This window comes from Phascolarctos cinereus, unplaced genomic scaffold, assembly GCF_003287225.1.
Source record: "Phascolarctos cinereus isolate Bilbo 61053 unplaced genomic scaffold, phaCin_HiC Scaffold_5;HRSCAF=322, whole genome shotgun sequence".
Classification (NCBI taxonomy): Eukaryota; Metazoa; Chordata; class Mammalia; order Diprotodontia; family Phascolarctidae; genus Phascolarctos; species Phascolarctos cinereus.
Window position 1 is genome coordinate 444,507,694 of NW_027555958.1, and position 262,490 is coordinate 444,770,183.

Genomic DNA, 262,490 nt, shown 5'->3' on the forward strand with positions numbered 1-262,490 from the left:
GGGAAAAATAGTTCCACTGTTGATAGGTTGAATATGAAGTTCAGAGGGGTCATCTAGTGAGAGATCTCCAGTAGTCTGTTAGTTCTTCAGAACTGGACTTCAAGAGGAAGATTAGGTTTGGGCATATAGAATTTAGAGTCAGTTGTGTCTGACTCTTCTGTGATGCCATTTGGGGTTTTCTTCTCCAGCTCATTTTACAGATGAGGAAACTAAGGCAAACAGAGCTAAGTGAGTTGGCCAGGGTCACACAGTGTCTGAGGCCAGATTTGAACTCATGAAGATGAGCCTTCCTGATTCCAAGGCCAGCGCTCTATCCACTGTGCCACCTAATTGCCCAAGGAGTTTATGTCAGAATACAGACAAACTATTAGAGAAAGGGTAAAGCCAGAGGTTTTTCCAGCTAATCACAGCTGGCAACATATCACAGCCTGCTTATACCCACTATTTATCTTTCTATTGCCTTTGGATCATCTGCAATTTTTTGCCTTTTGAGATTGCCCTATGTCATGATTCCAAGTCATAGACTTTGGTGTTAAAAAGATGGGCTTTTGTAGCAGAGAACTGTTTGAGATCATTGAAAGCATTCATTACTTTGATCCAGCCTGCTCTTTCCTGTCTTATCATTCGTATGCACTGACATAAAGACAATACAATTTTCTGCAAACCTTAAAGCATTTTATAAATGTCAGCTGTAGATGAATTGGCCACCCAATTTCATGTCAACCTGGGCAATGTATGGTTTTCGTGAACTTCTGTTTTTCTATGTGGATAGACAGGCAAGCTTATCCTGAAAGGACTTTCTTTCGAGGCAATCAAGATTAAGTGACTTGTCCGGGGTCACTTAACCCTGTTTGCCTCAGTTTCTTCATCTGTCAAATGATCTGGAGAAGGAAATGGCAAACCACTCCACTATCTTTGCCAAGAAAATCCAAAAATGGGGTCACAAAGGGTTAGACATGATGGAAACAACTGAACAACATCTGTGAGGGAGGGAGACTGGCGGTAGCCTCGGTTGGCAGTCAACGTAGAAAGCCAATGGCTGCCCTTAAAGGGGGCTAGGAATAAGGTGTGCTATGCATTAAAAAACGTCTGGGTGATAAAATAAAACGCGTGACAACTTTTATGTTCTATAGTGTCCTTAATTCATTCTTGTCATTCTGAGAGAGATCAACTTATGTGATGTAAAACCTTGGATTGTTATACCTGCTCTGTTTTCCATATAATTATTTAAAGAATTCCTGTTTGCGGGATTATGATTTAATTATTACTGCTCCATTAGAATCAGACCAGCAAAAACTTTGAGTAAGAAAACATAGAAACACCAGCTTTCTGTAAAGCTCCAATATTTGGGACTACAGAATTAGAACAACTTCTCTGGGTATTGAAGGGATTTTTTTTGTTTGTTGCTGTGAAGCAATTGGGGTTAAGTGACTTGCCCAGGATCACACAGCTAGTAAGTGTCAAGTATTAGAGATCAAATTTGAACTCAGGTCCTCCTGACTCTCAGTGGGGTGCTCTAACCTCTGAGCCACCTAGCTGCCCCGGAAAGAATTGTTAAAGGTCGTCCAGCCCATTCCCCTGCCTGATGCAGGTATTTGATTTAAGATATAAGCCTGGACCTCTCTTCTGGACTCCAGTCCCACATCACCCACTGCCTATTGAGCATTTCCTACTGGATGCCCCATAGACATCTCAAATGCAAAACGTTCAAATTAGAAAATTATCTTTTCCCTTATTCTTCTAGAAGTCATTTAGGCTTACTACCATGGCATCATCTTGAATTTCTCACTCATCATTAACTGTCTAACCAGTGGCCAAGTTTTGTTGAACCTACTTCTAATACTCTTTCAAATCCATCCCTTTTCTTCACTCAGCCACCTGCCTAGTTCAGGTCCTAATCACTTCTTATCTGAATTATTGCAATAGCATCTTAATTGGTGTCTCTGACTGAGGTCATTCATTTCTCCACTCTATCCTCCACACAGCTATTAAATTTATATTCCTAAAGGATCAGTCCTATGCCCAAGAAATTTCAGTCACTTTTTAGTGCCTCTAGGACAGGGGTTCTTAACTTGGGGCTCATGGATAGATTTTAGGAGGCAGGGGTCCATGAACTCAGATGGAAAAAATTTCATCGTTGTTTTTGTTAATTTCTAACTGAAATTCAGAATTTCTTCATTTATTTTTTCCAATTTTACAAACATTTTTAGTTAAAATTTTGAGCTCCAAATTCTATTGCTCTCCCCTCTTTCCTCTCCCCCCTCCCTGAAATAGTAAGCAATCAGATATAGGTTATACATGTGCAATTATGAAAAACAGTTCCACATTAGTCATTTTGTACAAGACTCGAATAAAAGAAAAAAATTAAAGTGAAAAAGAGCATGCTTCAGTCTATATTCAGTCAATATCAGTTCTTTCTCTGGAGGCAGACAGCATGCCTGATCATGAGCCCTTTGGGATTATCTTGGATCACTGTATTACTGAGACTGGCTATGTCATTCATGGTTCTTCATTGAACAATATTGCTGTTACTGTGTAAAATGTTCTCCTGATCCTGTTCACTTCACTATGCGTCAGTTCATTTAATCAGTTCTTCTTTCCAGGTTTTTCTGAAATCATCTTGCTTGTTATTTCTTATAGCAAAATAATATTCCATTACAATCATACACCACAGCTTGTTTAGCTATTCCCCAACTGATGGGCATCCCTTTATTTCCAATTATTCGCCACCACAAAAAGAGCTGCTATAGGTACTTTTGTACAAATGGGTTCTTTTCCCTTCTTTGGGATGTCTTTCGGATATAGACCTAGCAGTAGTACTGCTGGATCAAAGGGTATATACAGTTTTATAGCCCTTCGGGAATAGCTCCAAATTGCTCTTTAGAAAGGTTGGAGCAGTTCACAACTCCACTAATGGTGCATTAGTCTCCTAGTTTTCCCACATCCCCTCCAACATCCAATATTTTCCTTTTTTTGTCATATTAGCCACTCTGATAGGTGTGAGGTGGTACCTCAGAGTTGTTTTAATTTTCATTTCTCTGATCAATAGCAATTTCCAGCAATTTTTCATATGACCATAGATAACTTCGATTTCTTTGTCTGAAAACTGCCTGTCCATATCCTTTGACAATTTATCAATTGGAGAATGACTTGTGTTTTTATAAATTTGACTCAGTTCTCTCTATACATTTGAGAAATGAGGCCTTTATCAGAGATACTTGTTGCAAAATTTCCCTCCTTCCCCCTAGTTTTCTACTTTCCTTACAATTTGGGTTGCATTGGTTTTGTTTGTGCAGAAAACTTAATTTTACATAATCAAAATTCTCTCTTTTACATTTCGTAATGCTCTCTATCTCTTCTTTGGTCCTAAATTCTTCCCTTATCCACAAATCTGACAAACTATTCCATGCTGCCTTAATTTGCTTATGGTATCTATCACCCTTTATGTGTAAATCATGTACCATTTTGATCTTATCTTGGTATATGGTGTGCAATGTTGGTCTAAACCTAGTTTCTGCCATATTGTTTTCCAGTTTTCCCAGCAGTTTTTATTAAATGAGTTTTTGTTCCAAAAGCTTGGATCTTTGGGTTTATCATATACTAGATTAATATGGTCATCTACTATAACATTAATTAGTGCCTATTCACTGATCCACCTCTCTATATCTTAGCCAGTACCAGATTGTTTTGATAATTACCACTTTATAATACAGTTTGAGATCTGGTAGGGCTAGACCATCTTCTTTCACATTTTTTTTCATTTATTCCCTCATTATCCTTGAGCTTTTTACCTCCAGATGAATTTTATTATTTTTTCTAGCTCTATAAATTGTTTTTTGATGGTTTGATTGGTATGGCACTGAATAAATAGACTAATTTAGGTAGAATTGTCATTTTTATTACATTGGCTCAGCCTACCTATGAGAAATTAGTATTTTTCCAGTTGTTTAACTCTGATTTTATTTGTGTGAAAAGTATTTTAGAGTTGTGTTCATAGAGTTCCTGGGTTTGTCTTAGCAGGTAGACTCCCAAGTAGTTATTTTAAATGGAATTTCTTTCTGTCTCTTGCTGCTGGACTTTGTTGGTAATATATAGAAATGCTGATTTATGTGGGTTTATTTAGTATCTTGCAAGTTTGATAAAATTGTTAATAATTTCAAACAGTTTTTTCAGTTGCTTCTCTAGGATTTTCTAAATATAACATCATATCATCTGCAAAGAGTGATAGCTTTGTTTCCTCAATGCCTGTTTCAATTCCTTTAATTTCTTTTTCTTCTTTTATTGCTATAGCTAACATTTCTAGTACAATATTAAGTAATAGAGGTGATAATAGGCATCCTTGCTTCACCCCTGATTGTATTGGGAAGTCTTCTCATTTATCCCCATTACAGATAATACTTGCTGATGGTTTGAGATGACTATTACTTATCATTTTAAAGGTAAGCAAGCTCCATTTATTCCTATGCTCTCTAGTGTTTTTGACAGGAATGGGTGCTATATTTTGTCAAAGGCTTTTTCTGCATCTATTGAGATAATATAATTTCATTGATTTTGTTATTGATATGATCAATTATGCTGATAGTTTTCCTAATATTGAACCAGTTCTACATTCCTGGTATAAATCTCATCTGATCATTGTGTATGATCCTTGTGATATATTGCTGTAATCTCTTTGCTAGTATTTTATTTAAAATTTTTTGCATTAATATTGATTAGGGAAATTGGTCTATAATTTTCTTTCTGTTTTGGCTCTTCCTGGATTGGGTATCAGCACCATATTGGTGTTGTAAAAGGAATTTGGTAGGAGTCTTTTGCCTATTTTTCCAAATAGTTTATACAGTAGTGGGATTTCATTTTTCTATTTTTTTTTACCTTTTTGATTTTGTTTTATTGTATCTTGATGTCTCATAGTCACTAGTTTCCACTTGTTCAATTCTAATTTTTAAGGAATTATTTTTTTCAGTGAGCTTTTGTACTTCATTCTCCATTTGGCCAATTCTATCTTTTAGGGAGTTATTTTTCTTGGTAAATTTTTGTATTATCTTTTCCTATTCTGTTGACTTTTTTTTTTCAGCCAAAGAAAAGGTTTATTAGAACATCCATCATATTGAGCAGACTCTTAAGGAGTCTGCATGTTAGTGAGCTATTGGCTAGATTGTAAGAATCTGAGCATCTTAATGGAGACAACATGGATTTTATACACAGAAAGACTATGGGAGGGATCTAGGAGTGGCCAAGTAGTCTATGGGGTAATAGAATTCCAGGGACCCGGACCACAGGGCCAAGGGAGAATGGAGCCTACCTAGGGTTAAGGGTGGGAAGTGGCCAGTGGCCATAGGGAGATAGGACAATAGAGGGCCAGGCTAGGTTAAGGGTAAGATATTGGGTGTAGCCACAATGAAAGTCCAGTTGATGGGATTACAGTCTCAGGTGAACGCCAGAGATTTGGCCATGGGGGAAAGTCCAGGGTTTTTCCTTTTTGGGGTCTAGATCCCATCCTCATCATTCCCCCCTCAAATGGGACCCAAATTCTTTTGGGGTAAGGGGTGAAGGTCTTGGCTTCTGAAACTGCTTCCTGCTGGCAAGGGGCATAGAGCTGTCTCTGCCTCAAGGGGGTCCCGAAGAAGAGGTTGGTTGGAACAGAGCACAGGCTGCATCCAGGGAACGATGGAGTGGTAGCCGCTGGACCAGACACATAGGAAAAGTGAATGGCCTGTAGTCTGGAAGACACAAATCTGACAGAAAAGACTGCAGGGCCCAGATATGACAAGATAAAACATTCTTAGGTATGTTTGGATTCAGATAATACAGTTTTCCAACCATGCAATATGAAATTCACCTCATAGCCGGACTCAGGAACAGCAAGGTGGGTAATATTCCTTTTCAAAGGAACATAATAAGGAAACTGAGCCAGGAGGATCCCATCTTAGACTGAGGCTAAAATTGTCCTCTCAGCTTTTCCCGATGCTGACCCCCCCCCAGTATCACATTCTCTAAGTAGCTTGTGGCATTTCTTTCAGATGGTAGATTATTGATTATCGATGGATTATTATGACCCATCAGACAACTCAAAATAAAATCCTATGAGCTTTTACCTCACACATCAAGTTTCACTAACCACAGCTCAGGAAAAACTTTTCCAAGATTTACATCTTACACTTAAACTTTGTCCTGGTGTAAAAAGCCAATCATTAGAGATTTCTTTACACTTGCAAATTCTCAGCAAGCCATACATAACCCAGACAAGTTTACACATTAAAACAATAACCAACAATAGCCAAATTATTTTAGTGGTAACCCAATCATGAAAAGTTGACATAACTGATACAAAAAGGTCACCAATTTAAAACCTGAAACAAGCCCATTACCAATCAGGTGACTTCAGTTTTGTTAAATGCATTTCCAAATTACTTTACACAGAGAATCAACATCTCATCATTAACAGTTAAAACTACAACTTTAAGAAGAGTGAGCTTACCCAAGTTCAGAGGCCAGCTTCTTTACCTTGAGCAGGATGTGCTGAACCTGGGTGATGCTTCCAGGGAAAGGCTGCCCCAGGACTCAAAGCCATTGCCAGGGGGCCCAGCTGTAGCTGCTGCCCCTCCCTGCTCCTTCCTTTCCCAGGTTGGGGAGGGTGAAATCAAAAGTGAGGGGTAAAGGGTGAAAATCTCTTCTCCTATGAAAGGGGTTAACAGATACCCTCTTGACTCAAGGGAAGACAGTGGGAGAAGGAGTGACCAGGGTTGTAAGGAGGAGTTTCAAAACTCCTTAATGATCAATCACAAAACCTCCAGAATCTGCCAAGATATTTTTAGCAGTTCTAACTTTTCCCTGTAACTTCCACAAAAGAGGATTCAGGGGTATAGAGGGAAGGGAATAAGTAAGCCTCAGGGAACCAAAAAGCAACTGCAGTTTTCCTCAATTCCCTAGTATGCCAGAATTGGGCATACACTTCCAGATAGGGAATCTATCCTTGTCCTCTAGGCTGCGGAAGGTGTACCCAGGTCCATGGCCTTGAACTGACCCAGTGGACTGACAGCCTGAGAGCATCAGGCCGAGTGTGAGACAGCCTTGTAACTGTCTGCCTGAAAAGCACCTCCAAGCCTTGGTGCTTGGAGAGCGACCTCAACCGCAGAACAAGAAAGAATGGGGTGGGGGAGGCTGACATACCTTCCAGTCTTGGCTGGAGAAGAACTTGGGGTTACACAGTTTCCCCATAGGGGCCACCAAAATGTTGAGGTTTAGGATCTTAGGGGTGCCGGGACCCCAAAATCACAACATTAGGATCCTGCCCAAAAGAATTTGCCAAAGACAAGGTTTATCAGAGATCCACCATATTAGCTAGACTCTTGAGGAATCTGAGAGTCTGTGAGGTACTGGCTAGATTCTAAGAATCTGAGCAGTGGCTAGATTTTAAGAATGTAAGCCCATGGCTAGATTTTAAGAATCTGAGCAGTGGCTAGATTTTAAGAATCTGAATATGTGGTTAGATTGTAAGAATCTGAGCACTGGCTAGATTTTAAGAACCTGAGCCTGTTGACTCTTTTTTTTCATGATTCTCTTGCATTACTCTCATTTCTTTTCCCAGTTTTTCTTCTACTTCTCTAATTCGCTTTTAAAATTCTTAAGCTCTTCCAGGAATTCTTTTTGGGCTTGAGATCAAATTACATTTTTCTTTTAGGCTTCACATGTAGCCATTTTGACACTATTGTCCCTTGCTAAGTTTATGCCTTGATCCTCCCTGTCACCATAGTAACTTTCTATAGCCAAGCCTTTTTGTTTTTACTCATTTTCTGTCCCCCTCCCTCTTTTTTCTGGTGACTTGGGACTTTCATGTGAGAATTGAGCTCTGGTCCTGCACTGTCCCAAGCTTTTTTGTGCTGACTGTGGGTCTTACTGCTGGCTTTCACTGGGCTTCAGGGCTTAGCCATTTGCTTTCTCTGCAGGGTAGGCTTCCCTTCTGGCTTGTACTGGTGGGGTGGGGATTAGCCATTGGCCTGCTCCAGGGGTGGGGCCCTGCTGCTGGGTCATTATGGACAAGGAGGATCTCTCTGTTGGCCAGCCCAGGGACAGGGCTTCACTACTGGTCAGCAATGGGGCCAAACCCTCTCTTGCGTTGGGGTGGCGCCTTGCTGAGCAGCACAGGCCACTCACTTGCTTAGACAGCTGCTGGTCTGCAGGAACGCAGGACCTCAGTGGTGGATTGGCTCAGGCTTGGAGCCTTGCTGCAGGCCCCCTGCTGTGAAGCTGGCCACAGCTGCTCTTGGACCTCACTCCCCTCTCACCCCTTACCTGCTGTAACATAAGGTAAGCTGCTTCCCTGCTCCTAGACTAATTCTGAAGTAGTTTTCTAGTTGTTTGGAGGGGAATTTGGGAGGGCTTCAGAGGGTTCCTTCCTCACCCTGCCATACTGGCACTGGAAAAGGTTAGATTATTTAAAAACAGAATTCTGTGTTGTCTTCTCCAGCTACTTCACCAGACTGTTAACAGGAGTCCACGATGCACACAAAGAACTCTTACTCTTGGACCAGAGGAAGCCCCTCTGCTCGGCCCTCTTGGCTCTTGGCCATCCTGTCCAGTCTACCTTTCCAGGCTGCTCCAAGTGGAGCACTTGAACTCCATTCTTCTTCCAAACTAGCCTTACTATTCTGGTATATGGGGCAATGCCCTCACACAGCCTATCCCCATTTGCAATGTGCTCCCTCCTCACCTGTGCCTCACAGAGCCCAGTCACGGACCACGTGCTGCATGAAGCCTTTTCCCGGTTCCCAGGGCTGCTCATCTCCCCTCCCCCCACACCATTACTTTGCATTTGCATTGCACATTTTCTGTTTACTTATGTGCGTACACACTGTTAACTGGACAGTGGCTCCCTGAGGGCAGGGGCTACCTCTTGTCTCTGTATCCCCAGTGTCTGACCCGCAATATGTATCAAGTCAGCTTATGATTTATTTGTTACCCTTCACTTTTCCTACATGTCTGGTCCATCTCTTTTGGACATCACTTCTTTAACGCAAGGCATCGTTAGTAACATGCTGGAGTCTACTTGTCCACTGTGTGTCTTTCCACTGTTCTCTGGGTCCCCTGCAATGGTAAGTCTTCAGAGTTTATGGTATTCAATGATCCACAGAAAGAACGCTGGTATTTTTATCTTTTTTTTTTTTTGATGTGGCAATCAGGGTTAAGTGACTTGCCCAGGGTCACACAGCTAGTAAGTGTTGAGTGTCTGAGGCTGGATTTGAACTCAGGTCCTCCTGACTCCAAGGCTGGAACTCTATCCACTGAGACACCTAGCTGCCCCTATTTTTATCTTTTAAAAAAGGTCTTTGGTGACAGAGAACAGCTTGAAATCAGTAAACAAAACAAAAACCGCTGTGTAATTTCCCAAATGTAATCCATTCCACTTTCCTCCTCCTCCTCGGGTTTAGGGCCACCTCAACATCCATTTGCAGTGGCTAGCCAAGATGTGTGCATTGATAGACTAATTCAATTGCGTGTCATATTGTGGGCAACAGATATCCTGTACTTGCATGGCTTTTCCTGGGTGCATTACTAGGTGGATCTCTTGAGTATCTGGAGATCTCACTGTTGGGAGGACCAAGTGAGACAAGGCATACAAAGCGCTTTGTAAATAAGCTTTCAAGGGCCACGTTTGTAAATTATTCTAATTGGCAGGAGCTTCAGAATATCAAATGGGTCATTTTTCTGGGAATGAGGGTGCTTGATCTGAACTCCTGACATCTAAATATCATAGACAGTTAGACTATGCCAACTGACGAATAAACTTTATGGAACAACTTGTCCTCCATATCTTTTTTTTTTTTTTGCTTAGGCAGTTGGGGTTAAGCAACTTGCCCAAGGTCACACTGCTAGTAAGTGTCAAGTGTTTTGGTCTGAGGCTGGATTTGAACTCAGGTCTGCTGCTCTATCCACTATGCCACCTAGGTGCCCCTTCCATATCTTTTGCACGTGCGCTTTCTCAGTGAAAGGCGACATCAGAAAAAAACAATCACAGAGCAGTCACCACAGCTCCAATAAGTCGCCATTGCCTATTTTAGTAATGAAATTTCAGCTTGTGTCTCCTCTAGGGAAATTTCTGCCATCAGACCTAACCAATAATGAATGACCAGAGGATGCTAGGGTGAAAACTCTTCAATATGTAAATGTTTAAAAAAATTTAAAGCATAAACTTAATAACCATCAACAAAATGCTCAAACATACGAAGGGTAAATCTTAAACTCAATACTTAGTATGCCACAGAGCAGAACCAAATGAATTAAGTTAACAAACAAGGCAAGAAAAGGTCTTTGTGCCTTAATCTCCTCCGAGGTCCCTTTTTTCTTCTTTACTCTTTATGTAATCATGCCCAGTGTATGCTCGTTTCTGGTTTTTATTATTCTGCATCCCCTCCACAATGTGTCTTTATATATTTGTGCTTAATAGTTATCTCTTTTTCATGGCATCACATGTGATCATGCCATAATCCGCTCATAAACCTTCCAAATTATTGGACATATATATGTATATATGGAAATATACATGTGTATGTATTCATATATATTACATATATTGCCTCCAACTCAACAGGTTTGATTTTTTCAAAAACATATACTTATTTTTTTCTCTCCAGGATTTTTTTTTTTGGGCAAGGCAATGGGGTTAAATGACTTGCCCAGGGTCACACAGCTAGTATCACGTGTCTGAGGCTGCATTTGAACTCAGGTCCTCCTGACTCCAAGGCCGGTGCTTTATCCACTGCACCACCTAGCTGCCCCCCTTGCTTATCTTTCACAAGTTCAAGTGCTAGGTCTCAAAAGATTAAGACTTACCATGGTCATTCCCAATAAACTAGCTAACCTTACTATTTAGATACAGTACCTGGATCATTCTTCATGAAAACTTCCTATGGCAGGGCTTCTTAACTCAGGGTCCACGGAGAGATTTCTGGGGGAAGGTCTATGAACTTAGATTGGAAAAAATTATATCTAGTATAAAAGAACTGGTTTTCTTTGTAGGCCTGTGCATTTACTTTTATGCATTTAAAAACATTATTTTGAGAAGAGGACAAAAGGCTTTGGCAGATTGCCAAGGGAGTCCATCACAGAAAATGTTAAGGACCCTGGTCTTTGAATATGGAATTAAAACAGGATCCTACAGTCTATTTTAAGCCAATCAATGATGTTCACTTTCACCGAAGCTTGCCTTCACAGATCTTTTTTTTTTACTTACAATATAAAGGAAATTTAATGATTTTTTTCTTCTCCAAACATGCACATGCTCATATGGTCATATATTAAAGAAGACTTTTCTCTCTTCAATAATTTTAATATGTTTATTAAGATTTACAGTCCTGTACTTTCCATTTAGAGCCAGTGCTATTCTTGGCTCTGAAGACATCCGACCTGTCTTTTAGGGAGCTCTTGGGTGAGGAAAATCTCTACCAATGTGGATCAGCATCTGTTCTTCAACACATAGTTTTAGGAACTTGTCTGAGAGATTTGATCCACCTAAGGTCACACCACCAGTATGAGTTCAGAGTCAAAACTTGAACCCAAGTCTTCTTGGTTTCAAAGCCAGCTTTCTAGCCACCAGGCAACACTGCCTCCGAACAGAAAACCTTTCTTTGAAATGTCAGAGGAAGCTATCCCCCTTTATATCCTAAACTGAGTACAAGTCGTGGATTAGGACCAGCGGGTTGGGCTAGCGGACCTTTGTGGTCATTCTAAAAAAGTTTCAGTTCTTAACTCTTTTTGTGTCTCAGAGCCCTCTGGCGCTCTGGTGCAGCCTGCGGATGGACCCCTTCTCATGATAATATTTTAAAGCTAACAGAATAAAAAACCTAGGATCATGACAAAGGAAACCAAAGGTTTAAAGAAAACAAAGATGTAATTTTGTTTCCCATCCAAATTCCCAGAAACCTGAAATCGCTTCACACACGGGGGTGGGGGAGAGAAGGGAGGTGCATCCATGAACTAAAGGCCAGTGGTTCTAGAGTGTCTCTGGTGTGGTTACTGTTCCTATTTTGCAGACTTGCACTGTAAGGTTTAAATAACCCAGCAGAGGAAAACGTCTGAGTGTTAGAACCTGGCAGGAAGAACTCCATCTTACTGCCTCCACCGAGGAGCAGACAGGACACAAGAAATTCGCTAAGAATGTTTCTAGACGCTTTAGGGTATATAACAGGGATGTATCTTGGATTGTTATTATATAAAACAGAATATTAGCACTGACTAACCAACGTATGCCACAACTTTATTAAATCATGAAAAATTTATTAGGTCCATCAATAGTGTTTTTGAACAAGCATTAGTTAAGTCATGAATTTGCTAGTGTCAAAGGCTAAGTCAAATACTAAAGCTATTAAAATATTAGTGTTTACCACATATTTTTCAAACTCACTTCTACTCTCTATATACAGAATTCCTGTTAGAATGCCCAAAGCAGCCATATTGCAAACATTTACATTCCCCATATAAAATGATGTGTAATGTACATCTTCAGATTGGTACAGATTTAAAAATATGTACAAATAAACAATATAGTGTAGTTAACAAACTATCTGACCAGTTAACACACTGAAAGCATCATATGCACATACAACTGAAATGAAAAAAAAATTTTTTTTGAAACCCTCAGGACAAATAGCCTAACCATTAATTTGTGTTTATAAAATTGTACAGAAAAAGGGTGTGTTTGGAAGCCTTCAGTGGGCTGTCAATAATACGGTAATTTTTAATAGTAAAAAACAAACATAAGGTAAATCAGATGTGTGTCCTGATCAATGCTTTGCTGAATAGCCATCTTAAACTCAAATTCATAAACATAAAAACACAATTTGTTCACTGAGCATAAACTATTGCACACAAGCAGTTTCTTTCAAAGAAAAGTAATTATATTTTACATATTTATGAACTTCAAAATGGTTCCCATGTGGTAAGTGTTCTATTTGCACTTTCCAAAACAAGAAACATTCATGAAAAATAAAATCCAGTAATACTGTTTTACCCATTAACCATACTCTAAGGCTAGTCTATGGCAACGGTGTTCTGCTGGGGATTTGGCAACGATAAAAAGACTGTCAAATGGATATGCGTGTCCTGGGCTAAGGTGAGTCCCTAAGGTCTGAAATCACTTTTTCCGGGATTTTCTAGTCCCACGACAATGACACCCATCTTAAAGGCCATGGCCTGACATCACAGTGATGATCAGACAGTAGTGGAGTAACTTTCTCTTCTTTTCTGCCTCCTTCCCTTAGGAATCACCTTACTTTCTCTTGTCTCCAATACGCCATCCTCTGTTTCACTCTCACTACTGCCTTCTGCAGCAGGGTCCAAAGTCATTAGGCCAGCTCTTCTGTGCAGAGGAAAACGGACTACACCTTCCCGAATGGAATTAGCTATAAAATCTTCATCAGAGGAATGGAATGATTCATCATCTCCTATCAAATGGTTGACAATGTGGATCCCATCAAAAGTGGGTTGGTCTGAGAAGCCCCTCTTGCCTTTTAGGCACCGGAGCTGTTTAAAAACAAACAAACAAACCCCCAAACCAGTATATTAATATTGAGCAAACACAAACCAAAACAAATTTCCAACAAAATACATGTTACAAGAAGTAGTCAGGGATTACTCGTCCCTTAAATTACGGTTGTAAGCATCCTCCAACGTGCACCAGTTTCCTGTACCTTCAAAGCTAACACATCATTAAAACTTAACAAGTCCCTACAATACATTTTGACAAGTCAAAGACGACTGTGCACATTAAGACGCCGTTCCTCACCTTCTCAAGAAATGGCGATGGTTTTACACCTTCCTGTGGTTATTCCACCACTAGCTTTATTTACTCCAATACCCTGAACTGTTTCTAGTAATAGGAGCCATTCTGTTCTTACTGCAGAAGAACCAGAAAACAATATGTAGAAACCAGTCAGTCAGTATTTTCCACCTGGAAATACCAACTTCACTTCTCAGGAAGCAAATGAGCATTCTTTTCAAATTTTAAAGAAAAAAAATATGAAATGACTTAGAATGTATTGATAACACAAACACTATTATTATGCTTAAAAAAGAGAAATCAAGAATAAAATGTGGATGCCAGACACTGAAACACTGGCCTTGTAAAATACCCCCCTCCATGGAGTGCCACCAAGCTTCTATCTGCTACCTCTTCTCACCTAGCTCTTAATTAGGGCAGGTATGAGGAAGAAGGGCCTTCCTACAACTGATGCCTGGCTTCATTACAACTAACACCTCAATTATTAAAAAAAAAAAATTAGTCCTTCCACAAGAACTAAAGTCTTGCAATAAGGCTCTGGTGAATTTTATATGCCCACTCTGGTGGACTACATGAGATCTTCCCAAACCCAGCCCCACTTTACAGAAGCTGGGGGGCGGGGGGGGGCAATCACCAAAGAGATCCTCACTTGCAATACTGCATTATCACAACTGCCTTATTCTGAGGCAACCCCATATCACAATATTGCAACCCCACAATGATTTACAGTTCCCAGTCTTAAATTAAGTGCAATCTCTCCCCTTCTCTTTTTTTTTCCCAGTCTTTTTTTTTTTTTAAAGAAATAACAGTGTTTCTTCACTTTTTTCTCTTCCTGGCTGTTAGGAAGGAAGGCACAGCAGAGGAAGCGCAATTTCCTGATTGTTTGGAAGGCGGGAGACTCCTTCAGCACTGTCACTGACCCCTGGGGGTTGGGATAGATCAACTTTCCCTTTAGCTGCCATGAATCACAGGCTGAGGATTTCTTCTGACAGACCAAGAGGCTGAAACAAGGGGCAGTCAATTCCTTCTACCATTACTATACTATCTACCCACACTACAAAAAAATAAATAGGGTTTTTGTTTTTAGTGGCAAGAACAAAAGAATCAAACTTCAATTTTTTACAAATTAAAATTATGTTGAATATTACTGCACATTCATGATCTGATGTCAATTTAGGGAAAAACAACTAAAATAACCACCTAATTAATAAAACAGGACAGGTTACATTTATACACAAATGAGTTTTAAAGTATGCTTCAGGTCTCATGTTATGTCTCTATACCTAAGTAGGAAAACTACCCAATGTTCTCATGAATGTTTTAAGCTCAAGACGCCATAGCATTAAGTTAACTACAATCAAATGGAACTCTGAAGTTACGGGAATTAATTTTTTTAAAAAGCCCCACACCAGACAAGGATAAACTTTAGTTGTCAACACGAGTCTTCAAATAAAATTCTCTAAGAGCAAAGCATCCATAAGTGCAACCCGACTTGTCTGAGCTGGCCAAATCATGGTTTCAAGTTCCAGTGTTTCTGGAGAGATGTTTACTTTGGGAGCCAAACAATTAAAAATGTAGTAAAAGCCTAAGAAGTTCAATTCTCAACTGTTCTGAAGCAGATTACTCATTTTTTATTATTATTTTTCCCCTCTGTCATTGATTCTCCTCCTCTCTTCTTCTTCTTCTTCTCACCCTTGGGACATTTCCCTTCTCTGGATAAAGAATGATTCAATGGACATAAAGTCAAACTCAAAATTGTTCCCTGTCAGTGGCTTGGTTAAGGACTTGGAGATGAGCGAAGACTTAACCAGGAGCTTAAAGCAGGTTTCTAGGTTACCTATGGATGCTGTTAAGCCCTGGATCACTCCAGCCCTCCATCCCACCATTTTGTAGCCTCAGCCTAATGCTAATTTGGCTTATTTCATCCCAAAAGGGAACTGAAATAGCAATGTCTACCTGTGCATGTCCCTCAATTAGGAACACCTGGCTAACTTTAAGTCTCGGTCTGCGCAGAGAACCACCCAACCCACCACCATGCCCTCCTTTCCTTTTTGCCTAGGAGATGCCCACACTATGCAATCCATTTCTTTCTGTACACAGTTCAGTTAATTATACCACAGGCAATCTTCTTCATGTACATACACCCACCCCCATGGTTTTTCAGTACCCTTTCTTCCAACTCTTTCTTCTCTCTTTCCCTCTTTTATTCAGCTCTCTCAGAAAAATCTTTCTCCTTCTTAATTCCAGTTGTGAATCAAAAAATGACCCTGATCTCAAGTATAAATCTAGTACTAGTAATACACTTTATCAAGGAAAATGCAGTAAATTTTGATGTAAGGGTCATCAGCCTTCAAGGTACCTGGTCTTCTTCAGAGGTCACAAAAAAGTATTAGCTACCTCATCTTCCTCTAATTAAACCTGCTTTTTCTCAAGCTGCCCAAGATTAATACATTGTTTTAAAATTTAGCCTCTTTTCCATTTTATTTTACGCAATGAAAATTTTGGCTTTTTACCTGCATTATGGATTAGACTTTTATGGGCTGGCCTGGGAATTTAACCAATATTTAGGAAATAATTTTTGTTGGAAAATGTGCTCTGAATTCCAATAGCCTTATAAGTGAACTTGGGGACCGTAATCCCTTTCTAAGTTTATAAGCCATGGACTCCTTATACACAAGCATGTGCCTGGCAAAACTCTAGATTCTGCTTCATTCTAGAGTCCATTTTGAGATGTTTTAAATTCTGTACCTTCTTTGATTTAACTTTGTAATTTTGTAATAAACAGTTGTGGCAAATAAATTAGCAAAAGTTCCACACACATGCCATATCACAAGAAGTTTCTACTCAATCACAGACTTATAGCAGCAATACAGTTACAGAAATAGAACCATTGTTTGTTACCAGACACTTCTACAGGAGAAAAAAGGTTTACTTAGTTTCCTCTTTATAATATAAAGCCAAAATAAAGAACTAGAAAGGACATTTCCCCTCAAGAACACCTTCTCAGACTGGGGACCATAATTTTTAGGGAACAAATGGAGAGTTCTGGGGTTTAGAAGAGAACTGAGGTAGGAAATGGGATAATTTTGGAGCTGCAGGAAGTTACGTAATGGTGTTGACTCAGTTCACTACAAATAAATGTATGCTATCTAATCTCAACTGGACCCTCCACTGCAGCAACATAATTCTTTACTGCTCCTAAACTGACTCCATCCTTCTCCCACCAGTGGCTGTTTCAAATCTTTCCCCATTCCTCCAAGAGCCTTCCTTCCCACTCTCTTAGCTAAGGATCCTCATGCATGCTTTACCATTGGTCATGACTTCCCTCTACTTTACATTATTCCCAATTCTCTATTCTTTCACTCTCTGAAGAGGAGGTGGCCCTTTTCTTGCCAAGACCAATCCACAGGTTACACATCTCTCTTTGTACACATTAATTTCTCCTGATCTACACCTTCACATGTGGCCCAGTCTTCTTCATCCAAAAAAAAATTCTCATTAGGCCTCACCATTCCAAGTCATTGCCCTATATCTCTCCTCCCTTTTTCAGTCAAAATCTCAGAAGAAAAGCTGTCTACACTCCCTACTTCCACTTCTCCTCTCACTTGCTTAAGCCCTAGCAACTGGATTCCAATTTTATCAACTCTGATTTCTGTCAATGGTCAAACCTGAACTCAACTTTTTTGACCTCTCTGCAGCATCTAACCTTGTTGACCAAGCTCTCCTCTTGAATACTCTTCTCCTGTGTGTGTGTGTGGTTTTAGGCTTTGTCTTGTTTTTTAATGTCTCAGTTCTCTCGCCTTTCTGATTGCACCTTTGAAGCCTCCTTTACGGGGTCACATAGGCAAAACTCTTTCTTGGGCCCTCTTTTCTTTTTTGTCTATGCTCTTTCACTTGGTAATCTCTCATGGGTTTAATCATCACCTGTAAATAGATTCCAAACTTATTTATCCAGCCCACTTCTCCCTCCTTAGCTACAGTCCCACCATCCTCTACTTCCTGGTGGGCACTTCTAAATGGGTGTTCCACAGCAATCCCAAGCTCAGCATGTCCAGTGGAGAACCAACCTCTCTTTGGAACTGTTTCTATAAAGGGACCCACCATGCTTCCAGTCCCCTACGTTCAAAATCTTGGTGTCATCTGTCCCCTGCGTTTTCTTCCTCATCTCTGTCTTCATATCCTTGGCTTCTCAGCTAAAGTGTCACTTTCTGTTGGAGGCCTTCTCAATTCCTGTTGGCGCTTCAGTCTTCTCCTCTGTGAACATCTTATAAGTACCTAGTGACGTGTTGTTTCTCCCATTAGTATGTGAGCTCCTTAGGAGCAGGGAGTAGTTTTGTGTTATTACCTCTTAGTTGAGCCATTACAAAGAGGATCCTAGTCAGCTCCCAGCTTCACCCCTCTAACTCTTCAATCCATTCTCCATATAGCTGCCAAAGTAATTTTCCTACAGGGTAGGCTGGAGTGTTTCATTCTTCTACTCACACTCCAGTGCAGATTACACTTTACTCCCCTTCTCATACTGGCCTTGCTGTTCTTCATGCACAATGTTCCCATCTCGGGCCTACGTGCATTATCCCGGTGAACACGATGCTTGGGAGGAACTACTTTAACGCCAGTTCTGAGAATCCCAAGTCTTCTTCAAGACTCAGCTCAGCTCTGTCTTCTGCAAGCAGCTTTTCTGGATCCCTGCATCTGTTAAAGTTTTCCTCATCATAACTACTATGTATTTTACATAGGTGTTCATATGTTCATGCTGTCTCTCCTGACAGAATGGGCTATTGGAGGGCATAGGCCGTGGCTAACACAGTGCCTGGGATGTCGGAGGTACTTAATAAATGCTTGTTGACTGATTTAAAAAACTCCAACAAACATTTCTACTTCCTTCCTGAACATGAACAGAAGTTCCTCTTCTCCTGTTTACTCTGCTCACCTTACACATCCCTCCTACAACTTATGATCCCTCGACCTCCTTTTCTCCATCTACCCACCCCCTTTATCATCTAGGTGTTCCTTTGTCTTCACTCCTCTTCCCCCTCTAGTAGTCAATCTTAAGACTGAGCATAGAAAAAAATGGATGTTTAAAAATAGGAAATTCATGAAAGAGTTCACTGTTGCTACTGATTCATACTTTCCAGCCACAGCATTTTCTCTTTCTCAGGCATTTTACAGTGGAGATTTTTATTACCCCCATAGGTAAAAAAGTCATCAGAGGAAAGCAAGGAAATCCAAGATACTGTGCCATATCAAGAACATGGGAAGGAAAGGTGATACATTCCAGATATAGCAGACAGTTCAAGGAAAAGCATGGAGGTCTATCAGGGAAGGATGAGAATGAGGGATGGCAACAGTCCATCCTGACTATAATGAAGAATATGTGAAAGGCATATAAGACAAACCCGGAAAGTGAAGGTTGGCACCCGATTGTAGGGCCTAGGGTACCCTAATGGGTAATAAATCCAATTAAAGTCAGGAAGTCTGAAACAAATAAATTATTGGTTGACAGCTACAGAGAGACCTGTTTAGGATTCGTTTTGAACAACAGTCCAATAATAGTAATACTACTAGCTGGAATTTCCATAGTGTCTACTACGTACCAGGCACTGTGCGAAATGTTTTAAGAATACCATCTCTTGCTTACCTTCTCAACAGGGAGGGAGAGAATTTGCAACTCAAAATTTAAAAAGCAAAGAATGCTAAAATAAGCAATTAATTTTTTTTTAAAAAAAGGAATAACAATGAGGAGGCACTGAAATACATATTTTGAATGAGAAAAAAAGAATATTATCTCATTAGATTTTTGTAACAACTCTGGTATAGGAAAATGGATACTATGCCTATTTTTACAGATGAGGAAATTGAAGCAAATGGATTCACATGACTTCTCTAAGTGAAATGACTTGTTTAAGGTTACGTAGCTATGAAGTGATTGAACCTGGATTTGAAATCAGGTCTTCCAGGCTCGAGGCCCAGGGCTCTGTGCACTACGGTGCCACCTAGCTGCCTTGTGGCCTGAGCCATTCTTTCCGGTTAATTCTTGTGATCTTGGAGCATCCTGATGTTATAAGCCTTAAGGCACTTTCTCTGAGTAAGAAAAACTCTCCGTTCATTTGTTTTTGTATGACGAATGAACAGGTGAAAAAGCATTTCTTTGTGTACTCTGAGCAATGCGCGATAGATAGATGGTCAGTCTTGAAACCAGGAAGATGTAGCTTCCTGCCTGGCCTCTGACCCATCCCAGCCTCTCAGTGTCCCAGGCACCTCTCTCAGATTATAAATAAGAGAAATGCTGCTGATCAAGGAGTTTCTGACACACTGATGAGGTCTGGGCTAAAAAATAAATTATAAGAGACAAAACACAGCATACAGGGTCATTGCACAAGTTTGGTGTGATGCAAGAAAGGCGCCATTTGGGGCCATCTCTTCTAGCCTGGGTGGGACAGACCTGCTGCTACGGCGTAGCTGCAGCAGACATGGTGAGCTGCTGACATGACATTTCTGGCACGGCGCCCTTCACAATCAGTGTGATGCCCTGTGCCACTTTTCTAGCAATGGTGAGAGATGACATGGAGCTATTCACTGGACCGTGGCTTAAGACTGAGCCCACATGACAAGGTGTCCAGCCAGGGCTGGCCCTATTAGTGGACAGGGAACACTCCTTTGCTCCCTCAGCACTAAGAGACCTATGTGTGCTCTCTTTTGCTATGTATACTGTTACCGATGGATAGATGGACAAGAAATGTTTTTTATTTTTAAAAGTTGGTATCTTTGCTCTGAACTGGGTAGATTCTATATATTACTTTTATCATCAGTACTTCCCCTAGTGGCACATAACCTGATGAGACTTCTAGATAGTATACAGTGTCACTGCTCAATTCTTAAATAAGACTGTCAACATATGTACCCAGCTAGGCATTCCCTTTGGGGATGAGTATTGGAGCAAGCCTGCAGGGCTGAACCATCTTCCTTAGCCACTAGAATTTGGTAATAAAACAAAACATCCTGGAAGTCAATGTTAACTGGTTAATACAAGACTTAACAGAACTGAAAACGACTAAAACACAGAAGCAAGAAACACCTATGTGAAGATGGAACGACACATGTCTAGAAGATTCTAATTATACCAAATCATTAAGTCTCCTGATTTTAATATCACAAGCTACATTGACATGGTGTCCAAATGACTGGCCACTCCCGGTTAAAGAAAAGAAGTAAAACCAGCTGTCTTCATATATAGAGATATGTTAAAGTTCCCTAGAAGCGGTTATCAGTAAAAGACTTTTAAATAAACAAGGAGTACAACTGCTTTAAAATTTATTTTGTTGCTTAGTAGTTTTCGCTCAAGTGAGATAATTCAATCAAAATGGCAACAAGTAAGTTATTTTAAGCAAAAGAAATTACATTTTTTTTCCAAGTATTTTTCTTGCTACTATCTGCAGATCACAGCTCTCTTAATGACCTAGTCTCCAACAGTGGCTGGGAGCATCCTCCAACCAAAAAATCACACAGGTCTTTAGAACTCCAAATCTAACTTCAATAAAACAAACAATTCCTTTTCTGGCCAATAGGTTAAAAAGCACAGCTGCCAAAGTTTCTCTTCAATTTCCATGTGTTTGCTGATTACTAAGAATTAATTAAAAAATCAGTTTATTATTAAGCAAATAATTGGCACAAAACACTAATTTATGCCTTCTGTATAGGTATTCTAAGTTTGGCATCATCACTCAGTAAAAGGACTGACATAATTCTTATATGTGTATTTATTTGTTCTTGGCACAAGATAATGCAATGTCTGAAAAGAAAAAGCACTCCAGTGCTGATTCGATTAGTTTACTTGTCATGCTATAAATTCTGAAGTGAGAAACATGCAGAGTATCAGCACACACCCGGAAAGCACGCTATCTATGAAGACTAAACAATACACTATTTCTTACCTGATGCAGACTGCCTCATTAGGTTAAGCATGAGAGAAAGACAGAGTAAGAAAGTCAAAATATGGAGAGGTTTTGTTTGAACAGGGAAGTCATTCTGGCAGCAATTTTTCATCAATTTTGCACCAACTCAGATCTCATGGAGGTTAGAACTGAGAATCTCCTGACTGGTTTCAAGCAACACGAACTACTTCAGAAGCTAGCACAAAAACACACAATTTACAAAGGAAAACTGTTAACGAAAATGTAACTACAGAGCTGCAAAGACTAAAGCCCTAAATAATGAGAACCAGGAAGCTGCCATCCTCCTGGTCTGGATGGGTGCAGCTTATGAGAGTCAACAGCACAGTACATAAAACAATTTAGACTGTAAAAATGACTAATTAGAAACTGGAGTGGACATCAGGCAGTAGCAACTGGTTTGAAGAACAGTTATTTTACAAAAACCTGTCTCTTTCAATTTAACCTACAGAGGATCTGAAGGCCATTACCATTTGGGAGCTACAATCAGAGATGGCATTCCTCAATAAGTAAATGTTTGCTGACTTGGCTGGTGAGATGCAGAAACCCTCGCATTTATGTAGGTGGAACCCAACGTATCACATACCCACAACTCAAGAAGCTTGGTTTTTTTTTTTACGTTCTTATTTGAGCATTGCAGTCTTGCTGTAACATAAAAAGGAAAGATGAGACTTGCTTCAGAGGATCACCACGTTGTAACATGGAAATATTTTCAATATTTTTATTTGTGACTTCTAAATATACATTCTTTCGCAAAATTCATAGTCCCAAATCTGTGCGGAGAGACTGTACCCTTTGGGAACAAGAGTTTTTTCTATCAATCACGGGGCCACGCAGACTGGTTTCAGCACAGTTAGCAGTCTACTTCCCTTTACTACATTACAGAGTAACAGCAACTCTGAATTTCAAGAGATCAGGGATGATTTTAAACTTAATTACAAAGACAAAGCAGAAAGAGTGAAACCATAGGAATGCAGAATCATCTCCCTAAGCATTTTCCTTCACCAAATTTAACAACTACGAGTAACAGAATTGTGCTGAAGACTAACAATTCTTCAGATTCAAAAGAATGAGAGGAAGGACTAAATTGGGTATTTTGAAAGACAATCAATCCACAACAAAGTGGAAAAAAAGTCATCCACACAGAGAAAAAAAAAAACCCCTAACCAAATGAACTTTGATCACCACTAGACAGAGTTTAAACCATAGAAGTGCGTCATGTGATACCAAGTGAGAACAGTTGCAGTAAATTTCCAAGGTTGATTCATATGAGATTATAAAGCACACATCAGTACATTTGGGTTCTACAGATTCTCAATCCCGGCAAAACATCACACTGCAGCTTTTTAAATTTAAGAGATGCACCTCTAATGTTCCTATAAATTCCTGAACAATACTTAAACCAAGAAACATAATTTTTATTTGATGGCTTACTTTACTTCTATTGTTAAAACCTGCAATTCTAAATTTTGGAGATTTCATGGGCACCCCTCCAAAAAACCCAACATATTTTGGTCAATAATTTTATGGTGGGTTCTTAAGAAACCCCTCCCAATTTTAGACTTTTCAGTTCTCAAAAACTGAAATGTGAGTAGGAAATGAAATACTAAATTTGTGCTCTATTATCTGCTTCTCCAAAAACTGTATTGTAAACGTGACAGATTAAAACCAGCAGTAAGCATTCAGACCAAAAGGTTTCCAGTGAATCAGAACAGGAAACCAATAGAAGCGATCAATGGGAGGTCATGACTTTTTGAACATTACACACTCTCTACACAGACAAAAGCTACAGCTATGTAGTCTAATCAAGCTCTGAAAAACTGCAGCAAAAGTATGACTGAAGTAATAATTTTTAAAATGTCTGTACTAAGAAATGTTCTTATGTTTCAACCTGGTCAGCCACCAGAAAGCCTGATAAAAACATATCTGAGAAATGCAAACTGATTATAATTACTTTATAAAGAATTTACAAGTTAGTTATAAAGTACACGTACAAGTCTATTTTTAAAAATCAAGATTTTTCAGGAGTAGGAGAGAAGTGTTCTAAGTACCTTAATCCCCAAAGCCCCTAAAAAACTGAGGTCTAAAGCTACCCAGCATCTTTAAAATAATAGGGGGAGGGAACTAATAAAAAGAGATTTTGAAACAGTTTTCCCTCCATCCCAAAGCACACAACTAAAATCACACGGACAAATGAAATATTGTGATCATGGATCCTTTTCCTGCTAGCTGACACATAAAAGCAATTGAAACCTTTATTATTCAGAAGGCACAAAGTGGTTCTGAGGCTAGGAATATATATATGGTTCTATGTAAATTTATGACCAATTACAGGAGATAAATCACTTCACATTTCTTCCACTCAGAACTTTTAAAAATGACATCAAAGGCTACACAGATTTCATTTGATTTGACTTTGTTTTAGTTGAAAAAACTGGGAAAAATTCAGTAGCATCCATCACCCAGTGCAAACCCTTTGCCTGCCTGGAATCAACATTGACAAGCTGTCTATTAAGTATTAGCACAATGGCTTGCGTGGATTTTAAAATAATCTTTTTTTGCATTTTAATTTAAATAAATAAAATGTTATACGTCGTAACAACCTGTATTTGTAACCGGATTCATTACCACAAAACCAACCACACTTAAACAGTAAACTGTGTTTGTGTCATCTTATTATAGCTAACATTAATATAGTGCTCTAAGACTTGCAAAATGCTTTGAAGTAGGTATTATTATCCCTATTTTACAGATAGGGAAATTGAGGTTAAGTCACGTGCTCACAGAAAACATCTAAGGAGGATATGAATTCAGGTCTTCCGGCCTCCAGGTCCAGCACAGTATTAACTATACTACCAAGATATTAGGATTATTCTCTGGCCACTGACTTTGGAACTGTTCCACATAGGAAATGTTTAAGATATGTGACTACAAAGTGCTACGACTGGTGTGTCATGGGCTCACTTCCTGCACTATTATCCTCAACTCTACTGATTTAGTGACAGGCCAATTCTCCCCTCGTCACCCCATGTCCTGTGTTTTGGGTTTTCGTGAATGCGCTCCATCTGCCTCCGATCACGTTACCTTCCTCGGACTCTCCTAGAGGGACACTCTCAGTCCCATCACCATTTCGTTGTTGCTAACATTTGTTCCCTACAGGTGATCCAGGGGCCAGATGAAGCAGGTTTGAGAGAGCCCTTCCCCTCTTTCACCACGGTCCCCTATGCCTCATTCCCACGAGGCCGTGGACGCCCCCGGCCTCAATTCTCAGTCACTTTCCTCCTCAATACCCACGACAGCCAGAGGGAACCCAGAGCTTTTCCTCACCAAGGTCCTTGGGCCTAATATCCCCTTCCCAGGAGTCAGAGACAGGACCACTCCCAAGACCACAGGAGGTGGGTATGCGCTGGGCCTTTCCAGCAACACTGCAGCTGAGCTCTCTTGTCCTGGTCATCTCCTTTAAGGAGAATGAAAGGTCTTTTAACATAGGGACTCTGCATCCCTGGATCTCAGTATACTGCTTACTTAAAACAGCTAAATACTTAATAAACGTTTTTCCAGGCCAGCCCGTTCCTCTTCCTTTGGAGGTGAAATGTCTTGTCCCTCTCTTTATTTCCTGGAACAGTGCTGGGTGCACAGTAGATGCGCACAGTCCTTGTCGATTATGTTATTGGTAATATTTGCCCTGATGATGCTGAAGTGACAAAACAGGTGTGAAAGCGTGCTGCTAAACCAGAATCTCCCATCTGGAAGCTCCTTTAAAGATAATTTAGTCCATAGCCCTCCTTTTACAGATGAGGAAACTGGCACGTGGAGGTCTGCTCACAGCCATGTAGCTTCAGAGTGACAGAGCAGGGACTGGAGGCTCCCTGGGGCACAAACCAAAGATGCCACTGCCCACTTCAGCGTCATTTAGGCACCGTATCTGTTTGAGTGTCTCCTGTTCAACCACTGGAGGAACACCATCTTTTGGATGATAACACGTGATGAAGCTCCCTCCTAAATCCAGCTGCACACACAAAGCTAAGCTTCTCTGGGCTGCACAGAGTGTAAAGACTGTGTGAGACGCACAACCCCAGTTTCTTTATTACTGTGAGGCTAAGTGGTACTCAACCATTGGCATATGCACGGTTCCACTCTCAGGCTCCCGAAGGAGAACGAATCTTTTTTACATGTTTTCCAGGCAGGAGTACTACCTTTATTACCTAGAGAAAACAGGCAACGGGTCCATCTCTTTACATGCATGAAGGACTGCCCTTATCTCTTTGGCCATATGAGAATTATCCTGTTTCAAAAAGCATTTTTAAAATAAAGATATTCTAAAATCTTAGGCAATAATTTTTTAAAGCAAAAAAACCAAACCAAAACAAAAAACACCAGACCCAAGGCAAACCTAAACCCAAAACAATATGTGTGTGGCTAGATAGAAAATAAGAGAAATTATAATGTTCTTTTTATTGGAAAGTAAAACTCAAAATTTCCCATATATGGTTCCCATTAATTTCAAATATTCATTTGAGTTGTTCACTGACATCTAGTTATCTGGTTTATCTCCAACATGACTGCCTATTGTATTAAATTTCACATGTACACAGATAAAGATATGAGAGACAACGGAAATGATTAATAATCAGAAAAAATTTGGGATAAAAACTTTAATAATTACTTATTCATATTATTTTCTGATATGATTTTACCAATGGAAAAAGCCACTAAAGAAGAGGCATGAGCATCTGCTTTGCTGCTGCACCTCAAGGTCCTGGGGACCTTTACCATCCCTAGGGGTTGTCTCCCCCATTAGACTGGGAGCTCTTCCAGAGCAAACACCATTTTACTTCTCTATTTGTTATCCTAGGCTCTCAGCACAGGGCTTTCTTTGCACATAGTAAGCATTTAATAAATTATTCATTCATTACATTAAAGAGTGATTGGAGACAAAAATGTAGTATTTTTCAGAGGCTAAAGGGATAAACTTTATAAGTTCATCGTGTGCAATGAGAACCTAAATTCTGATAAACAGAATATTCAGAAAGAAAACATGGTTGATGTCACTGAACCACAAGATAAGCTTCTGAACATGCAAGGCTTGCTGTCCCCCTCCCCTTCATCCTGGGGTGCACAGAGGCTGCTGCGTTAAGATTGGGTGCTTGTAAACCACATGACCTTATGAATGCTATCTTATCACATCACAGGTTCCTCAGACTGACCACAACCACTTAAATCAGACAGGCAGCAAAGCAACTCTTGGTCTCTGACGAGTCCTGGAAGAGCAACATTTCTGGCTCTCCACTGGCCTCCCATTACTGCTGTTTGTGGGGAGTGAAAATCTGATTATCTCATGTCCAACTGCATCTGTGAGATAGGGTGCGTGAAAAGCACATGATTTACTGCACCCAACACTTCCAACCACATTCTGAAGTTCTTCGTTTTTGTAAATCTGAGACTAACTGTGGATCTGACTGAGGTCTGTTCAATAACAGTAGTAGTTGGAGTAAAGCACATTCTGAAGCACATTTTCAAAGTAATCCATTTGGGAAGAATACCAATGCAAGCAAAATGACATTTAAAACAGTGACTATCTCCCCTTGAATAAGTTATTTGGAATAAGAGAAAAGTTCTTTTTTTCCTAAACGCTCCACCATTTCCACAACTTAAAGTCCCATCTAAAAAGTGGGGTGTGTGTGTGTGTGTGTGTGTGTGTGTGTGTGTGTGTGTGATAAGACCCTGGGTTTTTTTTTAATATGCAGAAATGCCTTTTACTGTATGCTGTAGGCCAAGAGTTTAAGGCAAAAACAAGAATTTCAGTAATCTAGTCTGTTATCTAAATTATAAAGCCAAAGGAACTGTTCAAGTCACCAATGAACTCTGCTTTATTAAAATCTTCTGTACTAGAGCATCAAAAGGAATACAAACCCAAGCATGTTTTTAAAAGGTCAAGGACAATGACATTATTTTGAGGCTCTAAATGGTCCACAGAATTTCTGATTTTTCACGATCCCATTTGGGGTTTTCTTGGCAAAGATACTGGAGTAGTTTGCCATTTCCTTCTCCAGCTCATTTTACAGATGAGGCAAACAAGATAAGTGATTTGCCCAGAGTCATACAGCTAGTAAGTGTTGAAGGCTACATGTGAACCCAGGTCTTCCTTACTCCAGGCCCAGTGCTCTATCTAATGTACCATGCCAGGGGATGGGATATTGGGAGAAATTTTGGTGATATAAAAAACAAAAGATGTCAAAACTTTATTTTAAAAAGTTATATAGTATAAAAAAAAATTAGATGAGAGCAGGAGGAGGAACCGTTCACAACTAAGGGAAGAATTTTTAACCAAACAAGGGATAGAGTTGATCATAAAAGACAAAGTAGAAAACTCAAAAGTTTCTGCAGGAACAAAATCAATCCATACTGAAATAAGATAAACTGTTGAATGGGTAAGATATCTTTTTATCAAATGTCACGGATAAAAGTCTGACATCCAAGAGAATGCAAGGAGCTGAGACAAATATGCATGACCAAGAGTCATTCCCAATGGATAATAGGTCAAAAAATATGAACAGTTTTCAAAAGAAGCACTGCAAACTATAAATCACTGTAGGAAAATATAGTCCAAATCACAAATAAGAGAAATGTAAATTAAAATTGAGATTTCATTGCATCCCCTGCAGAGTGGGAAAAATGACAAAAACCCTCAAACACCATAGGCTAGGGGAGCTCTGGAAAGGCAGATATGCTACCATGGGCACCACCGACAATGTGGTTTTCTGGTTGGAACTTTGGTTCACGCCACAAGTATGAATTGGTCCAATCATTTTTTATATCGATTTAAAACTATGCCCCCCAAAAGTGGCCCCTGCACGGATTCCACTATAGGATATAAACTACAAGGAGAGAAAACACAGAAATCGAGGTCCAATGTATGCATACCAAAAGAGTAATAGTATCACTTTTTGTGGTAGCAAAGAATCAGCAACAAAGTAGGTGACTACTGATTGTGGAATGGGTGAACAAACTGTGGTGTATGTATGTAATGGAACTGTGCAATAGGAAATGATGACTACAGAGGCTATGGAACAAGAGTGAAATAAGCAGAACCAGAATTAAAATATATACAATGACTAGCAAGGAAAATTACAAATGGGAGCAGAGCTCTGAGCAGATAAAAAACCAATGATGATTTTGGAGAAGAGAAAATAAACTCTATCTTTTGTTTTTCAAGTGAGAAGTGGGATACTACTAGGGTAGAATGTTGTGGACCCTGTCAGAAGATAGTCATTGTATTGGATATTTTTGCCTAATTTTTTTTCTTCATTATGGGGAAAGGTTCAATTCCCAGGGAGTTTCCAGAATTGACTGTAACGTAAAAACAAAAGGCATCAATAAAACTTACTTTAAAAAATAACTATAAAAGAAGCACAGAATTTTAGGGCTAGATGTTTTGTAATTCTTTGTTTAGCCCTTAGGCCTAACCACCTGGATCCAAGAGCTAGCTGCTATCAGGTAAATATCTGTGAGAGTAGTGGAAAGGTCCACACTCGTTACTGAAGAACCCTGGAAAGTGAGAGGATCTGAGGAGAAACTCTAGCATCAAGCAATCACAGACTTTCAGGGTTGTCAGGGACTTCCCAAGCCATCTAGCCCAAAAAAATACTTGAGTAAGAATCCACTTTACCACATGCCTGTCAAGTGATCAAACAATCTTTGCTTCAAAACCACCAGTAGGGGGGAACCCACGACATCACAAGGCAGTCAATTTCAAGTTCTGATAGCTCTGTTAGGAAATTCTTCTACACATGAAGCTGAAATGTGCTTATTGCTTCTAGTTTCTGCCTTCCGAGACCTGGCGGAACAAATCTAGTCTCTCTTCTACATGACATCCCTCTAAACACTTGAAAAAACCTCTATCTAGAAAAAACATTCTTAGTTCCCGTACTCAATCCCCGCACGCCATGATTTCAGGCCTTTCACCACTGTTGTATTATTTGGGTGCTCTCCAGTTTTTTAACATTCTTCCCCAATACGTGGTATTTAGAACTGCCCATGATACTCCAGATATGCTCTAATTTGGGAATGGAGCCTAATAATGAATGAACTCAATTTTTTGGCTGTGAAATTACACTGATTATGAAAAACCCCTAGAGTTTTTTAAAAGAATTGCTCTTTTTTTTTTTTAAAGACTTGCTGGCTAGCCACACCTCACCTATCTTTGTATTTGTGAAGCTGATTTTTTGAACCTAAATCACAACCTTATATTTACCTTTATTATATCTATCTCTCCAGCTCTGGCCCAATGTTCCAGCCTACCAAAATATATTTAGATCCTGACATCCAGCATGGTATCTACGCCTTTATCCAAATCACCAATAAAAATGTTAAACAACACAGATCCCTAGGATACTCTTATTAGTCTCCCTTTTAACCATTCATGATTATTTAATTGGCTCTAGTCATCCAAACAGTTTCAAATCTATTTAATTCTATTTTTCTCTAACTCATGTCTCTGTCTTGTTCACCAGAATTTAAAAATTGTTTTGGATATCTTTTGTTTTTATATCACTTTCATTTCTGAGTATATCTTTTCCTACTTCCATATAATACAGTTTACCATCCTTTGTATCAAAGAATAAAAAGAGAAAAAAAGTCAGTTTAGCAAAACTAATCAATCACATCAATGGAGTTTCATAGTATATGCAATATTCCACCCCCATTAGGCCAACTGTCTGCCCCCCTCCTCCCTGGAAGGAATTTTCAGCTCCTCTCTGGGGCCCAGCTTGGTCATTATACTCACCAAGTATTTAGGGTTTCGGTTTTTGTCTGCTTGTTTTGCTGCTCTTCTTATTTACGCTTGTTTTTGTCATTCCTGGTTCTGCTTACTTCACTCTGTATCAGTTGACATGAGTTTACCCATGCTTCTCTGAATTCATTTTATAGTCATCATTTCTTATAGCAAATTAATATTCCATTATATTCATGAACCAGCATTTGTTTAGCCATTCCACAATCAAAGTCCTGTCTATCACAAAAAGTGCTATTATGAATATTTTAGTGTATGCTGGTTCTTTCTTTCTGCCTTCGTCTTCCTTGAGGTTTATTTTTTTGTTGTTGGTTTTTTTTTTTGCCTTCAATTGGGGTTAAGTGACTTGCCCAGGGTCACACAGCTAGTAAATGTCAAGTGTTTGGTTTGAGGCCGTATTTGAACTCAGGTCCTCCTGACTTCAGGGCCGGTGCTCTACCCACTGCGCCACCTAGCTGCCCCTTCCTTGAGGTTTATGTCCAGCACTTGAATCTCTGGGTCAAAGGGTATGGACTTTTTATCACTTTCTGAGTAAATTCCAAATTGCTTTTCAGAATGGTTGGACCAACGTTCCCAATAATTACACGAAAAAATGTCAATGTTTTGCTAAAATCTAGGTAAATTATATTTGCGATTCCTCCGATCTGTTGTGGAATCATCTAATCTTGATGAAGCTAGAATAGATCTTTGTGACCACCACTGCCTTTCCAAGATGTCCATTAACTGTTCCTTTAATGACCTGTTATGAAGAAATACAGTCTACTGAGGTCTAGGTTGCAAATGAGATGACTCGGTGAGAACATGTAAGGTAAAAGCTTAAAAAAAATGGACATCGATAGTACTTACTTCCTAGTACTGCTTTTGATCTCCAAGATTACGGTTAGATGAACTAAAGGCACACTTCAGACATCTTTTTTAGGTTTTAAAATCTGATTAAATTCCAGCACCGTGCCCAACTTGATTTTCTTCTTGCTAAGCCTTCAGGGCCCATGGTTTATGCCGTAAGAGTACAAAGAGAAGGGGCAAGGGGTGGTGCTCAGTTCTATGAGAGGAAGCTGTGGCCTTGATCATCTCTGCGTCTTTCTCCACACTCTGCCTCTGAACACACTACTGCCTCCATCTAGAAGGCCCTCCTCTTTTCCTGGCAGCCTAGACCCCGCTACTCTTCCTTTTAAATACTGGATCAATTAATCCTTTCCAGGAAGTCTTTTATGATCAACACTACCTACCTACTCCTTTGCTTTCTCATGGCTTAAAGACCTGGTTTGTATTTTATCTTATCAGGTACTTAGCAATACATCTATTTGTGTGTTTAAGTCACTTCATGTATCTTTTTCTCCAAGTTATGTAAACTTCTCAAGGGCCAAGATCATGGTGCTGTGTGTGTGTGTGTGTGTTTGAGGATGGGGAGAGTTATCCTTTCCCTACCATCTTCCTCCCTTGTGCTTGACAAATACAGAGTATAATTAAATATTTCTGATGCATGTTAAACATAAGCTTTTATGTTAAAAACTAAATTATCATAGACACATTCAATATCCTCCAAGTTATGACAGCAGGAAACAACAATCCTGTATGTCCCCAGGAATATCAGAATCACCAGTCAAATACTCACAAGTTGCCCTCAGAGCTGTTATGGGTAATGTACAATCAACCAGGATCTAAAATCATTGTGAAAATCTCTCAATAGCCTCCCAGATAAAGCTAGACAAGCAGCCACTATGTTATTATATCACAGCAATCTGTCTGGCTGTCTTAGTTAATAAAAACACTGAGGACACTATTTAGGTAAGTTTTGTGTGTGGGGAATCCTGCCTACTACCTATTATGCCTGTTTGTACCTATCAGCTGTGAAGCACACTTCATGGCTCCAGGGCCTCTTGGGTTTACTTTGGGCTTACAGATCCCTCCTGTCTTACTTTACTGCCATTAGAATTTAGGACCCACTTCCTGCCACATTAAATAGGTTTTCAAAGATAGTTGTTGGGGGGATTTAAGATTCTGTCCTGTTTTTATCAATACTGGTGGATATGCAGTAATTACCTTATTTTCAAAGGGGCCTTGGAAAAGATCCCCATAAAGAAAGCCTCAGAGCCTCCTCTAATATTCCAGTCCCCACTGGTCTCTCTCTCTCACGCCTCCCTTAGGCGATGCTTCTTGTGGACAAACAGTCTATATAGTCTCAGCTGCAGCCTTCCTTTCCAGGTGAACAGTGAGCTCTCGGGCAAAGGCTAGTTGACTACTTCTCTGCACCCACCACAGCCCCTGGGCCTAACAGCGCACACAGCAGGGGCTCAATAAATATCTGATGATTGAAAGCATCATAAAAGCTGACTCCAGAAGGTAGTGAAGATGAATGAATTCAAGTCTCTTTGTCCAAACAACTCTGGATATTTAAATTTCACAGAGACTCTACACACTCCTATGTGAAAAGACATCAGTGGCCAGGCTTCACTTCTGCCTTCCATGTCAGGCCGTCTTTCGACTATATATGGGCAGCTTTTGTTTGTACAGCCTGAAGTAACTGGGTTCCTTAAGACCTCATGAGCTTTTTATTTCTTCTTTTAAAATGCTCTTATCCTATTGATAACTTTTATTTTCCACATCATATTCACTTCTGAATATAACCCCCTCCCCCCACTTTCCTCTACACAGTGAGCTTTTCCTTGGAGCACAGATTAGAAAAAAGGAGGGAGTAAAAAACAATTAAGCCAAGTGGCCCAGAAGAAAAAGCTCTCTGAGATTTGGTATCTAGAGGACCTGGATTCAAATCCTGGCCCTACCATTTACTACCAGGATTACCCTGAGCAATCCACTTCACTTCTTGGGGCTCAGTTTTCCCATCTTTGAAAGGGGAGAGGGCCATGAGGTCTCGACTAATACCATCCCCCCTTACAGGCTAAGCCCACACCTTAACGAAGCCTTCCTTATTTGGAATAGGTGCTTTGAGGATTACACTTCTTACTATTCTTTGCTGTCAGTTGGCTCTATGCATTGGCAGTGTCTTGTGAACCTTGGAGCACGGATCCGGCAGTTAGCAGTGACTGCCAAATGCACCGTTCCCCTCGCCGCCTGAATTCCATCCAGGCTACCTAACTGCTCACACCACTTAGACAAGACTGGATGTACCAACTCTATTCTTTCTGTGAGATGGAGGGCCATGGGGCCTTACCATGTACCTGGCCTCTTTTCTTCCAAACTCTTGGGCACTGCCATCTAACCTCTTGATGCAACATAAGGATCCTGAGCCTTGCCATTAAACTTATAGGCCTTTCCACCTGCCCTGCAGAGGATTTTTATTTTTTGATACTGCCTCCTTTTAGAGCATGAGCCTCTTGAAAACAGAGGCTGTCTCACTTTTTCCATTTTATCCTTGGTGCTTATGACAGGGCTTGGCATATAGTAAACACTAAATAATTTTTTCATGACTTCACTCTATAATTCCTCATAAAAAGTACTCTCATTCTCCTAACTACCCCTTTCTTTTTTTTTCCTCAGAATTACTCATACTTCTTTATTATAAAGCTAATATCACTAATCACGGTAGACAAACTCAGTTGGGTTCTTGATGCTGCTCAATACTCCTTGGGCTTTATTTGCACTGATTCAGAGTTTTTTTGGGAGGCAATTGGGTTAAGTGGCTTGTCCAGGGTCACACAAGTAACAGAGCCCTTCATTTTGTCTTTTCTAAGACCTTTCTTTCCTTCTACACGGGAGAGACTTTGAATCACATAAGCAAATGCGAAGGACCCAGAAGAGAGAGAGAAAGAGAGAGAGAGCTGAAGATGCGTGAAGTTTGACTGAATCATGTTCTCAGACTGCTCCACTTTCAAGTATTCCCTCAGAAGGCCTTTCCTTTGACCCTATCCAGCTTCTATCTTCTCTCCATCCCCCTTTTATAAGGAGGAATAAATGAAAAAGCATTTATTCAGAACTTATCAGCACTGGAGATATAAATACAAAAGAGAGACAATCCCTGCCCTCAAGGGGCTCCCAGTGTAACAGAGAAGACAAGCCAAGGGAAGAGCAGTTGCAGGGAAGGGTGAGCCACTGGGCAGCTCAATGATATGCCCTTTCCAGAGTAATAGTACCGATTGGATCAATGTCCTCAAAGCAAGAAGGAGTGAGAAAGCAGGGTAGAAAGATGGTCAAGGGCATCCAGGACAGCAGAACCTCAGCATGGGGGTTCCAAGTGACGCTGCTTAACTCCAAAATGGCTTGTTCCTAGAGACCCGGGAGGGGAGGGCACAGTGGGAGCAGCACGGCTGGAAGGCGGCGACGCTGAAGCAGTGTACACTTCACTATGAAACCTGAAAAGCTGTCCATGCTTGCTGCAGTCACCTTCTCACTCCCTGACCCCTTGTAACTGGGCTTCTGAAATGCCCACTCCAAAGGCCGCTTAAAAGCCCTCCTCCTGGACCTTTTGGGGGTCGCTTTGGACACTTTCTGCCATTCCTTCCCATGGAATGCTCTCTTTTCCTCTGGCTTCAGAGGCACCAGGCTCTGCTGGCTCTCTCTCCCTCCTATCTATTTCTCCTATTTGGGAGTCCTTCAATGTGAACTTCCCTAACCCAAGATCAGCATTCCAAAACACATTTCTAACCAAATGACATCAAGATAACTTTTTATCTAAAGCAGGAAGAGGCTATAATTTTAATACACAAAACTGTGATCCATTATTTATCAAACAGTGTTTCTTTGACATCCTGTTTCTTAAGGCACAAAAAACAAAACACGTAAAATAAGCAGCAACTAGAACTCAGACTCACTAGCTGGAATGGGTTTTTCCCCTTTCTCTGAATGAGGATGCAATGTTCTGCACTTGGGGGACAGGGAAAGCCCAGTAGAATGTAAGCTCCTAGAGGACAATCTTGCCTTTGAATCCCCAGCACTTAGCACAGAGTAGGCACCTAATCAATATTTGAAGAATTGAATTTGCTGAAAGGGAAGGGATATAATCCTGCAAAGAGATACCAACCAGAGGCAATTATTGACTGTGTTATTACTGATTAGACCCGGATCTCTTCAGAAAGAATTTCCTTAACAGCCAGAACTCATTTCTATCCCTTTCTAGAGCTCATATGGAAATTTCAAAGGCTTTCTTACTTTTATCTCATTACACATTTCTGGAGATAACAAACACCAAAGGCTCAGAAATCTCTTTTCTCAAATCATCCACTCTAACTTAAAAAGCTTAGTAATCTTAGTACCACCCATTGGAGACTGGAGTAGAATCTGAACAGTCAAGTCAGACATATTCCCCAGCCTTGGATGGCAAAGAAGTCCAGGGCCTGCCTCTGGAAGAAAGGCAAAGAAGGTGAGAGAGTGGATTTCAGTTCACTCAATCTGGAATTTTCATCTGCGAGTGCTACTGAATACTGAAGAGAGGTTATGAGAAGCAGTCAGTACACAGTGTTTCCAATGCAATTTAAAGCTTTAAAGAGTATAAAGTTTGTAAAGACATAAGATGTCTTTATAGCTTATGAGACAGACAGACACCGACACAGACACAGACACACACACACACACACACTCTCTCTCTCTCTCTCTCTCTCTCTCTCTCTCACCCCCCGCTTTATATAACGAATACTGGATGGGTTTTAGTCCCTATCTAGCTATATGACCCTGTGCAAGTCACTTAACCAATCTGAGTATTAACTTCACTTACCAGAAAAATGAAAGATGAACCAAAGAATGTCTAAGATGGCTCTGAGTTCTAAAATTCTATGATTTAAATCTCCAGGTAAGAGTTTCACATGCCCTTTACCCCAGGAGACTCTCCTGCCACCTGGATGGCCTGCCTCTAACACCCAGGCAGGCATGCCTAGGGCAGCCATGTCTCCCTCCTCTCCAGGCTGCCCTCCAGGCTTTCCCTACTAAGCTCCAGTGCAAGGGACCTTTCCAAGTCCTGCCTCCCTTTGAGAACACGCTCCCTAAGGGCAAGTACCATTTCTACATTCCAATGCTCAGCCTCATGCCTGGCACACAGTGACAGCCAATAGATGCTTGCCGACTGACTGATTTTCTATACAGTTATCTGTGTTCTGAAAAGAAAAAAGAATATCTCACACAATTAAATTATACTGTTTATTGAGGGCATGAAGGGACTATTTCAGGGAATCAGGAACAGCAGCCATAGAATGTTTCCTTATCTAAAGATAAGAGATAATGTAGAATTCTCTGAACACTTGAATTAACTGGTAAGCATTCATTTTAGAACTACACACACAAGACTTTGTAGGTAAAAGGCATGAACTTGGATTAAACCTTAAATAAACTCCTGTGTCATGCGCTACAAAATTCTAATATAATTAAAGTAAACTGCTTTCTTTGACTAATGAGCTTTTACAATAAGAGAAAGCTAGCAGTTAGGTTTATAGAGAAGTTTGTTGAGTTTCTGAAATAAAGCATCAACACAAAAGAATTAGATGTTTCTAAATAGGTTCTAAAAAAATCCATAAGTACAAAGAGAAACCACTATTTCTGGACATTATTTCTGCCTCCCGAGGTAGTCTGTGGTCTATTGATAGAGCCTGTGGGTAAGAATGTCAACTCTAATCTTGGATACCACTCCTGTAATCGAGGTAACACACTTGAGTTTTGTTAAGATCTAACAGGAAACAAAGGCAGCATACAAACTAGCAACGTGGAACTCACAGACAGTTTTATAAATCAATGAATTCCATTCAGTTTGAATTAAAAGAGAAAAGGGGGTTCCAAGAACCCACAGAGGCCAATAATTAAACAACTCTATTTGTAACTGGATGTAGAGAATGAAGCCTTATCTCATTCAATTCTTTTTTAGTTCATAAGCCCTCTCCAATTAGTAGGAAATATAGAAGGCTTAGGGAAAGCCATTCCGTCTTGTTTGGATGACTTTTTCTTTTCATCCTTTTTGGTGGCAATTAATTATGTATACAACCCAGCAACCCAGAGATAAAGACATTTTATGTTAACAGGTAGATGTCAGAAGAACTATCAGCATATCAAAATTTAGGAAAATTCAGAAATGCTTCTAGTACTTTTGTATTCTCAAATTCAATTCCTAAAATGTCTAGCTGGTACAATGAAAGATTTCTGATAAAAATAAATGCAATACTTACTGGAATAATTTCAAAAATGCCCTCCCCTGTAAGGTCAAAGGAAGGGTGTGTGGATGGGTTCCCATTTTGCAAAAGAGTAAACAAGCCCAGAGAGTAACTTGCCCAGGGTTCAAAGACTTGTTGAAAGCAATGCAGGGACCACAGCTTGGGTCCGGGGCTACATAAATTTCTGGTATTAGCATCAATATTCATAATTAGCAACTGATCTCCCCAACTCCATAAAAACAAAGAAGAAAACAGGCCTCATTTTAAACAATCATCAAGGAGAAACTACAATGTTAAATACTGATAAAAATGAGAATAAACCTTTGGAGACACAGTCATGGTAACTTTTGTCCCTAAACACTATGATTTTAAAGAATACAAAATTAAATTTTATAAGGAAAATTCAACAATGATTGACAATATGTTCTTTACTTATCCCATATGTGTACATATTCTATATTTAACACTATTATTTTATAAGAACACATTTTCAAGTTCTTTAAAAAGCTTAGAATAATATACTTAAAAGGTTTTTTTTTGTAAATCATGGTAAAGTTTACAATCTTTGCTTCATTCTGATTATTTAGGAAATTGATGGCTATCTAGTCATATTGTGGGAATCTGAGACAGAAGAATTCTGTTTATGATATATATTTTATTCTCTTCCAGGGCCACTTCCCCAATTCTTACTTGAACTGTCAGGCAGAGTGCCCAGAGGGCCTCTATTACTATTTCTCCCTTTGGGGTTCTAGGGCTAGACCTAAAGGGTCACTGGAGTTTCTAATACTGATACTCATGAGCCCCCACCCAATATGCTACCCAATTATTATCAGCTAGAGTTAATTAACCTTTAGAAAGGATATTTACTAAGCAGGTATAGCAAAGACAGTTGTTAGAGAAACATCCCCCAACCATGTACATGCAAGGTCCATGGAGAGAGTCAGCTTTTAACTCAGAAAGCACTGGGGCCCAAAGGTAAACTCTCAGCTTCTGGTTACTAGACATCCTATTCTTCCTTCCTGAAACCCTTCTAATGTTTCCCTTAGATGCAGCTCTTTGCTGGGCTCCAAGGGTCAATGTCCTTATGAAGCAACACGTCTGTCTTCTTTGGTGTGTCTCTCGGCTCCTGATGAAGATTATCCATCAGTCTGTCTGTCTGTCTATCTATCTGTCAGTCTATCTATCTATCTATCTCCTCTTCCTTTAGCCTTTCTTCAGCTGTTCTGCTCTGGTCACACTGATAATGGCTCCTGTGAATACTGCTATAACTGGACCATTGTGGAACTCTCTATCTTCTGACCTTTTAAACTTCACAAGGGCATCACCTGGTCAACGGGGGAGAGAGAGAGGAAAAGGGAGAGAGGTGAAGAGTGAGAGGAAAAAGCAGGGAGAGAGAATTCTTTTCTTCCTTCCTTGTCCCCTTATGGGTTAATTCTCTTCCAGGATTCCTTTGCTTCTGAAGTCAATCACCATTGGACTGACTGATGCTAGGACTGTTATTCCAAACTAACTTGCCATGTTAAATATAGGCCCAGACGTATGTTTGACTTAGCCAATCACAAGATACATTCAGGGTAGTATCATCCAATGACTCAAAGCCCCTATGATCCTTTCAAATTGATTAAGGACTTATTCACATCTTGACTGATTCAAAAATGTTTGGGTCTTCTGTGTTTGATTACATTGAGATGGAAGTGAAAATCCTTACCTTATACAAATACATTTTTTGGTAGCTCTTAAATAAATACATGTTGTGTGTGTGTGTGTGTGTGTGTGTGTGTGTGTGTGTGTGTGTGAATAATGTTTTGATCTTTACAGCACAGAAATTTTCCATTCCCATTGCTAACTGAATTTCCCCTTATGACAAAGAAAAACAATTAAGAACACCAGATACAAAGACTATGTCTAACTATGTTTACAATCTTCTACCCCAACAGGCTTCCTTCTCTCTGTTATGATAGAGAAGACATATTTTCATTCTCTCTTCTAGGACCTTTGTTATTTTTTTCCATTTCTTTTCTATTTTTTTTTGTTCTGACTATGAAGGAAATTAAAAATGGAGGGAGTCTGGTTGGTTGTACAGCCCAGAAATTAATTAAAACTGATTTATGTTCTCCTGCAGGAGAGAGAGAAATGGAGGGGATGTCATATGGTGCTTGATTGGGGCAAAAAAAAAAGTTTTCTTTTAATTGAAAGGAAGTAATGTGAGAAGAGTTTCTTGGGGCACTTATAATTTCAGATTTGGGTGAGGGGTTAAGGTGAGGTGAGAGGAAGCATGAATTAGTAGGAAAACTTCATTGTTATTTCATATTTCTTTCAAATAAAGGCTATTTCCAGTTTCTTTCCTCTCCAGGCCATCCTTCACATTGCTCACTGTGTAATCTTCTGATCACGTCACTCCTCTATCATACACTCTATATTTCTAACAAAATGAATTACTCTCTGTCCTTCATTCTTGCTCTGCCTTCTTTCCATGTCATTCCCCTCCCCTATGTCCCATAAAATGAGGAGTAGGGTCCAACCACTGGATCACAGATTCAGAGACAGAAGAAACTTATGAAAGCCTTCTCCAGTTCAGATCTCTTTCTTAAAAAACAACAGCAACAAAACAAAACTAGACAAGGTAATGGGGACCAGAGAAACAAAATGATGGGCCCAAGGTCACAAAATAATAAGCATCACAGCCAGGTCGTAACTCCCAGTCTCCTGACTCCCAGTCCTAGGTCCTTTATGGTGACCTCAATGGACACTTTCACCTCTAACCCTATAATGCTATGATCTCATTTGCTGAAGTCTCTACTTCCTTGAAGGGCCGGTTTTGGCACTAACTCTCTACAAGAGCTGCTGGTTTTACCAGCAGAATTCTAAAGCTAAGAATATACTGGTGGCACAGGACACATCAGAATTACTTGCAGCCTGAGGGGACTCCTGGTGTGGAAATTCCCTCTACATCTTTCAAGGCAACTTCTCTCTAATACAGAGTTCTCAGAGAATGGACTGGGGCCAGTGGGCAAGTGACAGGCCTATAGATCTGATTCTAGATCTTTCTGTCTGCAAGGCTGCCCTTCTATCCACTAATACCACACTGTCACTCTCTTCTAAGGGAATGCTAAACATTAAAACATGCAGGTTCATTTATTTCCACTTTAATGTGTGTGTGTGTGTGTGTGTGTGTGTGTGTTGTGTGTATATATATATATATATATATATATATATATATATATATATATATATATACATTTGGAAATAATTTAATTTTTGGTACTGGATTAAGAACTGGACCTGTGATTACTGGAAAAGGAAGCTCCCAGTGAGGAAATCCTCTGCCAGTGTAGGTTGGCATCTTTGATGTAATTTAGAGTTTTAGTTGCCTGAGAAGGTGAGTGATTTGTCCAGAGTCACAAAGCCAGGACATGTCAGCGGCAAGATTCCAGTCAGGCTGGTTTCCCTTGGCTTCTCTCTATCACTAGTCCACACTGCCTCTCTGAACTCTTGGTCTATGTCAGGTATAATATGGCTATACTAGAATGGAAACGTTAGCCTATACCTAGAACAAAAGTTAGCAACTCATCTTCTAAAATCTTTTCCCAGGAATAATATTGGTATGTTGATAAATCTAACTTAAGTAACCTGATACTTTGTGCCAAGTTTCAGCCAAGAATTTTAATTTGGATTCAAATCTCTGTGGGGGTAATCAAAGCATCACAGTAACTTTTAAGGTACACCACAGGGGTTTAGGTGTTTTATCTTCATGGACATGTCATACATGCACAAAGTGAGTGGCTGTGGTCAGTATGACATGCACAGCAAGGTCCTATCTCCAGGAAGATGAACTTGCAAGTTTGTCTCAACGTTTCCTTCAGTATTTGGAGAAGTGCAGATAAAACATAGAGGCCACTAGCAGGTCACACTGAGAAAGAGAACACTTACATTGACAATATATTTCAACACACTTTCCAAGTTGACGTTCAAAGGCTCTCACCAATTCTGGTAGTAAGTGCAAATATAAAACCAAAGAGATTAGAAAAGACTATTATCTTTTTCCATCGTGAAATGAATTTTCCTCAGAACTCACACATTCCCTTCAAATGATGCATTTTTTCCCCCTAAGAAGTAGCTTGTAACATTTCATTGATGCAGGAAGTAGTGATTTTAGTCATAAATCCATGGGAATCAACACTTTGGGTTAGGGGTGGTGGTGGTGTTGGGGCTTGACATTTTTACTATTTTAAATACTGAAAAACTTGAAACTTATATAAACATTAACATCTGATCAGAAAAATCAATCAATAAGAATTTATTAAGTGATTACTATGTACTATGAACTATAAAATAGCTTTTAAAAATCCCAGTAAAGAATACTTTGGATTTAAGAAAATAATCATCCACTGTTACAGGATTTGAAATGTTTTTGAAAAACTATAAAAAATAATGCATAGTTATTATGTTGTTGACACAAGGCTCTAGGTTTAGCCAAATGTAACAGAAATAATTTACTGGAAGCAGGTTTTTATTCTAAATGGTTAAAAAAAAAAGGAGGTAGAACTGTATTCTGTGTATTTCAATTTCCTTTATTAAAATTATATCTCTATGGGGAAGCTCTGCTTGACAGCAAAAAATGAGAATTTTCCTATTTTAAGTACATATGGAATTCCTCCAACTCTGAACCTCACCACTTTACAATGGCACAGACAGAGGTGACTCTGAGCTCTTCAAGGCTGTCAGTGGAGAAAAAGGGCTAGAGGGTACTACCAAGGTAGAAAGGCTTTGAGGGTGGGGCCTTTTGATGTACTGAATGGCTCATTTACAGTTTCATCCCCAGGGTGGGCCACAGGGGTACGAGTTTTTTGGACACTGCAATATCAGAGACCACCTCCAAAGTTGCAAACATCTACCCTGTTGGTGGATGAGGCAGACACACTGATGAAACTGGAAATTTTTCCTCTCACTGGCTCTCCCTCCCTGTTCCCCTCTTCCTTTGGTAATCAAATTGAAGAACCACTGCCTTACTAGTCCACTCACCATCTCTGTGTGACCCAAACATTCTTAGTCCTTATATGTGTTGTTAGTTCCTCGAGGGGAGAGCCTGTCTTGCTTTTGTATTTGTAAGTCTAGTGTTTAGAATATTTGATGAATTACTTTTCATTTATTCATTGAAGTATGAAAACAAGGAGTTATTCCAATTTTCACTTCTTTTAATTTAATTTCAGCAATCAACTTAATTAAAGAAATATATATTAAGTGCCTCCTGTATGCAAGACCCTGTGCTGGGAAGTAAAAAGAAAAAGGGTAGTCCCTACCCTCAGGGCATGAAACATGGCACATACCATCTCCTCTTGCTTCCAAGGTTTACTTTTCTGAAACACTCTTTTCTTTGTTACCACTCTTCCCCCCTCTTAGTGAGGTCTTACTCTTCTAGCTCTTCCTTCGTGGTGCTGCCCCGCTCTGCTTCTTTGCCAATTCAGGACTTGCCCCATACGCAGCTCAAAGTCCGCCTCGTCCTCTGACGGCTAGCTCGTGCTGCTCTCTCAATCTCTTTTTCTAACTCCGATGCGCACAATTAGCACATTACAGGCTGCTCCTCCTCTGTATAGCTGTCCTGCTATCTGGCTCACTAACTTTTTTGTGGCTGTATACAAGATACCCTGAAACTGTTTCCACAAACTACAGGACCGCCCACCTCAAAATTTTATAGTCATACCTCATGCCTGGATCTTCTCAGCTATAAATATTATTCTAACGAGCAGGCTTATATATCTTTGGTATGATTGATGTTGCCTTACAGATTCCAATGGCTATCAAAAAAGAGAATAAGTTGCCTCTTAAAGTAATGAAGTTGCTCATTACGGGAGTCATACAGAACGTAAGAGAAAAGATGACCAAGTCTCAAGCTCTTCCAGTATATTCCCACTATTACTGTTTGCTGATATCAAGGCAGTCTTCAAACCAGAGGAAAGGAATTAACCATGTTCTTAAACATTTAGTTGCGGCCACTGGATAAAAACAGGCCCTTATTCTTTGGCGGAGGGAGCTCAGGCTCAGGGTACAGCTGCCCCAGTGGGGCTGGACGCCCGCAGACTGGCACGCTCGTTTGATGCCTCGGCTGATTCGCCTCCTCGGGGAGCATGCTGCCTCTCACCCCCCAGAATACTGAGGGGGCCTCTGTGAACACCCCATCAGCTTTACTGTTAGAAGTACTCAGCAAGCTGCAGTTCCCCAGGATGCGGCGTGACAGGAGTGTGACAGAATGCCTAACTCAGAAACTGGTTCTAAGTGCCCAATGAAGGGCTCTGGGTTCTGTTATTTCTTACATACAGGATCCTGGGTCCCTCAAATCTCACGTGTGGTAATCCAATAATCACATGCTTTTCTCTTCCTCTTCAGACCCAAAGCTCCAAGATTTATGTGCTTAACAAATCTGATTTTACAGTATTAAAAACAGGCGTGGTTGCTAATTAGATCGACTCACATACAATTTCATAGTTTTCTACAAAAACTACATAGCTCTTCAAAGAATTATCTTGTTCCAATTATTCTAAAATTCAGAGAATATTTAAAAATAAGTTGTTTCAACTCTCACTGCTACTGAACCAACCGGTAATGCTGACTAATTTCAATTCCAGCTTTTCTTTCTGAGGGACACATTTGGAAGCAAAGAAAGGTCCCAAAGAAAGCTGCGGTACAGAGGAAAAGCAGCAAAGGGTCCAAGCTCCCTGCATCAGTTCACACTGAGGGAACACTTGACCCGGCTGGGCACTTTCAGACGTACTTTATCTCATCTGATACACACCAAGATCTGAGAGAGAGAGACACAGAATAAGGCTCACTCTGCCCATTTTACACAGAAGGAGCCTGAGGCTTAGTGACAGCCAGGATGTCAGCCGTGTCTCTGCGCTCCAGAGCCAGTGATCCTCTGGCCACGCGAGCCTGCTGCCTGGACAGCAGGCGGTGGCTCCGGACAGAACTCTCACAATAAGCATTTTCTACTAAGATTCCAAATTTAAGAGATTCTACCTTTGGAATTTACTCTTTAATCCATCCAAGAAAACTCCAAGATTGTTTACCTTTCCTGTAAAATGGAAGGGCGCAGGTCTCTCAGCCTTTAAATGGAAATGAAGTGGGTTGCAAACTGATGCGAAAGCTTTTGTTCCTAAGAGTTCAACCTCACTTTTGGGCCAAATGAGCTTTATTTAGCATCTGTAAATTCAAAACCTGTAATAGTAAGCTGATATTACTTTATTTTCTCTACTGTAATTTTAAAATAACAAAATGCTTACTCCATATAAAGTACATGATACAATCAAATAAGGAATATTAGATAAAGACAAAAACCTATCTTAAAAGACACAAAATAGTATGACTGACCTATATCCTGCTAACCAAAAAGTGAACAAAACTATAACACCAAAAATTACATGGTAGAGGCAAAAACCTCACATGCTGAATTTTAATGAAAAGAAAATCCAAATAGTCTAAGTTAATACCACAGCAACAGTGAAGACACTTGAAAATTTCCTGAGAATTTCACAGATTCAAGGTGGTGTCAGTTTAAAAGTGTTCACATACTAAGAAATCTGTTAACTGATATTAAGCAAGTATCCTTTTTTGCAATCTCAGTAATACCAGTATAAGGGGAGAGAGGTGACGGAGGTAGAAAGACTTCCCTCTGCCCCCAACGGCAAACACCCACCACACATCTATTCTACAGGCATAAGGACGTTATAGTCTCATTGCAATGACTTGTGAATCTGCATGTAAGAAAATAGATTATTTTCTAAATATAACAAAAACTACTTAATATGAAAATTTTAAATAAGATAACTTTAAATGTTGTTAAGTTCCTTCCTGAAAGATTAAGAGATTTGAGAAAACATAAATTCTCAATTTAGGGCTTAAGTAGATTAAAACACGAAGATCATCTTTAAAAATACTAGTTTGGTTCATGATGAATGATGCACATCAGGTCTTTTTCCTCAAAGTCATAAAAACTACGATCAGTAAGAATGAACATGGCCTTAAGGCATGGAGGCTGGGATGACAAAGAGGAGCAGATGATGGGGGCTGTTCCCCCCCCCTCCCCCGCGCACACTCACCTCGTGATGCAGCTCTGCTATCTGCTCTTCCAGCTCCCTCACGTACTGGGCGGAGTCCGACTTATTGAGCTGCCCCTGAACCTTTCCTTCTTCCTTCTGTTTGATGACAGCAAAGCAAAGCAGACTCTTAAAACAGGTTTTCCCAATTCCCAAGGGATGTGAACCACAGTGACCTTATTTCAGAGGGTAACAGAGCTCCTGTCACTTGCGAATCATCGCCTGCAATCTTACAAATCCAGTCTGCCAGACCACCACCCAGAAGAAGGGACACTTGCTGTTTCCAAACAACTCTTAGTACAGATGTTTTCATATCTTTTTGCAGAGAGTCATGAGAAAGATCAAGTAACCGAATTAGTCAAAGAATTAAATTCTTCTTTTTTTTTCCTGACAGATTTCTAAGTAATTGAGAAAGCCCACAATGCAGTGGGGAAGACTGAGTCTGATGCGCACTGGTTCTAAGACCTTTTGGGCACCACTGGCCACTTTTTTTCAGGCCCTAAGTTGTAGAGCAAGTACCAACCCATGTGCATCAGCAGAGGGAGTTCCCTCCCCTGGAATTCCAGACATCAACGAGACCACAGTCTGCCCCCCCTTCTCAAAGGGAGAAGTGATCCTCTAACTTGAACCTCAAGAACCAACGCGATGAGTCTGTGGAAAGTGCTCCAAAGTGTCTCTGGGAAGTCTGTCTGTGTCTAGAAGGAGAAAGAACACTCTCAACTGCTCATGCTTGGCACAGAGCTGCAGGCTAGACCAAGGCGGTGAACGCCTTTCGGCCTGTCCCCTCCTTCTCATGTACGCTCAGGATGGGCCATATCCACAAGCGACACTAACAGGACAGTGATGAATGTCAGTTTACGGGATCAGAGACTGAGAGCTGGAAGGGGCTGGAGAGGTCATCAGATCCACAGACTCCACAGCGTGCTGTCCACACCAGGAGGGCCTTCGTTCTGATGTGTGTCATTGGCTGGCCCAACAAAGGCAAGGTGGGCACAGCCTGCACACACCACCCCACACCTGCCACTGCTACCAGAAGAACAATCCGGAGGTTATTTCCTGTCGGCGGCGGATAAGCAGTGCCAACACGTACACACCAACCACGGCTGTTGTCCAACTGAACACCAACTATCAAGGGATGAATGCCCAATGACACATGCTCTTCCCTCACCTAACGATCTCTAAAAATCAATTCAGTTTTGCCTGAGCCTAACCCTGACCGATCTGGCTTTGAAAAGTAAGACCTCTAGGTGGCGCAGTGGATAGAGCACCGGCCCCGAAGTCAGGGGTACCTGAGTTCAAATCTGGTCTCAGACCAAACACTTGACACGTACTAGCTGTGTGACCCTGGGCAAGTCACTTAACCCCAACTGCCTTTAAAAAAAAAAAGTAAGCCCTCCTGGCCTCTACCTCCTCTAGATTTACCTTCCACTTACAATGTGTACGACACCCACGTGCACATGATCTCCCCCGGTAGCATGTGAGCTCCATGAAAGCGTGGGCCATGGTCTGCCTTTCTTTTCATCACCAGCGCAACGCCTAGTGCGAATAAACGCTTGCTGATTGACTGAGAGGAACTATCACCAAATGAGGGAAATGTTTTTGCCTAAGGAGGGCACGGTCAATCAAACATTCATATTATCATCAACTTATCAAAACCAATCTCTTGTGAGGGAAAGAAGATGAGAGCTGCTCTTTTCAAGGGAGTATCCTGACTATGGTGGAGTTAGCAAAAGCTATCAGATAGGATTCTGGAATCCAAACAGTGATACAAACAGAGCTGTGATTTAAAAGCAACTACTCAACTAACATTTATTCAGTGCTTTATGGTTCGCAAAGCACTTCACATATATTATCTCATTTGAGATTCTCCAGAACTTTGTGAATCAGGTACTAATAGTGTTGTTTACCTTATTTTACAGACAAGGAAACAGGGGCTTTAATAAGTTAGGTGCCCTGTCAACAGTCACACAATTCGTAAGTGCAGGAGGCAGGAATTCCAGCCCTGTAATCCCAACTCCATCTTGCTGCCTCTCAAAAAACATGCTGTTCTAAGGAAGCACAAGCTTTCCTTTGCAACAGATGGAGGATAAGTAAAATGGCATCATGATTATTACTGTATGATTAACAATGAGCATATTCAATTGCAAAGATGTTAATTTGCACTGGTAGAAGAAACTTCTCAATGGAAGCTCCCTACACTGTAGAAATGATAGGGGTAAAAAACCAAAACCAAACCAAAACTTCATACCTCCATCTGGGCCCTTAGGTGCACACAGTGCCTCCTACTGCGGGAAAAGATCTAGAGAGGGTAGCCCATCACTACATTCATTAGGCCGGCTATGGCTCCACCTAGTTCAGAGATCTAGAATTTAATAATACTCAAATATGATTTTTTAAAAGTTCCCATTTAGAGTTTTCTGAACATCATAAACTGTTACGTAAATGAAAACAGAAGTCAGGATTTGTTACAGAATAACCAAGGTTATCTGAATAAAGCAAAAATGGTAAAAATATAACAGGCCATCTTGAAAGTTCCCTATCACGGGCAGTCTTAAAGGGTGATTCTAACTGAAAACACTTACGCTTTGGCCAGGGGTTAGGCTAAATGATCTCTGTTGTTACTGCTCACTCTAAGATGCTAAGCAAGGCTCTCTAGCTCTCGTGTGAGGTCCAGCAAGCTGCGGGGCTGGATGTGCCTTGGAGATCAAACAGACCCACAAGGCAGGTCTACAGAGCACAGGGGAAGGCTGTCTAGCCATGCCTCTTTCATCTCACATTTATGAACTTTACTTTGTTAGCCGAAGTGCAAGCCTTTAAATTTATTCCTACTGAATTTCATCTTAATAGCTTGTCGAGTTTTTTTTTTCTGATCTCAACACTATCATCTATCTATATGTTAGTTACCTATCAGCTTTGTGCCATCTATTAATCTGACAAGCATGTTATCTAGGCCTTTATACAAGTCACTGACCAAAATGTTTAACTTAATATTTTCCCCCCAATTATGTGTAAAAACAATTTTTAGCATTCATTTAAAATTTATGAGTTCCAAATTCTTTCCCATCCTCCCCACTGAGAAAGCAAGCAAGGTGATATAGGTCATACATGTGCCGTTATGTAAAATATACCTGCACATTAGTCATGTTGTGAAAGAAAACCCGGTCCAAACCCCCCCCCCCCAAACAAAAACAAACAAACATAACCAAGAAAAAGAAAGAAAGTAAAGAAAAAGTCTGCTCGATCTGCATTCAGATTTTTTCTCTGGAGATGGAGAGTGTTTTTCGCCCTAAATCTTCACAACTGTCTTGGATCATCATGTTCTGAGAATTGCCAAATGCTGACAAAAATGTTAAACAGCACAGATAGCTGAGGCAAGTCCAAGAGATATCTTTTTTCAGGTTGACACAGACTGTCCCTGTACCTTTTCACCAGTCACTCATTTGCACGAACCAATAGGAACAACTTAACCAGTTTCAAAACCTGTGGAAATTCAAAGCCCAGAGAGGTCTGTTGCTAGATACAGCCTAACCTGTGGAAATGAAGACTTGAGAACCATACTGGGTCAACATCATGAATAAGGGTGAGGCTTCTCACCAGGGAGTTCTCCTCTGTGACTTTCTGCCCAGAAGGTGGGAGGACCTCAGAACCGAGGTGACGATGGACCAGAACTGCCTCTGATAAGGAGATTGGAAGGGAGGCTTGAAGTTTGGGGTGCTCAATGGTTGATGCCCCTCACGTCCCTTTTCTACTTGGTTCCTGTAAATCTGGCCAACATCCCACGATATACCCATGCCACCTCCTGCGCTTGCCTGGGGAGCCTCACGCATGGCATCTATGCTTTTAACCGAATCACGGATAACACTATTAAACAGCATAGGGCCAAGCACCAATCCCCAGGGTGCTCCACGGGAGACATCCTGTCACACCGATGCTGAACCACTAGCAAGGTTATCTGGTCTAGTCCTTGCTTCTGCTTCTTAGTTTTCCTGGCTTTCTTCAAGACTCAGCTGAAGTCCTACTTTGTGCACAAGGTCTTTCCCAGGCTACCTCCTTCTCCACCCCCATCCAGTGCGCTCCCTGTAAGACTACCTCCAACTTACCATCTGTACATCTTGTATGTACATGGTTGTTTGCGTGCTGTCCACCTAATAGCACAGTACCTGGCACGTGCCAGGTGCTTTATAAATGCCTGCTGACATGTAGACAAGACAGTCACTGAAGTTTATTGAGTATATGTGTGTGTGTGTGTGTGTGTGTGTGTGTGTGTGTGTGTGTGGCGGGGGGGAATGACATGGTCAGACCTGCACTTTAGGAAGATCACTCTGGCAGCAGAGTAGAGGATGGACTGGTGTTGGGGGAGAGCTGAGATGTGGAGACCAACCAGCGGGCTACTGCTTCAGTCCAGGTGTTAGGGGATGTGCTCCTAACCAGGGTGGCAGCAGCGTCAGGAGCAAAGGGGACAAAAAAAGAGAGATGTCATAGACATAAAATTGACAGGACTTTATAACAGATTGGAAATGGGGGTGTGGGGGGAAGGGGTGGTGAGAGTGAGGAGTTGAAGATTCGACATGTAGGTGGCAAGCTTGAGTGACTCGGAGGGCAGTAAAACTTTCACAATAATAGGAAAATTCAGAAGGGGGAGAGAATGGAGGGGAAGATAACACATTCTGTTTTTGACGTGATGAATTTAAGGTGTATACAGAAATCAGATCTGAGATATTCTAGTCAACTGGAGATCTAAGAGGGAGGTCAGGAAAAGGCTAGGGCAGGATGGAGAATCATTAGCACAGAGATGATAACTGAATCCTTGAGAACTGATGAGATCGCCCAGTAAAACAGCATGGAGGGAGAAGAGAAGAGCACTCAATTCAGAGCCCTGAAGGACACCTATGATTAGCAGGCATGACCTAGACGAAGATCGAGCAGAGGAATCCTAGAAGGATCAATTGGACAGGTAGAAGAACCTGGAGAGAGGACTGTCACAAAAACCTAGAAAGAAGAGTATCAAGGACAAGAGGGTGAGTAACAACGTCAAAGAGAGGTCAAAAAGGCTGAGGCTTGAGAAGAGGCCATTAGATTTGGCAAATAAGAGATCAACAGTAGCCTTGGGGACAGCAGTTTCGTGTGAATGATGAGGCTGGAAGCCAAACTGCAGAGAATTAAGAAGAGCATAAGAGGAAAGGAAGTTAAGGTATCAACTATAGAAGGTTTAACCAATGGGACGATAGCTAGAGGGAACTGGCTGGATCAAGTGACGATCTTTGGAGGCTGGGAGACACCTCAGTGTGTCTGTAGGCGGCAGGAGAGACCAAATATTAGTGAGAGACTGGAGGTGACAGAAAAAACAATTTGTTGGAAGAGATAGGATGGAATGGGATCACTTGTACATATAGAAGGGCTGGCCTTGGCAAGGCAGCTGGGTGATATAAAATGAAGAGGAGGAGAAAAGGGAATTCTCAGCAAAAGGCCTCTTTTTTTCCCAGTGAAATATGAAGCAAGGCTCGCAGATGAGAGGGTAGGGAAAAGGGGAGTATGTAGGGTTTCAGGAAGGATAAAAAGGTGTGGAATAGCTGCTCTGGTGAGTCAGACAGTAAAATGATTAGGGACGTGTAAAAGGATTGTCTTACTACAGTGAGGGTCTAGTTGAGATTATGTAACATAAATCCGTATCAGACCCAGTCAGCGTAGTTTTGTGATTTTTCTTCCAGCTTCAATCAGCTACATGTGAATAGGAAAGAAGGTAGCAGATGGTGGGAATACTTGGCAAGACAAGACTGACTCCAGGCAGGAACTTGAGCGTGGAGAAGGGCAGAGTTAAACTGGACTGTGTAGCCAAGGAGGGAGTGATGACCTGGGGAAGAACTGAGAGGTGAAAGGACTGGAAGTCACAGCGAGAGTGAAGAACAGAGCTGGAGGTAGTTAGGATAGAGGGAAAACTGGCAAGACGAATGGTTATAAAATAAGGGGATTTCAGAGTTCTGCCTGTGGAAATGGTGCCTTTGTGGATGATGGCAACATCAAGGCTATATCCATCTCTATGTGTAGCTGAGGTAATGTAAAGGATTAGGGTCATGGGAAATGAGTAAATTGAGGAACTGGGAGATTAGGGTTTTGGATGGAATATCACTCTGTTTTGAAGTTCCTCAGTATGAGTTCCCCAGGGTTAGGGTAGAAGGACAGAGAATCAGGCCCTGAACTCAGCGAAGGAAGGAGAGTGTCCTGGGGGTGGGCAGATCACAGTTACCAGAATCTTGACTGCAAGATAAATATGGATTAAATGACCCTCAAAGGAGAAGAGATTACTGAGTGATAGGGTTCAGAGGGAAAGTCTGGAAAAGCAAGAAATATTCTGATTTTCCTACTATGACCTGGGGATACGCCCGAAACCACAACGGGTACTTTCAGGGCTGCACTGTCATCAGGAGGAGCCAGGTCTTAGTAAATGTCAGATAATGGAGGATGTGAGAAAAGAAAGAGTTAACAACGAAAACAAGTTTGTTAACTATGGAGCCAGCTTTCCAGAGAACACTCATGCAACTGCCACCTTGAGGCCCTTCTTGCTTAGACTGCACTTGCACTTCTTGCTTAGATTATCTTTTTTAATTAATAAGCTTTTATGTAGACTAATGAAGATGACAAGACAAAGGAACGCAGTCTGGTTCCCAACCCTCCCTCCTCACAACTACTCCACAAAGACCTAGAAAAGCCCCAGATGAAGTCCTGATGAGGAAATCCAACACTGAGTCCTTCTTCCAGACCACGGCCTGAACCGTGCCTAGGGTGGAGGCATGGATCCAGCAGAGAGGGCCTGATGCTACGTGGACAGTGGGTGCTACACGGACCAAGGGGCAGCTCTGCGGCTCCTACTCCAGAGACAGGCGACAGAGCCCATGCTCATTCAGGAAGAAGTCTGCTCCTGGGCTGGGCAGACCAGGACAAGCAGTGGTGGTGGGCCTCCAGCTGTGTTCTGGGCAAGAAGCAGGAGTAGAAGTGGTGAGCAGCTTGAGGCTCTGACCCTGGAGCAGGGTCTTCGGTTCAGCACCCAGCAAAGTCTGAAGCCACGGCCAATAAACAGGGCAGGGAGCTTGGAGGGTTAAGTTAAGGACCCTGGGACTCATCATGATTGTGTTTCTTAACATGTCAATAACTATATTTCAATATAATTGGTTTCCTTTTAAATTTTACGTATTTTATTTTATTCATTTAAAAATCTGACCCTGAAAGGGCTTCACTGAACTGCCAAGGGGGCCATGACATATAGAAGCCCTGGCTTAGAGCCAGAAAGACTCGAATTCAAATCCTGCTTCAAAAATTTACTCACTGTGTGCTGACGGGAAGTCACTTAGTCTCCCTAAGCCTCAGCTTCTCCCTCTGTATTAAAAGAGGGTTGGACTTGTCCTATACAATCCCATCTTGCTCTAAATCTCTGGTCTATAACTTACTGAGTAAATGGAAGGTAATGAGGGGATGGTCTTCCCAGCTGGGAGGAAGGCCCATTTGGGCCCAGAGAAGCTAAGATTTGCTCAATCATCGATCTCACTCAGATTATTTCGACAGTGCCCTAATGGGTCCCCTGTCTTGTTTCTGACCACTCTGGTCCATCCTACACATTGACACCAAAGTAATTTTCCATAAACACAGATCTGGCCAGTGCCTCCCTATGCCTCTGGCATAAAATAACTACTCCCCTGTTTAGCTTTTAAAGCTATTTGCAAACTGGCTCCAACTCCTTCCCACCGTGCTGAACATTCCTCCCTCTCCCACACTCTGGGATTCACCCAACTAATCTCCGTTCCTCACAAGTGCCTCTGCACTGCCTGGGCCCTGGTTACCTCTCCCTCAGAATCTCTTCTATTTCTTTACGAAGCTGAGCACCACCTTCTGCATGAAGCCTACTCGAACCCTTTCAATGGACAGTCCCTTCTCTCCCAAAGGACCTGGTATTTGGCTACTTTGTATAGATTTGCATTTGTTAACTTTACATTTATCTCACATACACACATACATACCCACCTCCACCCCCAACTAAAATGTAGGTTCTTTGCAAGTAAGGACTGTTCTGCTCTTTGTACTTCTACCCCTGTGCCTGGCTTGTTGATAGATTCTAAGTTCACCCTGGCACTGTGTAGTGTGCTGTCCGGGAAAGAGCCCCAAATCAATAATGGAGAGACCTGGGTTCTAATTCTAGCTCCAACTTGTTGGATGGCCCTGGGCTGTAGACACGCCAACCCTTTGGGCCCTTTTCCGAACCACATGCCAAATGAAGAGGCTCAGAGGTCCTGCACCACTCAGAGACGCAATGATTTTAGAGAAAGTGCTGGTAATTCACCAAATGTTACACAGCAAAGAAGATTACTCAGGAAATATTTTAAATGCTTGGTACCTTCTTCATCTCTCTTCAAACAACTAATATAAACATTTTTTAGCTATTCATTAATGCAAGTCAACTAAGGATCTCTTGTAAACATCAGTTTGTAAGAAGCCTAGTTCCATTTACTATATATATGGTGTTTTATATATATATATATATATATATACACATACATACATATATATATACATGTATATATGTGTATATATATATATATACACATACATACATATATATATACATGTATATATATATATATACACACACACACATACATACACATACATATATATATACACACACATATATATACATATACACACACACACACACACACACACACACACAGAGAGAGAGAGAGAGAGAGAGAGAGAGAGAGAGAGAGAGAGAGAGAGAGAGAGAGATGAGAGACAGTGAGAGAGAGAGAAAGAGAGAGGAAGGCAGTAAGAGGCAATTTCTTTTAGAGTATTTTGGAAACCTTTCCCAACCCCCTTTAATTCGGATGCCTCCATTCTTGATTACCACTAATTTCTCCTGTCTATGTCTTGCACATAGTTGCCTCTCCCATTAGGCTGTGAGCAGAGCTCAATAAATGTTTATTGCCTGATTGATTGACTCTGGTTCTTTCCTGGTCCTCCCAGTCTCTTGAGTCCTCTAAGGTTATGTTCCTTTTGCTCTGCCCATAATTATTTATGTGTATGTGGTCTCCCATTTTTTCAACCTTTCTTTGCATCCCTGGAGCGTAGCACAGTACATGGCACACATCAGTGCTTAAGAAATCCTTGTCGATTGATTGACTTTTTTATATACTTCAAATTAGTCCACATTATAAGCACTGGGCATTAATTGAAATTTTATTGTATTCTTTCTAGTAAAAACCTTTCAGGTGATGATGGCACAAAATTTCCCTTATTTTGGCACTTACTCTACTCTAGTTGACTATTAAATTCCATTTTATAGAAAAGCAAACTACTCAAAATAATATAGCCTTGGTGTTACAAAGAATTAACTGACAGTATAATCAAACATAAAATTTCTTAAAAGAACGTGATTATTTCACGCATCCTAATGTCTCTATTGGCAAAAAAAGTAGACTTCCTTCTGATCATGTGTATACTTATTACCAACTGCCAATGTCCACAAATGTCATCAAAACAGGTCAGGTGTTGAATAGTACTTTTTGGCTTACAAATGTTCTAAAAGTTATTTACAAACAGCCTCAGTCCCAGATCCTGTTTTTAAATGCAGGCGCACATATGTACCCGCATGCGCACATGTACGTACACACACACATATAAGTAAACACTGTCAAAGTGGCTACTGTCATAATTTCACTGCCTCCCTCACCCTATGTTTCTAGGTCAATCTCAGCTCTTAACTGAGGATTTTAGTCCATTTCTGAATTGATTTTGCATAAACAAAAAGCTCCTACCAAGTGCCTTCTTTATGACAGGCACAGAGCTCGGCCCCAGGGACACAGGAACAAACATGAGCCACTCAGTGCCTTGAAGGAGTTGGAATGCAGACCTCTATGGGGCATCTGCATCTTTCCTTGGACACCTTCGATATCCTCTGAAGACGTGAACATTCTGAAGAGCACCCGGTTCTGCTCAGGGTAGAACGGCAACTCCTTCCAGTTGCTCAAATCAACGGCCCTCTCTAAATCTGACTCATGCTGACATTCCAAAGTTCCTACTTAATTAACCCTGGCTTTTTCATCAGAAGGGCTCGAAAGTCTGGTTTCCTTAGAAGGCCCACACTTGCCTCGGTTGACATTCTGCTTGGCAAGCTGAGCTCTTCCTGGTTGTGAGCCTTTCTCGTCCTCTGGTGCTCAGCAGAAGCTGCCAGGGGATAAGTGAGCCTGGCTACTGTCCTTTGGCACGACAGCTCTTTCTCTCTGGGTGCTTGCAGCAGGTTTTTTTTTTTCCCCCCACATGAAAGCTCTGGCTTTTTGCTGTTGTATCCCTGGGACTTCTCCTTCTAGGAGGTGATAGGTGAATTTTTCTACCTTCATACTGCCCACTGTTTCTCATATATCTGGGTGTTTTCATTTTTGACTTCTTGAAATATGATGCTCAACAAACACGTCTGAGGAGGGACAGAGTCAAAAGGGAGAACAGAATAAATGGGGGGGCGGGATAGAATGAAGCAAAATATAGTTAGTTTTTCATAACATGACTACTATGGAAGTGTTTTGCATGACTACACATGTACAACCTGTATCAAGTTGCTTGCCTTCTCAATGAGGGTGGGTGGGGAGGGAGGAAGGGAGAGAATTTGGAACCTAAAGTTTTAAAGACAAATGTTAAAAATTGTTTCTACATGCAACTGGGAAATAAGAAATACAGGCAATGGGGTATAGAAATATATTCTGTACTACAGAAAAATAGAAGGGAAAGGGATAAGAGAAGGTGGGGAGATAGAAGGGAGGGCAGATTAGGGGAAGCGGTATTCAGAATGCATGCCATCTCGGGGTGGAGGGGCGAGAAGGGGAAAAATTTGGAACTCAAAATCTTGTGGAAGTGAATGTTGAAAACTAAAAACAAATTAATAAGAAAAAAAAGCAATATGATGCTCAAAAAAAAAAAATCCTGGTTTTTAAGAGTACATGCTTTGCTTGATCCATTTTCCAGGTCAGTTGTTTTTCATATCGGCTATCATCCATTTTCTTCTATTTTTTCAATCTTTTGCTTTTGTTCTAATATTTCTTTCTGTCTCATGGAATCATGGATTTATGCTTGGTCTATTCTATTTTTCAGGGATTTTACTTCTTGGGTAAGGTTTAATACTTTTTCTTCAAGGGCTTTTCATTTTTAAAAAATTTCTCATAGTTATTTAGGTAGTCTTTGTGGAAAATCCATTATTTTCCTTTGAGTTGCTGCCTACAATTACATATAATTAGATATGTATTAATCTTCGATACTAGATGTTTTCTTTGATTTATACACCACTTTAACTATTAATAGTTCCTCAGTTAAGGCATTTTGCTTCACCTCCTGCTGTCCTTCTGGGTGTGATTTTCCATCTTGCCCTGGGTCCCTGCCCTCCCAGGATCTGTTGAGTTCAGAGTGCTAAGCCTTTAGGGCTCTCTTTGGCACCTTAGGACAGAATGTTAGGGATCTCAGAACCCTTGTGCCTGGGCTATCCCAGTTGGAGCACTATGGCACCCCACTGGGGCTTTCTGACTATTCTGGGACTTTTCCAGGGGGATCCTTCTTCTCTTACTGCCTCAGGACACCGAGCACTGTCACAGTGGGAGGCTACCTTGTGATGACATAGCAGATAGGTGGGAGGCGATTGGGGAGATGAGTACTGACTACTGGTGCAATTCTTCTGGGGTGGAAGAAGTCATTTTACTATAGTTTCTCACTGGATTTTAAAATCATTATTCAGTCCGATGAGAATTTCAGAGTTTTGCTGGTAGCTGAGTGGGAGTTTATTATCCCCACTTCTGAAGCAGAATAGCTTTTTTTTGGTTTTGTTTTTGCTAGGCAGTGGGGTTAAGTGACTTGCCCAGGGTCACACAGCTAGGAAGTGTCAAGTGTCTGAGGCCAGATTTGAACTCCTGACTCCAGGACCCGTGCTCTATCCACTGCACCACCTAGCTACCCCCAGAATAGATTGTTTTAAGATGCATTAATTAGTTTTTGATAGAAAACTAAATACTCAGGCCCTATAAAATTTCACATGAAGGACAATTATGAACAACAACTGAGATGCATATATTGTAGAATTGGAAAGAACAAAGAATTCTGGAGCTGGCAAAAGAATTCTTGAAAGACTACATTCAAGGCTCAGGACTAGTGGTAGAACTGTGGAAGGATTTTGGAAAACATGGAACCCATTTCTCCAGAAAATAAGTTAGAGGCAAAACTTGTGTCAGGTTGGAGGGATGTTTCTATTAGTTTATTCAGAAAGTACAGTGCTATGAAGGAACGTCTCTACTGTATGTATACTAGCAAAACAGTGAAGATACATGACTTAAGAGTACGTGGTCAAAGCATAATGTGGTTATTTCATATAACCTTAAGGTAGAAAAGGAGCTCTAAAGTCACCATCGCAAGTTCTCTACTTGACCAGTAGACCTGGGTTCAAATCTTGACACTGACACTTAACCAGCAGAATGATTAGTACTGCCCATGAAAATTACTTAATCATCTTGTATCTCAGTTTCCCCATTTTCAAAACGGGGTTATTTCTCATATCTAAGTCATAAAGTTGTTGCGAGGTAGGTACTTTCTAACTCTAAAATGGTACATAAATACAATTATTATTCGTTTTATTATGGATAAACCTCTTCCAAGTTACTCAGAACCTACTCTACTTTACCAGGCAGTCCATTCTATGCCTGAACAGCTCTAATTATGAAAAAGTTCTCTATGTTAAAAAAAAAATCTTCCATCCACTTCTACTCAGTCTTGTACTTCCAGGTAACAACCCTTTGCCCGTCTGAAAACCACTCTCCTCTCTCCTGTTAAGTCATTGACTGAAGCTAATCACACTGGTTCTCTGAGCTTTTCCAGGGAGGAAGGAGATGGTGTCCTTCTGGGACACAGTCTCTCAAAATCGGCCATCAAACACTGCTGGCTAGCATAGTAACAGCCTTGGTACCTGTCTTCTAATTTACTTAGTCTGTGAATGGTGAAAGAGAAAAAAAGTTCAAACAGGTATCTCTATGGGCTAGCCATTCAAGAGGAGAATCTGCAAAGGCTCCTTCCACTATGTAATTATAATGTATATGCTCCTTCATATTAAGGAACCAGAAGGGAAGACATGGGATGAATGTCATAGGAAATCACTGCTTCAGTAAGTCATGTGGGGGGTGAGATTAGTTAATTAAAAATCCAAGGACAAGAATTTGAGGACCAGAGTAAATAACTTAGGAAGGTGATTATGCAGAGTTGTCCCAATTCTATTCTAATTTTCTATTTTTTTTTCTATATAGAAATACTCCAGATTAACTATTAAATTATATTCAAATTGAGATCTGTTCATTTTTCAGACTAAACTCCAGGATTTAATAACAGATTTGTGCCAGAAGAGTAATTTCTTCATGAATAAAATATTTCTTGAACTAATCTTTGTATTACTTCTGAGACATAAAATCTCAAATTAAAATTAAACCTAACTCACGTTTATATCTTAAGGCTTTTGAAGTTTTAAAAATCACTTAGCTCTACAATAAACCTCTAGGTAGGCAGTGCGATTACTATTCTCCCCATTTTACAGAAGAGGAACCCATTTCAAAGAGCCTAAATGACTTACCCAGCATGGCATCTACCCACCACACCAGACAACCTCTCTTTGTTGTGGACTTTTCCCTTCTATATTGGATACTTGCCTCTGGAGTAAGGCAGATTTTTCTATCAGGCCAAGGAGTCATCATCCTTCACTACTTAAGTCTCTTTTTCCTTTGACTCTTAATGGATAACCCCTCATCTGACAGCCCCTGCAGACTCAAACCACTACTGCTTGGAGGAGGTGTTGTTGCCTCCTTCTCAAAGAATCCAGGATCGCTCGCTCCTCTTCATTTCTATTAGCTCCAGTGGTCCTCTGTTCACTTCTTCTTCCACTCAGCCTGACAACAGTGAGGATTCCTCTCTTTCTGTTTATGCTCAAGCCTTCTTCCTTCTTTTTTGAACAAGTCACTCTCCCTGTTTGTGTGAAGAATGGGGACATGTTCTTTACCTTTACCTTTGCTTCTAAAGAGGAGACCAGGCTGCACTTTCAGCAGAGATAATGATTATTTGACCACAGGTGAAAGACAAACATTGTACATTCACGGCAGGTTACAATAAAATTCTCCCTGCTTGGGCTGGTTCAATATTAGGAAAACTATAAGCATAATTGATCATATCAATAATAAAAACAACAAAAATCGTATGCTTATATCAACAGATACAGAGAAAGCATTTGAAAAATACAACACCCATCCCTATTAAAAATACCAGAAAGTAGATGAATAAAAGAAACTTTTCTTAAATCATTTAGCAGGAAGAAATAGAAAGAGAAATTCCATTTAAAATAGCTGCAGGTAATATAAAATACGTAGGAGTCTACCTGACAAGACAAACCCAGGAACCATATGAACATAATTATAAAATACTTTTCACACATATAAAGACTGATTTAAACAACTGGAGAAATATTAATTACTTATGAGCAGACTGAACTAATACAATAAAAATGACAACTCTACCTAAATTAGCTAAACATGACAGAGAAGGAAAATGACACATGCTGGAGGGGATGTAGGGAAATAAGGACACTAATGCACTGCTGATGGAATTATGAACTGGTCTAACCATCCTGGAGAACAGTTTGGAACTCTACCCAAAGAGCCATAAAACTGCATACCCTCTGCCTTAGAGCAATACTACTACCAGGTCTGTAGCGCAAAGAGATCAAAGAAAAAGGAAAAGGTTCTACGTAGAGAAAAATACTCATAAAAAAGTCCTTCTTTGTTACTGTTGCTATTACACTGACTTTCCCAAGAAGGTGATAATTCTACAACTAAAAGTTTTTAATTCACTTCTGCATATCAAACAGAAGGTCAGGCTAATCTAACCAAGTTTAGAATTTCAAGGCCAGGAGATTTTTTTAAAAAGAAATGCAGAAACCAACTCTATTCCATAGAACATTTAGTTCTGGAAGTTCCTTACAGTTATGAAAATACCTTATTTAAATTTTACTCTCAGCTATATTTTTTAGTAGGTTCTCAAGCAAACAGTATGATTGCCTTAAAGTATTACTGGGAAACCTGTGGCTGAAACACTGCTTACATATTAAAATCTGCTTTCTTCCTGTCTAAGGAATTGCCCTTCCTGTGGCAAGATCGGCCAGCATCACACACGCACGCGTGCACGCATACACACACATATACATACACACAGAAACAAGAGTATCTATAATATTTTTAGATGCTCACATTATAATTCTTTTCAAAGTCTAGAGCAAGAGCTCTTAACCTTTTTCGCATCATAGCTCTATTGAGCACTCTGGTGAAGTTGGTGGATCCCTTTTCAGAATTTTTTAAATGAACAAAACTAAATACATAGGATTACAAAGGAAATGATTGTATTGAAATAAAGGATTTCTTCCCTCTCATCTCAGTTTATAGGAATCCCCCCCATAACAGATCCATGGATTCCAAGCTCTCTGATCTAGAGTCTCACACAAAGTAAGGAGGGGAATTAAGAGAAGACGGAATGCCAGTTTGTTAAGTCCTTGAGAGACATCAAAGGGAAAACTGTTCATTTAATATGCAAAGTACCAAATGAAAGTCTGCAGGTGGAAATTTTGATTTTGGACCATACAACGAGATCTGCATAACTAAACTATGCTTCGCAGAGATGACAAAATGTCAACAAACACTATTTTTCCATTATGGTGTTTAGAATGAAATAGGCAACAGGCTAAAATGAGTACAAGTTATGATTCTATAGTTTAAAAGAGTCCTTAAGTGAGTAGAGGAAGAAAAGTAGCCACAGAAACATTTCCAACAAGGCCAATTCGGTTTGATTCTAGCAGCCTGATGAAAAAGTAAAACAATTTTTAAAAAGAGTACTTTACAATTAAATTTACATTTACTCAAAGCTGTTCAAAGGAAAAACTGTCGGAAATGAAGCACCTGAAACAATAGCACTCCTTCATCTAAACTCCTGAAAACCCGGCTATTCTGCAGTTTCATTGCCTGCAACAGACAGATTCAGGAGACAAGTCAACAAGGGCCTCCAAGCACCAGAACAGAGGACAAAGTCCAGGCATCCACGTTCATGTTCTCTGCTGGTAGGTAAGCTCCTTAGGTCCGCACTCCTCCACAGATTCCACTGACTGCCTCCTGGGGAAGATGGGGCATGGGAGACTATCCTGCTCTTCCACTCATTTCTCATCAAATATCTGAAAGGGATCCTAGACAGAGAGATGATAGAGGAAACCACAGAGAAACAGAAGGAAGGCTCTCCTCCCGTACAGAACTGCCCCAAAGGATGGCTGGAAATCGTCAGAGACTGGGAGAGGGGCAGCCTCAAGGAAGCCAGCATGAGTTCTAACAAACAGGAGGGCAGCCAGTAGGCACTAGAAATAACAACAGTCAGGGAAGGGTTGGTCACAAGCCCAGTACCACCTCCAGGACTCCTGAAGCCACAATCTCTCACCTGTCAGAACAGAAGCAGTAAGGGGCAGAGCCAGCTCCCAGAGGTACGGAAGACCCAAGATCAAATCTGGTTTCAGATACTTACTAGTTGTGTGACCCTGGGCAAGTCACTTTGCTGCTGTCTGTCTCAGCTTCCTCAACTGTGTAATGGGGATAATAGTAACAGCCATCACCCAGAGTTATTGTGAAAATAAAATAAGACAGTATTTGTAAAGCACTTTGCAAACTTTAAAGCACTATATATGTTAGCTACTGTTATGGCTGTTATTAATTTTCAAACACAAATGCTTAGAGTATTGTAATCTCCCCCTTAGCACAGAACCCTGGACTCTGCCCCTGGGATCCCTCCTCTTCTTGGCTGGAACCAGGCCTTCCGAGCCGCCATTTCCAAACCATGCCCCTCTAGCCTGCGCTTCCTTCCCACGTGGTTCCCTTCTCGTCAGATCCTCAGGAGAATACCCTGCCTTGCGCATCCTACTTCCCCATATTTCTATCCTTGGTGCTTAGCATTATGCCTGCTACACAGTAAGGGCATAAAAAAGGCTTCACGTGTATATTTTGTCTCTGTCCAAGACCAGGACTTTGGACCATTTATTTAGAACAAACTTACAAAGCTAAGTGTGTTATATGTGGATCTGGCAAATTTGCGAAACTCAGGTCATACACTGGACCGCACGCCCTTAAAGGAAATAACAGAAACAATTAGTAATCTCTATGTTCTCTTCATGTAGGTTTCAAAATAAATCTAAGGTTATACATAGGATGTGGGTTTTTCTTTGGGAGCTGTATTACAGAAAGTTTGCGGTATTAGAAGGGTCATGACACTGTGCAAGGTGCTCGGTCTCAAGTACAACTAGAAAGGTTACATTTCTTAAAGGGTATTTATTTAATCCTCTGGCTGCAAAAGTATAATTTAAGAAACATGTAGAAAGTAGAGTATATAAAAGATTGTCTATAAGCCTCTCATTAAAAAAAAAGTCAAATACAGATTTCTAACATATGAACCTCTATTTTAAATGTTAAATGGTGTTTTTTGGTTTTTTAAAAAAAATGTTTATATCATGAAACTGTGCTTAACAACCACAGAGGCAACCATAACAGGTTATGGTATGGTAATGATTTTTTAGTGTCATTTTAATGACATTTCAAATACACATATCAGAAAAAGATTTAAGTCAGTATTTGAAATCTATGTGACTAGTATCAGAAAAGCAAATGATTTAAGTAAATCTGTGAAGCTGGGTAAGTTAGTCACTCTGATTAAGCTCTGTGACATTACTGAAACATCAAGAGCAACCACCAAGCCTTTCTTAGTAAGTTTTTACTGATTTGGTACTGCTTTGTAACCAACCAGTCAGCTACCTCACAGCCACTATTTTTTTTTTTTTGGTAACACTTCAGTGAATGTGGTAAAGATACATGCTTTGCATTAAAAAACTTAAACAAGTTTATTCAGAATTGTAAATGTGGTAAGTGGTGGCCTTTCAGCGACTTCATGGTGACTCATTTTAAACTTCCAAAAACACATCATACACGTATCATGTACCACTGATGATAAGAGTAAAAAAAGTTTCCTGTAATTTAAAAATATGGAGACAAAGGCTAAATGACTTCTATATTTCAGTAACCAGAAGAGACAAACAGGGTCAAGAAAAGGCATTACTTTGGGTGAACTGAAGACCAAATCTGGGGAAGGGGAGGAAAGAAGGGCAGCTAAGTGTTGCCTACCTTTGTATTAGCAGTATCTGCCACACTAAATTTTTTTTTAAGTTTAAGTTCCCATTAATTTAATTTTAAAAATTCATGATTGTATTTTCTTGGAATGATTCATAACTGGATTTTCAATCAGTTTCATATCTAAAAAGTCCTAGAACTATGAAAAACTTTCCTGTCAAAGACCATACAGCAGCCAACTGATCTCCTGTCAAATGTCTAAAATCAATATAATTCAACTAACCCTTGACAATTAAGCAAATAGACAAAATTTATGCACAAAATTCAACACTGTTATTCTAAGAAGGCTATTAAACTTATACTACTTGGAACTAATTTTACATTAATTTTCAAGTCCCTAAGAGATACTGAAAACTTTCTTAAAATTTAATTTTTCTGGTTACATTTTAAGTTTTGGTTTTGAACTGTCTCCCTCTTTCCCTACCCGCACTAGAGAAAGCCACCATTTGACTCAAATTTATAAATATACATGAAACCAAACTATGAGCACTTCTATTTATCCCTTCTTTCTCTGGAGATGGATGACATCTTCCTTCACGGGGCTTTACAGTTGATTTGAGTATTTATAGTACTCAGAATAACTTGGCAGTTCATAGTTATTCTTTGAACAATATTGCTGTTACTGTATCCATGTTCTCTTGGTTCTGTTCACTTCACTTTACATTATTTCATGCAAGTCTTTCTATGTCTTTCTAAGATCATCGAGCTCATCATTTCTTATAGCACAGTAGTGTTCTATCACAATCATATTTAGCCATTCCTCAATTGATGGGCATCCTTTCAATTTCCAGTTCTTTGCCACCACAGAGAGAGCTGCTATAAATATTTTAGAATACACAGGTACTTTTCCTTTTTCCCTGATCACAGCAAATTTTAGATATGTGAATTTATCATGTACCAAAGCTATATATCAGTAATCCTTATTTTAACTGTATAAGAGGCCAACATTAGCAACTGATCAAAATTAATTATCCTCAGAGTAGATAGTATAAATACAATATGTTAGAAGACTTGTGCTTTTTTTTTCTATCATTAACTTCCTCTAAAGATAATTATTAGTGATGGCTGGAGTTAGGTAATGGTGAAAATTTTTATAGATCTTCACCATAAACAGCATGTTAAACGAACAAAAAAAATTCTATAGCACGTTGTTATGTCAGTAAACTGCCTGCCACAACAGTATTTCTTCAATTGATCCTTAGACTGAAAATGAATTATTTTTAATTAAAAAATTAAATTTAAGATATACTTTAATTTTAACAAATGGAAAAAAAACATAATTTAAGTCATGTGAATCTCATATTTCCCCTTTATAATAGCATCATTCTAAGAGGTCTGCAGTGACCGCGTCAATAACAATATACTGTCACCAAAGAATCACTGACCACCACCTGCAGAAGCAGTGGGACACAGAAGAAAGAGCACTGAACTCAGTGTCAGAAGACCTCAGGGCATCCTTGATATCTCTGAGTCTCAGTTCTCTCATCTATAAAATGGGATCAGTAATAACTACTTTAATCATTTCACATAGTTACTACACAGTGAATATCAAATAAAGAAGTGCATGATGTGAAAGCCCTCTGAAAACCCTAAGTATAAATGTAACTATTAACTGGCTAGATACCACCACGAATATACTCAAGGCACAGTCTGGAGCCACAGTAAGCTTTCACACAACACACATGTGTACACATTCACACATGCATACACACATACATATCTTAAAGCAGAATATAAGACAAATACTTTTATAGCTTTAAACAGCCCATGCTTAATGGGACGGCAATCAGAATGAAATACCCAACAGCACATTTGAAGCTTCTGGTGCTAAGTGAGCTAAAGATGTGAAATGGACTCATTTTGCTTTTGCATCTGAAAGCATCTGAAGCATTTGTGACGTGGTCTCAGGGGAGGGCCATTTTTATCAGGGGCTTGAAGAAAGGAATGGATGGCCTCCGTGTCCAACACGCAGCTGACACAAGAGTATGTAGAGCGGTTAAGATGACAGGTGACCAGGTTAAGATACAGAAAGATCTTGACAAGAGATCGAATCAGATGAAATTCATGAGGGAAAATGCAGAATCTTACCTAGACTTGTGCTCAAAAAGTCAATTTTGCCCAATACAAGGGGCAGAACCTGGCTAGACCCTGAGGAGCTCCCTGACAACATGAAAGCATTTCCTAGGTTTCCAGCTTATAAGTCAGCTGTAGAACATGGCAGCCCAAAGCATGAGGACAACTATCAGGCTGCCTCAAGAGAGGCTGAGCGCTTCGGACCAGGAAGGGGACAGTCCCACTGGACTTGTTCCCGATCAGACCACATTTCAGCGAGGATATCAAAGGGAAGAGTGCTCAGAGGAGGCTGGTGCAGCGCACTGGGATCACGACACTAAATGTGGGGGGCAGGGGAGGAGGAAGAGAATAAGCACTTATTAAGTGCCTACTATGTGCCAAGTACCACATGCGCTGAGGACTTCTGCAAACAAGCCTATAAGGTGGGTGCTATTTAGATCCCCATTTTATACATGAGGAAACGAAGGCAAACCGAGGTTAAGTGACTTGACCAGGGTCATACAACTAGTATGTGTCTGAGGCCAGATTTGAACTTGGGTCTTCCTGACTCCAGGACCAGTGCTCAATCCAACCGTGCCACCAATGGCTTCTCTGCGGATACGTATCCAGGAGAAGAGAACGCAGAAGGAATATGACATCGGTCTTCAGATATTTAAGGAGATGTCCTACGGAAGATGTCCTATGCTTGGCCTTGAAGTACAGAACTTGGAGCAATGGATGTTAATGAAGAATAAGACAGCAGCAGCAGCAAATGTACATTAGATGAAAAGACGGTCTTCCCAATAACTGGAGCTACCCAAAAATGAAGTGGGCTCAGGGCAGGCCCCTCAGGGGAAGACTTCCAGCAAAAAGCTGGACAGCGATTGGCTGGCAGGCAGGCAGTAAAGCACAAGCTGACTCAGATGTGGTTTGGTTTGATGGCCTACGAAATTCCTCTTCACCCTGAGATTCTGTGATTCCATGAAAAAGGAAAAATATGAAAATGCCTATTTTAATATGTAAAGAAAGGGCTCTAAATAAAAGCCCTAAAACCAATGCAATTTAAAGGCAGTCTTTAAAGAACAAAAGTTTCTTGGTCAATTCAGATGATCAAAAAAACCCCCAAAATCCACTCTAGGCCTTCCAAAATAATTTATAAGAAAGTTCAGGTATCTAAGGGCATGTAAATGCGCACAACTTAGAATTTTATGTTCGTGAGATTTTAGATCATCCCTTCCCTGTAATAAGTTAAATGGTCAAAGTTTTATCACTTCCTTTCCTTCATCAAGCCTACAGTGATGCAGCTCACTGATTTAAACCTCGCCCTCGTTCTCTGTCAGAACAGTATTTCGAGTGGGTGTTACTTAAATCTGAAGCAGTTGGGAGCACTGCCCATCTGAGCCATTCCCAGAGGTCATCTTCTGGGCAAAGGAACAAAGGCCCATTGGCAGGGTGAAGAACGAAAAGTGGATTTTGAGTGTGCATGTGTCCCTAAATTCACAGTTCCCCAATGTCTGTAACTAAGCAACAACCATCTTGTACAAAGTACTACAGATATCTTTAACGCTGTCATTATGAGTCAGAAATCTCAATATGCTTTTAACTTTCCTTCCTCTAAAAAATGTTCTAGACGAGGTTTGGCTCCTAGCTAGGCAACTGCCCAGCTAGTTCTCTGTGCCCCAGTTTCGTTGTGCAGATAACAGATAAAAACACAGTCTCTTACAGTGACGTAAAACTGTGAGGGTAAAGAATGGGTCAAACCCACCAAATTTCACCAAAAGATCAACTCTCTGTTTACTATTTTTCCACCGAGAAGTCATAGACGTGATTTTCTGATTTAAGCTGAACTAACTGGTGACAGCACCTATGAGCTAGAAGGTACGTCAGAGGCCACTCAGCCGACTGGCAGGTGGATCAGACGTCTCCTGCAGGCTCTTGCCAACAAGACTTTTCTTGAAGATCTCAGTGCAGGGAAACCGCATTCCTTCATGAGGCGCACCATTCCACTCTTTGGACAGCTAGTTTGTCCTTCCACTATCGGCCTCTGCAAGTTTAGCCACTTCTCCTGACTCTGCCCTGTGGGCTAAGCATCACATGTCTGATCCTCCTTCCTCATAACAGTTTTTCAAATACTTGAACCCAGGTATCTATCATGTCTCCTCTTTCCCAAGTCAATCATCCCTTCACCAAACCTTGAATGGCACTTCTCTAACCCGCTGGGTCACCCTCTTTGGGGAACACTCTTGCTTATTTGTGTCTTTCCTAAAACGTGATATCTGAGACTAAACAGGGGCTGTGTATTTGCCTCGTTCTGGATGCAAACGCTCTCTGAACGTAGCCTACGAAAGCCTTGTGGATTTTTTGGCTGTTATTTCACAGTGTTAAGTCACACCGACTTTGCAGTCAACTAAAATGATGAGACCTTTTTCAGAGAAACTGCTGTCTATCCATGGTTCACCTTTATTGCTCTGGTGAAGTTAAATGCTGCAACACAAGCATAAAATGTCACACTTATTTCTATTAAAATTTACCTTTTTCCAGTTGGCACTGCTCTAGCCTTCTAAGATCTTTCCGATCTAGATTCTGTCATCTGATTTGGCTACCCCTCACCATTTCTGTTACCTACAAATGTGACCAAAATGTCACATATGTCTATCAAGGTCTTTGATAAAAATATTGAAGAGTATAGGTCAAAGCCAGATCCCTGGAGCACTTCAGTGGAGACTTCCCTCCAAGTTGATACAAAACCATTAATGAGTCTTCTTTCGGTCCATTTACTTCACCCATTCCAAATTCACCTAAATGTCTTATAGCCCACCTTATCCAAAGTACAATACAAGAAACTTTGTAAAATGTTTTGTTGAAATCCAAGCGTATTACATCTTGAGCATTTCTCCTGTCTACCACTTAATATTATCCTGTCAAAAGAGAAAATGGGGTTACTGCGGCATGAGCTGTTCTTAAGGAAGCCACACTGGCCTTTCACGGCCTTTATGTCAGTAAGAGTTCATAAGACCTAGGTGGAACCTGCCTCTAATACAAAATAGCAATCTGGACGTGGGCAAGTCGTTCAACCTTCTGACTCTGTTTTTTCATATATAAAATAAATAACTATAGTACCTATCTACATGGGGCTGTTGTGAGGTTCAAGAGTTCATGTATAAATAAATTATTTTCCAAACTTTACTATGCTAGATAGTGGTCGATCAATATTATGATTATCATTATGTGTTCACAAACCATCCCCTTGATGCCTTCTAGGATTCTAACAGGAATACATGCTAGTCTTCTGGCCTTACAGCTTGCAGACATCACTTTCCTCTTTTTTGAAAACCGGGACCTTTGTTCTTCTCTAATACTAGCCATCAGGAAGGGCACACGTCCAGGAGACATCATGACCACTTCAGGAAGCAGGTCCTGGACTCATCTGGCTAAAGTACAGGAAGGTTTATGAAGTAGAACAGCAGCATAAAGTAAGCCTGGAAGGGGAGGAGAGGGCCAGACTGTATGAAACGAGGCTTAAATGCCAGGCTGGGGAGCTGTTATTTTATCCTGTGGACTAGCACTAGTTCAAGCTTTACAAAAGAGATCCTCTTCTCAGGGGGATTTGTTCTGTGAAGTCTGGATTCAGTCACAGGGCTGTCCTTGAAGACCTAGAGGGCCACATGTGGTCTTAAGGCCTCAAGTTCCCCACCCCTGGACTAGCAGTTCTCCAAGTGTGGTCCTGGGACCCTGAGGTAGAAACTTGTTCATAATAAAACTAAGAGATCTTAATTTCTAATGTGGTAGATAAGCCAGAGCTACAATCCGCGTAACCAAAAGCTCTTCGGGATTCTCAGGAATGTTTAGGAGTGCCAAGAGGTCTCAGACCAAAACATCTTGGAAGCACTGCCCTAGACCAAGGAGTGATGTGGTCGGCCTGTGCCTCAGCAACGTCACAAAGACAGCTGCGTGGAAAACGGACTGGGAGGGAAGAGCCTGGCAGCTGGGTGACCAACACTGAGGCTCCTCGAGAGATGGACAGGTGAGGACAAGCTGACGGGGCAGTGGTTGTGTGAGCAGAGCAAAGACAGACAGAAAACTACGGAGGAGCCTGGCAAACGACAGGGCAAAGGGAAGAAATGAGGAAGAGGGAAGAATCCAAGGGACCCTGAAATGACAAACCTGGGAAGACGGTGGTGCCCAGAATGGCTGGTCTAACAGGAAAAGAGTGAGCTCCATTTTGGACCTCTTAAATCCGAGATGCCCTTAAGACATCCAGGGAGAAATATGTCCAGTAAGCAGCTAGTGCATCACTATTCCTGAATATCATCTTGTCCCAAATGAAGTGATAGCCCACGGTCAAGATAGGAGAATAAAATGACTGAGATGATTAGTAAAATATTAATAAATTGGTGAAACTAAGAACAAACAAACAAAAACAATGTAACTAGAATTCAGGAGGAAGTTAGGCCTAGATATAGAGATCTGGGTGGAAAGACGATATTTGAATCACAGGAGCTAAAGAGATTTCCATATAAAAATAAGATAGTGAGAGAGAATAGGACACAAGAGCATTGAAGGAAGTGGAGAAGGAGTGGTGAGACAGGTAACAAGACAACCAGGAACGGACACTATCACAGAAGTCAAGGATTGATGGTGTCTAGAGTGAAGAGGGTGGCTATCAGTATCAAAAGCTCCAGAGAAGCTATGGAGGATCAGGACTGAGAAAAGGTCATTGGATTTGGCACTGAAGAGATAGGTGGTAACATCTGACAAAGCAGCTTCTGTTGAGTGGTGGGGCTGGAAGTCAGATTGCAAAGGAATGAGAAGTGTAAAGAAGTGGAGGCAGCCAATGCAGACAATTACTCCTAGGGGTTTGGTGGTGAAAGGAAGTTAATAAACCAATTAATAAATCCTTTATTTTAAAGAGTCACATCAAAAGAACAATCAACAAAATAACTACCTTAACTGAGTTTTACTTATTACTATTAACAACAGAAATGTAATCAGTGTCTTGCTTTCATCATATCATCATGGGATCAGTAAACAGTCTATGTCTGAACCTCCGTGGACACTTTAGTTACTGGTAAATCAAGACTAAAACACAGACACTCTGTGTTCAGGGTTCTTTTAGTAGGTTTAAGAAGGCAAAGACTACGTAGTATATTTTAGAATAGTTTTCATCAAGATAACTAGCATTTTAAAACAAGTAGTCTCACTTATTAAAAGGAATGACATTTACTTTCAAAATTCACTTATGTGGAATACCTCATTACCTAATGATGAAATAAACAAGACATAAATGTAAACTGCAGTACCATATTATAGAATATAGCTACGTGAAAGCAATCTAACCAGGAGTAACAACAATTCATATTTATATAGCATATTAAGGTTCACAAAGTGCTTTCCTATCTCTGAGTAAGTATTGCAAGTATCATTACCCATATTTCAAGGTGGGTACCCGAGGCTGAGAAGAAACATGACTTCCCCCTAGTGATATGACTAATGAGGTCACAGGGCAAAGCGGTGAGGCTGTAGCCCTGATCTTCCAGGTCTCAGGCCAGGTGTCTTTGGACTCCACTGATACTCTTCAAGTTCACCAAGGAGCTGCTCAAATGACCAAGATTTGACTTCCAAACAAGCATACTTTGGGGTGTTAGAACTCTGGATGATTGTGCCTCCTTTGCCATATACTTAGAGAAATCAAGTTTTTACAGAAGTCTGCCAATAAACGCCAACTGTTTTTACAAGCTTCATTTTAAAGGCTACATCCAAAAGCACACTGCAAACAAAGCTTTTAAATGCAGAGAAAGTACAGGCTAGTAAAGCAATTTCTTTCTTCCTCAATGTGCACTCAGTTACTAAACATCAGAAAAGCAAGGGTCTACTGAGATTCAAAACACATACATCCTTGACTGAAGACAAGTTCTCCCCCTGGCGGAACTTAAACGGACATACTGAACTATTTCTAAAACGAAGAATAAAGAACATTCTGTTATCAGTGGAAAGAATGCCTTAGTCCAAGAAGAGCATGTTAAAAACCTAACAAAATTAAGAGAAAGACTGGCACGGACTTGGTTGATCACTGCAAGGTAACAAAAAGCTCAATCATTTTGAAACTTTTTGAACTGTGCCATATCAGTAAGTAATAGTACTGATAGAATAATAGCAAATCAGTACTGTAAATTTTCTTACTCTTTTTTTTAATAAAATAATGACAGTTAACCAACTTTAAATAGTTTTTTAAGGTTTACAAACCACTTTACACCACTTGAAACTCTCCAGTAAGTATTTACCAAAATGACTATGTTGCAATCACAGGTGTTTCATTTAAAACTCTGATTTGATTTTTCTACTGGTAGGACATATAAAGGAAAACGTGAAATGATGTCACAAACTCATAGCCAATTTTTCTGTTATCTAAGGACAACAGTGATAGCTAAAGAAAAGCATTTCACAAGCACCAGCCCTGGATTCAGGAGGACCTAAGTTCAAATCTGACCTCAGACACTTACTAGCTGTGTGACCCTGGGCAACTCACTTAACAACCTCAACTGCCTTAAAAATAAAAAAGGCATTTCATAAGAGTTTGAATACTCTTCATGTTCAAGCACAATGCCATTGACGCTACACCGAATAACGTGATGCTTCATGAAAAGTATTCTAAATAAATATAAAATTATACTTTCATAGTCTTTTCGAATCATAAAAGGGTCCTATTTTTAATATAACCTAGATTAAAGATAAGGAAATAATGTGTTAATTGAGCAATAAAAGGCTACTGAATTCTGAAGTAAAGGATTCATTTTTACAAAGGGAACAGTTTTGAGGTTTGATTTAAAGACAAAAGGAGGTTTTCGGATGGAAAGAGAGTTTTATACTAAGTAGAAAGAGAGAGAGAAGAACAAATTTATGACCTCTTGAAAATAGGAAGTCAAAGAGCATGTGCTTGTCCTACTTCCTGGGAAAGTAGATGGTTTAGCCAAAGGACCATAAAACACAAAGCCCAGCATACAATAGTTCTGTGGGGGATTTCTCTGAAATGACACTAAGATATGGATCACAGTAGCACTGGACAGCCAGGGGGAAGGAAATTCTTTCCTTAGGGAAGGGAACAAGCATTTATCAAGTGCCTATTATATGCCAGGCTCTGTCCTAAGTGCTTTACAAATATTTTCTCATGATCCTGGCAACAACCCTGAGAGGTGGGTGCTGTTATTATCCCCATTTTACAGATGAGGAAATTGAGGCAGACAGAGGTTAAGTGACTTGCCCAGGGTCACACAGCTAGTAAGGGTCTGAAACAAGATCTGAAAGCAGGGTTTCCTGTCTCCAGGCCCAGGGTTCTATCTTCTATGCCACCCAACTGGCCTTGGGATAAAACAGGGTCAGATAACAAATACAATACTTTCCCCAGATGAAGAACTTTACATCTAACCCTGCTTTACAGTAACAAAGAAGTATATGGTTGACATCGGCAATCAAAAGAGTGAAGAGTGGTAGGTACATCATTATTATGCACTCTATCTTTCTGAGTCAAACAACTTTGTTAGTTGTCTTGAATTTCCCACATAGTAAGACACAAGAAGAGCACTACCACTGGCCTGCTAGGGAGAACAGTGAGATAAGGACAGGGAAAGGTTCAGGGACACGGGAGAAAAGGGCAAGTCCCCTCCCACTACACCGACAAGCAGCTTCTCTCTCGCATGGGGTACCTGAATCTCCAGTTCGGCGATGTGCTGCCGCAGTTCAGCCACAGCAGCGATGCTGTCTGCTTCTCGGAGACGCACTGCCATTACTTCCTCTTTATTCTGTGCAGGGGGAGAAAGCAATGGAAAATGTACACGTTTCTCTGTCTTAAATCCGTTCTAAATTCAGAAAGCACAAAAAAAGGTGGTACTGCTAAGGAAAAGAAATAGGACACTATCTAGTGAACCTAAAATGTCTTCATGTGTCATGTCATTATATCTAAACAGTCACATTTATACCCCTTAAATAAATTTTGATATTTGTCTCGATATAGTTTTCCATGGTTGCATTTGAAGCTGGAGCAGTCGGTCAAGCTACAGAAATAGTGGCCAACTCATTCTGTACCATCCTCTTGCCCTTCAAATAATAACATCTATGATGGTGGTACTGGTGATAGGTAATAAAGTGAAAATTAGAAAACCCTCTAACCCCAACCCCAATCCCTTGACACAAGAACAGGTTTTGCTACTGTGGATTATACCAGTGAAAATAAGAAATCTAATTCTGAAAAAGCTTTTACATTATAGCCTACATAACATAACATGACAAAAGAATTCTCTCACAGCTCACCCTGAAAGGACTTTTAAATTTGCAATCCCGCACTAAGAGTTCTTGTGTTCTTTCCACAATTTAGTGATTCATAAGAGAGTAAAGTTTATCTACGTTGTCAAAAAAGACTCCTAGGTATAGACAATTTTGATTAATCCATGTATAAAACAAATGAGGCTATTAATGTTAACGGGTAAAGGCATTTACTGTCTAGAGACACTCTAGCGAGACCCTGCCATTCAAACTCTATTAAGCCTCTCACTGTGATTACAAAGGAAACCTACAACATGGAAATACAGTTTTCAAAATATTGAAGTACAAGCTGAAGGTCCCCAGCTGAAGAGCTCCCACACTAAGACTTTGTTACAGAGCAAGCACTGCTCTGGGCTGAAGTAAAGGAAAATTTCTCATCAGGAGTCCACCATTCCAATGGAACCACAGGTCTAGTCTACCCACCTTATGCCCACATCTTCCATATGATAAAAGTCTGGCTAAAAGGTCAGCATCCTTCCCAGCACGTCTGTTTAGTGTTTGTGCAAAAGCACTGGTTCAATTGTGGGTCTTTTAGAATATGGCCAAAACAGAATGTAACAAACTGATGGGCAACAGGAATGATGTTTTAAAAATTACTACGGAGGCAGCTAGGTGGTGCAGTGGATAGAGCACCGGCCCTGAAGTCAGGAGGACCTGAGTTCAAATCTAGCCTCAGACCAAACACTTGACACTTACCAGTTGTGTGACCCTGGGCAAGTCACTTAACCCCAACTGCCAAAAAAAAAAATTTATGACGGGTAATTAAAGACATTTTCTTCTGAGCTTTAGTTTTATTATTCAAGGTCTATGCATGATGTAGCTAGGTGGTGCAGTGGATAGAGCACCAGGCTTGGAATCAGAGGACTCATCTTCATGAGTTCAAATCCAACCTCACACACTTACTTTACAGATGAGGAAACTGAGGCCAATAGGATTAAGTGACTTGCCAGGGTCACACACAGTTAGTAATAAGGTACTGGGCCAGTCTTCCTGGGTTCAAATCTAGTCTCAGATACTTGCTATCTGAGCAAAATGATCTGGAGAAGGAAATGGCAAACCACTCCAGTATCTCTGCCAAGAAAACTCCAAATGGCCTCATGGAGAGCTGGACTGAAATGACCAGACGACAACAGATGCACGGCACACTTTAATAAATTACAATCTCCTCTATGTGGATGCCCCCACCCCCCACCTTCTCACTGCATGTGATTCTTGTAGATACGATGATCTTCCCATAGATTCCTCAAAGAAGATACACCCAACTTGCTAGATACTTTCTGGGGGTTCTTTCAATTTTTCATACCAATGCAGCATTCAGAAACATCAAGCTAACAAGCATTTGTTAAGCACCCGCTATGTGCAAAGCACGTTTACCACTCACTGGTTGCTACAAGTCTAGTAAAAGTTTCCTTTGGCAGTGATGGAATGTTTCACACCTACTTGGCCCAAGGTTTTGTCGGTAGTATGCGATATAGTATCACAATTACTATGTATCTTTCTGGAATACAGGCTCCTTGAAAGTGGGAATGTTTCATTTACTGGATAGTATCCCCAGAGTTTACCAAAGTGCCAAGAACATCGTAGGTGTCTATTAAATGCTTGGTGCCTGACTGACTCACTGATTGCTAGCGACCCAAAGAGCAATCCTGGCTCTTCTGAGGCTGGGCTCGTTTGCCAGATTTTTCAGTCATACAAAATTACTGGGAAAAGACTGAGGTTTAAAAATTGAGGATGCATTGGCATGGTGTGGGAGTACCTTGGGATCACTGAAAGGTCTATGATCCAGATGAATATCTTTATCCTATTCAAGTCTTGACAAGTCCATGTTCTAGCGTAGGGGTTTTTAAATGTTTTTGGATCATGGGGGCCCTGGAGGTGAGGCCTCATGGACTCATTCTCAGAATCATGTTTTTAAATGCATCAAATAAAATACATAGGCTTACCAAGAAAACCAATTATATTAACATACAGCTATCAAAATATTTTAAAACAAGGTCATGGATCTCAGGTTAAGAACCCCTAGTTGAGATGCTTCTCAAATGAGTACTGACTGATCACTACCTTGAGGGGCTGGAGCTAAGATCTCCACTGGGATAGGCCACAGCACAGCAATCCTGCCTCATCTGGTGTCCCAAGTCCTTCCACATATCCTCCAACGAGGATTCCCCTAATGCACATCACTGAATTTTTCCCAGAAGCCAGTGCAATAAGTGGACAGCCCTCCCTCTCTCCCCCACCACGGTAGCTCCTGCTGCTTGCTTCCAGGGCTGCTCATCTCCATTCCTGCTCCCGCTCACTCTTGGGGCATGTCACTTTGGGTAAAATGCTACCACTAGCTTTCACCCTCTCAGGCACTGGCATTTTAGGCACCTGCCACCCTGATTCTTCCGAGATTGTGTTGATGTGGGCTTCGCAGCCACCAAGTATCACCTGGAGAATACTGGTACTGAAAAACGGGCTTTTGGATAGGGGGTGCCTTGTGATCCCTGAAAGCCCTGCCCTGCTGCCTGAAGGAACCCAGACCAATCTCTTTCTCCTCATCAGCTCTGGTTCCAAGTTGCTGTCAGCAAAAAAAAAAAAAGTCCTTTATGGCATTTATACTGATAAACTAATTCAAAGAACTGCCCACAGAATTTCATGTCATTATTTGAGCACTAGGCATCTTTCATCTATCTGAGTTTTCCTGTGTGGATAGTGAGACAATTTTGAGTCCCGTTAGACTTCATAAAGAAGGGGCCTATGAGGGTTCTGGGACTTGATGCAATCAGGACACCATCCAGGAGTATCTGGAGACTCTAAGCACCTTAGGAAGAATCATTCTTCTATTTGGATTTTGCAGAAGGACAACTTCAATGGTACTGGCTCCCCTCTGGTGAACATATGCTTTCGTTTTATGCCTCAATTAAAGTGACTCTCAGAGGACCAAGGGACAGAGTTATTTCTGGATTTGTATGTATCAAGGAACTTTAAATGATCTTCACATATGCCTGGTATGCCTTCTGTTTAAACAGGATCTTTAAGGATATTTTTTGTTCTAGTAAGTTAAACGTTTTCTTTTAATCAACTAACAACAGATACAAAGGCACCTTGTATTTCACCAGTTCCTAATCAATTGTGTGGATGTAAAGACTTGTGACTTAAATCCTTTTTAAATCTTCACTTTGATGTTAATTTTCCAATTCATCTGATGATGCTCAAGATCCTTGTTAACTGAGACCAAAAACAAAAGAACAGAGATAGCACATAACTGTGTAGCAGTGCTAACAGAGAGATGGATAATGCAGAAGCCAACAGATCTAGTGTTTGAGTGTGCTTATTTTTATAGATTTGAATCTACCTGCTCTGAGTGTTCTTAACACTTCAATCTAAGTATCAGTGATGATTTAAGGTCTGGCTTAAGGTGGAGAACACCTGATTTACCCACACACCTGGGGATTGGAGTGCCCCTCACCACCACAGCCTTGCTTCCAGACGGCTCAGGGTTGTCCTTATGCCTCCCCCCCACAGCTTAGCACGGTGTTGTGTGTGCAGCAAGTTATCAAAAATGCCTTTTTATTCCTTCACAACCATTCTCTGCTCTCTGCTTAACTCATCTCTGACTTCTGCTCCATGCTGAGAGCAGATCCCATCATTTCTGTGGCAAAGCAGTGGGGCCTATTTCAAGATTTGTTCATTCTGGCTCCCATTCCTTGGAAAGAGAATAATTATTTGGATTTCAAGGCCTTTCTCGCTTGGCTGCAGTCTAAATGAAGAGTTAGGGGATGGGGTGCCCAGACCTGTGATTTATTTAGCATAGGAACTCTCAATACAATAAGTCCCCTTACCAGGTAAATCAGTATCTGCTCCACAAGCTAAAAGTCTTAGGACAGTTGCCTGGGGTGCTGATAGGTCAAGGGACTTATCCAGGATCACAGGGTCAAAAGGAACTCAGGACTTCCTAGTCCTTGCTCCCCATATTCCATTACGTAGCCTCTGAAGGACAGTAAGGAGCTTTAGTGCACTGAGAGAACACTAAAGGAACAGAATGGAATAGGGTCACTGACACTGAAGCCTGAAGTTGAACTTCTGCAGGGACAGCCTCTCCGGGTACATCCCACCCTGCTCTGGACAGGATGTAGGAGAAGAAAGGGAGGCAAGTGAAACACCAAGGGTCCCGAATCAGTGTGAGGGTAACCCCCTTTACCTTGTATTCCGTCTCTGCTTGCCTGCGCCTTGCTTCACTTAACTTGGTGAGTAAGTCTCTGTTCTCTGCAGCAAGACACTGTACCTTCCCCTGCAGGCTGCTCACCTCTTGCTCTGCTCTTCTTAAGTGGTTGCTATTGATTTGGTTCTAACAATTTAAAAAAATATAAAAGCAAGACAGAAGTGAGACATGAAATACTGAAAAGCTCTGACACATTCATTCTGTACTTACCTATTTTACTATGCAAGGCTTTACAAAATTTTTGTGCCATTCATATGCCAACTGCACTTAATACATACTTGAAGATTTTATAAAAAAAGTTTAAAAATAGAATCTTGAAAGAGAATCAAAAATCCTAGTCTGACTAGAAATCAAATATTTAACTATGAAAGTACTAGAGGTAAGAGATTTTAAAACAATATTTTAGCTTAGTTTCCATTTCTGCAATAACCAAATTTAACTTTCAAAGATACACAATGCTCCCTTCTTAAAACACATACTGTGATTAATGTACACATAGCCTAATAATTAACAAGCACTAAGGTTTGCATATTACTTCATTTCAAAAATGGATCCCTCTAGCCTGATAGGAAACTGTAAAGCATAACACAAATACAAATTCTTGTAAGTGACTTCAGGGAGCAAGCTTCCTCTTTTCTTTCCTACCAATGAGGAAAACAGCCACACTGGCAGAGGCAATAAAGTATCTGTCCAAGCCTGAGCTCCGAAAAAAGGAAGGCACTGAAGAGGTGTGGAAGATCTCACTCTCCCCACCCCATGGAGATCCTGCTCCAGGACAAGGACCTTCTCCCTCCAGCACTCTTGTCACTTGACACACCTTCCCCCTGGGAGCAGTCTGTTATGGTCCCCTTTCCAGAACCCCTGCCTTAAAAAAACTCACATGCTCTCATGTAGAGGTTAAAACGGCGATCTGATAGTGAAAAGCTGCACAAAGGGCATCTTCTGTCAGTGAGGGAGACCCAGCAGCTCCCAGAACCAAGAGGAAAACCACGTTAACAGCATGCTTAACAACAGTATGATGCCCCTGTCTAGCCACAAGCCCGGCATGTGTCTCTCCAGGTAATCAATGTGTTCTGGACAGCTTTCTGTTCCTAACCCAAGTCTAGGAGAGCCTTCACTGGATAAGCTCTCATGACACAGAGGTCCCATCCAAGGAGCCCTTTATTTCCAAGATGGAACAAATCTGGAAACCAGCTTTTCACAAGTGCCAATATACACAGCACATGCAATAGTTACCTGGTTTAAGGGGGCCCCCTGCTGATTGAAGAAAAACAATTTTGAAAACCAAAATCCCCTTTGTGGTAGAATGCATTCCTGAAACGTGGCTCTACACTCCAATATGCAACATAAAGCCAAACGTACTTCTAAAAGCCCCTCCTATCCAAATGTACTGTACCATTACAGTGACTAAGTTAAGTTACCTTAAACTTGGTCTCATTTGGAGAGGAGTAGGATCTTTTGTCTAGTATTTTTAATATGACAAATAGTGTGATGGTGTGGGTGACCTCTGATAACTGTTTCAGAGTCTTCCTACCACTCCTTCTTGCCTCAAAAAATAACTTGTTAAAACCTCTTTAAACATGAAAATATCATAGCCTAAATGACCAACCATCGGACCCTTGGAGAAAACACCACTTGCACAAAAGCATTTATTTGGTTTGCTCCATAGACATTCTTTGTTCATGACTTTAATGATGATTCAGTTTTCCCAGCATACCTGCGTTTCCATTTCCATCATCCTTTGTTTTATTTCTTTTATCTCTGCTTGAGTCTCAGCCTCTCTAAGCCGGATGGTCATCAGTTCATCTTGTAATTCATTCATGGCATTCTTCCTGGGCGGGTCTTTCCATCTTCCAGCAGTCCGAGCTAGATGGCGCTAAAACACCAAACATTATGAGTCTCACAATTCTAGGAAGAAAGGCAATACACCACCTACAAGTGTTCCGAACAAGCAGAAAGCTTGTCCACGTTTGTCCGAGACAACAGACTGTCCAGGGTAAACAATTTAAACGAATAAAATTATGTTCAAAGAAGTTCAAGATTATTTCATTCTATAATTAAAAAAACTTCTTGGTGGAAAAAATACTTACCCCCTAACAAGATTTAACCCTGAAATTCAGGTATTATCATTCTAATCAATTTCAGTAAGGCCATATGAAATGCGTACCGCACCCTGCCTCTGCTGGATGCGTGATGCTAGCCGACACTGGATGCCATATAAGTATAAAGTGTACTGGAGCATATTAGAAAGGAATTCTTCAGAAAATTATAAATACAAGGTTATTAGATTTCTTGGTTCCAAAGGGGAGAGGAGGGATCCCATTCTGAAACGCCTTCATTTGACTGAGTTCACTTTGAGTTCTGCAGGTCCTATCTACCCTCCCCAGCCCTCCCTCCCCCCTGGCCCCCAGGCCCAAACCAAGGCCCACAGTATGGATGGCTGTGTACTGCCACCCTTGCATGCACAAGGTAGGAAGTACCACCCACCTGCCAATGTTCTTCCAGATCCTTCACCTGCTGCCTAAGTTCTTTCAAACCCATCAAAGCTTCTGCTTCTCTCAGTTTCACCGCGATTAATTCCTCCTGAAGACTTGCAACATTATTCTCATCAGGCAAGGAATTATTTCTCTGAAACAAGAAAAAAAGTAAAACCTAAGCAACTATTCTACCCAAGAGGTACTTGCAGCAGAGCCCAAGCTTGGTTTATTTTGTTTTCACCTGCACCTGTGATTTCATCGGCATGGGAAACTCCCTGTAAAAAACCTCCCTCTGCCAATGCAGAGGAAGAACTGTTCTGCAATATATAATCTTAGAAAGTTTCCTGGAACAATGAGAGGGTAAGGGCTTTGCTCAGGGTCACAGAAGCAGTGTGAATCACACATGAGACTTGAACTGGGTCTTCCTAACTTCCAGGTCAGCACTTTATTCACTATATTACTGTCTGTCATTCTTTTACTTTATAATCTTTAATTCTTGAGAAAAAATGCACTGCCCTTTCCTTTGTCCATCGCCTATGTCACATGAGCGCTTGTGGAGTCTGCTGACCAGCCGCTGCCAAAAGGCCTGACACAAGAAAGATGGTGGCACTGCAACCTTATTCCTCAGTAAGACACTCCACCAGCAAGTGGATAGGAATGTGCTCTCTCTTACATGTTAGCTAGTCATTCATATCCGTATGTGTATGTGCACATATACACATACACACACACACACACACACACACATATATATTTCATTACATCAGAAAAAAAGGAGATGGCTGCTTGTTACAAAGTAGCTGGTGATGTAAAAAAGAAAGGTATATTTGTTAAAGAAAACATATATGACTCCTTACAAGAGATAAAGAATGAATGTGTGCTACTTGTTTTTGTTGGGGTTTTTTGGGGTGGGTTTTTTTTTGCTTTTTCAGTGAGGTAATCGGGGTTAAGCGACTTGTCCAGGCTCACACTAAGTGTGAAGTGTCTGAGGCTGGATTTGAACTCAGCAAACAGGTATATTAATACATTCCCTTTTTTTGGCAAGGCAACTGAGGTTAAGTGACTTGCCCAGAGTCACACAGCTAGTGAGTGTGTCTGAGGCTGCATTTGAACTAAGGACCTCCTGATTCCAAGGTCAGTGCTCTATCTACTGCGCCACCTAGCTGCCCTGTGTACTACTTGTTAAATCCAACTAGTCACATGAGTTAAAAAGGAACATATTTTGCTTGCAACATGAGGCAAAGATGAGGAGCAAAAAGTCCTTGGAGCAATTACAGGTAGAAATAAGACACTGAAGGAAAAGAGCTGTTGTAAACTGAGCCTGAAGTTCATGCTAGGGTCAGACATGGCAAATTGAGAATTAGAACAAGATGGAGTTGGTCACATCCACTCTTACCACCTATACTCCCCAATTTGTGATGAGGATGCCTTCAGGTATCTTAGCGTTGACTTGAAGTGGTCACTTTGGACTCAGGTTGATTCCAGAGATTTTACATTACTCTATAAAGCTCTCAAGATGTATAACTGGCATTGAGCCTTGCAGGAAATGTCTTAAGGCTGTCTCCTTCTATATTCTTGGGAGGTGGGGAGGATTGTCCTATAGGAATCCATGGCATACAGAGCTCAGGGGGCCCAAGGTTACGTACTAGCAGGGAGCTTAAGGAAGTAGCCCACCAATCTAGCTAGCCTAAACTGGGGGCTGAGAAGAAAGCGGGCTTAAAAGGTCACACTAGGAAACCTCCACTGCAATGCTTCACCAGTCTGGTAAAAATCAAGTCATTCTATTATTCTATCAAAAGGTACTTAGGGTAAGACCATAAGAGGGTCTTTTTTGGGGAGCTACTAACCCTTCTAGTACATACCTGAACAAAATGACCTCCCTGCATCAATGAAGCGCTTAAAAAGGATGCTCCTAATGTTTACTCCATCCTCATGAACTTTTTCTTGGCTGTCATGCCTGAGAAGTTATAAGATGAACCACTTGTTGGAGATTTCCCAAATGATATTCATGTTTTCAAGTAGGGGCTGATGACTTCCAGTCCCTTCCAACGCTAAAATAAATATAAGATTCTAATCACTGATAATGGTGTTTGAGAAAATCCTCAGAGTAAGTCAAATGTGTTTTGTCTTATAACTTTAGCATTGGAAGGGACTCTGGAAGTCATCAGCTCCTACTTGAAGCAGGGCAATCTATTTTGAGGAAGTTACCACTGTAAGGAAATTAGAGAACGGAGATTCCAGAGATCCCCAAAGAGCGTGGAAGAACTAACTTATTTGTCTGTAACAGACTCAAGCCAGCTATAAGAAAATGCAATCACCTCACAAAATAACTTCCGCAAAGACCAGGGTAAGCATGACACTGACTTTAGTCGATAGCAGAAGGTTACCCTCTGAGCTAGATGTTCAATATAACAAGAACATATCTTTTCAAATCTTGATCTAGACTGCTTTTAAGACCACTTTGATAAGACACAATATATAAGTAACACTAATAGCTACAACAATTTTTCAGCTACCTAGAAGTAAGAAGTTTTATGAATGTCATGTTTTCAAAGTGCTTATCAGCTGATACAACAATTTTAGGAGGCTTGAGCCCTGGGATTGGTGATGGTTCTGCCAAGGTTATAAAACTAGAATTGGCAAAAATGTTTCCCCTATTGTGCCCATCCCTGGTGAACTGATTAAAGATGGAAACTTAGCTACTCAAATCAATGTGTGATCTCGTCATGGTGAGAATTTGCTCTAAGGAGGTAGAACCAGATCTATTCAGGTCTGCCCATCCGGGGCACTTTTGTTCATGTTCTCCCATAAACTCCTCATAAGGAGTCCATCCAATGTGTGGAGAGCCCTCCTCACTTTCTCCTGCAGTCACAAGAAGATCAGTAGCTCTGGCTGTCCATCCTTGCAGTGTGGCTGGCTCATCTGGGCCAGACATTTCTTTGATGACACTCGCTCTGATTCTTTGTTACACTTCCCTCTGTCATGTGTGGCAGTTCGTTTGCACCCACTATGTGTCTTTCTGTTACTATTTTTTGTGATACACAATTTTAACTCTTCAGAACTCGTTTCACGACCCACAGTCAGGCAGTAATACTTCTGGAATGCTGATATGACAAAGATGGGCCTTGGCTGGAGGGAGAAGTCTGGTATCACAGAAGAGGTGTGTAATTTCTCACAAGCAACCTGGCCTGTTCTCCTTGTCCTGCTTTATTCTGGGCCAAGCTCATTATCTGTATACAGGGCCTGTCCCAAGGTTTAAATGCTGCTTATATTAAAGCTGGCCACCTTGCTGAATGTCATAGTCTAAATAACAGGCATTCTTCATCGACTTGGTTTTTCCTGGTTGGGGAAACTCTACTGAGGTGTCATCGATCTTTCCCAAGGCCCTATGATTACCCAGGACTTAATGTAACCGGTAAGATCTTGTCACACTCCATCAGAAGCACACTGAGGACTTCATCATCTGTACAGAGTCCCTCCTCAATCTGAACTTTGTGCTGAACATTCTCTATGATGGTGGCAAAAACACATCTGTTTTATGTTTTGCATGATATTAATAATCAGACCTTTGAACAAGGTTCTCTTGTTATAACACTCTAGGATCTTACCTAACTTTGACATGTGTTTAGGAAACACATAATCATGAGGGAGACTTTATTATTTTGCTCTACCAAATCTAAAGCTTTTTTTTTTTTAAACAATCAACAATTAAATTCTGGGTGGGCTTGTATGTAAAGATTTCAAATCTGGTTTCAAATTTCATAATGCTGTGATTCCATTATTGATTATTTAATAATCAGCCCTTCATCATTAGCTGAGGATAAATAGCTCAAGTGGTCATTTTCCCTAAAATTCATTTCGATACTCAATATTTTTTACTACCCTCAATAGGACTGAGGCACTACGGTACAGCTGAAAGAGCACTGGGTTTGGAATGAGAGGAACTAGGCTGGATTCCAACTTGAACGCTTCCTGTGCGACACTGGGCAAAGTCCTTCATCTCTCTGGGCCCCAATTTCCTCATCGGGGGAAAAAGAATGAATCAATCAACCTAACAATCAAAAGCATTTATTTAAATGCCCTTATGGGATACAAAGAAAGAAATGGAATAGCCCCCACCCTCTAGATGCTCACATTCTATCAGAGGAAATAATATCTGCACATATAAATGGAAAATATATACAAATATATACACCAAGTAAATACAAGATAATATTTTGGGGAAAAGGCTAACTAGCAGCTGTGGTAATCAATACTAAATCTGGACAAAACTCTTTTAAATGCCTATGCATCTCTTCCAGGAGTTCTGAAATGTTCTAGGGCTTAATGCAACCAGCAGTGTCAAGCTTACACGAGGCCCTTAGGAAGTACATGTTGACTGAGTGATGACTAGCCCACCTCCTTTTCCATATTATACGTCCCTGGTATCTTTTACTCTACTTGTGAACAAGTGATAACTGCAATATGCTGCAGTCCACTTAATCTATAATGTATCCTTGAGTTACTTTCAACTTTAATTTCTAAGATCATGGCACTCATGTTATAGCTGCATTGTGTTACCAAGAAAATGCCACCCCATTAAAGTGATAGGTTTTTGTGGCACCAACCAATTTGGCATGAATGAATGAAAATACTGTACGATCTGTCAAATGTGACTTTGCAAAATTTCCTCCTACTACTCCACTCTGGACCCAGCTCACTCACACTCTCTCTCTCATTTCAGTCTCTTTCTCCTCCCGTCCTTCCCCTTTTCTCTTCCTGTTTCCTTCCCTTTCCCTCCCTCCCCTCCCTCTCCTCCTCTTTCTTAACTGCCTCCTTTCTCCCTCTCCACCCCATCTTCCTACAGACATACACAAACATACCATGTGGGTCAACTCTGAGTTTTTCATTCACTTTAGTCTGCAAATATAGACAGGCAGACTGTCTTTTGAATCATCACAGATTTCAGGGAGAAAGCTTCATAGCCTTGGAGGCTCAGTGAAATCATTCCAATACCATCTTTGGCAGGAGCACTTGCAAAACAAGACCACTGACAGAGAATACCCCTGTTTGGTCTCTAGGCAGGACATCTTCCAAGATGGTGGCAAACACTTTAAGTAAATACACTTCTTTCTTTCCATTACTGTCTTAATACTCACTGATTATTAAACAAAATTATCTCCATAATTCCAGCTATTGCAGAATCTTTTATAAGTTTAAATTAAGGATAGAAGACACTAATAACAATAACAACTAGCATTTATATCGCACTTGTTATCTGCCAGGTACCGCCATGCACTTTGCAATTATTATTGTATTTGATCCTCACAATAACTCCAAAACGTAGGTGCTATTATTATCCTCATTTTACAGATGAGGAAACTGAGGCAAACTAGTGTCTGAGGCCAGATTTGAACTCCAGTCTTCCTGACTCCAGGTCCAGCAATCTATGCTGCCTAGCTGCCTAAGAAGAAAACCTTTGAGTCTACACATCGTTCTCTCCAGTCAAATATTTTTAAAAATCCAACAGCAAAGACAGTGGGATGTTCTATCCTTTCTATTTTCGGTGTGTTCTGTTTAAAGGCTGGCTGACCAACTGCGCAGCATTCACAGATTTAGGGTATTCCAGTCCAACCCTCTCATCTTAAGACCGAGGAACCTGAGAGACTTGGAACAAGGTCACCCAAGCAGGAACTAGTAGGAACAAGATTTGAACTCAGGTCCTCTGACTCCAAAGCCAGCACTCATTTGCCAGCCCCAGGTTCACACTGTCACTGAAGGATCCTTGGCTGGGCATGAATTAGCCTCATGGGCCTCTCAACTTCCTTCAGGACAACTAGCAGACAGAGATGATTTTTTTTTCTCTTCAAAAAACTTTGGATCTGAAATACTTGCATAAGTATCTGATAGACTCAAATGTTGTGCCATTATAAGCTAATTATTCAAAGTAAGCAACCAAATTTGGTTCTGAAGAATTTTCATAACTGATGCAAAAGCAGCATTACACAATTAGCATTTCACAGCCACAGGAAAAATGGAAGAAAGGATGAAACACTTTTTGATAAAGGTATCAACAGATACCTGCATCAATCCACTCATGAACATAAGTATGACCCCCGTGGAACACCTAGTTTCACAAAAATACGTGGCTACCAGTACACCACAAATAAGTCAGTAAGAAAACCCATTACCAAGTAACTTAATGCATTAATTGCTGGATTTCAGATGTCACAGTTCTTGTTGTTTAAGATTGGCTTTTTAAATATTGGGGAGTATCTGCACAGCAGTTTTTGTCATGTTGGAATTGATGATAAACTGCTCCATGTAGCAAAGAACACACAACAGATCAAACCACAGAGATACTTCTAGGTTTCCTCTGGAAATAAAATGGCAACAATGTAAAACCCAATGGACTTTTTCCATTCTGCTTTAGTTGCTAAGACATCCAGAGCTCAATTTAGGGCTCAAATGGTATTTAGTTTCTCTCAAGTCCCTGGCAAGACCTCGTCTCTTTGTTCCTCTTTAGACAGCTTCTGTGCTGTTTTCCACCCCACAACTGTCCCATTTTGTTGTAAGGTGCCTCATATCCTTTCAAAATTGGTAGAGTACACATTCTAAATAAACAAAGAGCAATAAAATGACATTGTTATCATTTACTAAAACCCCATGACCTGATGAAATTACAGAGGGTAATAGGGGATCTTCCAAGAGTCATTTTCTCATTTCCTTTTCTCAGGACCCATTCTAATAGGTAAAACCCCTAAAATTAAGTTTTATTCATTTACTAATTAAATGTCTTCTCCATCCCTAGTACTGTGAAATTTTTGGCTTCATCTGAATGAACTTGCAGGATTATTTTGGGGAAAGTACTTTTAAAGCTACGAAGTGCTATATTAGAATGTGATATGACAGTAACAATCAGAGTATTCATTTGAACATTAATATGATTACCCTTTCAATATCGAGGACTTTGTCCTGCATCTCCCTCAGGGCACACTGAGACTCAGCTTCGTTCAGCCTGGCTTGAACCAACTCTTCTTCCAGCTGCAGCACAAACTTTTCACTGTAGCGGGCGCGCTGCATTTGTGCTACAAGTCACGGATAAATGTATTAAAGTTGCAGGAAAATATAAACAATTTAAAAGCTGTAAATATATTTAAACATTTTCAGTTGTATACTTATTAATTCTATTGAAATCCAGTCAATGGCAGGCCCTTTTCCTCTTTTCCCCTTCCCCCTATCCCGACTTCATCTCCAGGCAACAGATAAGGCCAAATATTTCTCAAATCAGCAAAAAAAATCTGATTGTCCAAAGAGAATATCTGGCATAGATTACTATTAATTCATAAATTAATAATAAACTTAATACTGGCAATAATTTCATTTCCTAAAATCATAACAGTCTGCTCTATAGTTTATAGATTATGGAAGCTATAATTTTGTTTAAAACTACCTTATAACAAAACATGAGGGAAAAAATTTAGTCATAATTATTTGAATCACCTTGAATTCCTTAACAATAAAAATGTGTTTATCCTTGAAAATCAAGATTTCCATAAAGGGCAGTGATAGCTTCTAGAAAAAGAAAATGCTGATGCTGCAATAAGAAATTGAAAGTAGGAAATGAAACATCAAAGGTTCCAATTCCTTTTCCTGTTAGCACCTGCTCTATTCAGTGTGACACAAGCCTTTTTATACAATGAATGTCAAACAAGCCCAACAATTATAATGCAGACGAGATCTCACTAGCTGTTATAAAATCAATTTGAATAATTTAGTCACTACAGTTACAGTATTCATTAATTTTTCATTTTAAAGACAGGTGGAAAGTATAATAGTCCTTTAATTTCAAAATAAATTCATATAGAATTAGTTATCTATTAAAAAATTATCAACATGGTAGCACTTACAAAAAACTACTAAATATAAAATAAAACACCTAATGATGAACTGGACCATAATGATGATCTACCTCAATAGTACATTCTGACTTTCAATTAAGATGCAACTTTAAAATGTGAACACACAGATAGGCAAATGCATTTCTATGTATCACAGATCATTCCATATGGAATTTCCTCAAATTATGAGTCTTTTAAAGAAGTACAAGAATGTTACAATGGAATGAATTCATTACTTACCTTTAAAAATCAATTAAAATAAATGGTTCTATTGAAAACACAGTCCCATTAATATGAGTACATTTTAAAAAATGAAAAAATGGGCATGCTATAATTCTACTGAAGAATTTCACCAGCAATAAGAGCTCAATTAGCCTTGACAAACATGGCTCAAGCTTCATTTGCAAACCACTGGTAAAATTTTGCCCCCAAATAAATCTATAAAACAGCTGAAACTTCACTTCAAAAAAAAAGAAAAGATGCTATCTTTTACATACAAAAATGACAACTCATCACCAGTATGGATTGCTATTAATTTTTTTTAATGGTACTGATAGATGTACAAATCTGCAATGCATACATACAGAGACTCTCAAGGGCTCCTTGGAACAGAACAAAAACTGGCTCATATAAAAACCTCAACCAACAATACACTGGCACTTCACTCGAAACCCACTAATCAACTACAAAATGCTGGTATTAATGTTGTGAGGTCAACTTTTTACTACCACATCAGTTGTACCATATACTTGGGCTCATCATTTACACATAACAGCTTTCAAACGTACTATTTTGGGTGGGAATTCTACGTAAAAATGTATCACTTCCCTGCTTTCTCAGAAAACAGTGAAAATATATATTAAGTCATTTCCTACTAGGATGCTGATTTATGCTCTGCCCCCTAACTATAGGTATCCTTCCAGGCTCTGTCCTGGGGGTTTCTTTCTCTCTACATCTTCTCTCTTGGTGATCTCACCAGCTACCGAAGATTTAATTATCTCATCAAAGATGACTCTCTATCCCTCTCTCTCACACACACACACCTCTTCAACTAAATCTCCCATAAGCATCTCAAACTAAATATTTCAAAAATGGAATTCACTGCCTTGTTCAGGCTTTCCTCACTTTTCACTTAGATTATTACAACAGTCTCCAACTTGAAGTCCTTGCTTATGGTCCCTCCCACCCCACTTCCAATTTATCCATTCATGGAGCTGCCACAATGGCCTTTCTATAGCACAAGTCTGCCTATGTCACAACTCTGTCCAAGTATCTTCAGTGGCTCTCCATTACCTCCAGGATAAAATACAAACTCCTCAGCTCAGCATTTTCTCAAAACCCAACTTTCCAGGCTTATTGTATAACATTCTAATCCTAATATTCTCTACATAGTCTATATTCCAAACTGGCCTCCTTGCTATCCCCAGAACTTGGTGCTCCATCTCCCACTTCTTTGTATTTGCTGAGGTAGACCCCAAAGCTGCTTGGCATCCCCTCCATACTTCTCTTTCAAGGTCCAGCCGCTACACTGTCTCCTAAAGGAAGCTTTTTCTGACCCCAACAGTTGTTGGTACTAATTCCTTTACCTCAAGTTACACACACACAAACGCGTCTTCTCTGTTTACATGTATTTCCCAGCAACCTGAGTCCCTTGACCCCTTATTTCACTACTTAATTCTTTAATCATAATCTTTCATTGCCTATCTTGCCATGCCAAGCCTCAGCCCTGATCACCTCTACCATCTGCTGCCTTCATATATCCACAGTGCTTAATGAAACTTGAAAAAATGAACTGGGTCCACTACAAATTTACATTAGGTAACTTCAACTGGACCCTCACTACTGAAAAGCAAATTGTTTCCATTTCCCTAATTAATTCATTATCCCACCCTCCACAGTGGCTCTTCCAAACCTTCTCATCCCTCCTCAAACTTCCCATGGATCCTCCTCCCCCTACTCTCTGCTAAGAACCTTGCCTCATATTTCACTGAAAAAATTAAGGCCATTCACTCACTGGGTGTTCTCTTCTCACACCACCCAAATGTCTTCCCCCACTATTACCTCTTTTACCCCTCACATAAAAAGAGGTGGTCTTTCTCCTTGTCAAGTATAATCCCTCTAAACATTCAAGCGATCCCATTCCATCCAGTCTTCTCCAGCAGACTGCCCTCTCTCTATAATCCCCATTTTCTTGCTTATCTTCAATCTGTCCCTGTCTAGTGTCTGCTTCCCTACTGCCCACATCTCCCCCATGCTCAAAAACCCTTACTTGATCCGTCTATCCCTGTTATCATCCCAAAGTGCTCTTCCCTTTTGTGGCTAAACTCCTTGAGAAAGCAGACTCTGCTCCCTCTCCTCTCACCCTCTATCTTGGGGTAGCCTGGCTTCCAAACTCGAATGAACCTGCTCTCTTCAAAGTTACCACGTTAACTGCCAAATCTAATGGTCTTTTTCTCAATCTTCATCCTTCTTGACTTTCCTGAAACTCTTGGCATTGCCAATTACCCTCTTCAACTTAATATTCTCCTCTCTCTAGGTTTTCTGTACGAATTTCTTGATTCTGCTCCTGTCTAACTATTCCTTCTTGGTCCCCTTTATGGCATCTTCATCCACATCAGGCCTTATAGTGTGGGTCCTCCAAGGCTTTCTCCTAGGCCGCCTTCTCTTCTCCTTCTATGCTATTTTACTTGCCGATCTCATGAGCTCCTATGGATTCAATTATTATCTCTATACTGACGTTCCTCAAATCTAGCTCTAACCTACCTTTGGGTCCTTTTCAGAACAACTGCTATTTATTCATGCCTCTTCTATCTCATACTTGTAAAAGCTAATATTTCCCCCCCCCCATTTATCCCCAAATGAGTTCCACTTTGTTAGATTCAGCTCAGCACTCTAGACTGCCAAGACCTTTTATATACTGACTCCATCATCCACTTTGTCATCTGCAGGAGCACATTGACATATGCCTTTATGTGAATTACTGTTTAAAAAAAATGTAGAACAGTATAGGGCCAAGCACAGAACCCTAGGACATTCTGCTGGAGACCCCCTACCCTACTGACACTGAACTTTTAATGGATGCTCTTCACTGCTTTTCTTTCTAGATGTTTGCCAACCATCTCTTTGATGATCTATACTAGAATTTTCCCAGGAATCCAAGGCAAGTTCACTGGCCTCGAGCTTGAAAACCATTTCCTCCTCTCCTCACCTCCCTATTTTTTTTAAAAATCAGGACATCTGTCCTTCTCCAATCTCATGGTAACTTTCTCATTCTCTATGACCTTTCAAATATCACCTCTTACGTAACAGCTCTTTATGTATCTTGGGTATCAACTTCCCTGTTATCACTTCTGTTCTGTCTGGTGTAAAGGACACTTTCCCATGCAGAGCAAACATATAAAATGAGAAATGAGTAGTTCAGTCTCCTCTATACCCAAGCAAAGGTCCCACTACACCAAGCTAAGGTCCTCTCTCTTCTTTGATTCTTCTCCTTTTCCCAATACAGCTTAACAACACCCTTTTGGATGTCCTTGGCTCCCCTGGTTAGCCTCAGCTTTTTGGGGCTTACTATCCCTGCAGATCATTTTACTTGGACGGCCACACCCTTCTAGTCACCTCTGTCATTTGGACTTGCTTCCATCTTCGGGACACCTGTTTTGTTAAATCTAAGTTGGTCAGTGAGTCCCCCGTGCACCCACAATGATCTCTTCGGACAAATGCCATTCCCAGTCCTTAAAAGTTGCCTAGAGCACTGAAAGGTACACAGCAGACACATCCTGGTACACCTTGAGTGTGTGGGTCTGCACGTGCAACTGGTAGTTTGTATGTTATCAACAAACCTACTGGTTAGCAACAAAAGATGGAACTGTGCTTCATTTCCTTGAGATCTAGAACTTTATCAATACAAAGCAGTAAGGTAGATGGGAATAGACTCAGCTTCCTTCGCTTACAACATGGTCTTTTAGAGACAAGGAGTCTACTGGGCCGATAATACGGATTCTATGTTGGGGGACTTCTAGTATTGATCCACTATAGGTAAGCAACCCTAAAATCTAGAGTGCCCTATTCTGAAAGGTGAGCTGGCAAAGGAAAACCTGTGAAAAACACAGGGAACACTGGGGCTCAGTGCTAAAAAAACCAACAACAACAAAAAACCAGAGGCTCTCACTAGAGCTACACGTGGTTGCACAGAAACGATAGAACTCTGAATGAACAAGGCCCTCCTGCGAAGGCAGGTGTTCTTGACCTTTTTTGTGCCTGCCATGGACTCCTCTGGCAGGCTGCTGGAGCCTGTGAACTCTGTCTCAGCATTACGTTTTTAAATGAATAAGAAAAAAATGCATGAGATTACAAAGGAAATCGGTTACACTGAAATATAATTTAAGCTATTTTTTAAGAGTTCACAGAGCCTAGGTTAAGTACTTTGTGAGTCAGAGGTGCTAACAGCAGGGCAGTGAGGACCCAATGGAGCTGAGGTAAAAGTTCTAGCTTGCTGACACACAAAGACAATTAAATATGTAAATAAGTAGAACAGAAAGGAAAGGAAGATAAAAGTAATGATTCCTCCCTTCAGTCTATGAATATCCCCCCCCACAGGAGGGAAGGGGAAGAAAGGCCAGGGTCAGCTAAAGCCAGAGAAAGTAGAAAGATCTAGCATGGATCCCAGAAAAAGGACAAACGTTTGATGGCACAGTGTTGAATCTGCATGTATCTGTATTTGTTTCCAGAAGTCTATGAATTACTTTTCTTTGTCTGAATGTCTATGCTAATTTTGGTCCCTTTACCCAAGTTGTACTGCACATCTGAAATGCCCTGATTCTCTTTCCCATTCTCCGCCTGTTGAAATTCTATTAATCTTTCCACCCAGGCTAATTGTTACCTCCATTTCCTTCCTTTCCCCAACATAAATGAGCCAACTGAACCTCTTTTAGGTACTGTTTTGTGTTATAGTTATTTGTGTACATATTCTGCCTTTCCTACCAGGCTGATTACTCATTCCTTGAAGGCTGAGGTCCATTTCTTCATTGAATAACAATTTTACATATATAGGCATACTCTGTTTTATTGTGCTTCGCAGATATTGTGGTTTTTATAATCTGAAGGTTTGTGGCAACCCTGCATATTGGCACCATTTTCCCAACAGCACGTGTTTACATCATGTCTCTGTGTCACACTCTGGCAACTCTTGCAATATTTCAAACTTTTTCATTATTATTTTATCTTTTATGTGATCTGTGATCAGTTAGCTTTGATGTTACTACTGTAATTATCTTGGGGTGCTGAGAACCATGACTTTAAAAGATGGTGAACATTCATTTGATAAATGTTGTGTGTGTTTCCACTGCTCAACCAACTGGCCATTCCTTGTCTCAGTCCCTATCCTTGGACCTCCCTCCTCCCCAAGACACAAAAATATTGAAATTAGACCAATTAATAATAATTAATAATATAATGGCTTCTGTGTTTTGGGAAAACATTACTGTTGTCTTATTTTAAGAAACTGCCACAGCCACCTCAATCTTCAGCAACCACCACCCTGATCAGTCAGTAGCCATCAACACTAAGGCAAGACCCTCCACCAGCAAAAAGATTATGATTTGCTGAAGGCTCAGATAATGGTCAGCATTTTTTTAAAGTAATAAAGTATTTTTTAACATTGTTTTTTTAGACACAAATCGACTACACACTTAATAGATTACAGTATAGTGCAAACATAACTTTTATATGCACTGGGAAACCAAAAAACATGTGTGACTTATTTTATTGTGATATATTCACTTTACTGTGCCGGTCTGGAACACAACCCACACTATCTCCAAGGTATGCCTGTAGTATTGACACTTTGATAGATCTATACTTTCTTCATTGTCAATACTCTCTCCAATAATGTAGATTACAACTCCTCCCCATATTCTTATTCTATGTAATTCTTGTCTCTGTCAATTCATAAATCCCACATTAAAACACGGGAAGCCTTGCTTTTGTTCTTTCAACTCCTCAGAAATAATAACTGTCATCTTGGCCCCTCATCATCCCAACTCAACTCTACCCTTGACCATCACATTTTCTTTTCTAGCCATGAATGTTCTCGTCTAGTTCTAGCCTAGCATATAGTGGGGTCTTTAATAAATGTTAGTTGAAATGCTGACATTTAAAAATCACAATGAATAGTGGTTTACTCATCCCCAGGCTAAACTTTGTTTCTCAATAAAGCATGAGTATGAAAGCTTAACCTTATGGCAACATAAAATAGAACCAACAGGTCTTTGTTTTGTTCTTTAATCATCAGCAAATTCTGTCAGTAATTAATTACCAAGGGAAATAGGTAAAACCAAAGCAATAAAACCTATCCAGGGGAAAAAGGCAGACACTATTTAATAAGCATGTTATAGAAAGGACAATTATGGAATATTTGTATCTTATGATTTATATTTATAATCATTACTCAAAATATTCCTACAAGATACAAAGCAAATATTTCGAACTCCTCAGTTGCTGCTCAGCCTTCTGATTGGAGGGCTGGAGGGAGGAGCTAAAAACTCCTCCCACAGCCTCCCTTGTAATACATGGCTCAGAATTTCCAACTCTTCTATCACCCATTCTGCTGTGTTTCCTCTTCAGGAAAAGCTCATCACCAGAAATCACTTCACCACAGAGAATGCTTCAGCTTTGGTACTCAACACCTCCTCAGGGCCCTCGATTACCTCTCCCCTCTGACTGGAGGGCTGGAAGGTAAAGCTAAAACCCCTTCCCAAAGCTTCCCTTTATGGAGGGCTCAGCATTTCCTACTGTTCCGTTTCCCACCCCCCTGCTCTTCTGAGTTTCAACTCCACAAAAACACAATGCATCTCCCAGCCCAGTCCCCTCCCCTCTACCCTCTGGCACCACACCTTCCCCCTTCAGCTTCCTTTTCTGTGCAATCCCCCCCATCCCCAATTCTATTTCCTCCATTAGATGGTAAACTCCTGAAGCGCAGGGACAGCCTTTTTTTTTTTAAAGCACAGAGCCTGGCACATAGGAGGCATTTAATCAAAGTTTACTGACTATTACTGAACTGACAAAATTCTTTTATTGGATAGGCAGTCTCTGTTTTTGACAATACTCTGCCTTAGTGAAATAGAGAATAAAATTATCCTTCAAACTAACACAGAGAAGTTTAAAGATGTTAGAAAGCCTCTTCTTCCTCTTCTTCAATGTTACATGGCCATTCTCAGTCACCAGAAAGACAACCTGATGACATTTATAAGTAACAATGGGTGTTTTTCCAGAACTGCCAGCAACTGAAGACTGAACCAAACCACTGCAGAATGGAAAGAGACCTTAGAGGTCAAGTTCACCTTCTGCCCAAAACAAAATGAGGATTAGCATGGAGAATGGGATTAACCAACTGGTGAGATCTGAAGGAGAAAAAAAGGGAATAGCTTGATTTAGAATTCTGTTTTAGCAATCTGCTTAAAATAAGTCATTTAAAAAAAAATCTTGCGGCATAGGAAACAAATGTTTCAAACATAAAGATGTGGCCAATTTTAGAAAGGCAGATATCACCCAACTTTCCAGGATGAAAGTAAGCAATGTATGATTAGATCACACAATTCAACCCAAAAACACCTTTCCCAACTCCTGGCTTAGTGAAATTCTCAAATGTGGAGACTGGAGGCTGAGAAAATACCACAAAAAGCAAAGTGTATTAGGCAAACAGAAAAGCTGATGTCCTGAATGCTTTGTCAAAATGCTTCTGCGGTATCCCAACTGGACTGGCTATTCTTTTTTTTCAAGGCCATAATTTTTCCATTCTTTTTTTTTAGAGTGCCATGAAATTTCCAACGTCCTCATACTCAAAAATATAAAACGAACTATTTGAAAGGCAATGTTTCCGACATGGATAGTCTCTGGTCCTCTATGTGATACTGTGACATAGTGGATAACAGGTTCATGTTCAGTCATGTCTGACCCTTCACGACCCCATTTGGGGCAGAGATACTGGAGTGTTTTGCCATTTCCTTCTCTAGCTCATTTTACAGATGAAGAAACTGAGGCAAAATAGGGTGAAGTGACTTGTCCAGGGTCACACAGCTGCTAAGTGGCTGAGGCCAGATTTGAACTCGGGAAGAGGAGTCTTCCGGACTCCAGGGCAGGCGCCCTATGCACTACCTGGCCGCTGCCCTCTAGTGTCATAGTTGAAGTCAAGAAAGTCTAGGTTCAAATAACAACAGCTGTCATTTTATGCAGAGCTTTAAGGTTTGCAAAACACTTTACAAACATGATGTCATTTTATCCCAACAGCCCTCAGGAGGTAGGTGCTATTATTATTCCCATTTCACAAATGAAGAAAGTGAGGCAGACAGAGGTGAAGTGAGGGCCAGGGTCACACAGCCAGTCAGGGGCTAAGGCCCGATTTGAAGTCTTTCTTATCCAAATCCAGACCCTGACACTTTGTGATAGGTGATGCTGGGCAAGTCATGTTACTGAGCCTTGGTTTCCTCATCTGTGCAATGGGGCACTTACCTCACCCAAGTAAGCACAAAGGAGATAACTTATGTGAAGCATTTGAAAACTTTAAATCCCTCTGTAAACATCACCTGTTATTACAGATGGATAAAAAAAAAATAAGCACACTTTACCCCTGAAAAGCGGTGTGTAAATCACTCTCAACTCCCCACATTGAATGCATTGGAGCAACTTGTAAATAAAAGTGACAGACGTGTTAAACGAATATATTCATATTACCACTCTGGACAGCAAAGTCTTTCTTAGATTATCTTATTTTGAAAATTAAGAAATATATTAATATTTTCCCTGGAAGTTAAGATAGCTTTTAGAGGAATAGTGAATAGAATAAATATCTGTTGTTCTAAATTGAAAAAAGGCAATGTGAATTAAGAATTTTTACCAATATAATTACATTTCAATGAACTACCTACAAAGTAAGGGAAGATATCAAGATACATATGCAACATTTAAACTGCAGGTCAATATTAAAATGATTTTTCTAATGAAAAAAGCTAAGGGAAAAAGTCTGTCCACATTCCTAGGCAACATGATTATAAACAGAGCAGATTAATCTATAATGCTACTCAAGAGAAAAGTGTCGTCACGCTAGACAATACTCATTGACTTGAGCTTTCTCAGCTCCTTTACGGCTCAGCCCCAGCCCACTCTCTGAAGATCTCTCCTAGGACCTTCTCCTAGGAGACTATCATCAGAGATTTTGTAGGCACCTAGCTTTTTACATGGTGGCTCCCCCACTAGAGGGCAGGGATTGCTTTTGCCTTTCTTTTTTATCCTCAGCTTTCAGTAGAGTGACTGTTACTTAGTAAGATGGAACAAGTAATGCTGGTTGACTAACTGACTGACTTTACTTTTAAAAACAAAACAATTCGATGAACTTCCTAATTCAAATTAAATGACTGTTCTAAAGCATCTTAGCTAAAGAGTTATAGAATATAAGAGCTAAATTAAAAAACTGCAATATTCACTTCTTAAAAAGTAAATGCAATGGATCAAATGGCTCATTATTAACCATAACGAGTTCATTATTAAAGAAAGGCTTCAAATCAAGGTTATCAATATGTGATGTCATTTAAGAATTGCCTCTAGACAGCCTAAAATACACAGTAATCTTACTTTAATGAATTTCCAGAGCTACTGATAATATGACTTCCTTTCATGGCTTTTTTGATTATTTTATTGTTTAACCATTCCAATAACTGATAAATTATTCCTTATATTTAACTGATCTCTCTAAATAAAATTGAATGTAATTTCCTTTGTTCCTAATTTGGCTCTTTGTAGGTATAAAGTCACCTTCATAACTGTTAATATCCTTCATAAAAACTATTGTTGAGCAAAAGATGTTGAAAATAGTTATGTTACCTCTTAATCTTTGCTGAGACATCTCAGAGTCTTGAGTTAGAACATTAGGGGTAATCTAATTAACCCTCCCACCTGTGCTAGAATCCTGGCCACAAGAAAAAACCCTGACAAGAACTCAGTGTAAGCGATAACTTTCCTCTTAGCATGAGTAGCAATCCACATGACTGGCACTCCCACCCCCTGGTCCCAGGCTGAGTGAGACCCATCTTCAGACACGTGAAGAGCCGTCACCTCTAATTACTGTCCCCTCCTCATCTGGAACAGTAGCCTTAAAACTTCTGCAACCTAAACAAGCCTTTACCCACAGGTCTCACTGACCATTCTTTGATCTTCTCTAAACAACCTCAAGGTTTCAGCATTTGAAAAAAGGATGTGGAAAAACTAAATCTGAACACAGCATTCTAATAAAATTTTGATCAATCACAAGTAGTTTAGTATCCTAATCTGATTAATATGTTATATTGCTTTACTAACAAGTACACTACATTGATGACTTACTTTTTCTTAACTACAAATTATGCATTTTCTGCCATCCCTCCGTCTAATCAAAACTGATATTTTCCACAAATGCAAAATGTGGAAAAAATTATAAAATCCTGTCATTTCACTTGTCTTTTATCAGTTTTCTTTCTCTATCAAAGGGCCAACATTTTAGGCGGTTCTCCTCAACAAAGAAATATTTTTCCTTTACTGTGTAGTTCATCCTTCAAATATCAATTCTCTTTCTTGTCAGCTCCAATGAATTTCATTACCACCTCTAAGGGGATGATTCTCATATCTATCTTTCCTGCTCTAAGCTCTATGCTGATCTCCAAGTTTGCATCTCCAAGTGCCTTTCAGACATCTCAAACTAGATGTGGAGTAGATACTTTAAACTTAACATGTCCAAAACAGAACTCATTATTTTCTCTCCTAAACCTTCCCCCACATCCTACCTTCCCTATTATTATAGAGGGCAATACCATCCTCTGAGTCCCTCGGGCTCACAATCTAGGAGTTATCCTGGATTCCTCACTCTCTCTCACTCCTCCATCTTTTCCATTCTCCTTTTTGGGTCTGTTCTGAATTTAGCCAAGCTGGCTTCTTTCTGCCTCTTTGTAACCCTGATCTGCTAGGGCTGGGGCTAATCCTTTCTGCGATACACCATGTACCTGACACCTCAAAATTACTAGTGAGATGCCAGAGTACAGCAGAAGTTCAGCTGAAGGACCAGAAATCAAAGGACCTTTGTGCTGAGAACACACGTGGCCAACTCCACCTGAGCTTATAAACCGATGAGCTGGATTCAGGGAGCTCTGCTCCACGAGTGAGGCTGTTACAGATGTCTCAGCAGTCACTGACGTGGGGCTGGGAAGGTCCCTCAGAAACCATGTCACCTAAGCAGATGAGGAAACTGAGGCATCACAGGGAGATTCAGTGCCTTGCTCAAGGCCACAGGAGTGGTGAGTGCCAGAGGGGAGATCTGAACGTGGCTCCTCAGAGGCCAGAGCCAACGTTCTTCTCACAGGACCCACCACCTCCTTAGGATCCATATGGGCTTCACGTGGTTGCCAGGCAGCTGCCTGAACTTGGGATGCAAACAATGCCAACGTAACTAGTCTAAATACCTCCCAGGATTAAATGCCACACATTGAAATAAACATCTCAACAGCCAAGTGGTAAGAAGATACCACAAAGGCAGACTGCACTTGCATTCCCTGAGAGGCTGGCAGAACCAAAGAGGACCCCAAGGAAGCCGTTGGCTAAAGGCCCACCACCAAAAATGTCTATTCCAGCAACTGCAGAACTCGGCCCTGAATAACCAAGACCTTTCACTATGGAGAACAAAATACTTAAGCAAAGAGCACAGAGACCGTGCCATGAACACTGAAATGAAAAAAACAGTGAATGAGAAAGTTGAGACAAGTGCTCCCAGGCTCCTTACCCATTGCTGCTGCTCCTGGAGCTCCCTGATGGCATTCTCAGCTTGCTCCAGTTTAGTACTGGCCTCATCACTCTGCTGTTTGATGGTGGCCAACTCCCGTTTTATGAGGTAGTTTTCCTCAGCCTCCTGGGCTCTTGTCACTTGTCCCTTAGGACATAATTTTTTTTTGTAAAGCAATTGAGGACAGATGCAAGAAAGACTGCCTCTGTGAGGTTTAGCTAGTCATTTTGCCATATTCAATAACCTCAGAGCATAGCACAGTTTTGGATAATCAATAGCTATCAACTCAGTGCTGCTTGAGCAATTTTGGGGGAACTAAACGTAAAATTAAAGTGACAGTCAGGTGTTCTTGCAAAATTCAATTCATGCAATATTATTCAGCTGCACATGCATCAATTAAACATTTCCAATGTAAGAAGTGCATTCACAGGATCCAGAGATTACAATTTGTACTATTTAAAACAGGATTTCAAAAAAGGTTAAATCTGTAACGTGCAAACGCCAAGACTATCAAGAATTGTCTATTCCCATGTAATCTAAGAATTAAAATATTTCCTTATAAATGCATGTAAACGTGCATGCATTAAAACAGGATTTTCTAAGTCTGTTGTTTAGATTATTAATTTTTTTTGCAGGGGTAGGGAAGAAAATTGGAAAAAATGCTCAAGAACTATACCTGTATCAATCTATCTGCCAAGGAAGCACTTTCCTATAAAAGGAAAAATTCAGAGGAATATAAGGGAAAGAAATAAAACAAAAGTAAAAAAGTGATAAAACTGAGAATAGAAAGAAACAAATCATGCTCAAATTCCACCTACTTTTCATATAGAGCTTTAGAGAACATACTCTCTACATTAGGAAATTTAAATTTATATTTATTTTTAAGCTATTAGCTTTTATTATTCTGACAAAAACATGGCAAGACTAAGGTAAAATACGGAAAGTAAACTGCATATGACAGATTAACATTAATACTAAATTGCTGGATGCAGAGGAAAGAGGTTCTTAGAAAGTACTCTTTTTTAAGCCTCCCTGTTGCAACCCTTATCCCCCCTGGCTTTCCCCCCTCCGCACAGCCACTGAATGTCCAGGTCATGTGGATGAAAAGGAGGCAGAATCTGAGCACACATTTGAATTTACAAAGTGCAGCGGTGCTTGTGGGATAGCAGCTTCCAAAGAGGCAAAGCAAGGAAGGTTACATCGAATGTCCAGAACGGAAGTGAAATAATTCACCACAACAATCAAATGAAGTAAGTGTGTTCTTGGACTTCGGTTCTTTATTGAAATCTAGAAATAAAGAAGTGCAGAGGACTCCGACGTTGCAGAACTAAGGGTGCTTATGATATTTTTTATAACTACTCAGTGACAAGGTTCCTTATACAAAGAATGAAAGCACTGAATTTTATGGAATTCTAATTCCAAATCCATCATTCTTGAAAGCAACTATAATATTCTGTTAGTTTCACTGAAATTAAAATGCATCTTCCATGAGAATGGCTGTTTCCAAAAACAATATCTATAATCTATCTGTCTCTCTACGTGATGAATAGTTAAATTTGTGAACAAGGGTTACCTTTGACCTCAATGTTTTAAATATTCAATTTGGCACTCTTGCTATACTATACAAAAACAGATCATTTAATGAATGGATGGAATATAATTAAAGATACAAAACCACAATTTTTTTAAACGAAGCTTAAAAATTTAAATCAACTTCAAACTACAGGGTAAGCCATTCAATATATATAGTCATCCAGATAGTTTTTATAAAGACAGCATTTTCACAATAATCACATACCTCAGTCACACTGCCAAGACACTAAAAATTTAATAATTCTATCGACAAAGCAAACTATATCTGTGCTGTCATCTTACAAACACATTTGTCTTAAGATATCAGCTTGCCCATATATGTTATTTTATAACATAGTAGCAAAAAAATTTAAACCACAAAAATGCCAACAATAAAAATTATATGTATTTCTTTAATTATTTGAGAATTAACTTATAAATGATTATAACACGTTTGCAATATTTACAAGTTAGCAATATCCTGAAAAGTGCTATTTATTAATTTCAACTTTTATAATATAGACTACTAAAGACAAATCAAAAAAATTTTTTTTCATTTTCCATTTTAATATAAAAAGTCAGAGAAAATCAGAAGACCAAAGCTCTGACAAACCAGGTAAATCACTTTTCCTAAGTCTCAATCTCTTCATCTACAAAGTGGGGATATTTGCACAACTTACACAACAAGGCTGTTATAAAGAGATATGCTATGAAATGAAAAATGATAAATAAACGTGAATTAGAAATTATAGTAACCAGCTTACTTTGGGATCAAAAGAATAAAGGAAAGATATACAAACACGGAATTTATTATCATATCAAAACCAGAATATGTAGTTAGAAAGGTGAAAATTAATTTAAAATAGGGTACCACTAAGTTAACTACAACCTGTCAAAATGTTCATGTTGGGCCCAGTGGTAAATAGTTTCAGTAATTCTATGATGACAAAGGGAAAGGGTCAGACGTGAAATTAAAAGACTTTCTAAGGCCTAAAAGTATAAATCTCACAATATAATGAAATCTAATGTAACAGGCAATAAAATTTCTATCTATAACCAATAACTTCCTTTATCCAAAAATGCCAGTGCTAGGCTGTAAATCAGTCACTTAAGGATTTAACCAGTAGTTGGAAAATTATGATAACTTTTGGAAAATGTATGATAATGTTAAAATAAAAAGGAACTTTTGTTTACTTAACTACACAGAACCTATTCCTCTTTTCATAGGTTAAATGCCCAGCAATACATTTCTAAAGCAACATTTGCATTGTAAATGAGTTCAATTTAAAAACTGAAATTGAAAGCACGAAAGATATTTAGTCTTTATTAATGCCAAGTTATTTAAACAGGCAAGAAGCTAAGCAGCTAAGCAGCAAATATTGCAATTTAGTGGACAGATATGTTACATTTTCCATGCAATGTTCATTTAACATAATACCTCCCTAGGTAAAGGTATAATTATGACAGAGATCCAATTAAACAGTAACATACTTACTTTTTCTAATGTTTCAATGCGCTGTTTTAAAAGTCTATTTTCTGTGCGTAATCTCTGCAAGAAATAAAAGGAATGCTTTTAAATATTCTCAAAAGAAAAAAACTTTCCCCAAATCCAGATCCTTGTGATATGTATAATTCAATTCAGCTCAACAAACATTAAGATGATATGAAGTTTAGAAAAAATATAAGCAAAGAAAGTAAATTTTAAAATGCTTTACCACCAATGACATTCTTTCAGGTACACCTGCTAAAAAATAGCAATAAATACAGCATATATTTCTTCTATGGAAGTACAGGATCACACACAAACCTTTACTGAGAACACCCAAATATCTACCAAGCACAGAAAACAGCAGTTAAAAACCCAACAAAACCTCTCCTCTTCTCACCTATCAACACTCTTTTTCCCCCGCTTTTTTTTGCTTTTCGGTGAAGCAGCTGGGGTTAAGTGACTTGCCCAAGGTCACACAGCTACTGAGTGTCAAGTGTCTGAGGCTGGATTTGAATTCAGGTCCTCCTGACTCCAAGGCCAGAGCTCTATCCACTGCACCACCTAGCTGCTCCAACACTCTTTAACATTCACAGTGCCAGTCACTGTAGAGTGAAGGATGCATTGTTACTCAAATTTGGAGAACTGCCATTGTGGAAGCGCCTCCAAAGAATACAAAGGGCAGATCACAACCATCTATAACTTGGCTGAGGAATCCTAGGGAATAACCTGAGGAGCACAGAGAATAAATCATTTGTTCAGGGTTCACAGCGAGAAATGTAGGGGTTTTCTGATCCTAAGCCCAGCAGGTGCCACCTGATTTAAAGCCTTGTAATCAATCCTAGGGCACCTGTTAAGCATCGTCTGTGTGTCAGGGCCTGCACTTAGTTCTTAGGAAGAACTCCCCGAGGAGATGACTTTCTCTCAGCGGAGACAAAATGGACACAAATTAGCACATGCAAAATAAAAGTCAGTAACTGGCGGGAAACAGGAGGCGCCGGCTGCTAAGGCGGGGCGGGGATGAGAGGGGGGAGCAGGAAAACCTTCTGGACGACACAGCACTCGATCTGAGCCCCGAGCCGTCGAAGGATTCCAAGAGCTGTAGGTAAGGAAGAACGGCCCCCCCCCACCCCACTGGTCCCTGCGCCAGGGGGGCAGCCAAGGCAAAGGCCCAGAGAATGACAAGCAGGCCAGACTGTAGAGTGGAAGAAAGGAAATAAGGCATAAGAAGACTGAAAAGGTAGGATGGAATCAGGCTGCAAAGGGCTTTAAAGGCAAAGAAGTGCAGTTAGTATCCGAAAAAGAAGACAGTGAAACTAGGGTGGCAGCTATTTCAACAGAGAGATGACAGATGCAAGAAATTAACCTCTAGTCAAGATGGCTGCCTGAATAGAGGCAAGCTACCTAGCTTTCACATACTGACTTAAGAAAAAAGTCCAAAATTGGTACTAGTTTGAAAAATGATGAAGAAATCCAAGGAGAAACTATGGTAAATCATTTCTTTTACCCCTTCTTTCACTGCACAGAAGCCCATGGACAATAGGGGGCTGTCAGCAAAGTAAGCAAAGGTTTGGGTACAGGCAAAATAGTCTGTTGCTACCCAGTGTGACCAGAGATCACCCAAAGATTCTTGTAGCCTGGGAAGACTCTCTGACTGTCAGGAGGCAAGAGAAGTGGGCCCCTAACAAAGTCCCAAGGAGGTCAGAAATCCCCAGGTTTGTTAGAAACCCACAAGGGTAACTTCGGAGGCCCCAAGACTGACAGTCTAAAAGATCTGAGATTCCCGGAACGGAGAAGTCAGAGGGCACTGAAGGTTCAGCACTTCCAACCTCAACCATCAAGGGCAGGTAGGGAAGGAGTGCCTGGAGATCTAACTCTGGAAAGTAGAGGTCAGTGTAAAAAAACAGAGACCCCAGAGTGAGAAACAGCAGGGCCAGCCACCTTAACCAAAGGAGCAGGAACAAGTGGAAACTGGCCTTTGCCCAAACCCCAAATCAGAAATTGAGAGTGGAGAAATTAGTAAACCAAGGACGAGGACTAGTATTAGAAATGACTGCAGATCTAGAGGCATCCAAAATTTCAGCCCGGAAGGATAACAATTCTGTAGTAACTCAAGCAGAAACTCAATGGAAAAAGTAGATTTTCCACAAAGACTACACGAATATCTAGAAGAAATAAAGCAAGGGATAAAAAAACAAAACAAGGTTTGGAGGAAAGAACTGGAAGGAGAATAAACAGCTTGAAAGAGAAAGTGATAAAAATGAAATAAAGGAGTTTCAGGCATTTCTTATGAAGATTAGAGCTGCGTAGGAACTTTGAAATATAAACACAACAGTCAAGAGAAACTCAGAAAAGGTAAATTTATTTGAGCAACTGGAAGGGGCTGCAGGATGATACAGTGTTAGCTTTCTGTTTGAAGAAGAAACAAGTTTTCCTTCAAAAACTTAATGTCTTGGGGCAGCTAGGTGGTGCAGTGGATAGAGCACTGGCCCTAAAGTCAGGAGGACCTGAGTTCAAACTTGGCCTCAGACATATAACACTCACTAGCTGTGACTCTGGGCAAGACACTTAACCCCAACTGCCTCACCAAAAAACCCCACAAAAACCAAAAAACAAACTTAATGTCTTTTTAAAATCTGTAATTCAATTTTAAAAATTAAACTTCATGCTTTAAATGATCAAGCATTTATAAGCTCTCCTTCCCGCCTCTATCTCCACAAAGAATCCTTGTTACAATATGCACTCATACAAAGAAAAAATTCTCACATTGACTATATCCAAAAATAATGTGTCTCCATCTGCAAATTTAGCCCATTACTTTTCTGCCAGGAGGTGAGGAGCATTCTTCACCTATTAGTCCTCTGGAATGATCGGGTCATTGCATTGATCAAAACAACCTTAATATTTTAAGGTTCAAGGGAGGTAACTTTAAAAAAAGAAAAAGGACCTGGGGTGGATTGATTTTAATCTGATAATTTTAGAAGGGAAAGAGAAGAGAGGGTAAAAGGAATTCACTGGGTGTGGAAAAGAGGAATAAGAACACAAAATTTATTTCTCATATTTGGAATGCATGAGAAGAGCACACCAAGATGGAAGAAGAGGTGGAGGAGTGAGCATCACACTACGTTTTTATCTGAGACACAGGAAGGCTGAACACACATATACACACAGAGTTTAGTATAGAATACAGAGAAATAACTGGGATGGGGCTAAGATTTAAGAGGGAAGATAACAAAAGGGAACAGATTCAGGGAAAAACAAATTTCCCAATCCGTAAGGGGATATTACAAAGTGAAAAAATAAAAAGCAAGGAATCAGAATCTGAGGGGGATATTCAACAACTGAATTGAGGAATGGCTGCTCTGAGATTTGAATGTAAGAGAATGTTACATCACAAAAAATGACGAAAGGGACAATTTCAGAGGATCCTGGGTAGCATGAACTGATGCAGAGTAAAATGTTTAGAAACAGGAGAATAAGTTATACTAGGATAACAACATGAAAAAATTTTTTTTGAAAGGCTTAACTCTTATCAATGAAATGACCAAATACGTCTTCAGAAAGCCTGTGATGAAGCAAATTGCCCACCTCCTGCCACAGAAGTAACAAACTCAAGATGCAGAAAGAGACATACATTTTTGATATGACCACTATGTAGATTCATTCTGCTTGACTATATTTTTTTGTTAAAGAAGTTTTGTTTTTCTTTCTTTTGTTTTCTGAGGGAGCTTGGCAGGAGTCAGTAGCAACAGTAAAACAAAGGGGGGAGGGAGCACCGAAACATTGTTTAAAATGCAGAGGACAGAAGGAAATTTAGAAAGAAGCACAGACAAGCAGGACAATTCTCAAAGTAATGTCTGAAATTTATTGTTTTTAAAAAAACAATCAGTATGAAATAGAATTCTATAGTTCCATAAGACAATCCTCTTATTGTGTTTTGCTATATATGAAAACATCCTTTTTTGGTGTGTAAGTTTAGAATAAAAAATATTTTAAAGAAGAATCAAGACTTGGCAACTGGATATATGGAATGAAAGAAAAAGGAGTTGAAGATGACTACCAGGTAGTGAACCAAGGTGACTGCAACAATGGTGGTGACCTTGAAAGAAACGTCTGTCAATAAGCATTTATAAACTACATGCTATATGTTTGACATTGAAAACCACTAGAGATGCAAAAAAAAAAAAAAGGAAAACGTCCCTGCCTTTAAGTAGCACATACTTCAATGGGGAAGATTATATGCAAATGATCATGATCATGATCATGCCCGTGTAATATCTACCCGATGTAGTTGGAAGGTAATCTCAGAAGGAATGGCCTAGCAGCAGGAAGGATCACAGAAGGCCTCCTGCAGAAAGTAAAGAAGACAAAAGTAAGGAGGGAGAGCATTTCAGCCATGGGAGATGGCCAGCATAACTGTATGGAACTGGAAGACAGACTGTCATGTGAGAACAGCAAGCAGCCGTGCAGCAGAATCACAGGGCCCACGGAGAGGAACAAAGTAGAAGGAGACTGTTAAGAAAAAAAAAAGATACAAAGAAGAAACCCCAGGGTTACTTTCTCTCTTTTCATCGGCGTTTGCTTTGCTCTGTGTAGTACAGACATGTATGAACACAGCACAGAAGTTGGAAAAAAGAACACTTTACTATCCTCCCTCCACGCTCAGGAACAAGGATTGCTGATGCAGAGATGCAGTTCTAAGGGATTTGTGTGTATCTAGTGGAAAATCCAGTGACTTTCTCCAAAGCTCCAGAAAGAAGAGCAGCTTTGAGGAAGGGAAGAACAGACAGCAGTTAGGTCAAATTCTTGTTTGCGGGGTGACCGACTTGTCATGGAATACTATACACTGAGAAGCTACAGTAATCAGAATATACAAAATGCTTTGAGAAATATTTCATATTATTCCAAATGTTACATTCCCAATAATTCCTACAAGTTTTTTCATAAATGATTTCAATAGTCTGCAATAGGATTTGTTTCTTGTGCAGCAGGAATTAATTTTAATAAAAATAGTGCTAAAAATAGTGCTAATTTTATTCAATTTGGTAGAAATCAAATGAAAATTATTTAAGTACTTATTCTGTGGAGGCAAGGCACTATACTCAGGATTGAGGTACAAAATAAAAGAGGTCTTTGACCTCAGAACCTTACTTGGCGGAAATAATATGTATGCAAGTAAGTGTAATATAAATATTATTATATGCGACAATATAATAACAATCTCATAATTACATAGTGCTTAAAGGTTTGCAAAGCATTTTGCATATAATATACTATTTGATCCTCACAACAACCTTGTGAACTACACGCTTCACCCCCAATTTACAAATGAAAAAATAAGTTTCAAGAGGTTAAATGGTCTGCCCATGGTTGTAGCCAGTTACTGTCTGAGACAGGATTCAAACTCAAGTGGTCCTGAGTGGTCCAACTTCAGTCTTGCATTTAAAACGTCATACTTCCATTCAAGGTAGAATGTGACAGAAGCAAAGGAAAGACCTTTCCTAAGTGCTCCTAGAAAGTGCGAGGAGGGAGAAAGTATTTTCATCTGGGAGCCTCAGGGAATGCTTCACTGAAGAAGTGAACCACCTGAGCTGGCCCTTGAAGAAAACGGAGTTCAGCAGATGGAGGTAAGAAATTATACACAGAAAGAGTGGCCACCCAGCACAGCTGTAGGAGGCCGGGGGGGGGGAGGGGGTGAAGCATTTCTGCTTCAGAATATTCCATATTTCAACAGCATGAAACTGATGCATATGATCCAACACTGACATTACTCTACATACACTGTGAACAAATATTATACTTTTAAAAATTTAACTTTGGCAGTCATTATAAATTATAAATGTAAGCTAACTTCCTAAAATGGATGAATATATTTATTGTAATAACATGATTCGATCTTATTATTCTTTGATTGGTTTGCCTGGTTCATGAAGAAAATTTTATAATGAAGTCAGTTTTCCATACTCTCCTGGCCATGTGTCTTTATTTCTGTTTACTGGCTATAAGCTACACTGAGAATGAGAGAGACTTCGGAGTTGTGTGGGGCATTCAATCTACTAACTGTCACATCTTCCCTTTTTAACATTCCTGATTTGGTCAGGGCCAGAGAAGACAAAGTTTTAATTTGGTTGTAAAAAATTTTAAATACTTACGCTTGCTGCATTTGGGGATACTATATAATGCTTTAGTAACATATATACCTGTAAAACATTCACAGATGTCCTGGTCTCTCTTCTCTTCTTCTTCTCTACTACTTCACTTGGTCATATCAGCTCCCATGAGTTCCATCCCTATACAGACAGATTCTTGTCTATGCAGAGGATTCCCAGAGCCATAGATCCACCCCTAGTATATCTCCTGAGCTACAGTCCTGTATCACCAACTGCCTTTTGGTCATTTCAAACTAGTTGCCCCACAGATATCTCCAACTCAGCATGTCTAAAACAGAACACCACAATCCTCCCACAGCCACCCAAGCTCACAGCCTTGATGACCCCCTCTGCTCCTCATTCATAATTAGCCTCCATGTCCAATCTGTTGTAAAATCTTGTTTCTATCTTTCTAACATCTCTTGTATGAATTTCCTTCTTTCTAATCACAAGGCCACCACCCTGCTATCTCTTACTTCTGTCATCCCACAGCTCTCTGCTCTTTCTTGGCTACACTTTTTGAGAAAGGAACTGAAGCTGCTTTCTCAAAGGACCTCTCATCGACCAAATATATCCTACTTAACCTCTCTGCAGCCTCTTACACTGTCCATCACCCTCTTCAACTTCATACTTTCTTCCCTCATTTTTTAGTTTTCATGACATGGCTCTCTCCCAGTTCTCCCCCTCCCTATCTGACTGATCCTTCTCAGCCAATCATGTTCATTAAGCATGGGTTTTCCCCACACCTCTGTTCTAGTATCCCTTCTTTTCTCTCTTTGTGTGTGTGTGTGTGTGTGTGTGTGTGTGTGTGTGTGTGTGTGTGCTTTAGGCAACTGGGGTTAAGTGACTTGCCCAGGGTCACACAGCTAGTACATGCCAAGTCTTTGGTCTGAAGCCGCATTCGAACTCAGATCCTCCTCACTTCAGGACCAGTGCTCTATCCACTACGCCACCTAGCTGCCCCTCTTCTTTTCTCTTTATACTATCTCACTTGATTATCTCATCAGTTCCCATAGGTTCAATTATCTTCTCCAAGTAGATGATTCCCAGATCTATTTATCTAGCTGTAACCTCCCTCCTGGACTCTAGTTTCCTATCTCCAATTGTCCACTGGACATCTCAAACTGGATTTCCCATGTCCAAAGGCATCTAAAACGCATGACAATTAAAACAAAACTCATTTTTTTTCCCCTCAAACTGCCCCCTTTTCCAAACTTCCCACTTGGCTGCCAAAGGTACCCTCACCCACCCAGTTCCTAAGGGCCTTATTTCACTCCTCTCACTCACTTCATATAGCCAATCTGTGGCTAGGTCTTCTCATTTCCACCTTCATCTCAAACATAATAAATGGGTCATCTCACTTCTGAACGAAAAAAACCTTTACATGCTTATCATAAGCCAGATGCTAGGGATGAAAGCAGAGAAAGACAGACAGTTCCTGCTCTCGGGCAACACACAATCTAACTGGGGATGACAATACATAAAAGTTAAGCTGTGGGGCAGATGGCAAGGCCTGGAAATCCTCAGCACAGCTGTGGGGCACCTAACAAGGCCCAGGCTCCATAGGGTACATAAGGAGGTCAGAAGCCATCTAATTTGTAGTATCTGCTTCACGCTTTTATTCAATGACTACTGAATTATTACTTCATAAAAATATATTCAACACTACTCTTATTACAATCATGTGTTAATTCTTAACTGAAAATTGGTTTAGAAATAGTCAAATGGGAGTGAGGCAGGCAGTACTACATTCTTTTATTTTTTAAACAGGACATTCAAAATACAGGTTATCATTCACAAACATGGCAAGCTACACCAAAAACAAAAAATGAGATTAAAATTCTTCTTTCTCTTGAAAAAAAATAAATCTCCAGAGACACTGGGGGGTGAGAAGGAGGAGGGGAAGGGGAGGAAGAATGAAAGTTGGTTGGCCTGGGCCCAAACCAACATAGAGGCCCTAGGAGGAGCTCACCAGTGGGAGGATAATAATAATAATATCAATAATTTATATGGCACTTACTATGTGCCAAGCACTACACTGAGTACTCTATAAATATTCTCTGATTTGATCCTCACAACAACCCAGCAAAGTGAGTACTACCGTTATTCCCATTACACAGAGAGGAAACTGAGACTCAGGGAGGTTCAGTTATTTGCTCAGAGTCACACAGCTAACAAGTGTAGGATTTGAACTTGGGTCCTTCCTGACTCTAGGTCCAGCCTTACAGAAGTTACTTCTTGACCAAATAGCTCAGAGCAGGCTGGATACCAGAACTTCTTGGTGAAAAAGTGCAAGGCCTTCACTTGAATTGGGTACCGATTCCTTTGAAAGGAAAAACTTGGGAACAACTTCCAGATCACTTCCCATCACTGCCCCGTGTTAACAGCTATCAGCTAAATCAAAATTTTTCAAAACGAGTGCTGCTATTTAATACTCACACCATCTACTGGGTAAAAACAAGGAGTAACAAAGAACAGGGACTATTAGAGAAAGGATAATAAAAGGGAAAAGAATAACCAAATGCTAATTACTTCTGAAATTACCATGTTTTTGTTCACCCAGGTGGATAATCCACTCTCCTCTTTATTTTTTTCCATATTACTTTCCTCAATCACATTTCCCCATCCCTTCCCATTCTGTCTGTATACACTATCTGGAGCTAGTGATTGGTGTGATTTGTGAGGTATAGGAATTATTATTTCTTTTCCCATTCCAAAATTCCAAAGAGTAAAAGGCTCAAAAAACCCATAAAATCATAAACGAATGCATGTCCTAGTAACATTCTTTTTGAAAGCTGGCTTTTGTGTTTGTATAATTCATCCGTCTTACTGATTTGAGCCACTTGAGGGAAGGGAACAGTCTAACAACACAAGGCATAAGATGCTGGAGAGTGTCTCTCTCCAGCCTTTTATTTGTGATTTATGCTTCCAAATGTTCAGTCTCAAACCACACACTCTCCCCACTCACTGAGGTGACATTTTGTATGTTCTCATACTTTGACAAGCATCAATATGCAGTGTTATTCTTTTTTGTGGCACCTAAAAGTTATAGTTAAAGTCTAAATTAAAAGAGAAAAACTAATCCATGAATATATTGGGTTATTTCTGTCAAAATGAGCTTACAGCTTCAGAGGTATGACAATGATTATAACTCTTAAATGGTGTCTTAGTAACTGTTGGGTTTCTGGTTTCTGTGTTGTTATTCTGCCTTTTTCTTTTTAATACCAGAAAGTTTTGCTTTGCAAAAACTGAATTTGCTTCTTGGCATAGTGAGGCTAAGATCAAGAATAACTTTGGCCCTGTAGTGTCCCGCTACAGACTTTCTAGAATACTTTTATTATGTTCTAATTTCATTTACTTTGCTTCTTTTCACAGGTTTCCCAGCATCAGTGTAGAATGACAACCTGCCCCTGTATCTGGCTTCTCAGACCCAACATTTCCTGTCTCCCTGTTCACTGTTTTAGTCCAGTGAGACATTCCTTGCTACTAACCATTACTCCTGATAAAGATGCTTTTCCTCTGAACTTAAAAGTGAAGGGAAATTTTTTATACAATCTATTTTTAACTTTATTGTCTTTGTTGATTTTATTTAGAATGTGCTTCAATTAATAATTCAATTGCTTTTTTTTTTAACCATGCATCTCATTTTTAATTGATTTTACTTCAGTTTTGGGCACTCTCCTCTTCCCTCTCTAAATTTAGTGTCTGGTCCAAGTGGTAATTGTTTGGTTTTTTTTATTATTATTATTTCCTTCTTTGATCCTTTCATTCAATGCTGATAATTCCTCCCCTTATCTTCATTAAGCTGTACCTAGTTCTAGATTTTACTTTTGTCTCCTCTGAATGTTATCTACATATTCATTCTGTTATTTATTATATTCATGTGTGTATGCGCTTGCTTTTATTACATACATATATTTAAAGTCTAGTACAGGGATAAGGTTAAGTAATAGGGTTCTTTTGAGGCACAGAGGTAGGGCTAAAGAATTAGGGATAGATTCAGAGTTAGAATAGGGCCAGTGATGGGGACAGTATGTCTTTTTTAGGGTGAGGGCAAAGGTCAGTATAAGGGACAGTTTAGAGATTTTATGTTTTAGTAATAGGGTTAGTAAAAAGGAATGATTTAGGGTTAAGTACATAGATAGGCAGCTAAGTGGTGCAGTGGATACAGCACTGGCCCTAGGGTCAGGAGGACCTGAATTCAAATTCAGACACTCAACCAGCTATGTAACCCTGGGCATGTCACTTAACCTTGTTTGCTTCAGTTCCTCATCTGTAAAATGAGGTAGAGAAGGAAATGGCAAACCACTCTAGTATCTTGGCCAAGAAAAGCTAAAATAAAGTCATGGAGAGTTGGACATGACTGACATGACAACCCAACATAGATAGGTTTAGTTAAGTATGAGTATAAGCAATAGGATTAATATTAGAGTGACAGTTTTAATAATCTATATTAAATATTAATCCAAAATTGGTTTCTGACTAATGGCATCAGACAAGGAGACTAATCTGGAAAACTCTATAGTTGGCTATGGATTTTAAGTGTCAGGTATGTGATCCTCTCCCTAAGTTTTATAAGAGGCAAGGAGATTCAAGGAAGCATGTCAGAAACCCACTGGCACAGCAACATTCTGCGTTATCAAACAGAAGCATCAGCAAGGGAATGAGCCACACCCAAACCTAAAACTAACAACAAAGTTGGTAATTACCACAACATGGCACCTACTGAGGGGCTTTCCCTAATAAAGAATTTTCACATGCTACCACTTTTGCTAACAGAGCAAGCTCCATTCTCGTCCATGCCCCTTCAACAGAAGCCCCAGACGATCATGGAGGATCAGCACCCACCGGATCACTAAAGCCCACTGAGAGGGCAAAAAGCAATAGAAGCACACTGCTCTGTAATGACCCAGGCCAACAGAGAACTGAGACGAACCGCAACAGCAAGGAATCTGGAACAAGAGAGGTTTCTCAGGAAGAGAACCTAACAAAACTAGTGGCATTTCTATTCATTTGAATAATCCTCAGACATTTTAAACTGAGTTAGAATCACCACAAAGAAGCCAATGACAGTATCTTTAAACAGCAGAGGACTCACCCAATAATCTTAGCAATCCATGGTTATCCAATTTTCAAAGAAAATGGATTGTGAATTTTAAGAACTGTAGAAATGGACCAAACTTTCAGATAAGAATATCATATTTTATTAAGAAAGCACAAGAGAACTTTAAATGTAATGATACTTGAGAGAATTTTAAGCCTAAAACATGAAAACCTACAGAGCAAGCAGACTGACTACAGAGACTGTATAGGGACTAATCACCCTGGTACTTTCTGAGAAATAACTAATGAGGCCTCATCACTGGGTCACATCCCCACATCTTACAGCTTGGTGGCTGAATAGATGGAGTACTGGGCTTGGATGTAGGAAGACGTGAGTTTAAATACCACCTCAGATACTTACTAGCTGTGTAACCCTGACCAAGTCCCTTAACCTCGGTCTCAGTTTCCCCATCTGCAAAATGGTGATAAAAACAGCACCTCCCTCAGAGGGTTGTCATGAGGATCAAATGAGATAACATGTACCGTGCTTTGCAAATGTTAAGGTGCTATATCAATGCTAGATATTATTATTGTTATTATTATTTTACAGAAATATTTGGCCCTCGTGACACTTTTTTCACAGTTTTACATCTGCTGATGCCAAACTACAACCCTCCAGCTGATGTAGGAAGTCCATTCTGGAATCCATTTATCTATAGTGTGGGTCCGTCTGAGGCACTACAATAACACATATCTTGGACCAGAGGGAACTAGGTACTAGATAAAGAAAAAGATTGATCCAGGGGGATATAGTCTAACAATGATTTTTCACGTTTCACATACATATGACTATGTCATGAAGAAACTCTCTAATAAAGGTGATAAGAATGTACTCATGCCAATGAAAGCTGCTGGCACATCATTTTCTGCTGCAGTCCATCTCAGATGATGTCAAATACACAAAGAGAATGTGTGCAATGGTCTGGGCACCGTATGTTCTAGCTGGCACTGATGCTGGCCAGCTTGCACAATGAGGCCATTAATATAACACCAAGACTCCCTCTCTCCACTGGGGTGGTAAAGATTTTTCTATCTGTTCCAAGGACGACTTTTCTCTGAGCATTAGCAGTGAGGCAGGGCTCAGGCAGGTCATCCCCTCAGCCCCAGAGTTTTTAACTTAAACTCTGGGGCTGATAACCCATGCCCTGATGATGACGACAAAGCTAGACTATGAGCTGTATAAGAGGAGAATTAATGCCCATACAAGGACAATCTAGCCATGGCAACTTACACCTTGGGTTTCCACACAGACAAGGCTACATTTTAACTTGATGGCTGCTGTCATTTGCTGTGATATGCTGTCACATATTGACAGCAAAAAAAGAGGGTGCTCCCCATCCACCTTATAGGTTCAAAACCAAAGGATTCCTGTGATGTTAGAGGAGAATACATACGCTGCCCTACATCTTCTGCCACTGCTACATTCACTTGAGTGAGATCATCACCTTATGGAACAATGACCAGTGAAATCCATCGGAGCACCACAAACCACTGAGGTCTGGTTAGACTGACTGTTCCAGGGTGGAAGGAGGCATTTCAATCACACCTAGTAATTCTCATTCAAAGAACCAAGCTGCTTTTGTCACTGACGCTATTGTGCCTTTGAGAACAGATCCTCACCTTTCTGATCAACCAGAGCTTACAAAAATGAAAAATATGAAATAGTGTGCTAGCATCTGACCCAGGAAGGTTAGAGAGTGTGTCATAACGTACTGACTGGCGCAGAGGGTGCTGCTCTGAAAGGCTGGGATCCAGACAATGACTGCACTAACTGAACTGAAAATGCATCAGAGGCATATCTTAAGAAGAAATTAATAGTGTGAGACTCAATGAGGTAGAATACATACATACATATATACATACATATATATACACATATATATGTGTGTGTGTGTGTACATATGTATACATGCATGTATATATATGTACATATATAGTGAGCATATTACTGGTGTGAGACAGTACACAGACAGAATATAAAAGCTTCTCTTATTTTAGCAGGGCATAATTTTTTTAACTTGATAAAAGAGCAATGGTTTTCTTAATATAGGCTTACTATAAATATTATCTTTTAGATGACATTCTTATGCAGAGACAAATATTGATTATATATACATATATGCATATGGACTTAAAATTTAAGTTACCTACCATGTTTTATTGTTACTACTTATTTATTCAATAAGAAAGTTCTGAGGTAAATCATGAAGGGGTAAATTTTTTTTTTTAATTTTAAAGCTCTGTATTTTTTAAAACATTAATTGAATAAGGGAAAACTATCTGTTCTGCTCCCTTCAGAAGAGGAGTGGTGGGGGCTAAGGGAAGGGTGAAGCCTGAGAATGACTGTGTATCGTGGGTTTGGGGACAAGCAGGCTGAGTCAGCTCAGGCTCCTTTTGTCCTTAAATCAGCCCCAACCACTGAAAGCAATTGATCTGCATGATTTCCATTACGCTTCTAATCACAACTGAGCCCTGCACATGCTGACACGTATGTCTTCCCAAGAAAGCCAGTTCTCATCACGTACTCCAAAAAAGAGCAAAAGTAAGTGGCTGCCCTTTATCCACCTTAAAGGGTCCATTTGTGCTCAGCCTAGTGTGTCTAGCTACAAGCCACAGGGATGAAATCATATTTTCCCCAGTACCTAAATGACTGGCAAATAAAACAGGAAAAAAGGAACCGTCATTATTCCGTTCATTGAAAATCAGTGACAATACCAAGAGAAGCCAACCTCCCCCTGCCGCATCAGCAGCTCCACGGAGCTCGTCCTTACAAGTCTGACCGGGCTGCTTCCTCATGCTTACTTTAATTTCAACTTGCTCCTCCATTTCTTTAGTTTTTATTGTTGTGTATTCCTTTTCTAACCTAAGAGAAAAATAAAAGTTCTGATGTAAGTTTTCTTAAAGTGATCAAAATAACCCAAATTTTAAAAAACTACAGAAAAGCATAAACTTTGACGAGGTTCACTGGTTATAAAAGCATCATTTTAAAAATCACAGAAGTACAGAAAGGAGAGGGACATTAAATCTTGTACGTCTCATCACAATTTATAAAATAAGCTGAGTTCTTAAATGTCCATAAAATTCTGGGGTGCAACTGCAAAACTTAAATTATGAGCTTTAATTCAACTAAACAATTCCTTGTAGCCTTCTACTAATTGCAGAGTCTCACTCACATCAGCAGATGACCCTAAGCTGGATAACATTAGCATAATCTTGACAGACAAACTTAGAATTAAAAGTGATCTTGATTAATTAGAGAAGTATTATGAAAAATACAAAATGGAGTATAAGACAAGGCCAAAAAGCTACATAAAGGGTAAAAAATAATCATGTCAAAGTACAGCAGAAAGAAGTCTGCCTTGAAGACGTGACAGCCTAACTGTGGAGGAGAACAGACTACAGATAATGTTTTCTCTCTTTCAAGCTCCTTTAACACTTTGTCTTGACCACTTTTGGGAACTTAACTACATTAGGACATATCACGGTCTATGAGAAACATGTGAACCTTCTCTCAATTAGATGGTAAGGTCCTAAAAAATATTATGGTCTCTGTATAGCACCTGGTGGTACTATGCATATAATATATTCTCAATATTTAGGGAATGAAAATCATGAAGGATAATACCTAAAAGCATATAACTTAGAACTGACCATCATAGTAAGACTCATTATTATGTAAATATGAAAATTCAAACTTACCTACATAGCAAAAATTTCACATAATAGTCTATAATATCAAATGTTGGTCCTGTTTTCCGATACTAGCATTAAAAGGATTATACCCCATAGATATTACTTACTCAAAATATAGAATAAAATTACTCCTTAGCAGTTAGTTATCAGCAAATTCTATAAATCAATCAATACCTATTATGCAACAGAACTACATTCCTACTAGTATAATTTCAGGTAAAGGAAGGAGAGGAAAAAATTCAGTGGAGACAAAAGCACCAACACAGTAATGACTACGGGATTGGCTCAGAGACTACGGCAGATGCTACTTGCTGGTTATTAGCTGTGTGGCAATTATAAGCTGATCTACCTCCCGGAGAAGAGGCTGAAGGGATTTTTTCAGGTTGCTGGGAACAGTGAAACATTCCCAAAAGATACAGAAGACAGGTTTCAATAAGAACAAAAGAAGGATCGGAGGAAAAGCAGGGGAGACTTGCCCCTTGTTAAGGGGCTGGAGAGTAGAAAAGTTGTATGGTGGAAAAACTGAAGGAAAAAGAAAGCTGCACAACTTCCTTTTTTTTTTTTAAACAGGATTTCTAAACTAGTAGATGAAGAGAATGCTGTAGATACAATTTACCTAGATTTTAACAAAGTTTTTGACAGCTTTTTGAAAGGTTTTGTCAGACTGCTCTCATATAGAAGATAGAAATATTTACAAAAGACAATAATATAATCAGATGGTTTCAAAACAGGTTCGATGGCTAAACTCAAAGAACAGTTATCAAAAACTCAGTGTTGGAGGGCTTTACTGCTCTCGGGGATTTGAGCTTGGCCCCTATTTCCCACCGAGCAGCATGCCAGTGGATTTCTCCATCATGCCCCAGAAACCTCTTCATCCTAGATCTCTTCAGCCCTGGAATCACAACTCAGAAATATTCTCTGTCCTGGGGCTCCTGTGTCTGATTGGAGGTGTTCCCAGAACCTCCACTGAAGGAGGGGGCCCAGAGCAGCCATCTCCTCCTTTCCCACCAGGAAACAGTTTTCTGTTTGTTTGTTTGTCTTTGTATTCCCATCCCTTAGCACACAGCACACGATCAATCTATCAATTAAAATAAATTCTTATTAAGTGCCTACTATGTGCAAAGCACTGAAGATACAGGGGTGCAAACAAGCAAACAAATACTTACAAACAGGTGAGAAGTAATGTGTAAGAAGACTAGAAAAGTAGGAGGGGATTAGGATGTGACTAGGATTTGAACACCAGAGTATTTTGTATTTGATCTTGGAGGTGACAGGGAGCTACTACAGTTTATTGTAGGTGGGGGGTGGGGTGGGGGTGGGGGTAATATTTTCAGACCAGAGCTTTAAGAAAATCATTTCGATGGCTGAGAGAAAGATGTTTAGAAGAAGAGAGAGGCATGAGACAGGTAGATCCACCAGCAGTTATTGCAATAACCCAGGTGTGAGACGATGAGGGCCCGGGGGCAGTGTCAGAGAAAAGAAGGGTGCATATTCAAGAAATGCTACGAAGATAACCTCAACAGGCCTTGGCAACAGGTTGGACTGAGGTGGGGGGGAGGGTGAAAGACAGTGAGGCAACCAGGATGACTTCTAGGCTGAGAATCTGAGGGACTGGGAGGATAATGATACCCTATACAACAATAGGAAGGTAGGAGGCTGGGGGAGAAGAGTTAGGGAGAAAGATAGTAACTTCTGTTTTGGACATATCGAGTTTAAGATGCCTACTGGATATCCAGTGTGAGATGTCTGAAAGGTAGCTGGAGATGCAAGCCTGGAGGTCAGCAGAGAGATTAGAACAGGAAAGGTAAACTTGAGATGGTAACCAAACCCACAGGAGCTGAGCTGTTGAAATGACCAGGTTAAAGAGTATAAAGAGAGAGGAAGGGACAGGACACCTACAGACAAAGGGCATGATTTGAAGGAGGATCCAACAAAGCAGATAGGTAGGAGGAGAACCAGAAGGGAGTTATGTCTTGAAATTCTAAAGAGGGGAGAGCAATCTACAATGTCAAAGGCTGAAGGGAGGTCAAGGAGAATGAGGACTGAGAAAAGACCACGGGATTCTACAATTAAGAGAGAGATCACTGGCAACTTTGGAGATAATTAGCCTGAAGAGAAAACACAGGGAAAGCGTGATAATTGTCTTCAAGTGTTTGAAAGCTGTCAAGTGTAATATAAATTATACTAGCTCTCCTTCAGTACCAAAAGTAGAACTGGGAGCAATGGGTGCAAGCTGCAAAGAGAAGAAACACTTCCCCAGCGACAAGAGCTGTCCAAGAGTAAATGGACATCTTCAGCAGGTGGGAGGTTTCCCTTCGCTGGCCATCTTTCAACAAAGGATGGACAACGACTTGCTGGGTATTTTAAAGAGGAGATTCTTGTTCAGGGATGGGTTAGCCTAGAAGACCTTTGAGGTTCCTTCCAATTCAAAGGTTCTGTAACTCCCAAACCTTTTATGTAAACTTTGGCCAGGTTAATAGAAAAAAAAATGTCCAAAACAAGGTAGGTAACAGTTTAGCTGTGCCCTTCACTGGTCACTCCACAAGCAAGGAGCACATTTTAAGAGAGATTTGATACCCTGGAATAGCGTCCACAGGAGGGGTGACCAGAAAGGTGAAGGCATCATCTCAAGAGAAGTCACTGTGGCACATGACGTCTGTTTTCAAGTATCTGAAGAGTGATTATCTATTTATTTGTTTGTTCGTTGTTCTCGGAAGGACAGAACTAGGACCAAGAGGCAGAAGTTTTAGGTAGGCAGATTCTGGCTCGGTATCAGGGAAAACTTCCTAATAATTAAACCTTATCAAAATGGAATGGGCTACCTTAAAAGGTGGTTTACCTCCTATCACTGGAGAGAATCTGGGGCAAGCTGGATGCCTGTATCTATATGAAGGATATTCCAGAGGGAATACAGGATGGAGTAAGCAGTCTCTCAGATTTCTTCTTATTCTAAGACCCTAATATTCTACAGATATTTTGTCAAAGGGTTTTCATACTAACTGTGTGACTCTGGGCAAGTCACTTAATCCCAATCGCCTCAGCAAAAAAGTAAAAACAAAGCGTTTTCATATATGTTAACTTAATTAATTACTTTCTTTTATTTCTCTACATTCAGAATCACACAATTGCTTTACAAAGCATAAATGTGTAGAGAAGAAATTCCCTTTTTAATAAAGACTGAAAATTAAGATTTAATAAATCTGTCCCCTCAAGGTCTGTATTCATGTTTCTGGTACAAATTTAAATAGTCTTGCTTAGAAAGTCAAGGAAATAAGACTAGATTTTCCTTTTAAGATAAGGGCTTGCACATAATTCATCACAATATAAATGCCAGCTAAAAAAACTGTATCATCTTTAAGCAAAAATTTGTAATTAACTTATTGTTGTTGTTCTTGAACTGAAGAGATTATTTAAGGAAAACAAAAACAAAGTCTATTCAGGCAGAAGGTGAAAAACCCTGACTCCAGTCTAACTCTAGGACTGATTCTAGTCAGTCAGCGAGCAAATATATTAAGAGCCTAATGCTGAGTGCTGCGGATATTAAAAAAAAAAAAAGGTAAAAGATAGTCCCTGCTCGCAAGAAACTCACGGTCTCATGGCGGACACAGCACACAAACAAGCTATACACAGAACAAACTGGAGATAATCAAGAGAAGAAAGGCACCCTGAAATATCAATACTAAATACTAAATTCATAAATCAACTTTACAAAAGATAATAATATCGTCTAATGAAATTGAGAAAAGTAAAATAGAAACATAAACATAATGTTTAAAGTGTCCCAAACTTTTATCACTTAAAAAAAAAGAGAGATGCATGCAATACCTACTTTTTCATCTTTTTTGTATTGTATTTGACTTGGTAAGATGCTTGAATTAATTTGTCTGGACCACTGTCAAACTGATGCGGAATGACCTTTTGAAAATGCTAAGAGGCAATAAGAATAAATTATAAGAACTAATTAGTACTGGTTATTGTTAATTGATGCTGCCAAATCTGAAGACATTAGAACTGGAAATTGGCCCACGGATTCACCTGTAACATTCCTTCCATGTCAAGTTGCATGAGTTCTGCTTGATTCATCTGAAGAACTGCTAGGCCAACCCGAAACACTATCTCTAAACCCTAAAAGAGAAAACTGATGTAATTCTAAATTGTCACACATTCTTCATTAACAAAAGCAAGTATGACTTAAAAAATAGGGTTAAAATTTATTAGACTACATGGGAGTACCTCTCCCGTTAGTGTAATAAATCAAGTTATCTGATTTTGCTCTGCTTATATCTCAAGAATTTTGGGGGAAGAAATTTAAAAATCAACCTTTATGTTTACATATCTTTAGTTTTTAATAAAAGCTTTCCTAGGAAAGGTTAAAATGAAATGGAATAGCCTATTTCCTCCTGATCCTTGCTACTGCTACATGGACTGTGATAGAGCTACTGAGGTTTTACAGGAAGTGCACTCTTCCTTTCCCCTGATGCTGAAAAAATATGAAATATAAAGCCTTTATTAGAGAACTCAAAGTAGACAGCCTTTCTAGCAGATATTGTAGTGCTTTTCTTCCTTCTAAGCCTATCTTCCTTCTATGATACTCCTTGCATTTTACAGTCTAACCACTCTTTTAGATAAGCTCTCGAAGATTTCTTGCTTCAGTTAATTTCCAAACATTCTAAAGTAGGGCCAGTCCTACAATCAGTAAAATCTGATTCAAGCATTAAGCATGCTTACTGCTTAACTTTAAACAGTCATCTACTGTTGAACTTCAAACTACAGTTGATTAGGCAGTAAAAGTCAATGTTCCCCAATAGCTGAATGGTCAAAGCATGAGAACAAATAGCTCCCCAAAGAAGAATTGCAAAGTACTCACAACCACATGAAAAAATGTACCAGATCACTAACAATCATAAATGCAAATTAAATAACTGAGAAATTTTACTCACACCCTACACACTAGCAAAGATGACAAAGGATAAGAATAGTCAATGTCGGCAGCGTTAGGGGATGACAATTTTGAATTATCCAAATAAAGGGACTACAATGTCCTTTCACCTGCAAATTCTATTATTCTGTTCTACTCCAAGGAGGCCACATACATGAAAATATTTATAGCAGCACTTTTTGTGAAAGCTAAGAATTGGAAACAAAGAAGATGGCCATTGACTGGGAAAGCTTAACAAACTGCTGTACATAAATATAATGGAATATTATTGAGCTGTAAGAAATGATGTGTGTGATAAAAAGAGAGAAGCCTGGAAAGATCCATATGAACTGATGCAAAGTGAAGAAAGCAGAGCCAAGAAAACAATACACAGTAATCACAACAACGTATACAAAAAGAACCACACACAAAAAAGAATCAAAAGTAAATGTTCCAAATGAAAAACAAGAAGTATAGCTTGAAAGAAGAGAGATGACAAGACAACTCCAAAATAATTACAATGGAAATTGCTATCCACATCCAGAGAAAGAACTATGGAGTCTGAATGCAGATGGAAACATACTATTTGCTCTTTTTTCCCCTTCTGTTTTGTTTTGTTTCTTCTTTCTTATGGTTCCTCCCATTAGTTGTAATTCTTCTTTACATCATGACTAATGTGAAAATATGCTTAATATGAATGTATAAGTAGAACCTATATTAGATCTCATACCGTCTTGGGATGGGAGGCAGAAAGGAAGGGGGAGAAAATGTAAAACTCAAAACCTTATGGAAGTGAATGCTGAAAACTAAAAATAAATAAATAAATTAAAAGTTTTAAAAATAACAAAAAAAGAAAGGAGATAAGATACTTCCACACCTTTGCAGAGGTGGAAGGTCCCCAAGTATAGAGCATATACTCTCAAGTCTTTTTTGATATTCTAATCAGTTATGCTGATTTTTTTCTTTTTTTCTTTTGGAGGGGGACATTTTCTTTTTTTTTTGAAGGGGCCTTTTAAGAAATACTACTTTTTATATAAGATGGCTCTCTGGGAGGAAGAGGAGGAAGAGGAGAATGCAAACCATAGTGATGTTAAAAAAATCAATCAAAAGTTATTTTTTAAAAAAAGCAAATATCATTAAATATCATTCTTCTCATAATCTAATACTAACACAGAGAGGCAACAGTCAAAATAAGTATCATCTCTTGGTAGCACAGAAATGACTAAAGTACTCCTAGCTGCTAGTGACATTTATCTCAACACCATCAAACAGGCGCAATCACAGGTGATAAAAACAAGCATCATTATGAACTTTTTTTAGGCAGAATGGGACTGGGAGTTAGGACTGGGATCCCAATGTGAAATACTAACTCTTTCTTTATGCCAAATTATTCACTTTACAAAAGACTTCAAGGATTTACATACTTTGCTTGAATATACTTATGTACGTAGGGTGAAAAAACCTTCCAGGCAATGAGAAGCAAGTAGGAGTTTACACTGTGGACTTCCTAAGTACAAATGATTACGCAAATAGTGAATTTCCCTGCAAAGCCGGTCTAACAAAGTAAGAACTAACAATTGATAATATGGTGCCCTAATGTGTTGTTGTAGCCTAGAAAGTTCCTACAAAAAATTGGCAAGTCCATAAAAATAATGAGTAGGCCAGGTGCGTTATGTCCCAGAAACCTCTTCATCCTGGAAATCACGCAAACCCTGAACTGACACTGCCATCATACACTGCACACTTCTTACCTCCCTAGTCCCCCAGATATCAGCTTCCTCTTATGTGCTGTGTTTCACACCACTAAAATGTGAGCAACCTGAGGACAGGGATCCTCTTCTTTCTGCTCGTATGTTTAATAAATGCTTGTTGACTGACCATAGTTCTCCTTAGATGCATTAATGTGATGTGGTGTTGACCCTGAGCTCTCGAATGCGTTGCCAGCAAAGCACAGACTCTGTCAGGTACCAGCTACCAAGCATCTAGTTGGTGGAGAACCAGCCTACCTAGGTTTAGAGAGACTTAGGAGCAGAAGGTCTGGATGTTAGGTGATGGATGTTTTGGCCACAATAACTGAGGAATACCATTTTCTAAGGTTATGAAAGGCTGTGATTTAGAGATGGACCCAGAATAATAAAGTCATAAATCCTTAAAGTATTGAAGAGTACCTTGTCATTCAACAAGCCATTTACACAAAGAGCTATTTAAAAGACTGAGTTAGAGTAATCCACGGAGAAATATTTAAATTTAAATACTAGTGGAATATGAAGGATTTCCAATTGCTTACCTCAGACATAAATATGTCAAATATCCTTGTTGCCACCGGTAGGGGAAAAGTTGTAAGAAAGATGGTCAGAAACCAGGATGATGCATACATAGATGTATGGAAACTCTGAGACTGAAAATGTACAAAGAGTTCTGGTAGATGCTCCTTCGAAGAAAGACAAAATATAAGAAAGTAAGTCTCTAAAAATGTGTCATTGTAAACCAATGAAAGTTATAAGCAAAGAGTCTACGGCCAAACAAAACTGGAAAAATGTCAGATTAGATTTTCCCAGGTACAATTGCTATATCCCATTATCTAATTCTTCCATTCACAACCAACCCAAAATGCTAATACTCTAGCAATGCACTATGTAATTGAATACTGAAATTATACATAATCTGTAAAAGTCTAACATCAATACAGTGCACGACTGACAAACAAAAATCAACATCCGTGAAAAAAAGAATGCTGTAATCACTGATATGGGTATGGATCATGTACAGGGAGCAAGGGTTTCCCTCTAAAACACATATAACATTGGCAGCCATTTTCCACAAGATATTAACCTCCTTTTGCCTACACGTTATAGGCTTCCCCAGGACAGGATGGAAGAGTTTACAATTCTGGTTTCCTAAGCATGCCAAGGAAAAGCCCCTACGGTAAGTAGCTCTAGGAAGATGATTTTACAACTCTTATACCTTCCTTAGTATTTCGCATCAAGTTCTATTTTTGTCACCGAATACTTTAATGGCATATTAATACTGTTACATACGCAAAGTCACAGGCTCAAAATATTAGTGGAACAAAGAATGACACAATCTTATTTCATATATATGCTAAAAATAAGAAATGTAAGTAATATGTAAATTGTTGATATAAAGTATCTGTTCTCAATTTGAGTTTTTGCAAGTCACTAAAAATCTCTTTCACTTAAGTTCATCAATTCCTTTACGTATTAGTCTTATCATTAGATGGTGCCAACATTATATCAGGGCCATCCTTCAATTTAAAAATGCAATGATCGACTTTGAAAGACTTCACCCTTCTCCTAAATGCAATGATCTAAGACAATTCTAAAAGACTCATGATTGGAAAATGCTATCCACATCCAGAGAAGGAACTATGGAGTCTGAATGCAGATCAAATCATACTATTCTCTCTCTTTTTTTCTTTTTCATGGTTTTTCCCTTCTGTTCTGATTCTTTTTTCACAACATGACTAATGCGGAAATGTGTTTAATATGATTGTACATGTATAGCTTACATCAGATTGCATGCTGTCTTGGGGAGGGGGGTGGAAGAAAAATGTGGAACTCAAAATCTTATAAAAGTGAATGTTGAAAACTAAAAATAAATAAATAAACCAAACACACAAATAAATAAGTAAGAAAAATTCGTGCTGAAGAAATAAAATGTCCATTGGCATGATATTACAACCATCACTTTACTGTCGATATGTTAGTACCGTAAGGGCTCGCAGAGCCTGCAACAGAAAAGTAAAGGGAAATAAAGGCACAATCATGAGAACTGGGCTAACTGGCACAGCCTCCATGCTCCAGATGTGAGAGGCTCGCAGTTGCAATTAGTCAGTATCACTGATGCCCTCTAGCGACCCCTGACCTATTCCAAGCATTACCAACGGAGTTCTTCACAAACAAGGACCGCATTTCTATTTCTCTATGTTAATGTTACATAGTCAGCACAAAGAAAAGTGTCCCTAATAAGATGCCATTAGAATAAATGACTGCATCCTCTGCTTTAAAATACTTTACATATTAAGTTAATGTTTGCCTTTTTGGTAAGAAATTAGATTATATATATATATGTGTGTGTGTGTGTATATATATACATATATATAATGTTAACATTGAACTTTTTACCTGTATCATGCATTCAAACTGGTACATGCAAAGGCCCAATTCTGCCATACTTGGCTTAAAAAGTTCACGCAGTCTATAATCTTGCATTAATTTAACAAACACACAGAAAGCTTCTTCTTCGGGCATCTATGTTAGAAAAAAGACAATGTAAAGTACCTCTGATACTCCAGATGTGTGTGTGTGTGTGTGTGTGTGTGTGTGTGTGTGTGTGTGTGTGTGTGTGTGCTGGAACTATGCAAATTTACTAAGGCTACTGGTAATATATGACACTTGAAATGTTCCTTAAATGATGTAAAAATATTTTAAAAAATTAAATATTTCAGAAGAAATTACACGAGAATTGGAAACACACCAACAACAGCCTACATTAATAAAGTATTTTAATATTTACAAAATACTTTTCTCAGAGCATTCTGTGAATTAAGAAATGCAAATATCATTATCTTCATTTTGCAAACTTAATGAGGCTGCAGCTGCTACTACTACAATATTAGTTAATAGCTAAAATTTATATATCACTTTGTAAAGCACTTAGAAATATTATCTAATTTTATCCTATAAGAACCCTGGGGTAGGTGCTTTTATTAACCTCATTTTACAGATGAAGAAACTGAAGCAGACAGAGCTTAAGTGACTCATCCAGCTTCACACAGCTAATAAATGTCTGAGGCCAAATATAAACTAAGATCTTCCTGACACCAGGTCTAGGCTCTATCCTAGCTGCCTATAACTAGAAGATGAATATAATCAATTCAAAATAATTCTTCCCTACAGTTTAAATGAAATCTTATCGGCTCAGAATTTCATTCATGGTACACATGAACCAACTTACCTGCATGAGCAGCAGTCCAACTATAAAAGCACTCCCCTGACAATATCCAACCTCACGATCTACTAAAGAATACGCCTGGAAAATAAGCAGTTCAGAATACTTTAACACAAGGCTAGAGAAAATCTTTGCGTCTCTACAGGCCTAAAAAGAACAAAGCATTAAGGAAGCAAAATTTCTTGATCATTAAAAAGATCTTATCCTACCTATTTCAAGCTCAACCAAAGGCTTTTTAATATTTGACATTTCATTAGACAACTCCCAGTTGCAAGTTTTCTGCTAAGAGAGGAGAGAGTAGGTACAGCCTTGGACAATAAAACAAAGCTTAGAAGCAAAGTCTCATTTCTAACTGATAGAGACAGGAGTTAGTAAAGGACATAAGCGAAGAGCTGCCAAGGCTGAAGCTGTTTTAAAAGGATCCACATTTAGCAATGGTCTAACTGAGGTTTACTAACGGTGGAAGACATTCTGGACAGGGAAAGCATGAAGGAGAATGCCAGAGTAGCTGGTTCATAGCTGAGCCTAAATGAAGACTGAGCTGCTGACTGTTCTTGACAATGCTGGAGGAAGAAATCTGAATGATGGGAGACAGGCTAAGTCAACAGCTAGCCCAAGTTTTAGTTATTTGGAGGGGAGATATCAGCCTGTTCTGTAAAGAGTTATGTCTACGCAATGGGGATTTACAAACTGCTTAACTTTAGAGTTGGCCTACAGGGAAAATATCTGTCTTCTTATACCTACAGCTCCCTCACCCCCATCAAATTAAGTATGGAACATTTATTAGGTCATCATTGAACTTTAAGGCCAGACATTGAAACAAGAAGAAGAATGTGTAAGATTAAGAATCCATATTTAAAAATCCAAAACAAAAGGCAAGCAGAAAATCATGTTATAATAATAATAATTAATTGCCCAAAGCCCAGGTTTCTGTGAAGGGGCCTAGGTTCCATGGTATATATCTATATACTTGAGCTTTGTGAAAATATTTCATTTAAAAAATTAATAAAGCAACCTTACCTTCATTACATTAAATAAAACCTCCTGTCCAAGACTATCTTTTTCTTTAAAGAAGTCATGTTCAGGATATGTTCTAGCAATGTCCCTTCTGATAAGTTTTTCACAGGGTGAGGTCATTTTCAGTAGCTCAGAATACTGATCCTTAATTGGCATACTTTGAGCACTGCATAAAAGCTGCCAAACAATTGCTCTGAAATGATGAGGTATCCCTTTCCGAACAAGTTCCTAAAGCATAAAAAAAAAAAACATTCAAATTATCTACTTAGAAAACCAAAGTAGTTTGGCACTGAGAAAAAATTCAAACCTATAGTTTCCAAGCAATTGTAATCCTGCTATATGGGGACAGATATGGTCCACAGATTGCCACCAATCTAGTTAATGCTGCTACAAAGAATAAATTGACACTGTAGTAAGTTATTCTGGTGGTTTAATTCATTGTAATGGTTCTAAAAATTCCTTCTACAGGTAAGATTCTAAGAAATTCTTACATTCAAGTTCTAAGATAGAGGTTCTCAATCTTTCTTGTATCAGACCCCTCTGGTGACCTTCTAGTGGAGGCTCTGGACTCCTAATCAGAGTAATATTATTACATGGATAAAATAACATACTTAGGATCACAAAAGAAACCATTTTGAAATACAGTTATTAAATGTTTTAAAAACAAGTTCAGAGGCCCCAGGTTTAAGAACCTCTGTTCAGTTCAAAGAAGACAGCCACCGAACCATGAAGAAATGGTTCACGTGAGAATCAACCATTTAAGAGGCATCACCCAAGGACAGCAGGCTTTCACACCGCGCTAATACTTGGAAACTTAGCATCACTTCTCCTCTCAGGTCTCTTTCCTTCTCCATCTGATTCTTACCCCTTTCCCCCTCTGCTTCTACCACACCCTGCCTTTCTCCCCCTAGCCTACCCTCCACTTATCCACCTTACTGGCATAACACTGAGTGGATTTTTAAGGACTAACCAGGGCCTCTAACATCAGAGTAAATGTCCAAAAGTCTCAGGGCCTCGGACACTAGAGCCTGCCACACAGGTCTGAAATAAATGATCCCCTTTCACAGCTAGATGATACAGCAGGTAAAAGTCAGGAAGCCCTGAGCTCAAATTTGGCCTTATATACTTGCCAGTGGTGTCACCCTGAGCACGTCACTTAACTCTCTCAGCCTTAGTTTCCTCTTGTGTAAAATGGGGATAATAACCTACCTCACCAGGTTGTTGTAGAGATAGAGTAAGATAATGTGTTTGTATGTCTCACACACACAGAGTAATGTAATTATGTAATGTTATTAATGTTTACCACATGTAATTAAGATTACCCCCATGTGTGATTTCACCTGGTTCCTGGGGTGACAGATTGCCTAATTTTGTAATGTTTGCACAGCAAAAAACCACAACACTGCCCTCCCATCATCACAGACCCTTGACAGTAAAGGGCTCAACAAATGAATGCACTGTCTACTCCACTCTGTTCAGCAACTCAGAGTCACTATTTCCTGGGGTGAAAATTTTCTCCTCCTGCTTCTTACCCTGTATACTTGTCCCATTCTATACAAAATCCTTCATCTGCCCTCTGGAACCCCTGCTAATTTGTCAAACTTCACTTCATCTTAAGTTTTTTTCCACTTTATTTTCCTTATTTTTATGTTAATGGAAATCCAGCATTTTAAAATCATCATCATCTAAGGGCCTCATTTCTAAAATATACAGAAAATTAAGTCAAATTTATAAGAATACAAGTCATTCCCCAAATGACAAATGGTCAAAGCATATGAACAGGCAGTTCTCAGATGAAGAAATTAAAGCCATCTACAGTCACATGAAAAAATGCTCCAAATCACTATTGATTAGAGAAATGCAAAACAACTCTGAGGTATCACATCACATCTATCAGACTGGCCAACATGACAAAACAGGAAAATGATAAATGCTGGAGAAGATGTGGGAAAAATGGAACATTAATGCATTGTTGGTGGAGTTGTGAAATGATTCAACCACTTGGAGAGCAATTTGGAACTATGCCCAAAAGGCTATAAAAATATGCATTCCCTTTGACCCAGCAATAGCATTTCTAGGGCTGTATCCCAAAGAGATCATACAAATGGGAAAAGGACCCCCATGTACAAAAATATTTATAGCAGCTCTTTCTGTGGTGGCAAAGAACTAGAAATTGAGAGGATGCCCATCAACTGTGGAATGACTGAACAAGTTGTGGTATATAAATGTAATGGAATACTATTGTGCTATAAGAAATGATGAACATGCTGACTTCAGAAAAACCTGGAAAGACTTGTATGGTTTGATGCTGAGAGAAGAGAGCAGAACCAGGAGAACGTTGTACACATTAACAGCCACACTGTGTGATGACTAATATTGATAGACTTAACTCTTCTCAGCAATACAAGGATCTAAGACATCTCCAAAGGTCTCATGACGGAAAATGCTATCCACATCCAAAGAAAGAACTATGGAATTTGAATGCAGATCCAAGCATACTATTCGCTATTTTGTTTTTCTTCTGTTGAGTTTTGTTTCCTCTTTCTGGTGGTTCCTCCTATTGGTTCTAATTCTTCCTTACAACATCACTAATATGAAAATATGTTTAATAGGAATGTATATGTGTAGCCTATATCAGACTGCACGCTGTCTTGGGGAGGGAGGTAGAGAAAAATTTTAAATTTAAAAGCTTATGGAAGTAATTATTGATAAACCAAAATAAATTAATAAAAAAAGAAAAAAACAAAATCAAATCAAATCAAGTCATCATCATCATCATAACTGTTATTTATCAGCATCATTATAGTTAACATTTATATAACACCCACTATGTGCCAGGTAGTATATTAAGTGCTTCACATTTATTATCTCATTTCATCCTCATAAAAAACCTGGGAGGAAAGTGTTGTTATAATTCCCTTTTCACACATCAGAAAACTGAGGCAACAAAAGGTCAACCCAGCTAGTAAGTGTTTGCGGTTGGATTTAAATTCAGGTCTTCCTGAATCCAGGTCTAGCACTCTATCCTCAGTGCCACCTAGCTGCTAACCTAATTTTGAAGAAAACTGTCCCCATGGTCACCTTCTCCAATACTCCTGGATCTAATTTCCTAAGACACAGTGGGCCAGAAGGAGAAAGAGATAGCCTACTCCTAGTTTTCTATGGCCTCTTCTATATTATGTTACCACCACACAGAAATCTTTCCCCCTAGGAGTTGTATTCCATGGATCTCTACCATACTTGTTTCTGTGATCTCTCTCTCCTTTCCAAGCACAAGTCCCTCTATCTTTCTCTGCTCTCCCAGTCCATAACCTGACCTGGCCTCATATTCCTGCTTAAACCTCAGCCAAATTCAGCCCTATAAAGATTCCCTGACAATCCCTAACCCTAGACCACATGTGATTCACCATCAACATTCTGGGATGTTCACCCTCCTAAAAACCTCCTTTTCTTTAGTTTCAACTGGGCTATATGGAAATCCTTTCCTGATTGACTAGAGAGCATACTCACTTTATCAGCTGTTTCAAACCTCTCCTCTATATCCAGTCCCAATTAACTCCCCTGCTATCCCTACCCCAACAGGTGTCCTAGCCTCATACTACAAAAACACCAAGGCCATCTCCTGCCTCTATTCAACTTCTATCCATCTACTACTATTGTCTACACCTACATCTTCATTTACCCTTTCCTCCTTTACTATTTTTTAACAGGCAACAGAAAAGACACCAGTAACCAGCAACCCATATGCCTACTTTCTAATATCTACATATACATAGCAGAGTATCCTTGAGAACAACACGAGAAGGAAAAAAGGCAAGTGTTCTCAGATAACTTTCTATAGCAGATCTCATCTTTATGATATCCACAAATCAAGAGTTACTAGATACAAAGAGAAAACATATCTGCTGAAAAAAATTAATACTTAAACCTACACATCTACAGAAAACTTCATGTATTACTATGTAATCATCAAATGGACTATGTTTTCATCTACGCATGAAGCTTCCTCTTCAAAGTAATAATTTTTAAAAGGGTCAGCACTGAGCTCCTTCCGCAGTCCCCCAAACAGGAGATATAATCTCAGAAGTTGTCTTCATGTTGTTTCCCCCACTAGACTGTAAGCTCTCTGAGAACAAGGACTGTCTTCTCCCTTTCTTTGAATCTCCAGTTCTTAGCACAATGCCTGACACACAGTAGGTGCTTAATGTTTGTTGACTGAGAATGGACAAGATAAATTTTTAAGGTTTTCTCCTATAACCACACTTCTATAGCTGATCAGTTAATTAATTACATTTGATACCACTCCCCAAACAGAACTCAAGAAAAAAATCACACCTTCAAATTATGATTAAATTTGGCAAAGTAAACTAGTCTAAATCATTTTGTATCATACAAACAGCATGTGAATCCCACTTCTACCACTTACTAATTGTGTGACCATGGGCAAGTCCCAATCTCCCTCAGCCTCTGTTTCCTCAATTGTAAAATCAGGTTGAACTAGATGACTCTTAAGATCCATTCCAGCTCTTAATCTACATATGATGGTATCTTTCATGCCAAATGCTCAAATACTCTCCACTGCCTCAAGTATAAAAAGCCAACAAGCTCAGCCTGACATCTGAAGCCCTCCACAATCTGGCTCCAGCTCATCTGTCCACACTTAGTCCATCTGCTCCCTATCATACTCATTACAGTCAAACTGGTCGACTAGCTGTTTCCAAAATTAACCCTCCTCCCACCCCAAACTTCTGTCTATGGATGAGTGGGCCTGCTGTGAGCTTGCTCCTTACATTTCTCCCGAAGGCTCTCTTGCTTCCTTCAGAGTTCAGTTCAGGGGCAGCCTTGCTTGGAGGCCTTTCATGATTCCCTAATTGTTAGACTTTGTATGTTCCTACGGTGCCTTGCCTGGGTACCTGCTGCATTTTCCCAATAAAGCACAAGCTCCCTCAGAACGGGGACAGATTTGTTTTGGAATCTCTACCACTGGTTACAGGACCTCATAGGCACTTGGTTGTTGAATCAGGTCTGCAAATAAAACCAGTGCCCCCTTAATAAAACACCATCTATTAAGCTGCTGTAGCAGTGAGAGAGACATAAATACCTTAACTTGTTTCTCTTTCTTTTTGCGAACATCTTCCCACTCGTTAACAATTCTTCCCCAAAGAATCCAAGAATCTTCCTCAAGGTGGCTGAGATTGCTAGAAGCAGATGAACTTGATACAAGAGAGGAGCCGCTGTTTCTTCTTGACCCATTTACAGATCTTAAGGACTTACTGTCCGTCTCTAACAGTCTAAAACATAATAAAAAATTACTTTAAAATCTAATCATATATCAACAAGAATGAACACTAAGGATACTTGCCTTATCAAAGTTACTCAGTACCTAGTTATATACTATATCAAAAGCTGATTTTATAAAAAAAATTAACAGCACTGTGATTTTCATTATATGCTTATTAGCAGGGAGAAATAGCTTCAACACCTTGAAATCAACACAACAGGTAAAAATATTTCATTACTATCAATAATACCTCTTTCAAATGCTGTCATTTGGGGCAGCTAGGTGGCGCAGTGGATAGAGCACCGGCCCTGAAGTCAGGAGGACCTGAGTTCAAATCTGGCCTCAGACCAAACACTTGACACTTACTAGCAGTGTGACCCTGGGCAAGTCACTTAACCCCAACTGCCTAAAAACAAGAACAAAACAAAAGCAAAACAAAACAAATAAAATGCTGTCATTAAAAATCCAAACTAAAGAGAAGCTTTGCTGGGAAGGTTGACTGAGCACAAGACCCTTCCCCCTCTCCCTCCCAAGCTGTTAGAAGATGATCTTCTATTTACTTCTCCACCTACAGGTTGCGTCTTCCAGCGGAATGTAAACAGTGTTAGTTCCACTTCTGTCTTTGCATCCCTGAGGCCTAAGGCAGCTCTGAACATAGCAGATGCTTAATAAATGTTCATAAATTGAATTGAAAAAATGGTCAGTATCAGGCTCAGAATTTGGCAAAAGCATATAATGTCATATATGCCTAACAGGGTCTAGAAATTTAGGATAAACATAAACATCAATTAAGCACAACCTTCTCTCCGCAAAGTTTACAAGCTCTGTTTTTAGCTTTTGGCAGCAGGCACAGACACATACCGGTGAATTTTATACAGAAGAAAAAATCTTGGTTGCTGTGTATTTTGGATCTTTGCTGTTTCTCAAAGCATTTCGTTTCCACCACCATCCGTTTAGAACATGATGACATTTGTTCTTAATCTTTAACTCAATATGTCTACTACATACTTAGTTAGCATAGTTTATTTGTAAGCCTTCTGAAGGCAGAAACCATGGCACACACAGTAATGACTCACTTTATACAGACTCAGACTTACAATAAACTCAACCACCCAAATCACAGCTTCAAACATTATTACCAAAAAGGCTTTGTAAGCATCCAGAAAAAAGGTGTAACCAAATCCCAAAACCTGAAATCAAACTACTAAAATTTATTAATCACCTATTTATGGCCACTCTCCATAGTCCCGTGACTCATGCACTGCTTTCCCACAGCTTCTTGTTATCAGTGCAGTAGACAGAGGAATGCCTTAGTCAAAAGTCCTGAATTTAAATTCTGTATCTGACACATATTAGCTGTGTGACCATGGGCAAGTAGCAACCTTTCAGTATCCTAAGCCAGTGGTCTCCAAATTTAGTTAATCATGCACGCTTATCAGTAAAAAAATTTTGGGGGACATAACTCCAATGTGTATATTTGTTTACATATAAATTAAATATATATACTAATATGCTAATAATTAGGTATATTATAAAATTCAAAAAAAAGTAGACCTTTTTAAGGGATGTGCTAAAGCTAAACTAATATTTGAGCTTAGAGTCAACAGACACTGCTTGAGTTTAGAATGGTATAGTCAGACGATGGACTATTTATTGCTTTGGTAGAGACTTGAGACAGGAAGACCAATTAGAAGGCTACTGTCATGGTCTTCATGAGAGAAGTGAAGAGGGAAGAGAGGTATCTGAGCAAAAAGGCTCCCCCATATCTGCGCCAGCAAGCCCAGATGGCAATCAAGAAAGCAAATGAGAAACTCAAGTAACTGCTACGTGCAGAACTGTCCGAGGATTCAGACAGATGCTGCCAAGTCCTAGGAAGCTGGGCCCTTCAAGTGACCCAACACAGGGCACAGTGGTATTCAGAGTGAACAGTTTCTCTGAAAAAGCCTCAAGGGGGGAATTTAGAAGCCAGGGCCAACAGCAGCAGCAGCAGGAAACAACAGAGAACCAGAGCACTCACACTTAGGGTATGTTAGGCCCAATCACTTTGAGGCCGCTAAGCCCGAGATTCCAGAGGAGGCCTTGAAGATAGGGCCACTCTGAATCTCACAGATTCAGAGGGAAAAGTCAGCACAAGAACCTCACCCAAAAGTGTATCAAGGGGGCAGGGCCTGGCCCCAACACAAAGTTTTCGTTCAGGTACTAAAGCTGCAGAAAGGAAAAAAAATAAAAGAAAGCACCATCCAGCATGAAAATTTACTGCAAATTGACTCATAACAGCTGAGTAAACGCTCAAAGGAAAAAAAATGGATTTTAATTCTATATGAATTCCAAGGAGAAATGAAGAAGAAAATATTTTAGATGAATAAAACTCTTAAGAAAAGAATTAGGAAAATAAGTAGCTAAAAAGAGAAAGAGGTAAATTTTACCCATGAAATAGAATATCTATAAATTACAAACAACCAGACAGCAACAAATGATCTCAGCAGAAAGCAAGAAGTAACAAAATGAAATAAAAAGAACAGAAAAAAATAGAAGAAAATATAAGATATCTGATGTCAAAAACAACCAACTTGGAAAACAGATCAAGAAGAAAATTTTAAATTAATCATTAGATTCCCTAAAACCTTGCTTTAAAAGAAAGCTAGACATTATATTTCAAGAACTAAAAAATGAAAACTGCCCAGAAGTGTTAGAACCAGAGGGCAACATGAAGATAGAAATAATCCACCAATCACCTCCTAAGAGGAAGTCCAAAAGGAAGAGGCAGATGAATGTTATACCCAAATCCAGAGGTTCCACATCAAAGAATAAATATTGCACAAGCATCCAGAAAGTCCTTGATGTACAGTCAGAAACTACACTTAGGATCAAACAGGACTTGGAAGCATCCACTACAAACCATAAAAGATCTTGGAATACAATATTCTCAAAGACAACAAAATTTAGGCTTACAAGGAAGAATAACTTCCCCTAGAAAGCTGAGCATATTAATGCTAAAAGGGAAAAAAAAATGGATCTTTACTGCTACAGAGGACTTTAAAGCATTTCTGATGAAGACCAGAGCTGAGGAGGAACTTTGAAATAAAAACACAGGAGTAAAGAGAATCCTACAAAGGTAAATTTATTTGAGCAACTGGAAGACATTATATGAAAGTATAATGCTAACATTTTAATGAAGGGAGAAAAAACAAATTTTCCATGAGAACCATAATGTTTTCTTCTTTTTTTGGGAGGTGGCAATTGGGGTTAAGTGACTTGCCCAGGGTCCCACGGCTAGTGTCAAGTGTTTGGTCTGATGCCAGATTTGAACTCAGGTCCTCCTGACCTCAGGGCCAGCGCTCTATCCACTGCGCCACTAGCTGCCCCCATAATGTTTTCAAAGCACACTAAAGAAATTAATTTTAAAGAAACAGATCCTGGCAGTAAAGTCTGGAAGACCTCAGTTCAAATCCAGCCTCAGACACTCACTAGCAGTATGACCCTGGCAAATCTCCAAACATTTGTCTGCCTCAATTTCCTCATCTGTAAAATGGGAATAACAACAGCATTTACCTAACAGTATCGTTTTGAGGGTCAAATGAGATATTTATAAAGCACTTTGCAAACCTTAGAGAGTTATATAAATGCTTAAGATTTATTGTTGTTAGTAATACAGAAGACTGAGAAAAGGTGCTTGACTATGGTTATTTATAATACAAGGCTTTCTCCCCCCTTTCTTTCAGTTCTTAATTGATAGACAACAGTTAGAAAGAGGGAAGATTGTTACTAATGGTGATCATTCCTCTCAAAAAAGTGCCATTTTAATAATTTTTTTTAAAATGTGCATACAAAAACAGAAGGAAATTCAGAACGGTACACAGCGAAGGAGGATAGCTTTGAAAGTAATGTGTAGGCGGGCAGCTAGGTGGCACAGTGGATACAGCACTGGATTCAGGAGGACCCAAGTTCAAATCCGGTCTCAGACCTTAACACTTACTAGCTGTGTGACCCTGGACAAGTCACTTAACCCCCATTGCCTAGCCAAAAAGAAAAAAAGAAAAAAAAAAGAAAGTAACGTGTAGAATTTATTATATAATTTTTTTAAAAAAAGCAAATGGTATAAAATGGTGGTTCATGGATTTACATGGAATCTTTCTGTATTTTCTCACTTTTTGGGGGGGGTCCAAGTTTGGTCATTATAATGTAATAGAGGTAGTAAATAAAAGGATGGGATGCTGGTAACTGGAAGAGAGCCAATGGGAACAGAACTACCCTAAAAAAAAAGACTAAGATAAAGTAACTGAAAGAATATTATCCTGTATTTACAACAGAAGATGGAAGAAATCATAACTTGTAAAAAAAAAAAGAGAGAGGAAAATATAAACCTAACTCTTATAATATTAAATGTGAACAGATGGAACTCAATAAAACAAAAGAGCAACCAGATAAAATAAAACTCTACAATATACTGCTTACAAGAAATACATTTAAAACACAAAGACATACAAAAAATAAAACTATGGGGATAGAAAAAAAATTTACTATGTATCAAGTGAAACCAAAAAAGTAGGGGTTGCAATCAGGCTATCTGGCAAAGCAAAAACAAACACTCAAAACATAAAAAGGGGCTGTGCTGGAAGGAACCACAGGCAAAAAAAAATACTAATGTTTTTAAAGTATATGTTCCAAATGTCTTAGCATCCAAATTCATTAAGGAATCACCTGAACTACAAGAAGACAAAAAAAATTATACAACAGTGGCAGGAGAACTCAATAACCCTCTCTCAGTTTTGGATAAATCTAACAAAGATAAACAAAAGGTAAAACATGGAACTGAATAAATTGCTGGAGAGACTAGAGTTAAAAGATTTATGGCATCTTCTAAATAGGGCAGCAAAAGAATATACCTATTTTTGAGCACCACATGGAATTTTTACAAAAAAACTTTCCATGTATTAGGGTAAAGAAATACTGCAAACAAACATAAAATGGGAGAAATATTTAATACAACCTTTATAAACCATAACACGATAAAAACAGTAATTGGCTCAGTGACCCCAAACAAAAGATACAGACCCGGAGACTTAACAATGAAATCCTAAAAAAATGAGTGGGTCAAAGAACAAATCATAGAAACAATTAGTAACTATGTAAAAGAAAATAATAACAAAGAAACAACATATCAAAATTTATGGAATATAGTTAAAGTAGTCCTGAAAAAAAATAATTTCTTACAAACACACAATAACAAAATAAAAAAAAGATTAATGAATTTAAAATGTATTTTAAAAAATTAGAAAGCCAAAAAATACTTAAACCTAAAGAAGCCACAAAAGAAGAGATATCAGAAATTAGAGGAAAATAAATTGGAAATTAAAAAAAATAGAATGATAAATAAAACCAAAAGCTGGCTCTTTGAGAAGACTAATAAAATGGATAAATCCTTAGCTAATCTGATTAAGAGAGCAGAAAATCAAATCAATAAAAGAGAGAATGAGCAAGGTGAGGTCACAGCAGAAGAAATAAAAATAATCAGAACACATTAAGCATAGTTATATACTAACAAAACAGAGGACAAAAGAAATAGAGGGATATCTTAAAAAATATAAAACATCTAAACTATCAGAAGTCTAGATAGAGATCTTACATAATCTCAGAAAAGGAAACAGATTCAATTATAAAAGAACTACCAAAGAAAAAAATCTTGGTCTAGTTGGAGTCACAGGAAATTCCTATCAAACTTGTAAAGAACAATTAATACATATAATTGACAAGTATTCTCAAAAACTGAGAAAGAACCCTACCAGAATCCTTTTATGAGAGAAATAGAATCCTAATTCCCAAACCGGGAAAAGATAAAACACAGAAAACTACAGGCCTATATTATTAATGAATATGACTCAAAATTTTTAAACAAAAACCTGTCAAAGAGTCTACAGTAATTTATGTACAAAATCATTCATTACTCTCCAATGGAATTTACACCAGGGATGCAATTAGGGTTTAACATTGGGAAAACAATCAACATAATTAATCATATTAAAAACCAAGACATCAAAAACCACATGATTCACTCAACAGATGGAGAAAAAGCCTCTGACAAGCATAATACTTTTTAACATTAAAAACCCTACAAAGTACAGGAATAGAAAAGACCTTTTTTAATACCATAAAAGCTAAAAGCATCTACCTAAAATCAAAATCAAGCATCATATACAATGGGTATACACTAGAATTTTTTCTAATTAAAAAAAGGAGTGAAGCAAGGATGCCCACTCTTCTCACCATTGAGTGGGACTGAGACCACCTACCCAAACAAAAATTCAGAGGTTTCTCTAGGTAGAAACAGAAGTTTCATTTAGCAACTCTCACACGAGAACTGGGCATCCCCTACCCAGGGCAGACTGGTGTAGGGAGGCAGGACACAAGCAGCAAGCAAGCAGTTATACACCCCCAGACAAAATAATTCTAAGAAAACCCCACCCTCCCACCTTTTAATCTGAATCTCTTTATCCCCATTGGTTGAGGTAAGAGACCTTACATGCTACCCAGAAACTAAGAGATACATTTTACCCAAAACAAGCTTGGAAGCTAGAAGATTGCCTTACTTGGCAAAGATAAGGCTGAGGTGGTGGTTACAAGGGGGGGGGGGCGCACGCCAGGGGGGTGAAGCTAGATGGCGCAAAGGATAGAGCACTGGCCCTGGATTCAGGAGGACCTGAGTTCAAATTCGGCCTCACATACATAACACTTACTAGCTGTGTGACCCCGGGCAAGTCACTTAACCCCATTGCCTAGCAAAAAAAAAAAAAAAAAGGAGGGGGTGGACAACAGGTGTAAGACCCCATCACATAATTTACAGGAAAATGAAACCTAGGCCCGGCTAATGCTAAAGCCTTAACTAAATTTTGGGGCATAGCTTCCATTTCATATGAGAAACTTTCAGTTGTCCCATACAGTGCCCCCTCTCATTTCATAGTTGAAAGTTTCTCACACCAGAACTGGTAAGTTTCTTCAGCCTCCCTATTTGCCACTTCATCAAGATCTGGTCCTTCTTCTCCCTGACTGACTGCCATCCATCCTTGATTCCCCAATATCATTAGTGTTATGGACTCACTCACAGGCTCTTTTAATGTAATCATTCTAGAGAGGGTCCTTTTGTACAGTGGTAGTAATTAAATGCATCATGCAAGGGACACACACTGGGAGTATGACGACTCCACTTACTGCTATTAACAAGAACCATGATACCTGCTTCCACCAAGTTCCCCCAAACCAGTACCACCAGGGAGTATTAAATGAAGAGGACCAAGTCTGCACTGGAACATGGGCCATCTTCCTAACTTCCTTATTAATATCTCTAATGGTTTGTCCCACATCGTCTATTTTCATACAAGTAGTGGACAGGTTCAGTTTTCCGCAGACACCTCCTTCCTCAGCTAAGAGATAATCCAAGACTAACCTGTGTTGTAAGATAGCTTCCCTGCTTTGGTCCATAAAAACAGATGTCAGTAGTCACAGCAGTTTGATTAGTAATGATTTCTACCACCACTTGGAGTCTAATTATCCTGTTAAGCATATATATCAGGGTCTAGTATCCCCAGCTCCCATCTTGTGCCCAAGTAGCAGGTCTATATTCCTTTATGATCCTTTCAGGGGGCCAAGTATCTCCCCACCCATTTGCATTCCCCATGTTAGTGATAGAGGTATCAATGGCTTTCTAAATCATCATATCCTTGTACCCCCAGATGTTTGCCTCCTTGTTCCAGGAGGAAAAAGAATTTAGGCCTAATTAGCCCTATGTAACAAGTGCCAGCCCAGTTAACTGGGAGGTGGGTGTATGCGGTGGATCCGCAGATCCAATAATGTCCTTTAAGGGCGGGTACTTTCCAGGTAGACACAACTGGATAGTACTGCAGATCTTCCCCCTCCCAGAGGCCCTCCCCAGCGAGTGTCCTCATATCGACATTTCCAGAGTTTTTGTTCTTCTTTCCATTTACATGCTTTTATATAACCCCAGGTCTGGTTCTGGAAACACCCTGCCCAAGTCGCATTTTCCCATCTCCAGTTATAATAAGCGAGCTGAGTTCTCCCCTTGAGGTTCATCTACTTGCACTCGAGCATCCTCTGGGCTTCCCCTATGTGTTTTGGTGGGGACTTACAGCTGCAGGGGGGAATCCCTCCCATTCAGTACATACATACGCTCCATATAGTAGTTGCTCCTTGTAAGCTTACCCATGTTTAAATTCTTACACGGTTGCCAAGGCCCATCATCACATTTAACATGAGTGACATTCCACCTACCTACAAATGGGGGGCAATCAAAGTTTACAAAACTAATCCGATAAGTGTAGGTGTAGTCACAAGTACTATTACCCAGTTGTTTCCCTTCCCCAGCCTGTCTCAGACAATACCTCCCACGTACCTCTGCAGTCAGAGGCCACTCACGTTCCTCCTGATCCAGCCAGAAACCAGTGCCATTATGTACTTCTGACTTATTGCTCAAAATCCAGGCTGGGGGAGACTTCTGCTTCCAGAAGCCAAGATGGCGGAGTAAAAAGGTAGTCGCCCTCATTCTCCCCTATCAACCTCTGAAAACCCAGAAAATATCACCTCAGAAAAAAACCCTGGAACACTTGAACTAGAAGAAAGACAGGAGCAGCAGTGCAGCAGTGCAGCAGCCCAGCAAATGGGTCTCCCAGTCCCTCAGTAAAAATAAGGGAAGCAGCACTACAAAAGGCCCCAGGCAGATAAGCACCCTACAGCATTCATCTGAAAAGAGCTGAAGAAAGCAACCTAAAGTCTTCCTAAAGCCCCAGTCTTGCTGATTCCAACCCAGCACCAGGTAAGCTGTCAGAACCTCCAACTGTCAATCAGGAAGAGATCCTGAAGCCCTGGTGGTAGAGCAGGCAAACACCAACACCTGGATCTCGAAGTGCCTCAGTGAGGGTGGGGGGAACTGGTGGAAACCAGCTCAGAAAACTACCAGATGCCTCGGCACTCTACCAAACAAATCTCCCCGTGCATTAGCAGGAAACGAGGGAGACAGCACTGCAAGGGCCCCAGGCAGATAAACACCCTGCAGCACCCATCTAAAAGGAGCTGAAGAAAGCTAAAGGAAAGGAAAAGCAGGCAACCTAGAATTGCCTGAAAGTTCCAGCCTTGCTAATTCCAGCCCAACACAAGGTAAGCTTCCAGAACCCTACAGCCTCCAATTGCCAACAGAAGAGGCCCCAGCACACAAAGCCAGTGACCAAGACCCAGGCTCCCAACACAAGAAGCTTGGGTCAGTGCCCTCCGTGCCCCAGCAGGAGAGCTCAATCTCTTTAAAGGCCAGGGAATAAAGAAACCATGAGTAAAAAGAAATGTACCACAGATTCATATTATGAGAAGAGTGAAGATCAAGACAGAAATTCTGAAGAGGACAACATTGTCAACAAACCCACATCTGCAACATCAAAAGGGAATATGAACTGGTCTGAAGCCCAAAAAGCATTCTTAGAAGAGCTCAAGAAGGATTTTAAAAGTCTAATGAGAGAGGTAGAAGAGTTCTTAAAAAATACAATTGGCCAATTGGTAAAAAAGTACACTGAAGAAAACAAATCCCTTAAAAATATAATTGGCCAATTGAAGAAGGAAGTACAAAAACTAACAGAAGAAAACAATCTGTTAAAAACTAGAATTGGACAAATGGAAACTAACGACTCTATGAGAGAGTAAGAATCAGCCAAACAGAAATAAAAAAAAGAAAAAATGGATGAAAATGTAAAATACCTGGAAAATCGATCCAGGAGAGACAATTTAAAAATCATTGGACTACCTGAAAATCATGATGAAAAAAAGAGCCTGGACAGTATCTTTCAGGAAATCATAAAGGAAAACTGCCCAGAAGTCCTAGAACCAGAAGGTAAAATAACCATAGAAAGAATATACCGCTCACCACCTGAAAGAGATCCCAAATTGACAATGCCAAGGAATATGATGGCAAAATTCCAAAATTACCAGATGAAAGAGAAGGTGCTGCAAGCAGCCAGAAAGAAACAATTTAAAGATCATGGAACCACAGTCAGGATTATACAGGACCTTGCAGCTTCCACATTAAAAGACCGCAGGGCATGGAACATGATATTCCATAAGGCAAAGGAGTTTGGATTGCTGCCAAGGATCAACTACCCTGCAAAAATGAGCATGATTTTTCAAGGGAGAAGATAGATATTCAATGAAATAGGGGACTTCCAAACCTTCCTCATAAAAAGACCAGAGCTCAACAAAAAATTTGATCTTCAAGTCCAAGATTCAAGAAAGACATAAAAAGGTAAATGGGACAGAAAGATACAAAATGTTGTTAATAAGGGCGGACTGTTTACATCTCTACAAGGGAAGATGACACTTGCAACTCTTGAGAACTGTACAGTTATTACACCATGTTAAAGGAGTATACATAAAGGGGGTGGATATTAGTTGACTTTAATGATAGAAAAAAAATCTAATCAAGTGAGTTAAATGGATCCAAGTAAGTGGATTAGTCTGATCATAGAAAATGTATTGAGAAAGGAGGAGGCAGACAAGGGTAAATTACATGACAGGAAAAGACAGAAAATCCTATTATAGCAGAGGAAAGATGGGAGGGAGGTAAGCATTGTTTTGAACCTTGCTCTCATCAGATTTGGCTCAAGAAGGGAATAACATAATCAGTAGGCATGGAAATCTAACTTGTCCTATGGGCAGTAGGAGGGAAAAGGTGAAAGAAAAAGGAGGGTGGATGAAGAGAGAGAAGAAGCAGAGGGTGAAAAGGGGAAGAGGGGGGAGGGGGAACATAGAAGGAAGGAGAGACTGAAGGAGGCAGTGGTCAAAAGCAAAGTACTGGTGAGGGGGGGAAGGGAGAGAGGAGAAAGAAAAGCATAAATGGGGGGGGGAAAGGATGGAGAAAAAGACACAGATAGTAATCATAACTGTGAAAGTTGAATCGCTATCCAAGAGGGCTACAGTCTGAACAAGGCTTTGAAAGCTAGTGTCCTGGGGGAGCCAGGGGATTGGGGCTGGAGAGGAAGGGGAGGACAACTTCAGTAAGAATATAATCAAGGGAACCCCCATGGTTTCACACTCTGATTACACCACTGGAGGGGAGAGGGGAAATATTCTTTAGCAAAAAGTGTGGCTCACAAACAGATAAAAATGCCTAATATAAAAAGGAGTAACAGAATAAAAACTATAAGGATCACACAACCCAAGCACTTCCAACCCTTATTGTTCATGAGTTTGGCCTTCTAAGAGGCCCCCGCCAGAGATGCAGTCTCAGCTCTTCAGTCCACATCGAAGGGGGATCCACTGGTCCTTTTGCCCTCGTGTGACGAGTCCAACCTTTTTCCTTAGTCCGAATGGCCATATCTGAGGTCAGCAAGACTTCAAAGGGACCTTCCCGGGTGGCAGTAAGCTTTTCCTCCTTCCAAACTCTGATCAGGACCTCCAGGCTGGTACCTGTGGACTGTGAATCCCAATGGTGGGGTTTGAGCAATGAGTCCCCTCATCTGAAGAGTACTCAAATGTTTTGCCAAAGAAGATACATATTCTCTTAAGAATTTATCCTTTTGTTCAAACAGATGGTCCCAATTCTGTTTCTCTCCCCCAGGGTATGGGTGTCCATACAAAAGTTCATAAGGAAAGAGCCCTATGTCCCTGCGGGGTTTGGTTCGGATTCTGATAAAGACCAGGGGCAGACATTTAATCCAGGGTAATTGGGTTTCTAAGGCTAACCTTAGTTCATCCTCTCAATCTTACCAGATGAGGGAGGATGCCAGGGGGTGTGAAACTCCCAGGTAATGTCCAAGGCTTGGGCTAGAGACTGCAGAACCCTGGCTGTGAAATGGGTCCCCTGGTCTGAATTAATCTGTTCCACCACTCCATACCTTGGAATTATTTGCTCTAGTAAAACTTTACCAACCGCAAGAGCAGTGGCGCGTGGCAAAGGAAAGGCTTAGACCCAAGAGGTTAAGTGGTCCACTACGACCAGTAGGTATTTGAAGCATCCTATAGGGGGCAGCTCGGTGAAATCCACCTGGATGCTCTGAAAAGGTCTAATACCTGGGGGCCTTCCCCCACCAGAGTCTGGCACAACGCAGACTTGCTTGTCTTTCGACATACAAGGCACCCCTTCACCAACTGACGAGCCAGGATATAAAGACCGGGAGACACATACTAAGTCAGGACGGCACCACACATGTTCTGGACATCCCAATGACTACCCTGGTGTAAATGTTGGAGGACCTGCCTCATACCCACTCTGGTCAGTACCTCTCTTCCCTCTGGGAGGAGCCATCGCCCATCCTTTTCCTGGGCCCCCAAGGCCAGCACCTTCTGTTTTTCTTCTCGGTAAAGAAGGGAGACTCAGAGGAAAAGAGGGGATCAGAACTAATATGTGACTAAGCAACTCAGGATCTGTCATCCCTGCCGTTTTTGCTTCCTCATCTGCAAGGCAATTGCCCCCGGCCTCAAAGGACTGCCCAGATTGATGACCATCCACATGTATTACTGCTATGGCCTCAGGTAACATTAGATTCTCTAAGATCTGACTAATTAAAGTAGTATGTGCTAATTCCTTCCCTTTACTGTTAACCATTCCCCTCTCTTCCCAGATTTTTCCAAAGACATGAACTAGCCCCCAGGCATACATTGAATCAGTGTAGATGTTGCCTTCCTTTCCTTTTAATGACTGTAATGCCCGATTTAAGGCATATAGTTCACATATTTGGGTAGACCAATTTTTCGGCAAACTTCCTGTTTCAACCAAGGATTCTTGATCCCCATTAACGATAGCATATCCATTTCTTCTTTTCCCCTCTACTACTCTAGAGGAGCCATCAATGAACAAATTAATTCCTCTGTGAATCGGGGATTCTCATAAATCCTCCCAGACCCGAGTTTGAAGGTCAATAAAGTCAACACAATAATGTTCTAACTCAGATGCATCTCCGCCTTCTGAAGTCAGAAAAGAGGCAGGCTTTAAGTTGTTATCTTGTGATAGTATTAAATCCTCTTTCTCCAGTAACATAGCTTCATATCTGAGAATTCTGGAATCTGTGAGCTACCTCCCTGCCCTTTGATTCAGGATGGCTCTCCCCTGATGGGGAACACTCACTATCAAGCTTCCCCCAAAGGTCAGCTTCCTACTCTCCTGCACCAGTATAGCAGTAGCTGCTACCGCTTGAATACAGGTCAGCCACCCTCTAGCTACAGGGTCCAAGATTTTTGATAAGAAAGCCAGGGGTCTCTTTTGCCCTCCTCTCATTTGTGTCAAGACCCCCCAGTGCCACTCCTTTGTCTACATTTACAAATAAGTGAAAGGGTTTCTTCAATGAGGGGAGTGTCAAAACAGGGGGGGAGGGGAGGACATCCTTCAACTTCTTAAATCCCCCCTCTCCTTCAGGGCCCCATCTAATTTGCTCTGGTTCCTCTTCCAATAAGTATTGGTACATTGGTTTTGTGAGGGATGCATAAGAGTCAATCCAATTCCTACAGTATCCTACTAGCCCCCAGGAACTTTCTGAGTTCCCTCTTTGTTCTCGGGAGTGGAGTTCAAAGGATTCCTGCCACCCACTCTGGGTCTAGCTTCTTCTGCCCTTCACTGATTCAATGTCCCAGATATTTCACCTCCCGTTCCACAAATTGTAATTTGTGCTTGGAAATCCTCAAACCTTCTGATCCTAAACAGTTTATCAATTTGATTGAGACCTCACTAGCTTCTATTCTCTTTTTACCTGTCACCAGCTAATCATCTACATATTGTAATACTTGTGTCTCCAGGGGAGCTCTAAACCCCTCCAGGATTCTCTCAAGGACTTGTCCAAACAAATTTGGTGATTCTGTACACCCTTGGGGAAAGATGCACCACCTATATACAGGCAGGTGCCTTCGTTCCCATTCTACCACAGCGGCCCTTCCAATCATCCCTCTCTCCTCATGAGAGAATAGAACATTCATAATGGACATTAGTTCATTCCAAGTATAAATGTTTGGGCCCAGAAACTGATCTAATTGTTCTGAGAGGCCACTTGGGTCTTCCATCAAGATTTTCATTTCTCTTTTAAAGCTCCTGACCTCAGTGGTGCTACAGGGAGCATTCACAAACCCAAAACCTCCTTGGGCCAAAGGAACTTCCCTTAAAAGGAACATGGTTGGTTGCTTTGGCTCAAGAGGTAGGTTCTCCTGGTCCTTCAGGAGCTGTTTCAACTCTCTCACTAAGGGCCCATGGGGAGACTCTTGCAAGTTGATAAGATCGCCCTTTGGGTCCTCCTCAGGGGGAGCCAGAGTTGGTACAGGATCAGGATTAGGATTAGGAGGAGGGAGCAGGGAGGGGGTAGGGAAAGGAGAGGTTCCCAAGGATGGGGCTGAATCTCTTCCATCTCTCTTTCCCTTCCTTTCACCAGCATCTGCTACACCTCAAGCATCTAGAATGCTGCGTAGAACTCTCCTCCTGATGAAAAGGTTCCTTAGCATTCACATACACATTTAGTTTTTGGCATATCCAATCTTTGGGGATCCAAATTTCGGCCTTGCAGTGCCGCCCCCGATATCCACTCCACCCCAGACAAAACAACAATATTTAATCATTTTCTTCCTATCCCTTTCTTTATATTTCGGTAGTTCATTCCAATTTTGCAATCGATTGCCTAACGGACTGTCTATAGGTACCTCACATTTGCACTCCAACTGCACAGATTTAGATTGTCCCTTTCCCATTCCTAGGGAATTTATGGGAGCCGTCACCGAACTCCCCGAGTCTAAAGACTCAGCCAAATTACCGAGAAGGTCGCCCACTCCTCACCAGTCACCCATGAAGCTTTCTCAGTGGCGTCCTTTGGATGAGGTATCTATTCTGCACTTTGACTAGGCCTGGACTCCGCCTGAACTAGAGAAACTACAGTCCGTCCTTGAGGGCCCTCATCCTACGCCAATTACCTCCAGACCCCTGAGTGCTTCCCTCTGGGTTGCATGCGTACAACTTACGTGACTGTTCTCACCCACCAACCAGCCCGAATTTCTTAGTTTCGTCTTAATCGTCAGAGCCCTAACAAGCCTTCTGTTTCTCTGAGTCCCTCTCTTCGGGTTTATTTCAATGACTGGACAGCAACCTCCCTCCAGGGCTCAAGACCTCCGAGAAATCCCAGATCCACGCTCGGTCTTGACTTCGGTAGGAAAGCCCCCTCCTCAATCAAAGAAAATTCTGGACAATCCCCCAATTGAGTGGGATTGAGACCACCTACCCAAATAAAAATTCAGAGGTTTCTCTAGGCAGAAACAGAAGTTTTATTTAGCAACTCTCACACGAGAGTTGGGCATCACCTACCCAGGGAAGACTGGAGTAGGGAGGCAGGATATAAGTAGCAAGCAAGCAGTTATATACCCCTAAACAAAACAATTCTAAGAAAACCCCACCCTCCCACCTTTTAACCTGAATCTCTTTATCCCCACTGGTTGAGGTAAGAGACCTTACATTCTACCCAGAAACTAAGAGCTACATTTTACCCAAAACAAGCTTGGAAGCTAGAAGACTGCCTCACTTGGCAAAGATACAAAGTCACAAAACAAGAGAGGGGGTGGGCAACAGGTGTATGACCCGATCACATGATTTACAGGAAAATGAAACTTAGGCCCGGCTAATGCTAAAGCCTTAACTAAATTTTGGGGCATAGCTTCCATTTCACATGAGAAACTTTCAGTTGTCCCACACACCATTATTTGACATAGTTCTCGAAATGCTAGCAAGATCAATGACAAGAAAAAGAAATTAAAACCACACAGAAAGGTAAAAAGGAGATAAAACTATCCCTATTTGCTGATGATATGATAGTTTACTTGGAAAATCCTAAGGAACTGGTAAAGATATTGAGACAACAGCTTCAGCAAAGTTGCAGGTTACAAAATGAATCCTCAAAAATCATCAGCATTTCTATATAATAACAAAAAACAGGAGGCAATAATAGAAAGGGAAATCTCATTCCAAATAATGATAAAACGCACCAAGAATCTGGGGGTCAATCTATTACAGCACCCAAAAGACTTGGATAGAGTTAATTACAAAGTGTTCCTTAAAGAAATAAAGAATGATTTAAATAACTAATAACAATAACTGGCATTTATATAACACCCAGCATGGGCTGAGCATTAGAATTAGCATTCTACGAATATTTCATTATTCGATCCTCAGAACCCTCAGAGGGTAGGTGCTATTATTATTCCAGTTTTACAGATGAGGAAACTGAGACAGAGGTTAAATGTCTTGCCCACAGTCACACAGCACTAGTACCAAAGGCTGGATTTGAACCCGGGTCTTCCTGACTCCAGTTCCTCATTCTATCCACTGCGCCACCTTACGTCCTTGAAAAAGCTGAAGGAATATTTAGTGTTTATGGCTAAGCTGTGTCAATATAATAAAAATGACAAAACTACCAAAATTAATTTACACTTTTAATGTTATACCAATCAAATTACCAAGGGAACACTTTACAGGACTTGATAAAATAATAACAAAATTCATTTGGAAAAACAAAATATCTAAAATTTTAAGGGAAATGGTGAAAAGAAGTAGAGACGAATGGAGAATAGCACTTCTAGTCCTCACTCTGTTATAGGGCAGCAGTCATCAACACCATTTGGTATTGGCTAAAAAATAGATCAATGGAACAGATTAGACAATAACCCAGTGTTTGGCAAAGTAAAAAACATAAATCATATAGGAAAAAGCTCCTTATTTGATAACATTAAATATGATACTATAAAAAAAGTTAGAAGAAACAGATCCTATACCTCTCACAGCTCTGGGTAGGAGATGTGTTCTTAACCAAACAAGAAATAGAGGCAATTAAAAAAAGATAAAACAGATAACTTTGATTACCCGAATCTGAAAACTTCTGCACAGATAAAATTAACATACCTGGGATAAGAATGGAAGTGGCCTAATGGGGTGGGGGGTAGAGGGAATACACACACATCACAGAGACAGATAGATAAATATACATCTTTCCTTCCTTCCAAGCCCTCAAACACTATACATCATCTTTGAAAAAATATATTATTTAATGTAGTCAATGTACTTCCTTGTAAAAATTTTGTGCTTTTCCAAACAGTGATGAGCCACAGATATGGATAACTCTGATCTAACCCTGACTGACTCCCTAACCTGCTGAAAGGCAGCACAGCACAATGGAAAGAATACTGGATTCTGTATCAGAAGATACAGGTTCACATCCCAGTTCAGCTATTCATTACTACCTGTGTGACTTCAGCCATTAGCCTTAAGTTTTCTCATCTGTAAAATAAGGAAATAAACTCTAAGATCTTTTCCAATTCTAAATTTATAATCCTATGATTTGCTCCTCAAGAATCACAAGTCTTAAAACATGGTCTCAGTTGCAGAGGCAGAATTAACAAGAGCTACGCAGCCCTTTTTGTCCCAGGCACTAGTACAGGACTTAGGACATGCTTCTGAGCACCCCAAGCAGAGTCACCTGAACAGCTCTGCTCCCTGGTCCCATGACCCTCATGCTCCTCACCTTAGGGCAGTTTGCAACTGTTGAGCTGCCTGGCCTGGAGACTTGCTCTTCATAGCTGAGGATAGGTAGGGGAGAGAGGGAGAGGAAGAGAAGGAATAGGAGCGGGAAGAATAGAACAAACTGAGGAGGAAATCAGTGTCGAAGGCAGGCAACGTACTCCCAGTTGAAGGCAGAGTCAGTCTCATACCTTTCCCTGGCACAGTAAACTATTCAGAGTAAGCACTCAATGAATGTTTATCAATTCTATAACAACTTATATGTTTCCTATCAAAGAAATATACAACCCATTTTCCCCCCATTATAATCAATTGATACGGGACATACTTCAGAATCTGGATCTCCAAGACTCATAATAATAATACCCAACATTTATATAGTGCCTACTGTGTGCCAGGCACTGTACTAAGTGCTATATAAATATTCCCTCATTTAATCCTAACAAACCTAGGAGGCAGGTGCTATTGTTATCCCCATTTTACATATGAGGAAACCAAGGCACACAGAGGCCAAGTCCCTTGCCCAGGGTCATCCTACTAAGTGTCTGAGGCTAGAACTGAACTAAGGCCCAATGCTCTCTACCCAGTGTATCACCTAGCTGCCTAACAACAGACTGAATATCCACAGACTGGAGAGTCCAACAGGAGCAGGCCCAGATGGAACCTTTCCACCCCCCCTCCTCAGCCCCCAGGGAGCCCTTTCCCTCAAAATGTCCTCCTGTCAATGCCCTCTCCTAACTTGATGCTGATGCCCCTTCCACTATCTCTACCCACTTAGCAGAGAACCCAGAGGCTCATAGGACCAAGCCCTTTCCCTTCCTCTACCCCACTCCCTACTGGAGGACTGCTGGGCATAACCATCTCCCCTAACAACACTCCTAGGATGAAAGGCCTTTTTATCCTTCCTGCAGCTGAATCATCCTTTATATGTTGTCTTCTCCAATTAGGTATGAGCTCCTTGAAAGCAAGAGTTCTTACTTTAAAAAAAAAAGTTTTTATTGACGTCTTTGGTTTCATAACTGTCTCAACTTTCCATTTGTATCCCCAGCACTTGGCACAGTATGTGACACATTAGCCCTTAAACAATTTTCGATTCATTCACTGATTCATTCACTGAGTCCTGGTGAAGTCCCTCCTAAAATCCTGATCACACAATTTTTCAACTTCAATTTCTAAAAACCTACTTTCCTCCTACCACTTCCAGCAAATACTGAAAGGACCACACGTTAGGCTTCACCATCTCCTAAGAACTATTTTACCTTTAACATTCTGTATTTCAAGATTCTCCTCTCTAAGCACACCAATACGTCCTATCATGTCTATCCTATGATCTCTGTGACTTGAGTCCCTCTTTATTTTTCCCAGTCCGTGTCCCTGACTCTGTTTCCATTCCTAGCTCTGACCTCACATTATGTGATTTTAATATTTTGAAATGTTAAATAGTTGGTGCCTTTGACTCCTAACCTTCTTAAGCTGCTGACCAGTTCATCTCCATCCCTGGGCAATGCCTACTCATTCATCTGCTGGATAATGCTGAAGAATTCCATAAAATCGAGCTCACTGAAGTACTGACAAATTTGCTTCAGTCACGCAGCCTTACTTGGGTTGTGCTGCTGCGTAACAACTCCCCACCTCATTCTGTACTTATTCACAATTGCTTTGCTTTTTCACTCAAACCCCTAATGTACCCAGATCTTCCATACTCCGAACAGATGACTTAACAAAAAAAAAAACCCAAACCAGACGACTTAGCCTTCACCTCCCAGAGGAGACCAGAGCCATCTGATAAGAGCTTCCTCGTTGGCACATTTGCCATTTTTCCCTTCCTCCTTCCTTCTAATCACATTAAAGATTAGGAATTCTAGATCTAATGTTTCCACCTACATCCATAATCTCCTTTACTCTTACTTACCTCTTACAGATTTACTCATGGGATAACTGCTTCTCTCTCTCAAACATCTTCACACCCTCCCTCATAATTTATTTTTCCTTCCCATTCACTACAGACAAGTTCAGGCATATCCAATGTTCAAAAGCTACTAAGAGGAACAGAGGATCAGGAATTTAAAACTGGAAGGTCCTTAGAAGCCAATGAGCCCACCTCTCCTATTTAACAGATGAGGAAACTGAGACAGAGAAATGATAAGTGGGTTGTCTAGGTTCTGAATCAGTATTTGCACTAAGGTCTTCCCGACTCCAGATCCAAATGGGGCCTGATGCTCTCTAGCTCCGTGACCGTGGGTAAGTCACTTCATTTCCACTTGCTTCAGTTGCTTCAACTGTAAAATGGGGACAACAGCACCTAACTCCCTAGGGTTGCCATGAGCATCAAACGGAAAACATTTATAAGACATTGTGCACATTGTCTGGCATATAGTAGGTGCTACATAAATGCCTGTTCCCTTCTATTCTTCTCTTTCCACTTCACTACTATTTTTCTTTTTCCAAAGTACTACTAAGCTATCGATGCCTCACTTACCATTCTCTTTAAACTTCTATAATCAATACTCTACTTAAAACTTTCTCCAGGTTCACCAATAACCTAGTTGCCTTTTTGTTAAGTCTTAATCCTTCTAAACAGCTGGGAAACACTGAACACTGCAGCCACTTCTTGTTTCTGAGACATTATACACACTTGGTTCCCATTTCTCTTAACACTCCTTCTTCTATAAGGTCTTTATGCAATTCTTATCCCCACAAAATAAGTAACCCCTGAAGCCCCACCCCTCCTTGTTCCACCTTCTCCACTGAAGCTCCGGGAGGGGAAGACCCTCAGGGTTGCTGGCCAAAAGAGAAAGTTACTATTTACATTCACTCTGAGTCAGAAGAGCCCAAAAGATAACCATTAAGTGGTGCTTGGGCAGGGATCTATTATCCAATCTGTGAGATCCAGTCTGATTTTGTTTTTTTAAATTAAAGGGGACATCTCTTCACTTACTTCTTAAAGAGGCCTATTCACCCAAATGGATGTTGCCTCACTCAAAGTGAAAACCTGAAAAGACCTTAGCTTAAAAGGGCTAAGGTCTCCCATTGCATCCTGGGCCATCTCCAGTCATCTTGATTGACATCTAGCCACTGGGATCCAGATGGCTCTGGAGGAGAAAGTGAGGCTGGTGACCTTGCACAGCCCTCCCTCACTCAAATCAAAGTCATTTGCAAGTCATGTCATCATCTTCCTGGTGTCATGGTCCTCTTCCAGAACGGAAGGACAAACCACTCTGATGCTTACACCAACCCTCTTTCTAGAGTCTGAGAAAACAGAGCATGGATTTAGAGCAGGAAGAGACCTTACAGGTCAAACTAAACCCCTTATTTTATAAATGATGAAATTGAGGCCCAGAAAGATTTTTCCAGGGCCACAAAATTTATAAGCACCTAAGGTACAAACCCTTGATCTTCCCAATTCTAACCCGACTCATCTGGAAACTTTGACCTCAGGATTCTGCCCCTCCAGATCTCCCACAACCCCTTCTGTGCAGGCATGGCTGCTTGGCATTACTCCTGCTTCACATTCAGCTCCCCTTCTTCCTCCTTTCTTGTTCCCTCCCAGTTTTAGCTCCACTCCAAGGACCCTCACTCCAGAATACTTCCTGTGATATGGATGAGAGATGGATGGAAGGAAGGAAGGAAAGAAGGAAGGAAGGAAGGAAGGAAGGAAGGAAGGAAGGAAGGAAGGAAGGAAGGAAGGAAGGAAGGAAGGAAGGAAGGAAGGAAGAGAGAGAGAGAGACAGAGAAAGAAAGAAAGGAAGGAAGAGAGAGAGAGAGACAGAGAAAGAAAGAAAGAAAGAAAGAAAGAAAGAAAGAAAGAAAGAAAGAAAGAAAGAAAGAAAGAAAGAAAGAAAGAAAGAAAGAAAGAAAGAGAAAGAAAGAAAGGGAAAGAAAGAGAAAGAAGGAAAGAAAGAAAAAGAAAGAAAAAGAAAGAAAATCAAAGAATCGCCTCCAATCTTGCAAAGTACAGAGGCCTGTGTGGTTAGGAAGACAATTCCCTCTTTGAATCAGCCTCTTATAATATTTAGCTGCCTTCAAATCTCAGTCAAGGTATCATTACCTCTCCTGACCCACCTTGTTATTAAGTGTTCTCTCCCTCCCCAAAAGACACTTTATTTACAGGTGGTGTTCCCCAGCATCCTTCAACTGAAACTGCCTTCTCCAAAGTCACTAATAATCTCTCAGTTGCCAAACCTAATGGACTTTTCTCAGTCCTCATCCTTCTTGACCTCTCTGTAGCCTTACACACTATTACCCTCTTCTTGATATTCTCTTCTCTCCTGGTTTTCATGACACTACTCTGTCCTGGTTCTCCTCCTATCTGTCTCATAACTTTTCTCAGTCTCCTCCCCAGATATCCATCCAGATCATGCCTGCTAAAGGTAAGTACCCCCAGGGTCCTAAGCCCTTCAGTCTTTTCTCTCTATACTATTTCACCTGAGAATCGCATCAGCTCACTGAGATTCAATTATCTCTTTGCAGATGACTTTCAGATCTAATTGTTCAACCTTCACCTCTCTCGAAAACTCCAGTCCAGGAGACTTCCTCACATCTCCAATGCCTAATGAGCATCTTAAACTGGAGATACCATAGACATTTTAAAGTCAAAATGTTCAAAACTAAATGCATTATCTTTCTCCCCACCTCCTTCCTTTTCCTAATATCCCTATTACTGTTGGAGGCACCATTCTCCTTCCCAGACATCCAGGCTTACAACCTAGATATTATACTTAATTCCTTATGATCTCTTACCTCCCATATCCAATCTGTTGCAAGTCAAGTCAATCTACCTTAGCAACATCTCTCATATTCATCCCCTTCTCTTCTCTGACACTGCCACCATCCTGGGGCAAGCCCTCACCATCTCAGGCTTAGACTACTGAAGATAAAATACATAAACATGTAATATCTTATACTTTTCAAAATAGATTCCCCCAACTCACTTACTAAACTGCAGAGAAATAACAGATCAAAAAAAGAGTTGATAAGAAAAATCTCCACAAGTAGGGTGAGGAGAGAGGGCAAGGAATGCTGATCCTGTAAGCAGTTATAGAGAAACTGTTAGGAGTAGAAACAAACAAAAAAATCGAACAAAAAACCTGCTTGTACAGTAGGGCATTTGGCCCCAGAAGCAAAGAAGAGAAAGACTATTTCAATAATGATACGAGAAGAATTCAAGAAAGACACTGGTACTAAAACAGGGAGAGAACCTTGTTTTCCCAATGACCAAAGAAAAAGAAAGTCCTGGCTTCTGTTACTGTACTTCCCACTAGCAGTAAACCCCTCCTCACCTGTAATTTACTACTAGACTTTCAATATATTCTAATCTTAGAATTTTGCCTAAAGAATACACTGGAACTGAAAGCCAGAGAAGACTCCCCATGAATAAATGTGGTATAACCATTAGTACATGAACCTTAAAACATCTACTCCAGCTGATCTAACACCTTTCTTGGTTCTTATACCATGATGTCTGCCCAAGAGGTAAAGATGCCTTTACTTGCATGCTAAAAGAGATTTTACAATTACATGTATTCAGAGAAACTGAGCTTTCTGAGGCTATCATGATTCAAATAATTAATTCCATGTTTATATGAAGGCAATCCAGTTTCAAAGATTTCTCAAATAAATGGAAAATGGTCCTTGAATCTTATTCTTCACACAAAAATCCAAGAAAACACTGAAATAAATTTATCTAGTTTAATCTAAAGTATTTTAATGTAGAATAGAACCTTTTTTTCCAGAGTTTATTAGTTTAAAAGATAAACCAGTACATTCTTTCACTCAACTACACCCAAACATACTAAAAACAAAGTTGAACTTTGTGATTGCTTTTACAGGAAATGTGCATTATTGCAACACAAGGCACTTTCAAACAACAAAAAGGGAAATAATTAAAGATCAATTTGTAACAGTTCCTCTTTAATTATATAGTAATATCAAATCTCAAACCTACCTGTTCACATTCATACCTGCCCAGAGTAAGTATCTTCAAGAAAGAGAAAATCACACTGAACAAGGGGGAGGGGAGAAAGAAACGGTCCTCTTTCCACTTTCATTTACCTTCAACTCTATTGACTATTTACTCTCAAATAGATCTTTGGTACTTTGAACTAAACCATTCCTCGGAGGAATATATGGGGATTTTGCACAGCAAACTCTCAAATTCGGTCATCTCTGTAACAAAATCACTTAAAGACAAAGAACTGATTTCCTTAAAGCATGTGAAAATTTTAACGTATTCATTCACTAAATTTTGCTGGAACATTGTAGTATGAATACAGACAAGCCATTGCCTGTGCTTTCACATTCTCAACATAAAAATAATTTTAGCACTTTGAAGAGAATTAGAGAGAGAGAGAGAGAGAGAGACAGAGAGAACACTCACACAGGACACAGAGATCTGATACATATTATTCTAGAACAAAAGAAGGCTCAGAAATTTGAGAGGCAGTAGAATATAATGGAAAGAGCACCAGATTTTTCAGTAAAAAGCCCTGGGATTGAGTCCCAGCTCTACTACTTACTAACTACCGGTATGAAACTGACAGGTTAACTACTCTGAGCCTCAGTTTTCTATTTTATAAAATAAAGGACAAGCAATTATATACTTTATTCCTCACTGAAGGTCTATGTACTTTGCATGACTTTAACATCTGAAGGCCATCATAGGAGTCATATAGTCAGACAAGGCATTCCATTCTAACCTACTCTTTCCACCGTGTCCTCAGGAAGTCTGATGCTATAATTAACAAATTTCCTTTCTTTCAGACCTTTTCCTTTTATGCTAATTTCATTTTCTGGCTCTCAGTAAGACATTCTTTCTCCCTAAGGTGCTACCGCATTACTAATCTTCCTTTCCAAAGTGGGAGCACTTTCTCTTGTACCCCTCAATTTGCTGGTCTTGGAAGTGGAGTCAATTTAGCTTGCACCCCAATACCACTACTACCTCTTGCAACATCACTCTTATTCTAAGGTTCATGCTACACAAGTTTTTCATCCAATCCAGATTCTGGTAGCCATTACTACTGATACCCAGGATACTCTCCCAATTCCCAGTGAGTTCAGTAACTAGTTCATAGTCTCTATATCTACCCCAATTCTGCCCTCACACTAAGGGACTTCATCATACACACACACACACACACACACACACACACACACACACACACACACACATATATATACATATATATATATAAAAACCTTTAATACCCTTACCTCCTAGTTCTTGAATCTACTCACTTCTCATGACTTCCACTCTATTGTTCACATCTCACTCCTAATATCTGCCCCAGAGGCAATAGGCACTGGACCCACGAACTAGAATGATCTAGTTTCAAATCCTCCCTCCAGACACTTACTAGTTGTATGACCTGAAGTAACTCACTTTACCTCTCTTTGCCTCAATTCCATATAGTTAAAATAGTCTTTAAAAAAAAAAGGCCAGGTCTGGATTCAACAGCCTCTGAAGATCCTTCTGGCTCCCAATCTGTGATCCTGAGCTACACACAGAGGTAATCATACCTTGATCCTGCAAACAATCACAAGCATTTCACTCTCAAGATCAAGAACTCTGAAATTCCTTAATCTGCTAACAGTCTTCTATTATTCAATCTCTCCCTAAACTCTACTTTGCCTAAACCCACTCTTCATCCTCATCATGACACCTCCGTACTTCCCTAGGCTCTTACCTCTGCTGTGACTACACTATCCTCCCTTCCCAATTTCATCCCCTTACTGGACCGGTTCAACTATATACTACCCTCTGCTTTCAAATCCTTTGTTCCTTTATCCTGCTGCCTCTCAAACCTTGCTAAACCCCAACCTTGGATACTCCACACATAGAGTGGGGAGTGGAGAGTATTCCTATACCTATTCACATACTGCTGAACAGAGATGAAGGCAGTCATCCAACCATGCTGACTGTATCCATTAGAAAACACATTATCTAATCTTGACTGTGTCCACATTGTAGCAAGACAATGTCTTTTTTTATTAATTTATTTTGACTTACCAACAATCACTTCCATATGCTTTTGAGATTAAAATTTTTCTTCCCCTTCCTCCCCACCACCCTCCCCAAGACTGCGCATAATCTGATATACATATACAAAGACAACGTCTTTTATGTCTCCTTAACTGAATCTCTGTCTAATCCTCCACAATGGCTATTTCAAATTCTCCCCTGCTCTGGACTCCCACAGCACCTGCTCTACTCTTTCTGCTGAGGTACACACTTCATGCTTCACTGAAAAAAGAGAGACTGTTTGCCAGGTGCTCTCTTCTCTCCTCCTCCTCATCTGATACTCTTGCTCCTGATCTAACAGCGTGACATCATCTCCCACTATTCCTTCCTTTACTCCAGTCTCTGGTAAAGAAGCGGCCTTTCTCCTTGCCAAAGCCCACTCTATACATGTACCATTGATACCAACCCCTGATACTATCTGCAGGGCACTGCCTGGCTATCATTCCCCACACAGTCATACGTTCATATTCATCTTCGTATTCTTTCTCATCCCCTGTCTCCCCTCATCTCTCTCCCCCGTCCTCCCCCCCATCTCTCTCATCATCTATATCTTTTCAGTCTTAATCTGTCTAATGGTTCCTCCTCTACCACACACAAAACATACCAAAACCCCCCCATTACTAAAAACAAAACAACTTATTAGATACTTAAATGGAGCTCTGATCTCATCAATTCAGGAGTTTCCTCCAATAAGAGATTAATATACATTCACGCCCATGCAACTATCATCCATCTTCACTCCCAAGTTTGCCAAAGGGAATCCACCCAACCGGCTGGAGTTCCTTCCTCAATTCCAACCCATATCATGAGGGTACCAGTGGGGAAATCTGGTCATCCATTAGTCACTTTCTGTCCTCGCCACTTGGCTAGGCCGTCCTCAGTTCCTTTCCAGCGCTTTCTGTGGGGCACTCATCTTAAGCTCTTGGGAGGCAGTGGTGCGCCGTACCATAACACTGGTAAAAGGTGAGATTCCTTGATTAGGGAACAGCTAAACAAATTGTGGTATGTGAATATAATGGAATTATACTATTACTATATTAACATAGATACTATAATGGCATGTACTATGCCATTAAAAATATGGTGAATATAGAGAAGCATGAAAAGCCTAATAAACCTAGACTTCACCAGCTTTGCTATATGGGATAGCTCTATGGGAAGATTTAGGTGAAGGGACACAGAGGGAAACTGAAATGTAAAAACTAAAGAAAGTTCAAAAAAAATTTGTTCTTTAAAGATGGTTGTTTGCATTGACAGGAAGGTTGGAAACCAGTAAAAGAGCTCGGCAATTTCCAAATCCAGCCCACTCTCCTCCTCCTTTTCAACTCTGGGCCCAGCTCACTGTTCATCTGTACTATCTGTCCCAGACACATATACTGTAGGACAAGTACTGGAAAATGGACATTTTTAATCCACTTTATCCACAATCCTTCCTGAAAGGATGGACAAGCCAAACTTCTTAGAGTAATTACAGATCTCTTCCAAGAGCTGCTGCAATCTTTTAGGGATTGATACAGACAATATTATGTCATCTACAAACAGATATCTAGAGGACCTCACCATTCTTAGGGAATCTGTCCTGGACCTGAATTCTAAGCTGAATCTCCTCTATTACAGCAGTGAATATTTTTGGCAAGCATACATCTCCTTGTTTTATATCAGAGTGTCACTGAATAAGAATATTTCCAAGAATTAAATGCTTTTTTGGGACCAACAAACAATGAACACAATGAAATCTTACAGTTTCCATACATTTCAATTCTGAGGTGGTAGAGATGTGATCCATTGTTGAATGCTGCTTGTGAAAACCCACTGGTTCCAATACCCTTATCAAGAAGTTCCTCAATTCACGTACACATTGATGATTTTGTATAGATGGGAAAGCAAGCACATAGGTCAGTAGTCACTGACGCTCTCTTGGTCACTTACTTTCAACATAAATAAGTAAGGTTCAAGATTAAAAAAAACCACTGATATCTTCCCTGTATTTCTATTGTCTTTCTCAGCCAAACTTCTAGGGGGAAAAAAATAAAGCTACATTCTCTCTCCCCTTTTCCTCTCCTCCCAATTTCCTTGGCAATCTGCCTTCCAACATCACCACTCAATTGAAACTGTTCTCTCCAAAAGGACCAAATACTTGCCAAATCTCATGATTTCTCCTCAAGCCTTGTCTTCTCTGCTGCATTGGACACTGCTGACCACTCTCTCCCTCCTGCATACGCTGTCATTGAAGGGTTTCCATAACACTGCTCTCTTGTTCGTCTATACCTGTGTGGCTTTTTCATTCTCACTGTCCTTTCTTCACTCAACATCTAGGTCAGATAGATTCACTGAGCATATACCCCCTAAAATTCTGTCCTTACACCTCATCTCTTTTCTCTCAACACTTTCTCACTCAGTGACTTCATCAAGTTTCCACTGGTTCAATTACCATACTTATATATTTTTTTAAATTTATTTTTATTTTTTATTTTTGGCTAAGCAATGGGTGAAGTGACTTGCCCAGGGTCACACAGCTAGTTAAGTGTCAAGTGTCTGAGGTTGCATTTGAACTCAGGACCTTCTGGCTCCAGAGCCGGTGCTCTATCCACTACGCCACCTAGCTGCCCCTACCATATTTATAAACATGAATCCTAAAATGATATATGCAGCCCCAGCCTCTTTTGAGATCCAGTCCAACATCATGAAGGGCTCATCAGGCATTTCAAACTGAACACCCTGAAAATAATTCACACTCAGCACATCCAGAAATGAAATTCATTACCTTCCTCTACAAACCCAATGCCCTTCTAAATCTCTCTACTGACATCAAAGGCATCTTCAGTCTTACAGTCACCCAAGTTCTCAACCTTGGTATCATCCTTAATGACTACTCACCCCACATGTCCAATCAGGTGTCAAATGTTGTCATTTCTTTATCTAAGACATCAAACATATATTCCTATCTCTTCATTCATCCAGCTTCCAGCACAGGTACAGGATCTCATCACCTCTTCCTACCTCGAGTCTTACCTTATTCCAATACATCCCACACCCAGCTGCCAAAGTAGCTTTCCTAAAGCAGTAGTCTGACCATGTCATCCATCTGATCAATCCCTCCTTCAGGGAACAAACATAAATTCTTACCTGGACATGAAATCTCCCCATGCTGCACGTGTGGCCCCTTTCTATCCTCCCGTCTCCTCAGGTACTCTGCAATCCATCTCTGGCGACCTACTTGTGGCTCCATCACCCCTCTCTGGGCCTTCGTACCGTCCGGACCCACATCCTGAGTGAACCTCACCACTGCTCGACTACAAGTTTGCTTCCGTGTTCAGCTGGTGTGCCACCTTCTACACAAAGCCCTTCCCAATCCTCCCACACTGCTAGGGCCCTCCCTCTCAAAACTACTTGGTATTCATTCTGTGCTATTCTGTGCCCAGGCTGTCCCCTTTGTTCAACTGTAAGGTCCTTGAGTACATGCTCTATTCCACTTTGAATCCCCAATGCTTACTTAACACAAGAATCCTCACTGATAGAAAGAGTCAGGTTGACTAACTGACAGAATGACCCAGGTGCTAAAATCGAATGACTTTTTCTTAATCTTCATCATTTTTAATCTTACTATAACATTTAACGCTAAGTTGATCCTGCGCCTTCTCTCAAGATTCTCCGGCCACGGCTCTCTCTTCATCCTTCTACTTGGCTGACCACTGTCTTCTTGGTCTCCCTTTGCTGAATCTTCACCCATATAACTCACTCATTCTGGGTGCCCTCTCAAGACTCTGTTCCGGGTCCTCTTCTCTTCTCCCTCTATTCTATCTCATGTGGCAATTCCATCAGCTTGCATTTAATTATTTATTATCTCTATGTAAATGATTCTCAACTAATATATTCAGCCCTGGTCTCTCTCCTGAGTACCAGTAAACTGCCTATTATACACTGGATGTCCCAAAGTAGGTATTGCAAAATCAACACTCACAAAATAAAATTCATTATCTTTCCCCTAAAATCTTCAAAAGATACATCACTAATGGGGCGGTGGGACCTGGAACCCAAAAGCAAAGATCACATCTCCGGAAGTAACCCAGAATCCCAGCAAAGCCCCCGTGAGAAAACTCTTTCCCTGTTGCCAGCACACAAAGGCTATCAGTGCAGGAACAGGGAGTGCCTGCCCAAGGACTCTGTCTCTGGCACCTGGAACAGAACTATCTCGTCTCTTCTCCCCCGGTATCTGGTATCCACTGAGCTTTCTCTGCTGACTCCCTGAACTTTTCAAAATATTCTAGCAGCCTAGCACCTAGACTACTTGCATGTGCTGACCACTCCCTAACCCCACCCCCAAATCACCTAATTAGCATACCTGGCATTGTTTTCACTCTTCCTTTTGCATATAAGCTTTAATATCACTCCTATTAGGTTGTAAATTCCCTGAGGAACTTCTCAGCTTCTACTGGCGTCACAATAAACTTTGCCACTTGACTGGATGGCCTGAGAAAGACCCTCAATCTCTCTGTGACTACAAACAGCACAGCGATGACCAATCTGCAGGCTGGAGGAGTTTCCTCACTAACAGTTCTGTACATCAACAAAACCACAAATCCCACAACACCCCCAACCCCACCTCAAAGGAACAGCTCTGCTCAGTGAAATGTCCACAATCCAAAGTGGTCAGGAATCCGACAATCCATCACCAAAATGGTCACGATTTCATCATTTTAAATGCACCTTACTATGATATAGGAAGTAAGGAGTAAAGAATAATAAGGACAACTTACTTTAGTTCTGCCAGGCAGGCGGGAGAACAATGAAAATGTACTGTGGAAATTCTATTCCCAGACACATTGCCAAATACAGAGAATTAGGAAGGACAGAAGAAATGAATGTGATTGCTTTTGGAAATCTATACTATAGCCAGCTAAGCTGGATCTAAAAACGCCCCCAAATTTGAGAAGATACTCTCAGCAGTCATTATTAGAAAAGTTAGTAAGGGCACCAAGAATGAATGAATTCATCTAATCATCTAAAAGTTAGTCCAATGCCACTAAGACCACATTACAATTTAAAGAGAAACACATTCATTTCTGAATTTTTAAAAATTTAAACATTTGCACATACCTTCCTAACAGAAAGTAATTCTGAAACCAAATAAAGAATATGCTTATTAAATTTTAGTATTCTATATTCTTATGGCACAATGGTATTGAGTATTGCTCTTCACTGAACAGAACTGCAGTGGGCAGAGATGGGAACAGTTCCCTTTTCTCTTCCCCTGGGGAGCTGGTAACTTGGGTAGCAAGTTGGCTCCAACAGTTCTGACCGACAGCACAAAGAGATGTGAGGGTAGCATGTGAAGACGTGTGGACGTGACTCCCAGGGGAAGTAACTGGCTTTACATGTATAACTGAAAATTCCATTCTTTTTTTTTTTTTAGATTTTTTTGGGGGGGCAATTGGGGTTAAGTGACTTGCCCAGGGTCACACAGCTAGTAAGTATCAAGTGTTTGGTCTGAGGCCGGATTTGAACTCAGGTTCTTCTGACTTCAGGGCCGGTGCTCTATCCACTTCGCCACCTAGCTGCCCCTGAAAATTCCATTCTTGAATAAGAGGAAGAGACAATGTCTCTTCCCTGCATAAACTTGCAGAGACCTCTTTCTCCCACCTCTAAGTCAGAGCTGAAATTAAACTGTATTGGAACCTTCAGCTAGTTTCAAAGGCCACTGTCCAGTAGTTCTAACTCATAAGTTTAAATAACCTACCTACTCAATTCAAAGACATACACAAAAAAATACTGCACTTTTAAAAAACATGTACTAAACTCTAAAATATGACACAAATCATCCCAAACAAGATAAAGATTTTCTCATGATCTGATCCAGATCTTTTATAATCTGGGTTTTAGGCAAACATAAACAATAATAAGAACAGAGACTACAAACAACAAACAGTAATTTTTTTTATATGATACGTTAAAAATGACATTTCAGCTAATTACTGATTCCACTTAAGAGAGGTCTTAGAACATTGGTAATGAGCCCTTTCCAATGAACCTCCTATGTTACAATTGAAAGAAGACACCTCTCAGGATTTCTGCTCTTTGAAAGACGCAAGAAGACTAACCAATCCCACTCACCTGTTCTGTTCTTCCAGTTTAGCCAGGAGTTCTAAGTCGTCTGGACTCAGCTGTGATGGAGAAGATGGTGAAACAGCTGGTGTGGACGGGGTGGTGGAGGAGGACGTCGTATGTAAAGAAGCAGATGGACTTGCCACCTGGCTGGCCATCTGACTGACTGTTTGCGAGACTGTGTTCTTCACCCATGTGAGAGTGGAACTCAGCTTCCCTGCAACCTTGTCTGTCGCCACCTGTTGACCAAACACACATATAGATTTATACACACGTATAAACAGTTTGCATAAAAATGTCCATTCTACCATATTTTTACAAGGATAGAATGTCTCTAAGAATTTTTCCTATACCATTGTTGAACGTAGGCATTTTCCTGATAAAGGTAACACAGACAGAATGTTTCGACAGATGCCTTTAAACATCTAGTTCTATATTAAAAAAAAACCAAAACTATAAGCCACATTTTAAGAGGAATAACAAACAAAAAAGGAGAACAACCCTGATTGTCTAGACATGTTAGATGGTATCTGATTAAAAGAACTGGGCGTGTTTAACTCTGGGAAATACAAGATTTATTAGGGATATAATAGCTAATTTCAAATATCTAAAATGCTATCACAAAGACTCATTTTGTAACAACAGCTAGCTTTTAAAGAGTCCTCTGAGATTTGTCTCATTCGAAATACTGTCTCATTGGATCCTCACAGCAACCCCAGGAGGGAGGTGCTACTGCTATTCCTATTTTACAGATGAGGAAAGTATGTGTGAGAGAGGGTCAGTGACTTGACAAAGGTCACAAAGCCAATGAGTGTCTGAGGCGAAACCTGAACTCACACAGAGCAGAACTTGGACCACTGAGTTAAAAAGAGACACATTTCTGTTCAATATGAGAAAGAATTTTCCAATAAGTAGAACTGCCCAAAAGTGAGTTGGGCCACCACTCCATCACTGAAAGAGATGCAGCAGAAGGTGGACAATTCTCTTTCAGAGAATTTATCAAAAGGGGCTATGTACATTAGGTAAGCCAGAGGATTAAACGATCTCAAAGGCCCCTTCCAGAGCTTCAAAATTCTATGTGTAAGTCCTAGAATACAAACACATTAATCCTGAATTACTGATATGTATAAGCAAATTCTGTTGGATGGGAAAGCTTGCCTATCAAGTAAGTATTCGCAGGTTAGTGTCCACTTACTAATCAACTAACATAAGGTGTCCTTTTGGTATCTTTGTACATTTCACATAAACACATCTATATTTATCCATGTCTACATGAGCTGTGACTTTGATTACATAGCCAATATTAAAACATATTTCATATGCATGAAATAGAGTACTAATGATTGTGCATGCCTCATAGCTCCATCCACCCATCATCAGCACACATACTTGCAGGTATTGAGGTTAGGGCAACTGGTCTTTAAACTGACAGAAGCTGTAAACCGCCCCCCACACACATACACCCCCCCTTACAGTAGGCACAGTGAAATGCCTGGGCTACTTTAGGAGTATTCCTCTAGGGGGAATCAAGGGCAGCTACTGAATTATCTATACGCTCTTTTTAGACTGCTAACACACAACCAGAGCACCCTGAAAAAAGCCAGGATTCTCCATTCCTCTCTCCACCCCTAAACTTCTGACTTACAAAGGTCAATACAATGAGTCAGTCAACACTTATTAACTGCTTCCCACGTGGCAAAGCCTGCAGGAACTTTTACCTTTTTTTGCATCCCTAGCACTTAGCACAGCACACACAGTAGGTGCTCAATAAATGTTTATTGATTACTTACTAAGTACAGGGGAAAGCAAAAAAAGGCAGAAACAGTTCATGCCTTCAAAGAGCTTCTAACAGGGGAAACAACATGTAAACAAATAGGTCCACAGAGGTCATACACTGAGTAGATGGCAGGCAATCTCAGAGGGGAAGGAACAGGCAAATGGGAAACTGTAAAAGGCAGGCTTTGAGCTGAGTTTCGAAGGAAATTTTCAGGCACTAATGCTTCATATTCCCCTTTAAACAATAGACATATATGCCACTTTGTTCCCAAATTCACTGTGCCCAGCACTTTGCTCAAGCCTCTCATTTACTGCTAAATGTTAATCAACTACTGCTGCTGAAGTATGCTGGGAGAAGTGTTATCTAGCCCCCAGATCAAGCTCCCTTGCAGATATGAATCCTTAAAGTAGATCTGGGACGAAAGCAAAAAAAAACAAAATTTTTTTCTTTAAATCGCTATATTTACAAAATGAGAAAAAACCTTAAGCCTTGGGATAACATACATAGATAGACTTGAATGTGGAAGGACAGTGTGTATCTGAGGTCTGTGAGACAGGGTCAGGGATGAGGAGGAAACATCACCTATACTTGTGGAATAACAAAGATTCCCTATGGAGATAGACAGACAGACAAATATTTAGATGGATGGATGAAAAATAAATGCGAGTTTTACAGAAAGATAAAAAGCAATTGATCAGTGCCTCCCTCGCCGGACCTTGAGAGGAAGGGGAAAGAACTCAAAAGTTGTTGTTGTCGGTCCCCCATTGTCAAAGACAACCAATCACATCACAGGCTGATGTCTTAACTTGTGGGTGAACTGGCTAGCAAGCACTAATTATTAAGTAAGCTAGTATCAATTATGGAGAGAAGCTCCATTAGGTAGATTTGCTCAGCCCAGGTCCCATGATTTCAACTGTAGTCACTGAGTCATTCAAATTCCTGAACACATTTCAAGTGCAACTAACACCCGCTTTACGTAAACAAACAAAAGTCCAGCACAGCCCTTTACTATAAAGTGACTTTTACTACAAAGCAAGTGACTTCCATCTAACCATGGCTTGGATACCCAGCTGCAATTCTGTTGTCCCTTCAAGCTTGTTAAAATGGGATTCAGCTTACACATGGAATAAATGAAGTCAAAAACAACCCACCTTTATACTGTGGCTTCCCCAAGTGAATCTGGAACATTTAGCTTCTTTCATCAATAAGGCATCTTAACCCTTAGAATCTCAGGAAGGTAAGAAAGCTGAACTATAAATCACTTCTATGTACTCTTAAAGGCTGGTTTTTCCTCCAAACCCTTTCCCTATTCCTAACTTTCTTTCCACATTCCTCCTTCAACTCTCAGTGTCAGCATGAAGACAGCTCCCAATTTGTCTACCTTACTCAGAGTGATACTACATAAAATAAATGTTAAGCAAATTGTAAAAAGGTCATTTTCAGTCACACAAAAAAGCCAATGTAATAGCAATTACTGTCATTTAAATATGAAACTAGGACTTCAAATGTGAGCAAACTTCAGCTATTTACAAAAAAAGGAATATGGGAAGACACTAGTCATTAAAAAAAAAAAAACAGCTACTTCACAAAAGTATTCATCAACAAATCCCTAAAATCCCCAGGAAGGGCTATTGGCTGTGGGGACTGGTTATTTCCATAGAAAGCACTAAAGCACAGCAGGGAATGAGAACACTAGTTTTTCCACCAGTGTTCTCTCTGGCAGTATAAACGATTTCTGTTGCTCTAGTGGAAGCCCTGAGTACTTATGAAGTGATGGGCAGTTCCAGCTTGACTTCAACTTTCAAAGTCTACTAGGCCTTAATATGTCAAAAACCACAGCCTCAGAAACAACCCTAGTACCACGTGAACAGTACTTGGTCCTCTTCTTGAGTCAAGTCAACAAGCATTTATCAAGCACTCACTATGTGCCAGGCATTAAGCTAAGGACTGGGAATACATATACAACCAAAATAAGTAAGTTCCTGCCCTCCAGGAGCTTACACTTTAGTGGGGGGGGGACAACCCTTAGGGAAGGTTTCAGCTGCACATCAGATGGAAAGGTCCCCTGGTCTTTAGGGTACAATGACAAAGCAGAGGGTCAGGCCTCTCCTTAGGATCATTTCCACTGATAAAATGTCAGTTTCTGATGTTAGTCATTTGACAGGTATAAGGCCTCTGGTGACAAGAACTTTCCTTTCTGCGTCTTCAGGCCCCTGCAAGAGTACTTGCAGGGCTACATCTCCACAGGGGGGTGGCTCTGGGCAGCGGGGGAAGCACAGCTACTCCCAAGGCTCTTGGGGCCTGAGGGGAGATGGCAGTCAAGGGAGCTGGTGCCTGACCTGTCTGGCCCATGCTGCCTCCTGTCTCATCCCCCGGGTGCCCAACTTCTTCAGCCAGGCTGGCCCGTCTGCCCTGGAGGTGACAGTTGGTTGGCAGTTGGTGAGGATGGCTGGCTCCTTACCCACAGGAGATGATCCCATGGATGGGAGCTGTGAGGGCCGAGCTGGGAGCTGGACTGGTAATTTGGGGGTGCTGCCCTTCCCAGGGCTCCTCTGCCTTTCTGCCTGTTGTTGGCAGTTAGCAGTTGTCTTTCATGGTGATCAGGAAGGTGGGCTTCTCCTCCATAAGGATTTCTCCCCTCAATGATGGCTGTAGGGGCTGGACCGATACTTCAAATACCAAGTAAACTACAAAGTGGCGTGCTATTTTATCAGTTGCTGTTGTGAGCTCGATTACTATGAATCATTTCCTCAGACTTTGGTCCTTTCTTAGTAGACTACTGAAAAAAAGAATTTCTGAGCATACAAAGAGATAAGGACCAGATACTAGACACCCAGGGTAACCATGACAAAGCCCTCCAACTCCCCCGGGGAGGGGAACAGGGGGAGTGAATGGAAAAAGAGAGGGAGAGGGAGAGGGAGAAGACAGAAAGGGAAAGGAAGAGAAAGAGGGAGGGGGAGGGGAAAGAAAAGAGAAGGGAGAGAAGGAAAGGAAGGGAGGAAAAGAGGAGAGACCTATTGTAGACAGCTTTCTCAAAGAGTTTTAGCCACAAGAAAGGAAAGATGTAGGATGACAGATATCAGAGATGGATGGATCAAGTGGTTTTTGAGAATGGGGGAGACAAGGGCATGTTTATCAACAGTAGAAAAGTAGCCAGTAGATGGGGACAACTGTGAAAGTGCAGGGATGATAGAGGGGCAATCTTCTGGAAAAAGAAAGGATGGATTAGGATCATTTCTACATGGAGAGGTTTGCCTTGTCAAGGAGAATGGCCACCTATTTATTTGAGATAGAGGTGAAGGAAAAGATAGCTGACAGGAATGAGAGATCTGAGATGAGGAACAGGAGAGAAGAGGGAACTCAGAATGGGCTCCGTTTTTTAAATGAAATGTGAGGCAAAGTTCTCAACTGGGAAGTGGGGAGCAAGAGGGGAGTTTGGAGAGGGAGGATGAAAAGGCTGGAAAGCAGATGAAGAACTCAATAGAATGTCTGCAAGCTTGGAGCTATAAGTAGCAAGAATGAGTGGGTGAGCAAGATGGAATGGCTTTGCAGGACATCAGATGCAGGCAAGGCAATCCCACTATCATCTCAGAAGAAATAGTATAAATAACCTAAAGGAAAATGGAAAGATACATGGCAGGCAAAAGGGAATTATAGCATGTTATCAACAAGAACTTGCATGTTAAAATGGGCATACAAAGTATTATTAAGGACATGTATGACCAAAAAAGGGAGTCAGCCGTATAGCAAAAATTAGGGACAACCATGAAGTACTCATTGGATGGGCAACACATGAGACAGCTGGAGAGATACACTGACATCTCCAAGAAAATAAAACAAGCAGAGGGCAGGTAGATCCTTTCTGGAGGATTTATGCTGGCAGGTGGAATGCCATCTTCCCCTCTGGAGGGAGGAGCCACACAAGTGAAATCACAGACTCAAAGCACCAAAGGGGTACCGGGTTTACTGGAACAGGCTTTTATCAGGGAGTCGAGCCCAGCAAGTCTACTTCAGCAAACAGAATTTGCTGTCAGGGTCATAGAAGACTTCTTCTCAGTCAAACTTCTTTCCCAGACCATTACCCAGCAAAATTTAATAAAGCACAAGTTGTGTGCAAAATCCTGGGGGAAAGAACAGCCAAAGTTGAGTTTCTTGGGATTCTACAAAGGAGCTGAAATACAGTTATTCATTTTGTTTATGTTTAAAGTAAAGAATCCATTTGGATCAATCTGGTAAGGATTCTGTGCAGCTGGAGACCTCCTGGAATTTAAAAGATTACTGATTTATTCAGCTGGGACCAATGAATATCATAACTGTTACACAACAGTAACAGCTTCAAATTTCCCTGAATGAGAAATTTTATGCTAATGAGCAGCGTACACTGCTTGTAGTATGAATTTGTAAAAAATTGCAAAAAAAAATGTGCCTTAAGGTTAGAAACACAACAGACATGGGAAAACACACAATATTTCAAGAAGTACCCATGACGTCTTGAAGCAGTCTCTGTCCTACCACCTCCCACTTTAAGGTGAAGGATTTTTAATTTCACTGCTGTGGTTAATGCATTCATCTCCCTCTTTAGAATTCACTTGCTTATTAAAAATAGTTATTTAATCTTTCAAAGGATCTTATAACTAACATGTGCATGGGAAACATCTTGTCAGAAAAGTCTTTAAAGCAACCTTTTATTCTACAAAATCAAATAACTTTTTAAAGTGAGTAATTAGTAAGCTCTTGTACTCTCTATCCCTTTCAGTCAGCTGCATGAGTGTAAAAGCTTTCTGTGCCCCACAGTAAAAAAAGTCTTTGCCTAGAATTTGAAGATTGCCTCTACTCTACTAACCTTGTCTCCTATCACTACCTTTCAGAACTTCTACACTGCCTGTCAACTGATGAGACCACTCTGTGCCTCTAAGATATGCTTTGCCCTCTCCCACCTCCCTGCCTTTGCTCATGCTGGGCCCTAAGCTGCCATTTTCTCTCTCCAACTGTTGCTTTCCTACCCATCCTTTAAAGTCCAACTTACTGAGGAAGCATTCCTGATCCATGTCTAACACTCTACCCCAAAAGCTGCCCCTGAAACCTTTTGGAGGATTTTCTTCTGCAATTCTCCACGTGCATTTATTATGTGTACACACACTTATGCATACGTGACTATAGATATCCATGTTTGTCCCTTATTCTTCCATTAAACTGTAAGCCTCATGAAGACCAATCCTTTTATTAAGGGGATTGGTTCTGTGAAGTTTGGATTCAGTCAAAGGGACGAACTTGAGGACCTAGAGGGTCACATGTGGCTTCAAGGCCAAAGGTTTCCCACCCTTGCCCTAGAGGATGGGCAAAGTGCTCTGAATACAGGAGGCATTTCATAGAGTTTTAGTGAAATATGATACAAATTCTAAAGACTGACAGTAACATTATTTCACATTTTAAATTAATCTATTCTGGGGTGAAATTTTAAAAATTTTTTTATTTATTTTGAACTTATATAAAGACAAAAAAGGGAACGTTCCATATGCACAGCACAACTTTAAAAAAAGATGCACTATACAACCATGAATTTATATTCCACATTGTTTACTTTTTTAAAAATTATATATTAAGTACTACTTGCCATTTTCAAAGTTACTTTGCTTTCTATGCTTCCTTCTACATTTTCTTTTATTCTCTGCTGTGCTTGGGACCAAATTTAATGGGGAAAAAGGGTTTAGTGGAAAGAGAATAAACTATGTTGCCTTTTAAGTCACCAAAGAGCACACCTTCAAAAGAAGCATAGTTTCTTACCAGTCAGGTATCTGAATATGTTCAAGAAATCAATGTAGATAGTGTGTTTTGTGTATGTGAGGGTGTATCTATGAAAGATTTCTAAATAGGTAAATCACAAATTCAGTATTCTCTGGAACCTCTTTAGCGACCCCATCTTCCTCCTTTCCAACATTCAGATAAAGGAATATAATGAAAACAGAGAAGGGAAAGATAATAAATACAAAAGGAACTTTTCTTTAACACTTGCAATAAGTCAAAGACATCCCTGACAACTGGGTTGGGATCCTACAGTTTTAAACAAAGGAAAAAACTCTTAAGAAATAATTTTTTTGTAGAAAGGACCTTACATATTTATGGTGTTCTAAAATATTACAAAGCACATTCCTGACCTCAAAGAGCCTATAACAATCAAACTAAATGTAAAGACAGAACATATATTTATGAAAAGACTGAAGAACAGCTCTCTGAATATATCAACAGATGCAAATTAATCTTTGCACAGTAGAAACATAGTTCAGGAATAAGAAATAAGAGGCAAATGCTTATAGAAGATAAAGAAGTCTCAACCCTACATAGAATGAATACTTTCTTATAGCATTAGCAGCTTCTGGAATTAAATACTGAATAGCATCACAATAAATGACTACACTTTAACAGAAATGAACAGCTATTTGCAGATGTGAAGTCTCTTTCCAATTAATTTTGTTCTTTTAGCAAAATTATTTCATAATTTAATGTCTTAAAATTTGAGCAGCTAGAGTAATCTAGAAATGAAGTTATCATTAAAGACAAACAACTAAATTCTAACCTTCATTCCACTCCCTAAGGCCAAACACTGAAAACTCTACAGAAATACTTTGTTTATCTAGAACTCAGATATCTGGCAACCCTATCTCAAATACAGAAGAAAATCAAAGAATAAGCAAAAAAGTTCTTTGAGCACTTAAAATAGATGTCAAAGTCTATGCATAATTTTCCACACAATTCTAACACTGTTGGGTCCACACTCTATTGCAAATTTGTTATGTAACCTCCCCTGGGTCTCTCACTGCTGCAAGGCAATTCTTTTTCATCTTCCTAATTAACTCACTATCCCACTCACCACAGCATCTCTTCCAAACCTTTTCATTTCAAACCTCCCACAGCTCCCCCTCCCACCTTCTCAGCTAAGAACTTTGCCTCATATTTTAGGTTGGGGGGGAGGTGCACAGCTGGGTGGTGCAGTGGGTAGAGCACTGGTCCTGGAGTCAGAAGGACCTGAGTTCAAATCCGGTCTCAGACCAGACACTTGACCCTTACTAGCTGTGTCACCTTGGGCAAGTCACTTAACCCCAATTGCCTTGAAGAAGGAAAAACAAAAAGATAATTGCCAAGAGCTCCCTTTTCTCCCAATGTCATCTCCCACAATCAGATGCTTTCTACCACTATCTCCACTGTCTCACGTGAAGCTACCTTTCTCCTTGCCAAAACAAACCTCCTACATGTGAGTGATTTCATTCTATTTTGTCTTCTCCAAGCAGATTTCTCCCTTTATCATTTCCACTTTTTTCCTTATCTTCAATCTCTCCGTGTCTCCTGGTTGCTTGCCCACTGCCTATAAATATGCCCATGTCTCCCTCATCCTCAAAACACCCTCCCTTGATCCATCTGGCCCAGCTATCATACCACATCTCGCTTCTGCAGGAGGGACTCCTGGGGAATGCTGTCTACTTTTGATTCCTCTTCCTCATACCCTCTATAAACTCTCTAAAATCTAACTTCAGACGTCATTATTCAACTGAACTTGCTCTTTTCAAAGTTACTGATGACCTCAATTACCAAATCTAATGACCTTTCCTCAATCCTCGTACTTCCTGATCCCTCTCTTTGATGCTGTTGATCACCCTCTTCTGCCTGACACTAACACTGCTATGTTTTCAGAACATCACTCCTACCTGTCTAAATCCTGTCCTTTTCAATCTCCTGTCTTAGATCATGACATCCAGATGGGTGTCTACCAGGGCTCTTTTCTAGGCCGCCTTCTCTTCTCCTACTATATTATTTTACTTGGTGATCTCATCAGTTCCCATGGATCTAATTATCATCTCTATGGCAAATGACTCTCCTATCTATCCAGCCCTAACCTCTCTACCAACTTCCAATGTCACATCTGCAATTGTCATCTCAAGGGTGGTTAACAGGGGAAAGGGAGGGAGGGAAGAACTGAAGGAAGAGGAGGAAAGGGGGAGGTGACAACGACAATATTATTAACTATTGGCCAAGCACTGTGTACTGGCTGAGAATATAAATAGGAAAGTGGAAGGTAGTCCCTGCCTTCAAAGAGTTTATACTCTAATTGGGTTTAGAAATATACATGGACAGTGAGTGGAAACCCATATGCCCTTTCCTGAAGCAGTAGGTTGACATGACCATGGTTCTAGATCTGAAGGGGGTGTGGGGACAGGGACAAGACAGCAGCCCATGTCGGCAAGTAGGGAGACTGTTGGGGAGCAAAGTGGAGTGGCTGGAGCATGGCCTACAGATGTTTGGCATCTGAGGCAACCAGCCACCAATCAAAAACAAATGGTACAACCGTGACAAGAAGTAACAAAGACAATCATGAGAAACTGTTCTGCCGGATGCTCTGATGTGAAACAGCACTGCAGACTGTGTACAAAGGCATCCTTGAAAGACCTGAGTGCACATAACGGCCGTGAGGGAGGGGATGCTCCTCCTCCCAAAAAAAGGAAACAGGAACAATACAAGAGACCCCTGCCTGCTTAAATATACGAAGTAGAGAAACTCCTACAAGACCACAAAGGCTGCAGCTTATTTGCAAAAGAAACAGAGGGAGACAAATATATACAGAGAAAAAGCAAAAAACCAGTTATGGCAATACATCACAAAAATGAAAACATGACTCTCTGGCTCTTCTGGTTCCCCGATTCCAGTCTTACTCTGGGAGGGAAGAGAGCTGGAATCTACCGTGTTTTTGTTTTCTGCCCATTCTCCTTGGTTTTAAAGAGGCCTGTCTCGGCCAAGGCTTGAGATAGGACAGAGGCTGTAATTAAGACAAGACTCACTCCTTCTAGAAAGAGAATGATTTTAAGGAGGCCTTCAAGCGCCAATGTGTCCAAATTCAATGCGGAACACTGCTCCTTCTCTGGAGGAGTTACCAGCGTGGAGGCTGATGTCCTCACTCTCTCTGTTGCGGCTGATGAACAATTACAATGATAATTTAATTAACGTCTGTTTTCCTAGAGAGAATTTAAAACTCAAACTAAAAAATAAAATGTTTAAAATTGTTTTTGCATGTAATTGGAAGAATATATAAAAATTTTCACTTAAAAATAAGGAAAGAATAATAAATTGATTAAAGCTGCTTGCTGTGAAATTCTAACTTTGCCCCCCCAGTAAAAAATATGAGAAGCAGAGTGAGGAACCAAGGGTCTGGACACCTCACGCGATGTTAATTTTTTAGATGTTTGGTTTTGTCAAAACTTTTTTTTACCTGTCTTCTAAGGGATGCACTCTGAAATAAAACCATATCAATAAAAATTTTTTAGAAAGAGGGGAAAAAAAACAACTTGTGTTTCCCTGAACACAATACAAACCTGTAACTGAGACCTGGTCAAGAAAAACGGTCTTTGTTTCTGACAGAGACCTTTCCAGCAGAGGGAGATGTGTCCTTAATAGCTTTCATTTCAGGTAAATTGGAACAAGTGATATTTAGATACTAGTTTTAAGTTAAAAAACAAAACACTGGCCAGCTCAGCTATCAAGTCAACTAGCATTTATTACATATCTACCATGTGCCAAGCACTGTGGTAAGGGCTGGGGACACAAGGGGGGGGGTGGCAGAACATGCAATCAACTATGCAGAAATAAGACAGGATACACTGGGGATAGTTCCCAAAGGAAGAGAACTGGGGAAAGGCTTCTTTAAAAAAGTGAGACTTAGATGAAATCTGAAGGAAGCCAGAGAAGACAGGAGGGGCCTTCTGGAGATGGGGGATGGCCTGTGAAAATGCTTAGGGAGACACTAGAGACCCTGGATCAAAGAGTATATGAAGGGGAGAAGGCATGAGGAGAACAGAAAGGTAGAGACAGGTTTAAAAGGCTTGAAAGCCAAACAGAGGACTTCATATTTGACCCAGGAGGGATATCTGATCCATTTAAAAGGAGGGCCTGCCAGGTCTCCATCTATCCATGTCCCTCTACACAGCACTCCTCTGGGCTAGAACAAACGAAACGTTCCTAAAGTACTTAGCATAATGCCAGGCGTAAAGGAGTGGCTTACAAACTGACACCCAGGAAGCACCCTTTGCCCCTGGGGCTCTTCCCTGTGACCGGAATGTGGAAGATGCTAGATGGTGCAGTGGATAGAGTTCGGGCCTGGAGTCAGGAAGACTCCTCTTCCCAAGCTCAAATCAGGCCTGAGACACCTAGTGGCTGTTGAATGAGCTGTTGAAGGAAACGTCCAACCACTCCAGTATCTTGACAAGAAAACCCCAAAGGGTCACAAAGAGCCAGATGCGACTCAATCAAACAACAAAAAAAGCTCCTCCCAGAAGCTCCATTTAAAAAGAGCACTCAGACTAGCCACCTCTTCATTTTCCTCTCCTCTGGACTTCTCCATCACGCCCAAGGGCTTAATAAATGCTTTCTTTACCAAATGATGGCCTAACAGGAAGCCAATGGAGTTTATACAATAGGAGGATGACAAGGTCACACCTCCACTTTTTAGAAGATTAATGTGAAATGTTGCATGAACTTATGGGTGAGGTCACTGTATTATTATTTTCAAAAATAAAAATAGCCCAGCAGCAAGAGATAGAAAGAGAAATTCCATTTAAAATTATTGTAGACACTATAAAATATTTGGGAGTCTACCTGCCCAAAAAAAAGCAGGGACTGTATGAATACAATTAAACACTTTTCACACAAATAAAGTCAGATCTAAAAAACTGGAAAAATATCAGTTGCTCATAGGTAGGCTGAGCTAATAAAAATGACAATTCTACCTAAATTAATTTACTTATTCAGCACCATACCAATCAAACTACCAAAAAATTATTTCATAGAGCTAGAAAAAACAATAACAAAATTCATCTGGAAAAACAAAAAGCCAGAATATCAAGGGAACTAATGAAAAGAAACGCAAGGGAAAACTGCAACACTAATGGCTCGCTGTACCAGATCTTAAATTGTATTATAAAGCAGCGATCATCAAAACTACTTGGTACTGGCTAAGAAACAGAGAGGTGGATCAGAGGAACAGGTAAGGTATGCAAGACACAACAGTCAATTACCATAGTCATCTACTGTTTGATAAATCCAAAGACTCCAGCTTCTGGGATAAGAAATCACTATTTAACAAAAACTGCTGGGAAAACTGGAAAAATGTGTGGCAGAAACTGGGCACAGACCAACATCTTGCACCCGATACCAAGACAACGTCAAAGGGCACAGGATTTAGATATAAAGACTGATACGACAAGCAAACTAGAAGAGCAAGGAATAGTTTACCCTTCACACGCATGAAGAAGGGAAGAATTTAGGACCAAACAAGAGATAGAGAACATTATGAAATGCAAAATGGATAATTCTGATTACATGAAATTGGAAAGTTTTGCACAAACAAAACCAACACATCCACGATTAGGAGGGAAGCAGAAAACTGGGAAAGAATGTTTACAACCAGTGTCTCTGATAGAGGCCTCATTTCTCAAATATGTAGAGAACTGAGTCAAATGTATAAGAATACGAGTCATTCCCCAATTGATAAATGGTCAAAGGATATAAACAGGCAGTTTTCAGAGGAAGAAACTGAAGCTATCTATAGTCATATGAAAAAATGTTCTAAATCACTATTGATTAGAAGGCAGCTAGGTGGCACAGTGGATAGAGCACAGGTACTGAAGTCAGGAGGATCCGAGTTCAAATCTGGCCTCAGACCAAACACTTGACACTTACTAGCTGTGTGACCTGGGCAAGTCACTTAACCCCAATTGCCTAAAACAAACAAACAAAAAACAAACAAAAAAAAAAGGAAAAAACACAAATTTTTTTTTGAAAAATCACTATTGATTAGAGAAATGCGAATCAAAACGACTCTGAGGTATCACATCATACCTATCAGATTGGCTAACATGATGAGACAGGACAATAATAAATGCTGGAGAAAATGTGGGAAAACTGGAACACTAATGCATTGTCGGTGGAGTTGTGAAATGATCTAATCATTTTGGAGAGCAATTTGGAACTAGGCCCAAAGGGCTATAAAATAGTACGCACCCTTTGACCTAGCAATAGCACTTCTAGCTCTGTATCCCAAAGAGATCATACAAATAGAAAAAGAACTCACATGTACAAAAATATTTATAGCAGTTCTTTTTGTGGTGGCAAAGAGTTGGAAATTGAGGAGATGTCCATCAATTGGGGAATGGCTGAACAAGCTGTGGTATACAAATGTAATGACTACTACTGTTCTATAAGAAATGAGCAATCAGACTTCAAAAAAACCTGGAAAGACTTACATGAATTGATGCAGAGTGAAATGAGTAGAACCAGGGGTACGTTGTGCACAATGACAGCCACACTGTGTGATGACTGACTTTGATGAACTTGGCTCTTCATAGCAATGCAATGGTCTAAGACATCTCCCAAAGACTCACAATGGAAACTGCTATCCACATCCAGAGAAAGAACTATGGAATCTAAATGCAAATAGAAGCATACTATTTGCTCTCCCTTTTCCTTTGTTGTTTCATTTTATTGTTTATTGTGGGAGGGGGAGAAAATTTAAAACTCAAAAGTTTATGAAAGTGAATGTTGAAAATTAAAAATAATTATTAAAACAAAAAATAATAATAACAGCAGCTAATATTTACACAGCACTTATTATATGCTAGGCAAATGGGATAAACATTTTACAATTATTTTCTCATTTGATCACCACAACAATCCTGGAAGGTAGGTGCTATTATTATCTCCATTTTACAGATGAGGAAGCGGACGCAACAGAGGTTAAATGACTTGCCCAGGGTCACACAGCTAGAAAACATCTGAAGCTGTATTTGAATTCAGGTCTCTAGATGACTCCAGACCCAGCATTCTATACACTGAGCAACCTAGCTGTCTCTATTTCTCAATCTCGTTCTGCCTTCTCTATAAATTTACTCCTACCATCTCCCAAACCCAGAATGGACCCTGAACCTCATGTTACCTTGCTGAAACCATTCACTTCCTTCAATGTCAAGCTCATGAAATCACCTTTTCCATGACTTCTTCCTTCCTAGCATCTCTCCCAGGCATTTATCGTCTAATTATGATGATTATTTCTCTACACATCTCATCTCCCCCACTAAGCCATATGCTACTTGAGAGCCGGAAATGTACCTTACTTCGTCTTTGCATCCTCGAAGCATGGCACAGTGCTCTATACAGAGGACACATAATCGTTTCTTCATACTGTTGGTAACAACAAAGGCCCTCACCTCTTGAGGGCCCTGGACCTTGGTACAGCACAAATCTGGAGAGTTTTTCCTAAGAAGGGCTGTATGGGGCGATGTCATATATCAGGACTGCTTAGGAGCAAGAGGAAATACTTCCTAAAATAAGCATTACATCAGCTTTGGTTTCAATCTTTTAACCTTTGAGAAAGTAATGCATCAACTGCCAAGCCCTCCCTATACAAAAAAATACTGAAAGATTTTTTTAAAGTGAGAAAAACTAACACAGACTCAGGTGATAAATTTAACACTTTAGAAAAATTCTATAACAAGGTTCCACTCTATTTACATAAGCAAGGTTATAAATATATTCTGTTAAGTGGCAAGCAAGGAGGGAGTTACGATAGTCACTTTCAAACAGAGAGTGGTCAAGAAAAAATGTCTTTCCCCTTTTTATTCAAACAATCATCAAAATTTCCATTTTCCCATGAAGCTTTACCTTGACCAATGAGAACAGTTGATGAGCTTAAGACAGGAAAGGTCATTTGAGGTAGAAGAGGAGAGGGGTGAGAGAAAAGTACTGCAGAAAACTGAGAAACAGAAGTAGAATTATTGAATAACAGAAGGAATAAACTTGAGAGGTAGAAGATGGCTGAGGAGTAGTAGGCAGTACAAAGGGCTTTAAAGCGACAAAAAGAATCCAAGAAACTCAGCATTCGATTCAACCTACATTTGTTAAAGGCATAGTTCATGTGCCCAACATATTCTATAGCATAATAAAATGGAATGAGCACTGAATCCAGACTTAAAGGAAATGGCTTCTAATCTCGACTGTCACTACTACCTGGGTGACCTTAAGCAAGTCATTTGCCTTCTCTGGGCCTCAGTTTTCTTAGCTATAAAGTGAAGAAGTGGAACTAGATGGTCTCTACTGCTTCTTCCAGCTCCCATGGTGTACAGGGTACAGTTTCTAACCCCAAGAAACTCGCAATCAAGTGGAGGAAATAAGTGTAAGTATATCTCATATAGCATCACTCCACTCATTGTTGTTTCACAGTTAACACCATTAAAACGCCTATAATTTCTACCACCACATCTGAAACCCCTATTGTCACATTACTGGGAAGCACAGAAGTAGCACTAGTCAGTAGCATGAAAGCTCCCTACCCTCCTGTTAACATTATCTGCCTAATGCTATGTCTTCTTATAGCTGATCAATGAACTGGATATGATATCTGTAAATAAAAATACCAGGACACATAATAAAAGAGAATTAGACTTTCAGAGTCAGGAGGGACTTTCTGGGATACGTAGATCAACTTCTTCATTTTCCAGATCAGAAAACTGAAGACTTGTATAGATTACTTACATAGATTTTAATGCTTACCTGTAATCAACAGAAAAAATACTTTAGAGAAAGAGGATATCATCAAACTGAAATAAGGAAAAAGACAAATTTGGCAATTATGATAAGGATAAATAATAGTGGACAAGAAGCCCAGCAAGAAAAAATTAGTGTTTGTTCTAAAGTCTACATAGGAGCCAGATGACCTATCCTAAAGTTACAGTTATAAGGATGGAGAACTAAAGAAGTAAAAGCACCTCTTAAATGGGAATGCTCACTTGAAATAATTTTCTTAGAATAAACTTTTTAAAAAAATTTATATTTTACAGAGATTTACTCATCAACCTTATTTATGCTGATTTACATAGCTTTTTAAAAAATTATATTCCATTGGCTTATTTAATTCACATAATAGAACACAACAGAAAGATCAATGTATATCCAGATGGCTCCTTTAATTCTGCATAGAGAAGATCTAGAAGTAGAGTCCTGAGAAGCTCCTAGAGCCTTCTCTATTAGTTCATTAACAAAATGAGCTTAACATTAAGCAACTTTCACTCTGGAAAGCTGGCTAGTCTTGGGGGGTAAGGTATGGGCTGGTTTAAAGAGAGGAAAAATGACACTGTAAGAACCTGATATTTATTTGTCTCTTCTCTCCAACAAGGCAGAGAGGAAGCCATTCACAGTCACATTTGTGATTTTCCTTAAACAGGACATGAAGGACCGTGAGCCCACCTGCTGTGCTGGCAGTCTTCCTCCAGATTGACACTGCACAGATGTGAATGCGATGCACACGCTGTCCGCGGCTTCTCTCTCACATGACCAGCCCATCTTTTTTTGCTCATGTATACTTCTGATGTCATTTTTCCATCCCTTCTCCTGTGCAACTGCTCATTTATAATGTGTCATAGAGTGCTGACATCTACAATGCAATTATTTTCCTCCATGAGATCACCAACTTCAACCGGCTAAAAGCCAAATAGTGTCACTGATTTTAAAAGACGGACTTTTGTTTTAGGGGAAAACTTGGGATCAGTAAAAAAACAGTTCAACTTCCCATATGCATTTCAGCTTACTCATCTCCATTCCTTCAATAATTCTGGGTCCAGCTAATTAACTGTTTGTAGTATATGTTTAAGATATATATATGGCAAGTTCTGTAAGTTGTCTATCTACTTTCACGTCACAGTCTGCACAGCAAGCCTGTTTCATGAACTTGGTTTTTCCAATGTAAATAGTTGGTCAAATTCAAGTGATTATGGATCTCATTTAAGAGGCTCTGCAACATCTGGGCCTTGCTGCAATCAACACAGTGTTATTCACCAAAATGCACCCCCCACACACACACACACCCACCCCAGGAAAAACTTATCATGCACAGAAAATTCCACTTGCATCTGGAATCTGTACTGAATCTCCACAGGAAAAAAAAATAGCTAAAAAAAACAGCTAACATATATATTGTGCTTACTGTGTGCCTAGCATTGTGTGTAAGCACCTTACAATCATTATCTCATTAACTCTGGGAGGTGGGTGCTACTGTTACCTGCTTTTTACGTATGAGGAAACTGAGGTAGATAGCAGTTAAGTGACTTGCCCAGGGTCAGACAACTAGTGATGTCTGAGATTAGATATGAACTCTGGTCCACCAGACTCCAGGCTCAGCACTTGCTATTATGCCACCCAGCCGCCACCTTTGGGGAGTGTGTCTCCCTGTTTATTCCTGATTTCATACTAACTGAGGATCAAAGTATTCTGTTGTTACATGAGATCACATATCAGAGTGAAAACACCATGGAGATGATGTAGTCCGACCACCTCATTTTATTGATGAAGAAACTGAGTCTCAAAAAGGTTAAGTGATTTGCCAAAGCGTCAACATGAGAACTCTGGCTCTTTAATGAGGAGATCAGTTTGGATGGTGTCTGAGGCCTCTCGACTTCAAGGTCTGCTCTCTCCACTGCCCCAGGCTGCCATCTTTCAAGGAATCTTGTAAGATTCAGACACATGCATAGGAAAACCTTGCTAGAGTCTTTTAGGCATTTTGCTCTACTGAGTCAAATACTTCTAAGGAGTTAAACTGACAGAGTTTTCTTAAATTTTTTTGTGCCTCTTAGTCTGTTGCATAACTCTAAAGATGTAGTCTACTGTAGAACATGGTTTGCAAAATCCTATGTTTGTCCTTTTCATAACCTTCATCAAAGATGCCCTTAATGGGCGTATACACAGCATCTCCATACAGATGCAGTAGCAACGACGTTCGAGTCCACATGTGATGGCCCTATCATCCTTGATCTTACAGAAGTCTTCATGGATCTTTTCTGTTCTGTGTCAGACATGTTTTTCCCGTCCCCTGCTTTTCCTTCTTATGAGGTAATATTCTTTACACTCATCTTCCGCCACTCTCTTTCACAAAATTTTGCAAACAGAATCCTAAGGCACGTGAACCCTTAGCTACCACAACTCTGAAGTATTTGTTGGCCAACCAAGTTTCTTGGTTCTTCAGTCTCCTTGTCACAGAAAGTTATTTATATCAGTTAAACTTCTTTGGGAGATGGCTGTGACCTGTGAGGTTCATTTTTCTATCTCTTCCACATTTCTTTTTTTTGTTTGATTGGTTTTTTTTGGCTAGGCCAATGGGGTTAAGTGATTTGCCCAGGGTCACACAGCTAATAAGTGTTATGTGTCTGAGGCTGTATTTTAACTCAGGCAGGTCCTCCTGAATCCAGGGCCGGTGCTCTATCCACTGTGCCACCTAGCTGCCCCCCACATTTCTTTACTAAACTGGTAGTGTCTTCTGGTTTCATTAATAGCAAGAATGTAAAACTGATACAATTCAGTTCTTCAAAAAGCATGCCCATTCATTACATTAGACAAGGATGTGACATTTAAGGTACCAACAGCCTAAATTAGTGTTCAAAGACCATCTCAAAACTTTGTTATTTCTAGGCCTACACTCTTCTGGGATAGCCTCCAAGAACTCTGGGTCACAGTAAGTACATGATACTTTACTTCAGTAAATGAGATTACCATAAGAAAAATGCTTTTCAGTGAGAATGGAAATACATTCTAAGAAATCATTTTAATGTAAATTATTAATATTTTCAGATTTGAATTTAATCTGTAACATCAAATTTCTTCTAATACCAAACTGCAGTAATCAAAAGGTTCTATTTAAATACATTAACACCGCTTCTTTTAAAATGCACACCTGACATCCAATTAACAACAAATCTAATTAAGGCTATCTCAAATTGTTCTGTGAACTAATCTGAATCAAAAATACAGCAGATGTGAAGAAAAAAAGTGCTGAGTGGGTGGAAGATTCCAAAACAAGAGAAAATTTGGAGGACTGGTATCCAAGGAAAACAATGCAAACAGACTCACATGTGCTAATGGTATGAATGTAATATCACCTGTATTTCAAGGTTTGAAAAGATTCTTGAACTCTGTGCTCCTTTTAAGATTATACACGAGCTTACCCAAAGACCGACACTTTCCTTGCTCAATCAAGTGCTTCCTTTATTGAACTTACCATGTTCTCCAAAGGGCAATTTCTATGGAATGAAACTCATGCCAAAGAGTGCTCTAAACATAATGAACACTGATCAAATGGAATACTGTGCTGTAAGAAATGAAGAACATAAAGTATTCAGAAAAGTACAGAAAGATTTATAAACTGAATCCAAGTGAAGTAGGCAGAACCAGTTAAAAAAAAAAAGATATGATAACCACCGTAATGTACCAAGGAAAGAACAAAAATGTCAAATCTGAACGCTATGTAATTACAGGCCCCAGGAGAGAGCTTAGAAAATGTACTTACCTCTCTTCTTTGCAAAAATGCAGGGGACCACGGGTGGGGAATGTCATATGTGATCACAGAGAGAGATGCCGTATTGGCGGATTATGCTGAGCTACTTTCTTTCCTCTTTTTAGGAGGATAGTAGATGGACAGGAAAGGATACCGAGATATCTTCAGAAAGTAAGGTTTGATAAGCACAAAGACCACAGTTACTGGGGTAAGAGACTCACTATATGACAAAAACTGCCAGGGAATCTAGGCATTAGCATGGCAAACATTAGGTTCAGAACAGCATCGGACATCTTATAGCCTCTCACAAGGTAAGCTTTACATGGATACCACACCAGATATGAAACATCCCCTCATAAACAAACCAGAAAAAGAAGGAAGACATCACCCGTCAGACTTACAAACAGAGAAGTAGTTCATAAGCAAGAAACGGATACTGAGGGTCCCAGAATATAAAACAGATCAGCTTGATTACCTAAAATTAAGAAGTTTCTGCACAAATGCAAAATACTCTAACTAGAAGGGAAAAAATCTTTGTAGCAAGTGTCTCTAATAAAAGTCTCATTGCCAAAACATTTAAGGAACAGATTCAAAGTTGTAATAGTAACAGCCATTCACCAACAAATAAATGGTCCAAGGACATGAACAGGTAGTTGTCAGGGGAGGAAACTAGCTGTATGAAAAAAAAAAAACACAAAAAAAACAATGCTCCAAATCACTAATCTTTCACTGTTGTCCATAATTAAAGAGGACCAAAATGACATCACAAAGCCTGGGTCAATGATGCTATGTCCAACTGTGGCTGATCAGAAGAATCTACTACAGGTTGACCACAAATAGCCCATATGAACATCTGGGAAGGAGATGCACCTAAATTTGCACATCTCATGTTTCTTTTGAGCTACTGCAATTCTGCTTTGCTCACAGAGCACAGCACCTTCTTGGATGCAGCCATGCCCCGCTGGATGGCCCTGTACCAGTGTCTCTCACGTCTCATAATCGATACCAAAGTTCTGTAGAGAGACCTTGACAGTGTCCTTGCGTTGCTTCTTCGGACCTCTGTGTGAGCATTCACCTTGTGTGAGCTCTTCATAAAATAGTCTTTTAGGTGAAAGTACACTTGGCATTTGAGTAACACGGGCTGTGTAGCTCCAGTAGGCAGGCCACGGTACTCAAACGTCAAATGCTCTCTGCAGTAGAGGCTGAATGCCTGGCAGTTCAGTTTGAGAAAAGGGCTCAATGTCCCGTACCTTATCTTGCCAAGTGACCTGCAGAATCTTCCCAAGGCAATTCAAATGGAAGCTGTTCAGATTTCTGGATGGTATTGGTAGACTGTCCAGGTTTCACAGGCATACAACAATGAGAGACTTTCCATTTGACAGGCAGCCTAATACCTCTTCTCTCCCAGAAAAGGCTCTTCTTTCAGAGTCTGCCAAATGCTGAACTACCTCTGGCAATGCATGCACCGACCTCATCATCTACAAGGAAAAGTACGTGCCAAGACAAGTGAATATTCAATATTCAGATCTCTCTATCTGCCGTAACCAACGGTTCCATGTATGGATAATGAGGTGCTAGTAAAGAACCTGTTTTCTTGATGTTAAGAGTCAGGCCAAAAGAGCAGCAAAGAAGCAATCCATAATGTGCTGCATCTCAGCCTCAGAGGCTGCAATGTGTGCACAATCATCCGTGAACAAAAAGTCACATACCAACTCTCCCTCAGCACTAACAGAGAAATGTAAAGTAGAGCATCCTGAGGTCCCACCTCGCACCAACCAGAGCACCAAAGATGACAAATGTCAGAGTGCAGAACTGTGAATGGGTCCAATCACTCTGAAAAGCAACTGGGAATCACACACAAAGTTACTAACGCGTGTGCACCCTTTGACCCAGTCAGACCATCACTAGGCCGATGACCCAAAGAGATCAAAGCAAGAGGAAACAGTCCTCAGGGTACAAAAATATTTATAGCAGCTGTCTCTGTGGTGAAATAAACAAATGAAATGAAATTAAGAGGATGCCCGTCAGCTGGGGAATCGTGGAACAAACCGTGGTACCGGAATGCAACAGAAATCTAAAGTACGAGAACGGAGAAAAAGGCAATTTCAAAGAAGCATGAAAAGACTTGAGTGAATTGAGGCTGAGTAAAGTGAGCAGAACCACAAGAGTAACTCACACTATAACTTAATCAATATTACGAAAAAGAACAATCTTGAAAGACGGAAGAACTCTAATCAGCTAAATGATGGACCCTGACTCCAGAGGGCTGACTGATGAAGAACGACCCTTACCCTCTGAGAGGAAAATAACGGACACAGAATAAGAAATGCATTTCTGGACTCAACCAATTTAGACATTTGTTTTGCTTGACTGTCCTTATGAAGTACAGGGTTTTGGTTATTTCTTTTTTTTTTCCTTCTGCTTCTTTCTTCCTCTTTTCAGGTTGTCAGGGAAAGTGGGAGGGATAAAAAAATGAACGTTGGATAATTGAAAAAATAAGATAATATAATTTTTACAGAAAGAAATGAAGGTGATGTAAAAAGCTATCTCAATACAAAATTTAATTTAAAAGAAAATATATCAAATGCTAAGACACTTAGGAAACTTTTTTAATGATACAGAAACCACAAAAAAATTAAACTATAAAACAATCTTATTAATAAATAACAACATATCTCTAAGCATCAATCCGATTATGTCGCTGCTGAAAACCCTGCAATGGCTCCTCACTTCTGCATCACGGCCAATTTTCATCCTCTGGAAACTGTCTGCTGATATGACTCACAGATACAAGACAGCCCAACAAAGTAAGTATTGAACAAAAAGCAGAATAAAGATTTAAATAAGAAATCAAGGTCATAAACAAACTCTGGCACCATTATTCTTTGTTCTACCATCAGCTGATGGCCTGCTATGCACGAATGAGAAAGAATTTAGAGACAGAGCTCCCTTCAACATTTGCGCCTATGCCAATTGCTTATTATTCTACAAACCTATGCATTTTTCATTACTTCTCAATGTTTTGCTTTACATCTCTAAGCTAGCCAAGAAGATCTCCAAAATAATTACTTCATAGGCAAGTGTCCACACCTAGAGCCACGCCTCCATGCATCAGAGATCACAGGAAAGCTGAATTTCACTTTCTCTCCTTAGCAGATCTTGTATAGGAGTAGTAATAAGCATTATAATCCTTTGCTTCTCAACCTATTTAATCAATTACAATGACTGAAAAACTCAAAGCACAGATTTCTTAGTTGAGGTAACAGATAACACTTTTCTGGGAAGTGAGAAAAAGTGATCAGCACACATCAGAGATCAGACTTTTCCCCATGCACATGAAAAAAGAGGAAAACCAGGAAGTTTGTCATAACTCACTACGACAACCCATTTACTCTTGCAAAAACTGCACTGTACATTTATGTGGAGATGTGCAGTGCATGCCCTCCTGAGGCTTCAGCTCAATGTCAAAAACATCCTTCAGTAAATCTCATTTGGATACGTATGTTTTCTACATGGGCTTTCACTCCTTTTCCCTCTCAAATGTGGATGCTGAATTACCATAAAATCACTCATATAAAATAACAGTTGTGGCCAAATACAGGAATTAAAATAGATAAGAGAACCTAATCCATTCTTTTCATTTTAAGGAAAAATCCTATTAATTCTACGGAAAGAGCATTAATTCCACTGCGTAACACAGAGCCCAAACTGCTTCCCTAATTTTTCAGACTTATGTCATTGCTGGCCTCTAGAGGCACTAGATGAACTGGACTATTTAATGTCCACTTCTACATTCTTGCCTCCACACCTCAGCTCACACAATTACTTATATTTAGCATACTACACATCCTCAGTAAGTCAAAAAGTATTTATGAAGCACCTATTCTGTTCCAAGCACTGTTCTAAGCTCTAGTAATATAAATACAAGCAGAAACAACTACCCCTGTCCTCACAGGTATAAGGTGTGAGAAGACTGGAAAGGTAAAAGGGGCAGGTCATGAAGACAGAGGATTTCATATCTGATCCTAGAAGCATTAAGAAGCCATGGAAGCTTATTAAATAGGGAGTGATCTCCTGAATTTTAGCAAGAGTATTTTAACATGGAGGATGGACCAGGGAAGGGAAACATTTATTTGTCGCAGGCAGATCCATCCGCAAGTTGTTGCAATAGTCCGGCCATGAGGTGGTGAGGGCTTGCACGGGGTGGGGGGGGGAGGGGGGCTGGCAAAGACAGGGGAGAGAAGGGGTGTGTATGAGAAATGTTACAAAGGTAAACTCAGCAGCACTTGGCAACAGACTGGATATGGCGATGGGGGGGGAGAGAGTTTGAAGAGCTGAGGACGATAGCTAGGTTTCAAGTCTGGAGTGACTGGGAAGATGGTGGTATTCAACTGTAACAGGTGAGGCAGGAAGAGGGGAGAGTTGGAAGTGAGGAAGATGAGTTCAGTTTTGGATGTGCTAAGTTTAAGACATCCATGGGACATCTAGTTTGAGATGCCTGACAGCCCGTTGGAGGTGCAACACTGGAGTCAGTAGAGAGGTTATGTCTGGATGAGCAGGTTTGAAAATAACTAATATCGAGGTAACTGGAACTATGGGAGTTGACGAGATCACCAAGTGAAATAGTTTTGGAGAAAGAAGAGGGCCAAATACAGAGGTCTAGGGGATACACAGAGTTAGCAGGTATGACTTAGATGAAGATCCAGGAGACTGAGAAGGAATGATCAGATAGGCAGAAGAACCAGGACAGATCAGTGCCATGAAAACCCAAAGAGAATAGAGCATCAAGAAGTAGAGGGTGACCAACAATGTAAGAGGGTGCAGAGGTAAAGTAGGATGAAGACTGAGAAAAGGTTGTTAGACTTGGTAATTAAGAGAAAGCAGTTTGGGGGCAGCTAGGTGGTACAGTGGTTAGAGCACCAGCCCTGAAGTCAGGAGGACCTGAGTTCAAATCTGGCCTCGGACTAAACACTTGATACTTACTAGCTGTGTGACCCTGGGCAAGTCACTTAACCCCAACTGCCTTAAAAAAAAAAAGAATGAAGGAAGAGAAAGCAGTTTCAGTTGAATAATGAGGTCTAAAACTAGAGAGTAAAGTTTATATAAGAACCTAAGGAAAGAAATTAGAAGCATTTATTGTAGATAGCATTCCCACAGAATTTAGTCACAAAAGGTCAACATGGGATGACAGCTAGCTGGGATGGATGGATAAAAGGAAGAGGCTTTTTTGAGGGTAGGAAAAACACAGACATGTTTATAGATAGTAGACAGTGGTAAAAACAACCAGCTGACAGGGGCAGATTGAAGATAAGCAAGACAGTGGGGATGATGGGGAGGGGCGGGAGGGAATCTCCTGTAAAAGACAAGATAGAATGGAATCACATGCATGCACAGAAGATTGCTTTGTGACTTCTTCATGTGAAACAGGAGTGAAGGAGATGGTGGTAGAAGGCATCTGAGTAATGTAAGATGACAAATGGGATGAAAGAGAGAGCTCTTGGCAAATATCTTCAATTTTCTTTTTTTTACTAAAAGGTGAGGCTAGATTTTCAGCTGAGAAAGTGGAGAGAAGGGGAGCCATGTAAGAACTGAGGAATGAAATGGTTTGTTAGAGCTGCCGTGTTGAGTGGAATAATGAGTTAATTAGGGAGACATAAATGGTGAGGGCCCAGGTAAGGTTACCTAATAAATCTGTAGTGGAGTTACCTCAATCAACAAGATTTAATGATTTTTGTTTTTGCTTTTCTCAGCAGTATGTGAATAGCAATGAAGACAACAGACAATGAGAGTAAACCAAGGATGAGCCTTAGTGGAGCAAAATCGGGGAAAGGATAAGGGGGCATGGGTCTCAAGAAAGAGGACACTGTAGAGTTGAACTGGTTCACCAAGAGGTTAGGATAGGGAAGGAAGAAGAATGCGGCTAGTTCAGGGGTGATGGTCTGGAAAAGAACTGAGGAGTCAAGGGAGTGAAGGCTATTGTGTGGATGAAAACAGGGTTTGGGGTTTGCCAGGGAGAGGGTAAGGTAGAGTGACAACTGCTTGTCATCAGATAAGAAAACTTCAGAGCTCACGGACACAGAAGTATATTTGCATTTTATATAAAGCCACTCAGAAGATCAAGGGTATGGCCATCTCTCTGTGAGGCTGAAGTGAGATGGAAGAGCAGGTCAAGGAAATGAGCAAACTGCAGAACGTGGAAGTCAAGAGTTTTGAGAAAGTTTCAATATGTATGTGTGTGGTATGAGGGCAGGAGTTAAAGGGAGAGGCAAGGACTCAAATGAAGGTCAAGAAAAACAACACAAGGGGCAAGTAGGTGGCACAGCGGATAGAGCACTGCCCCTGGATTCAGGAGGACCTGAGTTCAAATCCAGCCCCACACACATAACACTTACTAGCTGTGTGACCCTGGGCAAATCACTTAACCCCACTGTCTACCCCAAAAAAGAAAAAAAAAAAAGAAAAGTAATACAAGGACACTCTCAAGGTCTCTCTGAAGAACTCTGGAATCAACTGCATGACATGGGAGACACTAGTAAAGGACTGCCCACCATGGCATGACCACATCAAAGAAGGTGCTATGTGCTATAAGCCAAGAATTGCAGTAGCTCAAAAGAAATGGGAGCTGCGCCAATTTAGGGCCATCTCTACTTCAGATGTTCAGATGTGAGACTTCCAAAATAGCATTGGTGCGATTAGCCCCAGTCAGACACACTGTACCTTGACCCCAACACAGTGACGTCATTTTGGTCCTCTTTGAGGACGAAGGACAAGCACTGTGTGTGAGCCAGGCACTGAACTCACTGAGGAAAGAAAGTCAGTGTCCTGGGGCAGAAAACAGCAACCAGGATTTGACTGGGGGGTTGACAGGAGGTCGCACTGCCAGCATGGGTCAGAGGAGCGGCCTGACTGCACCTTGGCTTTCAATCTGCTATGCCATGCTACCTACTTAATTAAAGGGAATCTAAAGAAGACATAAAATGAAAATGATCCCTAGTGAACTGATTCCCCCCTGATCCATCACACCTGGACTAAGGCAACATCCTGCTAGTTGGTACTCCTGCCTCAAGTCTCTTTCCACCCAGCTGTTAAACTGATCTTCCTAAAGCACAGCTATGACCACATCATCCTCCTATTCAATAACTCCAGTGGCTTCCTGTCCCCTCCAGGATCAACTATGAATTTCAGCCCCTGTTTGGCTTTTCCAATTCTTCATCACCTGGCCCCTTCTTACTTTTCCAGTCTTCTGAAGCCTCACTCTTCCCACATACTCTACAAACCAGTGACACTGGTCAAATTCACACAAGACACTCTATCTCCTGCCATGTCCCCCATGCCTTAAATCTCTCTCCCTGCTCTTCTCTGCCTCTTAGCTTCCTGACTTTTAAGGTCTCAGATTAAGTCTCACTTTCTTCAAGAAACCTCTCCAAGTCCCCCATAATCTTCAGCACTTCCCTCAGAAACTATCCTCAATTTAGAGTGTGTGTGTATGTGTGTGTGTGCGTGTGTGCGCGCATGTGTGTACGCACGCACAACACTTCTTGTTTGCACACAGTTGTTTCCACACTGTCTCCCCCTTAGGCTGTGGGTTCCTTGAGGGCAGGGACTGTTTTTTGCCTCCCTTGGTAGCCACAGTGCCTGTCATCATAGTTATTTAATGAATTTGAATTGATTTGACAAGATTCAGTTTCCACCTCAAAAGAAAATGACTTCAATATCAAAGGAGATAATCCCTAAGAAAAATGTCGAAGGCTTTAAGTATTTCTACATCAATGAACTTTTTTACTAACATACTGTGAAAGTCAAATGTGAAGTAAAAGATGTCTTATTCTATCATACAATTTTGTCCAAAAAAAGTCCCCAAAAAACAAATATTTCATTTATATTTATACTTTACTATACATTTACACTTTATTCTTTGCCCAATCTAAGAATTAGTGCACATGCACTTATAACCTAAATTCTGTCAAATATAAGATAAATTAACCAATTTCATTTTTCAAAAAACGTTCCAAATGAAATTTTTTTGCCACTATTTACTATAAAATGTTAGTATCCATTTTATAAGTGAAAGTATTTGAAGTAACCTTTTTTTCAAGTATAAATTATGTTCAACAAACAAGGCTTTTCTTTACTTCTTGCCTGTCTATATTTTCTACCACTCTATGCTGTAAATGCTATCATGGGAAGCATTATATTATTTATTCACATATCTTCCCTAACATCTTAACTCAGTACCTTGCATACAGCACATGCTTAAAAAGTAAATATCTGCTGAATTCACATCTATGAAGAAATATTCATAACTTAAATATTATAAGGAATGGTTTTTTTTAAGTTTAAATGACTAACAAAAAGGGCTAGATGCAGAAAAAAATATATATATACACCCTGGTTGTCACATGACAGCAATAACAAAAAAGTTTTGCTTTTTTCCTGTCACAGCCATAAAAATGTGCAAATCTTATAAATGATTTGTTTTATTTTGTTGATGAGTATAGCTTCAGAATTTATCTATGTTCACTATTTCCATGGGAATCACAGTTTGGTTTTTTTTTTACTAAACAAAATTGTGCTTATTTAACTCACCTAAAGTGTAGCTACTTATGATTTCTGTTCTACTTTGTCTGTGGATCATTCCTCTGCAGTGTCCAATAGTAGTCAGCCAGCATGTTTGGACTCCATGTGCCTGGCATCACTTTTCCATTGTAGAGATTTCTCGATGGAAGCATTCCCCCTGCTCAACACTGAGAGGACCTAGGGTTTCCAGGAAGAAGTCCAAATGTGAGTCCAAGAAATGGATCTTGTGTGACACGTCACATCTCATTACTTTATAAGGCTTTGAGAAGATCATTGACAATTTCTTGTTAATTTTTTGCTTTGTAGTTTCCCAAAAAGTTATTGGTTGCTTTTTAAAAATTATTTCCATGCAGCTCCTCCACATTTATTCAACTGTTCTTCAAAATGTTTGTCTTTCTTTACTACTCTTATCTGAGCATCCACAAATATCTCCTCTTTGATTTTAGGTGCACTGATTTTTGGAAATTTATTTTTCAGACAAATAAAAATCTCATTAAGACATTTTGATCCATCACCTTAACATTTTTTCCTCAAATCAAGTTTAAAGCTCAATAATGGTAAGAAAACTCTTCATAACTAAGCAGTGATTGGCTTACCAGGGAAGGGAAGGGAATAAACATTTATTAAGCACTTACTATGTGCCAGTCGCTGTGCTGAGTGCTTTACAAATATTATCTCATTTGATCCTCCCAACAACCCTGTATTGTAAGAGGTTGAGGACACTGAGGCAGACCAAGGTTATGTGATTTACCTGGCTGGAGTCACACAGCTACTAAGTGACAGAGGCTACATTAAAACTTAGATCTTGACTCCCAGTCCAATGTCACCCAACTCTCACATTTTCCTGTCCTGAAATCAGTTCTCTCCTTTGAGACCAGTGTTTTTTAATGCTGTGGGGTTTTTTTTGTTAGTCGGTCAACAAGCATTTATTCAGTACTTAACTACTGTTTCATTCAAAAACAGAGCAGCAATATTTGGCATGCCGAAACTGTAACGCTAACAACAGAGCAGTCATTTTCAAATGCCCGCGAATATTCCAAGATCACAATGCTTCCCAAGGAAAAAATTTGTTTCAAACACTTTAGTGCCTTCTTACAAGAGATCCCATCCTTTTAGTCTAACGACTAAAATTGCAGTTGGATTTTCTTAGAAATTAAGCTAACAATTCATTTAGCTGCTTGAGTTAACAAGGACCTGTGAACTAGCAAGGTTACTTCAAAGAGGATCACTACCTTACGTGTATCTATTTTAGTGTACTAAGCTTCATCGTTACAATCCAAATCATCAGGTTTATGTTCTTCATCCAAAATCCAGGTAGAGATAATTTTTCACTGTGTGAAGCAGATCTTATAGCTAATGGCTGATCTGGCTATTGTAAAGCATATTAGCAACCAGGTGAATAATCCTTTTGCTCTCTCCAAATCATAGAAACCTCAAACAACATGTGACAAGATCCCTCTACCTGAAACACAAGTGACAATGCACAAGTGAGGGAGCCAAGTTCCCTCACGCTGATCACCTACCTTACAATCAAAACAGAGCTCATACATGTGCTCAACAAAGACTAAAGTTTCACCTCTGAAATATCGAAGCTGGCTCACAGAAGACGTAAAAAACCATTCAAATGTGTGACATAGTTATGGGGCAGTGAGAATTCAGGGTATACCCCCCATCTAAGTAAGTACGAAGCACTAGAGACAACAGCATGAGAAACAATAATGTTGTCCACCAATGACACCTAGCACACACACAACTGACAACACCCTCAGCCAATGCTGAGTTTCACTGCCCAGCCGGACACCAGGGAACACGCAGCAACTACCCAGCAGGCAAGTTAGGACTTCACAAAGCAGGCAAGGAAGAGCTACCTGAATGCCTTCTCACCACTCCCCTACCAAACCACACTTCATCAGTAACTCAGACTGAAAACTCTGTATCAAAAGTCACATCACTCAGTAAAAAGGGGTGATAAATGGTTGTTCCCCCACACAAAATACCTAGAAATTTCTATGGCAACGTGCACCAAACACACATTTGAACATTTAAAGTCTACTTAAATGAAGGAATGAAAAAGCACTGATTGAGCACTTCACATGACTCCAACATAGTGATGTGATTTTGGTCCTCTTCAAAAACAAAGGACAACTATCAACCACACTGCCACCTACAATAGTAGGTGCTTAATAAATGCCTGCTGATTGACAGGTAGTACAAAGCATCCCCCTTTCATAATCTGCAGACATAAAAAATGGGCAAAATGGAATAACAGGCATTGAAAGAGGGCAGTGTGCCTGAGAAGACTCTAAGCAGACAAGAATTACCCCAATTAGAAGAAGGAGCGGCTTATATAACCTAGAGTAGTTCCTGGGGATTTTCTGGTTTTGAAGCATGGATTCATTTTGCATTATATTCCCTAATGAAACAAACCAAGGACCAACTGACAACAGTGCCTAGCAAGAATTCAGCTGATGAGCTGAGGTGGTCTGGCAGCCTCTGCAGTATGGTTCTTTTGGGAAGGCTACCACACCTTTCAAACAGATTTGAAGGAAAATCAGGCTGGGTTGAGGTTTAACCACTCAAATGGAATTTACAGCATCCATACAATTCTCAAAGAGTGTTAAGACGACACAAGTCAGGGTTTGTTTTGTTTTGTTTTCCATTCTTGATGGAAAATAATACAGCCCTAGTTCTGTTAGCACTTAGCATAGTGCCTGGCACACAGTAGGTACTTAATAAATGTCTACTAACTGACTGTGGGGTCATCTTTCCATGAAGCGGTACCCAGAGGTAATGGACCAGCCTTAGCATTATAAAGCAATGGTGAGAATTGCAGGGGTCTGGAAGGTATGGAAAAGATACTAGGCAAGCATACACTCAATCTTACCAGCAACAAACATCACTTAAGAGCTTATCATCTGATTAGCTTACCAAGAAGGATGCTAGAAAGACTAAGCACCGCCAGCAGGATACAGGGAGAAGAAGGGCTTGACCAGAGACAATTTACAGAAGACACAAATGAGGCTACCAAGCTGCTTCATTAACACAGCAATGAAAAGGTCGCTAGTTAACCGAGATCAAGTCTACCTTTAGAACAACTAGCCCTCCGACATTTTACAAGTGATTGAACGCCACATTTACAGAGCTCCAAGATGTGTCAACGGTGGTGTGGGCCATCAAAGGTCCAGGGCTCAGAATCTGACAACTTCACTCCAGTTCCCTGACACTTAAAAACTCTGACACCTGAGAAGGTCTTTCTGAGCTGTAAGGTGGAGATAAATAAATATCCTTCCCAGCGTTGTGGTGAGGATCCAATGAAAGCCACTGAGCGGTGCATAACATCTACTTCTGGACTCATGGAACAAAGAAAACACCTTTAATCTCTCTTCCACGGCATAGTCCTTTAACTGCTTTAACAAAATCATCAATTCCTCCCTAAATCTTCTCTTCTACAGGATTGATATCCCCATTTCATGTAGGACAGACTGTAATAACCACATCACCACATATAGGGAGTCCAAAAAATCCTCAGAAGTCAAGAGGATGTCATACATGTCACATTCTGCATTGTAACATAAAAACCAGGACAAACATTTGATTCAAAACAAGATTAAGAATTTTTAAGTACTTTTAAAGATACTACTAGAGTGTTTCTTTTGCTTCAAATTTACAAATCTTTATTCCACTTACATCTAATTGGGCATGATCATTTTATATGATTTTATATATTAAAATAATCAGGAACATTCTTAAACTTCACAATCAAAGACATCCATATTACTACATGCTCTGTGCTCTGAAAGGGTTTACAAAACATGCATCATACAGTAGGATGATATATATAAAAGTATTTTAATTATACTATCTGGCATTACTAAAGCAATGCTAAGAATCTGAATATATCACTTGATAACCATCAAATAATTCTAAGCTTAAAAAATGGCACAAGCAAGCTAGAAAATTTGTTGCAGAAGTTGGTTTCCTACAAGTTTATCAGGCTAGTGATTAAAAGTTAATCTTTGAACCCAAAAAAGGAAATATATATGGAATCATCAAACTCACAATGTCTTAGCCAAAGGTATATTAGTAGATGGTAGATTAACTGTATCACAGTCTCAAATATAAACTTCATCATCAAACAAATATAAACCTTTTGGCATTTAAAGCACTTCCATCTGGCTCCACCCTACTTTTATAACTTCGTTATCCATTACTCTCTTTCACAGACTCTACAATGCAGCCAAATTGGGCTTCTGGTTGTTCCTTCTACACAACACTTCATCTCTGCATCTCGGCACTTGCTGTTCCCAGGGGCTAGAAAGGACTGCTTTTTCACCTCCACCTCTTAGAATCCCTGTTTGCTTTAAAACTCAGTTCAAATGTTACCTCCTACATGAGATCTTTCCATGATCCCTACTAGCAACAATATCTCCCTTCCTCCAAATGACATTATATGTATTTTAGAAATACTTATTCAGTCAATCCTCAACATTCTCACATTGGCAATCAAGCACATTTGCAGCTATGCACAGTAGAGAAAAAAAGGAGAGGCCTGATGCAAGTTTATATCTGCAAAAAGGAGGAAAGCATTCATTAAAGCATTCATGCATCCGCTCCAAAAAGCGTTAAATTAACCTCTCAACTGCAAAATGAAGGAACTGAAAAAAAAAATAGAAACGGAAAAGCAGCTAAGTTTATGGGTAAATGAAATGGTGGTCACCCCTACCCTCTCTTGGGTACTGAGACTACTGCGGAGTTCTGAGATGAAGGAAGGCCCCAGGGGCTCTCCTGAGGCATGTGCTTTTCATCAGGAAAACAGCTGAATTATAGAGCCAAAAAGGCTGTGTTGCCCCTTTCCTTTTTTTACCAAGCAATTCTTCTGATATCTCCGCCCTTCTGGGGTCACCTCTCCTCTCCCCTGCATTTCATGGGTTATTTCATGGTTACTATGTTAGGAAATGTGCATACTGTCAGAATCAGTGTTTTGTTATAAAGAACTGTATGCATAAAGGCGTATTTTCAGCAATTTCTAGCAAAAGATAACAGTTTTTGGTGGTCATGGGATCCTATCCCATTTCCTATAGGTTCAATGTATTAACATTTGCATTTTTTACTTGCCCTTTTTAGGACTGTTATCCTGAAAAAGTTGAGGACTGACTGTACATGTACATTGCTACTATTAATAGAATATAAGCTTCTTGAGGGCAGGGATTATTTGTTTCTGCATCTCCAGCACCTAGTAATGTTCTGGGCACATAGGGATAGGAACAGAGATAAGTACTACTAGACCTGTGATTCCACTGGTGCAGGGAACTCCCTCTACCAAGGCAGTTCAGCACCTTCTCTACAATTTACCATCTTAGAAAATCGTTTAGAGCACTGAGAGGCCAAGGTGCCTTGCCCAAGAGTACAGAGCCAGTACGTGTGAGACGTGGAACTCCCTGGCTTCAAGGCTGGCTCTCTAGCCACTACCAGCACTCTGTACATACTTTCCTGGCACACATTAGGTACTTAATACTTAATGCCCAATTCACAACCTGTCAGATACTGCAGCCTACAGAGAAGCTATCTTATCCCAAACTTCTCTTCTCCAGGCTCAACATCCCCAGTAGCTTCAGTTTGATCCCTTTGTGAAATGTAGTGTTCTCACTATCTTGGTCAACCTCCTCTAGACATGCTCCAGATTCTCAAAGTTTATCATATTTTCCAAAACATAGCATTTAAAACTGAATACTCCTATATAGTCAAACCATGGCAACATACAGCAAGATCACCTCCCCATTCGCAACGCTAGCACTTTTGGCCAATATCTCACAGTATGAGTTCCTCACTCATTGCTCACCAAACGTTGCTCACCAAAACCTCCAGATTTCATTCACTAGAGCTGGTTTCTAGCCATGCCTCCCTTATCTTTCCTTGTTCAAACTGACTTTCTGAAACCAAGTATAATGATAAGAATACAAATAATAGTATTTATATCGTGTTTTAAGATTTGCAAAGCACTTTATCTCATCTTATTATCCCATCTTATTATCCTCACAACCTGGAGAGGTAGGTGCTGTTATTATAGTCGAGAACTATCATTGCTATCAAATTTCACCTCATTAGATTAGACTCAGGACCCTTACTGTCAGCCAATACATCAGCATCCTAGCTTCATTTGAAGTAAAAATGTGATAAGATGTCTTCTATGGTTCCATCTAACTCACTTCATCAAAATGTTAACCAGAGCATGGCCAAGGGCAGATTCCTCAAGCACTCTAACTGGAGACCAACCTGCAAGTTAACATCAAACCATTAATAGTCACTTTGTGGGTCTATTTAGACATTCAACTAGTTCTGAATCTACCTAACCATGCTACCATCAGGAGTAACATAACAAATACCTGAGAGTGGAGCAAGGAGAAAAATGTCATCTACTATAGAGGAAGAGAACAGCTTAAATAGAAAAGATGTTTGAAACAGTCACCATTCCACCCGCTGAAGGGGGTGGTAGTGGACCAAGCGTCAGCAAAGAATCGATGATTTTCCAGCAGTACTTCTTAGAGTGAGAATAAGGACTGGGAAAGTGGATGGTGAGTATTATCCAAGGCTGAGGATTAGCAGGGTGGAAACAGAGAAGGAAGAAAATGGCAAATGAATCAAGTGTGAAAGATGATGAATTATCAAAATAGCCACGACCGAAGTCAAACAAGAGCAATTAAATGAATGACAAGGGAAACATCTTAGAACATCTTAGGAGGGGAGGTCACACTGAAGGAGAAAAAGCAAATTCAAGATCTGTCAGGTGGTAGGAGAGAAACAATGGAAAATCACTCCAGTATCTCTGCTAAGACAACCCCATGGTCGGTTGGACCATGGAATCACAAGGAGTCAGACAAGACTGAACAATGAGGAGAGAAACAAGCAGAAGATTCTAGTCAAAGAGAGGAAACTTCTTAGAGGCATAGCAGTTTCAGATAATACTGATATCTAATGTGACCACTCTCTTTGGGTGACTAAAGTAGATTGGAAAAGGTAGCTGGGAATTGAAAGTGAAGTCACCAAAGTATAAAGGATTAGAGTGCTATGTCACTGAGGCCGTTGAGGAAGGTCAGTAAATGACAATGATATGCATCGATCAGATAGCATGACTTTCAAAAGAGAAGTTGTAGAAAGCAGCTGTCAGAAGAAGGAAGTGGGAGTAGGTAGCAAGACATATGCAGACTCCTCCTCTTGGTTCTGAGCTAAGGGGCTTGAGAAAAGGAATGGCCAGAACTGGGAAAGATGGTTAAGGGAGAAACTCCGGCTTCAGGAAGTGGAGTCTAAGAGGAGGAGATCAAAGATGAATGGGGATTCTTAGGGGGCACAGCTGAAGGATTAGAGTGAGAAGGTTAAGAATTGGAAAAAGGATAGTTAGGGGGGCAGCTAGGTGGCACAGTGGATAGAGCACCGGCCCTGAAGTCAGGAGGACCGGAGTTCAAATCCAGCCTCAAACACTTACTACCCATATGACCCTGGGCAAGTCACTTAACCCTGTTTGCCTCAGTTTTCTCATCTGTCAGATGAGCTGGAGAAAGAAAATGGCAATGCACTCCAGTATCTCTGCCAAGAAAAAAACAAATGGGGTCACAGACAGACAAACTGAAACAACTCAACAACGACAACAACAATCCTCACAACTTTAGGAGGTGGGTGCTTTCATGATCCCCATTTTACAGCTGAGGAAACCAAAGCAAACAGAGGTTAAATAATGTGTCCAGGGCCACACAGCTAGTAAGTGTCTCAGGTCCTACTTGAACCTGGGTCTTTCTGATAGCTTCTCAAAGGCAGAGAACGGGCTGTGATCGACACCGGCACAGAGTGGCCACACTAACGAGATCACACAAGTACGATTAAGACTCTCCCTCAGTTGCAGATTGCTATGTTACCAACCTGGCAGTTCCATTAAACTTTTTAATCATACTTCACCCGAAACTACTGTGGATTAAGTGTTCTAGCTGTTTTCTATCTCCAACTCTTCCTACCTCAGCCCTGGCACATCAATCGAGCAGCAAGCATTTCAAATCAAAATAACTCACCTCACACTCAGCAGATTGGTAAAGATGTCAAAACCGATGAAGAGTCAATGCTGAAGGGGCTATGAGAGAGAAGCACATTAACACACTGCTAGCGGGGCTGGAAAGCAGTATCACCATTCTGCAGAGCAACTTAGAATTATTCAAATAAAGTGATTAAAATGTCTACATCCTTTGTTTGAGATTCCACTGCTTGGCATATATACCTCCAAGGCATATATAAGTGAAAAAAAGAAGCAACATCTTTTGTGGGAGCAAAGAAATAGAAACATAGTAGATGCCGACTGGAGGGCGAAGATTTGCACAAACTGTGGTGTGTGAGTGTAGTGAAATGTAACCATGCTATATGAAATGATTCACCTAACAAACACCGAAGCATGGAAAGACCGACATGAACTGATGCAAAGTGAAGTAAGCAGAGCCAGGAAAACAACACACACAACCCAAATGGAAAGAACTACCACTCAGCAACGAAAAACTAAGGTGGAAAAATCACAAAGAACAAGGAGGGGTCCCAAGGAGAGACGGAGGACGCCATCTCCCCCCCAACCTTTGAAGCAGTGAAGGCTCCACAGGTAGGGAAGGCTTCACAGCCTGTCAGTTTTTTTTCAATGTGTTGATCAGTTTTGTTGATTTTTTCTCTTCTTCCTCTTCAGAGAATAAAGGAGTGTAATGAGCCTGAAAAGGTAAGTTGGGATGAGGTTGTGAAGGTCTTTAAATGCCAAAAGAGTTTGTATTTGATCCTCCAGACAAAAGGGAAACCACCGAAATAGTCTGAGCAAAGGCTGGCCTAGTACTTCAGGAATAACATGTTGGCAATTGTGTGGCAGATAGACTGAAAAGGGAAGAGACCTGAAGTAGAAAGAGTAATTAGGTTACTGCAATGTCAGAAATGTAGTCCAGTCAGATAGAACTTTGCAATTTTATTTTCATTACTACCCAAAAGAGAAAAGCAAAATTCCTTCTAGACAGCAACAAAAATCACAAAGGCACATTCAACTAGTCCCTCTCCCTCAATCTGGATTGAAAATACACAAATAAAACCAACACACCATTACAGAAAAAGCACTTAAAATATACTATTACCAAACTGCACCAGGAAATCTGGAAGTGTTACTCTATACCAGCTGTTTTAAAAACCCCATTTCCACTGTTTCAAAGAGTCCTATGAGGCAGAGATCTAAGTTTCTGTTCCAAAAACAAGAATAACAGTAAGAATCCTTTAGGCAATTTAAAAATGAATACAATTACATATAAGACTATGACAAGGGGTACTAAAAATCCTGCTTTAAAGTCAAGAGAGCTGTTTAAAAAGAAGAATCCGGAGAGTGACCTTGAAAATACAAAAAAAAAAAAATCAACCATACTTCCTACTCAGAATTAAAGAATGCACAAGTAAATAGGGTACCATGAAGCAGAGCTATAACAAACTAAAACAGAGAAATGGCTAGGTATAGGATGGCCCTGGACTAGGAGGTACAGACCAGCTCCATTCATTAAGCATGTAAAATTTCCTAGGCCTCAGATTCCTCATTGTTTAAGTAAGAGATTTAACTAAATGATCTCCAATTTCCCTAAGAACATTTTTTGGATGTTATTTTTAAATAAAAATCCCTAAAATAGACACAAATGGATTGAAAGGACTATAGGATTTAGAAGGGCCCACAAACCTCATATCAAACCCCCTCCTCCTTCTTAAAGAAGAGGAAAGTTTAAATAACTCCCCTAAAGCCAAACAAAAAGTGAATAGGAAAGCAAGAACCTGAGCCCAAATCTTCTGATTTCAATATCCAGCACTCTTTCTCCCACAATCTGGATGCAAATATCAACCTGAGAAGCATAAACACAAAATTTCAAAGGTCTTCTTCCCCCACTACTTGTTTTCTTGAATCTTGACAAAGTTTCCTCATATTACATCTCAAATCACACATCTCATGTCAATCATTCCAGAAGATTTGTTTTTATTTACAAATACCCCTCTTCTTTGTCATGGAGATGATAATAGATTTTCAAATACTGTGCCAGGACAGAATAAGCTCTGTTGAATTTAACTGACAAGGCCTGTCTAACATTTATCGGATGCCAGCATATGCAAGGCACTGGGAACACAGAGACAAAAATAAAATATTCCTCGCTTTCAAGAAGCTTACAATCCACCAAAGGCATATGGTATATATACACGTAAATACAACATGAAAGCAAATACAAAATAATTTTAAAAGTTACAGAAAACAAAACAGGGGATTGGGAAAGGTCTACTCTAGAGGGTGCACTTAGAGCTGAGCAACAAAGGAGGAAATGGACAGTAAATTGTATAAAGACACGGGAAAAGGAAAAAGGCAGCTAGGTGGCTCAATAGATAGAACACTAGGCCTGGAGTCAGGAAGATCTGAATTAAAATCTGGCCTCAGCTGTGTTACCTTGGGCAAGTCACTTAACCTCTGTTTACCTTAATCCACTGGAGAAGGAAATGGCAAATCACTCCAGTATCTTTGCCAAGAAAACCCCAAATGGGGTCGCAAAGAGAACATGACTCCAGAACACGACTGAACAACAATAACATGGGAAAAGGAGAGGAACACCCAGTAATGAGCAGATACGTGTGTGTTACTGGAACAGATGGTGCATGAGGGAAATGAAGGAATTTTATTGAAGGAATTCCACCCCCAAAATGACGTTCAGATTCTTTCTTCCTTTGCATTTTTCAGAGAATCTTATGACCCACCTAATCTGAGGTCTTTCAAGTTCTGTCATCTTTGCTCTACCATTCTGAAGGCTTTCACTATACTGACCTTTGATCCTTGTTCTGCTGCATATTCTGCCATGTTTGCCAGATGTCCCTTTCCGGATTTTTCTCCCATTGATTCCATTCCTTCTTACTTTCTACTGCTTTCTCCAAGTTACCGATGTTTCTTAGAAATATTTTTTTCCAATTCTAGAGCTCATTTCTAGACTAGGAAGATAACTGGGAGCCAGACTGTGAAGGGTTTCAATGACAAACTGAATACTTTGTATTTTATCCCAGACCAATCAATCAACAAACATTATTAAGCACCGACTGTGCCAGGCACCGTGCTAAACTCTAAGGGTACAAAAAGAGGCAAAAAACAGTCCCTGCTTTCCTTGAGGGCTCAAAATCTAATGGGGGAGACAACATGGAGGCAAATACACACAAAGCAAGTTGTAAATAGGACATACGAGACAGAAGGCACTAGAATTAAGAGTGGTTGGGGAAGATGTCTAGTAAAAGATGGGATTTTAGATGGAACCTAAAAGAAGTCAGGGAGGTCAATAGTTGGAGCAGAAAGGAAAGAGCATTCCAGGTGGTACAGCCTAAGAAAAACATCTAGAGCTGAGAGATAAACATCTTGTTTGTGGAACAGCCTGCACGCCAGTGTCACTGGCGTGAAGAGTACGTGTTGGGGAGCAAGGTGTAAGAAGACTGGAAAGAGGGGGCTAAGTTATAAAGTTATGTAAGTTATATATAGCAATGTACTAATATAAGTTATAAAGGGCCTTGAATGCCAAATGGAGCATGCTGTACATAGTACAGTGAGTAACGGTGATGTGGCTGGCACTTTAAGAAATAAGTGGTGCAGGGAGCAGCTAGGTGGCACAGTGGATACAGCACCGGCCCTAAAGTCAAGAGGACCTGAGTTCAAATCCAGCCTCAGACCAAACACTTGACACTTACTAGCTGTGTGACCCTGGGCAAGTCACTTAACTCCAATTGCCTGTAAAAAAAAAAAAGAAATAAGTGGTAACTGAATGGAAGATGGATTGAAGTGAGGGGAGACTTTAGGCAGGTAGACTATTGCAATAATCCAGGCATGAGGTGATGAGGTCTTGCAACAGAGTGGTGGCAGTGTCAAAGGAGAGAAGGAGGAGTATTCAGGAAATGTTGCAAAGGTAAAATTGGCAGGCCTTGATAACAGCTCGGATACTGGAGAAGAAGGGGGGAGAGAACAGTGAGGAACCCAGGACGACTCTTAAGTTGCAAGCCTAAGGGACTGGTGGGATAGTCTTGCCCTCTACAATAACAGAGAAAGCAGGAGATTGGGGGGAGAAGTTGGGAGAAAGATAAGGAGTTCTGTTTTAGACATATTGAGTTTAAGATTCTACTGGAGAAGGGATGTGGGATAAGTGGGACACTAATGCACTGTTGGTGGAGTTGTGAACTGACCCAACCATTCTGGAGAACAAGTGGGTACTATGCCCAAAGGGCAATAAAAACTGTGTATACCCTTGGATCCAGCAATACCACTACTAGGTCTGTATCCCAAACAGATTAAAAAAAGGGAGGGGAGGACCTATTTGTACAAGTTTATCTATAATAGCTCTTTTTGTAATGGTAAAGAAGTGAAAATTGAAGAGATGCCCATCACCTGGGGAATAGCTGAATAAGTTGTGGTATATGGTTGTAATGGAATACTACTGTGCTATAAGAAGTGATGAGCAGGATGATTTCAGAAAAAAACTGGAAAAGACTTAAATGAACTGATCAAAGTCAAGTGAGCAGAACCAGAAGAATATTGTACATGGTAACAAGCAATGCTGCACAATGATCAACTATGAGTGACTTAGCTATTCTGAGCAATACAACGATTCAAGACAATCCCAAAGGACTCATAATGAAAAATGAATACCACCTCCAGGGAAAGAACTGATTGTGACTGAATGCAGACTGAAGCATATTATTTTTCACTTTCTTTACTGGTTTGGGGTTTTTTTGGCTTGTTTTCTTCCACAAAATGAGTAATGTGGAAATATGTTTTACATGACTGCACATGTATAACCTATATCAGACTGCTTACCATGTCAGAGAAGGGGGAGGAAAGGAAGGGAGAAAAAGAAACTGGAACTCAAAACTTTAAAAATTGTTAAAAATTGTTTTCACATGTAAATGGGAAAAAATAAAATACTATTTCTAAAAAAAGATATCTACTAGGCATCCAGTTTGAGATGTCTGAAAGACAGTTGAAGATGCAAGACTGGCGGTCAGCAGAGAGACTGGGGCAGAAAAAGTAGATTTGAGATTCAATAGCATAGAGATGGTAATTAAATCCATGGGAGTAAAACATGAGGCAAGGTTCTTGGCTGAAAGGATGAGGGGAGGAAGACCCATGGGAGGTTTGAGGAGGGATGAGAAGGTTTAGAAAAGCCACTGTAAAAAGGGTGGGACAGTGAGTTTGTAAGGGAGGTATAGCAGGATTGCCGGGCAGCAGTGAGGCCCCAGCTTAGGCTGTGTAACATAAATTTGTAGAGGACCTAATCAGAACGACTGAATGATTGCATCCACCTTCGTTCAGCTGCACATGTGCAGAAGCAGTGGCAAATTATGGGAGTAATCCAAGGTTTAAGCTTGTCAGGACATAACTGACAACATGATGAGTGGTCCAGGGATTCAAGAGAGCAGGACAGTAGAGCTGAATTGGTTCAACAAAGGTTCAAGATGGGGAGAAGAGGAGAGAGTGACTAGTACAGGGAAGACTGCCTGGGAGAAGTTGAGGGGTCAAGGAATTGAAGAGCATGGTGAAGATAAAGACCAGGGTTTTGTAAGGGGAGGCAGAGAAAGATAAAAAGCTAATAGGTTATCATTGGATAGGGGATTTCAGAATTCTTGAACATGGTACATTTGTGGGTGATGGCAAGATCAAGAGCATGACCATCTTTGTGTGGTGGAGGAGTAGCTCGTGGGAAGTGAGTAGGCTGAGCAACTGAGTGGTTAGGAACTTTGAGGGAAAATAAACATGAGGTCAAAGGAATTCTTGCCCCTTTTTCTTCCTAGAGGCAGTAAGGTCCCACTGAAGATTAGGGGTAGGGAAGTGACATATTTATCAAACTGACAAAATGTCTGGTGCCAAGCAACAGCCTCCTCTGTGACTGTCTTTGGAGGATCAATTCAGGGAAGTCCAGAGTGCCTCTCCCTCCAGAAAGGTGAATACCAGGCAAACTTTTCTGAAACCACAATAAGAGTCATAATGGCCATACAATGAGGTAAAGAAGGGTTTCAGCTTTCTATGGAGGAAGTATCTACACAAATGAAACCATGGATCCTTGAATGAATTGAATGGGAAGATGAATGATAAAGCGTGTATTAAGGGCTTGCTATGTGCCAAGAGATACAAGTAGAAAAAAATCACACCATCTCTCAGAGAGTTGATACTATAACTGAGGGAGACAACCCATAAAAGACGGTTCAGCTTCAAGATGGATGAAAAGGCTTGAAAGTCCTAAGGGTACAGAATCTGAAAGCGATGACAGGATCCAGGCATCCATTTATTTTGCCAATAAGTCAAATGACAGAACCTCGGGTTGGAGGGTACTTAGGCAGGTCAGATGGTAATGGGAAGGGAACAAGCATTTATTAAGCACCCTTGATGTATAGGGAACTGTGCTAAAAGCTTTACAAATATTATCTCATTTGATCATCACAACCCTAGGTAGGTACTAATATTATGCCCATTTTACAGATGAGGAAACTGAGGCAAGAGAGTAGTTGAGTGACTTGCTCAGGGTCACAGAGTTAGCAATTGTATGAGAACGCATTTGAACTTGGTTTTCCCAAGCTCTGGCCCAGTGCCTGATCTACTGCATCTGGAAGACAATGGGAAGCAGTGGCAGCCTAGATGGTAAGGCCTAACAGTCTCCTGTCACCCAAAGAAACAAAGTCGGTGACTCTTCACCTCTAAGGTGTCAGTAGTCAGGCAGCCCAGCAGGGTTCTGGGCACTCCTGTGGAATGGCACTGAAGGGCTGAAATATAAGATACAGAGTAACCACAATAATGAAAATGACTAAATGAGCTCAAAGTTGGCAAACACCAACACCACCTGGAGAGGTGAGCAGAAAAAGCCATCCCTTCAAGCTTCTACACATTCCATCTTGGTTTTTCTGGCAATAATTCTTCAGAGAGAGTCACATATCTTCCATGAGTCACACAGTTATGCTCTAGTCAAAGTATTTTGCTTTTCAACGTCTGTTACTCAATGTTTGTTACATGAGTTATACACGTACCTAATAAAACAAAGTCGTTTAGAATCCAAAACACAAGCTGGGTGAAACACTTCAATAGCTAGCAATTTAAGCTCGTCTTTACTATGCAATCCACACACCAATATCAAAGCAATAAGTAAATTAAGCTGACTGAGGACTTTACACCAGAGTTCATTCCATGTTTACATAATTTCCTGCTCTGACGTCCACTCCTCTTCCCTCCCACAATTATACTTTCAATTCTCCCTTTTCTAAGTGCCAAAATATTATTAAAAGTCAGGAAGGGTAAATGAGCTTACCGCAGAGACAAAAAACAGGTTCTCAAGGGCGCCATAACTAAGGTTTTTCTGGAAGCAAACCTTGCTTTCACAGTGGTTAGCATTCCTACATGCTACTTACAACAGGTCCAGAAGCACATGGTTTTGCCATCTCAACCTCCAAATTTAATAACTTACAAGCCTTGAATAATATCACAATAGATATAGAGCTGAAAGATACTTCAGAGAGAACAGTTTGGATAATCTTGGAGAAATTACAAAGTTCCGTTAACAAATACAAGTTTCTTCCTTAAAAAAAGACCTCTCTTTAATACTAACAGTCTTCTAGCATTCAGGGCCAGCCTCAAAACTTCAAAGACTCAAGTTAAAATTCTGGCTGTGGGACTCTGGGAAGAGAAGATGTTAGATGGAATTTCCTCATGTGAGAGTCCCCTAGACAACTGAGATCACAGGTCCAATCCTTATCCTTACTCTTTTTTTTTTAAAGTTTCTATAATTTTTATTGGTGGTGTTCAAGAGTTTCTTTTTTTAATCAATTAACTTATTTTTAGTTTCCAACATTCACTTCCATAAGATTTTGAGTTCTAAATTTCCCCCCCTCCCTCCTCTCTCTGCATAATTCTTTCTCTGGATGTGGACAGCATTTTCCATCATCAGACTTTTGGAGATATCTTAGATCCTTGCATTGCTGAGAAAAGCTAAGTCTATCAAACTTAGTCATTTCATAACGTGACTATTACCATGTATAACGCTCTCTTGGTTCTGCTCACTTCATTCAGCATCAATTCACGCAAGTCTTTCCAGGTTTTTCTGAAGTCCGCCCTGCTCATCATTTCTTATAGCACAATAGTACTCCATTACATTCACATACCCCAACTTGTTCAGGCATTTCCCAATTGATCTGCATCCCCTCAATTTCCAATTCTTTTCCACCACAAAAAGAAGTGCTATAAATACCAATTTTGATTTTTCTAAGATTCTGGAATTCTGTGTTGCAGCCATGCAGCAACCACCTTAAGAGTAAGGATAGGGATGCAAAGAACAGGAGAACACTGTACACAGTAACAGTAACACTGTGCAACGACTGACTTTGTTAGACTTAGCCCTTCTGAGCAATGCAATGATCTAAGGCAATTCCAAAAGGCTCAGAATGGAAAATGCTATCCACATCTAGAGAAAGAACCATGGAGTTTGAATGCAGATCGAAGTATACTATTTGCTCTTTTTTTCCTAATGTTTTGTTTCTTCTTTCTTGTGGTTCCTCTTATTGGTTCTAATTCTTCTTTATAACATGACTAATGTGAAAATATGTTAAATAGGAATGTGTGTGTGTGTGTGTGTGTGTGTGTGTGTGTGTGTGTATATATACATATATATACATATATATGTGTATATATATACATATATATACATATATATATATACATACATATATATACATACATATATATACATATATATATATACATACATATATATACATACATATATATACATACATATATATACATACATATATATATATACATACATATATATATACATACATATATATACATACATATATATACATACATATATATATACATACATATATATATACATATACATATATATACATATACATATATATACATATATACATATATATATACATATATATATACATATATATATATATACATATATATATATATATATACATACATACATAATATATATATATATATATTATATATATATATATATATATATATATATATATATAGCGCCTGTATCAGATTGCACTCCCTCTAGAGAGAGGAAGGAGAGGGAAAAAATTTAGAACTCAAAATCTTAAAAAAGTGAATGTTGAAAACTAAAAATAAATTAATTTATTAAAAAAAAGAAAGAAAAATTAAAATTGAACATCTTCCAAATAGCAATGAAGAAGCTTCAGTTATCTATGAACAAGATGCAACACATTTCAAACAAAGAGCTACCCAAAAGAAATTGGTGTCAGGGATGTCATAAATAAATGGGATGAGCTGGCCATGCCTGCAGTGAGAGTGTACTTCACTGGGTGAGCACAGGCAGGAGTACCCCAGAATAAGAGGCAGGCCTGGAAGAAGCCTCATTACCCCATGGGAAAGAACAGAGCCCCATCCAGGAGGGCACAAGTCCATTCAAGTATCTGAGTGTCACTCCCAATTCAGGCTCTCCCTGGGCAAGGCTGCAGACATGTGGGCCACGTACAGTTTAACAAGTCCCAGGGAATCCCTTGAGCCACTGAGGTCCAATAAACTCATTCAGCCACATAGTAAACGTCAGAGGCAGAATCTGAACCCTGGTCTCGCCAGATCCAAATCCAGAACTTTTATCCAGTGCACAATGCTGCTTCTCAATATACTTTATTCATTTATGGAATAAACAATGCTCAAAACTCATTTTCTGATTCTTAAACAAGTACATCTAAAAGCAAATTGAAAAAGCGTTCTGAGTCTACTTTCAGAAACCAATAGACCTACTTCATTCAAAAAAATCTAATGACTCCATCTTCTGACCTTGCTTTTAAATTGGATCTGAGAGATCCAATAAGACTAAATTCAAGATACTAGTTCATTTATTTAAAAAAAAAAAGAAAAGTTTTCCTTTTTTTTTCCAAAAATCATTAACCAAACTCACAGATTATAGGAGTAGCAAGGTGTATACACACACACACACATAATACACACACACACACACACACACACACACATATATATTTTGTTTGTTTGTTTATTTTAGGCGATTGGGGTTAAGTGACTTGCCCAGGGTCACACAGCTAGTAAGTGTCAAGTGTTTGGTCTGAGGCTGGATTTGAACTCAGGTCTTCCTGACTCCAGGGCCCGTGCTCTATCCACTGTGCCACTTAGCTGCCCCTCAATAGCAAGGTATATATTAAAAGGATCTTTAAACCAGTTTTACCCTCCAGCCCTCACACAGGTTAACTCTCCCCATTTTCATATAAACATCTTTCATTTCTCCTATCAGGCAAGCCTTTCTAATCTCCAAGCAATTCTAATTTCTAAAATATCTGAGGTCATTCTTTTCTCACCTTTCTCCTCCATTCCAATAAAAAAAACCAAAACCTCCTCATATAACTGTTCCTTAGAGCTGCAGCTTCCTCTCTTGCTGCATCAACGATGTTCTAATAACCCTATGGGCAAAAAGCTAAAAGATGCTGGATTCAGCTACCCCAGAATAAAGGGGGGCTTCCCAAACAGTAAGTACTGACCCAGAGAACAAGGAAATCTGTCCCAAGCCACATTTGGCTCTTAATCAGTGGGAAAAAAGGCAAGATTGCCTAATGGATCTAGGATTATCACATCCCTCCAATCGTACTCAACCCAACAAGCATTTATTAAGTGCCTACTTACTATGTGGAAGGCACTATACTGGTTGTTGAGATAGAGACAAAATTTTTTAAAAGTCTGTTAAGTCATTTCATGGAAGCTACAGGCAATGTAGAAAATGGGTCAAAACATGCTCTGGAAATTCTCAGAAAACGGCCCAAGTAAAGAAACTAAGAACATAACCAAAGTCACAGAACCAGTTGCATTAAGCCCGAGATTCTAAAAACACATCAGAAAGACAACCTGCAAATAAACATAGACTACTTGCCACTGCACTGAACTGGATTTAAAGCTGAAAGTGAAGGACACTTATCAACCTAGAATTACGGAAGCTAAGCATCTGAAGGAATCTTAAAGGCAAAGATCAACTTCCTATAATAAGCATGAATCCCTTCTACAACATCCCAGTCAAGGGCACCTCCAAAAAAAATTATACCATCTCACAAAGCAACCCATTTCATTTTTGTGTAATTATTAAAAAATGATAAAGAAAAAGATAAAATCCGCCTCCCTCCCTATACCTTTCAGTCATTGATCATACCTATCCTCCACCTTACAGGGCACCCATTGCTGGCACTGGGCGCAGGACCCTGTTGCATTGCCCACATACAGTTCTAAATTGCAGCCCCAGGAAGAGCATTATTGTATTCACATTCATACAGTGCTTTAAGGTTTTACAAAGTGTTTTCTTTACAAAAATCCTGTAAGGGATGTCAAGAAGTATTTTTATGTCTTATTGCAGATGAGGAAACTGGGGCTCAAAGGTTATGATTTGTTCACGATCATATTGCTTAGTAAATGTTGATACCCAGGTAACCTGACTCATAAAAAAAAAAATCTTAAGATCTAACTAGCCTTCTACAGTCCAAGATCGAACTAGTTTTTGTATGTAGACAGTCACGTATTTTTTTAAGATTCATTATTTTATTTATTTTTAGTTTTCAATATTCACTTCCACGAGATTTTGAGTTCCAAATTTTCTCCCCATCTCATCTTTCCCCCAACCCCAAGACAGCATGCATTCTGAATACTCTTTCCCCTAATTTTCCCTCCCTTCTATCTCCTCCCATTCTCTTATCCCCCTCCTCTTCTATTTTCCTGTAGGTCAGGATAGATTTCTATACCCCATTGCCTGTATATCTTATTTCCCAGTTGCATATGAAGACAATCTTTTAACATGTGTTTTTAAAACTTCGGGTTCCAAATTTTCTCCCTTCCTCCCTCCCCACCCACCTTCATTGAGAAGGCAAGCAACCCAATACAGGTTATACATACGTAGTCATGCAAAACACTTCCATAGTAGTTACGCTGTGGAAAACTAACTATATTTCCCTTCATCCTACCCCGCTCCCGCCTCCCCTCCCCTTTATTCTATTCTTTCTTTTGACTCTGTTCCTCCTGAGAAGTGTTTGCTTCTGATTACCCCCTCCCCCAATCTGCCTTCCCCTCTATCATCCTCACCCCCCCCACATAACACTTACTAGCTGTGTGACCCTGGCCAAGTCACTTAACCCATTGCCCAATCAAAAAACAAAAAAAAAGAAATAATTTTATTCTCCAGATATCACCCCTTCATCTTCAACTCACCCTGTGCCCTCTATCTCTCTATCTATATATACACACATAATTTTTTCCCCTCCAACTACCCTAATACTGACAAAGGTCTCATGAGTTACAAATATCATCTTTCCATGTAGGAATGTAAACAGTTCAACCTTAATAAGTCCCTTATGATTTCTCTTTCCTGTTTACCTCTTCATGCTTCTCTTGAGTCTTATATTTGAAAGTTGAATTTTCTATTCAGCTCTGGTCTTTTCATCAAGAATGCTTGAAAGTCCTCTATTTCACTGAATATCCATTTTTTCCCCCCTGAAGGATTACACTCAGTTTTGCTGGGTAGGTGATTCTTGGCTGTAATCCTATCTCCTTTGCCCTCTGGGACATCATATTCCAAGCCCCTCCAGTCCCTTAATGTAGAAGCTCAGTCAGGCACTTATTAAGCACCTCTTATGTCCTGGGCACTATGCTAAGACGCAGGGATACAAAATAGGCAAAAGCCCCATCCTCAAGGAGCTTACATTCTGACAGAGACAACACATAAATAACTAGGTATGTTTAAGATACATAAAGACTAGATTTAATAGGAAATAAGAAAGGAAGTAGTACTAGCCACTGGGAAAGACCCAGAAAAAGCTCCTGCAGAAGGCAGGATTTGGGCTGAGCCTTGAAGAAAGCCAAGAAAACTAAGGTGACAATAACAAGGAAGAGCAGACCAGGAATGAAGGACAGCCAATGCAGATGGAGTATTGTGTTTGAGGAACTGCCCACAAGTGGGCCAGTGAAGCTAGGAAGCAGCATGCATACAGGGGAGTGAAGGAAGTGTAACAACACGGGCCAGGCTGTGAAGAGCTTCCAACACCCCAAACATGATGTGGGAGGGTTGGGAGGATGTCACGTAGGTCAAGTTATACTTTGGCAAAGTCACTTTAGTGGCTGAGTGGAGGATGAATTGACGTAGGGAGAGTTGAGGCTACTGAAAGGATCCAGGTAAAAACAGCACTTAGGGGAAATGCCTACCTCTAAACTCTTACATCAATAAAAGAGCAGATCAAAGAACTGAGCATCCAACCATATACTAGAAAACCAACAAATTTAAAACCCCCAATAAACACTAAAATAGAAATCCTGAAACTCAAAGGAGAGAGTAACATAATTGTGAAAGTTTAAAAAAACAACACTGAATTAAAAAAAAACAACTAGGAGCTGTTAAAAAAAACCAATGAAATAGATAAGCTGGTAGTCAATTTGATTAAGAAAATGAAAGAAAGCTTAATAACCAGCATAAAAAATGAAACAGGTAAAAATCATAACCAATGAAGAAGAAATAAAAGCAATTATAGGAAGCTATTTTACCCAATTATGTGCCAAAATAACTATCTAAATGAAATGGATGAATTTTTACAAAAATATAAACTGCCCAGATTAACAGCACAGGAAAAAGAATATCCCATTTTGGGAAAAGAAATTAAACAAGCCATAAATGAACTCCCAAAGGGAAAAAAAAAACCACACCCAGGTCCAGATGGATTTACAGGTGAATTCAACCAAACATTTAAAGAACAAGTAATTCCAATACTATATAAAATGTTTTAAAAAATAGTTAAAGAAAGCATCCTACCAAATTTCTTTTATAATACAAATATGGTCTTGATGCCTAACCCAGGGAGAATCAAAATTAAAAAAAAAAACTAAAGGCCAATTCCTCTAATAAATAATGAATCAAAAATTTTAAGCAAAATATTAGCAAGGATTAGAGCAATGCATCACAAAAATAATACACTATAACCAGGACGGATTTATACCAGAAACACTAGGCTGGTTCAATATTAACAAAACTATAAACCTAACTGACCACTTAATAACAAAAACATATAATTATTTTAACAGATTCGGGGAATTACTGACAAAATACATTCATTCCTATATAAAAACACTTTAGAAAACACACAAATAAACGGAGAGCTTTCCTTAAAATGACAAGTAGTATCTATTTAAGACCAAGAGCCAATATTGTCTATAGTGGGATAAGCATCAGAGACGAAGTAAGGAAGTCCCATTAGCATCATACTATTCAATACTGCACTAAACATGCTAGCTAAAGCAATAAGACAAGAAAAAAGAGACTGAAGAAACAAGTAGAATCAATGAGGACTATAAACTATCTTTCTTTGCATATGAAATGATGGTTTACTTAAGAGAATCTAGGGAGAACTAAAAAACTGAAAGAATTTACACTTCAGCAAAGTTGCTGGATATAAAATGTTGTTCAGTCGAATCCAACTCTTCGTGACCCCATTTTGGGATTTTTTTGGCAAAGATATGGAGTGGTTTGCCATTTTCTACTCCAGCTCATTTTACAGATGAAGAAACTAAGACAAACAGGGTTCAGTGACTTGCCTAGGGTCACACAGCTACTGGGAATTTGAGGCCAGATTTGAACTCCTAAAGATAAGTAAGTCTTCCTGACTCCAGGCCAGCTACTCTGTCCGCTGTGCCACCTACCTGACCCAGGATATAAAATAAACCCACACAAATTATCAGTGCTTCTGTATATTACCAACAATATCCAGCAGGAAGAGGTATAAAATACTTGGGAATCTACTTGCCAAGACACACACAGGAACTCTATGAACATAATTACAAAGTTCTCTTCACAGAAGTAAAAATAGGTCAAAATAATTGGAGAATTATTAATTGCTCACGGCAGCTAGGTGGTACAGTGGATAGAGTGCCATCCCTAAAATCAGGAATAACTCCTCTCCCTGAGTTCAAATCTGGCCTCAGACACTTACCAGCTGTGTGACCCTGGTCAAGTCATTTAACCCTTTTTGCTTCAATTTCCTCACCTGTCGAATGAAATGAAGAAGGAAATGGCCAACTACTCCAGTATTCTTGCCGAGAAAACCCGAAATGGGGTCACAAAGAGGTGGACACGACTGAAACAAGACTGAACAACAACAGGGCAACAAAATAAAAACCATTTATTTAGTGCACTATCTCTCCAATTACCAAAGAATTACTTTATAGAACAAGGAAAAATAATAAAATGTCATCGAGAGAAACAAAAGTTCCAGAATATTGAGGGAATCAATGAAAAAAAAAATAGGTAGGAAAAGAGACTAGCAGTAGCAGATCTCCAACTACACTATAAAGCTGTAGAACAATCTGAAACTGGATAAGAACTAGAGAGATTGATCTGTGGAAAAGATTAAGTACATGAGAAGCAAATAAATGCAATAGCCTAGTGTCTGATAAATCCAAAGATCCCAGCTATTGGGGCAAGAACTCAGTACTCAACAAAAATGGCTGGAAAAACTGGAAAGCAGTCTGCCAGAAACTAGGCAAAGACCAACATCCCACACCATATATATACCAAGATAAGTTCAAAAAGAGTACATGATTCAGACATAAAGAATGGCATCATTAGCAAATTACTGAACATGGAAGAAACTTACCTGTCAGAAAAGTTCACACGAAATAAAAATGGACAATTTTTATTACATAAAACAGAAAGTTTTTATACAAACAAAACCAAAACTGTTAAAGTTACCAGAGAAGCAAGAAATTGGAGGGGGGATCTTTGCAGCAGCTTTCTCTGATAAAAGTCTAATTTCTAAGATAAAGGGAATCAGATCATATTTATAAGAATAACAACCATTCCCCAATTCATAAATGGTCAAAGGATACAAAAAGGTAGTTTTCAGAAGAAGAAATCCAAGCTATCAATAGCCATACAAAAAAAAGTTCTAATCACTTTAAATAGAGAGATGAAAATTAAAACAACTCTGAGGCGCTACCTCATAACTATCAGATTGGCTAAGATGCCAAAAAAGGAAAATGCCAAATATCAGAGGGAGTATGGAAAAACAGTTTTTTAACGCACTGTTGGTGGAGCTATGTACTGGTTCAATCATTCTGAAAAGCAATATGGAACTATGCTCAAAAAGCTATTAAACTGTGCCTACTCTTTGACCTAGAGATACCACTACTAGGTCCACACCCCAAAGAAATCAAAGAAAGAGGACAAGGACCCATATACACAAAAATACTTATAGCAGCTCTATTTGTGCTGGTAATGAATTAGAAATTGAGGGGAAATCCATCAATCAAGGAATAGCTGAACAAGTTATGATATATACATGTGATAAAATACTGTTGTTCTGTAAGAAATGAAGGGAATGGTTTCAGAAAACCTGGGAAGACATGTTATGAAATGCAAAGTGAAGTGAGGAGAATCAGGAGAACAATGTATATATGGAGTTCAGGAGAGAGATTCAGTTTTTTATATATATATATATATATATATATATATATATATATATATTATATATATATATATATATATATATATATAATATATATATATCTGGGAATCATCTGCAGAGAGATAAATGATCCCACATCATTTTAAAGTGTTATAAAAATGCTAGCTATCATTACTATTCTTATACAAGTGAGATATTATAGAGAGAAAAAGAAAAGATGACTCAAGACAGAACAACCCCACGGGACATTAATGGACACGTTAATGGGCATGATATGGATAAAGAATCAGCAAGGGAAAATGAGAAGGAAGAGTTAGATTGCTAGAAGACAAGCAAGAAAAAGCAGCTTCACAAAAACTAAAGAGAAAGTATTCAAGAGGAGATGAGCAATGGCATGAAACACTGCAGACTTCAAAAAGAAAGATTTTGGGAAAAAGACATGAGAAGTGGAAATTAAGGTGTCATTTGGCGGCCCCATAGGCTCAGAATGAAATCCATGGCTCTGCAAGGTACTTAAAAGCAAAGTTCTTTTTTCTGTAAACTGCTTATTAAGCCACATCTTCCCCACTTCATATATGTGTGCAGTTATTTTTTTGTTCTCATGGCTGGGGTATCCCAATTACATTTCATCTTTTTAAGACTCTGTCCAGCATTCTAACCTCCTCCATCTTTTGAGATACTAATTCCGTCAATGATTATATTATCTATTCCAAATTCATCATGTAACACATCAGCTTTGTCATCTGCAAAGTTAATGAGGAACTTTTTCCATCAAATGTCCAAAGCTAGTATATGCCACGGTATTATGCTTGCAGACCTTCCTTTGGGAAGGTGGACAACAGAAGAGAATACCAATATGGTATTGAGCTATAGCCCACAATGAAGGTCTATTGAGCAATAATATCTAGCCTTTTACATGATTGTGAGATTTGAACTTATTAGATATTACAGATAGCTGTGCAAATCAGCATAATCCAGGCTCCGGTTAAACAGCTAGTATGCCAACATATAAAGCAGAGGTTCTTAACCTTTTTTGCATCACAGACTCTACCCCTTTGGTAGTTTGGTAAAGCCAGTGTACTCCACTCAGAATAATGTTTTTAAATGCATAGAATAAAATATATAAGATTACAAAGGAAACCAATTGTAGTGAAATATGCCCTAAAAGCTAGTGACCCAGTGATATCATTACAAGGTCTATGCCCCAAACAGATCAAAGAAAGAAGATACACACAAAAATATTTATAGCAGCTCTTTTCGAGATGGCAAAAAAATTGGAAACTGAAGGTGTGACCATCAATAGGAGAATGCATAAGGTGTTATATGTAAGGAATGGAACATTACAGTCATAAGAAATGACAAAATGGACAGCTTCAGAGGAAACTGAGCTGACCTCTATGAATTGATGTTGTGAAATGAGAAGAAATAGGAGAATAATTTACACAATGATTACATTATAAAGAAACAACCTCCAAAAGACTTTTAACACTTTGATCAGTGCAGTAATAAACCACAGGTCCAGAGGTCTGAAGATGAATGATGCAACTCACCTTAATATTTGGTTTAAAATTTTAAAAAGCTCTTAGCATAGTGCCTGGCACACAGGTAGGCACAATATAAATGCTTACCCCCTTTGCCTCCCTTCTTATGTCTTGCCAGAGAGTGGACAGACTTAAAATTCAGAATAAGACACACATTTGTGGATGTGACCAAAATGAGAATCTGCATTGCTGGACTATACATATTTGCTGTGAGCATTTTGCTTTTTTTTTTTTTTTACTATTTGGTGAAGCTAAGGGAGTAGCAGACCATGCCATCCTTATGCCATAGGTTAGCATGGGGTCTGCTGTTTCATTGTGGTGCCTGTGGTACCTACTGTTCAGTGACTTGCCAGGGTCACATAGCTACTAAGTACCCGAGACAAGATTTTTAACTTGGTTTTCCTTACTCCAAGTCCAGCACTCTATCTTCTACATTAATGTGTTGCTTTTTAATTTTCCTTTTAGTTTTTTTTTTTCACTCGAAAACAGAAATTCATAGAACCAAAGCAAATTTGTGGAGCTCTGGACTCTTGCAGTAAAATACCTTGATTAGCCTCTTCGGTTTTAGATATATACCCACTTCAACTGATCTTCTGTGAGACTGGCGGATCAATAGTCCTAAAACGGCATTTTATATACGTCCCTCCTCTCTCTGTGTGCCTCAGTTTCTTTATCTGTCAAATAAGGGGGTTAGACTTGATGGTCTCTGAGGTCCCCTTTGAGCCTATGATCCTACAATCCAAATTAGTTTGCAAAGCTGTGCTGGGTATTCTGGAAAGGCACAAAAATGGAACTAAAGCCCATTTTTCTACTTACACAATATGGGACAAAGAGTAGGTACCACAGACCCCATGGTGACCTATGGTCTAAAGTGGCAGCAGCAGAACAGGAAGGATATTTTGTTTATCCAAGACACACTGAAAAGGAAAGACTGGACAGGACTGAGAGACTGCATATATGAGAAAGGGGGAGGAATCCAGAAAAACTCCAAGTGTGAAAGGTGTGACTGGGAAAATCACAGAATCACTGATGGCAACGGGCTGAGCAGAAGCTATGCTGGGAGGAGGGATGAGTTCATTTTTTAACTACTCTTAATCTGACTAAAATAGAAGTGGTAAAGGGCAGCCAGGTGGTGCAGTGGATAGAGCACCAAAACTGGAGACAAGAAGACATGAATTCAAATCGGACCTCAGACACTTCCTAGCTGTGTGACCCTGGGCAAGTCACTTCACCCTGTTGGGCCTCAGTTTCCTCATCTGCAAAATGAGCTGGAGAAAGAAGGAAACAGCAAACCACTTCAGTATCTTTGCCAAGAAAACCCCAAATGGGTTCGCAAAGATTCCGACATGAGTCAACAACAACAACAAATGAGACAAAACGCCCCACTGCGCTTCCCTGGCAGAGGAAGAGGAACTGACCCTCCTAACTCCAAGGTAAGAGCTGGCCTCTCTAATTTCAATCCCGTTGACACCCATCTCGACCGGACATACCTGCATTCCCCTTTAGTACTCTACCTGACAAATGAATTTTATAAGCATACAGATCACAGTTACACTCAAAAACTTTTGGAAGGCTAGTAGCAGCAAACCGTGTCTGCCAACAGCTGCTGGCTTCTGAATGAGGTGGGCAGCTCCCCGCAGCTTCTCTACTATGGCAGGCCCTCCTCACCTCACACCTGGCCTACGGCAGGAGCCCAGGGTGGGTCTGACCCCTTCCCCTCCCCCCACCCGCAGCCCATCCTGCCCTTGGCCGTCCAAGGGCTCTTTCTAAATAAAGCAGCCACCCTGCCTCCACTGAGCCAGCTCCAAGGGTCTCCTGGGCTGTTCCCTGGACAAGCCCCTCCACGTCAGCTCTGGGCATTCTCTCTGGCTGTTCTCCACGCCTGGAATGTTCTCGCTCCAGTCTCCACCTGCTGGATCACTTCAAGTCTCAGCTAAAATCCCACCTTCCGCAGACGTCTCTCTCTCTTAATTCCGGTGCTTTCCTCTGCTGATTATTCCCAATTTATTCTGCATACTGTCTATGCCCAGTCTTTTGTATGTCCCCCGCCCCATTCCACTGCGAGGTCCCAGAGGGCAGAGACAAACCGTCTTCTCCCTTCCTTTGCATCTCCAGCACTTAGCACCGGGCCAGGTGTGGAGCCGGTCACTTCGTTAAGTGTTTATTAACTGACTCAAGTCAGATTAAATATAATAACCAGTCGGGGGGGGGGGTGAGGGGCAATGGATAAGCAGAAGTTCAGGACAGTTACTCGTCCCGGAGCCTGGAATTCCTGAGTTCACCTGCGGCCTCAGACACTTCCTAGCTGGGTGACCCTGGGCAGGTCACTGCACCTGTTTGCCTCAGTTTCCTCATCTGTAAAAACCTGCCGGGTAGGTGGTGAGGGGTACATGAGGTATTTGTAAAGCACTTTTGCAAACGCCTGCTATCGTTACTGCTGATATCTTTGCTTAAAACAAAAAACAAGGAGGCACCCAAGGCCGCGAGCTCCCGCGCTGAGCGTTCCGAATGTGTTCCGGCCCCTGAACAAAGCGGCCCGAACTTTCTCGGGCCGGGGCCGCTGGGGAGAAGTCGGGGGTGCCGGCCCAAAGAGGGAGCTTTAAAGCCCCTGCAGCCCGCGGGGGGCGCGGCCGGCTCCGGCCCCCTCCCCACAAGCAGCCGCCCCCAGACCCGGCGGGCCCGGGAGCGCTTTCCAGGAACTCGGGGGGGGGCGCGCGCTCCCCGGGGGCCCCGACCCCTCGCCCTTCCCCCCCAGCGGAGGCGGCTTGGCCCGAGGTTCCGGGGCTGCGTCGAGGGGCACTAAACACCGACCAGCGCCCCCGGGCCCCGGCCTCCCTCCTCACCTTGGAGAGCTTGGGCGGGCTCGGGCGTCCGCATCAACTTCCCATCCAGCTGGCGGCCCCCGCCGCCGCCGCCTCTTCGTGGCCGCCTCAACCCTGCTCCCCAGGCCGGCGCCGCTGCCGCCCCTCCCGGCCTCCGTCCGTGCGAGGGTCGCCCCGCGTGCGCGCCCCGACTGCCGGCCCCCCGCTGGGGCCGCCGCTGCTGCGCCGACGCGGACTCCGACCCCGGCAGCGCCCCCCCAGCCACAAGCCCCCCCCCCGCGCCCTGGGCGCCGCTCCCGGCCGGCCAGCCCGTCAGGGAAGCCCAGCGCGCAGGCGCAGCGCCGGAGCCTTAAAGGTACAGGGGCCGCCCCTGCCGTGCGGTGGGCTCCGGGCCCCGGGACGGGCAGCGCTGCGGTCCGAGACGGCCCACGAGTCCCTCCTTCCGAGCGAGGCCCAGGCTGGCGACGGACGCGGAGCGCGGCCCGCGGGGGCGCCCAGAGGGAGGTAGGACCGCCCGGGTCCGAGCCAGCCAGGACGGCCGCGTGACCCTGGGCGAGTCGCTTCCCCTCCGGCTCTGTGCAATGGTGATACTCGTCCTGGCACCCACCTCCGCGGGGGGTTGTGGGGATCAAGTGAAAGAATGGCTGGAAAGCGCTTTGCAGACTCGAAAGCGCTCTCTGTAGTGTGGGTGCATAAAATACATATATAAAATTAGTGTATATTATACACAATTACTATATGTATTCTATTATAAACTATATAATTACCCTATTTTATATTATACATTGGTATAACCTATCACATCGTAAATTAAGAAAACTTCATACCTATAATTATATATTCATGTAGTATAATTATATTACACGTTGTTATATTGTCTATTGTCATATAATGTATATGATTAATATACTTTATAATTATATTTTGTACATTATATATCAGAATGTATTGTTATGTTCTGCATTGTTATAATGTATTACAATAAAATATTATATCGTTAGTATTAGATAATAGGATGATTATTGTTGTTATTAGCATTATTATCATTATTGGCTTGCCAGCGACCCCTTCCTGAAGGCACCTCACTCATCCTCCAGGGCATTGGAACCCACTCCAGCCCAAGTTCTCCCAGAAGCTGCAGTCCCACCCAGGAAGCAGCTTCTCCAAAACAATAATTATCATGTAAATGGTCCATGCCCGGGTAAAAAGCCCTTGACAATCAGTAGTCAAGGCACACTATACCCGTGGGGAGTCTGCCAGGGCTTCCCTCCCCCGCTTCCAAGCCGAGGCACCGGTATTTGAAGACCAGCCAGGCCGCCACCCAGAACACCAAACTCTCTGGCAGCGGAGCAGGAATTCTGCAAAACCTAATAATGGACTTGGTGTGAGACCAAGGCAACCCACTCGATCAAGCCGTATCCCAGGAAAACAGGCAGCATGGAGAAAAGAAAGAGAGATAAACACAGGCCCCTAGCATTATGCACTTCAGAAGTGGTTTATCAGCCTCCTTGTAATTATCAGAACAAAAAACTCCTAACTCATTTGCCTAGAAATTATCCCTAATGGTAACTGGTTATTTTCTCATTTAAATCTATGGAAGGTGGTCCTCAGAAAGGGATTACACAGAAAATGGAAGCCCTTGGGAGCAAGAGTTCTATCATTTTCCCCCAAATCTCATCTAATAATTGATTCAATAACATTATAAGAAGTAGTGGAAAACCAGAAGTAAAGTATATTAACTGCAAGACAGAGAGGCTTCAAGACATCCTTCCCCCACCAGCCCCCCAGCTAAGATGAAAGCCCTGGAATTTCATCTGCTGCAATATTTGGAATTAGGCTGCTTGGGTGAATTCATGGCATTTCATAACATTGATTTTAATTAACTGTCAAAATAGCTGCAAAGCAGGAGGCAATGAGGGCCACAGCAACTTTTCCAAATACATTTCCATGGAGTGGAAGTCTGACCCAGGTGTAGTTTCAAGGTCCCACTTACTTGGAATGGCCTTTTAATTAATTCAACTCAAACAAAGACTGTGTGCAAGCAAGCTTTCTTTTCATTATCTCAGACTACTGCTCTTCATACTTAATACCCTAATGGATCTGTGATTTCATCAATTCAGTTCCACAAGCCTGTATTAAACGAAACAGCTAGGTGGCACACTGGAAGGAGATTAGACCTGGAGTCGTGAAGATTTGCATTCAAATTCCATCTCAGCCACTTACCAAGCTGGTGACCCTAGACAAGTCACTTGACCTGTTTCAGTTTTCTCATCTGTAAAATGGAGATTAGTAATAGCACCTAGTTATTAATAATAGCGCCTGACTATGATAAGGATAAAGTAATATTTGTAAAGCACTATATCAATGCTAGCTATTAAACGTCTACCATGTCTTCATCATTCACAAGGCCAAGAAAAAAAAATAATAAAGCTATGTGCTGGGGCCACAAGTAAAAAATGAGCATCATTTTGGGTATTCCTGCCAGCTACGAAGATCCAGACCCTTCTATGCCTGCCCATTCTGCAGTCCCACAAAAACAGCCGACTTCTTCTATTTCAATAACCTCTAACCATCTTAAAATGGATGAAAGATGAATTAAATGGACTAAAAACTACACTGGACAAAGGACCGGGGACTGGACAGTGACTGGGTACATTATAAATTCAAGTCATCCAACTTCAACTGGGCCCTCACTGCAACAAGGCAGTCCTTTTATTCTTCTTTAATTGATTCTCTATCTCACGCCTGCACAAAAGCTTTTTCAAACCTTTTATTCGGTCCTCAAGCTTCCCACACTGACCCCTCCTTCCCTCTCTGTCAACTGATGACTTTTGCCTTTGACTTTACTGAGAAAATAGAGGCCATTTGATTGAGCTCCATCTTCTTGCCTTTTCCTTATCTCAAAACCCCTTGACATATCCCCGCCACCCCCGGGATTGGTCTCTTTTCTCCCAGACTCTAACAGGTGGACACCTTGCCAAGGCCATACCATCGGGCATACCTTCCTGTCCTGCAGATTGCCACTGTAATCATCTCTCTAATCTTCGACGTCTTCCTATCTCCTACCTTCAAACATACCCAAATGTCCCCCCGAGACAGCTAGCTGTAGTGGACTGGATTTGTAGCCAGGGGAAATCCTGCCTTCGTCACTAGCTGTGTCACAGGGGCAAGTCACTTAATCTTAGCCTCAGTTTCCTTGTTTGTAAAATGAGGATAATAATATGTCACAGAGTAATTTCCAAAAACCAACTGAGATAGCATATGTAAAGTGCTTTGCTAGTCTTAAAGTTCTCTATATAAATGCTAGCTATTATGATTTTTTTTCTTTGCCTAGTCCCAAACTTCCTAACATCCTTTGACTGGAAAGGCTATCTCCAAAGTTAGCAATGGTATCTAAATTGCCAAATCTATTGGTCTTTTTTCAGTCCCTATAATAATAGCTAACATACCCTTAGGGTTCACAAAGTGCTTTTATCCTCACAACAATCCTGTGAGAGAAATACTGTTATTATCCCCTATAAAAGTTAAATAACTTCCCTAGGATTACACAGCTACTAAATATCTGAGGTAGTATGAGAACTCAGGTCTTCCTGACTCCTGGTCTAATGCTCTACCTGCTGTGCCTCATGACTGCCCTGTACCTACCTTCTGCCTTTAGAGGCAGCCAGGGGGCACAGTAAATAGAGTGCTAGACCCGTAGGCAGAAAGATCTGAATTCAAATTCAGCCTGACATATACTAGCTGTGTGAACCTGAGCAAGTCACTTAACCTCTGCTGCCTCAGTTTCCTCAAGAGTAAAATGGATATGATAATAACACCTACCTCCCAGGACTGTTGTGAAGATCAAATGAGATGTTTATAAAGTTCTTAGCACAGTGTCTTATACATAATAAAAGCTCAATAAAAGCTTATTTCCTTCCTTAACACTGTTGACCACCCTCTCCTCCTGAATATCCTCTCCTCTCTGGGCTTTTGTGACACTACTCCCTCCTGTGTCTTGTCCTACCTGCCTAAGCATTCCTCAGTTTTCTCGTATCACAGCCTGTCCCTGTCAGTGTTTAACAAGCCTCTGTCCTAGGTCCACTACTCTTCTCTCTCTACACCTTCTCTTTTGGTGATCTCATCAGCTCTCATGGGTTTTAATTATCATCTCTGATAATGATGACTCACACAGGTACCTATATCCAGTCTTAGCTTTTCCCCTGAGCTTCATTCTCACGTCATCAATTGCCTATTTGATATTTCCAACTGGATATCTTGAAAACATCATCTAAAACAAAACTCATTCTCTTTCCTCTAAAATCTTCATTCACCTCTTTTCAAACTCCCCTGTTTCTATTGAAGGCATCACCATTATTCCAGCCTCCTCAGTTCAAAACCTCAGTGTTAGCCTCAAGTCCTCTTTCTCCCTGACCACACGTATTGAATTCATTGTCAAATTTTGTCAGTTCTACCACCCCAACGTCTCTCTCATCCTTTCTACTCACACAGCTTTTCAGGACATCATCCCCTCTCACCTGGATTATTGTAGCAGCCTCCTAATTTGTCTCCCTACCTCACTCCCGCCCATCCTCCATACTGCTGCTAAAATGATTTACCTTAAATATAAATCTCACTGTCACTCCCCTATTCAACCAACTCCAGTCGATTCCCTATTGCTTCTAGGATAAAATATAAAAGCTTGTGTTTAGCTTTTCAAGTCCTTCATCATCTGGGGTCAACTTATAATACATAGGAGATGCTTAGTAAATGCATGTTCATTGGCTGCCTGTTCTGGGGAAGAGTGAGTTTCTGACAGGAGCAAGAATCAAATATGCAGATTAAAATGAACCAACTTTCAGCTAGAGCAAGAGGAGGAGGTGTCATGCAATGGAATTTCAGGTATGTGAGGCCTTAGGCAGCTAGATAAGAAATTTTGAAGCAGGATAACAGATTTCTTTCTTCTAAGAGGCTGACATTCACTAAGGAGTTCAATTGTTAAAAATATTTATAACAGCTCATTTTGTGGTGGCAAATAATTGGAAATTGAGGGGATGCCCATCAATTGGGGAATGGCTGAACAAGTTATGGTATATGAATGTAATTCATATTCTTCCATAAGAAATGATGAGCAGGCAGATTTCAGAAAAACCTGGAAAGACTTAACATGAACTGATGCTGAATGAAGTGAGCAGAACCAGGAGAACATTGTACACAGTAACAGCAACATTGTGTGATGACCAACTTTAACAGATAGACTTAGCTCTTCTCAGCAATGCAATGATCTGAGACAATTCCAAAAGACTCACGATGGAAAATGCTATCCACATCCAGAGAAAGAATTATGGAGTCTGCATACAGATCGAAGCATGCTATTTTTCCTCTCTCTTTTTTTGTTTTGTTTTTTCCTTTTGTTCTGATTCTTCTTTCACAATGTGACTAATGTGGAAATATGTTTAATATGATTATACATAAATAACCTATATAAGATTGCCATCTTGGGAAGGAAAGGAGGGGGAAAAATTTTAGAACTCAAAATCTTATAAAAGTGAATGCTGAAAACGAAAAATAAATAAATAATTCTTTAGGAAAAGAGTTCAACTGTTAGCTCTTTTGAGGAGAGAAGTAAGGTGATGAAGGGGGTGATTGTGGTGCAGGAAAGGATAGGATAAATTGATGATGGAGCTGGAAGGGTGAAACCAAAGAAGGCTTCTCTGACCTTTCTACTTTCATCAATCAATAAGTATTTATTCAATGTGACTTGCCCAAGGTCACACAGCTAAAGGGCTTTTAAATGCCAAACAGAGGGAATTCACTTAACCTCTTCACATCTCAGTTTCCTCAACTATAAAATGGGGATAAAGATAGCACCTTCCTCCCGGGGTGGTGGAAATTGAGGGGATGTCCATCAATTGGGGAATGGCTGAACAAGTTATGGTATATGAATGTAATTCATATTCCTCCATAAGAAATGATGAGCAGGCAGATTTCAGAAAAACCTGGAAAGACTTACGTGAACTGATGCTGAACGAAGTGAGTAGAACCAGGAGAACATTGTACATAGTAACAGCAACATTGTGTGATGACCAACTTTAACAGATAGACTTAGCTCTTCTCAGCAATGCAATGATCTGAGACAATTTCAAAAGACTCACGATGGAAAATGCTATCCACATCCAGAGAAAGAACTATGGAGTCTGCATACAGATCGAAGCATGCTATTTTTCTCTCTCTTTTTTTTTTGTTTTTTCCTTTTGTTCTGATTCTTCTTTCACAATATGACTAATGTGGAAATTAGATAATAATTGTAAAGAGGTTAGCACAATGCCTGGCACACAATAAGTGCTACATAAATGTTAGCTATTATTGTTATTATCTTCAATTGTAAAGGCAATACATAGCCATTGGAGTTTCTTGAGTACGAGCATGACATAAAAGACCAGCACTTTTAAGAAAATCACTTTGGCAGCTCCACAGTGGGTAAATTGGAAAGGGGAGAAATAATAGTTCTTCTATACTAGAGATTACTAGAATTTTACACTAGTGTAATTCTTCTATGCTAGAGATTAGTATAATTTAGGTGAGAATGTTGGTCTTACAGGTAGAGAGAAAAGGACAGACCAAGAAATCTTGTGAAGCTAAAAGTGAAAAGATTCAGCAACTAGATAGGTGGGGTCAGAAACAGATAGGAGTCAGGGATAAAGTCAAGATTGTGAACCTGGGTGACTGAAAGGATGGTACAGCCCTCTACAAAGATAGAGAAGTTCAGAAGAGGGGTGGGTTTGGAGAAACATAACAAGTTCTGTTCTGGACATGTTGAGTTGAGATGCAAATAGGACATCCAGGTCAAAATGTCCAACAGGTAGTTGATGATGTGTGACTAAAGTTCAGGAAAGGGACCATGATCTCTGTGAAGATGACTCTCATATGTTTATAATAAAGGCAGAGTAAAAAAAGGCAGAGTAAGGCTGCCTCCATAGACATCTTAAACTCAATATGTCTCGAACAACATTCCTTATCCTTTCTCCAAAACCTGCCCCTCTTCCAAATTTCCCATTGCCACCACTGTCCTTCCAATTATTCAGTTTTACAACCTTGGTGTCACCCTCCAAACAACTGCGAGATCTTGTTAATTGTATCTCTACCACATCTCTTGTATATGGCCCCTCTCTTTACTGACACAGCAACCACCTCTGAGTCCTTTAGCCTGGTCTGTTGCAATAGCTCCTTAATTGGTTTATCTACCTCATGTCTCACCACTTTCTAAATCATCTTCCATGTAGTTACCAAAGTGATTTTCCTAAAATGTGGATCTTACCATGTCATCCTCCTCCTCAATAAACATCCATGGCTACTTCTTACCTCTGGAATCAAATATAAACTCTTTTCTTTGGCATTTAAAGTTCTTCACAGTCTAACCCCTTCCTATCTTTCCTATCTGGAAAAATGGAGTTACACCTTACTCCCCTTCACACACTCTACAATTCAAGAATTGTATTCTTGTGCTATTCCTCACACACGTCTCCATGTCTTTGTATGTGTTATCTTCTCCATTTGAGTGTAAACTCCCTGAGGGAAGGTACTTTTTTTGTATCCCCAGTACTGGGCACCCTATGATTTGTTCCTACAAACATGAAGGTGACTAAAGCAGGTACCGTAGAGCACGTGGAGCCTGATCAGACATCAGAGACACCAAGGTCATCCACTGCATCCCAGACCATCGCCAGTGGTCTTGACTTTTGTCCTGCCACTGGACTTCAATGACTCAGGGGGACAGAGGGAGACTACCAACTTTGTGCAGCTCTGCCTCACTTAATCTCATTTCACAAACAAGTCAAGATATTCCCCATGATGTCATTGGTCCTCTTTGGAAACAAAGGACAAACTACAACTTGGTGTAGTGTCTGGCACATAGGAAACAAGAAATGATTGACATATAGTCTTGGGAATTGTCTGCATAGAAATGATCATTAAACCCAAAGGAACTAATGAGGTTACCAAGTGAGACAGTTTAGAAAAAGAAGAGGGCCTAGGACAGAGGCGTGGGATACCTCCCACAATGAGGGGACAAGATATGGATGATAAATCAGCAAAATAGAACAGGAAACAGCAATCAAATGGAAGAGGAAAAGCAATAGGGGCAGCGAGGTAGGACCTGAGTTCAAATCTGGCCTCAGGCACATAACATTTACTAGCTGTGTGACCCTGGGAAAGTCACACAGCCCATTGCCCAACCAAAAAAAAAAGAAGTAAAGCAAGAGGAAGCACTGTCACAATAAGCCAAGGAAGTGAGAGTGCCCAATATGGGCAGGTAGTCAATGATCCATCTTTTCATACTGGGTACTTTATGCATCAAATAATGCAGACAGGTGGAGGAGGAGCATTTTTGAAAGTCCATCACAGGGGCAGCTAGGTGGCACAGTGAATGGAGCTCCAGCCCTGGATTCAGGAGGACCTGAGTTCAATCCAGCCTCAGACACATAACACTCACTGGTTGTGTGACTCTGGGCAAGTCACTTAGCCCCAATTGCCTCACCAAAAAAAAAAAAAGTCCATCAGGTTTGACAATTAAGAGATCATTGGTCATTCTGTTTAAGTTGAATAGTAAAGTGGTAAGCCAGATCACAAAAATTGAGAAATAATAGATTTTTGTTCATTGAAAATAATTAAATTTTTAAAAGGTTCAAGAAGCAATCAAGAAAGAGAACATAAAAAATGCTCTAAATCACCATTGATTAGAGAATTGCAAATCAAAACAACTCTGAGGTACCACATCACACCTATCAGATTGGCCAACATGACAAAACAGGAAAACGATAAATGTTGGAGAAGATATGGGAAATTTGGAACACTAATGTATTGTTGGTGGAGTTGTGAAATGATCCAACCATTTTGGAGAGCAATTTGGAACTATGCCCAAAGGGCTATAAAAATGTGCATACCCTTTGACCCAGCAATAGCACTTCTAGGTCTGTATCCCAAAGAGATCAAACAAATGGGAAAAGGATTCACATGTGCCAAAATATTCATAGCAGCTCTTTTTGTGGTGGCAAAGAACTGGAAATTGAGGGGATGCCCATCAATTGGGGAATGGCTGAACAAGCTGTGGTGTATGAATGTAATGGAATACTATTGTACTATAAGAAATGATGAACAGGCTGACTTCAGAAAAACCTGGAAAGACTTATATGGTCTGATGCTGAGTGAAGTGAGCAGAACCAGGAACGTTGTACACAGTAACATCCACAGTGTTCGATGCCTAACTTTGACAGATTTATCTCCTTTCAGCAATGCAAGGATCCAAGACATCTCCAAAGAACTACTGATGGAAGATGCTGTCCCCATCCAAAGAAAGAACTATGGAATTTGAATGCAGATAGAAGAATACTGTTTGCTATTTTTTTCTCTTCTGTTGAATTTTGTTTCCTCTTTCTGGTGGTTCCTCCTATTGGTTCTAATTCTTACTTACAACATCACTAGTGTGAAAATATGTTTAATAGGAATGTATATGTATAGCCTATATCAGATTGTATGCTGTCTTGGGGAGGGAGATGGGGAGGGAGGTACAGAGGGAGGGGGAGAAAAATTTTAAACTCAAAAGCATATGAAAGTGATTGTTGATAAATCAAAATAAATTAATTTAAAAAATTTAAAAAAAAGAAAGAGAACATAGAGGCAATAAGAAATGATAGCTTTTTGTAGGAGTTTAAAAGGAAGACAGGTATAGGATGATAACTTGAAAGATATATTTATGATATCAGTTACTGTATTCTCAAACCCTTGTCCATGCTTTACCCTATGGCTGGAATTTTCTTTCTCCTATTTTCCTGCTGAATTTTCTCCCATCTTTTATTTTAAAAAAATTATCAAGCATATATTTTTTCCCTTTCACATCCTACTTCTCTCCCTCCTCCACTGGAAAAGAAAAACAAAACCCTTATAATAAATATGCATGCTAAAGCAAAAAAAATGTGTATATACATATACACACATATGTATATACATATTTATATTCATACACACACACACACACACACATACACACACATACACATACACCCCCATTTTTGGCCACATCCAAAAATGTGTCTTTAATTCTGTATATTTAGTCTATTATCTCTCTGAAGAGCCAGGTAGTATTCTTTATCATCAATCTTCTGTAATTATGATTGGTCATTGTGTTCTCAAATTGTTCGGTGTTGTTTGTCTTTACAATATTATTGTTCTGGTACAACTTGTTCATCTGATTCTGCTCACTTCACTCTTCCCAGGTTTCTCTAAAACTATATTTTTCATTATTCCTGATGAGACAATAGTATTCTATTATATTCAGATACCATAATTTGTTTAGCCATTCCCCGGTCTATGGTCATCCCCTTAGCTTCCAGTTCTTTACCACAACAAAAAGAATTGCTATAAATAAATAAATATATATATATATATATATATATATATATATATATTATATAATATATATTATATATATAAATAAATAAATAAATAAATATATATGTGTGTGTGTGTGTGTGTGTGTATATATATAGATATGTATATATATGTGTGTGTATATATATATTTTACATATGGGCCCTTTTCCTGTTTCTTTGATGTCTTTGGGGGTATAGACCTAATAGTGGCATCACTGGGTCATAAATTAGAGACCGCTTAGTAAGTTTCCAGGCTTAGTCACAAATTGCTTTCCACAATGGCCATACCAATTCACAGCTGCATTGATACATTAATGTACACGTTTTCCCAAAATTCCTCCGACATTTGACATTTTCCTTCTTTGTCAACTCTGCTAACCTTGATGGGTGTAAAGTGGAACCACAGAGTTGCTTTAATTTGCATTTCGCTATTAGTAATTTGGAGCATTTTCTCATATGGCTATAAATAGATTGGGTTTCTTCCTTTGAGAATTGCCTCTTCCTATCCATTTATCACTTTTCAATTGAGTAACAGCTATTTTTCTTATTAGGAAGGAGACCTGTACAGGGCAGCTAGATAGAGCACCAGCAATGGATAGAGCAGTGGATAGAACACCAGCTCTGGAGTCAGGAGGAACTGAGTTCAAATATGACCCCAGACACTTGACACTTACTAGCTGTGTGATCCTGGGCAAGTCCCTTAACCCCATTGCCTAGCCTCCCCCCCCCCCAAAAAAAAAGAAAGGAAAAAAGAAAAGAAAAGAGACCTTTAGCAAAGAAATTTGTAGGGGAAAAAAATCCCAGTTAACTGTTTCCTTTATAATTTTAGCTGCATTGGATTTGTTTGTGCAATTTTTAAAAAGAGTTTATATAATCAAAATCGCACATTACCCCTACCCCCATCTTTAAAATCTGACTCAAATGTTACCTTCTCAAGGAATCCTTCCCTGATCCTTGGGATCAATATCACCTTACCCTTTAGACCTCATACTGCTCTTTGTTTTCATCTAATCACAGAATATCAGTGCTGGAAAATACCTTAAAAGTCATTAATGAGAGACAGGGTACTATAATGGCTAGAGTGCTAAACTTGGAGACAAGGAAATCTGGTATTTGAATTTGGATGTTAATGTTTTTGGCGCCTACCCCAGAGGGTTGTTTCAAGGATCAAATGAGGGAATGCAAATAAAGCATTTTGCAAACTTTAAAGCTTTACCTAAGGATCAGATATAATATCTCGGAGTCCAATCCTCAGACACTTCCTAGCTGTGTGACCCTGAGCAACTCACTGAACGCTGTTTGCTCATCAATAAAATGAACTGGAGAAGGAAAGGGCAAATCACTCCAGTATCTTTGCCAAGAAAACCCCAAATGGGGTCAGAAAGAGTCAGACACAACTGAAAAACAAATGAACAACAGTAAAAATCCAATCCCCAAAATAGAAGGATGTGGAAACTGAGACCCAGAGAGGTCAAGTGATTTCCCCTAGGTCACTTACTAATTAGTAAGTGGCAGAGCCAAGATTTAAATCAGGTCTTTGGACAGCAAATTTCTTCCCCTACTGTTAATGCTCAATTGCAATTATCACATGGAATTGTACATTAAATTATAAGATTCATAAGACAACATAATTTTGACTACAGCCAAATATAATCTTTTGTACACAGTAAGTACTTAATAAATATTGGGTGGTAGAGGAGTTGCTACTGCTTAGGACAATAGTGTGCAGAACAGAACCATAGCAAAGCCTATGCAGCGGTCAGTGGCAGCCTCCCCACAAATGGTTCAGACTCATCCATTCACTTATTCATCGTTCTAAAGAGAGGACTAGACAACCCTTCTGCCACCTGCTTTATCACATAACATCACAGTATCACCATGGACTGGCTCACTGGACAGGCTCAGTTCTCTACCTACTACATCACCTAATTGCCCTGGGCCTCAGTTTCCTCATTTGTGAAATGAGGAGTTGGGTTAGATGACCCCTTCCTCTTACCTATGACCTTATAAGAAGCTAGGAGACCTTCTGATGTAAAAAAAAAGTATATCAAATGAGTTAACATATGTAAAGCATTTTGCAAACCTTAAAGTGCTCATATAAAAGCTAGCTATTTTATGAAAGTATTAGCTGTTATTGGAAAAGAAATCTTGTCCGCCCAAAGGACTTGGACGTGTTTCTATTTTCCTTTAAGTCCTGAAGACAGAGACACTTGAAGCGAGTGTCATTGAAGGCCATTCTAATGGGCCAGGTCATCCTAATCATATTCCAGGAAAAGCCAGAACTATTGTTCTAAAGCCCCATAGATAGATTTATGAAGAGCTCAGTGGAGGCAGCATGGAATGGTGAAGAGATCTCTACATTTGAAGAAAGATCTGGCAAGCAAGATGATTTCAGAAATACCTGGAAAAATGTATAAGAACTGATACAAAGTGAAGTGAGCAGAACCAGCAAAACATTGTACACAGTAATAGCAACATTGTACAATGATCAACTGTGAATGACTTAGCTATTCTCAGCAGTACAGCAAAGACAATTTCAAAGGACTCACAATGAAAAATGCTATCCACTTTCTGAGAAAGAACTGATATTGTCTGAATGCAGACTGAAGCAAACTATTTTTCTCTTTCTTTCTTCCTTTTTTCCTTCCTTCCCTTCCTTCCTTCCTGTCTTCTTACACAAAATAACTAATATGGAAATGTTTTACATGATTGCACACATGTAACCAATATCAGATCACTTACTGTCTCAGGGAGAGGGGAAGGAAGGATATAATTTAGAACTCAAAACTAAAAACAAAAACACTGAATATTAAAAATTGTTTTTATATCTAAATAGGGGGAAAATAAAATATTATTTTAAAAAGAAAGCAAGGAGGGAAGAAAAGAAGAAAGAAAGGAAGGAAGAGAGAGAGGAAGGAAGGAAGGAAGGAAGGAAGGAAGGAAGGAAGGAAGGAAGACCTGGGTTCAAATCCCAGCTCTGCTACTTGGGCAAATGACTTGACCAAGATTTTTGGGCCTTAGTTTCCTCACCTATAAAATTAGGGGGTGGGAGTAGATAATTGCTAGGTAAGGTTGCTTCTAGCTCCAAAACCATGATCCTAATTTCGTGAGGCTAGTTCCTTCCTACAAAACATAGGAAGGGTTTAGACACAATTGCTGATACCCATGCCTTCAGCATGCATTAACATCAATATGAACGCTTTACAGCAGCTCTTTGCCCTGGTACCATCTCAACCAACTTTCCATTTCTGCATGAAGTTGCCTCTGTAGTGGGGTAGAGATAAGATGATCATCTTTCTTCCTTCTTCTCTCTCTTTCTTCCTCATTCTCTTACTCTTGCTATGGTTGGGTACTGAGGTCAGTTATGGGGCAGACAGGTGGTACAGTGGATAGAGCACCAGGCCTGGAGTCAAGAAGATTCATCTTTGTGAGTTCAAATCTGGCCTCAGATACTTACGAGCTGTGTGATCCTGGGCAAGTCACTTATGCCTGTTTGCCTTCATTTCCTTATCTATCAAATGAGCTAGACAAGGAAATAGCAAACAATTGGGGTTGAGTGACTTGCTTAGGGTCACACAGGTAGTAAGTATCAAGTGTCTTGAGGCCGGATTTGAACTCAGGTCCTCCTGACTCGAGGGCCGGTGCTCTATCCACTGCGCCATCTAGCTGCCCCTCCACTCCTGTATCTTTGCCAAGAAAACCCCAAATGGGGTCACAAAGAGTTAGACGTGACTGAAAACGACTAAACAACAGAAAACAAAAAAAAAGTTAGTTATACGATAGGAAACACTGTCTAGTTTGCCTAAGAGAGAGAAACCTTAAAAACTTACTAATAAGTGGGATACTAGTTCAAGCAGTTTAACCTGCAGCTCAAGTACAGTGTTTGTTAAACCTCAAGGAAGACTGTCTGTCACTGAATTAATTAATTCATGCAATATTTGAGTTGCCCATCAGGTGGTACTTTATGTGAGCGCCTACCCCAGCAACCCAGGCAATTTTCCCCTGGCCAGTGGCAGCAGAGTCTCCTTCAAAGGCTGCAGTAGCCCTTCTAGGCATCAGAATGCTCCCAGCCTGCAGGTTCCTAGCCTCCTCCCCTGCCCTAAATGAGTCCATGGCTTCAGCTACAACTCTAAGTGTTTTGATTAACCCCCCAACATCTGGGCCCAAAACCAGTCTAGGAGAAAAAGTGAAATATGATGCAGAATGTTAAAATATAAAATTTATAATCATATCTAGCTCATGAGTCTCCCTTCTCATCTGTGCCTCCTAGCTTCCTTGGCTTCCTTTAAGTCTTGGCTAACGTTCCACCTTCTATGAGAGTCCTCCTTAATTTCAATGTTTTTCCTTTGTATATATATCTTGTTTGTACGTAGTAGTTTGTCTGTTGTCACATTAGACTGTGAACTCCTTAAAAGCAGTGCCTCTCTGTATCTCCAGGCTTAGCATAGTGCCTGGCATACAGTAGGTACATAATCCAATTCACTTCCATGTCATGGCATCACCTCCCTGATGTCATGGTCCTCTTTGAGAATGAAGGACAAACAGCAGCTAGTTGACTAACTTGTTGGAGAAGACCCTGATGTTAGGAAAGATTAAAGGCAAAAGGAAAAGGGGATGGCAGAGGATGTGAAGGATAGATAGCATCATGGAAGCAATGAACATGAACTTGGACAGACTTGGAGGACAGAAGGTCCTTCAATGCAATGGTCCATGGGGTCATGAAGAATCGGACACAAGTGAATGACTGAACAATGACAACAGAAGTTGACTGACTAAGCCCATCTGGGTCTCTCCCAGCTAGATTCAACATCTCAGCATGCTGTGGTCATATAGTTCATTGTATACAGCATAACGTGAAAGGAAATCATTCTGTTTTATACTTGCTCCCACACTAGACAGTTGTTCAGATCCAACTCTTCTTGACCCTGTGGACCATATTCATGGCAATGTCCATTTCTGGGCAAAAAATACTGGAGTAGTTTGCCATTTCCTTCTCCAGTGGATTAAGGCAAACAGAAGCTAAATGACTTGCCCAGGGTCACACAACCAGTAAGTGTCTCAGGCCAGATTTGAACCCAGATCTTCCTTACTCCAGGCCCAGTGTTCTATCCATTGAACCATCTAGTTGTCTCTTCTCATTTCCCCTCCTAGATCTTTGGATGTGACTGGGGGGATTCCCAACCACACATACCCATAGCTAGTGGAAAGAAATACGTAAAGAGAGTATTGCACCTTGTGTCAGGATCTCAGACTCTTAATAAAGGAAATCAGGAGAGGAAGAAATGGAAATCAGATGGAAATCTCCCTCTTCCGGCTAACCAACCCAACAGGATTCCCAATAGTTGGCAGGTAGTCTCAGCAACTCAGGCTCCTTTCTTGTCTCTGTTCCCACTCTTGTCTCTGCTCCAGAGCCCAGATCTCTCCTGCAGGGCTGGTCTTGGGAGTTTTATTCACCTGTTTATATCTTCATCTTCATTAACTGCAGCAGTATCTTGGTTACTCTTGTCGAGCTCATAGAAATGCCAAAGTCTAAATCCAAGGAGTATAGAGGAAGGAAGGGGAGAATCCAGCCCTGAATACTGCAGCATATGGGTCTTGTCCGCCTTTCTCCTCCCAGGAGACTTCTTCCCATTATGAGCACATTTTGAGACCCCCAGCGAGGGGGGAAAGACAATCACCTTCTGTCTACCAGGATCATCATCAGAAACCACTCTGCCAGCCTCCATCCCTGAATCACCATCATTCAGGGTCCAGGTGAAAATAAGTCAAAGAAAGAGGGCCTAGGTTATACCAGATTAAATTTACCCAGCTAATTAAATGAGCCCATTTTGCACATGGAGAGTTTGCTCAAGGGTTCAGTTTGCAATCCTAATCACAGGGAAAAGTATAAACCCAGGCAATTTAGGGAGAGATAGTTCATTCCATTTCCTTGGTAATGAATTGCCTTGAAATTCAAAATTTTCCCCATTTTGGCTAACGACACCTGCCATTGTGGTCACTTAAATGGGATGTCAAGTGGAGCAGAAGGAGTCCTGTATTTGGAGTTGGAGGATGTGGGTTCAAATTGGGATCCCACAGTGTATTAATATCTGTGTAACTGGGGGCAGGTCATTTAAACCCTGGGCAAGAGTTTCCTCTTCTGTCAAAGAAGTGGATTGGATTAGATCAAAAGTTCTTAACCTTTTTCTGTGTCATAGACCCCGATGCAGAATAATGTTTTAAAAGCATAAAATAAAATACACAAGATTACAAAGGAAACCAATTATATTGAAATGTAATTTTCAAAATATTAAAGTTTCCAAGTTCTTGGACCCCTTGAAATAATAACAACAATGATAATAATATTTATATAACACTTTAAAAGGTTTGCGAAGTACTTTACATAAGTTATTTCTTTTGGTCCTTATAAGATGGGTGCCATTATTATCATTCCCATTTTACAGATGAGGAAACTGAGGCTAAGAGAGACTAAGTGACTTGTCCAGGGTCACACAGCTAATAAGTATCTGAGGCAGTATTTGAATTCAGGTTTTGCTGCTTCCAAGTCCAAACGTATCCACTTTAGGAATCCCAGGTTAAGAACCCCTGGACTGGAAGATCTCTGAGGTTCCTCCTAGTTCTTCTCTGAGGTCCCTTTTAGTTCTAAATCTATGATTCCCTAAAGTGACTGATGAGTTGCTGCTCTGTGGAGGGATTTTTTTGTTGGTTTTGTTGTTGTTGTTGTTGTTTACCCCAAGGGTTCCCCATATCAATGAAATCACATACCCTTCCCTCAAAAAAGGGTTAAAATAAAATTGAAGTTTTCATTTTGAAAGCCCCTCCCCTAAAGATTCCTTGTAGAGTCTAAGCTTCTTTGAGTTCAATGATTCTAAGTCACAACTGCAGTGCATCACCTGTAAATGGTTTGTACCTTAGATTGTGCTCCTCCTCCCCCTCGCTTTGAGTTTGACATCATGGAAAGCTCCCTGCGTGCAGGGACCGTTTTTCGCCTCTTTTGATATCCCCAGAGCTTAGCGAAGTGCCTGCAGCATGATTGTTGTTGGTGTTGTTACTATTATTTGTCCTTCATTCTGGAAGAGGACCATGACATCAGGGAGGTGACGGTGCTTAATAAATGCTTATTGTCGGACTGACTGATAACGCCCAGGATAGGTTTACATCTTGGAGAGCAGCTCTGCCCTGTGATTATTAAGGGAACAAATCATTTTCCTTAGACAGTGGTGCTCTCCAATAAAGCTGAAGGAAGCCCAGATACCCACTAGGCTCTACTGTGACCCTTCCTCCAAGATTATTAGCTACGCGTTATAGCAAGAATGACAAGATGGTCTGGAATTATGAAAAGCCACCTTCCCTGCAGGCTTGCCATTAGACAAATGAATTCCTGGCTATCCTCCACCCCCTGGAGCAAATCAGATGAAGTAAATTCTTAAAATGAAACATGAGAAGCAAAAGCTTCAGCTCCTGTGTGTTATTTTTTTCCTTTTTCAGAATAAACAGAGACTACAAATTCTTACTCAAACACAAACCTTTCATTTTTAGAAATAATTTTAATTTCCAGGTAAATATTTCAAGGTCTTACCTGTTTCCCACCGTGGTTTCCAGGGGCAGTACTCATCTTGAGAGTAACCATCCTAAGCAAAGAGCCGAGGGAGACTGGGAATTTGAATTAAATTTACAGCTGACTCATGGGGAGTGGTTCCTGCCGCACTCCACCCAGATCCGTTCCTTTTTTTTCTCCCACCATCAATTTGTTAGGGATTAAGTCTATGGGAAGCTGGGATAGTGGAGGACTGTGTAGGAGGTCTGGTGCATAAAGGGTTTCTCTGTTTTGTGTTTTGATTAAAAATGGATGGAGTTTTAGCCATTGAGGGAGAGGGGGAGAATCATTTAACTAATGTTGTTTCATTAGAGGCAAATTCTGAACCCTTGGCAATGGCCTTTTCAAAATAGATGGCTCCAGCCTTTGGAATTTGTCCTCTGGCTAACTCCCCTTCAAGGTTACTTGGGTGAATTTCAAGGAATTCTGCATTCATATTTTCCTTTTAGGTTATTCTTCAAGTTGTAGCCGAGATGTTAGTACAAGCTATTGTGTTGTAAAAGATGTGTGATATTTACAGTCATAACATGTCCTGGCCATTTCTAAACCATGCTGCCCATATTTCCCCCAGCTTCTTCATCAGCCCCCTTCCTCCAGAACTCTGCCACTGGGACTCTGGGCTCTGTCTGATAAGTCTGTGATAGGCCTTATCTTGCCTGGAACCAAGCCTCCTGGGACTTAAAAGTCATGTATAAGGGCAGCTAGTTAACTGTCACAGTGGATAGAGCACTGGCCCTGACTGAAGTCAGGAGGACCTGAGTTCAAATATGACCTCAGACCAAACACTTGACACTTACTAGCTATGTGACCCTGGGCAAGTCACTTAACCCCAATTGCCTAAAAAAAAAATCACACATACTGCCCCCCACCTCCCTTTCTGTGGCATTTTCCTCCATTGGGGTGAGAGCTCCCTGAAGGCAGACTTGTACTTGTATCCCCTCTGGTGCTTAGCACAGTGCCTGGCAAATGGTAGGGGCAGGCAGGTAGGTAGTGTAATGCATATATATAGTGCTGGGCCTGGAGTCAGGAAGACTCCTCTTCCTGAGTTCAAATCTAGCCTCAGACTCTTACTAGCTGTGTGATCCTGAACAAGTCACTTTACCCTGTTTGCCTCAGTTTCCTCATCTGTAAAATAAGCTAGTAAAGGAAATGACAAACCACTCCAGTATCTTTGCCAAGAAAACCTCAAATTCAGTCACAGAGAATTGGACACTTCTGAACAACAACATCTCAGCCCTGGAAGGCAGGTATTATTATCCTCAAAGAAAGTTTTAAGTGACTTGCTCAAGGACACACAGCTAGTGTCTGAGGCAGAAATTCGGGAGCTAAAGTCTAGTCCTCTACGCACTGGACAACCGAGCTACTTAATCTCAACCAACTGTCACTCTCCAGCTGCTGGATCCAGTCTCTGCTGGATAATGCTTCTTGCTATTACTTCCTGGGACAATCCTTTCAGAGTTGTTCAAACAATCTTAGTTCCTGTCTACTCAAGTACACTGGCTAGAAGCTTGCTTGAATAACAGCAGCTGTAAAAACTGTCATAGCTGTTAAATCTAGCTAAGAAAAGCCAGCCAGATTGCCCCCAGGCTGAATTAAATCTTGTGTAGAAAGAGATTTAAAAAAAAAAGACTCTTAGCATAGTACCTAGTACACAGTAGACACTTAGTAAATGGTTACTGACTTAATAAATGATTACAGATAACTATCTAATTTAGGATTAGAAGTAAAAGCTTCAACTCCTGTGAGTTTCTTTTCCTTTTTCAGAATAAACAGAGACTGCAAACCCTAACTCAAACACAAAACTTTCATTTTTAGAAATAATTTTAATTTCCAGGTAAATATTTCAAGGTCTTACCTGTTTCCCAGCGTGGTTTCCAGGGGCAGTCCAAAATCCTTTCTAGTTTAGTTTACAAATGAATTTGAACTAGAATAAAAAGTGAGCCAAGTTAGATGGCAGATTAGAGGCAGCCACCAGCTGAGCTCTCTCCACATTCCCCTCCAGACAACTTTAAAATAATGCCTCAAATCAAATTTTGGAGCAGCAGAGCCAAAGTCCAGGATGAGACATTTTTCTGGCCTATGAAAACTTAGGAGGTCTGTATGAAAGGTCTATGACCCTGAGGAGGCTTGTCTGGACTGTGCACAAAGGGTTAATGACAGCAGCAGCAGCAGCAGCAGCAGCAGCAGCTTCAGAAGCTCTCAGCCCAGAGACGGTAAGGGAATCAGACAGTTGGTCAGAAAGAGATTACAAAAGACCCTTTGCAGGCACTGGGTACAGCTGGTACTGACTGACAATTCTATTGCTTATATGCCATCCTGGGTCACAGTCCTAGGGCAGAGAGGACCACTTGTGGCTGGTCATAAGGAGAAGGAGTCCTGGTCATAGCTCGAGGACAAAAAGAAGTGCTGGTTTTTGCAGCTGCAAGAGAGCAGGATCCCTTCCTGGGTAAAGACCACAGCACAGAGCAGGACAGCAGTGATCCTATTTCTCATCAAATCACACCACCTTGGAAGCACCAAAAACTTGCAGACCTCCAGAACTAGCTCTGAAAACAGTAGCACCAAAAAGCCTAAAGCTCAACATAGCGCTTCCCCAGAGCTTAACTTTAACATTAAGTTCAAAGTCAAGAAATAGGCTGGAAAAATGAGTAAATAATAACAACAACAAAAATAACTTGACCATAAGAAGCTACTCAGAGGCAGGGAAGAACAAAATATAAATTTAGAAGACAACAATGTGAAAACAGCTAAAACAAAAGCCTCAAAGAAAAATGATAATTGTACACAAGCCAAACAAGAATTTCAGGAACATTAAAGAAAGAAATGAGTGGTAGAGGAAAATTGGGAAAAGAAATGAGAGTGATGCAAGAAAATTATAAGAAGAGAATTAACAGCTTGGTAAAAGAGGCACAAAAAGTATTGAAATAACTCCTTAAAAAACAGAATTGGTCTAATGGTAAAAGAGGCACAAAAATTCACTGAAGAAAAGAACTTAAAAAAGTAGAATTGGACAAATGGAAAAAAAAGAGGTACAAAAGCTCAAAGAAAATAACTCTTTAAAAATTAGAAGTGTCCAACTAGAAGCTAGTAACTCAATGCAAGAAACAATAAAACAAAATCAAAAGAATAAAAAAAAATAGAAATATCTCATTGGAAAAAAATAACTGATCAGGAAAATAGATCAGGGAGAAATAATTTAAGAATTATTAGACTACCTGAAAACTATGATCAAAGAAAGAGCCCAGACATCATATTTCAAGAATTTATAAAGGAAAACCGTCCCGATATCTTAGCTTCAGAGAATAAAGTAGAAATTGAAAGATTCCACCAATCACTGCCCGAAGAAGATACCCAGATGAAAAGTCCCAGGAATATGATAGCCAAATTCCAGAGTTCCCAGGTCAAGGAGAAAATATTGCAAGCAGTCAGAAAGAAACAATTCAAAAATCATGGAACTGCAGTCAGGATCACACAAGATGTAGCAGCTTCCACGTTAAAGGATCGGAGGACATGGAATATAATATTCCTGGAAGGCAAAAGAGCTAGTATTGGACCAAGAATAACCTACCCAGCAAAAGTGAGTATAGTCCTTCAGGGTGGGGGTGGGGGGAATGGGTATTCAATAAGATAGAGGACTTTCAAACATTCCTGATGAAAAGACCAGAGCTGAACAGAAAATTTGACATTCAAACAGAAGACTCAGAAAATGCATAAAAAGGTAATCATGAAGGGGTAGTTAAAATGGACTCAATAAAGTTAAACTGTTTACATTCCTATATGGGAAGGTGATTCATGTAACTCCTAAGAACTTTATCATTAGTAGGGTAGTTAAAAGGAGGTTACATAGATAGAAGGTATGGGTGTGAGTCAATTATGTTGGAATGCTCCCCCATCAAAGAAAATGAAGGGGTGAGAAAGAGGGATGCACTTGGAGAAGGAGGAAAGAAGAGATAGAATGGAGACATTTTTCTCATATAAAAAAGGAACACAAGGAAGAACTTTTACAGTGGAAGGGAAAATGGGGGGAGAAGGCAGGCAATGTTTGAACCTCACTCTCATCTAACTTGGTTTAAAGAGGGAAGGATATATATACACACTCAGTTGTAAATAGAAATATAACTTACCCAATAGGGAAATAGGAGGAGAAGGGTGGGAAGGGCAGATTAAGGGAAGCAGTGGTTAGAAGCAAAACAAACTTTTAAGGAGGGACAGGACAAAAAGAGAGAGAAGAAGAAACAGAAGAAAATGGGATGGAGAGAAATACATAGTCATCATAACTGTGAATGAAATGGAAGCACATAGCAGAATGGATTAGAAACGAGAATCCAACAATATGTTCTTTATAAGAGATGCACTTGAAGCAAAAAGACAGACAGAGTTAAAATAAAGGGCTGCAGCAGAATCTGATATGCTTCAGCTGAAATAAAAAAGGGAGGGGAGTAGGATTCATGATGTCAGACAAAGCAAAAAGCAAAAAATAGGTCTAATTAAAAAAGATAATCAGGGAAAGTATATTTTTTCACAGTCTTACTCCCATGCCTGACACTCTCCCCCTCCCCATCTCTGCCTCTTGCTTGGCTTCCCTGGCTTCTTCCAAGTCTAAGTTAGAGTTTTATCTTCCATAAGAAATCTTTTCCAATCCTTTTTAATTTTAGTGCCTTCCCTCTGAAATGACCTCCAATTTATGGTTATTTGCCTGTTGTCTCCCCCCATCAGTCTGTGTGTTCCTTGAGGGCAGGAACTGTTTTTTGCCTTTCTTTGGATCCCTAAGACTGATCAGAGTTGAATACATGCTTGTTAAAAGACTTGACATGACTTCTATGATTAATTAACGTCATCATTATCCAGCCAGTCACTAGCATCTCCAAGCCTATTTCCTCACTTATTAAACAAGGATAATAATCCTAGTGATACCCAGCAGATATGGTGGGTCCAAAGTGTGACTCCACTTTGCACCTGCCACTTTGCCTTGTCTCAACTGCATGGAACAAAATGTGCAGGATAAACTCACCACTTCTAATCTCGCCATCTCGCTGCTAGCTAAAGCCTTGATTGGTACCACTTCCCTCAGCCTCCTGTTCCCTCTGATTGGAGGGCTGGAGGGTAGACTACCAAATGCATGAAAGTCAGAAACTAGACTCTCAGGTCACTGCACCTGGCATCTGCTGTGCTTCATTGTTTCAGCTCCATAGAACAATGCCCCCCCCCGTCCCCCCCCATCCCCGTATTTCCCCCTTTCCCACCTTTCCTGCTTCCTTTTGTGTGTTGTCTCCCCTTTTAGATTGTAAGTGCTTTGAAGGCCGGGACTATTTTTTATTAATTGTATTCCCAGCAGTTAGCACAGTGCCTGACACATAGCAGGTGCTTAATAAATATCTGTTGAATGGACTGGCTAAATGAATGGATGAATGAGGAATTTTTCACCTTTTTCTTCAATGAGGCAGGTGGAATGGATTCTCTCTAACCACATCTATCTCTACCCATTAGAGGTCAAAACAGGTCAAATCAGCTTCTCTTAAGGTTTCTTCCCCGCTTCCATTCTCATTTAGGAGGAGGCAGGGTGGAGACAACCCCAAAGTCTTTAGTGCAAAGGGACCAGTCTGGAGAAAATGACATTACCTTCTAAGTGTCCTAGTCCCCACATGGCAAAACCAGAAAGCTTAAAAATACAGATTAAAAATCAAATTCATGAAATGCTCAGAGGTCCTAGAAAATCTCTAGTTTACCAAGCCTGAAGGGTAGTTTCCCATCCGGTTGAATTTCATGTAATCAATTATCTTGTTGTTCAGTCATGTCCAATTCTTTGTGACCTCATTTGGGGTCTTCTTGGCAAAGATACTGGAATGGTTTGCCATTTCCTTCTCCAGCTCATTTTACAAGTGAAGAAACAGAGGCAAACAGGGTTGAGTGACTTGCTCTGGGTCACATAGACAGTAAGTGTCTGAAGCTGGATTTGAACCCAGGAAGAGCAGTCTTCCTGACTCCAGGCCCACCTACCTGCCCTCTCATTCCCTTGTAGCTCTCTAGAAATGTTTAACAAATCTTTACCTCCTCCCCAACCACTCCCTGCCCTAAAGAAAGCCCCTGTTTCTAGCCTGTGATAGATCTAGGAACTCTCATGGTCTTTAGCAATTTAAGCCTCCAGGCAAAGTAGCCAATCCAAGCCTTGCCAGAGTGATTATTACATTTATGTTTGTTGTGGGAACCATATAAGATAATGGCTATAATGCACCATATAAATGTAAGCTGTTATTAATAGTAGCAATAATAATTTGTTATGAGGGAATGTTCCTAATAAGAAGTATGGAAAGAAAGAATTAGCAACGGGGTAGACAGTGATAGATAAGAGATTTGGATCTTGGTCTCTTCTACTAAATAGCCATATTAAGTCAAGTCAACTAGAATTTTTAAGCTCCTTCTATTTTCCAGGCACTATGCTAAGTACTAGGGATACAAAGAAAGGTAAAAGGCAGTCTCTGTTCTTAAGGAGTACATAGTCTAATTGGAGAGATAGTATGTAAATAACTATGTACAAACAGGATATATACAGGGTAAATTGGAGATAGATAATCACATGGCATTGGTGGGAATTAGGAAGGGCTTCTGGTAAACAGTGAGACTTTAGCTGGGACTCAAAGGAAGCCAGCTAAGCCAAGAGGCAGAGATGAAGAGGCAGAGCATTCCAGGTATAGTGCATAGCCAGTGAAAATCTCTGGAGTCTGAGGGTGGAGTATCTTATCTGAGAAGAGCAAGGATAGCTGAGTATATGGGGAAATAAGGTGTAAGAAGACTGGAAAAGTAGGAGAGAGCTAGATTTGGAAGGACTTTGAATGACAACCAGGATTTATATTTGATCCTGGAGGTAAAAGGGTACCACTGGAGTTTATTGAATAGGGGAGGTGACGTTTTTAGGTCTGTGACTTAGGAAGATCAATTCGACACCTGAGTGGTAGGTGGATCATGGTGGAAGAGACCAAGTGGAAGCTTACTGCAGTAATCTAAAAATGAGGTAATGATCACCTACACCAGGATGGTTGGGCAGCTAGGTGATGCAGCACTGGGCCTGGAATCAAGAAGACTCACCCACATGAATTCAAATCTGGCCTTAGATACTTACTAGTTGCATGACCTCGGACAAGTCACTTAGCCCTGTTTGCCTCAGTTTCCTCATCTGTAAAATGAGCTGGAGAAGGAAATGGCAAACCATTTCAGTATCTCTGCCAAGAAAACCCAAATGGGCATGACCAAACAACAGCACCACCACCAGGGTGGTGGCATTGCCGGATGAGAGACTGGTGGAAACAACAGGACTTAAAATTTACTCTGTGTGTGAGCTTGGGCAATGTGTTAAAACCCTCTGGACCTCAGTTTCCACATCTGTAAAGCAAGGAGTTTAGACAAGATGTTCTCTGAGTTCCCTTCCATTATTCAACTTGTATGAGTCTAATTATTAGGCACATAGGATGAAAATTCTATTTTCTTTGTTGAGCTGCTTTTTACCCTGGTAGTGCCAACTGATTGATCTTCCACAGGAAACAGAAAATTACCCAGACTCCCCAGCTCTAATAACAGTTACTTCCTGCTGAAACTGGAGAAAATTAAACAGCCTTTGCCTTACTGAAGCAAGTTACCACAGCCCTTAACCGATCAATTTCAGGCTGTTTTTATTTTCAACATTCCAGATTTTGAACCCTAGGTCTTGAGGTAGCAATATATCGGAGAACTTTATCGGTTATTTTTTTTCATTCAAGGAATTTAAGCAAAATTAAACCCAACTGTTTGACCACTGCTGGTTGTTACTGGATTCTGAAAACAGGAGCTTCTTAATTTTAGCTCTGGGAGGGACATTAGTGAGCTAGTCCAAACTGCATTTTGCCAGCAAGGAAAGTAAGGTTGGGAGAGATAAAACTCGCCCAAGGTTATAGACCCAGTCAATGGCAAATCCAGCACTGGAAACTTAATTCCCAGTCCAATGCCTATAGTAAACAAACAAACAAATAAATAAATAAATAAAATAATTAGGTTTTTTTAAAAAGTTTACTTATTTATTTTTAGTTCTCAACATTCAAAAAATTTTAGTTTCAAAACAAAATATCATAGCTGTTTCTACCATCTAAGATAAGCTGAAGGCGGTTTTCCTGGCTCTTAGAAAGCTAGAGACCTAGACAGATCAAGGATCTGAAAGGATGTCAGAAGGTGTGGGTCCTTGTCTCTTCTCTGCGGCTGCTGAAGTGTGGGATGTTGGATAAAGACCTTTTGGGGCAGGGGAGGTGTCAATTTCTTCACTGGTAAAATCAAGAGGCCTGATAAATTGGTTATGAGGATTATGGTTAAAAGACCCACAGATGCAAAACTGTTTATAGCAGCATTATTTGTGACATCAAACACTTGGGAATAAAATATGTGCCCACCAAATTATATATGTGAAGACAATGGAATATCCTTATGGCATAAGGAATGATGGAGATGAAGAACTCAGAGAAACATGGGAAAGCTTGCATGAAATAATGAAGAATGAATAAAGGACAAGAGAGCAACATATACAATGACTGTAACAACGTAAATAATGTCAACCTGGAGAGGCAAACCAACTCTAGTCAAACAAAATGTTCAATGTGAATGCCATACGTCTGAAGTTTCAGGCTGAGTTAAGCTCCTTTTGGTTAATAATTAATATTGTGGACCCAAAGAAGAGATATGAGAAAACACCTCCTCCTACCTCTTTGTAAAGGTCGGGGTCTACAGGTGTGGAACATTGCATATTGTCCAATTTTTTTTATGACATCAGTTTTGCTGATTTTTTCCCCTCTTCTTTCTCTTTTTTTCTTTAAAAAAATTCTTTGTTATAGGGATGGTTCTCTGGGAGGGGAGAGAGAGAAGAATATAAGGATAAATTTAGAGGTATAAGAGCAAAAGATATCAATATAATTTATTTTCAAAAATTGATAAGAAAACTATTTTCTCAGAGAATATAGTTTTTCCTTTTTCAACTTAAATTTTCATTGGTATCTTTTGCTTTTGAATCACCTTCATTTCCAAATATATCATCCCCTCCCTTTCCCACAGAACCATTCTTCATAACAAAGAAGAGGAAAAAATAGTTCAACAAAACACATTAACCAAGTCTAACATATGCTGAATTCCATATCCATAGTCTCCCCCCACCCCCACCCCTGCAAAGAAAGGAAGGAGATGCATCCTAATAGCTTTTCTTTGGGGCCAAGCTTACTCATTATAATTTTATAATGTTCAGTTTTTATTTTTCATTGTTGTTCTTTACATTTGTCATTGTGTATATTGTTTTCCTGGTTCTGCACTTCACTTCACTTCATGTCAGTTCATACATGTCTTCCCATGTTTCTCTGCATTGTTCATGGTCATCATTTCCTACAGTGCTGTATCATTTCATTCCATTCAGTTGCTATACTATATTTAGCCCTAGGAATTGTACTTTGCAAAGAGCTTTGAGTATTTGTTGGCAAGGATCTCAGTATTAAAACAAAACATGTAGATTTTAAAATTTAACTTTTCAATTCAGTTCAAGGCAAGGCAATCAGGAAACAAACATTTATTAGGGTTTTACTATGTGCCAGGCACTGTGCTAAGTGCTGGAAATACAGATACAAGCAGAAAGAAAGACAGTCTCTGCCCTGATGGAGCTCACATGCTAGTGGGGGAAGACCATACATAAAAGGGAGATGAAAAGAGTGTGTGGGTGAAGGGAGAAATGAAGTTACCCAGGACCTGGTAGAGATTGTCCTATGTTGATAAATCAGTAATTCATGTAGCCTGGAGAGGAATGAAGACAGAGTTGGCTTAGCATCCTCCTTAAAACGGAGGTTCTGGGTGGAACTAGATAACCAGAGTAAGAGACTGGAGGAGCAAAGGATATGTCCAACACGAGCAGTCATAGATGGGTGATATGAGCTTCCAGAGTAAAGAGATTTCTCTGGCATCATAGAGGAAGTCCTCTGGAGAGTCAAGAATGTGGGTCATGACTGATGCTAAGTGAACTGAGCAGAAGCAGGAGAACATTGTACACAGAAACAGCAACACTGTATGATGATCAACTATGAAAGACCTAGCCCTTCTCAGCAATACAATGATACAAGACAATTCCAAAAGGCTCAAGATGGAAAATGCTAACCACATCCAAAGAAAAAACTACCGAGTCTGAATACAGATTGAAACATATTATTTTCACTTTTTTTTAAAAGCCCTGCTATAAATATTTTGGTGTAAATGGGGCCTTCGTTTATTTTTTGGCAAGGCAATTGGGGTTAAGTGACTTGCCCAGGGTCATGCAGCTAGTAAGTGTCAAGATCATATTTGAACTCAGGTGCTGTATCCACTGTGCCACCTAGCTGCCCTCTGTGTTTTGCTTTTTCTTTCTCATGGTTTTTCCCTTTTGTTCTGATTCTTCTTTTACAACATGACTAATGCGGAAATATGTTTAACATGATTGTACATGTATAACCTTTAACAGATTGCTAAATGTCTTGGGGAAGGGGGAGGGGAAGGAGAAAAATTTGGAACTCAAAATCTTATAGAAGTGAATGTTGGAAACTATTTTTACATGTAATTGGAAAAAATAAAATACTATCAAGTGAGGGGGGGGGAAAGTGTGGGTCATGGCAATCTTGGAAAATAGGTCAAGTTTTTACAAACCCCAGCCTTCTCTTCTTCCCCTTCCCTGTCCTTATCCCTTATCCAAGCATGTGGTACATCCTTTCCATACAACACCCCCTCAAAATCTTCTCTCAGCAACACGGGATTTTTGCATGTTAAGAGAAAACAAGCTTGGCTTAAAACAACAGAATAAGTTCTAATTGTGGAACTTTAGGTATGAGCATTAAGAAGGTATCTTAAGTAGGGGAGACAGCCTTCCCATTTGCTCATAAAAATTATAAAGGATTTCCCAAAAGTCTTCACGCAGTTTTAAGCTATTAAAATTTATGTTAAATTACTACCAGCTGACCTATTTCATCAATTAAAGCTTAAAACTGCATGGAGACTTCCAGAGCACTCTATACTGCAAAGGCAGTCACCCACCCGGCCTACTTAGAGGTCAGCTGATAGTAGTTTTGAATTTACAGTATTAAAAGTCATAGCATATATTGTTCTCCTGGTTCACTTTACTACCCCCTATATCAAGCCACATATTTTTCTGAATTCCTTGTATTCATTTTGTAGCAATAATATTGCATTCCACTTATATATTGTAATCAATTGACCATTTCCCAAACTGATGGGTACCTACTTTGCTTCTAGTTTTTTACTGTCACAAAAAGTGTTGCTGTGAATATTTTGGCACATAAAAGATTGTAGATTTAGAGCCAGAAGGAACTTTGTGGGCCATTTAATCAAGCCCTCCACTGTAGAGATTTAGAAACTCAGAAAGTGACTTGCTCAGGGTCAAGCTTTGTAGTACATGGAACAGCCAGGATTTTGAACTTAGGCTCCAAAACTCCAAGTTCAGCAGGAAGTTCCAAGCTCTCTCTCTCTTTCACCTTTCTTTCTTTCTCTCTCTCTCTCTCTGTCTCTGTTTCTCTCTATCCCTCCATATCTCTGTGTGTCTCTCTGTTTCTGTCTTTCTCTGTCTCTCTGTCCATCTCTGTCTCTGTCTCTCTACCTCTTTCTCTCATCACCTAGGAAAACACCGTCTCTGTCCTTGAGCATTCATGCCTGAACCTTCTCCATCATTTTTCCTGTAACTTCAAAGCAGTTGGTTTACAAGCTGCTCCCTGGTAAATTGCAATCAAATTCTAACTTTTCTTGTTTTTTTTAAGAAAAAAATTTGTAGCTAAATAATGTGCTCCTTCCCACAACATCCTCCTTGTGGAAATTCTTGACCCAAGGCATAGGATGAGACTTTACTCTTGGATCTCCTAATGCTTAGATCTCATAATACTAACAGCATTAGTAAGCATGAGTAAGTCTTTAGTAAGCAGCTTTATGAGCCTCTGACTGCAAATCCCAAGACTCTTAATTATGATCTCTCTCAAGTGGTTTGAGAGAATTTTTTTCCCGCTGGAAAATACAATACAGCAACTTATAATCATAGATGATCAGAGTGAGATGGGGCCTTGGAGATCATTTGATCCAACCCCCTCACTTTATAGAGGAAATATAAATTTATGGGAAGAAGAAAACATAGCAGGGCAGTCTACTCTACTACATGTTGGGCAGTGAATGGGAGTGAAGGTGGGGATGGGAAAAAAGATTTCTAAAGTTCAGAAATTAAGTAAGCCTTCCAGAAAGCAAAGGGAATGTGATTTATTTTGCAACACTTGGAAGTTGAGTAAAATATGTCTCTCAAGATTTCCATGTGAATTATAGTTTGTCCTTTGCAAGGAGAGGCTATCAGCCCCCTAGGAATCTGACCATTATGTAGTTAGTATTAGATATGTAAATAATTCACTGCTATTACTCTGTTATCACATGTCCTTCCTCTGGTGTCTAGAACAGTGCCCCAAACATAGTAGGCATGGGTTAAATATTTGTTATACTAATGACTCTGAAGCCAGAGGCAACTAGCCATGGGCAATAGCCCCTTGAGTACATTCCTGCTAGGAATAACTGCTGTGTTTGTAACATTTCATATACCTTATCTCATTCAGTCCTCAAAACAACACTGTGAGCTAAGTATCACAGGCATTATCATACCTACTTAACAAATGGGGAAGCTGAGGTTCAGAGAGAATGTCAGAAGGGGCAGCTAGGTGGCGCAGTGGATAGAGCACCTGCCCTGGATTCAGGCGGACCTGAGTTCAATTCCGGCCTCAGACCAAACACTTGACACTTACTAGCTGTGTGACCCTGGGCAAGTCACTTAACCCCATTGCCTAGTCAAAAACAAACAGAGAGAATGTCAGAACCAAGATTTGAACCTAGGTCTTTCTGAGGCCAGGTTCAGCTCATCAGTCAACAGATACTTATGAAGCACTTATTTTCTGCCAGGCACTGTGCTAAGTCCAGGGGATATAAATGAAGGCAAAACAAACAAAGAAACAAACAAATAAATAAATAAAATATCAAACCGAACTAACAGTCCTGATCCTCAAAGAGTTTACATTCTAGTCGAGGAGACAATATATAAATAACTAGGTGCATACAAAATATATATGGAGTAGATGAAGATAATTTGAAAGGGGAAGGGAAGTGGCAGTGGAAGGGAGGTGGGGAGTTGATCACGAAAGAACACTCTTGTAGAAAAATCTGAACTGAAACTTGAAGTAAACCAGGGAAATTACAAGGTGGGGGTGTGAGGCAGGGCATCGAAGGCTAGCCAGTGCCAAGGCCTGGGGCAACAGACATTGGTCACAGCAGTTGTCCCAGGAATCCTAATGAAAGTTACAGAAACGAGATTTCCCCTCCATGCCATACTCCTGAATTTCTAGACTTTCTTCCTATTATGCCAGAAACAATTTTTAATTCTGAAAGCTCTCTCTACCCTAGGATTGAACACATTGGAAGGGCTCTTCACCACTGTAGCCTTTCCCTCTGATAGGTGAATTCTTCCCAGAACGTCCACTTTGAGGAGCGCGCCCAGGGCAGCCAAATCTTCATTCCTCTTTGGACAGCGCTCCTGACTCATTCTACCACCCCCAGCTGCAGGTACCTTTATCCCTTCCTCCTCCTGCTCCTCTTCCCCCACTCTCGCCTTTGTTGTTGTCTTACCCCAATCGGAATGTGAATTCCTTTAGACCAGGGACCATTACTGCTTGCATTTATATCTCTAGCTTTTAGCACAGTGCCTGATACCTAGTAAGCTTAACCTCGAGGAGCTTTTATTAGCGTAAAAGACACCAGACTTGGGGGAGAAGGGAATTGAACAAGTCCTTATTAAGCACCACACATGTGCCAAGTACTGTGCTAAGCAATACACAAATATCAAGCCTTTTGCTCCTCACTACAACCTTGGAGGGGTTTTTATTATTCCCATTTTAAAGATGAGGAAACTGAGGCAGAGGTGAAGTGACTTGGCCAGGGTGACTCAGATAATGAATATCTGAAGCCAGATTTGAACTCAGATCTCCCTGACTTCAAGCCCAGTGGTCTATCCATTGCACCACCTAATGGTCCCATCTGTCTATATCTGCACAGAGATTGTACAGGTATAGAGCTCTCCACGGTGAAATTTTATATACACTCACATACATATGTATGCATGCATGTACATGTATATACATATGTATGTATGCCAAAGATTAAAATTAACCTGGCTAAGTGGTGCAGTGGATAGAGTGCTGGACCTGGAGCCAGGAAAACTCATCTTTGTGAAACCAAATCTGTCCTCAGACATGTACTAGCTGTGTGACCCCTGGCAAGTCGCTTAACCCTGTTTGCCTCGGTTTCCTCATCTGTGAAATGAGCTGGAGAAGGAAATGGCAAACCACTCTAGTATCTTGGCCAAGAAAATCCCAAAAGGGATGGTCATAAAAAGTCAGACATGTCTGAAAAAATAACACAACAAAAGCCATTTGAGGAATAATTTGTAATTTATTAGAGAAAATTCATCCACAGTGACTGTAACACGATAAACAATTACAAGCAATTGTACTCTGGTTAATTGTCCTCTTGGTAGAAATATGAGTGATTACAGACATGGAATAATCTTTTATCACTCCCATCATTCCCTAGGTTTTATGACCCTTAGCCCAGTTCATCTTTACTGTGATTTCCCATCGTCTCCAACTCTCAGTGTAATTCTGAGACTATGAGCCTTCTGTAATGGACTGTGCCTTTAAGATTTGTTGCTAAATCAGCTCAGAATTCTAAGAAAGGCAGTAATTCTGAGAGACAGCTGCTCTGGAGTTCTGTTTGAGAATTCTGAGATAAGCAGTTGCTGGATTTTAAATGTGACAAGCTGTTATAAACTGGGGAGATGTGAACAACAGAGCTGTGTTTTTATGTTGGGGCAAATTTATCCCATTTTTATTTATCTTTTTACAGCATGACCCCAGAAACAAAAGGGGAGAGAGAGAAATAAAAAGACAGATTTAAAAACTATATTAGCTAAGCTTGATGGAAATATTAAATTCTACTTGCTTTTGAGAAGACAGAGGAACAGCCTGGAAGCAGAGAGCAAAGGAGTCACTCAGCTGATTTACTGGTTTGGCTAAGTTGTTGTATCCAAGGAGGTGCTGGTCAGAAATACCACACAGATCAGATAAACTTAGCATTGTAAGGGGCTCTTCAACACAGAAGCTAAATTCTTCATGGAACTTTTTTAAACAGTTTCTGAGACAGAAAGAAGCTATCAAAGCTTACAGCTCCAGAGTTGTGAGTTCTGAGCCCCTAGATTCCCCCCCTCATATGTCTCTTTGGCAGGTTTCTGTGTGTACCCACTCTCCCACATAAACACTGAGTGCAGATTGTGATATATTTATTATTTATGCATTTGTTTGAACAGAAATATCTGTGATATTATTTCTTTTGCCCTATTATTACATAAATGGTTATAGTGAAAATCTAAAAGCGTCACAATTTTGAGTAGCTAGTTATGTAAATGGAAATGCTTTGGTGGGGCTCAAGAGCTAGATTAGCGTGCAGGGGCAGTGTATTTCCCCCTCAAAGTGTTATCCCTAGGACCTTGAGAGAAATTGAGAGTAAGTATAACCGTAGGGTGGTGATCTTTCCCTAGGAATACAGACATGCCAGTGTAAGAGTAGATTGGAAGAAGCCAACTCAGAGAGTAAATAGGTAGAAGGTACCACATCACGTAGCTATTACACCTGAACTAGCCACTTTCTGCTCTCTTCCCAGTCTTGACTTGTTGGTGAACCAGTTCAATTTTATACTATCCTGTACTTTCAAATCCCCCTGACCCCTTGTTTTTATCATACCGTGTCATATTCCAACCCTGAGGTGGTGCTTAGGGCTCTGCTGGAGACAGCTCTACAGGTTAGGGAGAGCCAATTGTTAATTTTTTAATGTGAGCATTTACATTTCAGAAATAGGAAACACTATTAATCAGGGCCTAGTTTATTGTTTTGTTGATTGTCTATACTTGAGAAAGTGATGGGGAAAATGTCAATAATGAAGATTAAACTTTAGTGTATCACGTATTTTTTTTTCCCTAGAGAGTCAGTTGTTAAACATTTGCCAGCATACCACGGAATAAATTCCTTACCTATGTTCAAATCAACACTATCAATATCTCTGAAAAGGGAATTCCAATGAGTCGCCCTATTGATTCCCTCACTACCATCTTTGGAACTCCCTTCCTTGTCAGCACTCCTTCTATGTAATATCCCTCCCGTTAGAAGGTAAGCTCCCAGAGGGCAGGGACTGTCTGCTTTTGTGTTTGTTTCCTGAGAGCTTAGCACAGTGCTTGGCACATAGTAATAGTTTAATAAATGCTTTTTGGACCCACATGTACAAAAATATTCATAGCAGCTCTTTTTGTGGTGTCAAAGAATTGGAAATCGAGAGGATGCCCATCAAGTGGGGAATGGCTGAGCAAGTTGTGTTATGTAAATGTAATGGAATGCTATTGTGCTATAAGAAATGATGAACAGGCTGACTTCAGAAGAACCTGGAAAGACCTGTATGGTCTGATGCTGAGTGAAGTGAGCAGAACCAAGAGGACTTTGTACACAATAACAGCCACGTTATGCGATGATTAATATTGTTAAACTGAACCCTTCTCAGCATTGCGAGTATCTAAGACATCTCCAGAGGCCTTGGGATGGAAAATGCTGTCCACATCTAAAGAAAGAACTATGGAAGTTGAATCGCTATCACTTATTTTTATCATCTTTCTGATGGTTCCTCCTATTGGTTTTAATTTTTACTTACAACACCACTAATGTGCTTTTTATTTTTATTTTTGCTTTTAGGCAATTGGGGTTAAGTGACTTGCCCAGGGTCACACAGCTAGTAAGTGTCAAGTGTTTGGTCTGAGGCCGGAATTGAACTCAGGTCCTCCTGACTTCAGGGCCGGTGCTCTATCCACTGCACCACTTAGCTGCCCCACAACACCACTAATGTGAAAATATGTTTAATAGGAATGTAAATGTGTAGCCTATATCAGATTCTGTGCCATCTTGGGGGGGGGAAGAAGGGGGAGAAAAATTTTCAACTCAAAAGCATATGGAAGTGATTGTTGATAAATCAAAATAAATTAATAAAATTAAAAAAAATAAATAGATGCTTTTCATTCATTCATATAGGCAGGCAGGTGATGGAGGCAATTGGGGTTAAGTGAGTTGCCCAGGGTCACACAGCTGGGGGCACATTTGAATTCTGACTCCAGGGCCGGTGCTCTATCCACTGTGTCCCCTAGCTGCCTTGGAAGAGTGTTTTATGTTAATTATTTTGATAATTCCTCACAACAATCGGGTGAGGAGGATATCATAGGAATCGTTATTCCCATTTTACAGACGAGGAAACAGCCTCTGGGAAAGTAACTCATGCACGGTCATACAACTGAGTGTTCAGGGAAGGATCCAACCTAACCCACCTACGCAAGTCCGGATGGCTTTCCACTACACCAGGCTGTGCCTCTGTCTGTGGGGCCTCAGCATGTACCGGATTGTCCCTTTTCCCTCTGAAACAGGTGTGCATTCATGAGAACAGCTTCTGGAGCCGCTAGCTTCTTGACTCCGCCCCTTTTTGAGATCTCTGAGAAGCAGGCAACAGTGACCTGCGTGACTTGGCCCAGCGGTCCCAGAAGAAGCTGGAAGGCTGGAAAGCGAACGGGAAGGGAGCCCGAGTGTTCCCCTGAGCCCCAGAACTCCGTGAGAGTGCTGTTAACTAAGCTTGAGCCACTGAGGAAGGAGGAGATGAATGGGACAGACACGGGTCGAAGAGCGAACAGGCTCAAAGAGAATAATCCCAGAAAGAACAGTTCCCACAGCCCCGTGAAGAGACCCTTTGTGTGGAGTGGGGGCAGGGGTAGGGTGGGGGTGGGGTGGGGTTAGGGGACCCTGGGGTGAAGCAAAGAAGTTTTAAATAGCTTGGAGGCACTCTCTCCCGGAAATGTGAAAAGGCGGTAACCCTTTCAGCTAAGATTCCAATGCAATCCCCTGCCTCCTACTCCCTAAGTCCAGCCCCAGGACCGTGGGCACTGTTTTCCTGAGTGGGAGAGCTGAGCAGGGGTGGATCATCTGTGGGAGGACAAGGAATCTGGAGAGAAGGACCCGCTGTGACTTCTGGGAATGGAAGGCAGTGGCGGCACAGTAGCGGCCCGCCAGTGGGAGGGAAGTCTATAAGGGGACAACTCTCGGGGAGAAGCAAGGGAAAAGCAGAAAGTCACAAGGGCATGACAAGAGCAGAAATGGACAGAATGCCAACAGGGGAGGAAGGGAAGCCAAGTCCTTCTCCCTTGCTAGGGCTCAGCCCAGGGTAGTAAAGGGACTCTCTGTTGGAGGATTGTAGGCTTAGAGCTGGAAGAGACCATAGACTGTCTCTGCTACTCTAAGCCCATTTAATGGATGAGGAAACTGAGAACCAGAAAGGTTAAGACACTTGCCCAGGGTCAGCAAGGGGAGGGTAGAAACAGAGATTCTCCTGGAACTCCAAATCTGGTGTTCTTTCCATTTTACTGTGATTCCTCTCTAGTCCCCTTTAGACTTTTTCCCATGTTGGGGCCCCCAGCCAGAGTAGTATTTGAAATCATTGGGACTACACGGGTCCCTGGAGAAGCTGGGTGGTGTATTGGATAGAGCACAGGCCTGCAGTCAGGAAGACTCATCTTCCTGAGTTCAAATCCGGCTTCAGACACTTCCTAGCTGTGTGACCCTGGACAAGTCACTTAAACCTGTTTGCCTCAGTTTCCTCACCTGTCAAATGAACTGCAGAAGGAAAAGGCAAACTACTCCAGTATCCAGTGTCAAGAAAACCCCAAATGGGGTCACAAAGAATCAGACATGACTGAAAAACAACTAACCTAATAATTAATAATAATGAAAGATTATATAGGTCCCCGGATTGAGTGGATATCTCATTAGCAAGGAAAGTGGGTTGTGTCCCTTGACTGTTGTCTAAAGGGGTAAGTTCTTTCTGTGTCCTTATTGTGTGAATAAAAACCTATTCTATGTGTTATGGCAGCTAAATGGTTAAAACTTGGAATCTGACCAGCCACTGCCCAAAGCTTGAGGATGTTCACCAAGCAGAGTGGAGGAGGAGACACCAGTTGGGGCCCCGTTGCATCGCAATATGTATGAGCTATAGTGAAACGTCTGTGAGGGGTTAGGTGACAGGTTGTGGGATTTTCTGGGCTGCGCCCTGGAACTCTCCAGGTAAAGATCAGGCTCATGGCTATTTCTAGTCTAGGGGATTCTTAGCAATGTCCAGAACATAGCAGGTGCTTAATAAATGCTAACTGACTTGACTGACTTGTTGATTCTAATAGTGCTGGGGGGAAATCTTTGGGGGATTTCTTTTTCTTTTTACATTTTTAATAGGATTTTATTTTTTTTTTCCCAATTACATGTAAAGATAGTTTTCAACATTCATTTTTGTAAGTTTTTGAGCTCCAAATTTTTCTCCCTCCCTTCCCTCCCCCTCCCCAAAACAGCAAGCAATCTAATATAGCTTATACATCTACAATCATGTTAAACATATTTGGAGGATTTCTTTTTCAATCTGAACTTTTTGAGATATATATCCCTCCAGGTCCATCCTTCTACTTATCCTCTGATGGATTTTCTAAAACTATAGGGGTAGAATAGGTCCAGAGTAGATTCCCCAACAATAATTCTGGTCTAGAGGGGTTCTCCTGTGCTGAGCCCCAAGATCCAGAAACTCCTGAGGTTGCCTCAGGATTAAAGGGTCCAGGTTGGGAGTGCCCAGTTTACTCCCTGTGGTGCTCAGCTGCAGTTTCCATGGCATTCAAACAGGTAAGGAATTACCTGGAAGGCCCTTGTGAATTCCAAAGGGTTGGGCAGGAAATTGCATGGCAATGAGCCACAGGCAGGCAGGCCTTTTGGAAGGCAACATCCTCAGACTGAGATTTTCACCTGCCACATTAACTTGTCTGATGTCACCCAGATCCAAAATGCTATCCCTAGTGCAAAATCAGGAAATAGAGACTGACAGCCCGGAAACAGGTCTGGCCTTGGGCAAAACTGTGAATACCTCCAGCTGCTCAGCAATACCCCCACCCTCCTTCTGGTTCTTTTCCCTTCCCCCACTTTGGTCACTCAACGTCTTCTCCCTAGGCATTCTCTTGTCAAAATTTCTCAAGAAATGATCTGAAATTAATTTACTCAAAGGTGTAGCAAAAGTACCTTGATCAAATGAGATAACATATGTAAACCACTTTGCAAACCTTAAAGTGTTACAAAAATGCCAGATGTTATTATTGCTATTATTACAATTTTGATGTTTCCCTTTCTTGAGGCACTTTTATTGTTATAGTGATCAAAGCCT

The 262,490-nt window shown here is 40.2% G+C and overlaps 1 protein-coding gene across 1 annotated transcript; it reads right to left on the reverse strand.

Annotated features, from left to right (window-relative positions):
* Positions 1-12,232: 12,232 nt before the first annotated feature.
* On the reverse strand, positions 12,233-242,184 carry EVI5 (ecotropic viral integration site 5). The gene is given in 21 exon segments (XM_020975429.2): positions 12,233-13,518; positions 45,696-45,791; positions 73,705-73,800; positions 78,504-78,650; positions 80,242-80,400; positions 81,012-81,152; positions 87,932-88,054; positions 88,057-88,068; positions 100,679-100,825; positions 101,355-101,387; positions 103,746-103,799; positions 117,791-117,851; positions 122,511-122,608; positions 122,717-122,806; positions 125,887-126,030; positions 127,745-127,870; positions 128,577-128,651; positions 129,591-129,815; positions 134,689-134,878; positions 166,521-166,750; positions 242,094-242,184. Coding segments are annotated over 21 exon segments (2,610 nt in total). The 5' UTR covers positions 242,145-242,184; the 3' UTR covers positions 12,233-13,206.
* Between the last annotated feature and the right edge of the window lie 20,306 nt (positions 242,185-262,490).